Below are 249330 nucleotides of genomic sequence, written 5' to 3'. Positions count from 1 at the left end.
TATGTTGAACGCTCCTTCAGATTCGGAGTTCTTCTTTACTTAAAAAATTCAGCCAAATAATGTATTATTTGTGGCTGCAAAGGTCTTTTGGTGGTCCCCTTTGAGTGGACTTCTCTCTTGCCTTCAAGCTCCTTCATGTGTATGAAAACATGACCTAGAGTTTTGAAAAGATTGGCAATCATCTAGATGGAGATATTATTGAAATTTGAAAGTGGGGTTGAGGTTTGAAAATGAAAACTAGTGAATAAAAAATATATTTAATATTTAAGGTCAAAAGAGATATCAACAAAGAAAGCTTACTTATTTATGCTACATCGTGATTGATTAGCATAAGTCTTATTTATTTAATAAAGGCTAAAACTTTTGTGAAAAAGGGAAGAAAAATCAAAAGTAACTTATATAATAGGAAATATTTTGGTAAAAGGGCAAAGATATATGGGGGGTTCCCATGCATGGAAAAGCTTGCCTCAATCCGTTATAGAAAAGGATCCAGCAATCGAGTTGCCGATGCGCTCAGCAGGATTCCTGAGGTCAATACCTTGTCTATGGCTGAAATCTAGACGGATTTCTATCTCTCTCTCCGAGGGCTATGTCGTTCCGATGGCCATTTTGACAAGATATGGAACGAGGTCGAAGCGGGGCATGACTCGCATATAGGCTTGGGTGGTCCGGAGACCCAAGTGAGTCGTGCTGGAGAGACGAGACAACGACAATATTCCATTAGAGGTGGACTATTGTTCAGAAATGGTAAAGTCTGCGTGTCGGAAATCAATGAGATTCGACAAAGGATTTTGTGCGAATGCTACGATGTTCCTAGCGCTGGGCACCCAGGCATCCAGAGAACTTTGGCTTTGGTCAAGCGATATTTCTATTGGCCAAGAATGCGCTCTTACATAGAGAGCTATGTGAAGAGATGCGCTCAATGTGAGGTCAATAAGGCAGAGCGCCTTAGGAAAGCCGGCCTGCTACATCCATTGGAAATCCCAAATGCCAAGTGGCAGAGTATTTTCATGGACTTCATCGTTGGTTTGCCAAATACTAGTCGGGGCAATTATGCTATTTGGGTTGTGGTCGATAGACTCACAAAAATGGCGAAGTTTATACCAACGAAGTCGACAGTAAAAAGCCATGAGTTGGCGATTTTATTTGTCGATCAGCTTTATAAGCTGTATGGTCCCCCAGAGGACATCGTCAGTGATGGAGATACTAAGTTCACTGTCCGATTTTGGCGAGATGTGTTCGCTCATCTTCAGACGAAGTTGAGTACGTCGTCTTCTGACCATCCTGAGTCCGACGGACAAACTGAGAGGATGAATCAGACCTTAGAGGACATGTTGAGAGCCTATGTCTCTTACAAGTAATCTGATTGGGAAAGGTATCTTCCACAATTAGAGTTTGCCTATAATAGTGGCAAGAATTCTGCTACTGGATTTAGCCCATTCATGCTGATGTATGGATTCGAGCCTAAATCCCCGATTGCTATTGGCTTAGAGAAAGTCAAGGACCGCCAAGCTCGTGATTTCCTGTATGACATGCAGGAAATGTTCGAATTGGCTAAGGATAGTATACGAACGGCTCGTGACCGAGTCACTACTTATGCTAATCAAAAGAGATCTCCAAGGACTCTAGATGTGGAACAATGGGTCTATCTGAAGATACCCAAGGATTCCAAGACTATGCGAACAGGAAAGCATCATAAGCTTTCAGCTAGATATTGTGGTCCGTTCTTGATCACAAAGAAAATTGGCCAAGTTGCCTACAAACTGGCTCTTCCTTCGGATGTTAGTGTACATCCAGTGTTTCATGTCAGCCGCCTTAAAGTGAAATTGAGCGAAGCTGATGTTGTCGTGCCTATCGAGGAAAATGTATGGCAAGATATGCAAACTGAGTATATTCCTCGAGAACCAGAAGCAGTTTTGGATCATCGTACCCGTCATTCTTGCCACAAGGCTTATGACGAGTACTTAATTAAATGGAAGGGTCAATCTGAAAGGTTTGCTACTTGGGAACCTGTTAGAGCTTTGAAGGCTCAGTATCCCCACTTCATTGATGAGGACATCAATGGTTCTTAAGGGGGGAAGTATGTTATGTCTCGCTCACAGGAGAGGAGATCTGGCCCAGATGCCGTTGGGATGGGCGTCCAGTGTCTGGGCGGACGTAGTGTGAACCCAGTCAATGTGGCCGGCCATTATTATAAAAGGGAGGCCAAGGCCTCATTTGCAATTATTGACCCCCACTGGCAGAGTGCCAGTGGTTAGCCCGCAAGGCTAGGAGTGCACGAGGTCACCTCGAGGAGGTGAGGCCGGGTGGTATGGGACGCCCGGTCTTACAGGTGCACGCCTACGTCCTCGGACGCTAGCCCCAGCACGGGGGAGCTGCCGGATGGTGGCTATGGTCGGGAGGTTCATCCGACGCGTATCTGTAGGCGGTCTGTGTAGCCGGGAGATCCTATCTCCTCGTTCGTTTCAACAAACTTAGCAAAATTGCCCTACTTACTTTCTTAAAAATAATAAGTGAAAAATGTCAAAAATAGGGAAAATAGGTCTATGCACTGTAAAAATGCTCCTGATGGGTTTTGATGGAAATCTGATGATCATGCTGTGCAACCAAAGGATATGCATCTAATCTAAGTGTCTGGTCATGCACGGTCGGTGAATAGACTCACAAAAGTGCCAGATCACTTCCTATTTTAGACTGAGCTGAACTGATTGAACCCTTGCCGTACTGTAGCTTGCACATAGGGTTGGATGTGTCACGTGACATTCCCTCCTTTCAAAGTGAGACACTGGTACCGAACTGTTGGCGTCGAGGAAGATCGCCAATAGCATCCGGGATCCTGGAAGGGACTCTTCGCCGGCCTACTCTGATATGTGGGTCGTGCGGTACTTGAACTTCATAAAGGTTTGCAACGCTTGCTTCTTTGGACCGCGCCAAAAGCAACACAAAGTCTTCTGTGGCTTCTTCAATGCTTTAACTTCATCAGAGTCATGCTTCTTTCTTCTTCAAGAATCTCCATGGCTGAAAATTTCTGAAACCATTTCCAACACAAAACCATGAATATACCTATTCCATGTAAAGTGAGTGGAAAACATTTTGTTGTCCTAATAGACTGTGCATGCAATGTAGATGAACCAATAGATGGAGTGCCAAACCGTTCACGATACACACGCAAACAATGAGATTGAATCTTGTCATTCTGATCCAAATCAATCAACTCTGGCACTTTACAACGGAAATGCCCATGCTTGGTGCTCATACTTTCATGTGCTCCTTCTACGAATGTGTCATGCCAAGGAAGAGACATGGAATGTGACTTCCTTACATACATACTTTTCAGCTTTTCATGAACAATCCGCATATGTTCGTGCTCATTCATGAGTGAGACGTGTTCAACGTACAATTTGTGCGTACTAATCATGCCAACACATAATACTTCCTGTGAGGGTTCTTGAGATCTAGGCTCGAGAGCCAAGATCGGTTCTTCCTGAGGGTGTTCTTTGGATCTTGACTCGAGAGCCAAGATCGGTTCGTGATTGATCGAATTTGCAATGAGGTTAGCTTCACTAGAGAAAGTATCCACAACACATCATCCATGTGAACAATCACATCATCTTCATGCAAATCATCATGCTTGTGAGAAATCATATCTGGATCATCATGCAAATCATCATGCTTGTTATCATGCTTTGGAGAAGACGAGACCGAGAGAGTCTCCTTCTCCTGAATCCGTTCAATCTTCGCCTGCACATTAGCAATGAGAGATGGAGAATGAACAACTTGCTGTCCACGAATGACTATGGGAGAGTCACTTTTGGCATTGAAAGTGAATGTATTCTCCGCCCAATCAATGAGAGGGTTATGCTCACGAAACCATCGAATGCCCAAAATTATATCACATCTTGAGAGAGGAGAGACAAAATTTTTTCTACAGAAAGCAGCGTGTTGAACTTTAAACAACACATCAAGGCACTCTTTCGTGATGAGAGAGTCCATACTAGGAGCGAAGCCAGAGACCTCGAGAGGAGATTTCTGACTAACCTCTAGGCGGGCTCTCTCAAGAAGAGAGGGACTGATCACATCACGCATACTGCTTGGGTCAAACAATATGACAAAACGCTGCCCCGTCATATGACCATAACAATTAATGAGAGACTCATCAATGGGAGGGTCAGGAGAAACTCGGGGCACACTCGTGTTGTCATTGATTGCATTGATAGAGGAAGTGGGTTCTGTGGATTCTTTAGATTCATTAGAGTCAAGCTTAGGACATGTTCTTTTTATGTGACCCTTAATGTGACAATGAAAACAACAACCTTCCTTAAATAAGTGCTTTGCTCTTCCGACGTGATGTATTGTCACGTGACACATTTAACCCTATGTGTCCGTGGACAAGCTACAACATGATCAGGGTTCAGTTCAGTCCAGTCAGTCTAGATTAGAAGTGATTTGTGAGTCTATTCGTAGACCGTGCATGCCCAGTCACTTAGTGTAGATGCATATCCTCTGGTTGCACACAACATGATCATCACTATTTCCATCAGAATCTATCAGATTCCATCAGGGGAATTTTCCAGTGATTTAAGCCTATTTTCCCTATTATTGACATTTTTCACTTATTAATTTAAGTGACTTCCCAACAAAAGTAGGTAGGGAAATTAAAATATATAAGAGGTAGTAAGAGCTCCATGCTCAACCGACAACTTCTCAGCAGACACCCCCAGGAGACCTAGCGTTTTGCAGATCCAGCATCACCTAGCGTTTTTCCCCATCAGATCAGCCTCGGCTACCGCAGACTGCAAGAGCCCCAACGTTTTTGCAAGAGACCAGCAAATCAGCCTAGCATTTTGCATTTTGCAGAACAACGGCAGCAGCAGCAGCAGGACCAAAATTCAGCCCTAGCGTTTTTGGTTGCAGATCAGCCCCGGCGTTTTGCACATTTACCGCGATGGAAAGTCAAGGAACATTAGCGTTTTCAGTTTTCAGCAGTTAGTACCCGCAGATAAAGTCCTGAACCTCGCAGACCTCACCTTCCTGCAGCAGTTCCTCGCCACACGGTCAGTTTCCGCAAGGTTTACAGTTTCAGCCCGGAAAACGCAGATTTCAGCATCTGCGTTTTCAGCGCGTCGTCGTCGCATCGTCGTCATCGACATCGTCACCGACATAGAGTCAGAAGAACTCAGCAGATAGAAGACTAGCAGATTTCAGCCCATAGCGTTTTTGGACAGCAGTAGAAAGATTGCAGATTTCAACCCTTAGGTCGACGTCGTCATCACCGTCGTCATCGTCGACATAGCCTAGACTTGCATCAGTCTCATGCATACCATTTGTACCAGATTGTGCAATTAATAGTAGACCACTCTCGCCGACGAGAGTGGGGCCTTCGGAGGAGGGTTTTACAACGTCTTTGGTGTCATATCTCTCTTCTCTCTCTATCTCTCAGTCTCATACACTTGCACGCACAGTGTCCATTCGCTTTGTTTGAGATCATAGCATTCTCTCATTAAGATCGGAAAGCTCTACCTTCCATAAGAACAAAAGGAACCTTGAGCACAGTTCGGACCACTAATCTTGAGCAAAGCGCAAACATTCATTCCGCTGCACCTAACATTGGTATCAGAGCTTTGGCAGTGTTCTGTATCACTCAAGGAAACAACCACAAGAATCACAAGAATTTTTTTTTGCTTGTTGCGGTCGCACGAATCCAAGCTCGCTTGGGCGTGTCGATTCCTAATCGTGTTTTTGAAGAGTGACAGGAATCCCAGGAAAGAAGGGCTTGCCCAGCCTCCCCATGTGCCTCTTTTCACTCATTGAGAGCGGACCGTGCACTTAGCGGCCGGCCAATCGACGTGAGGTGGGAAAAAGCAACCTTGGTGTGTACGCAAGGCCGCCAAGGGGTGGGCCCGCGGAAAAGAGCAGAACTCGGGCGAAGAGAAGATCCTTCTCAAACACAGATTGGAAGCGAAAGAAAACCTCAAGAACTCAAGACCCTCAAGAACCCAAGTTCCTCGTGAACTTAAGAACCCAAGACCACAAGAACCCACGACTTTAGAATGGTTATCACTCGAAGTGAAATGGATACTTCGCTTGGAGGTGATAAGCATGAGAGAGGCGAAGAAGAATTTTCCCCACCAGGAGGTTTTCCGACCCTCCCCCTTCCCCATCTACGACGAAGATTGCACTAACTCCTATGGAGGAGTTGAAGCAGTTGTTTAAGGAAAGACAGTTAGAACGGGAAGAAAGAAAAGCAGAAAGCGAAGTAGAAAGAAAGGCCTACGAAGAACGAAGGGCAGCCATAGATCGTGAATACGAAGAAGAAATGGGAGCCATAGAGCGTCAGTACGACTTGGAAGAAAAAGAAAGTCAAGCCAAATTTGATCGTGAGAACAAAGCAAGACAAACAGAATTTGATCGCGAGAACAAAGCAAGAATGCAAGAGATGTTGCGACTCTTTTCTCAAGTGCAGGCACAGATGCAACAAGATCAGGAAAAGGAGACTCTCTCAGTCTCTTCTTCTCCACAACATGACACACAGGATTTGCATGATTGTGAGAAGCATGATGATTTGAATGATGATGATAAGCATGATGATTTGGATGCCAATGACAAGCATGATGATTTGCATGATCAAGATGTGATTTCTCACGAGCATGATGATTTGCATGATCAAGAGGTGATTTCTCACAAACATGATGAGTTGCATGAAGATGATGTGATTGTTCACAAGGATGATGTGTTAGTGGATGCTTTTTCTAGCGAAGCTAACCTCGTTGTAGATTCGATCAATCACGAAGAACCGATCTTGGCTTTCGAGTCAAGGTCCAAAGAACCCCCTAAAGACGATTCGATCATTCAGGAAGAGCAGATCTTGGCTCTCGAGCCTAGGTTCAAAGAAATCTCATAGGCGTATGATTGATACGCACGCATTGTTCAAGTGTTTCATTCGTGATCGTTTCCTGTATTTTAGTCAGCGTCCCCTTTTCCTAGGCATGACATATTGTATGTTGAGCACGTTTCTCTCATGGATGAGCACGAATGTATGCGGATTTTTCATGAAAAACTGAAAAGTATGTATGTAAGGAAGTCACATTCCATGTCTTTTCCTTGGCATAACACATTCGTAGAACCAGCACATAAAAGCATGAGCACCAAGCATGGGCATTTCCGTTGTGAATTGCCACAATTGATTGCTTTAGATCATAAGAGAAAGATTCGATCTCATTGTTTGCGTGTGTGTGGTGAACGGTTTGGCACTCCGTCTATTGGTTCATCTACATTGCATGCACAGTCTTTGAGGAAGACACAATTTTTTCCACTCACTTTACATGGAATAGGTATGTTCATGATTTTGTGTTGGAAATGGTTTCTTGAATTTTCAGCCATGGAGATTCTTGAAGAAGAAAGAAGCATAACTCTTGACGAAGTTGAAGCATTGAAGGAGCCACAGAAGACTTTGTGTCGCTTTCGGCGCGGCCCAAAGAAGCAAGCGTTGCAGACCTTTATGAAGTTCAAGTACCGCACGACCCACACCTCAGGGTGGGCCGGCGAAGAGTCCCTTCCAGGATTCCAGATGCTATTGGCGATCTCCCTCGATGCCATACAATCCGGTACCAGTACCTGACTTTGAAAAGGAGGGGATGTCACGTGACACATCCAACCCTATGTGTCTGTGGACAAGCTACAGCATGATCAGGGTTCAGTTCAGTCCAGTCAGTCTAGATTAGAAGTGATTTGTGAGTCTATTTGTAGACCGTGCATGCCCAGTCACTTAGTGTAGATGCATATCCTCTGGTTGCACACAGCATGATCATCAGTATTCCCATCAGAATTCGTCAGATTCCATCAGGGGAATTTTCCAGTGATTTAAGCCTATTTTTTCTATTATTGACATTTTTCAGTTATTAATTTAAGTGAATTCCCAACAAAAGTAGGTAGGGCAATTTGGGTAAGAAAATATATAAGCAAACCAAAGTTAGCACTAAATGGCAGAAGAGGCAGCAGGAGCTCCACGCTCAACGGGCAACTTCTCAGCAGACACCCCCAGGAGACCTAGCGTTTTGCAGATCCAGCATCACCTAGCGTTTTTCCCCATCAGATCAGCCTCGGCTACTGCAGACAGCAAGAGCCCCAGCGTTTTTGCAAGAGACCAGAAGATCAACCTAGCGTTTTACATTTTGCAGAACAACGGCAGCAGCAGGACCAAAATTCAGCCCTATCGTTTTTGGTTGCAGATTAGCCTGGGCGTTTTGCACCTTTACCGCGACGGATTGTCAAGGAACATTAGCGTTTTCAGTTTGCAGCAGTTAGTACCCGCAGATCAAGTTCTGAACCTCGCAGATCTCACCTTCCTGCAGTAGTTCCTCGCCACACGGTCAGTTTCCGCAAGGTTTACAGTTTCAGCCCGGAAAACGCAGATTTCAGCATCTGCGTTTTCAGTGCGTCGTCGTCGCATCGGCATCATCGACATCGTCACCGACATAGATTCAAAATTCAGCAGATAGAAGAATAGCAAATTTCAGCCCATAGCATTTTTGGACAGCAGTAGAAAGATTGCAAATTTCAGCCCTTAGGTCGACTTCGTCATCACCGTTGTCATTGGCGACATAGCCTAGACTTGCATCAGTTTTATGCATACCATTTGTACCAGATTGTGTAATCAATAGTAGACCACTCTCGCCGACGAGAGTGGGGCCTTCGGAGGAGGGTTTTACGACGTCTCTGGTGTCGTATCTCTCTTCTCTCTCTATCTCTCAGTCTCATACACTTGCATGCACAGTGTCCATTCACTTTGTTTGAGATCATAGCATTCTCTCATTAAGAACGGAAGGCTCTACCTACCATAAGAACAAAAGGAACCTTGAGCACAGTTCGGAGCACTCATCTTGAGCAAAGCGCAAACATTCATTCCGCTGCACCTAATATGTATCCTCCTAAAATTCCTTGTGAGCTACCTTTTCATCTGGAGTGAGCTTACGTTTATCAATTGTGTTAGCCTTACCCTTAGGTTCATTGGAAGAGTTCTTTTCTGAGAGACTGTTGGAAGATTGGTTAGAAGAGTTACCGTTCTTACCATTCTTAGGGTTCTGAGAAGTCTGGGAGGTACTTGTCGAAGTCTTGTTTTCCTTAGGCTTTCCCTTGTTGTGCTTCATCTCCTATGCGAGAGCAATCGCTACCGCCTTGTTGAGATCGATTGGATCGAAGACTTCTACATTAAACTTGATATATTCGTTTAACCCAAAAAGGAAAGCCTCTTTGCGCTCATTATCTGATTTACGTAATTGAGTGCCGAGCCGCAAAACACGGTTAGAAAAAGACATGACTGGCATACCATTTTGCTTGAGAGCGCGCCAATCTTCCTTCAATCGTGCGAGGTACTGAGGTGGCATAAACCGCGCCTTGAGCTTGTCTTGAAAATCAGCCCAATTGAAGGAAAGGGACGTGAATTCGTCGGCTTCCTCTAGGTGCGCGGCTAACTGTGCCTCTTGCCATGCGTGGTACCAATTGATGGCATCACCGGCAAGGTATATAGATGTCGTCAAAACCTTGCTATTTCCTGTCTTCTTAGTTGTCGCAAAATAAGCATTAAATTGATGCAACCAAGAACTGAATCTGGAAATGCTAAGGGTTGAAATCTGCAAATCTTTATCTGCTGAATTCTAACTCTATGTCGGTGACGATGTCGATGACGACAGTACGATGACGACGCGCTGAAAACGCAGATGCTGAAATCTGCGTTTTCTGGGCTGAAACTGTAAACTTTGCCGGATCTGACCGTGCCGTGAGGATCTGCTGCGGGAAGGTGAGATCTGTGAGGTTTGGGGGTTGTTTTGCTATGTCTAAGGGCTGAAAACTGAAAATGCTGATGACTCTTGGTGTTCCGTCACGGTCAAACTGCAAAACGCTATGCTGATGCAAAAACGCTAGGGCTGAAATTGCCTTTTGCTGCTGCCGGTTGTCCTGCAAGTGCAAATCGCTAGGCTTCTTGGTTGGTCTTGCTGCTGCCGGGGCTGATCTGCTGTGCAACAAACGCCAGGCTGGCTGTGGATGAAAATGCTAGGTCCTTGCAGATGCAAAAACGCTAGCTCTGCTGATGTGGGGGGTCTTGCTGAGAAGTTGGCTGTTGAGCAAGGTGCTCATGCTGCCTCTTCTGCCAGAAAGTGCTAGCGCTAGGTTTTTATTTATACAAACTTAGCAAAATTGCCCTGTCTACTTTTCAACAAAAGTCACTTAAAAATAATAAGTGAAAAATGTCAAAAATAGGGAAAATAGGTCTATGCACTGTAAAACTGCTCCTGATGGGTTCTAATGATCACACTGTGTGCAACCTGAGGATATACATCTAATCTAAGTGTCTGGTCATGCACGATCGGCGAACAGACTCACAAAAGTGCCAGAACACTTCCTATTCTAGACTGAACTAAACTGATTGAACCCTTGTCGTGCTGTAGCTTATCCACGGACACATAGGGTTGGATGTGTCACGTGACACAACAAGAAGGGGACTTTATATTATTTGTATTGCAAAGCATTACCTGGCAAGTTCTTGGCTGTAGCTGAAGTCCATTCACAAATGGAGCTTTGGCACAAAAGACTTGGCCATATGAGCCAAAAAGGCCTTTAGGTTCTCTCCTCTTTAGGGAGATTTGATGTAAACGGCCCTGGTTTCGACTTTTGTAATGATTGTATATATGGAAAACATGTGAAGTCTCCTTGTTACTCCGGTGTCTCTAAGAAGCTTAATGCTCTTGATACACTCTAATATATGCACTATGCTTGTTAATTCATATGGGGTTGCACGGTAATTTCTTACTTTTACTAATGATTTTAGTAGAAATTCATGGGTGTATGTGTTGAAGGAGCAAAAGTGAAGTGTTGAATGCTTTCAGACGGTTTTATGCTTTTGTTACCGCACAGAAAGGGCTTAAGCTGAAAGCAATTAGAACAGATAATGGGGGAGAGTATGTCTCTGATGAATTTAATAATTTTTGTGAGATGCATGGCATTAAGAGGGAGTTGATGGTTCCTTATAACCTTGCATCAAATGGCGTGGGTGAATGATATAATCGCTCTCTTTGTGAGAGAGTCAGATGCATGCTGGCCACAGCTAATCTCTCACAGGAATTTTAGTTATAGGCTCTTAAAATTGCAATTCATGTATGCAATTGCTCTCCAAATCGTGCTTTGAAGAATGGCATCCTTGAAGAGATTCGGTCTAGCAAACCTGCTTCATATGACCATTTGCGTGTCTTTGGTTGTGGTGCCTTTGTGCATGTACCTGTAGAATTGAGGACCAAACTTGATATGAAATACATCAAGGGCATCTTCATTGGATATGGAGATGAGCGAGAGATGGGTTATAGAATTTGGTTACCTCAGAACAGGAAAATAGTGCACAACCGAGATGTAGTGTTTAATGAGGCAAAGTTGTTGAACAATGCTACACATGGTAATCACGACAACCCATTGTGCTATAGTCAGGAGATAATGGACTATCACGTGACACATCCAACCCTATGTGTCCGTGGACAAGCTACAGCATGATCAGGGTTCAGTCAGTCCAATCAGTCTAGATTTAGAAGTGATCTGGCACTTTTGTGAGTCTATTCGTAGACCGTGCATGTCCAGACACTTAGATTAGATTCATATCCTCTGGTTGCACACAACATGACCATCAGATTCCAGTCAGATTCCATTAGTGGACTTTTCCAATGCATTTAGCCTATTTTCCCTATTTTTGACATTTTTCACTTATTATTTTTAACTGACTTTTATTGGAAAGTAGGTAGGGAAAATCGAGTAAGTTTGTATATAAGCAAACCTAGACTAGCACTAAATGGCAGAAGAGGCAACAGGAGCCAAGCTCAGCAGGCAACTTCTCAACAAGAACTTGGTGATCTCCCCTCCAAGCAAAGAACTCAGCACCTTGGCGTTTCCATCGAGGTGGTTATCGCCATACCTCCCAGCACTTCGCGTTTTGCATCAGGTAATCATCGCCAGCAAGCCCAGTGCATAGCGTTTTGCATCAGCATTGTCGCGAGCAGAACCCAGCAAGCTAGCGTTTTTGAAGACCATAGACCTAGCGTTTTGTTCCCAGCAACCTAGCGTTTTCAGCAGATACCACCTCAGCCTGCAACGTTTTTCAGTAATGAAGTACTTGCAGATTTAGCCCTAAAAGAGTAGCAGATTCAGCCCGGAAAGACCATCAGTTTTCAGCCTAAAGAAACCGCAGTTTTCAGCCCTAAACCTGCAGATTTTCAGCGGCAAAGACCCACAGAAACAGCCCCCCAAATCAGTGTTTTTGGATTGTAGCAAATTTCAGCCCATAGCGTTTTTGGACAGCAGTAGAAAGATTGCAGATTTCAACCCTTAGGTCGACGTCGTCATCACCGTCGTCATCGTCGACATAGCCTAGACTTGCATCAGTCTCATGCATACCATTTGTACCAGATTGTGCAATTAATAGTAGACCACTCTCGCCGACGAGAGTGGGGCCTTCGGAGGAGGGTTTTACAACGTCTTTGGTGTCATATCTCTTTTCTCTCTCTATCTCTCAGTCTCATACACTTGCACGCACAGTGTCCTTTCGCTTTGTTTGAGATCATAGCATTCTCTCATTAAGAACGGAAAGCTCTACCTTCCATAAGAACAAAAGGAACCTTGAGCACAGTTCGGAGCACTCATCTTGAGCAAAGCGCAAACATTCATTCCGCTGCACCTAACATTGGTATCAGAGCTTTGGCAGTGTTCTGTATCACTCAAGGAAACAACCACAAGAATCACAAGAATTTTTTTTTGCTTGTTGCGGTCGCACGAATGCAAGTTCGCTTGGGCGTGTCGATTCCTAATCGTGTTTTTGAAGAGTGACAGGAATCCCAGGAAAGAAGGGCTTGTCCAGCCTCCCCATGTGCCTCTTTTCACTCATTGAGAGCGGACCGTGCACTTAGCGGCCGGCCAATCGACGTGAGGTGGGAAGAAGCAACCTTGGTGTGAGCGCAAGGCCGCTAAGGGGTGCGCCCGCAGAAAGGAGTAGAACTCGAGTGAAGTGGGAAGAAGCAACCTTGGTGTGAGCGCAAGGCCGCTAAGGGGTGCGCCCGCAGAAAGGAGTAGAACTCGAGTGAAGAGAAGATCCTTCTCAAACACAGATTGGAAGCGAAAGAGAACCTCGAGAACCTCAAGAACCTTAAGAACTCAAGACCGGCAAGAACCCAAGTTCCTCGTGAACTTCAGAACCCAAGACCCCAAGAACTCACGACTTCAGTGGATGGTCATCACTCGAAGCGGAATGGATACTTTGCTTGGAGTGATGAGCATGAGAGAGGCGAAGAATTTTTCCCACCAGGAGGTTTTTCCGACCCTCCCCCTTCCCCATCTATGTCAAGGATTGCGCTAACTCCTATGGAGGAGTTGGGACCACGAAACAGAAGAAGACAGAAAGGCCTACGAAGAAGAAATGGCAGCCATAGAGCGTCAATACAACTTGGAAGAAAAAGAACGTCAAGCAAGATTTGATCGTGAGACCAAAGCAAGAATGCAAGAGATGTTGCGACTCTTTTCTCAAATGCAGGACAAGATTGAAGGGATTCAGGAGAAGGAGACTCTCTCAGTCTCTTCTTTTCCCAAGCAAGACACACATGATTTGCATGATGATAAGCATGATGATTTGAATGATAATGATGAGCATGATGATTTGGATGCCAATGACAAGCTTGATGATTTGCATGATCAAGATGTGATTTCTCACAAGCATGATGATTTGCATGATGATCAAGATGTGATTTCTTACGAGCATGATGAGTTGCATGAAGATGACGTGATTGTTCACAAGGATGATGTGTTAGTGGATGCTTTTTCTAGCGAAGCTAACCTCGTTGTAGATTCGATCAATCACGAAGAACTGATCTTGGCTTTCGAGTCGAGGGCCAAAGAACCCCCACAAGACGATTCAATCATTCAAGAAGAACCGATCTTGGCTCTCGAGCCTAGGTCTCAAGAACCCTTACAGGAAGTATTATGTGTTCGCATGATTGATACGCACGCATTGTTCGAGTGTTTTCTTCGTGATCGTTTCCTGTATTTTAGTCAGCGTCTTTATGTGATCCCTTTTCCTAGGCATGACATATTGTACGTTGAGCACGTTTCACTCATGGATGAGCACGGATGTATGCGGATTTTTCATGCAAAGCTGAGAAGTATGCATTCAAGGAAGTCACAGTCTCTGTCTCTTCCTTGGCATGACACATTTGTAGAAAGAGCACATGAAAATATGAGCACCAAGCATGGGCATTTCCGTTGTGAATTTCCACAGTTGATTGATTTAGATCAGCAAGACAAGAAGATTCGATCTCATTGTTTGTGTGATGCGGTGAACGGTTTGGCACTCCGTCTATTTGTTCATCCACATTGTATGCACAGTCTTTGAGGAAGACAAGATTTTTTCCACTCACTTTACATGCAATAAGTATGTTCATGGTTTTGTGTCGGAAATGATTTCAGGAATTTTCAGCCATGGAGATTCTTGAAGAAGAAAGAAGCAGGACTTTAGACGAAGTTGAAGCATTGAAGGAGCCATAGAAGACTTTGTGTCGCTTTCGGCGTGGCCCAAAGAAGCAAGCTTTGCAGACCTTTATGAAGTTCAAGTACCGCACGACCCACACATCAGAGTGGGCCGGTGAAGTCCCTTCCAGGATTCCGGATGCTATTGGTGATCTCCCTCGACGCCGTGCAGTTCGGTATCAGTACCTCACTTTGAAAAGGAAGGGATGTCACGTGACACATCCAATGTCACTAGGAGGTGTAGTTTTCCTGTTGCCTTCCATAAATAAGTACTAGATATTTTTATTTATTTTTACTTGTTTTTCCCGGAACCCTTGAAAAGGTGCAAGTGGACATTGCATGGCCAGTGTGAAACGGCTGTGGCCGAATAGGTTTCTCACAGCGGGAGTCTGGGTCGGTCAGTCTTGGACTGGTCGGGCCAGTTAGCACTGAATTCTGATGAGTATGGAAGCCTGTGTGCGCCAAATGAAGTCTGGGCCACTCGGAAAGTCACTTATAACTTTATAAGTCAGTGGGAACTAGAAAATTAACTCAAAAGGGGCATGTCACAAAACGGGAGCATACACGAGCACTTAGAAATCTGAAAAATAAAATACTTTGCAAATGTGAGAGAAGGGAGAAGATCGACACAGTATTGGGGACCAGAAGATGGGCTGGTCCCCCCCTGTCAAGAGTATTCTTTATTCAAGGAGAGTTCATATACAAGCACAAGAATCCAAGGAAACCCCTCCGTTCGGTAATCTTAGACCCGAAGGTCGTTCTTTCCCGTAAAGGACTTAGGCACGAGGCTGTACTTTTCCGTAAGGGACTTAGGCGCGAAGCCGTACTTCCTGAGAGGGACTTAGACGCAAAGGTCGTACTTCCCGCGAGGGAGGATTCCTGCAAAAACAACCACACAAAGCAATACTCGCGATGTGTAAACGACAAGTTATACCTGTTGCTCCTCGCTCAAGAAAGCGACTTCCGCACTCCGTCGGCACACAAACTCTCGCAAAATCCGTCGCGGGCACTTGCTACCAGATTCTCCAGCGCTTGCACTTTTGGGTTGTTGCGATCCTCCTCCAAAACTGAACGCTACCTGCCTCTTTTATAGGCCTTGGCACCCGGCGGGAATAGCGACCCCAAAAAGCAAGAATCGGCGCCTAGAGAGAGGAGAGAGAGAGAACGCTGCTGTCCGTACAGCCTTGCATAGCTTATTAGCGCAGTGTTTTTAACGTAGGCTTTTTTTTGTGGAAGAGAGTTCACACTTTATAAAATAAAGTTTGAACTTGTTAAAACTTTAAAAACTCACTCAGTTAGTGAAAACAATGCTACACGAACACATTCCAGGCGTCCCCGGGTGCAGAACACGGGCACAGATGCAATGCAGACACAGACTCCTCGCGAGAAAACATCCGCCCTCTCTCGAATGTTCCTTCTTTTCGTAAAAAGCTTCATTGAACTCATCTTTATTCTTGTACTTGCGTTCTTACGCGTATTCTTATTACTCAGTTCGGATTTCCTCCTTAGCCTACGGAATGCCCCCTTTGTGATGCACCCATCACCCATCATGTGACGCATCAGGGGCACTCGTAACCCGGCCCTTTCCACCGAACTTACGGAAACTCCTTTGCGATGTTTACCGTCACCCATCAAGTGACACATCAGAGTTGTCCGTTCTTGATGGCACTTCCTGTAGCTACAATCTTTTAACAGTTCTTAGTGTACACAATAAAATATGCTAGAAAAAGAAATTAATCATTAAAAAAATAAGAAAATAGTCCAATTAGCAACATCCCTCTGGCTTCTAAACAGTTGACCTCAACTGTAGTGCTTGAACATATACCTCTAGTATCTCGGGATAAGCTGCTAATTCCTCCTGCGTCACCCACTGAGCATCTAGATTCGAATAGTTCTTAAACTTAAGCAAATACTTCCCTGTTATTTTTCCGGACTTGAGGGGCCACTCCTGATGACTTACTATCTGCTCCAGTTGGAGTATTTCTTCTGTTTCCTCAACCTCAGGAGGTTCCTCAGCACTTGGCTGACTCAGAGGCGGTCCTACATACGGCCGGAGTAATCTAACATGGAAAGCATTATGGATCCTCCAATTAGGCGGTAGCTCTAATCGGAATGTGACATCATTCACTTGGTTAGTGATCTTAAACGGCCCATAATAACGGGTAGAAAGTTTTACCACCTTCCCCTTATGAGACGCTTGTTTCTTAAGTCTTGCCTTCTCAAACTTGAGTAAGACTAACTGTCCGACTATTAAGTCTAGATTCCTCCTGTGCTTGTCTGCAGCTTTCTTATGCTTTTCCTGAGAGCGTAGAATAGCTCTCCTAACTTGCCCGTAGGCTGTGTCCAAATCCCAGACAAATTCATCTGCTGCAAAGATCTTATCCTTAGTTAAAAGGATCGGTGGAAGCAAAGGCTTACCATAGAGAATCTCAAAAGGTGCTTTCCCCGTCGATGAGTGTATGGTATTGTTGTACGCATACTCGACAAGGGGCAAATATTTCTTCCAGTCAGATTGCCGGTCTGACACATAAGCTTTTAGCATATCCAATACTGTGGAATTGGCTATCTCACTTTGCCCGTCCATTTGAGGATGGTAGGCAGATGAAAAATTCAACTTCGTACCAAGATTATCCATCAAGGCACGCCAAAAATTTCCTGTCATGCGAGGATCTCGATCACTCACAATAGACTTAGGCATTCCATGATGCTTAAAGATCTGTGCTAGGAAGACCCTAGCCATATGATCTGCTTTGATCGTTTTCTTGACTGGTATATAGTGTGCTTGCTTGCTAAACCTGTCCACAATGGTCCAGATCGCGTCATTTCCAGTCTGAGTTCTAGGGAGGTCCATGATGAAGTCCATGGCAATACTTTCCCAAGGTTCATTAGGCACAGGCAAAGGTTGTAGCAACCCAGGCGTCTTATGCCGATCATACTTCACTTTTTGGTAAACCAAGCATTCCCTGACATACTTATCAATGTCTGCTTTGAGGCTAGGCCAAAAGAAATATCTTTCCATTGCTAAGGTCGTAGAGAGAATACCCCGATGACCCGCATAAGACGAAGCGTGTGCTTCATCCATGATCTTCTTTCTTAATGGTTCCGCCACACATATGGCATGATGGTGGTAGAGATAACCGTCCCGAATGGAATAGGGAAACTCATTCTCTCCACAATGTAGCTTTCCCCAAACGGTGGAGAAGTCTGGATCATTCGGATACAAATCCGGTAGTGCTTCTAATTCTTGGTGATACACCGAAGTGATAGCGTTCACCCTTGGCCGCCTAGACAATGCATCCGCGACCACATTCTTACTCCCAGCCGTGTGAAGGATCTGGAAGTGAAACATAGACAAAAAGTTTACCCATCTCATCTGCTTCTCAGATAGTTTCCTTTGCGTAAGAAAATACCGCAAACTCTGGTGATCAGTCTTGATCACAAAATCCGCTCCTAGAAGATAGTGCTTCCAGTTGGATATGGCGTGAATCACAGCCGTAAGTTCCTTTTCGTAGATTGATGCATGCAACTCTGCATCCTTAAGCCGTCTGCTTTCGTAGGCCACTTCATGGCCTTCTTGGTTTAACACTGCTCCGATGCAATCGCCTGAAGCATCGCAGTGAACCTCAAATGGTTTCCTTAAGTCAGGCACTATCAAAATAGGTCTATGGCTTAGCAAGTACTTGAGCCGATCAAAAGCTCCTTGTTGTCTCGATCCCCATCTGAAAGGAATCTTCTTCTTTGTCAAATCATGAAGTGGTCCTGCTACATGGGCAAATCCTTGGACAAACCTTCGATAATGCGAGCATAATCCCAGGAAGCTACGTACATCATGTACCGTAGTGGGAATAGGCCAATCTTCTACCACTCGGATCTTGGCAGGATCCATACTCACTTGATTGTGAGAGACTATATGGCCGAGATAGTGTGTCTCTGAGAGAAAGAACTCGCTCTTCTTTGCATTCACATGCAACTCATGCTTTCGCAATTCTTGAAACACTAGGTCCAAGTGCTTCCGATGTTCCTCTTCTGACTTAGAGAAGATGAGTATGTCGTCAAAGAATACTCCCGTAAAAGCTCGATACGGGCTGAAAATGCGGTCCATCATGCAATTGAACGTCGCGGGAGCATTGGTCAAGCCGAAAGGCATTACCAAAAATTCATATAGTCCAAAGGTTGTGCGGAAAGCGGTCTTATGGACATCCTCAGGGGCGATCCGTATCTGATGATACCCACTCTTTAAGTCTATACGACTAAAGACACTTGCACCCTGCAACTTATCAAGTATATCATCAATCCGAGGGATCGGAAAGCGATTCTTGACCGTGATCTTGTTTAAAGACCTATAGTCTATGCACATTCGAAACGTGCCATCTTTCTTTTGCACCAGTAGAACTGGAGAGCAGTAGGGTGAAGCACTTGGCCGTACTAACCCTTTCTCTAGAATCTCGTTGACTTGCTTCAAAATTTCCTCTTGCTGAGCAAGACTCACCCGATAAGGGGGTTGATTGGGAGGCGAGCTACCCGGTATGAGATCTATGCGGTGATCTTCCGGGCGTACCGGAGGTTGTTCATCAGGGAGTGTTTCCGTGAAACAATCTTTGTACTTTTCAATAAATTGAAAACGCTGAATTTTCAGACTAGAGAGCGAATCCCCACTAGTTTTATCCTTCTCACGTGCAAAAATCAAGTAAGCAGAAACACACTTCTTCATTTCTTTCTTAATGGAGATATGACTTACAATTGGGAACTGCCAATCTCCTACATCAGCATGAATCTTTATTTTCTTACCCCCATGATCAAAAGTGAGGGTCTTTTCCACATAATCGTGGACAGGTGTCATGTGGAAGTGCCATGGCATACCCAAGATGATATCACATCCCTCGATGGGTGCCATCAAAAATGATTCGCGGTCCTTGTACTCGCCAATCCGAAGATTGAGCTGTCCTTGCACGGGAGTTGCATTGGTTGTCAACCCCTCGAATGCCGATCCGGATGTAACCGGTGTGCCAAGCTGAGCCGGTGTGAGGCACAAACGTTCCGCAGTATCCAGGGAGATGAAGTTATCCGTGGATCCTGGATCATAAAGAATCAATACTCGCTGGTTGTTCAAAGACCCCCAGCCCTTCAGAAGCTGACGCTTCCCTTTCTCTGTTTTTGTGTTTCCTTGAACATCTGGAATTGAGTTCGAGCTTGGTGGAGCGGGTTCCTTCCTTGCTTTATCTTGCCTCGTAGAGGCTTGTTCTTGCCGTTGCTGCTTTAGAGGGCAGTCCGGCTTCATATGTCCTTTCTCTCCACAGTAGAAGCATCTTCCTTCCTCTCTGAAGGTTTGAAGTTGAGTAGGAGAGAGATACTTAGTTCGCTTGCCATTGCCCTCTGGCTTCTTAGAATGATCATAGTCCCTAGATGGAGGACGTTTTCTTCCTTGGCCCCCTTGGTCATCATAGACCCCTCTTTGTCTCGCATGGTAAGTGCTATGCTCCATTTTTCTGGGCATCCCAGTTGAGTGCAAATCTTCAGCAATGATTGCTGAATCCATCATCTTCTGAAGAGTGTCATGCGGATACACTTTCATACTCTTTCAAAGCTGCGGTTGGAGACCCGCTTCGAACTTTCGTTTCTTTTCCTCGCCGGCAATCTTCATGAAGGGAGTGACCTTCAGAAGAACCGACCAATACTTGTCCACATAGGTCGTGACTCTCTCATGTTCCTTCTAGGCGAGCCAGTCCCATTCCTTCCGTATGTCCTGCTCGAAGTCAGGCGGAAGAAATTGTTCATAAAATTCAGATTTGAATCTCTCCCAAGTTCTGGCCTGAGAACCTTCCAGAATCTTGGCTAACCACCAATTACTTGCCGTTTCCTAGAGGTGCATCCCCACATGGCGCAATTTGGATCTTTTTGTGAAGTGCCCATTGGTAAAGGCGACTTCAAACTGTCTGATGAAGGACAGTGCTTTGGAGATATCTCTCCGTCCGTTGTAGGTTTCGAACTTGATGTCCTTGTCGCCCGATTTGAAGACTCTCATGCGATGTTGAGACTTGCGACCATGCTTCTTGAATCGAGGCTTATCTTTAGGTTGATGTAGGGTAGTAGTAGTAGCGGCTTCCTTCTTCTGACGAGACGATTCAGAAGTAGAAGTATAATCAGGAGAGTAAGATGGAGATGAGATAGAGATGTCCTTGCTCTCGTCTAACAAAGAGAGCGCTTTTTCCTGGCCTTTCCTTGGAGTAGGCCGTTCATTCCGATCCGAAGATCCTTTGTGCACCTCGGCACGTTCTTCTTCTCTTTCTTCCTGTGGTCTCACGCCAACAGTGTGGTCTGGATGCCCAGCTGCATCGGTTCCATTCGTTCTTTTCATTCTGCCCAAGAGCTTTTGGACATCTGGCAATAGTAAGACTTGTTGCAAATCCGCAAGCTGAGCTCGCACTTGTTGAATCTCCTCTTCAACGCTTCTCCCTTGGCTCGACAGGGTTCTTCCCGGAATCGTCCTTCTTTGCAGAGAAAGAGAGGAGTCCGGGCTCTGATACCACTGTCACAAAACGGGAGCATACACGAGCACTTAGAAATCTGAAAAATAAAATACTTTGCAAATGTGAGAGAAGGGAGAAGATCGACACAGTATTGGGGACCAGAAGATGGGCTGGTCCCCCCCCGTCAAGAGTATTCTTTATTCAGGGAGAGTTCATATACAAGCACAAGAATCCGAGGAAACCCCTCCGTTCGGTAATCTTAGACCCGAAGGTCGTTCTTTCCCGTAAAGGACTTAGGCACGAGGCCGTACTTTCCCGTAAGGGACTTAGGCGCGAAGCCGTACTTCCTGAGAGGGACTTAGACGCAAAGGTCGTACTTCCCGTGAGGGAGGATTCCTGCAAAAACAACCACACAAAGCAATACTCGCGATGTGTAAACGACAAGTTATACCTGTTGCTCCTCGCTCAAGAAAGCGACTTCCGCACTCCGTCGGCACACAAACTCTCGCAAAATCCGTCGCCGGCACTTGCTACCAGATTCTCGAGCGCTTGCACTTCTGGGTTGTTGCGATCCTCCTCCAAAACTGAACGCTACCTGCCTCTTTTATAGGCCTTGGCACCCGGCAGGAATAGCGACCCCAAAAAGCAAGAACCGGCGCCCTAGAGAGAGGAGAGAGAGAGAACGCTGCTATCCATACAGCCTTGCGTAGCTTATTAGGGCAGAGTTTTTAACGTAGGCTTTTTCTTTTGTGGAAGAGCAATGCTTTATGTTATTTTAAAAGGGCTGGTCACTTAGAAGTGACCGGCCACTTTATAAAATAAAGTGTGAACTTGTTTAAACTTTAAAAACTCACTCAGTTAGTGAAAACAATGCTACACGAACACATTCCAGGCGTCCCCGGGTGCAGAACACGGGCACAGATGCAATGAAGACACAGACTCCTCGCGGGAAAACATCTGCCCTCCCGCGAATGTTCCTGCTTTTCGTAAAAAGCTTCATTGAACCCATCTTTATTCTTGTACTTGCGTTCTTACGCGTATTCTTATTACTCAGTTCGGATTTCCTCCTTAGCCTACGGAATGCCCCCTTTTTGATGCACCCGTCACCCATCATGTGACGCATCAGGGGCACTCGTAACCCGGCCCTTTCCACCGAACTTACGGAAACTCCTTCGCGATGTTTACCATCACCCATCAAGTGACACATCAGAGTTGTCCGTTCTTGATGGCACTTCCTATAGCTACAATCTTTTAACAGTTCTTAGTGTACACAATAAAATATCCTAGAAAAAGAAATTAATCATTAAAAAAAAAAGAAAATAGTCCGATTAGCAATAGGGCAAACTGGACACATGGCAGCTTTTGGAGAGTTTGCTACTTCCAGCTGAAGAGGGGGCGCCCAATTTGAGAGAGGAGGCTGATTTTTGATCATAAGTGAGCTGTGTGAGTAGTGGGTGCAGGTCTACAGCTTTAATGGAAAGCTTGCCTTCTCCTCTGTCTCATGTAGCGCGATGATTTGCTCTCGTGCATCTCTCTCTCCCCTTTGGCACATATGGTAATGCCCCACTAGTTGGGCTACTCAGATGAACATGTACAGTTCTGGGGGTTTATACACGTTTGCCAAGGCAAGAGCCTTCTGAACAGGAACCGGATTAGCTAATTGCTAATCCCCCACAGGTATGCACAGTTCCATCGTGAAAGATTGCGAGGTCGGAGAGTTTTCTCGCGTGAAAACTCGTCCAATTCACAGGGGAACTGTCCCATTGCGTGCGGGAGCCCTTGGGACACACATAGGCGTGTTCGCTCCGCTAAGAACGATCCGAAACAGCGAATTACAGCCTGCTGTGTTTTCCTGCAGGTTTAGGGTTTCGCACCTAAACTGTAAGGGAACACCGGGGGAGCCTCGTGAGAGCCTTGGGATGCGTGTACAGGCTTTTGGGCACCTGGCAGTGAAAAACAGGGAATTACAGCCCGCTGAATTTCTGTGACAGCTCACCAAAAAGCTTCCAGATAGCGAGGGAATCCGTCCTAGACAGGTGTTTTTGACCTACAGGGGTTTTTGCACCGTTATGCTGCCAAAATCAGGTCGAAAACCTGCGTTTTCAGCCCTCGCCAAGTTTGGACAGCTTTGTGAAAGCTTGTGCGAAGTGATCGGATCGTCTACTTTAATTTGAATAAAGAAATACCAAAAGGGGCGCCAGTCTTTGGGGCCTACAGGGTGTCGGTCTCGTGTGCGCAGTGAAATTCTAGTCGTTGGACGCAACTGTGTTCTCTTCCCTTCTCAGTGCTCTGTGTAAGTTAAGAGGTAATTGAAATAGTACCGCCCTCTACGTTGTACAGGCCGGTTATATGGTTCCATCGACGGGATAGTCACTTTTTCTTCAAAAAGTGCAGCGTGGATTGTTGTGGGTGAAAGCAACACAGAGATTGTCGATATGGCAAAGAAGAGAGACCAAGTACCTGAAGAGGGATCTTCCTCACATGGCACAGAGAAGATTCCTTCAACTCTTCAAGAAGAGGATAGGTTGTTTAGAACTCAACTGCGTTGTTGCATGGACATGTTTCAGTAGTTGGCTAACAACTCAAGGATGCAGGAGTGCTTACAGGCTCCGACACAGGGTTTTCAGCCTCCTACACAGGGCATGACTGAGCCGTTGCAGGAAAAGGAGATTTCCAATGCGTAGAGGACTCAGGATGCTCGAGGGAAAGCCCATGTGGTTGAGCAACTAGCGGTGTCCAATGATCCAAAGCAGCTTGCTTTAGCTGGACAGGAACCGTTTGTGAATGGTCAAGGGAGTAATGAACACGCTATGCGTCAGACCCTTCCATTACCTAATACTTATCCTGGTTATTTTGGAGGTGGTTCAGTGTTTCAAGCTATGGGTGGACCTTCCACAGGTTATATGCTAGGGAATGTGTTCGGGACAATGCAAACAGGCATGGGTAACCCTATGTACGTGAACATGGGTGTGCAACCAGGTTTTCAGGGTGCCTACGGCCAGTTTTGAGTGCCTGGAACACAATTTGGTATGGCTGGTTTTCGCAGCCATACGTACAAAATGCAGATATGACAGGTAAAACAGTTGATGCGAGTGCTGGAATGAACAATCATGGAGCACCACTGTTACAGGCACCTGTTTATGATAATGTGGCTCCTTTGAGTCAGCTGAAGGATTACAAGGAAGGTGGGCAGGAAGTGAAGTTTGAAACTTTCAGAGGAACTGAGGATCAATTGAAGGCTTTGACCTTCATACAGCAGTTCGATGCAACTTATGCTGGAGGAAACTTCACGGAATCTTCAAAGATACGCAAGGCTACCACTTTCTTGAAAGGGAATGCGCTTCAATGGTGGACCGCATTGTTGAACCAGGGTCAAGCCCCAACAACGTGGGTCCAATTCAAACAGCTTTTTGCACTTGCATGATTGACAAACACTTTTGAAGTGGATGTGATGACAGAATGGCACGAGTTGAATGCTAAACAATGTGCGAATTTGGAAGAGTACAATAAACAGTTTTGAGCCGCACTGTTGCCAATCACCTCTTACAGGTTTGTGCCATTGTGAGAACAGATTGAGAAGTACTGTTGCGGATTGCCCAAGAAAATCAGGGACTACTGCACAAAGACTACTGTCATGAATATGTTTGAGTTGATAGAGAATGCAAGAGTGGCCAGCAATCTGTCGAAGGGAGATTCCGATGGATTTAATAGCCACAAGAAAGGGTCCCAAGGCAAACAGTTTTCAGCCAAGGGCAATGTTGCAGCAAAGCCTTCTGAGCCTCCCACAAAGAAGCCCTCCACTGAAGAAGGTGATACGTCCAAGAAGCAGTCTAAGTCTTCTTCGGGACGAGGACAAGGACAAAAAAGGCATTTTTCTGGCAAAACTTTTGAAGAAAGGAAAGCTCTTAGGGAGGCCAAGAAATGCTACATTTGTGAACAAGAAGGACATTTTGCAAATGAATGCCCACAGAAGAAGTCACAGGATAAGGATGACAAGTCAGACCATAAAGGGAAGAAGCCAAAGCCAAGTGCAGGACTTGTTCCAGGTTTGGTTGGAGACCAGCCAAACACAGATGCCACGGAGCTGTGCAGAGCTTGGGGCAAAGTTAGAGACCAGACAGTGCTGGTTTTCTTTGATCCAGGAGCCCGTGCAAATTTCATATCACTAGGATTAGCATCAAAGTTGGGCATTCATGCAGAGGAGATGGGTATGACAGGGGAAGCAGGTTTGGCATGCACAGGTCATTCAGAGCCTGTTACTCCCATTTTGGGAAAGCTTCGTCTGCACATTCAGAGCTATGTGGATGCGGAAGAATTTCATATTATGCCACTTGAGGGCTGTGATGTGTTACTGGGTATCCCATGGTGTTACAGGTTGCATGCTATGGTGGATACTTACAACAAAAGATTACCCTCGTACATAGAGGAAAGACTCATGTCCTTGATGTAAAGCTTAAAGGCGAGTCTGTTCTAGTTGTTTCTGCTTCTGCTATTTCATCTGTAATAAAGAATCATCTTTCTGCGTACTTGATCTTTGCAAAAGAAGTACCTCAAGTTGTATTTAATTTGTCTACCTTAGATAAAGACAGGTCAACTTTTTTTGAGTGGTTTCAGTGATTGTTTTTCGGACTCTTTGCCAGGGGAGTTACCTCCTGAGAGACCTGAGGATCATACTATAGATCTTGTGCCAGGTTCTAGTCCACCGAATAGACCACCATACAGGGTTAGTGCAGCCCAGCAGAAAGAGATTATGAGTCAGGTCAACGAGCTTTTAGAGAAGGGGCTGATTCAGCCCAGTTCATCCCCTTTTTGTTCGCCTGTACTCTTAGTGCAAAAGAAGGATGGTTCATGGCGCATGTGCATTGACTATCGCGCCTTGAATAAGAATACCATCAAGAACAGGTTCCCCATACCGAGGATAGATGACATTCTTGATCGGCTTGAGGGAGCGTGTTTACAAGGATAGACCTAAAGAGTGGCTACCATCAGATACGCATTAGGCCAGAAGATGTCCATAAGACTGCATTCATGACAACATTTGGTCTCTATGAGTTTCTTGTCATGCCATTTGGTCTCACAAATGCTCCTGCCACGTTTAATAGAATGATGGACAGAATTTTTAGACCACATAGAAACTTCGTGGGTACCTTCTTTGATGACATGATTGTCTATTCGAAGTCTGAAGAGGAGCATAGGGATCACTTGACTGCAGTTTTCAATGAGTTACTACTGCAGTTTTCAATGAGTTACGTAAGAACAGACTACTCATTAATGCAAAGAAGAGTGAATTCTTTTTGCAAGAGATTCACTTCCTTGGGCACATTGTTTCAAAGGATGGAGTACGCATGGATCCCGCTAAAGTGGAAGCAATTAGATCATGGCCAGACTTGAAGTCCGTACATGACATTCAAAGCATTCTAGGCTTATGTTCCTACTACAGGAGGTTCATCCGAAACTTTGCTGAGATTGCTTCTCCACTCCATGCACTACAAGGAAAAGGAGTTACTTTCAAGTGGACAGCAAAGGAAATTTTAGCGTTCAAACACTTGAAAGAGAAGCTGACTTCAGATCCGGTAATCATTTTGCCAGATCTTTCGAAACCTTTTGTGGTTCAGTGTGATGCGTGTGGCCATAGTCTTGGTGCAGTTCTAATGCAGAATGGCCGAGTGGTCGCATATGAGAGCAGAATACTTTTGAAGACTGAAAGGAACTTGCAAGTCTATGAGAAAGAATTGCTGGCAGTAATTCATGCTCTCACTAGTTGGAAACACTATCTGCTAGGGGCTGATTTTGTTGTCCAAACGGATCGTCAAACCTTGCGATATTTTCTCACACAGATGAAGTTGTCTGAGAAGCACATGCGATGGGCAAACATCTTGTCAATGTTCCATTTTCAGATTGTGCATGTGCAAGGGAAAAAGAACGTGGTGGCTGATGCGTTGTCACGAAAGCCCCAAATTTCAGCAGTGTCAATTCCGTACCATTGTGAACTAGATGAAATGAAGACACAATATGCTGAAGATTCAGATTTTGCAAGGATCTATGACCACCTTGTTGATGGATGGAAAGTTATGCGTTACTAAACAGTTACGGCTAAATATTTTGATGGAAAGTCACGCTCCACCTTATGCTGGACATCGTGGAATTGATGCGACAGTGAAAGGGGTTGAGGCATTCTTCTATTGGCCAGCTTTGCGTCAAGATGTTGACACATTTGTAAGATCATGCTTAGTATGCCAAAAAGTCAAATTTGATAGACAAAAGCAACCGGGATTGTTGCAGCCATTGCCGATCCCAGATAGGCCATGGGAAAGCATAGCAATGGACTTAATCTTTGATCTTCCAAGGACGCAAACAGGCAATGATGGGATTTGGACTATCATTTGTAGGTTCAGTAAGCAGGCCCATTTCATTCCTGTGAGGAAGAAGATAAAGCCAGAACACATGGTCAAGATATTCATGAGCAATATCTTTAAATATCACGGGATGCCTCAATAAATTGTCAGTGACAGGGATCCACGTATGATGAGTCTTTTCTGGAAGGCATTGTTTGAGAACATGGGCACTACGCTAAAGTTCTCTTCTTCGTTTCATCCGTAAACTGATGGACAGTCAGAAGAGGCAAATTCTACTGTTCTGGACCTGCTCAAATGTTATGTGTCAGAGCACAAGGCAACTTGGGAACACCATCTTCCATTGGTTGAATATGCTTACAATAACACTGTGCATACATCAATAGGTAAGGCACCATTTGAGATAGTGGGAGGGAAGAAAGTCCCGTCCATTTTGCAGACTAAGGACAAGATTTTTGAGGCAGACAAGTATGTGCAAGATATGGATGAAACATACAGGAAGATAAAGATTGCTCTTGAGAAGACTCAGGCTAAGCAAAAGAAAGCTGCTCATCGTCACCGTCGTGAACTTGTATTTTCACTTGGTGATTGGGTGCTTTTGCGCTTTGAAAAGGCCAGGTAAAGGAAAAGGAAAGGCAAGGAACGCTTGTTTCCTAAGCTCAGTATGTGATATTATGGTCCTTTTCAGATTTCAGAAAAGATCAGCGATGTAGCTTACAGGTTAAAGCTACCAGAAGGCTGGAAAATACATAATGCTTTTCATGTCAGCCTTCTAAGACCCTTTGTTGGTAATGTGCCAGAGAATATGCTTGATGAGGAACAACCCGAAGTGGAAGAATTGGATGAAATCCTTGTTCCTGAACAGATATTGGCACATAAAGAAAGAAAGGTTAGAGGAAAGGTTGCAAGACGCTATTTGGTGAAGTTCAAAAACTATCCATCATTGGATGCCAAATGGATGGAAGAGTCTAAATTGGTTGATTCACCTCAGCTATTGCAATTGTATCTTGAAGCCTTTCAGATGGAACCCACAGTGACTTGATGTACCCTTTTCTGGAGCAAGGCAAGAGCATGGTTCATGATGCTCAAGAGAGTAGTTAAGCAATTGTATCTACTCTTTCCATACAGAATTTAGCTAGAGAAGTTTGTGCTTGAGAGTACACTAGAAGACTTCTATGCTTGATATATGTGTCGTAGCCAGGTTGGTGGGATTGTTTAATCGTCCAACGCTACATTTCCGGAAGCATGTATATCTTGGATTCCCATCATAGAATATATCTGATATTAGGAGATACCGCATGTATTATTGGCATGCAAGCGAGGTCGCTTGCAGTATTTCAAGGGTGGGGTGTGTCACTAGGAGGTGTATTTTTTCTGTTGCCTTCCGTAAATAAGTACTAGATATTTTTATTTATTTTTACTTGTTTCTCTCGGAACCCTTGAAAAGGTGCAAGTGGACATTGCATGGCCAGTGTGAAACGGTTGTGGCCGAATAGGTTTCTCAGTCTTGGACTGGTCGGGCCATTTAGCACCGAATTCTGATGAGTATGGAAGCCTGTGCGCCAAATGAAGTCTGGGCCACTCGGAAAGTCACTTATAACTTTATTTATTTTTTTTTCCGAGAAAAAGATCCTTCTATTAGTTAATGAAAACTGCCCGTAGGGCTACAACCACCTCTGCAAGAGAGGGCTACAACAAACATGATGGGGAGACTCTCCCAATGAAAGAACAACATATATACAATGAGGCTAAATCAAGAGATGGGAGGAGGGAAGAGCCACACAGGTGGTCGGTAGTGCCATCTGAGCATACCCTGGACACTGGTGAAGAAAGGCCCAGGGCTCTAGAGTCGAAGGAAAGCCTCGTGGCGCCCCCGCATGCGGTCGGAGCTGCCCTGTAGTCCCTCTAGCTGTCCTCTGAGAGTATGGATCAGCTCTAGCCAAAAGTCATGAACAGTCTCTGCTGGTGGCACAAAGCGAGCCTCAAAAATGCGGAAACAGCCAGATGAACCAAAGTGTCAGGCCACTGATGAGCTCCCAACACTCCTCTCTCTCACTGCACCACTCCTATGGAGTAAGCTCTGTAGCAGGCTGGAGTGTAGGTCGCCCCCCCTCTATCACTATCATCCTGCTGGTGGAAGATAGCTCAAACTGAAGTGCCGGGCCCGTGAGAGTGGACCAAGCCGCTGCCCCCCAAGTGTACTGTCTAGCCGTGGAGAGAGTAGGCATTAGCCAAAGAACTCGTAGCCACACCTGCTGGGCCGAGGGACAGTCCCACAGACAATGACACTGACTCTCCACTAACTGGTCGCAGGCTGCACATGCGGTCGAGAGACCACTATGCACAAGCCAGCTCCCTACTGCTGTAGCTCTGTGTGCAACCAGCCATTGAAACAAAGTGACGCGTCTCGGCTGTCTGGAGTCCCACAGTCTCTGCCAAAAGGCTGCCAAGAACTCGACTGTGAGGCCCTCTTCCTGCCAATGACGTGTTGCAGCTGGGAGGGCCTCTCTCTGTGCTACCAGTATATGACGTCCAAGCCGAACAGTGTACTGAAAGAAGGGGACTCCTGGGTGGTCTGCAGAAGAGAAGGGGTCCCTCCATAGCCACTCACCAGGATCCCACTGTACTCGTGCCAGTGGACAACACTCCCAAGCCCAAGGCCTCCAGTGTCTAGTCTCAAGAGCTGCTGGGTCAGGGTCTATGACGGAAGTCCTCCCACAGATGCCCACAACTTGGATCCTCTGAAAACAGCACTCTGCTACCTTCGGGGCCTCTACTGCAACTCGTTGTAATCGTCCCCCACCCTGAAGCTCGAAAAACAGGGCTGGGACTGTCTCTGAGCAGGCCCTGACTGAAATGAGAACCTCCAGTCATGTGAAGGCTCCCATCCACCGGGGTGCTACTGGCTCGAGAGGCGTGAGCCACTCAGCTGGAACTGAATCTGAGATGTCCTGACACATGCTCTGCACTCCTCTCATGCCCTGTAGCTGGTAACCCTGTACCTCCTCTGACAAACCTGTGAACTCTAGCCAGTCACCTAGAGAGCGCGTTGGACCTGTTGCCATGGGACCCCTGGAAACATGCGGTCGACTACCAACCAAGTGGCCTCTCTGAGTGCTATCCATGGGGTTCCAGACGAGGGGCTGCCGAAGGCGCTCCTCCGTGCACATCGGCTGTCGCTGCTCCAGGTCACGCCGTAAGAGCTCCCAAGAACGAAGCAAACTCACAGCGAAGCGGTCCTCGAGTCTCCTGCTCAAACCAACTCTGCACATCTCTGTAAAGATCCATCTGGTCGAAGGTTGCCAAGGGCCTCCTCACTGAGGCACCTTGGCACGAAGCCTCTGCAACAAGAACTCCTTCCAGGGCTCCTCACCTGGAAGTCCTCTGACTATGAACTTCCCTAGAAGGGCTCTGCTCTGCTGTGCTGGATCAATGATCCCAAGCCCTCCCTGAGAACAAGGAAGCGTGATGACCGACCAAGCCACCTTGGCTCGGGCCATCTGAGTGTCACGTCCAGGAGCAATCTGCTGCTCGGGAGACAAGTCCAAACCAACGTGACAACCCAAGTATCGAACTGCAGTCCCTGGGGGAATCCACCTGAAACCCTCTCCTGGCATCCAATCTGGCATAGGAGCACTACCAACCGAGAAAGCCACTATCTTTCTCCAGTTGATCAGTGCGCCCGATGCACTACAGAAGGTCTCCAGAGCCTGCTCACATCTGTGAAGATTGGCCTCCTGGCCATCTAAGTACAAGGCTGAGTCATCGGCAAACTCAGCGTCCAGTAGCTCCTCTCCCCGAATAGGTAGTGCTAACCCCCGAAGACCAACCTGCTGTGACACCAAAAATCTGCTCATCACCTCCGTATAGAACAGAAAGAGAAAGGGGGCAAGTGGACAGCCCTGTCTGACCGAGCGTGTGAGCATGAAGCGCTCACCTCTCCCCCCTGCCAAAAGCACCTGACTGTGAGCCTGTCTGTACAAAGCTGACACCCCTCTGATCCAAGCATCTGAGAAGCCCATCCTACGAAGAGTGCCCTCTAGAAATTCCCAGTCAACTCGGTCGTAGGCCTTCTCAAAATCGAGAAGAAGAATCACAAGGTCCTCACCACGGAGCTGTGCCAAAGCAGAAGCCTCCCAAAAAGTAAAGATGTTGTCAAGGATACTGCGTTCCTTGACAAAACCTGTCTGAGTCCCATGTATAAGGCTCTCTAAAAGTGGCTAAATCCTCAAACTCAGAGCCTTGGCAAGAATTTTGTAGGCTGAGTTGAGGATGGTGATGGGACGCCACTGTCGAATCTCATCCAAGGAGCCACCCTCCTTGGGAATGAGGTAGATCAGGCCCTCACTCATGCTGTCAGGCATCACTCCTTTGTGCAAAATGTACTGAAAAGCACTACAAAGATCTGGGCCAAGCAGGTCCCAGTACTCCAAGAAGAAGCTAGGAGTCAACCCATCCTCTCCTGGACAGCTACCACGAGGGAGGGCCCTCAGAGCTGTGTGTAGCTCCTCAAGCTGAAGTGGCATCTCTAGCCTCTGGCGTATCTGCTCTGTCACAAGACAAGGCATCTGTGCCCAAACCTGCTCCCTGCATGCATCCTGCCGCTTTGACTGTGGCTCAGTCGACAGTAACTCACTGTAAAAGTCAGTAGCGACTGCACGCATATCCTCGGGCTCAAAAGCAGCTGACCCATCGGGCCTCCTCAACTGACTGACCTTGGCATGCGAGTGCCGAAGCCCCACTGTCTCAAAAAAAGCACCAGTCACTCTGCCACCTGAGTCCACTGAGATGCCTGTCGGTGGAAGGCAAACTCATGACGCCTCTCCTCTGTGCTAGCAAGCTCCTGTCGAGCCTGCTGTAACTGCTCCTCCAACCATGGACTGTCTGGGTGCTGCTCCTGCAGCCTCTGTAGTGAAGCAATGCCCCGTCTGAGATGTTGCTCCGCCTCTCTCGCTGCAGCCCGGCAAGCCAGAGACTCCTGAAGAAAGAAGTGGCTAAGCTGAGCTAGGCCTGAGGCCACTCTGTCTGCTGGTGAATCCTGTCTGTCCATGCCCTCTGTCCAGAGAGCCTCTACTCTCTCTCTGAGTGCTGAGTCCAACAAGACCCTCTCAGGGATGCGGAGCATTGTGCTCCCACTCCTCTGCCTGTCTGCCACTGTGAGGATCACTAGTGCATGGTCCGAGAAGGAGGTCCCTGCCAAGATGCCTACGGAACCCCCCATGTCACTGAAGTGGTCACTAGTGTAGAAGCGATCTATGCGCGATAGATTCACTCCTCCCACTCTGCGGTCCGATCTAGAGAAGGTAAGACTGTCTGGGGGCCTCACAAAACCAGAGTGCTGCCATGTATCCGAGACCCTCAAAGTCATACAAAACCTCTCCCAAGCTGCCAACTCGACTCCATGCACAGTAGCATGGCTGCCACCAATCCTGTCAAAAGGGTCCTCCAACATGTTGAAGTCCCCTCCTATACACCAATGATCGGCCTGCGGCAGAGACTCAACAATCTGAGACCAAAACTCTGCACAAGCACTCGCCACATTGGGCGTATAGATGTTCAGGAAGCCCACCAGGCCACCCTGAACCTGCATAGTAATCCACTGAGCCCTGCCTGGCACAATTATCCCTCTGCCCAGAATGGCCTGCTGCAGTGAGTCCGCAATAGTCATACATACCCCTCCCTGGATGCCTTCAAGTCCAAAAGTAGCTGACCAAAAGGTATCATAACGTCCACGCAAAATCTGACCACAACGTCGAATGCGGCTCTCACACAGATGGTGCTCCTGAAGCATGAGGAGATCAATCTCTCCTCCCACAAGGCAACGCTGAAGCTCCTGACGCAAACGGCCCCGCTGTCGCTGAAACTGAGGCCCACCTAGTCCCTGCACGTTCCATGAGACGATCCTCATGGGGAGCGAGAGAGAACAGATGCTGCTGCAGCAGCAAGACGGGCTATCTTCGAGCCAGGCTTGGATGGGGAGTAATCAGCATCCGAGCGTCCTCTAGATAGGCGTGACTGCAGTGAGTGCCTAGCCCAAGCCCAAGCAGAGCGAGCCGTATGTAACGCAACCTCCTCTGTCCAGGAGTCCTCATGGATGTATACATAGCAAGGCAAACACTGCGTATCAGCAAAGAAGTACACCACAATGTGCCTACATCCTGCCGAGTCTGGAGGTGTCACCGCAAACTTGGCCAATGGCCACAAAGTCTGCAGCATATCTGTAACTCCAAGTTCTCCCATGTGGTGAGAGAACTCTATGACCTGTGTATGTAACCATCCCACCACTGAGTCAAGGGACCACTCTGTATCGGCCCTACCACAGAGGGGGAAGGAGAAACCAACTGCTGAGTCCAGGGCCTCTGTCCCCCTAGCGGCGAGGAACAAAACATGGACCTTGAAAGATGTTGCTTCATGGTCTGCTGCGGAATCGTCGAGAAAACGAGTAAACCCGTAGTTGAAGAAGTCCCAGCGGCGTTTGATGTCAATGCTCGTCAGCCCACAAGGGAGGAAGTCTGAATTTGCAGAGGGGGCCGCAAGAAGGGCTGACCCTCTCGCGCTAGGCGACTCGTGGCAAAGGCGTTGCCAAGAGATCTCCTAGCCGCCGGAGAGGGACCAGTCTCCTGAGCCGACTGAGGAACTGGAGTAGGAGGGGGGGGGGAGAGGGAGCTAGGGAGAGTAGAGGAGAAGAGGGGCGGGATGGGGCGATAGAGGTAGAGGGGCGAGGTGGAGAGGCGACGGGAGCAGAGGGCGGGGAGGATGAGGAAAAGGGGGGGAACTCTGGGGGGGGGGGGGGGGGGGGGGGGGGAAGCGGCTGTCGAGGGAGAAGCAGAGGTGGAGGCTGGCGTAGGGATCTCCTCCTGCTCGAGAGGACCAAAACGGTTCCCCGTGGGAACCCACTGCTGCTGAGTAGGCACCTGAGGGCCACTCTGAGTGCCAGGCTGACGTTGGCGTCGGCGGCCACGAGCCTGCTGCCACCCCTCCTCTGTTGGAGCCCCAGGCTCGGAGGGTGGCTCTGCATCTGTACGCTGTGCCGTTGGCTGTGGCTGCGGGCCAGTCGTGGCAGGCTGGGGCTGAGGCTGTGGTGCAGGTCGTGGCCTCCTCCGTGGACAGGCCTTCGCTAGATGGCCCATCTGTCGACAAATGAAGCACTGGTTCGGGAGGCCCGAGTACTCCACACTCTGTCGAAACCAACCCCCACTAACCCTAGGTAGAAGGATAACCTTCGGGAGAGTGTGGGTATCTCTGACCAAAACTCGAACTGAGGGAATGCCAGCTGCCTTCGCAGCTACTGATGCTGCCGTGCGAGGTGTCTCCAGGACAGTCCCAATGGCGGAACCGATCCTGGAAAGAAGTGGTAAGTACTCTCTCTGTAAACCCGGAAAGCAGATTGAGATGGGGATGTCTGTCTCCTCTACTAGAACATCCGAAGCTGGGTCAAAACCATGTGGCCACTGTCGAAAGTGGGCACGTGAGGCTCGGATGGCCAGTGGACTCATAGCTATGACCTTGGACGCCATCTCGGAGGACTCAAACTCGATCTGATAGTACCCCCGTCCGAGAATCTGGACATCCAAAATCTTTCCCACCTCTGCGAGAAGGCGGGCCTGGAGAAGGTCTCGCAGCTCTCCTCTGCTAGGTCGGGTGCCGAGAATCTTGCAGATGACCGAGGTCGCCTGCAATCGCTCTACCTCAGCGGCAAGGCGAGAGAGCAAGTCGAATGGTGGGCTCAACGGGGTCGGGCGAGGGGGCTTCTAGCGAGTCCCTCTGTGGCGAAGCTGGAGCCTCCATCTGTGTCTACTACTGTGGCGTAAGAAGAGGACGACGACGGGAGGGCGCTGCAAAAGGGCGCGCCAACACTGCTTCAAGGGGTTGAAACAAATGCCGAAGGTGCCGAAATTGCAGGGAATAACCAAGGAAAATGGCGGGTGAATGGGCCGAGTCGGGGGGGGGGTGATAAAACGGGCTGGGGCAGGCGGGCCAGCAGCGAGAGAGCTTGGGCTGTGGGTGTGCAGCGGCAGCAGGGGCTGATGGCGGGCGGATGGGCTGGGACAGAGCAGCGCGAGGGGGGGGGGGCAGCAAGGGCTAAGTGCAAGCGGCAGGGGAATGCAGAGCGGGGGGCAGCGGGGGCTGAGGGCAGCGGGCAACACGAGTGGGGGGGGGGCTGGGCAGTGATGGCGATGGTGCAACAAGGTTGGGTGCACAGCAGCAGCAAGCCGATGCTGAAGAGGGGGCGCCCAATTTGAGAGAGGAGGCTGATTTTTTATCATAAGTGAGCTACAGTGTGTGTGTGAGTAGTGGGTGCAGGTCTACAGCTTTAATGGAAAGCTTGCCTTCTCCTCTGTCTCATGTAGCGCGATGATTTGCTCTCGTGCATCTCTCTCTCCCCTTTGGGACATATGGTAATGCCCCACTAGTTGGGCTACTCAGATGAACATGTACACTTCTGGGGGTTTATGCGCGTTTGCCAAGGCAAGAGCCTTCTGAACAGGAACCGGATTAGCTAATTGCTAATCCCCCACAGGTACGCACAGTTTCATCGCGAAAGATTGCGAGTTCGGAGAGTTTTCTCGCGTGAAAACTCGTCCAATTCACAGGAGAACTGTCCCATTGCGTACGGGAGCCCTTGGGACACGCGTAGGCGTGTTCAAACTATTCTTTACTTCTGCCATCTTGTAGGGCTCCGCTAAAAACGATCCGAAACAGCGAATTACAGCCTGCTGTGTTTTTCCGCAGATTTAGGGTTTCGCACCTAAACTGCAAGGGAGCACCGGGGGAGCCTCGTGAGAGCCTTGGGATGCATGTACAGACTTTTGGGCACCCGGCAGTGAAAAACAGGGAATTACAGCCCGCTGAATTTCTATGACATCTCACCAGAAAGCTTCCAGATAGTGAGGGAGTCCGTCCTAGACAGGTGTTTTTGACCTGCAGGGGTTTTTGCGCCGTTATGCTGCAGAAATCAGGTCGAAAACCTGCGTTTTCAGCCCTCGCCAGGTTTGGACAGCTTTGTGAAAGCTTGTGCGAAGTGATCGGATCGTCTACTTTAATTTGAATAAAGAAATACCGAAAGGGGCGCCAGTCTTTGGGGCCTACAGGGTGTCGGTCTTGTGTGCGCAGTGACATTCTAGTCGCTGGACGCAACTGTGTTCTCTTCCCTTCTCAGTGCTCTGTGTAAAGTTAACAGGTAATTGAAATAGTACCGCCCTCTACGTTGTACAAGCCGGTTATATCCAACCCTGTGTGTCCGTGGACAACCTACAGCATGATCAGGGTTCAGTCAGTCCAGTCAGTCTAGATTTAGAAGTGATCTGGCACTTTTGTGAGTCTATTCGTAGACCGTGCATGTCCATACACTTAGAGTGGATGCATATTCTCTGGCTGCACACAGCATGACCATGAGATTCCAGTCAGATTCCATCAGTGGACTTTTCCAATGCATTTAGGCTATTTTCCCTATTTTTGATATTTTTCACTTAATATTTTTAAGTGACTTTTGTTGGAAAGTAGGTAGGGCAAATTGAGTAAGTTTGTATATAAGCAAACCTAGACTAGCACTAAATGGCAGAAGAGGCAACAAGAGCCAAGCTCAGGAGGCAACTTCTCAACAAGAACTTGGTGGTCTCCCCTCCAACCAAAGGACTCAGCACCTTGGCGTTTCCATCAAGGTGGTTATCGCCATACCTCCTAGCACTTGGCGTTTTGCATTAGGTAATCATCGCTAGCAAGCCCCGTGCATAGCGTTTTTGAAGACCATAGACCTAGCGTTTTGTTCCCAGCAACCTAGTGTTTTCAGCAGCTACTACCTCAGCCTGCAGCGTTTTTCAGCCATGAAGTACTTGCAGATTTAGCCCTAAAAGAGTAGCAGATTCAGCCTGGAAAGACCATCAGTTTTCAGTGAAACCGGCCCGTAGGGCGGTAGGCGTTGGCTTTCACCCGAAAATTCTTTACTTTATACACACACACAGAGCACTTTGCAAAGAGAACCTGCGACGGGAGTTAACACTTGAATACACACACGGCTCGGAAGCTAGAATGCTCCGAGCAGACGCCGACAACCTGTAGGCCCCAAAATTGGCGCCCCTTTCGGTATTTCTTTATTCTTTAGGAGGGTAAATTACAAGGTAAGGTCCTGGGAATCCTTCACGTGTATCCACCTAGATACCATTTGATTTGGCCAAATTTCGGCAGCATAACAGCCCCAAAACTTGCGCGAAACCAATTCCCCTGCTGGAACTCGCTTGCAGTGTCGTATATCCTCTGATTCCTGTCCAAAAACAGTAAATTCAGCACGCTGTATTTACTGGTTTTTGCCCTGTTTTCAGCCCCAAAGAGTCCCCTAACTGTCCTTTGCCAGTGGGGCACGATTCCCAATGATCCTGGCGTCCGTATGGCTGAAAAACAGTAAATATACTGTGCATACACAGCGCTGATTTTGCACCTGTATGGTGAGGTTATGACCCTCACCAGTGCCTGCTTTGGAGCAGCAGCTAGCTACCCCTGCTCCTGCTCAAGGAGGCTTTTGCCTCAGCACAAAAGCATGAACCCACACAACTGTACATCAGTCAAATGAGTAGCCCTCTTGTGGGGCATCACATAACTGCACGTAGGGGAGAGAGAGAGCAGTGTGTAGTGTGCAGGGCATCACTCCTAGCACCACACTGTACATGAGAGGGAAAGGAAGCACTCCATAGCTCTTAACCTGTGACAAAAGCTGAAATGAGGCCTCTCTCAGCATATAATTCAGCGCCACTTCTTCTGCAAGAGGAAAGTGCATGAAACTGTGACACTTGGCGCATTTACAAGCATTTTCCCGTTTCGGGTTTGCCACTTAAAAATATACTGACCGGTTGCCCAGTTGACTTCGCGGCAGAGTTATAAAATGTTCCCCTAGTCATACCGGAGGTAATGACGCGAACACATTTCGCGGCCCAAAATAGCAGTTCCCTAAATTTTAGGAGATGCTTCCGTTGGGCTCCCACTGGTCTTCTGACCATCTATCCTCATTGGAGCCGCATCCAAAAGTGCAATGTGGCCCAACTGTCGGATACTTTTTGTTGGTAGTCCCACCTTGACTTTACGCCTTAATTGAGTTCACTTCCTAGTATCCACCAACTTGCTAAGTGCGACGGGGGGACCTATATGATCTTGCTCTGAGCCTAGACATCCTCTTACCATACGAATTCCAGTGCCAACCACTTCCCGTCTGCGGGTGAATCTACCGTTCACATTGGCCATACAATGTCCGACCGTTTGCTACTTCAAAAAGAGGGTCTCAAAACGAATAAAATAAACCCCATTGGAAAGAAACCAACAACCAAGGTTAGCAGTTGCCACATCTCTGTGACATGGTTAATAACTGCCACGTCCTCGTGACATACCCCCCTCTTGAAATCGCAAACGTCCTCGATTGCATACCATAAATACACGCCATTGATGATCTTGTGCTATTAACACTCTTTTATCATCGCATGTATCCGCAAGAAAGGTCGTAACATACATAGATACAAATGACTTAATGAGGCCTTCATACTTTTGCCATTTCCATCTATGGCACTGAACTCATATGTACATTTGATGTACTAGCTCTATCATTACCCCTCCTTTGCACACGTTGGGTTGGGGCATAAGTAGGCTGTAACCCAAAGGCTTCAAGGTAAAGCTACAATACATTTGGTGACTCTGACAGTTCATGCTCTTCCATCCACTTTGCATCCATAGGTGGATAGTTCTTGAACTTCACCAAATAGCGTCTTGCAACTTGTCCTTTAACTTTTCTGTCCTTATGTGCCAAAACTTGCTCAGGTACCAGGATCTCATCAAGTTCCTCAACTTCTGGCTGATCCTCAACTGGCATATCTTCTAGCACATCACCCACGAAGGGTCTTAGAAGACTCACGTGAAACGCATTATGAATCTTCCACGCATCAGGCAATTTCAGCCTGTAAGCCACATCGCTGATCTTGTCAAGCACTTGAAAAGGCCCATAGTAACGCATGCTGAGCTTAGGAAACAGCCGTTCCTTGCCCTTCATCTTCTTTAACCTTGCCTTTTCGAACCTTAAGAGAACCCAATCACCAGGTGATAGTAACAATTCACGACGGTGACGATCAGCAGCCTTTTTCTGTTTTTCCTGAGTCTTCTCCAAGGCAACTTTAATCTTCTTATACATCTCATCCATGTTCTCAACATATCGATCTGCCTCAAAGATCTTGTCCTTTGTATGCAAAATGGGAGGAACCTTTTTGCCGCCTTCAACAATTTCAAAAGGTGCTTTGCCAGTAGACGAATGCACCGTATTATTGTACGCATACTCAAGCATAGGCAAATACTGTTCCCACTTGCCCTTATTATTTGACACATAGCATTTCAGCAGATCTAAGACAGTAGAATTGGCCTCTTCTGACTGTCCACCAGTTTGTGGATGAAACGAAGACGAGAACTTGAGCGTAGTACCCATGTTCTCAAACAATCCTCTCCATAACAAATTGGTCATGCGAGGATCACGATCACTGATAATCGATTGTGGCATACCATGGTACTTAAAACACATTGTACATGAACAAGCGTGCCATCTGATCAGATTTTATCTTCTTCCTGACAGGGATAAAATGGGCCTACTTGCTGAACTTGCAGATAATGGTCCATATACCATCATTCCGTGTTGGCGTCCTTGGAAGATCAAAGATAAAGTCCATAGCAATGCTTTCCCATGGCTTATCCGGAATCGGCAGTGGTTGTAACAACCCTGGTGCCTTTTGCCTGTCAAACTTGACCTTTTGGCAAACTATGCATGCTCGCACAAAGGCATCCACATCTCTCCTCAAGGTAGGCCAATAGAAGAACGCCTCTACCGCTTTAACTGTTGCATCAATGCCACGATGCCCTGCATACGGTGGGACATGACTCTCTTCCATGACCTTATGTCGCAATGGCCTAGTGACACAAAGTCTGCCATGCATCATCATAAAACCATCTCTGAGGAGGTAGTGCTCGTGATGTTGCCCCTCTTGTAACTGTTCAAAGATCCTTGCAAAATCTTCATCAGCAGTATACTGTTCCTTCATGTCATCTAACTCATGATGATAAGGAATTGACACAGCTGAAATTTGTGGCTTTCTTGATAACGCATCAGCCACAACATTCTTCTTGCCTTCCACATGCATAATCTAGAAGTGGAACATGGAAAGAATGTTTGCCCATCGCATATGCTTTTCGGATAACTTTGACTGTGTCAAGAAGTATCGCAAGGTCTGATGATTTGTTTGGACAACAAAATCAGCACCTAAGAGGTAGTGCTTCCAGCTAGAAAGCGCATGAATCACGGCCAATAGCTCTTTCTCATAGACTTGCATAGTCCTCTCTGGCCCTTGCAAAATTCGGCTTTCATAGGCTACTACCCGTCCATCTTGCATTAGCATTGCTCCGATGCTACTGCCACACGCGTCACACTGGACCACAAATGACTTCCTAAGATCTGGCAAAACAATAACTGGATCTGAAGTCAACTTTTCCTTTAAGAGACTAAAAGCTGAAATCTCTTTTTGGGTCCATCTGAAAGTGACCTCTTTCTTTTGCAATGCGTGAAGAGGCGATGCTATCTCTGCAAAATTTCTGATAAACCTTCTATAGTAGGAACACAATCCCAAGAAGCTTCTGACATCGTGCACAGTCTTCAAGTCTGGCCATGTCTTGATAGCTTCGACCTTTGTGGGATCCATTCTAACACCATCCTTTGAGACTATGTGGCCCAGAAAGTGGATCTCTTCGAGGAAGAATTCACTTTTCTTAGGATTGACAAGTAACCTGTGACTGCGCAGCTCTTCGAACACAATGGTCAAGTGACGCCTATGCTCCTCTTCATTCTTCGAATACACAATCATGTCATCGAAGAATGTTCCAACAAACTGTTGATGCGAGCGGAAAATCCGGTCCATCATTCTGTTGAACGTGGCAGGAGTATTTGTTAGCCCAAACGGCATCACTAGAAACTCATAAAGACCAAATGTCGTTCTAAACGCAGTCTTGTGCACATTCTCTGGGCTTATACGAATCTGATGGTACCCACTCTTAAGGTCTATCCTGCTGAAAATTGCAGCACCCTCTAAACGATCGAGAATATCATCAATGCGAGGAATAGGAAACCTATTCTTGATGGTATTCTTATTCAACGCACGGTAATCAATACACATGCGCCATGAGCCATCCTTCTTCTGCACTAGGAGCACTGGGGAGCAAAAGGGTGAAGAACTAGGCTGAATCAGCCCCTTCTCTAATAACTCCTCAACCTGGCCCATAATCTCTTTCTGCTGCGCCGCACTAACCCTGTAGGGAGGTCTATTTGGTGGGCTACACCCTGGCACCAAATCTATCCGATGGTCCTCAGGTCTCTCTGGCGGCAATTGCGACGGTAATGAATCAGAAAAACAGTCACTAAACTTTTGCAAAAATGCTGACCTTTCTTTATCTAACACAGATAAATTGGACTGATCACTATCTGAGACATCACGTGCAAAAATCAAGTACACAGAAAGATGATTCTTTATTACAGAAGTGATAGCAGAAGCAGATACAATAGGGACTGACTCTCCTTTAAGCTTTACATCCAAGATGTGAGTTTTGCCCCTATGCTGTACAATGATCTTTTTGTTGTAGGCATCCAAGACTCCATGCACTCGGAACATCCACGGGATCCCCAACAAGGCGTCACAACCTTCCAGCGTCATGATGTAAAACTCTTCAGTGTCCACATACGACTGAATATGCAGACGGAGTTTTCCAATGATGGGAGTAACACACTCTGAGTGGCCAGGACATGCCAACCCTGCCTCTGCTGTGTACCCCATCTCTTCAGCTCTGATGCCCAGCTTCATAGCTAACTCTGGTGAGATAAAGTTGGCTTTGGCACTTGGATCAAAGAAGATGAGTTCCGTCTGATCCCTAACTTTACCCCATGCCCTGCATAACTCACTGGCATCTGTGCTGGGCCTGTCACCCACCATGTCTGGCACTAAACCTGCCGTGGGTTTTGGCTTCTTGCCTTTCTGGTCTTCTTTATCCTCTGAGTCAGCTGGCCTTTTCCTTTGTGGACAATTGATAGAAATATGACCAGGCTGCTCACATATAAAGCATTTGTTCTCAGCCATTAGGACCTTCTTTTCCTCGAGCGACTTGCGCACAAAAGGCTTCCTTTTCTGTTTCTTTGCCTGCGCTCCAGAAGTCCCAGCTGAATCCTTGTCTTTGGTGGCCTGTTCTGACCCCTGTGACGCATCAGGAGCCGTTTTCACAAAGGGCTTCTTCGCTGAATTTTTCTTTTGCTGCCCTCCTTTATCACTGCTCGGAAATCCACTGTCCTCTCCTTTCAACAAGGCAAGACCAATGTTCGCAACTTCCATAAGCTGAGTAAGGGTAGCCACTCTATTCTTTGTACAGTAATCGCGAAGCCCTTTAGGCAACCCACAACAGTACTTCTCTATCTGCTCTGTCAATGGCACAAATCTGTAGGAGGTCACTGAGAGTAATGCTTTACAAAACCTCCTATTGTACTCCAGCAAGCTCTTGCACGAAGCTGCCGTAAGTTGGTGCCAATCTGTCAGGACATCGGCTTCAAATTCATTTGATAGCCAAGCAGATGCAAACATTTGCTTGAAGTAAACCCAAGTGGCGGGTGCCTGTCCTTGCATTAACAATGTCGTCCACCATGTAAGCGCATTGTCCTTTAAGAAAGTGGCAGCTTTCCTAACCTTCGAGGCCTCTGTAAAATTCCCTCCCGCATAAGCTGTATCAAACTGCTGGAGGAAAGTGAGTGCCTTAGTCTTATCCTCGAAACCACTGAAGGCACTGAACTTTACCGCTGCACCACCTTCTTTGTAAGCCTTCGGCTTCTCTAGTGCCCCCAAGTTGTCATACGGGATGGTCTGCAACATGGGCACTGTACTAAGCATGATCGGCACGTGTTGGCCATTCACATTTTGCGTCAGAGGTGCGATATCTGGCTGCTGTCCAGAAGAACCAGCTATGCCAAAATGACCCTGTGGCACCCCAAACTGACCCTGGTTGCAGTGGAAACCTTGCTGCATGCCGATAGTACCATACATGGGGTTTGTCATGATGCCTTGCACACCCCCGAACACTGTTCCTGGCATGTACGGCTGACTTCCAGACGCATAACCAGCCATACTCTGGAACACTGATCCACCGCCGAAATACCGAGGATGTACCGTGGGTGGTGGAAAAACTGAGTGCATAGCCTGGTATGCAGCTCCTTGTCCATTCAAGACAGCATGCTGGCTCTGAAAGGTGGCGGGCTGAACTGGCATAACCTGTGGAATAGGTGTTCTAGCCACCTGTTCAAGCACGGGAGGAACCTGCTTTGGAGCCCCCGACTCCGCAACATGCGAGTGTTCCCTTTCCTCCTGCGCCTCATGAAGTACCTGGGCTTGAGCTTCAACAAGCTCCGTACGCGGCGTAGGTTGCCTATTTTGATGTTGCACTGGTGGCGCTTGCAAGAATTCCATAAACCTCGGATTCTGCACCAGCTGCGAAAAGACATTCACCGTGGCAACTAACTGAGTCTTAAACGCATCATCCTCAAGTTGCCCTGTCATAAAGCCCTGTACTACTGGAGGGACATTCACGTTGACAGGAGGTACAGACTGACGTGGCCGTGAGCTCTCGTCAATCTCAAAAACCATAGGAATCTCCTGCCTGTCCTTTGGAGAGGAACCCTCTTTCATAATTCCCTTCCCCTTGTCGGCCATAGTGTAATCCCCGCGTTCTTGCACTGTGTGTCTTTACCCTGAACAATCCAGGCTCAACTCTTTGAGGAAAAAGTGATTGATGTCCCGGCAACGAAACCATGAAACCGGCCCGTAGGACGGTAGGCGTTGGCTTTCACCCGAAAATTCTTTACTTTATACACACACACAGAGCACTTTGCAAAGAGAACCTGCGACGGGAGTTAACACTTGAATACACACACGGCTCGGAAGCTAGAATGCTCCGAGCAGACGCCGACAACCTGTAGGCCCCAAAATTGGCGCCCCTTTCGGTATTTCTTTATTCTTTAGGAGGGTAAATTACAAGGTAAGGTCCTGGGAATCCTTCACGTGTATCCACCTAGATACCATTTGATTTGGCCAAATTTCGGCAGCATAACAGCCCCAAAACTTGCGCGAAACCAATTCCCCTGCTGGAACTCGCTTGCAGTGTCGTATATCCTCTGATTCCTGTCCAAAAACAGTAAATTCAGCACGCTGTATTTACTGGTTTTTGCCCTGTTTTCAGCCCCAAACAGTCCCCTAACTGTCCTTTGCCAGTGGGGCACGATTCCCAATGATCCTGGCGTCCGTATGGCTGAAAAACAGTAAATATACTGTGCATACACAGCGCTGATTTTGCACCTGTATGGTGAGGTTATGACCCTCACCAGTGCCTGCTTTGGAGCAGCAGCTAGCTACCCCTGTTCCTGCTCAAGGAGGCTCTTGCCTCAGCACAAAAGCATGAACCCACACAACTGTACATCAGTCAAATGAGTAGCCCTCTTGTGGGGCATCACATAACTGCACGTAGGGGAGAGAGAGAGCAGTGTGTAGTGTGCAGGGCATCACTCCTAGCACCACACTGTACATGAGAGGGAAAGGAAGCACTCCATAGCTCTTAACCTGTGACAAAAGCTGAAATGAGGCCTCTCTCAGCATATAATTCAGCGCCACTTCTTCTGCAAGAGGAAAGTGCATGAAACTGTGACACTTGGCGCATTTACAAGCATTTTCCCGTTTCGGGTTTGCCACTTAAAAATATACTGACCGGTTGCCCAGTTGACTTCGCGGCAGAGTTATAAAATGTTCCCCTAGTCATACCGGAGGTAATGACGCGAACACATTTCGCGGCCCAAAATAGCAGTTCCCTAAATTTTAGGAGATGCTTCCGTTGGGCTCCCACTGGTCTTCTGACCATCTATCCTCATTGGAGCCGCATCCAAAAGTGCAATGTGGCCCAACTGTCGGATACTTTTTGTTGGTAGTCCCACCTTGACTTTACGCCTTAATTGAGTTCACTTCCTAGTATCCACCAACTTGCTAAGTGCGACGGGGGGACCTATATGATCTTGCTCTGAGCCTAGACATCCTCTTACCATACGAATTCCAGTGCCAACCACTTCCCGTCTGCAGGTGAATCTACCGTTCACATTGGCCATACAATGTCCGACCGTTTGCTACTTCAAAAAGAGGGTCTCAAAACGAATAAAATAAACCCCATTGGAAAGAAACCAACAACCAAGGTTAGCAGTTGCCACATCTCTGTGACATGGTTAATAACTGCCACGTCCTCGTGACATTTCAGCCTAAAGAAACCGTAGTTTTCAGCCCTAAACCTGCAGATTTTCAGCGACAAAGACCCACAGAAACAGCCCCCCAAATCAGCGTTTTTGGATTGTAGCAGATTTCAGTCCATAGCGTTTTTGGACAGCAGTAGAAAGATTGCAGATTTCAGCCCTTAGGTCGACTTCGTCATCGCCGACATAGCCTAGACTTGCATCAGTCACATGCATTCCCATTGTACTAGTTTGTGCAATCAATAGTAGACCACTCTTGCCGAGGAGAGTGGGACCTTCGGAGGAGGGTTTTACAACGTCTTTGGTGTCGTATTCTCTTCTCTCTCTGTCTCTCAGTCTCATACCCTTGCACGCACAGTCTCCATTCACTTTGTTTGTGATCATAGCATTCTCTCATTAAGAACGGAAGGCTCTACCTTTTGCATAAGAGCAAAAGGAACCTTGAGAACAGTTCGGAGCATTCATCCTGAGCAAAGCACAAACATTCATTCAGCTGCACCTAACATGGACAGCAAATAGATGCACAGGATGGGATAGGACAAGAAGAAGACCATGCTGAAAATAGATTACAGTAGCAAGGAAATGTTGAAAATCAGCCACCTAGTGATGGTGGCACGTTTCTGAGGATGTAGACCCATTGCCTCAAAATACGGATCATTGGGTAAGGTCTACACGTGTTAGAAGGCAGCCACATAGGTGTCAGCCATCTTTGGATTGCATTTTGTTGACGGATGAAAATGAGCCTCTTACATTTAAAGAGGCACAATCATGTGAAAACAAGAGAAAATGGGAGCTTGCTATGCAAAACGAGACGAATTCTTTGCATGCAAATGATACATGGGAGCTTGTACCTTTGCCTAAGATAGGAAAGCTATTCCTAATAAATGGGTTTACAAAGTGAAATGTATTGATGGGAAGCCCACGTATAAAGCGCGGTTGGTTGCCAAGGGTTATACTCAGAAGAAAGGCAGTCTTCTCACCAGTGGTGAAGATGACTACCCTCCGTGTATTGTTTGCTCTTGCTGCACTCTTTGATTTAGAGTTGGATCAAATGGATGTAAATACTGCTTTTCTTCATGGTGACTTGGATGAGGAGCTGTACATGGAACAGCTAGAAGGTTTTGTCATTCCAGGAAAAGAGCATTTGGTATGCAAACAAGGCCCAAGACAGTGGTACAAAAAGTTTGACACCTTTATGCTCAACCATGGATTTTGTCGCAATCATTTTGATCACTGCTCGTACACGAAAAAGGCTGATGATGGAAGCCTTATTGTGCTAGTCTTATATGTGGATGAATGTTGATTGCAGGAAAGCATAAGAGTACTGTAAATGCTTTGAAAAGGCAACTGAGTTCAACTTTCTCAATGAAAGATTTGGGAGCAACTGAACACATTTTGGGCATGCGGATTAAAAGAGATAGAGAGAAGCACTAGTTATTTCCTCTCTCAAGACAAGTACATTGGCAAAGTACTTAATATGGCTGATGCTAAGCCTCTTGGTGTGCCTTCACCGCCATATACAAAGCTTAGCAAAGCTGATTGTCCAAAAGATTATGTAGCTGCAAATGCTATGAAGGGTATACCTTATGCATCAGCTTGCGGATCTTTGATGTATGCCATGGTTGCCACACGGCCAGACATTTCTCATGCAGTGGGAGTTGTCAGTAGATTTATGTCTAATCCTGGCAAACCACATTGGGAAGCAGTGAAATGCATCTTTTGGTATTTAAAAGGTACACAAGAGAAATGTATATGCTATGGACACGGTAGACTAGAATTGTGGGGATTCTGTGATTCAGACATGGCAAGAGATCTTGACACTAGGAAATCCACCAGTGGGTATGTTTTAACTTTAGCTAGTGGGGCTATCTCTTGGTGTTGAGATTACAGAAAATTGTGGCACATAGTACTACAGAGGCTGAATACAGAGGCCTCCAAAGAAGCTGTTTGGCTTGGCCGTTTGGTCAAAGATTTTGGCCTTGTTGCACGCGCTCCAATGCTTGGCTGTGACAACCAGAGTGGAGTATGTTTGACTAAGAATGCCGTGTTTCATGCATATACCAAACACATAGATGTTCGGTACCATTTCATACGACTCGAAAGAGAAGCTAACTCCTTAACAAAAAGAGCAAACTGATTGTCCCTCGGAAATTTTTGAGCTAACTTGAGTTGTTTTGCAGTTATGCTGTAATCGCGGACGATTACTCTCTTTCAAGAAGGGGAGATGTCACAAACTGTTGACGTGTCAAAGCCCTGTTGACGTGTCAAAGCCCTGAAGAAGAGAGACAACTTGCAGATGCCGGCCGAGGGGCCTAAACCCTAAGAAGAACAAGTAACAGAAGAAGTCCTACCAACTTATGGGGACCCTGTCTGATGGGGCCCCAAGACACATAAAGGATTAAAATAAAGCAGGACCCACACACACAGAGAAAGACTTGCGCCAATATTGATGACGCGGCAGCTGTACGGTCAAAACCCGAAAATTGCGCTGACATGATGATGTGGCGAGCTTGTACGGATTTCCATAAATTACACTGGCAGCTTTTTGGCATTGCTTTTGGACAAGATGCTTTTGAGTTTGAAGGCTTTTCACTGTAAACTGCTTTTGGAGCCTAGGGCCTTTAAATATGTGCTAAGGGCTCATTCTTTGGCATGCTTCCTGGAGAAGGTGCAGAGTCTGGAGTACCGATTTGTACTGTGTTGATGCAATATAAAGAAATACCGAAAGGGACGCCAAGGTTTGGGGCCAATACTCTCTGGGGTGGAATTTCACCACTCCGTGTCGCGTGTCATCTCTCAATTCAGTTGTTATTGAAGTGCTAAAAGTCTGTTCAGTCTATTCTTTTCTATTGACACGTGGTGCCCGTCTTGTGACAATGTCATGACGCCGGCTTCAAATTCATTTGACAGCCAAGCAGATGCAAACATTTGCTTGAAGTAGACCCATGTGGCGGGTGCCTGTCCTTGCATTAACAATATCGTCCACCATGTAAGGGCATTGTCCTTCAAGAAAGTCCCAGCTTTCCTGACTTTAGAGGCCTCTGTAAAATTCCCTCCTACATAAGCTGGATCAAACTGCTGGAGGAAAGTGAGAGCCTTTGCTTTATCCTCGAAGCCACAGAAAGTGCTGAACTTTACAGCTGCACCACCTTCTTTGTAAGCTTTTGGCTTTTCCAATGCCCCCTAAATTGTCATAAGGAATAGTCTGCAACATGGGCACTATGGTAGGCATCATCGGTACATCTTTTCCATTAACATTTTGTGTTAGAGGTGCCATATCTAGTTGCTGTCCAGAAAAACCAGCCATGCTAAAATGAGCCTGTGGCACCCCAAACTGGCCCTGGTTGCTCTGAAAACCTTGCTGCATGCCGATGCTACCATACATGGGGTTTGGCATCATGCCTTGCATACCCCCAAACACTGTTACTAGCATGTACGGCTGACTTCCAGGCACATAACTAGCCATACTCTGGAACACAGATCCACCCCCGAAATACCTAGGATGCACCGTGGGTGGTGGAAAAACTGGATGCATTGCTTGGTAACCAATTCCCTGTCCATTCAGGACAGCATGCAGGCTCTGAAAGGTGGCGGGCTGAACTGGCATAACCTGTGGAATAGGCGTCTTAACCACTTGTTCAAGGACGGGAGGAACTTGTTTTGGAGCCCCTGACTCCACAGCATGCGAGTGTTCCCTATCCTGCTCAGACGCATGAAGTACTTGGGCTTGAGCCTTAACAAGCTCTGTTCGCGGTGTAGGTTGCCTATTTTGCTGTAGCATTGGTGGCGCTTGCAAGAACTCCACAAACCTTGGGTTCTACACCACTTGCGAAAAGACATTCGCTGCGGAAACTAGCCGAGTCCTGAATGCATCATCCTCAACTTTCCCAGCCATAAAGCCTTGTACTGCAGGGACATTCACATCAACAAGAGGTACCGTTGGGCGTGGCCGTGAGCTCTTGCCAAACTCGAACACAATAGGAACTTCCTGCCTATCCTTCAAAGAGGAACCCTCTTCCATAATGCCCTTCCCTTTGTCGGCCATAGTGTAATCCCGCGTTCCTGTACTCTGTGTCTTTACCCAAAACAACCGAGGTTCACTTCTTGAGGAAAAAGTGATTGATGTCCTGGCAACGGAACCTTGAAACCGGCCCGTGGGTCGGTAGGCTTTGGCTTTCACCCGAAATTGTTTACTTTACTTTAGACACACACACACACACACACAGAGAGAGAGAGAGAGAGAGAGAGAGAGAGAGAGAGAGAGAGAGAGACTACTTTGCAAAAGGAACATGCGACGGGAATTGACACTTAAGCACACACACGGCTCGGAAGCTAGAATGCTCCGAGCAGACGTCGACAACCTGCAGGCCCCAAAATTGACGCCCCTTTTGGCATTTCTTTATACTTTTAAAGAGTAAATTACAAACTAGAGTCCCGGGAATTCTTTACTTGTATCCAGCTAGATACCGCCTGTTTTGGCAAAATTTCGGCAGCATAACAGCCCCAAAACTTGCCCGAAACCAATTCCCTTGTTGAAACTCACTTCCATTGGCATAGACCCTCTGATTCCTGCCCAAAAACAATTCATTCAGCTCGCTGTATTTCCTGGTTTTTTTTTTTCCAAGAAAAAGATCCTTCTATTAGTTAATGAAAACTGCCCGTAGGGCTACAACCACCTTTGCAAGAGAGGGCTACAACAAACATGATGGGGAGACTCTCCCAATGAAAGAACAACATATATACAATGAGGCTAAATCAAGGGATGGGAGGAGGGAAGAGCCACAAAGGTGGTCGGTAGTGCCATCTGAGCACACCCTAGACAATGGTGTAGAAAGGCCCAGGGTGCCAGAGTCGAAGGAAAGCCTCGCGGCGCTCCCGCATGCAGTCGGAGCTGCCCTGTAGTCCCTCAAGCTGTCCTCTGAGAGTATGGATCAACTCTAGCCAAAAGTCACGAACGATCTCTTCTGGTGGCACAGAGCGAGCCTCAAAAATGCGGAAACAGCGGACCCGCCAGATGAACCAAAGTGTCAAGCCACTGATGAGCTCCCAACACTCCTCTCTCTCACTGCACTACTCCTGTGGAGTAAGCTCTGTAGTAGCAGGCTGGAGTGTAGGTCCCCCCCCCTTGTATCACTATCATCCTGCTATGGAAGATAGCTCAAACTGAAGTGCCGGGCCCGTGAGAGTGGACCAAGCCGCTGCCCCCCAAGTGTACTGTCTAGCCGTGGAGAGAGTAGGCATCAGCCGAAGAACTCGTAGCCACACCTGTTGGGCCGAGGGACAGTCCCAAAGACAATGACGCTGACTCTCCACCAACTGGTCACAGGCTGCACATGCGGCCGAGAGACCCCTACTACTGTAGCTCTGTGTGCAACCAGCCGTATTTACTGGTTTTTGCCCTGTTTTCAACCTAAACAGTCCCCAAACTGCCCTCTAGCAATGGGAAAAACAAGCAAATATAAAATAAATAAAAATACGTAGTACATATTTAAAGAAGGCAACACGAAAAATACACCTCCTGGTGACAATGAGCCACTTACTTAGGAGGAAGCTCAGATTGGAGATGCCTTTCCCTTGACATGCGTCCCAGTCCCCTCTTATCGATGTGGGGAGGCACCAATATCAGTCTATCGTTAGGCTTTTTCCTGCCCTTATTGCTGTAGGTGTAGAGTAGAGAGCTTTAGGGTGTGCCAAGTGTGAGGATGCTCTTTGCTCATGGTACATGTTTATCCTCTCCCCCTGATGAGTGTTGTAGCACATGGAATTTTGGGAATTCACTTTCTTAACCAATGGAAGTATCTAGCTCGTAGAAGAGAGGTTTTTTTTTGGTCAATTAAATTGTTTCTCCTTGAGTATGAAGTGCTAGGTGAGTTTGTATGTAGAGTGCAGGTGGTGGAGATTGTTGATGAGTATCAGACGGCATGTATCCCATCGAGCTATACAAATAATGATGAAAGAGTTCAATATATTCAAGATGTTAACACTAACAAGTTGTGTACGAGGACATTAACGGTGAGATACAAGCAGTAAGCCTTAATTAAGGGCACCTAAAAGGGTCTGCTGCAAGTTCTAACACCAATCTTTTCTCTTATTCTAGGTTCCCAAACATATGAAACAGCCTATCTTTGTGTACTATCAGTTGGAAAACTATTATCAGAATCATCGTCGGTAAAGACATTTAGCACCCGAAGCTTCATAAAAATAGGCCAGGTTTTGGGTGCTGCTTTGCGTCCAGATATAGTAGAAATACCCCTTTTTGTGGTTGTGGTCTAAGTAAAGGGAATCGGGGGAGTTCTCATTTTGGACAAATAGGGGTTATTAAGCCACTCTTACTGAAACTTTTGGTGGGTTATGTTTGGCGAAGGTTGTTTTCAGAGAGATTGAAAGGTTGTAGGACATTTCATTTTTCAAGTAGATGAGATACCCATTAATATGTTCTGTTATCTCTTTGCGGACGCTTTTAACATTAGAAGGTGAACTGAGAATGTAAGAGCAGTCCCTCAACCTTGGACATATCACCTTTAAAACTAAATGTTTGCAGATATATAAATGTACAAATATGGTTGTGGATCAAACTAATGAGGCTGCTATTGCAGGTATGTGAAAAGTAGGAGTGACAAACAGCTCCTAAATGGGGATAGCACTTCTTCAACTGATACTGAAACTTGCAAACCGGAGCAATTCTTGGGGGAACTTCCTATAATCCCATGTGGTCTTATAGCATGGAGTCTATTTAATGACACTTACAGTTTCACAAGTGGTGGCCATGCAATCACCATCAACAAGAAGGGGATATCTTGGAAAAGTGATCGTGAGCACAAGTTTGGCAGTTTTTACCCTCAAAATTTTCCCAACAATCTGCCCAATAATCAAAACGGGAGCTTGATTGGAGGTGCAAGTTTGGACCCTAATGTATCAGTAAGTCCTTAAAGATGATGCCACCTTTCAAGAACACGATAGCTCGATTGTCTTCTGTGCACATTCACATATTCACTAGAAGAGAACAATTTTTTGTAAAGAGAAATTCTATATAGAACTTTGAGCATGTGCATGAACAAGCGCATGCGTTATTAATGCATTGGGGGAGAAATTAAAGTCTGACAAGAAGTCCATGTGTTTTGTAGTTGAATGAGAATGAGGATCTGATAGTGTGGATGAGAACTGCTGCCCTGCCAACTTTCAGAAAGCTCTATGGAAGGATTGATCAAAATTTGAATGCTCATACTCAATTGAGTGTTCAAATAAGCAACAATTACAACACATACAGCTTTGATGGAAAGAAAAAGCTTGTGCTCTCCACAACCAGCTGGTTGGGTGGAAAGAATGATTTTCTGGGGGTAGCCTACATTACTGTTGGTAGCTTTTGTATATTCCTTGCTCTGGCTTTCTTCCTTCTCCATTGGAAGCATCCAAGGTATGGTGAAAGGTTCAGCTTCATCGACTCATTCCACGTAAATGCTCTTTCCATGTTCTTAATCATGTTCCGGAACAGGCCTCTTGGTGACACAAGTTATCTCTCATGGAATCGGAAAAACAGCGGTTAATGAGATGCCGAAGTTCGCCATATTCTCAAGAATATAGTAAATCACTTGCTTGCACCATGTTGGTTTTCTGAAGTTTTGCAAAGCTTGATAAGATGGAAGTTACAGATTTATACTCTTATGCAACAGGCCTCTCTCGGGGACACAAAGTTGGAAAACCTGTGGCTAATTGAGATCTATTAGTTTTATTGATTCTCAAGAAGATAGTAGAATATTTGCTTGCACCTTGTGGAAGACTGGAAGTAGTGTCAATGGTGAAAGATTTTCGAAGCTTTATTTGATGGAATTTACAGATTTTATGCGATTACTGAATTTTAGACAAAGAAAGTTGGTCGTGTATTTCACTTTGTATGTGCAACTGAATTTTAACATAGAATACTGCTGTGCCTTGGCTTCATATTGATAATCTTGAGTGAAGCAACACCGGTACGGTGAGCCACGGGTCTAGTAAAGATACCAAACCTGGGACAATATACCAAGGGTGAAATGGAACAAATCCTTCAAGAGGAACCCTTTTTCAACAAGGAAATGGTAAGGTATTCTCAAACCACTGCCTCAGAGAGTGAGAGAGACATGGAAAGAAAGAGATGGAGATATGTGTGGCCGCATAGATGAGACCACATGCGAACACCATCTGTTGTGCATATTTGGGATGCTCATAAATGAGCTCTTATCCTATGGGGAGCTTAGTACTTCCAACATATACCAGTGGGTGAAGCAATACATACAATAAAACCAACCATTGAAAATTAATGATTGAAGCCACTGCCCAAGAAATCAAAGCAAAGTCAATATCTGGTCACGAGAAGCTGACCAGTCTTACTACACACCATCTCTTTTAGTTTCCTTGCATGCCATTTAATCTGTAGTTCTACTTGAAGCCACCTCTTTCTTATTGTATTGCTTGCCACCTCTCTACATTTATCACACACCACTTTTCCTCTAGTTGTGCTGTATGTTGCCCAATTTATATATTGATTGATTGATGGAGAGAGAGAGAGAGAGAGAGAGAGAGAGAGAGAGAGAGAGAGAGAGAGATGAAATGTTATATTAATGTCTTCAAAAGGCCAGAGTGACCTATGAGACCAAAAAGTTACAATCGGTGAATCTGATACAAATTTTGAGTAAGAGAAGGTACAAAGAACTGAAATGAAATAGGGGAGGGGTGGGGTGAGGGCCGATATAGTGGATAAGCTGATACAAAGAGGGATACAGATCACTAGTGATGCAAATGAAATGCAGATCAATAGAGGTAGGTGGCTCAGATGAGATCCCTCATCAGGGATCTCATCAGGCGTTGTCGAATTTCATCAATATCCTCCATGGTCAATACTCTGACTCGACGTCTCGCATGTCAAGCTAGAGTGGTATGGATCCTCTGCTGCAACCTCCATTGATGATGTGAGCCCCCCCATGGTCGTGGGTGCTTGGATCTACCTAGCGTAATGGCTCGATTAATCAGCGTACCTTAGGTGTGGGTGGGATCTGAGACTTGTTGTGATGATTGCTCCTCTGGCTGGTTAAAGAAGTTTGTGACCTGTCTCCGAGATTGGCTCACCCCTCATATCCTCAATAAGCTCTCTCTATGTCTGCGCAGCTCTAGTAGAAAGAATCCAAGACATCTTTGATCCTTATATCTCATGACTCTAGAAAATGGTCCAAAACCCTCTTTGAATAGACAGTGGAAGTGGCCTTGTATCTCATAAAGACAATCTAGTATCATGAGCAAATATGTGCAAAGCATCTAAATGACGTTGCATCCCCTCTGAAGAGTTAGAAATCAAAACAATATCATCAGCATATAACAACAACGAAATCCATGTCCCTGTTAGCTGAGCACCTTTGTCTCCCTCTCACTCTACATAGTTCGAAAACTCATCCACATACATCCCAAATAGAGTTGGAGATAGGGGGCATCCTTGCTTCACCCCAATAGTGGAGTGGACCATGTCAGGCATACCCTTAGTAGTGCGTTGTCAAGAAGTGCGCAGTGCGACCAGGAAAGCGCCGGGCCTCTGACTGTGAGGATTCGTAGCAAAATCAAGCAAGGTGTAGACGATTTGGAGCCAAAAATACATTAAAAAAGAACAAAACTCCAGCCATGGAAACTCCACTTTTAAAATGAACCAAGATCAACTCTTTTTTCTTGTGTGTGTGAAGATTAGGTGTAGCCTCGCTCCCAATTGCACAGATGCAGTGCTCATTCGACCTGTTAAAAACCCTAAATTTACGCTTCGATTCTTCGTCGTGACCATTTCATGGAAGCTTCAGTACTTCATTGAAGAAGCCCAAGTAGTTATTTGAGGAGGGGAAACCCTAATTGGAGGCCTCATAGCCTCAACCATGCAGTGGAAGTAGCACAGGACTGCACTAGCACCCTGTAAAGGAATGGTTGTATCTCCTTGCTCATATGTCCAAATGAGCTCATTCTTGGCTCTAAAACTTCCCACACAAGTTGAGAAACAATGGAAGTGTCGTTGATGTGGCATTTTGAGCTATTTTGAGCTATTTCTGGTCATTTTAAGGCCATTTTTAGCCATTATTAGCCCAAAAATATCACTTTTTGTCCGTAAAAAGCCCAAACGAGCTCGGAAAAATCCCTAAAATTGTGGGAAAATTCCAATGGGCTCAAATTTCATGTTGAACCTCATTTTCTCACTTGATAAGCACTTTGGGCACGTCTTTTATGCCAGCGTACAAAACCTGCTATTTTTGGTCGACATTGCCCGCATTGAACTTTCTAGGCAAAACGAGCGTGCCACTTTGATACACTTGACATTTGTACATTTCTAAAGCAAAATAGGCATATATTTATGTAAAAAAGCATGCCATAGTGCCATGTCTAGGGCCTCGTCCACCCGACAAGGTATGTACACGGCTTCAGCCGTGGCATTTATTTTCGCATATATCACACTATGGACATTATAGCATTCGATCCCACACATCATAAACATTAAGAGAGGTAGATATTTTAATTTCACATTATGAACGTGCCATGGCACGACATCCACTTCCCCTAAACTTGCACATCCTCCGACATGTGTCACATATATCTTTTGCAGGTTCAGTCTTCATTTAAGTCCACATACATGTCGATTTCATCATTGCTTTCAACAAAATCTAACGCATCATCCTCTTGTTCTTCATCCACATCCATACCATTTTCATCAAACCCTTCATTCTGACTTTTCTGTGAATCAAAGGGTTCTGTATCACCTCTTCTTTTGAATAACTTGATTCTTTTCCCTGCAATGGGAATCTTCATTTTTGTCCCATCTAGTTCATGTAAGGTGTAAATCGCATTCCCATGTACATGTTGATCCACATAAGGACCAAACCATCTCTTTGAAAGATTTCTTATTGTTGAACGTTGGTTTTCAAGACTACTGTCATACACCAACACCCAATCACCTTCCTCAATAGCTTTAGGTCTGAGCCTATGCCTCTTATCAAATCTGTCCTTATTCTTTAACCTTGTATCTTTTAATCGTGCTACTGCAATCTCAATATCTTGGGGCCTTCTTTCTGTTGTATGCGCAAAGCAAGAAGGTCTTCTCTACTCATTTCATCTTCCCAAGGCAATACATTTCATGTGGGAATTACATCCTCAATTAGCATTATAGGTTTCTGACCATACATCAACTCAAATGGCATATAACCAGTAACTGAGCTATGAGTTGTACGATCAACCCATAAAGCATAAGGCAATAACCTAAGCCACTCTCCCATTTTACCTTTGCACGCCTTAGCCAAAGCCTTAAGGATAGGAGGATGCCCATGCTCTGATTTTCCATTTCCCTCAAGATTATATGCAGTAGTGAGAGAAAGTTTAATGCCCAACCTAGAGAAAAACTCCCTTGCTTTGTCAGCATCCAACTCACCCCTGTCCGTTGTTATTTTCTCAACACAGCCATAACCGCTAATTACATCATCCAAGAGGAATTTACATATCCCTTCTGTGCTTTTCGTTCTTAGAGCACGACCTTCAACTTGGTTGGTTAAATCTTCCCGTACAAGCACTATGTATCTCATTTGCCATAAGCCCAATGGCATTGTAACCAGATCTACTACCCACTTATAATGCATGGCCAATGGGTAAGTAGGGTGCAACGCATCACGATGACGTGCATTTGAATACATTTGACAAGTTTCACAGGACTTCACAAAGTGAGATACATCTTTATACATACCTTTCCATCAATACCTGTCTTTCATTTTAGTAAAGGTGGCCCATACACCTCTATGTCCAACATAAAGACTCTCGTGAAACTTTTTCATAAGCTCATTTTGAGCGTCCTTATCATTCACGACTCTCATCAGCATTCCATTTCTTTGTTTTGGACGCTTCCATAAGTACCCATCTTTCAAAAAGTATCCATAAGCCTTTCTCTGTATCCTTTTGAACTCTTGATCAGTCCACCCTTCTTCCCTTGTCAGGTGCTCAGATAGCGTCCAATGAGCAACCAGTCACCTTGATATAGGTCCTCTGTAAATGACTCAAGTGCATTTGACAGGCAAACATGATCACCCTTGGCATGAGAGATACTATAGAACTGTGTGCCTACATCATCGCCCTCGACAACCATGTCTTCTTCATTTTCATACCTTGCTCTTGAAAGCATATCTGCAATTGGATTATCTTTCCCTGCAATATGCTTAAATTCTCGATTCAAGGACTTTATGTAGGCAATTCATCTCAACATAGCAATGTCGGGAGTTGAGCAACTTGTGATCGTTCCAAGAAGGGGTAGACAATCAGTCTCCACTATTACATTTGCTCCTATCAAATACTCTGTCACATTTCAAAGTTGTGACTACTCCCCATAACCCTCTTTTTACCTGTGGATAGTTGCGTTGACGAGCACTTAGGACTTTTGCTCCAAACCTCACCACATATCGCTTGCCATCATCATCATCTTGCCCAATCGCCCATCCAATTCCTGTGGGGCTAGTATCCCCTGTCATAATTACATATCATCCACATTCATAGTTTGCTTTCCTCAAAGTTGGAGACAAGCAACAACTTCTTTAATTTCGTCATGGCGTGTGTATGCATTTCTTTTGGTTCTTTCTCAAAAGTTGATACAAAGGCTCTGCCACATGCGCATAATGTGGAATCCAGATAACATAGAACACACATGCACCTTCGAACCTTCGAACCTCAGTTCCATTAATACATGTCTCTTTCATTCTTTGAATTACATCAATCTTTGTAGGACAAGGCCTTCTACCATATGGCCCGCACACATGTCCCTCAATAAGAACTTCATTCACACCAAACACTGAATTTTGGCCAGACAAGGTAAGGTTCACCTGTTCCAACCTTGACAAGATATTATCACAATCACTGATATGGTTTGCCACATACTTGCGGCACCCCCTCGAGTCCAGAGCCACATCTATATCACTTACATCACATCCTTTGATTGGCACATCAACAAGGAAAGGCATTGTAGTTTGAGGTATGAAGTCACGTAGGACTTTGTTCATACCATTTATCATATGTGCAACTGAATTAGTTGCTCCCTAAGGTAAGGTGCACATCCTTACCAGGCCCAAAGGTGTCCTCATGGTAGTCAGGTCCCTGCTTTCCATTGCTAGTTGGAACTAATCATACCCTAAGTACAAATCTCCCATAGAATATATTGCCCTTCCTGCAAATGCCTCTGCAAATTCATCTACAATTGGCCCTGTACCCACATTTTTTATTGTCACCTTATTTACAGGTTGCATATCCTGAATAAAGCGTAAAGAACCATTTTTCTTTGAAACTATGAACCACCTGTTTGAATACGGAGCACAAGTAGGCTCCAAGATACCCATCTTGATCTTTTAATTAAGCAATTCAATGAGTTTTGGCAAATAGGCCTTTGGAACCGGAATAGGCCTCAAGTTCCAAGGTACATGAGGGACAATGAAGATCACCATAGGAGCAACAATGGATGGATCAACACGCCCTATCTTATGAAGCTCAAATACAAAAGCTTTTTCGTGTTTGGCAAGCATGTCTTCAAAGCATATCTTTTCAGCTTTTGTCAAAATGTCATCGCAACCAACCTTCAACTCCTTCAAAGAATCCTGTGTGAACTTGTGTCCAATCTTGCTTGGGTCACGAAGGCTAGGTCGCAAAGCAGCTTGTTCCATCTTATTTGTGCAATCTTTTGGTAGAGGTAATGCCACTGGTTTCACTTTCTTTGCCACGGACTTATACTTAGTCTCCATTCGTACATCAACACCTTGAGCATTTTTGAAATCCTCAATGACCTTGTATATTTCTATTGAGCATACATTCACGACCTCACTTCCCACATGCAAATTGCAATCCCCTAAAGACTCCAAATTTTGCATAGTATCCACAAACGAACACTCATCAAACACACCTGCAACGCATTCATCATCTTCTAGCAAACCATTCATCTTCAAACCTCTTTGTACATTATTTACATGTTGTCGTTCACCCCGCTTTAAGTCCTCACACTGTGTAATTGTTTCATTTGCATATACATCATGCGAGAACTTTTCTCTTCTTGTACCACTGCAATCCCGCTCTACAATGGTACATGGCCAAAACCCCTCATATCCCTGTAGTCCTTGAATTCTTTATTTCTCTTTGGCAAGGGTTGCTCTCTAAGACTTTCACGGTTCCTTTCATGTGTTGGGGTATAGGCGTCTGTGCCTTGCCCGGCCGCCCAGAGTCTGGGCGCCCACTGACTTATATACCTTATACATAGCATAAGTGTATAGGGGGCTGCTCACTCTTTGAGTCTCCCCACCCATATCTGTGTGTCGTGTGTCTCCTTCTCTCTCTCACTCTTCGTCTGTGGTGCTCCCCGATCCCCTTCAATTGGTATCAGAGCTTTGGCTTCGTGACAGATGGAGTGCTACAGAGAAGTGAGCTTTCGGCTATGGTGAGCTCGCTTTCGGTGAAAGCTTGAGATCGGTGAGCAACCACCAGATCTGTGCTCATGGAAGCTTGAGGGGCATTCCCAAGCTTGAGGGAAGAGTGTATTGCAAGTGTGTATGGTTATTTGCAGCCATACTTGCAGGAAAAATGCAGATTTTCATTTTCGTAAGTCATTTTTTGGGCCCCAAAAACAGTGTTTTTTGCAGAACTTTTGCATACGGAATACGATTTATGCAAGGTTAAGGTGTAACCTGGGGTTTTGGCACGCTCCGGACGCAATGGTGATGTCTATTTGAGCTGATTTTGACCTCTGAAATTTTTGCTGCAGCAGCAAGTTTTTGCTACGTTTTTTGACTGAAAACAGCGTTTTTTGGCATAGCTTTCACACCCGGACTCGGATACATGTGATCCAGGAGTCTACCTTGGGGTTTTGGCATGCTCCAGACGCGCTCGTCATATCAGAATTTTAAAACTCTGAACGTTGAATTTTCTGCTGCAGCAGTTGTTTATTGTGTGTCGAGGATTCCACACATGGTTTGCTCTTAGATGTGAGAGTGATATTTGCTGCAAGTTTTTCTCACAGGTGGGAGGATACGATGTATGCCTTATGTGGTTTGATGCTCAAGGAGACTAATGTGATTGCATTTTGAGCTCGGCAATGTATGCCTCGAGCATGTTTTTTGGCAGTCACAGGTAGAGCAGATATTTGTGTACTAGATTTGCAGGTGTTTGCAATTATGTATGCAAAGTGTGGGCTTGGTGATTAGCTCACAGATTGCAGTGTGATACTAGAGCACGCGAGGCTTGTATTGACATTGCGGGAGCTCTTGTGCGTGTGTATGCATCGATACCGCACAGTGTGGGCGTACAGTTATCTTGGCACACTCACAGGAGTGAGTATTGTGATGTATGCTTGTGTGGCTACGAGCTAGGTAGCCGGATTCGAGCACTAATGGCTTGAGATTTTTCAGCGGATTTTACAGGTTTACAAGTTTACAGGCAGGTTTGAGGGCTTATTTGGGCGTTGAATTTTCAGCCATTATTTCCTCTTTGCAGGTGTCCATGTATGGCTCAGTTGTAGGCTGATTTGGGACACATTTGTGACTTGTTTATGCAGCTGTTTAAGAGCTGAATTTTGGGGCTGTTTTGGGGTTGATTTGCAGCCATATTTGCAGACTTTTGTTTGATGCGATTCGAGCCAGTTTAGGGCTGATTTGGTTGACATTTGCTACTCATTGTTGGTTGCTCTTTTGCGAGCATTATGGCTGATTTTTCATTTGACTTCCAGCGTTATGGTATGACACAGTTTGATGGTGCATATTTTGTTGCTTGGAAGGAGCATATGCTTGTTGCATTGTCGGATTTGGGGCAGGATAAACCCTTGTGTGGTTTATCGGTGAAGCCCAAGTCTATGCGTGATGATGATTGGCAGGATCTTGATGAGTTAGCAATGTCTACGATTCGTTTGCATCTGGTTGAGTCTGTTGACTGGCAGGTCTCGAGGGAGACTACAACTCATGCTTTATGGCAGAGTTTACATGCTATGTACGCGACATCCATGTCTACAGGGGAGTCTAGTCCCACTTCTATGTCCATGGGAGAGATTGGTCCCACACACAAGTCTCGACGGTATAAAGACTTGACATGTTGGCATTGTGGACATAGAGGGCACATTAGGCGTCGATGTTTCAGGCGTTTGAGACAACGGAGGCGACAGATGCGTGATGCAGATTTGGGCATGACAGATGCTAGTGAGATCAGTACGGTGGTTACTGAGTATGCTTGTGATGGCGATGTCACATTTACATCTAGCTTGTCTTCAGATGATCTTATGTCTACGGATTGCATATCAGATTGCACATTGTCTTCACATTGGTTACTAGATTCAGATGCTACTTTCCATGTCACGTCGCATCGTGAGTGGTTAAGCACGTTTTCTAGTGGGAGACTTGGTTGTGTGCACATGGCTGATGGTGCTGTGTATGACATTGAGGGTGCAGGAGACGTATGCTTGTCCTTGCCCAGCGATATGAGATTTACCCTGCGTCATGTGCGTTATGTGCCAGATCTGAGACGGGATTTGATCTCAGTTAGACAGTTACACGATAGTGGATGTCGAGTATCGCTGCTTGAGCGATCTTTTGCGTTGCATTTGGGTTCTCTAGTGATTGCGAGAGGTGCTAGAGTTGGCACATGGTACCCATTGCACGTAGTACTGGTGTGAGATGGTCGAGTCTCAATCTTTGTACAGCCATGCAGAGAGCGAGAGACCCGGACAGTCTCTTTTGCTCATGGGTTGCAGGGTGCTTTCCATGGAGTGCAGAGTAGTGAGCTCGTTGTGCACAGAGTTGGGGAACGACTTGAGCAGTCACACAGAGAGGTGACAGAGTCAGACATGCATGCTTTTCTAGTGACTGAGCAAAGCAGAGAGTCAGTTGTGCAAGATACTTCTATGCAAGATAGACAGGTAGAGCAGTCTTGCTCTAGTGAGTCACGACAGGAGGAAGTTGTGCAAGAGTCTATGCATAAGGAGTTAGAGCATGAGAGCTCTAGTGAGTCACAACAGATTGAGTGGTCATGTTTGCAGTGGATGATTGCAGAGGAGGCTGAGATGTCAGCGATTATGCCGTCATTCCTTTCTATGCTCGACAGTGAGCATGGGGATATAGTTGTGCAGGATATGTCTTCCAGCAGACACCTAGAGCAGCTGGTTTGCTCTGAGGTTGCATGATAGGTTGATGCGTCTTTTGCGGAAAGTCAGGAGATGCATGTGGCTGACACGCCTTGTCAGTCAGAGATGCCTATTGCCAGGGATATATATGTTGATGCATGCTCCGTAGAGCTAGCAGGGCCCGCTAGCATTGCATCGGCATTCGGTGGTCTCATGTATGAGATGCTGATCTTGAGACCGGATATCGCAGCTGTAGTGGGAGCATTTGCAGTTGGGGTTGTCAGTCGTTTGTTGACTGATGATGGAATAGTGCACGAGGGAGATATGCAGGTATTGCGTACATACTTGCAGTACGTGTGCGGTACGTCTGGTGGTGTATGGACTTACACGGGAGCAAGACAACCGGATGCACACGATCATAGCCAGCCAGTGGGCATCGGTTGAGAGCGGTTTTATCTCGCCTTTTGTAGTCTTTAGACTAGGTTCTCTTGCTTAAAGGAACAATCGCCTTTAAGTGGGAGGTTGTTGGGGTATAGGCGTCTGTGCCTTGCCGGCCGCCCAGAGTCTGGGCGCCCACTGACTTGTATACCTTATACATAGCATAAGTGTATAGGGGGATGCTCACTCTTTGAGTCTCCCCATCCATATCTGTGTGTCGTGTGTCTCCTTCTCTCTCTCACTCTCCGTCTGTGGTGCTCCCCGATCCCCTTCATCATGGTCCACACAAACAGTAAGGAACTGTACTGCACGCTTTCCATCCCTACTCCTTATCCTAGCATAAGCTGACCCATCGTCCATCACCTTGGTTTCCATGCGAGTAGCGGTGATGTATGGCTGCCCAAGGATAAGAGGGTATGTCGACATCTCCTACACAAAGAAATTCTGGTCATCTTTCACATCCCCTATAGTCACCTTAACTTTTTTGGACAAGCTCCGTACAGCTCCCCTAATGAGTTGTTTGCTGCACAAATCATCCATCCATGATTTATATCAATTGTCCATTTTCCTTTTTGATAAAGACTCTTTGACACGAGGTTAATTTCTGACCCATGATCTATCAGCGCAATGTATGGCTCTTCTAAGTCTCCCACTTTTACCAGGGTCTCAGTAGTTGCTCTTGCTCAGTGACTCTTCAAGTAGTAGCTCTTGTGAGTGGTCTCCACTTCATCTTCATCATCCAAGAAGCGAACGTGTTTTACTCCTCCCCTAGACTTGTAGCATCCAACAACAGTTTCTTCACCTTGATCTCCATAGACCTGTACACCCTATGCATTTAAAGTCTTCTCTCCACCCTGTACATGGATAGATTCAGTAAGAGACTGCCGCTTCCTCTTTATGATATCAATTATTTCTTCGTGGAATTCCCGCTTTGCTATACCAAGGACCTCACCCAAGGTAAATTCCACCTTATTGTCTAGAATCCTCTCTTCCAAAACCTTTTTGAGATCCGTTGCTGCCTCTATATCGGATTGGAGTTTGTAGGCCGGACCCTTTGCTTTGGATTTTGTTGCATCCTTCTTCTTTTCTTTAGAGGCTTCTTGCATAGGCACTTCGGGGACATGCATCTGTTGTGGGGAAGGTGATCTAGGAGGCATTGTGTCATTTCTACCTCCACTCCTTGTGGCCCGCTTTGAAGGCCCTTCATCCCCATTCTCGCGCCTACATTTCTCTTCAACAATGGCCTCATTTGCTTGACATTTGGCAATGTATGCATGCACAGACAAAGAGTCAACGGGGTCATTCCAACCTGTTTCAAGCCTCCAATGCAATCTCCAGCTTCATGTAAAACCTCTGTAGTCATTTTACCTTCATAGCAGACTCTATAGCGCATGGCCATAGCTCTCCAATACCATTAGATTCCTCTTCTCCAACCTTGATTGATCCTTTTTTCTTAATAGGATCCACCTTCAACCCATACGCGGCTGCCTCAACCATTGAGATGGCATGGCTAGTAGCCATGTCCTCAACTAGCTTCTTCATTCCGCCCTTTCCAAAGTTTGTCCCTGGGAGCTTACCTGTTTCACTTAAGTGAATCTTACCATCTTTAAAGAAAACAAGATCCTTTGTCAAAGAGTCTTTAAAACATTCACAATCCCTCCTTCCATGGTTAGTATTATCGCACCATATGCATCTATTTACAAAGCCTTCTTTGTTTTGAGGTAAGATTGTCTTGATGGTTGTCCCTTTTCTTCTAACCTTGTAAGCTTTAACTTGAGCTCTTGCATTCCTTTGACATATCATCTAGGATGGATTTGTCACTCTTTACCACAATAACAGGCTTTATAGGACTCTCGGGAACACTTGGGACTTGAGTAGAGTTGACTATCATCTTGTCTCTTCGTCGTTGTCGCTTAGTTAGTAGCGAAATGGCGTCTTCAACTTCATTCCAATTAGTTTTTAAGCCTTGTTCCACATCCTTATTCTCAAGTAGTAGCTCTAACTTCTCTTGAATCTCTTTACATGCAGCCTGCAAAAAGAGCCCTGTCTTCTCCGAGTTTAGGGTAGCCTTTTTAGTCCTTGAAAGTTGATCATAACGGTGTTCGAATTCCCTTAGCAGTTCGGTAGGCGACAACCCCTCTTTTGGCCGAACTACCGAACTCTAAAAAAGTCCTCTTTGTTACCCTTTCGGAGTCCTCAATGAAATACTCTTCCTTCAAAGCTAATTTGAATGCTTCCCAAGTTGCCCCATGCTCATTTCTAATTCCCCTTACATGCTCTCTGATCTCGGGAACCACAACAAGTTCAAAAATTTGCACCATCTCTGCTTCGGGCACTCGATGAAGCTCCATCTCCTTTACATATCCACAAAGATACTTTGTTGCATCTTTACCATTAAATTGGTTCATTTTCTTCACCACAGATTGAAGCGCTTTGGTTGAGGAGAGCTCCCGCCTTTCTGCAGCTTGCTGCTGCTGCATAAACATTGCAAAAGCTTGAGACATTTGCATTATGACTGGATCAAACCGAACCCCTTGCTTCTCTTGTTGCTCCATAGCTTTAAGCCTTTGTTTTGAGACCTTAAATGAAGCTTTTGAACCCTCACCCTAGCCTACTTCACGTCGGGTTCACCAAAATTGTGTCAAGAAGTGCGCAGTGCGACTAGGAAAGCGCCAGGCCTCTGACTGTGAGGATTCGTAGCAAAATCAAGCAAGGTGTAGACGATTTGGAGCCAAAAATACATTAAAAAAGAACAAAACTCCAGCCATGGAAACTCCACTTTTAAAATGAACCAAGATCAACTCAAAATTCTTGTGTGTGTGAAGATTAGGTGTAGCCTCGCTCCCAATTGCACAGATGCAGTGCTCATTCGACCTGTTAAAAAACCCTAAATTTACGCTTCGATTCTTTGTCGTGACCATTTCATGGAAGCTTCAGTACTTCATTGGAGAATCCCAAGTAGTTCTTTGAGGAGGGGAAACCCTAATTGGAGGCCTCATAGCCTCAACCATGCAGTGGAAGCAGCACCGGACTGCACTAGCACCTTGTAAAGGAATGGCTGTATCTCCTTGCTCATATGACCAAATGAGCTCATTCTTGGCTCTAAAGCTTACCACACAACTTGAGAAACAATGGCACCGTCATTAATGTGGCATTTTGAGCTATTTTTAGGCTATTTTTGACCATTTTAAGGTCATTTTTAGCCATTTTTAGCCCAAAAATACCACTTTTTGTCCGTAAAAAGCCCAAACGAGCTAGGAGAAATCCCTAAAATTGTGGAAAAATCCCATTGGGATCAAATTTGATGTTGAAACTCATTTTTCAACTTGGTAAGCACTTTGGACATGTCTTTCACACCAGCACACGAAATTTACTATTTTTGGTCGACATTGCCAGCATGAAACTTTCTAGGTAAAACGAGCGTGCCACTTTGATACAGTTGACATTTGTACATTTCTTAATAAAAATAGGAATATATTTATGTAAAAAAGCATGCCATAGTGCCACCTCTAGGGCCTCACCCGCCCGACAAGGTATATACACGGCTTCAGCCGTGGCATCTATTTTCGCATATATCACTCTATGTACATTATAGCATTCGGTCCCACACATCATAAACATTAAGAGTGAGGTAGATATTTTAATTTCACATTATGAATGTGCCATGGCACGACAGCGTACTCCCCCCACCACTATCCTATATAATGCCAAAATCCCCCATATCAGCTCAATGGGTACACTAGAGAGAGAGAGAGAGAGAGAGAGAGAGAGAGAGAGAGAGAGAGAGAGAGAGAGAGAGAGAGAGAGAGATGAAATGTTATATGAACGTCTTCAAATGGACAAAAATGAACTGTGAGACCAAAAAGTTACAACACGGTGAATCTGATACAATGTTTGAGTACCAAAAATAAAATAAGGTAAATGGGTACTATAGAATCCTAAAATGCTAGATGTGAACTAAGCATCTAGCTGGAACTATGTAGGTTATGAGTAGGGGGGTGAAAGTAGTGACTCAGGGCTAATACAATAGAATGTGTGTGTGTGTGTGTGGGGATGTAATGGGTAAGAGTTAATATAAAGGCTGGTACAAGATGAGTAGGGTGTACAATCCTCAAAAGAGCTAAATAAAAGGAGATCCATCATCGATCGTTGGCGGATCTCATCAATCTCCTTCATGGTCAGTAGTCTAATCGGGCATCATGCATGTCGGGCCAAAGTGATTCGAATCCTCTATTACAGCCTTCGTTGATGCTTTGTAGTCCTCCGCAGTCGTGGGCGTCTAGATCTCCCTAGCTCAGTTGCTTGATTGATCAACCTGTGTTTGGTGTGAGGAGAATGTGAGCTTTGCTGTGGTAGCTTTTCCTTCGGCTGCCCAATGTTCGCTCTAAAGAAGTTTGTGACCCGTCTCTGAGACTGGCTAGCCTCTCCTCTCATCAGGTTCTCTGTGTGTGCACAACTCTAGAAAAAACTATCCTGGACATCTTTGGTCCTCATACCTCATGACTCTAGAGAGATGTCAAAAGGCCTCTCTGAAAAGTCAATGAAAGCGGCCTCGTATCTCATAGTAAACTGGGCAGTGGCATGTGTAGTGAAACTCTGTTTTAGGCTCCATGTGACATAGGGGAAATGTCCTGCCCTTTGCCGGTACTCCACTGTATCTACGAGTCTCCACCCGAAGCTGGTGTTCACCAAGTTGTCGGGGGAGATAGGGTTCGTAAGGCGAGCTTGGTTAGCACCGTGGGCTGCTAGCTGGGGGAAAAGAGAGAGAAAAGGTATACCACACTGCACAATAGAGTAATTATTTCTTGGAAATGTAAACGGAACACGAAACCAATTGAATTTGATAACACGATCAAGAACCGATGCACGATTGCCAAGGGGTGCCGTTAAGAGCATCGTTAACTCAATTTATTGTAGATTAAGGAGTTTCATCTTTCTTTACAAAAGCTAGGCCAAATTAATTTAGCCTGCACTAAGTTCGAGCGTCCGTCAATGCTCGGTGTTGATGAATGTAAAGTTTTGTATGATCATGAAGAAGCTCTCCCTATGCTTCTCTTGCCCGCAAAAAACTCCTCCTTGCTTGATTCCTTACTCCCAAAGTCTCCTTGCTTGCAAACAACGACTCCCTTCCTCGCAAAGAATGCCTCTTGCTTGCTAAAATCTCCCTCTTGCTCAAGAGAGAGCCCTCCTTCATTGCCAAAAACATTTCCTTGTCAATGCTGAAAAAAGATTGTGTGTTTTATCTCCTTTCTGGCATGTGAGTCCCTCATGCTATTTTTAGACTCCTACCTTGCTGTCATTAGCTTGAGATTGCATGTACGATAGCTTTTTCTATTCCCGAATCACTTTGGAACCCCAGTCCTCATATGAGCACCCCCTTAGAGGGTTGTCACGGGGTCGTGACAACCCCTCATGGGGATCTCCTCTTCAACTAAAAAGGGTAGCTCTTAGAGCCGCATGGGAACACCCCCGCCATGTTAGCACCTTGCAATATTGTCGTCGGACTCCACGCAATCAGCTAACGCTGCCCCTGTGCATGCAGAATGATAGGAGTCCTGTCCAATAGCCATCGACGGCCTTGCGCACAACCACACGTAGAGCCCGTAGCTAGGTGCCATGGCTTGCAGCTCCAAGAGCTCCTTTCCTACTCAACTTGTTGCTTGTAGAGAGGTTCGTCTATGTAATGGAAATGGCCTAAGAACTTTGAGAATAGCAGAATTAAGAGAATTAGAGTGAGCATTTTCATGAGACTACTTTGAGAACATAGAGGGTGAACTTAATTAGTAGTAGCAACATAACATTATATTTAATTAACTGGGCATGAACAATACTTTTGCAAGAGAGAGAGTTAGAGAGCTTGACAAGGACCGGATTTATGTGGAGCCGGTCCCCACCTCCAATAGGATTTTGTATTATAGATTCTTCCTTCAAGAGAGACTTGGTACCATTAAGTTTTTGTGTTCCTTGTAACCGAGGTGATGCAATGAAGATGGAAAGCTTCATGCATCACGAGCATAACATAATCTTGTAAAAAGCATTAACCATCCCCGGCCTCAGTCCCAAGGCCTCAAACACCTTCGAAGGTGGAGACAACTAGCGGGGAATGAGGGTAGGGAAGAGGAAGCAAAAGTAACATACGAGAAAGAGATAGTTCCTCACTTATCATCACTCTTCTTGCATAGCATAGCATAATAATGATGAAGAAGATGGAAAGCTTAAGCATTGGAGCATGGCTCTTGGTTGGATTTGCATTCCTTAGCCAAGAGTGTTGGTGTAGTCTCTCAACTTCTCAACAAGCTTGGAGAAGGAGATGGAGCTCTTGCACTTTGCCAAGCAAGAATGAGCTTGTGAGTGTGTGTGTGTGTGTGTGTGTGTGTGTGTGTGTGTGTGTGAGAGAGAGAGAGAGAGAGAGAGAGAGAGTATACCCCCCAAGAACACCCCTAGCTTCATTTGGTCGACCCCTCCTTGTAGCTCATGAGAGAATTTGATTGGACCCCTACAACCTTAGCCAATCACATGCTTTAGTTAAATCAAGCAACCATGCTAGCCTTGGGACAAGTGTCCCCCTTTCCCCTTTGAGAGATAATTGGTTCTATTGGTGGCTCTCATTTGTAGGGCTTAAGTAGGCTCACATGAAAAGCATTGTGTATGAGACAATGGTTGGGCAACTTGAGTTGATAAGCCATGTCATTGATTGGCTTCAAGATTTGAAAAGGACCATAGTATCTTTTTGCTAGTTTAGCATAATACTTTTGATGGCCCGTAGGATTTTTGCCCGTCGTTTGCCTCAATCAAGCCTTGGGAAACTTAAGTAAGACCCAATCATTTCCTTTGAATGTTAAGGCCCTTCTATGCTTGTCAGCAATAGCTTTTTGCCTTTGTTGAGAGATGGATATAGCCTCTTTAATCTTTTGGAAAGATTCTCATAGGTCACGGCTATACTCATCGGCAACGAAGATCTTCCCATGTACTTTAAGTAGCAAGGGACTTTTAGGTCTTCCCTCTATGATCTCAAAAGGTGCCTTTTTCGTAGTAGTACGGCCAGTATTATTGTACACATACTCTACAAGGATATGTACTTTTTCCAATGTGAGCATTGATCTACTTCTGTAACACAAGTCTTTTGTAGTTGAGAATCGTAAGATTGGCTATCTCACTTTGGCCATCCGTTTGTGGGCGACAGGCCAAGGAGAAATTCAATCTTTTACCTAGATTTTCAAAGAGACCTTTCCAAAAATTACTGGTCATTCTAGGATCTCTATCTGACACGATTGATGTTGGCAATCCACGGTGTTTGAAAATCTGAGATATGAAGAGGGTTGCCATTTGGTGTGCCTTAAATAGTCTTTTTGACAAGAATAAAGTGTGCTTGCTTGCTAAACCTGTCAACTATTATTCATATTCCCGTATACTTGGGTAATCCAAAGATAAAATCCATGGATATACTCTCCCATGTTGAATTAAGGATTGGCAATGGCTGGAATGATGCAGGTTGCTTCCCTCTATCATACTTGGACTTTTAGAATACCACACATTTTGAAACATACTCTTGTATGTCTACTTTCATGGTAGGCCAATAGAAATACGTATCTGCTCTTTGAAGAGTAGGTTGAATGCCTCTATGTCCCACATAGGAAGGAGCATGGGATTCATACATGACTTTCTCCCAAAGGGAGTGGGTAACACATAGCCTATTGCCATGGAGAAGATAACCATCCTGCAAGGTGAATGGTTCTTCTTTCTTCCCAAATGCAAGGGATGACATTATGTCTCTAAATTTGGGGCCAGTATCATACTCATCTATCATAGAAGATAGATCATTGTGAGTTGCTATAAACACCGCATTAACTCTTGGTCGTCATGAAAGTGCATCGGCCACTTGATTATGCTTACCAACAACGTGAGCAATATGGAAATAAAATTGCGAAAGAAAATTTACCCACCTCATTTGTTTGTTGGAAAGCTTGGTTTGCGTCATGAAGTACTTGAGACTTTGATGGTCCGTTTGAAAAATAAATAAAGTGCCCAGTAGATAGTGCTTCCATGTGTCTAAGGCATGCATAACAGCTAAAAGCTCTTTTTTGTATATGCCCAAGACTCGTTCATTGACATTGATCCTTCGACTCTCCTATGCTATGGCATTCCCTTATTGAAGCAAAACTACTCCAAGGAAACCACCACAAGAATCACATTGAACCTCAAATGTATTTGAGAGATCCGGAAGCATTAGGACTGGTTGGAAGGTATGCTTCTCTTTGAGCTTGTGGCAAAAGAATTTTACTCTTTAGCGGTCCATGAGTACTTAACATTCTTCTTTGTTAAGTCATGCAATGGTCCCGCTATTTGAGAGACTTTGTCTATGAAGCGTTGGCTATGAAACGTCTATAGTATGTACACGTACCAATAAAGCTTCTTACCTCATGTAGATTCCTTGGATTAGGCCATGCTTTTATTACCTCTAACTTTCATGGATCCATACGGATACCATCTTGAGAGATAATATGACCTAAGTATTGAATCTCTTGAAGGAAAAATTCACTCTTCTTTTGATTGATAAAAAGCGTGTTCTCCCTCAAAGCTTGAAAAATCACCTAGAGATGTTGCTTGTGCTCTTACAAGGACTTGGAGTAGATGATGATATCATCTAAAAGAACACTCCAATGAATTTGTGGTAGGGTCTAAATATTTTCTCCATCAAACGATTGAACATGGCTAGTGTATTAGTCAATCCAAAAGACATGACAGGATATTCATAAAGACCAAATGTTGTATGGAACATGGTCATTAGGATATATTCATTCACTATCGTTATTTGATGATAGCCACTTTTAAGTCCAATCCTACTAAAGTAGGTCAAACCTTGTAGCTTATCAAACAGATCTTCTACCCGTGGTACAAAAAATCTGTTTTTGATAGTGATATGGTTTAGCGCTTGATAGTCCACACGCATGCAGTATGTACCATGTTTCTTTTGCACTAAAAGGATTGGAGAACAAAAGGGAGAGGAGCTAGGCATCACCATCCCTTTGTCTACCAATTCTTGTACTTGCCTCATGATCTCCTCTTGTTGAGCTTGGGAAACTCAATAAGGAGGCTTATTAGGTGGTGAGCTTCCTTGTAGGAGCTCAATTCGATGGTCATCATCCCCTCGTTTTGGAAGTAAGTCCATAGGGATATCATCGATAAACACATCTTGGAATCCATTTAGAAATTAGACAAGTCTAATTCTTCTTGATTCCTAACACTTGGCTTTGTTAAAACATTAACATCATTTAGAGACTCTTTGACAAAAATCATGTAAATAGAAACTGCACTTTTCATTGACTTATCAAAGCAGGTGAATTTACAAGTGGTATAGTACGATCGGACTCATTAGCATCTATATACATGCTCTTTTCCTTGTAGATGAAGTAGATTCTCCTTTCAGGGAACTTCATGTTGGCAGCCATGCGGTTGAACCATGGTGCCCCTAGGATAACATCTCATGTTGGAGAGGAGAGATGAAAAAGTCTTCTTTGTCGACGTAGATTTGGACATGAAGCCTTAACTTCCCAATCAAGGGAGTAACGAAGGCTTGTTGTCCCTTGAAAGCTTCATCCACAGTTACAATATCTCCCATCTCAAAAGCTTGAATGCCCAACTTAGTGGCCAACTCTGTTGATATGAAGTTGTGAGTAGAGTTAGGGTCAAACAAGATGAAGGCGTCATGCTCCCTTACCTTTCCCCAAGCATAGGAGAGAGGTGATCCTTTGCAATGAGAATCCTCTTTTAGAGCTTTGATCGTGAAAGCTCTAGGAGTCTCATTGCGGGCATTCCTTTTGGGCCAAGAACGATAGCCATGTCCTTGCTCCCTGCACTTGAAGCATTTGTGGTCTTTACAAAAAGATTCTAGCTCTTCATGAGAGAGTTTATTTTTACCTTTGTAAACTCCCTTAAACTCCCTTCTCCTTGGATCGATTGTTTTTGTTGTTTGTTATTTTTGTTGGAATTGCCTTGGGAAGAATTTTGGGCATTGTTTTTTCCCTTTGCATAATTTTTGTCTTTGCTTTCCATGGGCTTGGCATTCCTTTTAGCCTCTTGTTGAAAATTGATGCACAAAGCAACCATAGTGTCGTGGATTACTTACGGTGATAGAAACAGACCATTGAGAGTTGACATACTCGACCATTTCTTTACGTAATCCCGCACAAAATTGTTGTTTTGGCTCGGCGAAGTCTATCTTTTAAAAGACAATAGCCTTGAGATGTAAATCCCAAAACTTGTCACATATTTGTGGATAGACTCGTTGGAGAGCTTCAAACTCCGCCATTCGGTAAGCACTTTGTCCTTTGGATCACTTCCAAGGAATTGCTTCATGATGGAAACTCATAGAGTTTTTCATGTCTTTGGGGCTTTACCATTGCCACGAAGGCTAGCCCACCATTGACGAGAAGATTTATGGAAGTGAATAGCCACATCGTGTAGCTTGGAGGACTCCGTGAAGCCCTCGTCTCCAAAGGCCGTGTTAAATTTCTGGATGAAGGCCAATACTTTGTCGATAGCACCAAAGGTGCCACCATAGGTGATAAAAGAGATACTCTTTCCTCCCTCTTTGAATTTCTTGAGCTTTTGGGACCTTCTCCACGTAGGGTAGGATTTTTGATGTCCTCTTCTCCTCTTGTATTCTCTAGGAGAATATCTGCTGCTTCCGTTGGAAGAGGAGGAAGGTGAAGAAGAAGGAGAAGAGGGTGAGATCTTTCTTGCCTTTTCTTCCTTTGTTTTTTCTAGATTCCCTTTCCAAGTGATGAGGAGAAGAACTATGGGTTGATTGTTTCCTCTTGGGAGGAGTTGGCGCCCGTCTAGACTTCCGTCTTCGTGGAGCCACATCTTCAGAGGAACTTAGGAATTCACTTCTTTTTCGTTCTTTGGATTCCTCCTCTCTTATGGGAGAGAGTCTTGTTTTGGGAGTCTCATCAAGAGGCCTCCTAAGCTCTCTCTCCTCTTGGAGAGCAAGGGAAATCCCATAAGCACAAAGCTGTTAACTTCAACTTCCAAAGCAGGGTTGCCCATAGCTTTCTGCAACCTAGTAACAAGATACTTAACAAACATGGGGGCATCATCATTAGCACTTCATGTGCAAAATCAAAGTTATCAATGTTCATTCTACTCTCTTGGTTATTGTCAGCCATGCTAATTAAACTTATGTATAGATTACTTTGTGCTTGGTACCCTCAAAACCTTAGTCGCTACTCTTGTTTACCTTTGAAAATTAGTTCTCAAGTAGCCACACTTGTGGTTTAAAGTTTTCCATTTGCAAATACTAGTGGAGAGGGTCTAACATTGCTCGGTTGATTATGGTTCCTGTTGAGCTTGCTCGTAGCTCAATATTGGTTAAGCCAAAGGCAAGCACCGAGAGACTCCGTTATTAAGACTACAGTTCCCAACAGTGTGTCTCAATCTAAGTCCTTCTCAACCAAGATAATAGATCCCTGTCCCACTTACCCTTTTTCAATGAACAGGTCCAATCTTTCATGGATAACTTAAGGACTTCTCTTCTTAAGAAAGAAAAGAGAAACCAATAGCTTTGATACAATGTAATAGAAATGGCCTAAGAACTTTCAGAATAGCGGAATTAAGAGAATTAGAGTGAGCATTTTCAGGAGACTACTTTGAGAACATAGAGGGTGAACTTAATTAGCGGAAGCAACATAACTATATATTTAATTAACTTGGCATGAAAAATACTTTTGCAAGAGAGAGAGTTAGAGAACTTGACAACTGTTGAGGACTGGATTTATGTGGAGCCGGTCCCCCCCTCCAATAGGCTTTTGTATTATAGATTCTTCCTTCAAGAGAGACTTGGTACCATAAATTCTTTGTGTTCCTTGTGACCTAGGTGATGCAATGAAGATGGAAAGCTTCATGCATCACGAGTATAACATAATCTTGTAAAAAGAATTAACCATCCCCGGCCTTAGTCCCAAGGCCTCAAACACCTTTGAAGGTGAAGAGATCTAGCGGGGAATGAGGGTAGGGAAGAGGAAGAAGAAGTAACATACGAGAAAGAGATAGTTCCTCACTTATCATCACTTTTCTTGCATAGCATAGCATAATAATGATGAAGAAGATGGAAAGCTTAAGCATTGGATCATGGCTCTTAGTTGGATTTGCATTCCATAGCCAAGAGCGTTCGTGTAGGATCTCAACTTCTCAATAAACTTGGAGAAGGAGATGGAGCTTTTGCACTTTGCCAAGCAAAAATGAGCTTGTGAGTGTGTGTGTGTGAGAGAGAGAGAGAGTATACCCCCCAAGCACACCCCTAGCTTCACTTGGTTGACCCCTCCTTGTAGCTCATGAGAGAATGTGATTGGACCCCTTACAAGCTTAGCCAATTACATGCTTTAGTTAAATCAAGCAACCATGCTAGCCTTGGGACAAGTGTCCCCCTTTCCCCTTTGAAAGAGAGAACTTGATAAATGCATAACCAATTAACTTAATTAGCTAAATTATCATTGGATCCCTTGAGAGGCCAACCAATAGGCTTTAGGAACACCATGAGGGAAACATGGAGAGGAGCTTGACAAGTATCCTTGTTGCTTCTTTAGACCAAGATTTCCTTGTGTGAGGGTGTGTGTGTTCTCTCTCATGCTCCTACAATGAGCCCCCCCACCCCCCTTGAGTAGGGATCTTGTTTGACTTTTGGAAATTACCAAGCCCCTCAAAAACGTCAGTCTTGGAGTACCTTAGCACCTTAGTCATTAAGCACGTCAAGCACCTCAAGCATCTTAAGCACCTCTATCAGCAAGCACAACAAGAACCTCAAGCACCTTAGTCAGCAAGCACAACAAGCACCTCAAGCATCTTCATCCAAAAAGCACGACAAGCAGCTCAAGCTTTGGGCCGGGTTCCCACCTCAAGCACAGCCCTAGCTTGCCTAAGATCAAAGGACTTTTAAGACTAACCTTTGGAGGTCTTTAATGAAGCTAACCCTAAGGTATTTGAGCTCCATTAGATAGCCTTTGTCTTTGGCATACCATCTCTCATTTGGACCCCTTTAACCTTGGCCCCATGTTGAATTAGATCCGTAAGCACATGTTGGCATCAAGAACAGTCTGCACAAGGGAATTTTCTAAAATGACTTCACCCGTAGAAATAAGTTGCTCATTGATATCCTTAACACCAGCAAAAAAAAGTGTCCATATCATCTTTCTCATGCATAATCTTCGATTCCAACTCTTTACGTGGCAATGCAAATTTTACCTCATTGCGGCTTGCATAAAGACCAACCAGAATATCTCAAGCCTGTTTTGCAAATTTTGCTGAACGAATGGGAGGAGTAATGGTGCACTTCACAGACAATGCAATCAATGCATGAACCTGCGCATCCTTTACATCCCAACGAGCTTGTTCTGCCATAGGAAAAACAAATCTAACAGAAACAATCCTTGTAGTAAGACTTGCAACATCCTCAACATGGCCTACATCCTGAGAACTAGGACATATATCAATGCCCTATGCAATATTCCAAACACCCTTTGACACAAGAACATGTTGCATCATGTAAGCCCACATAGGGTAATTGCCCCCATCCAATCTGTCCTCAACAACAACAAACATCTTGAACACATCTGTGTTGTTGTCAACCATAGTAAAACTACCGGAAAAAAGAGGAGAAACAAAGCAAGAACATCACGTACTATATAGCACAAACCGTAGAAGGCTGTAAGAAACCTGTTATGTAGAAAACGGCACTGATAAAAATTTTGCACAAAATGATAAAATAGCATGTGCAATACTGGCTGTAGTGGAAACGAAGGCTGAACGAAGAGGGCAAGGAGGGGTAGCATGTATGGTTAAGAAAGGATTAGAAGATTTTGTATCAATTATGAAAGATGACAAGTACAAACATTCTGTATGGCTGATAATTATAACACCAAAAAGAGCATCCATTTTTGTAGCCGGTTGCTACATTCCTCATTGTGATTCCCCCTTTTATGCTTGCATGGATAGAGATCAACCATTTTTTGATTTAGAAGAGAACATTGCTTATTTCAAAGGAGAAGGTGATGTTATTGTATTTGGGGATATGAATGCTTGCACAAAAACATTGCAACATGATACTCAACAATATGATATGTCATACATTTCAAAGGAGTTGGAGGAATTTCACTTGTATGATCGTACTTCAATGGATGAGAAAGAGACGGATCACTATGAAAAGTTACTTCTACATATGTGTAATAGCACGGGTATACTCATTGTCAATGGTGTATCTTTGTGGAGTGGAACCCATGGATTTACATGTAGAAAACATAATGGAGATAGTGTGATTGACTATATGCTACTCTCCGAAGCCATCATGTATCGCTTAAAGTGTTTTATGTTTGGCCAATGGACCTCGGAATCAGACCATTGGACCTTATCTATTGACCTTGCATGTGGAGAAGCAACTAAGCATGATAATCTCAGCCAGAGGGAAGAGAAGTTATGACTATGTATGGATTTCAAACCGGCACCAATGTACATTGAAATGGTTGAGCAAAAGTTATGGATGACAAAGCTTCAATATGATGCACCATTGAAAACTAAATGGGAAGCTTTCAAGAAAGTTATTTGTTCTTGTGCCGAAGAATGCTTTGCCATGAAAAATCTCCATGGTATCAACAAAGATAGATCACACAAAAGGTGGTTTGATAAAGAATATCAAAATGCTTAAAAGTCCTTGATAAAGCTTGATGCAACTATGGACAAAGACAACTATCAAAGTCATTTGCATACATACAAGGCATTGATTCAAAAGAAGAGAAGAAAATGGGAAGTAAAGCAACAAATTTTTCAAGTCCAAGAAAAGGCACACGCACGTGGAAGATTTTGGAGAAACTTTGTTACCATATACATATGGTAGTGATGTGTGTGAACACACTAGGACCACCGGGGCATTTTTTTCCCTCTTTAGGAGGTTTTTTCCCCCGTGCATGGTACATACGCCCATCATTCTAGGGCTATCTATATTTCTATTGCACACTAAGTAACACATTCTCAGTTGTGTGCCTTGAGATTCCTTCGTCTTCTCCAAGATGTGTGCGTTTCTCTGCAACCCTAATTCCAACAACTGGTATCAGAGTAGGTGCCATCCTCCCGGGCTTACTCACCAGCAGCTCCAGCACATGCCTGCTCATTTTCTCCGATTTCAGTGAGCTTTGGCGAGCGTTCGCAGGTCGACAAATTTTTTGGGAAAAGCTTGTAGAGCTTAGTCTACTCAGATTTCTGATTCGGGCTCATTTCGGCCTATGTTTCCACTATAGGTAGTATTACACAGGCTATTTTGTCATTTTGTGCAAAATTTTTGTCAGCGCCGTTTTTTGCATAACAAGTGTCTTACAGTCTTCTATGGTTTGTACTATACAGCACGTGTTGTTCCCGCTTTATTTCTCCTCTTTTCGGGCAGTTTTCACATCAGGTGCAACATTTACCATGGCTAACAACAACACAGATGTGTTCAAGATGTTTGTTGCTAAGGACAGATTCCTATGTGGGCTTCCATGATGCAACATGTTCTTGTGTCAAAAGGCGTATAGAATATTGTGCAGGGCATTGATGTACGTCCTGGTTTTGAGGATGCAGGCGATGTTGAGGATGTGGTAGGTCTTGCTTTAAGGATTGCTGCTATTAGAGTTGCTTTGCCTATGGCAGAACAATCTCTTTGGGATGTAAAGGATGCGCAGGCTCATGCATTGATTGCGTTGTCCGCGAAGCGTACCATTGTTCCTCACATTCGTTCAGCAAAATCTGCAAAACAGGCGTGGGATATTTTGGCTAGTCTTTATACAAGTCGCAATGAGGCTAAAATGCTTTGTTGCGTAAAGAGTTGGAGTCAAAGATTATACATGAGGAAGATGATATGGACACTTTCACTACAAGAGGTCACTTAAATTCTGGCGCCACATTACCGGCGTCACTGGCAGGTGTCGGTATATGTGTAGGTGTGTATGGAGGGAGCTAACATTTTTTTTAAAATTGATTTTTAAATTTTTGATGCATGTTCCGGTGCCTATTCCGACATCAGCGCGCATGCACTTTTTGACGCCTACTCTGGTGCGCTTTTTGGTGCCTATACCGATTTCTGTACCAACGATACCTATATAAAAAAAAACGCAGGTTTTCTCTACACACTTCTCTTCTTCTTTCGCATTTTCTCAAGCTCTCTCCTTCCTCACCTCTAACAGATCAGGTGCAAAACAAGCATTCGAAAGTGCTAATCTTGCTTGTGGGTTAGCCCATAACATTAAGGTGAGATTGTTTTCATGTTTACTTATAGATTTAGGGTTTAAGGTTTAACTTTGTGTTTGTGTGTGCATTTTTGCAGGTTCCAGGACATTTACAACTTCTTTTATTGCTCAAATATGACAAATGTGAGTGCTCGAACCTCTAAATGCATTATTAATTTATTTAAATTAATTTGTATATTAATAAAAGAAGATTTTTCATGATTTAAACTTTAAATGCTTTAAACTTTCAATGCTTTAAAAGAAATTATGGTTTATGATGTGAAATTTCATTTTGAATTATGAAAAAATATTGGTTTGGTTTATGAAGAAATATTGTTTTGAAGAAATTTCGTTTATGTTTTAGGTTAATTTTAGGTTAGGTTAGGTTAGGTTAAGTTAAGCTACATTAGGTTGGGTTATCTTATATGTTAGGTTAGGTTAAGTTAAGCTACGTTAGGTTAAGCTACATTAGGTTGGGTTAGGTTAAGTTACATTAGGTTAGGTTAGGTTTGGCTAGGTTAGGTTAGGTTAGGTTATCTTATACGTTAGGCTAGGTTAGGTTAGGTTAGGCTAGGTTAGGTTAGGTTAGGTTATCTTATACGTTAGGCTAGGTTAGGTTAGGTTAGGCTAGGTTAGGTTAGGCTAGGTTAGGTTAAGCTATGTTAGGTTAAGCTACGTTAGGTTATGTTACATTAGGTTAGGTTAGTTTAAGCTACGTTCGGCAATACGGCAAGCCATAGAGCTTACCCACAATGCATATTAAAAACAACACAATGGCAATCCGTTCGTTAATACAGAAATCCATAAAGCTTACCCACAATGCATATGCATTGTGGGAAAGCTCTATGGCTTTCCGTATTGCCAACGGCTCGCTATTGTGTTGTTTATATATCAGTGAGCGGTTTTCAAGTCCTGAAATAGCTAAGCGGCCCTGAAAATAACACAATGGCAAGCCGTTTGGCAATACGTCAAGCCATATATCTTCCCCACAATGCATATGTGTTGTGGGCAAGCTCTATGGCTTGACGTATTGCCAAACAGCTCGCCATTGTGTTTTATATATGTCTGCAAAAAGCGCTTTTTAAATCCTAAAATAGCTAAGCGCCCTAAAAACAACACAATGGATAGCCTTTTGGCAATAGAGCAAGCCATAGATCTTTATTACAATGCATATGCATTGTGGGAAAGCTTTATGGCTTGCCGTATTGCCAAATGGATCTCCATTGTGTTATCTATATGTTTGCGAGCGATTTTCAAGCGCTAAAATTGCGTCGTGTCCCCAAAAACAACACAATGACGATCCGTTTGGCAATACGGCAAGCCATAAATCTTGCCCACAAGACATATGCATTGAGGCAAGCTCTATGGCTTGCCGTATTGCCAACAACTTTCCATTGTGTTGTTTTTATGTGCGCAAGCAGTTTTCAAGCCCTAAAATAGCTATGCAGCCCTAAAAACAACACAATGGCAAGCTGTTTGGCAATATGACAAGCCATATATTTTTCCCACAATGCATATGCATTGTGTGCAAGCTCTATGGTCTGCACTATTGCCAAAAGGCTAGACATTGTGTTGTCTATACGTCCGCGAGCAATTTTCAAGCTTTAAAATTGCCTCGCGGCCCTAAAAACAACACAATGGAGATCTGTTTGGCAAAATGAAAAGCCATAGAGCTTGCACACAATATGCATTGTGGGCAAGCTCTATGGCTTGCTGTATTGCCAACGGCTGACCATTGTGCTGCAATGTTTGCAAGCAATTTTCAAGCACTAAAATTGCCTTGTGTCCCTAAAAACAACACAATGGCGGTCTGTTTGCAATACGACAAGCCATAAAGCTTTCCCACAAGGCATATGCATTGTGGGCAAGCTCTATGGCTTGCCATATTGCCAACATCTCGCCATTGTGTTGTCTATATGTCTTATCTATGCGAGCGGTTTTCAAGTCCTAAAATCGCTTCGCAATCCTTATTGGCAAATTGGCAGCCATAGAGCTTGCTGACATCGCATATGCATTGTGGGCAAGCTGTATGGCTTGCCGTTTTGCCAAACTCTTCACCATTGTGTTTTTTGTTAGGTTAGGTTAGGTTAGGTTAGGTTAGGTTTAGGTTATAGGTTAGGTGAGATTACAGGTTAGGTTAGAGCTAGCGACAAATTAATAGTAGAAAAAATGCAAACGGACTTCGAAGATGATTTACACAAAGGGAATGAGGGAGACATGTCAGGTCCCTAGCCTAGATGCCCACAAGGTGCACTCAAATCCTATTGGATGGCCATGGAGGTGGACTAATGAGAATTAGGCCAAAGTACAGCTAGTTTAATTCATTTAAAAACAATTAATAAAAGAACCAATAAGTATTTAGCTCTCTAGAAGACTATCGGACGGTCTCCCAAGGGGTCCAATGAGCATTCAACAGCCCAATGGCTTGTCTGATTCCTATTGGCTAGGAGACAAAGGGGTCTAATGAGAGTTTAGTTGCATTAATTAATAACCTAAAGCTCTCACAAAAGAGTAAACGGGGACACATGTCACAAGGCTATCACTTATGCTTCTTAATTAGCATTGACTAAGCTTTGCAGGGTCTAATGGGGTGCCAACATGAGTAAAATGCAAGAAGAGGGGTCGACCAAGAGAGAGAGAGGGGGCTTATTTTGTCAAGGAATTATCACACACACACTCACACAATCTCTCGTGTGGAGCAAAAAGACTCTATCTCTCCTTCTCAAGCTTTAATGGAAAGCTCATCACCTACTCCAAGCTTGTGAGGAGGGAAGCCTACACCAACAACTCTTGGCTTTGTGATGCAAATCCAACCAAGATCCAAGCTTCAATGCATGCTTATCTCCTCTACCATGCTAATTACTAAGCTATGCTATGCTAATATGAGTAATTATGTGAGGAGATGTACATCTTTCTCATAATACTACTCCTTCTTCCTCTCAATCTACTCTCATACCCCGCTAGCTCTCACCATCTTCGAAGGTGTGTGAGGTCTTGGGTCTGAGACCGTGAGGGAATTGATGTTATGTTTTATAAGTGTTTTCCTTAGTGCTTGAAGCTTTCATCTTCATTGCACTAGCTAGTTATTGAAGGAATACAAAGGATTTTATTGTAAAATGTCTCCCTTGATGGGGGAAAACTATAATACAAAGCCTTTTGAAGGAGGGACTGGCTCCATGTAAATCCGGTCCTCAACTGTTGTCAATAGCTTAATTTCTCTCGCTTTTGAAGTATTGTTCATGCTATCTAACTAGGTGTTATGCTTTTAGTTTCTCTCTCCACCGAAGCACTTTTGCTATGCTCATTAGGAACCTATTCTAATGAAATGCTCACTATGTTCATGTTATTTTCCGCTACACACAAGTTACTAAGCCATTAAATGTTATAGATCCAAAGGAGGGAATATAGGGATCCAAAGGGGGGGGGGGGCATCTGCAAAAGAGCAATGTGAAACAATGGGCTTCAAAGACCCTCAAGTTCAGCCCATAAGACTTCCAAATTGCTAAGGTTCCAAAATTCAAAGGTTAGGTCCAATTGTCAAAACCTAGGAAAGATTGGATGCTTCTGGGAAGACTCAAAAGTCTTCCCACATTCCTATCTTGGAGGGGGGATATCCCTTTTAGTAGGGGATGAGAGAGAAACTCACACACACTCTAGCAGGCTCCCTTTACAGAAAGGGAATAGGGGACACATGTGAGCTCCCTAGGCCAGTTGCCCCCAAGGTGCATTCAAATCCTATTGGATGGCCATAGAGGTGGACCGATGAGAATAGGCTAGAGTACATTTAGTGTAGTTAATTTTTAAACACTTGATAAAAGAACCAATAGAAATTAAGCTCTCTAGAAGACTATTGGACAGTCTCTCAAGGGGTCCAATGAGCATTCAGCAGCCCAATGGCTTGCTTGATTCCTATTGGCCAAAAGACTAAGGTGTCCAATGAGAGTTTAATTGCAGTATTTAATCACCTAAATCTCTCACAAAAGGGGAAAGGGGGGACACATGTCACAAGGATATGATTTATGCTTCTTAATTATTATTGGCTAAGCTTTGCAGGGTCCAACAGGATGTCAGCATGAGTAAAAATCATGAGGGGTCGACCAAGAGAGAGAGGGGGGGGGACTGATTTTTTGCAAGTTATTATCACTTACACACTTACACAATCTCATGTGTGAAGTAAATAAGACTATCTCTCCTTCTCAAGCTTTAATGGAAAGCTCATCATCTACTCCAAGCTTGTGAGAAAGGAGGCATACACCAACAACTCTTGGCCCTGTGATGCAAATCCAACCAAGAGCCAAGCTCCAATGCATGCTCATCTCCTCTACCATGCTAATTACTAAGATATGCTAATCTGTTATGAGTGATTATGTGAGGAGATATACTTCTTTCTCGTAAGAATACTCCTTCTTCCTATCAATCTACTCTCATACCCTGCTAGCTCTCATCATCTTTGAAGGTGTGTGAGGTCTTGGGTCTGAGACCGTGAGGGACTTGATGTTGTGTTTTATAAGTGTGAGCATGGTGCTTGAAGCTTCCATCTTCATTGTACCAGCAAGTTATTCAAGGAACACAAAGTATTGTATTGTAAAATGTCTCCCTTGATGGGGGAAACCTATAATACAAAGCCTTTTGGATGGGGGACCGGCTCCAAAGAGCCCCCTACAAAAGAACGAGAAAGAAGTGATTCTCGTGCCACCTCGATGGAGATGGCTCCACGAAGATAGTGGGCAAAACACTCTCCATCACCTCCTAAACAGAGAAGACCATCGCACACTTCTCCACACCATAATTCAAAGAGGGATGACAGAAAACAAGATAAGAAAAAGCAAGAAAGAGGTCACCCTCTTCTCCATCGTCTTCATCCTCTTCCTCTTATGAAGAAAGTGATGGTCCAAACAAGGAGGAACAAGGCACTTCTCCATCTTCCTCAAATTCTTCATCTTCTGAAGAAAGCAATGGTGTAACTTTTGAACCACCAAAAAGAAGAGGACATAGGAAATCCTATGCCACATGGAAGAGGTCGTCGAAGCTCAAGAAGTTCAAAGAGGGAGGAAAGAATATCTCTTTTCTTCCCTACGATGTCACCTGTGGTGCTACGGAAGAATTCTTGGCCTTCATCCAACAATTCAATGTGGCCTTTGGAGATGACGGCTTCAGGGATTCCTCTAAGCTACGCCATGTAGCTATGCATTTTCAAAATTCCATCAGGCACTGGTGGTCTAAGGGCCTATGGGAAAATGGTGAAGCTCCACAAACATGGAAAGCTTTGAGAGCTTTGATCATGAAGCAGTTTTTGGCTACCGATGCCAAAGACAAAGTACTCACTGAATGGAGAAGATTGAAGCTCTCTCCCTACGAATCTATTCACAAATATGTAGACAAGTTTTGGGACTTACACTCAAATCCACTGTCTTCAGAAAAGATGGATTTTGGAGAGCAAAAACAAAAAATTTATGCGGGTCTAATTGAAGATATGGAGGAGTATGTCAACTCCCAAAGTCCACACACCATATCTGTGGTCATACACCATACCATGGTGGCTTCACAAATCAATTTCCAAGAAGGGGCTAAGAGAAATCTTAAGCCCATGGAGAACAAGGACCGTAACAATGAGCCTAAGGGGAAGGACAATGTTCAAAAGTCTCTTAAAGGCAATGCCAACAACAATAAAGCTAAGAAAAAGGGATTTTTAAAGGCAAAAATAAACTCTCTCCTGAAGAGCTTGAGTGTTATCATAAAGATAACCGTTGTTTCAAGTGTGGTTGGCCACCAACCTAGGCATCCAAGCCTATGAGATGGGAGATGTCCTACCCGTCGATGGTGCTTTCAAGGGGCAAGAAGCTTCAATCACTCCTTAATTGGGAAATTGAGGCTCCATGTCCAAAGCTACGTGGACAAAGAGGACTTCTTTATCTCTCCTCCTAAGCACGCGGATGTAATCCTAGGGGCACCATGGTTTGATCGCATGGCTGCCAATGTTTAATTCCGTGAAAGGAAAATCTACTTTAGGTTCAGGAAAAAAGATATCTACATAGATGCTAAGGAGTTGGGTAACACCATACCCATTGTACATATGCAAGCTTTCAATAAGTCAATAAAGAGCTCTATTTCCGTGTACATGATTTTGGTTAAAGATTCTCAAAATGAACCTAATGCTTTAGCAAAAGAAAATATAATAATCACAAGGAATTAGAGTTATCCAACTTTCTCAAGGGATTTCAAGATGTTTTTACTAACGACATCCCTTGTGAACTACCTCCTAAATGAGGCAATGATGACCATGCAATTGAACTTCTTCCAGGAATTTCACTGCCTAATAAACCTCCTTATAGAGTTTCTCAAGCTCAACAAGAGGAGATTATGCGGCAAGTGCATGAGTTAGTTGAGAAGGGCATGGTTAGGCCTAGCTCATCTCCATTTTGTTCACTCGTGCTATTAGTGCAAAAGAAAGACGACACATATCGTATGTGTGTCGACTATAGAGCACTAAATAGGATCACTATCAAAAGTAGGTTTCTCATTTTAGGAAATACGAAAATATGGACGGTGGTAGACAGGTTCAGTAAACAAGCTCATTTTATACCAGTCAAAAAGACTATCAAAGCCCATCAAATGGAAAGCCTCTTCATATTACAAATCTTCAAGTACCATGGCTTGCCGGTGTCCATAGTGTCGGATAGAGATCCTAGAATGACCAGTAATTTTTGGAAGGCTCTATTTGAGAATTTAGGGAAAAGGCTAAACTTCTCTTCGGCCTATCACCCGCAAACGGATGTGAAATAACTAACCTAACAATTCTTCATCTACTAAAAGCCGACTTAACGGAAGTAGATCAAAGGTCCCAATGCGAGAAGTATTTACCCTTAGTGGAGTATGCCTACAATAATATAGTACATACCTCCACGGGAAAAGCACCTTTTGAGGTAATTGAGGGAAGATCCAAAAGTCATCCCAAATTCAAAGGTTAGGTCCAATGGTCAAAACCTAGGAAAGATGGGATGCTTGTGGGAAGACTCAATAGTCTTCCCACATCCCTATCTTGGAGGGGGTGATCCCTTTTAGTAGGGGATGAGAGAGACACTCGCACACACTCTAGAAGTCTCCCTTTACACAAAGGGAATAGGGAACACATGTCAACGCCCTAGGCCAATTGCCCCCAAGGTGCATTCAAATCCTATTGGATGGCCATAGAGGTGGACCAATGAGAATTAGGCTAGAGTACATTTAGTTTAATTCATTTTAAAACACTTGATAAAAGAACCAATAGAAATTAAGCTCTCTAGAAAACTACTGGACAGTCTCCCAAGGGGTCCAATGAGCATTCAGTAGCCCAATGGCTTGCCTAATTCCTATTGGCCAGAAGACTAAGGGGTCCAATGAGAGATAAATTGCATTATTTAATTACCTAAAGCTCTCAAAAAAGGGTAAAGGGGGGACACATGTCACAAGGCTATCACTTATGCTTCTTAATTATCATTGGCTAAGCTTTGTAGGGTCCAATGGGATGTCAGCATGAGTACAAATCATGAGGGGTCGAACAAGAGAGAGAGAGAGAGAGGGGGACTTATTTTTGGCAAGGCATTATCACTTACACACTCACACAATATCATGTGTGAAGTAAAGAAGACTCTCTTTCTTTCTCAAGCTTTAATGGAAAGCTCATCATGTACTCTAAGCTTGTGAGAAGGGAGGCCTACACCAACAACGCTTGGCTTTATGATGCAAATCCAACCAAGATCCAAGCTCCAATGCATGATCATCTCCTCTACCATGTTAGTTACTAAGCTATACTAAGCTATTATGAGTGATTATGTGAGGAGATATACTTCTTTATTGTAAGAATACTCCTTCCTCTCAACCTTCTCCCATACCCCGCTAGCTCTCACCATCTTTGAAGGTGTGTGAGGTCTTAGGTCTGAGACCGTGAGGGAATTGATGTTGTGTTTTATAAGTGTGACCATGGTGCTTGAAGCTTCCATCTTCATTGCACCAGCAAGTTATTGAAGCAACACAAAGTATTGTATTGTAGAATGTCTCCCTTGATGTGGGAAACCTATAATACAAAGCATTTTGGAGGGGGATCGGCTCCATGTAAATCCAATCCTCAACTCTTGTCAATAGCTTAATTCTCTCTCTTTTGAAGTATGTTCATGCCTATCTTACTAGGTGTTATGCTTTTTGTTGCTCTCTCCATCCAAGCACTCTTGCTATGCTCATTAGGAATCTATTCTAATGAAATGCTCACTATGTTTATGCTATTTTCTGCTACACACAAGTTAGTATGCCATTGAATCTTACAAGCATTGTAAGTATTGACAAGGTTCATATTATTATTAAGATGTATTCCTTGCATCCATCTAGCATCTTCAAAAGGATAATTTTTGAACTTAATATCGGCGGATAATCTTACCATGTTGTAGTACCTTGTCTTCATGCCGAAGAATAGCTTTGGGTTGTAGCACCTCTTCTTGGTCTTCAACTTCGGGAGGGTCTTCAATAATTGACTCACTTGGTGGCTCTCCTTTGTAGGGCTTGATTAGACTCACATGAAAAGCATATGAAGAGAGTTTCCATCTAGTGTGCCTTAATAGTCTTTTTGACAAGAATAAAGTGTGCTTGCTTGCTAAACCTATCGATTACTGTCCATATTTCCGTATTCCCATGGATAGACTTGGGTAGTCCAAAGATGAAATCCATGGATCTACTCTCCCATGGTGAATTTGGGATAGGAAATGAGTGGAGAAATCCAGGTTGCTTCCCTCTATCATACTTAGTCTTTTGGCATACTACACATTTTGAAACATACTCTTGTATGTCCACTTTCATGGTAGGCAAATAGAAGTACATTTCTACTCCTTGGAGAGTAGGTTGAATGCATCTATGCCCCACATAGGGAGGAGCATGGGATTCATACATAACTTTCTCACAAAAGGAATGGGTAATACAGAGCCTATTGCCATGGAGACGATAACCATCCTGCAAGGTGAATGGTTCCTCTGTCTTCCCCAAAGCAAGGGCTAGCATGATGTCTCTAAAGTTAGGGTTAGTAGCATACTCATCTATCATAGAAGATAGATCATTGTGAGTAGCTATAGACACCACATTAACTTTTGGTCGTCGTGAAAGTGCATCGGCCACTTCATTGGGATTACTAGCAATGTGAGCAATATGGAAATAAAATTGCAAAAGAAAATTTTCCCACCTCATTTGTTCGTCGGAAAGCTTTGTTTGCATCATGAAATACTTGAGACTTTGGTGGTCGGTTTGTAGAATAAATGGAGTACCCAATAAGTAGTGTTTCCATGTGTCTAGGGCATGTAGAACATATAAAATCTCTTTCTCATAAATGTCCAAGACTCATTCATCGATATTGAGCCTCCGTCTCTCATATGCTATGGCATGCCCTTGTTGAAGCAAAACTACTCCAAGGAAATCACCACAAGCATCACATTGGACCTCAAATGGCTTTGAGAGATCCAAAATCATGAGGACTGGTTGGGAGGTAAGCTTCTCCTTGAGCCTGTCAAAAGCATTTTTCTCCTTAGCAGTCCATACATACTTGACGTTCTTCTTGGTTAAGTCATGTAGTGGTCCAACTATTTGAAAGAATTTTGCTATGAAGCGTCTATAGTATGCGCACATACAAATAAAGCTTCTTAGCTCATGCAGATTCCTTGGATTAGGCTATGCTTTTATTACCTCTAACTTTGATGGATCCATACAGATACCATCTTGATAGATAATATGACCTAGGTATTGAATCTCTTGGAGGAAAATTTTTCTTTTCTTTTGGTTGAGATAAAGCTTGTTCTCCCTCAATGCTTGAAAAATCAGTTGTAGATGTTGCTTATGTTCCTCCAAAGACTTGGAGTAGATGATGATATCATCAAGGAACACTCTAGTGAATTTACTGTAGGGTCTATTTTTTTCCATGCAATTGAACGTAGCTGGTGCATTAGTCAAGCCAAAAGGCATGACTAGATATTCATAAAGACCAAACGTTGTGCAAAAAGTGGTCTTTAGGATATCTTCATCCACTATCCTTATTTGATGATAGCCACTTTTAAGGTCAATCCTAATGCAGTAGGTAGAGCCTTGTATTTTATCAAACAGATCTTCTACTTGAGGCACACGAAATCTATTTTTGATAGTAATATGGTTTAGTGCTCGATAGTCCACACACATACGGTATGTACCATATTTATTTTGCACTTAAAGGACTCAAGAACAAAAGGGAGAGAAGCTAGGCCTCACCATCCCTTTGTCTACCAATTCCTATACTTGCCTCATGATCTCCTCTTTTTGAGCTTGAGAGACTTGATAAGAAGGATTGTTAGGTGGTGAGCTTCCTGGAAGGAGCTCAATTCGATGGTCATCAACCCCTCGTTTTGGAGGTAAGTCCATAGGGATATCATCAATGAACACATCTTGGAATCCCTTTAGAAAAATTAGACAAGTCTCTCTTCTTGATTCCTACCATTTACATTTGATGAAACATTAGGATCTTTCAGAGACTCTTTGACAAAAATCATGTAAACAAAAACTGAGCACTTTATTGATTTATCGAAAGCAGGAGGATTTACAAGTGGAATAGTGCAACCACGCTCACTAGTATCTATATACATGTTCTTTCCCCTGTAGGTGAAGTAGATTCTCCTTTCAAGAAACTTCATATTGACAGTCATGCGATCAAACCATGGTGCCCCTAGGATAGCATCCTCATGTTGTAGAGGAGAGATGAAAAAGTCTTCTTTGTCAACATAGCTTTGGACATGAAGCCTCAACTTACCAATCAAGGGAGTCATAGTGGCTTGCTCTCCCTTGAAAGTTGTGTCAGCTGCCGTTACAATAACTCCCATCTCAAAAGCTTGAATGCCCAGCTTGATGGCCAAATCCATTGATATGAAGTTGTAAGTAGAGCCAGGGTCAAACAAGATGAAGGCATCATGCTCTCTTACCTTTCCCAAGCATAGGAAGGTGATGATCCTTTGCAATGAGCATCCTCTTTTGGAGCTTCAATGGTGGAAGCCCTAGGAGTCCCATTGCAAGCATTCTTCTTGGGCCAAGAACAATAGCCATGTCCACACTTGAAAAACTTATGGTCCTTGTGAAAAGATTCAAGCTCTTCAGGAGAGAATTTGTTTTTGCCTTCGTAAATTCCGTTCTCCTTGGACCGATTGTTGTTGTTGTTGTTGGAAGTTCCTTGGGAAGAATTTTGAGCATTGGTGTTCCCCTTTGCATCATTTTTATCTTTGTTTTCCATGGGCTTGACATTCCGTCTAGCCCCTTGTTGGAAATTGATGCGTGAAGCAACCATGGTGTGATGGATTACTTTGGTGATAGAACTAGGCGGTTGAGAGTTGACATACTCGGCCATATCCTCAGGTAATCCTACACAAAACTATTAATTTTTCTCGGCAAAGTCTATCTTTTGAAAGACAGTAGCCTTGAGATGTAAATCCCAAAACTTGTCTACATACTGGTGGATAGACTCATGAGAGAGAAGCTTCAAGCTGCACCATTCGGTAAGCACTTTGTCCTTTGCATTGCTTGCAAGGAATTGCTTCATGATGGAAACTCATAGATTTTTCCATGTCTTTGGGGCTTTGCCATTTCCACGAAGGGTAGCTCACCATTGACGGGATCATTTCTGGAAGTGCATAGCTACATGACTTAGCTTGGAGGACTCCATAAAGCCCTTGTCTCCAAAGGCTGCATCAAATTGTTGGATGAAGGCCAACACTTTGTTGATAGCACTAAAGGTTCCATCATAGGTGAGAAAAGAGATACTCTTTCCTCCCTCTTTGAACTTCTGTATTTTTTGTGACCTTTGCCATGCAGGGTATGATTTGCAATGTCCTCCCCTCCTGTATTCTCTAGGAGAATAGCTATAGCTTTCATCGGAAGAGGAGGAAGGTAAAGAAGAAGGAGAAGAGGGTGACCTCTTTCTTGCCCTTTTCTTCCTTTATTTCCTCTATTCCCTTTTGGAACAACGAGGAGAAGGACTGTGTGATGATCTTTTCCTCTTGGGAGAGTTGGCAATCATCTAGACCGCTGTCTTCATGGAGCCACATCTTCAGAGGAACTTAAAGTTTCATCGCTTTCTTGCTCTTTGGATTCCTCCTCTAGTATGGGAGAGAGTCTTCTTTTGGGGGTGTCTTCAACAGGCCTCCTAATCTCTTTCTCCTCTTGGAGAGGACATGAAATTCCATAAGCATGAAGTTGTTGAGTAACTTCAGCTTGCAAAGCAAGCTTGCCCATAGCTTGCTGCAACCTAGTAACGAGATAATTAACAAACATGGGGGCATCATCATTAGCACCTTCATGTGCAAAATCAAGGCTATCAATGTTCATTCTACTCTCTTGGTTATTGCCAGCCATGTTAACAACATTTGTGTACGTACTTAGTGTATGCTTTGACAATTCAAAACCTTAGTTTCCACTCCTCTTAGCCGTTGAAAATTGGATGTTAATTATTTACACCCATGGCTCGAATTGGTTAATTATAGAGAGTAGTGGAGTAGGTCTAACATAGCAGAGTTGCCAAGGGCTAGCTCCTTTCGGACTTCTTATGGATCAATAATGGTAAAGCCTTAGGCAAGTCTAAAAAGACTATGTTATTAAGTCCAAAGCTCCCGAGGTGTGCACCGATAATAGATCCTAGTTCCACTTACCCTAATATAATTAACAAAATCAACCATTTATAGGCTACTTAAGGACCTCTCTTCTTAAGCAAGAAAAGAGAAACCAAATGCTTTGATACCAATGTAATGGAATTGGCCTATTAACTTGAGAGTAGCAAAAATTAAAGAGAGTAATTTTGTGAAATTACTTTGTGAGCATAGAGAATGAACATACTTGATGGTAGCAACATATACATATCATTTAGATAACTTGGCATGAACAATACTTTTGCAAGAGAGAGAATTTAGAGAACATGACAACAATTGAGGACCGGATTTATGTGGAGCCGGTCCCCCCTCCAATAGACATTTGTATTATGGTTTCTCCTATCAAGAGAGACTTGTTACAATATAATCTTTGTTTTCCTTGTGACCTAGGTGATGCAATGAAGATGTAAAGCTTCATGCATCACAAGCATAACATAAACTTTGTGGAAAGCATAAACTATCCAAAGCCTTAGTCCCAAGATCTCAAACACCTTCGAAGGTGGAGAGAGCTAGCAGGGAATGAGAGTAGGGAAGAGGAAGAAGAAACATTTCATAGGAGAAAGAACTAGTTCCTCACTTATTATCACTCTTCTTGCTAGCATACATAATAGCATAGTAATGGAGATGGAGAAGATGACAAGCTTAAGAATTGAAGCATGGCTCTTGGTTGCTTTTGCATTCCATAGCCAAGAGTGTTGGTGTAGGCTCTCAACCTCTACTTGCTTGGAGAAGGAGAGGGAGATCTTGCACTTTGCACTTCACACAATGAGAGTGTCCTTGAGTGTGTGTAGGAGAGTACACCCCTAAGAAGGCCCCCTACATGCTTTGTGTGTGTGTGTGGGAGAGTGTCCTTGAGTGTGTGTGTGGGAGAGTACACCCCTAATAAGGCCCCCTACTTGCTTTGGACTTCCTCCCTTGTAGCTCATGCTTGAAGCTCATTGGACCCCTCCAAGCCTAGCCAATCACAAGCAAGAGGCATACCAAGCCGCAAGGGTAGCCTTGGGACAAGTGTCCCCCTTTCCCCTTTGAGAGAGAGGGATTGATAAATGCTAAAACAAATAATTAAATCCACTAAATTATCATTGGACCCCTTGGAAGTCCAACTAATAGGCTTTAGGCATACCATGAGGGTAACCTAGCTAGGGGCTTGACATGTGGTGCCCTTTGGGAGAGAGAGTGGTCAACAAACCACCCCCCCTTCTTGCATGGCTCGCCTCCTCCTTGTAGGGATTCATTTTGACTTTTGTGCCACCTCAAGCCCCTCAACCTTGGGTGTAGTTGTCACCAAATTTTGGCCCTTAAGCCCCTCTAGCTTGGGCTGGGTTCTCACCTCAAGTACAGCCGTAGCATCTCAAGCATGACAAGCACCTCAAGCATCTCAATCATCAAGCACCTCAAGTATCTCAGTAAACAGGAATGTCGAGCACCTTAAGCTTGGGCCGGGTTCCCACCTCAAGCACAACCCTAGCTTACCTAAGGTCAAAGGACGTTTAACACTAACTATTGGAGGTGTTCAATGAAGCTAACCCCAAGATCTTTATGCTCCATTGGTTAACCTTGCTCTTTGATAGACCATCTCTCATTTGGGCCCCTTTACCATTGGCCCCTTTACCATAGATCTATAAGCACATGTCTATATCCTAACCCTTGTTCTCATTTATTTTCCGACATTAAATGATCAGTTTAATATGAGAAAACCGTTTGGGTTGGTTAGATATTAGATTTTATGATACGTTTGCTCAACTTTGACAACAAGAGTCAATGACTGTCTACAAAATATTCATGTTAGGAATGACCACATCAATGAAAATTGATTGTTGATCTTTAATCCTCCCAAGAAATTATTGCATATCATCCTCCTTGTGGATAACCTTGGACTCTAGCTCCTTATGCAGGTAGGCAATTGCTGCCAAATTTGGACCTGCACACAAAGAAGCTAGTCTATCCCATGGCTATTTTGATGTTCATGGTAAGAGAGTACCTAGATCAATGAAATTCTTAACAAAAATCACAATCAATACATGATCAACTACATCCTTAGCCTCCTAATGTGCTTGCTTTTAGTAGTAGGAAAAACAACTCTAGCAGTATAATTTGCACTATCATCCATCCATTGAACCTATATTTATAGAACATGGTGTTACATCATAACCATGTACAATTTTCCAAATGCCCTTTGCAACAAGGATTATGTATGCCAAAATTTCACACTTGTCCCATCTAGTTTATCCTCGGGGGTGGAAACAAAGACCCAAATGAGCCCAAATAAAAATTCTAATGATATGAAGATCTATGAGCATTTCCAAAGGATGTGTTTCCTTTAAACACTCAAAATAAAACATCTCAATCTAAGAATATGAGCTAGAAGTGTGTTGGTCATGCTACTCAGAATGAAGAGCTTACTTTGATGCCAATTGTTGAAATATTGCATGAAAAGATGGAGAAGATGAAGAAGAAGCTCAAGAGTACACAATACAAGAAGTAGTATTACTAAGTGTGGAAATAAAAAGATAAGGGTTTCCCTAGAGTGATGGGCTTATATACAAGCCTTGAGGAAAAAAACAAGGTAAAAAGTTGCCTTGGTAGTCGTAAGTGTGTTTACACATATCACTACCATAATATGATAGCATGCAATACATAGTATGCCAAGATAACTTCTCATCTATATATGTCAGTGGCATAAGTAGCAAAAAAGAGGGTCATCACCAATACTATCCCATTCGGACTTCATTGACACGGTGTTCATATCAAGAGTAATGGGCATGTATCCTACCAATGCACTCACTAGTGGTTTCACATTGACCATTGTAGATAGTCTCATATTATGTTGCATTTTCTACTTATGTTTTAGACCTTATCATCATATTTTGTTGTGAGGAATAAGAAACATCTTTCATCCTCCATCTCCATTACTTCGGAAGTCCACTATTAAGAACCCTTCATATACAATGTGAATTTGTATGGTACTTTAAAAAAACCTTTGTTAAAATGTGAACATGAATAGATTGATCGCTCTTTTTCCAGGAATTAATGGGGGTTTTCCACGATGGAATTAAAAAAGAACTCTCATTAATATATCTTTATTAAATTTCTTGAATTTTTAAAAATAAAAAACCTCTCTTATTAAACTAGTGATATATTAACGTGATTATATAGAGGACCCTTTGGACTTCATTTGTGCTATGATATTTGTGTGTGTGTGTGTGTGTGTGTGTGTGTGTGGCTATTTTACTTAAATACATAGGCAGAAAAGAACCATAAAGTTCAAAATACAACTCACTTTAGACAAGTGACTAGGGGTAGCACAAAAACAACTCAATCTTAGAATTATTTTTGTACATTACAATAATAATGAGGTCTCATTCTTGTAACACAGTAAAAAGGAACAATTGTACTACCTGCTTCAAAAAGTGGGATTAGTTTGATATATGAAGGATGGATGATAGCAAAGCCAAAGAGATTCCAAGAAAGGATAGAGTCCTCAACTACATCCATCAAACACGACAACAATTGTGTTAGCCTTGAATGCGTATTACAGGTGTCAATGGACAATATCATTTGTTATCCATGTCAACCTTACAACCTTTTTAACCTAGACTATCATCCAAAGTAATCAATTTTTCTAAAAAAAAGGTTTGTTTTTGTTCTTTTTAAGTTAATTTAATGGCAAGTCATCCAGAGGTCATTACTCCTTTGGGATAACAACTTAATTAATTTAGTTTAATAGATATGGTTTTTATATATCCCAATTTTATCAAGACCTTATATAACATATTAACATACATATTATTCTTATCGGAAGGCCACTACCCCTTCTGATCCAAGTGTTTTAATCCCAAGATTAGGCCCCAAAAAAAGGCCTTCCCTACTATAAAACCCTTAAACAAGTAGCCCAAATGATTGAGATTCCTTTGTAACCTTCAAACAAATATACAATATCCATCACATTCCAAACTTCACGAGCTTCAAAGCCCCATCTTAGTTATGTTTTTTTTAAAACCACAGCAATTAGAAAGCGGTAAAACATCTCGATAGTGCAGCATCATCGTACAAAGTTTTCTTAGCATGCCAATAAACAAGGTATCCCACCTATAAACATAAGCCAAACCACTTCCAGCCAAGAGAAATACCAAGATTAAAAAAGGCATAAATTAATCCAGGCATATATAGAAATTCATAAGCGTCTAGTACTTTGCAAGGGTAAGTATGAGAAATAGGCATTAACACGAGACATTTAATTTAGTGCAAAATACCATATGCAGGACTAAATGAACAGTTTGTGAAAAACGTGGCCACCATTTACTTGCTATGCAGGTCTATCAAAACAAACAAGGCCAAAGTGTGTTATCACAAGGCTTGCGAGCCTCACAATCACCATAAAATTATACAGATTTCCCCCCTTTTTTTACTGGGTCGACTCAAATCCAAACAACGTTGATAAGGTCGACTTGCTTGGATAACAAATCACAATTGTTGACCTGTAAACATCAGTTTTTCCTGCAAGAAACTCGTTAGAATGACATCATGTTACATCAAAATTTTAATGCAGTAAAACGAGAGTCATATTATGACCAGCGCCCAAAGGGCCGGTAAAATCCATTACAAAACCACCCCTCTTTTTTGGTGCAGAGTTTTTAGAATAACAAGGGTAGGTTGTTGGGATTGATACTACACTCACCCCGGATTCTCTAGAGGCATCAATAATGACCTTTGATTTTCATGATTTTTTTGGAGGATCATGCAAATCATTTAGGAGAATTAGATATTGATTATTATGACATTACCTCTCTCTTGAAATCATAGTCGTCCTCAACTATGGGGTGGAGAAGATAAAGCATATTCATTAGTCCTTTTTCCTAGCGGGTAGAGGATCCCTATGTTACCCTGCGACATCATTCCAGAATGGATGACTAGTCCATTAGACGCTTGAGAGCCTAAGCTGCCGCAAGCATGTATGCACATTAGTACATGTTCTTACTCTAGGGAAGCATTGACAAGGTTTAGGTTATCCTTTAATTGTATGCCTTGCATCCATCTAGCATCTTCAAAAGGATAATTCTTAAACTTAATAAGATATCATTGGATAGTCTTACCGCCTCTTAGTACCTTGTCTTCATGTTGGAGAATGGACTCGGGCTACAACACCTCTTCTTGGTCCTCAATCTCCGGTGGGTTTTCAATAGTTGGTTCTTGAGGTGGCTCTCCTTTGTAAGGCTTTAGTAGGCTCACATGGAAAGCATTGTGTATGAACCAATGATTGGGAAACTTGAGTTGATAGGCCATCTCATTGATTGGCCTAAGAATCTGGAAGGGACCATAGTACTGGTCATTCTAGGATCTCTATCCGATAGTATGGACATTGGCAAGCCATGGTACTTGAAGATTTGTGAAATGAAGAGGGTTTCCATTTGATGGGCTTTGATAGTCTTTTTGACATGTATAAAATGAGCTTGTTTACTGAACCTATCTACTATCGTCCATATTCCCGTATTCCCATGGATAGACTTAGGCAATCTAAAGATAAACTCCTTGGATATGCTCTCCCATGGTGAATTAGGAATTGGCAAAGCTTGAAGCAATCCAAGTTCCTTCCCTCTATCAAACTTCGTCTTTTGACATACCATACATTTAGAAACAGACTCTTGTATGTTTGCTTTCATGGTAGCCAATAGAAATATGTTTCAATCCCCTTTAGGGTAGACCGAATCCCACTATGCCCTGCATAAGGAGGAGCATGAGATCCAGACATTACTTTCTCACGTAGTGAGCTAGTAACGCATAGTCTATTGCCGTAGAGAAGATAAACATCTTGTAAAGTAAATGGTTCCTCTTTCTTCCCTAGTGCAAGAGCTGAAATCGCATCTCTAAAATTGGGTTCAATAGCATACTCATCTATCATAGAAGATAGATCATTGTGAGTTTCTATGGAAACCGCATTCACTCTCGACCGTCTTGAGAGTGCATCAGCTACTTGTTTATGCTTGCCAGCAATGTGAGCAATATGAAAATGAAATTGCGAAAGGAAATTTGCCCACCTCATTTTTTTGTCAGAGAGCTTGGTCTGCATCATGAAGTACTTAAGACTTTGGTGATTCGCTCACAGAATGAAAGGAGTCCCCAATAAATAGTGGTTCCATGAGTCTAAGGCATGTAGAACTGCAAGGAGTTCCTTTTCATATATGCCTAGAGCTTGCTCAACAGGGTCGAGCCTTCAACTTTCATAGCCTATGGCGTGCCCTTCTAGAAGTGAAACAGTTCCAAGGCAGTCACCACAAGCATCACATTGGACCTCAAATGGCTTTGAGAGATCCGGTAGTGTAAGCACAAGTTGAGAGATAAGTTTCTCTTTAATATTTTCAAAAGCATTGTTCTCCTTGGCAGACCATGTGTACCTAACATTTTTCTTTGTTAGGTCATGTAATGGTCCTGCTATTAGTGAGAACTTTTCTATGAAGCATCTATAGTATGCGCACATACCTATAAAGATTTTTAACTCATGAAGATTCCTTGGTTTAGGCCATCCTTTTATTACCTCTAGCTTTGATGGATCCATTCGTATGCCATCTTGAGAGATAATGTGACCTAAATACTGAATCTCTTGCAAGAAGAATTCACTTTTCTTTCGATTAACATATAGTTTATTCTCTCTTAAAACTTAAAATATTACCTGGAGGTGTTGCTTGTGTTCGCCTAATGAATTAGAGTAGATGATGATATCATCAAAGAACACTCCAATAAAGGTTTGGTGAGGCCTGAATAGCTTCTCCACCAAGCGGTTGAATGTGGCTGGTGCATTGGTCAAGCCAAAAGGCATGACAATGTATTCGTAAAGACCAAACATAGTGCAAAATGCGATCTTTACAATGTCTTGATCAACTATCCTTATTTCATGATAGCCACTTTTTAGGTCAATCCTACTGAAGTAGGTGGACCCTTCTAGCTTATCAAATAGGTCTTCTACCTGTGGAACGGGAAATCTATCTTTGATAGTGATCCTATTTAGTGCTCTATAGTCGACACACATACAATATGTGCCATCTTTCTTTTGCACTAGTAGCACAGGAGAACAAAATGGAGATGAGCTAGGCCTAACCATGCCCTTCTCAACTAACTCATGCACTTGCCGCATAATCTCCTCTTGTTGAGCTTGAGAAACTCTATATGGAGGTTTGTTAGGCGGTGAAATTCCTGGAAGAAGTTCAATTGCATGGTCATCATTACCTCGTTTAGGAGGTAGCTCACAAGGGATGTCGTCAATAAAGACATCTTGAAACCCCTTGAGAAAATTAGATAACTCTAATTCCTTTTGATTGTGTATGTTTTCTTTTGCTAAAACATTAGGTTCATTTTGAGGATCTTTAACAAAAATCACGTGCACGGAAATAGAGCTCTTTATTGACTTGTTGAAAGCTTGTGTATGTACAATGGGTATAGTGTTACCCGTTTCCTATATATATCTTTTTCCCTGAACTTAAAGGAGATTCTCCTTTCAAGGAATTTAACATTGGCAGCCATGCAATCAAACCATGGTGCCCCTAGGATTACATCCTCATGCTTGAGAGGAGAGATAAAGAAGTCTTCTTTGTCCACATAGATTTGGACATGGAGCCTCAATTTCCCGATTAAGGGAGTGACTGAAGCTTCTTGCCCCTTGAAAGCACCATCTACGGGTAGGACATCTCCCATCTCGTAGGCTTGTATGCCTAGCTTGTTGGCCAACTCTATCGATATAAAATTGTGAGTAGAACCAGGGTCAAAGAGAATAAAAGCATCATGTTCTCTTACCTTTTCCCAAGCATGGCATAGAGGAGATCCTTTGTGGTGAATTTCCTCCTCCTGGATTTTGACCAAGGTAGCTCTAGGAGGTTCATGGCGAGTGTTCTTTTGGGGACAAGCGCGGTACGCATGCCCTTGCTCGCCGCACTTGAAACAACAATTATCCTTGTGATAACGCTCAAGCTCTTCAGGAGAGAGTTTATTTTTGCCTTTATAAACGCCCTTCTCTTTAGCTTTGTTGGAGTTTCCCTTAGGAGACTTCTGGACATTGTCCTTCCCCTTAGGCTCATTAGAACCCTTGTTTTCCGTGGGCTTAGAATTTCTTTTAGCCCCTATTTAGAAATTGATTCGAGAGGCCACCATAGTATGGTGTATAACCGTGGATATGGTGTGTGACCTTTGGGAGTTGACATACTCGACCATTTCTTCAGTTAAGCCCGCACAAAATTGTTGCTTTTGCTCTCTAAAATCCAACTTTTTGAAGAGAGTGGCTTTGAGTTATAGGTCCCAAAACTTGTCTACATATTTGTGAATGGATTCGTAAGGAGAGAGCTTTAAGCTTCGCCATTCAGTGAGTACTTTGTCTTTGGCATCGGTGGCCAAAAACTGCTTCATAATGGAAGCTCTTAAAGCTTTCCATGTTCGTGGAGCTTCATCGTTGGCCCGTAGGCTACACCACCATTACCTGGAGGACTTTTGAAAGTGCATAGCTACACGGTGTAGCTTAGAGGACTCCGTGAAGCCCTCATCTCCAAACGCCGCATCAGTTTGTTGGATAAAGGCCAAAACTTTGTCCATAGCACCAAAAGTGCCATCGTAGGTAAGGAAAGAGATGCTCTTCCCTCCCTCTTTGAACTTCTTGAGCTTGGATGAAATCTTCCACGTGGCATAGGATTTCCTATGGCCTCTTCTTTTTGATGGTTCAAAGGTTGCACCATCACTTTCTTCAGAAGATGAAGAATTTGAGGAAGATGGACAAGAGGGTGACCTCTTTCTCGCCTTTTTCTTGCCTTGATCTTCGTTGTCTTCACCATCACTTTCATAAGAGTAAGAGGATGAAGAAGATGGAGAAGAGGGTGTCCTCTTTCTCGCCTTTTTCTTCTCTTGCTTTTTGTCATCCCTCTTTGAAGTATGATGTGGAGATGTATGCGATGGTCTTCTCCATTTTGGAGGTGATGGAGAGCGTTTAGCCCGCCATCTTTGTGGATCCATCTCCGCCGAGGTGGCAGGAGACTCACTTGTTTCTCGTCCCTTCGGTGGAGGCTCTTGAGTTCTCCTTTGAGAAGGAGATGCATCATCAAGGAGCAAATTTCTGAGCCCTTCATAGGGATCCTCTTCTTCTTCCCGAATCGGAGAGAGACCTCTTCTGGAAGTCTCACAAGGAGGCTTCCTACATGCCCTCTTGTCATGGTGGGGAGCTTGGAGAATCCCATGAGCACGAAGCTGCCGTTGCACTTCACTTTGGAGGGATGGATTGCCCATGTCTTGTTGAAGCCTAGAAACAAGATAGTTAACAAGCATCGGGGCATCATTAGTAGCTTGCTCATTAGCAAAATCAAAGTCATCAACATTTATTTCACTCTCTTTAATATTGTCAGCCATTCTAACAACTTTTAGGTGTACTTTAGCACTTCAAGCCCTGGTTGCTACTCCTCTTTACCCCTTTAAAAAAAGCACTTAAGCTACTGTACCCGTGGCTTGAATACCATTAATTGCAAGGAATAGAAGAGAGGGTCGTTCAACACCAAAACAGCACCGGCTCCTGTCAAGCTTCTAATATCTCAATAGTGGTTAATCCGTAGGCAAATCTGTAGGCAACAAGCCACGTAGGACTCCACTATTAAGACCATAGCTCTCGACGGTGATGCCCCATTAATTGCACAAAGGCAGGCGCACTGCAAGGCTGAAAAATCCCTATTCTACTTACTCACATGCAATTAATAGTACCAACCATTTATAGGTAGCTTGAGGACCTCCCTTCTTGAGCAATAAAAGAGAAACCTTGTGCTCTGATACCTATGTAACATTTAATGGTCTAGTAACTTGTGTGTAGTGAAAAATAACATGAACGTAGTGAGCATTTCATTAGAATAGCTTCCTAATGAGAATATCAAGAGTGCTTGGGTGGAGAGAGCAACAAAAAGCATAACACCTAGTTAGAGAGCATGAACAATACTTCAAAAGTTGACAACAGTTGACAACAATTGAGGACCAAATTGTATGGAGCCGGTCCCCCCTCCAAAAGGCTTTGTATTATGGTTTCTCCCATCAAGAGAGACATTTTACAATACAATTCTTTGTATTCCTTCAATACTAGCTAGTGCAATGAAGATGGAAACTTCATGCACTAAGCAAAACACTTATAAAACACAACATCAATTCCCTCACGGTTTCACACCCAAGACCTCACACACATTCAAAGATGGTGAGAGCTAGTGGGGTATGAGAGTAGATTGAGAGGAAGAAGGAGTATTATTACGAGAAAGATGTACTTCTCCTCACATAGGACATGATGTGTTTCAAAGTTCATTTTCTAGGCAAGTACTGCTCAAGATGGCATTCTTCTAAGGTAAAAAGTTAGTAGTAGCAAAATCGAGGTGTATGTAGCAGACTATTCAGCTATTAGGGTGTCCATGGTAGATTCTTCATCAACTTGGTCTTCCTACATATGTCCACTATGAGGTGCAGAGAGGGTGTTAAAGCTATAGCATCTCAAGTGAATAGCCCAATGTAAAACCAATATTTATTTTGGCTTTAGATATTTATTTTACTTATTTGTCAAAATTTGGACAGGGCAATTTGCTAAGGTGAGTATATAAGCACCACCTTGCCCCCATTATAAATAATCAATTCATTGCCAAGATTGGTTGGTTCAACGGTATCTCTCTCTTATGTATTCTCCATATTTCTCTATGCTTCTGCATGTCGACTTTGACACATATAAAATCTGAATCTATGGTCTCTCTATCTGATCTGACATCTGACTCTGATCTCCAATCTGGAATAGCTATCAGAAGTGACCAACTCATTCCATCTTGGCAATCATGGTGGTGAGCTTAAGCTCTTGATAGAAATATATCTCCCAGTTGTTACCATATACATGTGGTAGTGATGTGTGTGAACACACTAGGACCACCGGGGCATTTTTTCCCTCTTTAGGAGGTTTTTTTCCCCCGAGCATTGTATATACGCCCATCACTCTAGGACTATCTATATTTCCATTGCACACTAAGTAACACACTCTCTATTGTGTGCCTTGAGCTTCCTTCATCTTCTCCAAGCTGTGTGCGTTTCTCTGCAACCCTAATTCCAACAATTGGTATCAGAGCAGGTTGCGTCCTCCTGGGCTTAGTCGCCAGCTGTTCCAGTACACGCCTGCTCACTTTCTCCGATTTCAATGATCTTTGGCGAGCGTTCGCAGGTAGTACTGCAGGCTATTTCGGCATTTTGTGCAAAATTTCTGTAAGTTCTGTTTTCTTCATAACAGGTGCCTTACAGTCTTCTAAGGTTTGTGCCATATAGCACATGTTGTTCCCGCTCCATTTCTCCTATTTTTGGGCAGTTTTCACATCAGGTGCAACATTTACCATGGCTGACAACAACAACAACACATATGTGTTCAAGATGTTTGCTGCTGAGGATAGGTTGGATGGGGACAACTACCCTATGTGGTCTTAAATGATGCAACATGTTCTTGTGTCAAAGGGCGTCTGGAACATTGTGCAGGGCATTGGTGTACGTCCTGGTTCTGAGGATGTAGGCGATGTTGAGGATGTTGCAGGTCTTGCTGCAAGGATTTCTGCTGTTAGAGTTGTTTTGCCTACGGCAGAACAAGCTCGTTGGGATGTTAAGGATGCGCAGGCTCATGCATTGATTGCGTTGTCTGTGAAGCGCACCATTGTTCCTCACATTCGTTCAGCAAAATCTGCAAAACAGGCTTGGGATATTCTAGCAGGTCTTTATGCAAGCCGCAATGAGGCTAAAATTGGTTTGCTGCATAAAGAGCGGGAGTCGAAGATTATGCATGACGAAGATGATATGGACACTTTCCTTGCTAGTGTCAAGGATATCAATGAGAAACTCATTTTTGCAGGTGAAGTCATTTCAGACAGTTCCCTTGTGCAGACTATTCTTGATGCCTTACCAGATTCTTACCAGACTTTTGCTAGTACTTGGAGACTTATGACTTGGAGCTGGAGTCGAAGATTATGCATGAGGAAGATGATATGGAAACTTTCCTTGCTAGTGTCAAGGATATCAATGAGAAACTCATTTTTGCAGGTGAAGTCATTTCAGACAGTTCCCTTGTGCAGACTATTCTTGATGCCTTACCAGATTCTTACCAGACTTTTGCTAGTACTTGGAGACTTATGACCCAAGGAAATCCAAAAGTTGTCAAGTTTGATGCATTATGCACATTGCTGTTGCAAGAGTCACTTTCCAGAAAAAACAGGACTAGGCAGCGTGCAGTTGAACAACTTTTATTGCTTCTCAAAGAAAGGGTGGTAACAGCAATGCAGCCACTTCTTATGGTTTTGCTGCGAGTGGCAAAAATACTGTTCTTAATACTTCTGGTGGCAGCACTTCGTTTGGCAATTCTGGTGATAAGGGCAAAAAGAAGATGCGTTGCCATTATTGTAAAGCTAATGATCACTCGATCAAGCAGTGTCCTAAGTTGAAGGCAAAAGAGGCTAAGAAGAAAGAGGGTGGTTCCACTGCAAATGTTGGTTCCACTACAAATGCAACCATTGTTGAGTCTTCTGTGAAAGGAGACTGTGATGCTGATGTTGATGCAGAATGGGCTTTTAGCGCAGAGTGCACTTACAATCCTGCTGTCCATGATGCATGCTTGTCAGTTGCTGCAGATTCACATGTGTGGTATTTTGACAGTGGTGCTACAAAGCACATTACCTCACATCGTGAATAGTTTACCTCTCTCGAGTCTATCCCTCATGGGAATTCAGTCACTTGTGCCAACAATGCCTCTTATCCAGTTCATGGAGTTGGAAAGATTGTGCTTACTGCTGCAAATGACAGTTCTTTCACACTTGTTAATGCACTTTATTATGTACCTGGGATCAAGAAGAATCTCTTGTCTGTATCCGCACTTGCTAGACTTGGACTTGTAGTCAAATTTGTGAATGACAGATGTACAGTTCATGATCTCAGTTTTGGTGATGAAATTGTTGCATCTGGCCTTTTGTGTCGTGGGTTGTATAAGCTCACTTTGTATGACAAGTGTGGACAAAATTTTGCAAATGCTGTTGCAAATTCAACGGCTATTTCAGATGCAAAACTTTGGCATGCACATTTTGGTCATCTGAATTTTTCCAGTTTGCTGCGTTTTTGCAGAAATCTGATATGGTTGCTTCTTTGCCACCTCTTGAAGCACCTGTCAAACATGTTTGTCAAGGCTGTATTTTGGGTAAGATGCAACGTTCTAAGTTTCCAAAGGATGGTTCAGTTCGGGCCACATGCAGGTTGCAGCTTGTGCATAGTGATGTTTGTGGGCCCATGCAAACTCCGTCCTTGGGCAATTACCTGTACTTCGTGACTTTCATTGATGATTACTCCAAGCATGCATGGGTATTTCCGCTTAAAGCGAAGTCGGAAGTTTTTATGTGCTTCAAACAATTTCTGGCTATGGCTGAAAATGTCTTGAAATGTACTATGGGCACCCTCTGTTCGAATGAATTTAATGCATTTTTGGCTAGTCGTGGGATAAAACACCAATGTACAGTGCCTTATACACCTCAGCAAAATGGTGTTGCTGAGAGGAAAAACATGTCACTTACGGAAATGGCACGATGTACGGTCAAAAGTAAAGCTTTGCCGCATTCTTTTTGGCTTGAGGCCATCATGTGCGCCACTTATGTACTTACCAGGTGTCCTACGAAAGTTTTGCAGTCTATTACTCCATATGAAGCATGGAATGATCGAAAGCCTTCTATTGAGCACATGCGTGTTTTTTGCTGTTTGGCATATGCTTTGGTGCCACAAGTGCAGCGCAGAAAATTGGATGATAAGGCTGTCAAATGTATTTTTGTTGGTTATAGTGCTGAAAGCAAAGGTTACAGGTTGTATCATTCGCAAAAAAAACGTATTCTGGTTTCAGGAGATGTAGTGTTTGTGGAAGATTCTGTTCGGCCCTTGCTGTCATGTACTAGAGACAATAATGTAAGCTCACATGACATTTATGACACTTTGTTGCCTCTTTTCAGTGGTCGAAATACGAATGTAAGTTCCAATGAGGCAAATGTACAGCCTATGGGGGTTTCTGAAAATGTTTTAGATCAGCGTATTACTGATGCAGATGTACATGATGTACTTGATGAGAAAAGGGCTGAAAATGTTGTAGATCAGCCTATTACTGAGCAAGCTAGAGGTATTCCAAAATGGCTGGGGCACACTTTGCGTGACAGTAAATTGGACGCACCTTTGTCTAGTCGTACTCGTTCAAGCTCTCGCCATGCATCTTATGCATCGGATTGTTATGCTTTAGCTGTGTCTAGCTTACATGATGTTGAGGAGCCTCTGTCTTTTGGTGAAGCACAGAATTCAGAAAATTGGATGGCTGCCATGCAATCAGAATATGATGCACTTATAGAAAATGACACATGGACTTTATGTGATTTGCCTCCTGGCAAAAAGGCCATTGGTACGAAGTGGATTTACAAGTTAAAACGCAAGCCGGATGGTGAGATTGATCGCCATAAGGCTCGACTTGTTGCAAAGGGTTATGCATAGCAAAAAGGCATTGATTATGAAGAGACTTTTTCTCCCACTTGTCGTATGACTACTGTCCGTTTTCTATGTGCATTGGCAGCTCATTTTTGCTGGGATGTACATCAATCAGACATTGTTACTGCTTTCTTGAATGGTGACATATTTGAGGAAGTTTATGTAACGGAGCCTCGCGGGTTTGTCATAAAAGGACAAGAGGACAAAGTGTGCAAATGTAACAAGGCTTTGTATGGGTTGAAGCAATCTCCTCGTGCTTGGTATGAGAAAGCTGACACTCATTTGGTCAAACAAGGCTTTCGTAACAGTCCAACAGAAAGCACATTGTATGTAAAGCGTGAGGGTGATGTACTTCTCATTGTGGTTCTTTATGTTGATGATTTGCTGATCACTGGACCAAATGAGAGACATATTGCTGAATTTAGGGCTGATTTGAATGCTACTTTCAAGATGAAAGATTTGGGGCTGTTGCATCATTACTTGGGTATACAGTTTAAGCAGTGTGATGGTGGTATTGCCTTGTGTCAGAAAAGTTACATAGAGACATTTGGACTTGAGGATTGCAAACCTATTGCCACTCCCATGGAAACAGGTTTGAAGATGAGTCTACATGATGCTGGCGATCCTGATGATGTCACTCTTTATCAAACCGTTGTTGGGTGCCTCATTTATGTATGCAACACGAGGCCGAATATTCAGTTTGCAGTCTCGCAGGTCAACAGATTTATGCATAGCCCAGGGTCTAAGCATTGGCAGGCTGTCAAGAGGATTTTCCGCTACCTTAGTGGCACTTTACATCTTGGCTTGTTTTATCCCAAGGGGGGATTATTGCCGCCAAACTTACATGCTTTTTCGGACTCAGATTGGGCTGGTTGTTTTGACACGCGAGTGTCCACAAGTGGTTTTTGTTTCATGCTTGGCAATTCATGTATATCATGGTTGAGCAAGAAATTGTTTCATGCTTGGCAGTTCATGTATATCATGATTGAGCAAGAAGCAACCTACTGTGGCCACTTCGAGTTGTGAGGCTGAGTACAGGGCAATCTTCACAGCTACGGTTGAGTGTGTATGGCTCAGACGCCTTATGGCTGATTTGGGTGTTGGACAGGACACTGCCAACACTATCTACACTGACAAGTCAGAGCGCATTGGCAGTTGCGAGGAACCCAGTTTTTCATGCTCGCACAAAGCACATTGAGGTGCATTACCACTATGTCAGGGAGAGGCTCTCAGCAGGAGAGATAAGCTTGGCTTATGTTCCAACACAGAAAAACCTTGCATATCTTTTCACAAAGGCATTATCTCGTGAGAAGCTTGAAGCTTTCTGCAAAGCTTTGGGCTTACTCCCCTTTGTGGACTGATCATGTCCTCAGGGCATGGCACTTCCCTTACTCATGTGCCAGCTCTCGTTCACCGCATCACTCCAGGGGGGATTTGTTACCATATACATGTGGTAGTGATGTGTGTGAACACACTAGGACCGCCGGAGCATTTTTTCCCTCTTTAGGAGGTTTTTTTCCCCCGAGCATTGTATATACGCCCATCACTCTAGGGCTATCTATCTTTCCATTGCACACTAAGTAATACACTCTCTATTGTGTGCCTTGAGCTTCCTTCGTCTTCTCCAAGCTGTGTGCGTTTCTCTGCAACCCTAATTCCAACACCAATTGGAATTTGGAGTCAATTGAACATGTGAAATGCCACCCAAATGTTCAACAAGAGGAAGGAGAACGAACACAATTTTTGTATGAGAAATAGAACGATATCAGCACGGTGACTTACGAAACAGAGGAGAGCTCTGAAGATGGACCTGAATCCCAGAATGAGGAGACATATGTCAACCCTGGAGGGAAAGATACTGAGGGGCTTGGGCACTCTCAACATTCAGCTCAATCTAGAAGATGGCATTAAGAGAGGGCTAAAAGAAGCTCTCATTCACATGGGTCTCAAAAGTCAGAATTGAAGGGCAAAGCAAAGGTTTAGAACAATGCCAATGATGGAAGCAAGAGAAGCAGAAAAGAAACAACACATCAAAAATCAAATTAGAGGAATGGACCAGACACTATAACTGAAACAGATGAGCAATATAACATTTGACAAATGGGATGCTGATACTGACCATTACAGTAAGCACATGCTCATGGAAAGAAAGTGTGATAAATATAAGAAACACAGGTGCACAGAACGAGAGTTGGATTACCACAAGTCTAGACATAAAGAGAGATTGAATGATCTGAAGATTTCTTTTCAGATGTTTAAAGGTGGAAGGAAGTACGATCCGGATGTACACATACAAGCTTTCCAACAAAATAAAATCGATGAAGATGACTGGCGTGAATACTCTCCAAAGACTTTGAAGGATGCAGCTAGGAAATGGTACTACCATTACCCAACATGCAAACTTTGGACCTATAGCAAGCTGAAGAAGGCATTTCTTCTGGAAATATAACGAGAATCATGGGGATTGTCAAAGCGTTTAATGGCCGCTAACTTTTTATTAGTTTTAAGCCCTGCTTATTATCTTGTATAAATGGAAGATATCATCACATGAAGACTGATATTGTTGAGTGAGGCCATTGCCAACCTCCACTTTTTGAGCTTTATCCCATTCCAAATGCCTTTATGCAGAATATTCCAAAGTAGAAAATAATTTTTTTATGCATTGGGTTGGCCCATAGCTTTGAAAACTTCAAGTACCACTGTCGCCTATCTTTTTCGGTTTCCGATTGCTTATTCAACTTGCTATGTAGGGAAACTGTAGTGGTTGCTTGGAGTAAAGGGACTTTTTTTAGAGGAAGTCCTCCTCTCCATTGGATATGGTGAAGAGATATAATAGGTGAACAATTGATTTTCCTGCCATTTCCTTCTAGAAACGCATTTCTTCTCTCTCTAATGAGAGCAACATCACTTGCCAATAATCCAAAGTCGTTACAAAATTCTATTTCATAGTAGAATATCATAGCCTTTTGGTTCCAGACGTGTTGGCAAGAGAAGAAAGCCTATTTTGTAATTTGTGGACTTTCTTAACACCTTTTTCGAAATTGATAGCTTCTCAAATTTTGTCCTATTTAACTCGAAAGAGATGAACTCCTTGTAGAGGTTCAATGCTTACCAAAAGTCCTTTATAAGTTCAAAGCTCTTAGTCTTAATTTGAAAGGATTGACAAATAGGCATAGAGGGGGGCAAGGTCTTCAAGGAGGGTGCTATTGACAAAAAGAACTTAGTGAAATCTTTATGAAGCAGATGTGCCCAATTCTTATTGGTGATGATGTTGTAACAAGTTAATTAAAATTAAAATGATTCGCCTATTATATTAGAGAAAAGAGATTAAACTGTAAAAATGTGATGAGTTGAATTGGAACTCTCTAAAAGACCTCTATACAAAGTACAAAGAGAGATATATATATGAAAAGATTGCATTCTTGAGCATCGGTTGCCTCATAGGAAGTTGAATTGTAACCACACTATGAACAAGAATCTACATTCGTGGATTGCATCTCCAAAATTTTCAAGATAATGGACTTTGGAACACACCCTATCCATAATCCTGCCGATAACAATGGATCGTGTGCACAACATCCATAGTGTTTTGAATGCATCGTGTTGGTTTCTTGCCAGATGCAATGTGCTTTGAACTCCGACACATGAGTTCAAACATGATGACTTGACGTATTAGCAGCATCAATTGCCCCTCCTTGCCGCTCACATGCCTCTCTCTGGTTGAAGCATGTTGCAGCACCCACCATCAAACTAGAAATCTAAAACTTTTGCCAATGTAGTTTGTGCCACATCGGCAGACTCCATTGAGTCCTTGGTAGAATCACTCTCACTACTGTCTTCATTCAACTTGCCTTTGCCTTTGTCCTTTTTTGAGCTTTTGCCTTTGCCTTTGGATTTACAAGCTCAAGACAAATGACCACGCTTTCCACCTTTATAACAATGGCTTCGGGACTTCTTTTTGTTTCCAATGCAACAAGTGCCGTTTTGAAGCTCGAACCTTGCCTTGGAAGACTAATGCTAGGTTTAGATGAGCCTGTGGCAAAGCACAGGAAAGGAGTCTGTCCAACGTGTCTATCTTGCATTGGGCAAAAACATTAAGTGTTGTTTCCGGACCCATAGATTTTTGGGCAAGGTCCCCTCCCCTTAGAAATGAACCATTGCTGCATGTTTTATAGCGTAAAATGCGGGGAATGAAGCTTGAACTAAGACGATTCGCTAGATGGCCTGACACCTTACCACTCGGCTAACATTGGATGGTTCTAACGACTATAAAATATTAGAATTTCCTCCACTTTTTGTGAATGAGGGGAGAGGAGGCACATGAAAACGAATCTTTGCCATCGGGCTCTTATGAACAAGGCCTTTGATAGCTTCCTTCTTAATGAGAAAAGAGCTGAGATCAGCTTTTTCTTTGTGATTTGCAAGTGTAATGCCTGCCCTTGCCTCCATCTTGTACTCCTCTCACACACCTTTGCACCAAGGCAGCTAACTTAGGAACCAACCGCCTAGATGATTATACAATGGGGATATAGTGGTACCCCCCTCAAGAATGCCCGACTAAAATTGTGTCAAATAAAAGTAAAATAAATAGCCAAAAGTCAAAATAAATAATAGGATCACATTTCTTGTGGCATTTTCCAAAATAAATCTGTTGACAATTGTCACGCGCCATTTGAGCTGGATATGCTCCACTAGGCAGTTGCCTGTACTGTATAATACAGAGTTAATTGCCCTCGCGGCATCGCGGTCAAGCATTCCTTGCATCAAGGTCCCATGGCTTCTTCAGATCGCAGACTCCCAAATTATAGAATGAAAGTAGACAACAGGGAATTGGGTACTCAGCAGCTGCTTGATGCATTAACAGACCATCTCGCCCTTTATCACAGAAAAGCTCCTCGTCTTTCTGTAAACGACAAACAGTCCGATGGCCCCTGGAAAGAAAAGGCCTTGTCATGGTTTCGCAGCCTCTCCCTTGAGCAGAGACGTGTTGCCCTCACCATCTTTGATAGAAGCTGGGTCGCCCTTGTTTTACAAATGCAGAGGCGCTTGGCAAAAGAAGGCAGGGGCTACTTTCTTGTGCTCCCAGATGTTCCCGAAAAAGAGCCTCTGTCTGCGTCCAGCAAGCCAGACCAGAAATCAACCCTTGAAGAAGCCAGAAAGGCTAGGAAATCATTCAAAACCAGAACGAAATCGAGTACTCAAGTTTATGAATGTGCACCAGTTATGGTTCTTCCTAGCCTTTGTTTCCGAAAAGCAAGAGGGCTTTTGGCCAGGCTGGATGAGGAGCATGCTGCAGGAGAGCTGCTTTGCAGCAATGTAGAAGTTTCCAGCAGTGTAGAAGCAGGTGATATCAATGCCAATGGACTTGATATAGCTTGTGTCAGTGAGGAATTTCTGAGAGATCCTGATCACTTTTTTGCAACCATGGACACAATCACATATGGAGGCTTCCTCTCATCACTGGCCAACAGCCAGCAGGATTCTTTATGGCAAGAGCTTCTGTGGCTAAAGAGTATGGGGTACTATACAATGGCAGCGTTTGTGGCGAATAAGCTAGAGCTGGCCATGTGGTCTGCGTGGCTAAATGATGAGGGGACACATCGCCCACCTAAAACCCTGTGCAAGGAGCTTCGTAAGAGTGGCTGGAATGCGAAGGCTCATTCTCTCAATACCTCTGCTGTGACTGTTTGCAAAAGGTATAAGGCTTTTAAGGACTGGTGGATGACGTTGGAAGAGAATGCAAGGTTCAGTATGTTGAGACTTGCAGTGGCCAAAGCAGTAAAGATGGAGGTGAGCATGTTATCTTTGACAAAGGTCGATTATAATAGATGTTTACTCCATGCATGTTAAGGCACCTCAAGCTTTCTTTCATTAATTTTAAGGCTGAAAGTGTTGAAGGGCAAGATAAGTTTTTGCAAATTATGTTTGTTTTCCTACTGGCTTGTTTAAAAGGCAATCAAGAATACGTGGTGTACTCTTTATTAAGAACATTTTTTTTGCACATATTGCAAGAGATATGGTCATCATATTAGCAAGGAGAACAAAAGGTTTCACCTAGCGTCACCTTGAGCAGGAAGAGATATCACATGCACGTTGCTTTGTGTGCTTTTTGAACATGCTACTCTGCCATTTTGGGCCCTATTGGATTGGAAACTTCGTTTCCAATGTGCCATGTCTCTCGTTTTCTTGTGCTGTTTCTTCACAAACTTTGGAAGATTGTATATTACATATAACTATAAAAGCCATTTCTAATTCATTTCATTGAAAAAAGCAAGCAAGTTTTGTCTGAGATGGCCTTGTTGGTCTCATTCCGTTGCCTCTTCTATGTGACTACGTACTATGACATTGAGCCAACCAGTAGACTAGTTAAGACTAGGGATTTGTATCAACACCATTGTGGAAGGACTTGCATGTCAAGTGCAATGCAATTGAGAGAGATGGCAGAATCGAGCAATCACACTATCATAGTCCTTTGTGTTTTCCTTGCATTCCTTTAAGAGACACGTGTGTGTGTGTGTGTGTGTGTGAGAGAGAGAGAGAGAGAGAGAGAGAGAGAGAGAGAGAGAGAGAGAGAGAGAGAGAGAGAGAGAGAGAGAGAGAGAGAGAGAGAGAGAGAGAGAGAGAGAGATGTGGTTTGTAGAATGGCTCATAGGCCGCCAAGTGTCCAGTTTGCCTCTTTTGAGTTAATTTCCTAGTACCCACCGATTTATAAGTGTAGCGAGAGGCCTAAATGACTTTAAACTGAGCGTAGACATACTTTTACTGCTCCGATTCCAGTGTCGGTCGGCCCGAGCAACTCGTGGCGACAAGGCCTTCCTGTCTGCGTGTGAAACTCTCAGCCTTCGGCTGTTTCACACTGGCCATGCAATGTCGAGCCATTTGCAACTTCAAAAAGAGGGTCTCAAAAATTAAACAAAAATCATCGGAAAGAAACCAAGAACTAAGGTTAGCAGTTACCACGTCCCATGACACCACCCGAATTAAACAAGATCACAATGCGTTGACTATTCACATGACAATAACACTACATGAGAGACTCAGCTACATGATCATTAGAAACTTGGGACACATTAGTGTTCTCATTGATTACATTAACTGATGATGTGAATTTTGTGGGTTCTTTAGGTGCTTTCTTAGGACAAACTCATTTAATGTGACCTTTAGTGTGACATTCAAAACATCTTCCGTCTCTTACATATTCGGCTCGTTCTTCAAGAGTTAACCTACCTCCTAAGATTCCTTAAGCATATTTTTCATCAGGTGTCAACTTAGGGGTGTCTTGAGTTTTAGCCTTTTCTTTATTATCATTGTGAGAGGTCTCTGTTCTAGGTGTAGAAGAAGATTGAGAAGAAGAATTACCGTTATACTTACCATTGGTCTTACTGTTCTTACCATTCGGTTGGTCTTGAGGGATACTTGACTTTTTCTCCATTGGCTTACTTTTGTTGTGCTTCATTTCTTGCGCTAGAGAGATTCTAATGGCGTCATTGTAGTCCGTAGGATTGTAGACTTGCACATCAAACTTGATGTACTCGTCGAACCCAAAAAAGAAAGCCTCCTTTCATTCGACATCCGATTTGTGCAATTGAATCTGCAAGATACGGTTAGAAAAAGACATAACAGGAGTGCCATTTTCCTTAAGACCACGCCAATCTTCTTTTAACCGATGAAGGTACTGTGGCGGCATGAAGCGAGCCTTGAGCTTGCCTTTGAAGTCGGCCCAACTGAGAGAGAGGGGCATGGCATTCTCAAGGTGCTCGGCGAACTGTGACTCCTGCCAAGCTTAATACCAATTAATGGCATCACCCGCTAGATACATGGCAACAATCAAAACTTTACTGTTGCTTGTTTTCTTGTTAGTTGCAAAGTAAGCATTAAATTGATGCAACCAAGAATGAATCACAGAAGTATCCATCTTACCATCATACTTATTACTGAACGTCAACTTCTCAGTGAGATTGGATTGTTGGATTGTCACCTGTATCTGTGCTACGTGATGATTCATCGGCCTCCTTGAGTGGCTCGCTCTTTGAGGTAATACTTGTAGGATCAACTCTTGTAGGCGTTGGTCCCGGTTTTCTTCGGACGCTATGTGTTGAGCCTTGCGTGTTTGCTGACGCTCGAGCTCCATAGCTGCCCTTCTTTCTTCGGGCGCTATGCGTTAAGATTCGCGTGCTTGCTCACGCTCAAGCTCCATAGCTGCCCTTTTTTCTTCATGGTCACGACCCATGGTAAGGCGTTCCTCTTGTTGTAGCATCATCTCCATCATCGACTTGACCAAAGCCTCCATAGGGTTTGGTGCAATCTGTGGCATAGATGGGGATGGGGGAGGATCGGGGAACAGTTCGCCCGGTGTAGAAGCTTCGGCTACTCCAACTCCACTCTCATCACCTTCACACAAAGTATCCATTCCGCTTCGGTTGATGACCCTGCACTGAGTTCTTGGGTACTTGGCGTTCTTGGGTTCTTGGGGTCTTGAGGTTCTTGAGTACTTGGTTCTTGAGGGTCTTGAGTACTCGAGGTTCTGGAGTACTTGGGATTCTTGACTACTCAGGGTTCTTAGGGTTCTTGAGTACTCGGGGTTCTTGCTTGCAATTTGCATTTAAGAAGTCCTCTCTTACCGAAGCTCACCTCGTTCCTGTGGGTGCACCCCTTGATGGCCTAGCGCTCACACTAAGGTTGCGTTTTCCCACCTCACGTCGATTGGCCTGCTACTAAGTGCAAGGTCCGCTCTCAATGAGTGGAAAAGAGGAACGAGTGGAGAGTGGACAAGCCCTTCTTTTCCAGATTACCTGCCACTCTTCAAAAACACAGATTAGAGATCGACAAGCCCAAGTGGTCTTGGGTTACGTGCGACCACAACAAGCAAAAAAAAGATTCTATGGTTCTTTGTGCTTCTTTCCTTGAGTGATGATACCGAACACTGCCAAAGAGCTCTGATACCAATGTAATGTGCAGCGGAAGTGAATGATGGTGTAAGCTTCGGATGAGTGATCAGTGAGTGCTCAAGGTTCCTTTTACTTGGTGGAAGGGAGAGCCTTCCTTACTTAGAGAGAGAATGTGCAATGACGAAAACAAAAGAGGGGAAAAGTGTGAATGATAGTGCTGAGAGTGCTAAAGAGAGAGAGAGAAAGAGGACACCAGATGGGGTCCCAAACCCCCCTCCAAGGGCCCCCCTCTCTATTGCTAGAGAGGTATTTTCTTTAGATTGCACAAAGTCTGGTACAATGGTTCTAGATGGTGTGGTACTTGACGACGATGATGTCGACAACGACGATGTTGAGGCTAAGGGCTGAACTGCTGAAATGTGAAAACTCTAGGGATGCTGATGAGGTCAGAGTCCTGTGGCGAAGCTAATGGGCTGATCTGTCACCGATGATGTCGATGAAGGCTGGAAACTGGAAAACGTTGGCCGAAAACTGAAAACGCTGATCTTGTCATGGGGAAATGATTGATTGCGGCAAGACGAGGCTGATTTGAGAGGGTACTGCGGCGGTATGCTGATGGAGAGCAAAAGCGTTGCTGTCCAAAACACTGATGGTGGGCTGAGAAAATGCTAGAGGAAGCTGGGTCATGCGGGCACTGCTTGGTACCACTGGGGTTCTTGCTCCTCTGTGCCTTCTGCCTTCTGCCTTCAACTAGCGCCCAATGGGTTTCTTTTATAGGTCCTTTAGCCATTTGCCCTACCTACATTCCAACAAGGGTAAATGAAAAGTCACTTATTAATAAAATGCTTGCTAAGAGGTGGTTCACGCGCAGTTTGGGAAAATGAGTTCCTGTGGTGAAAATGCTCATGCTAGGTACTGGGTAATGATGCTAGTGGTCATGGGTTGTGCAATCAGAGGGTATGCATCTACTCTTAAGTTCTTGGACATGCACGTCTTGCGTATAGGCTCACAAAGGTGCCAGAACACCTCCTAGGCTACCTAAACCCTAGAAGTAGGTACAACTTGTCCACATGCACATAGGGTTAGATGTGCATGTGATAGTAAAAGGCCCCAATGGCTGCAGATCTCAGAAACGCCATTGCTGAAAACACTGCTAAAGGGAGAGTGACCAGCCAAGGAGAAAACCCAAGGATGGGGGGGGGGGGGGGGGGGGGGGGGGCGATGCCTTGCAAAAATGCCAGAGGGTTTGTTGCTGTCCTAAAATGTGCAATGTACACATAAGTGATGTCACGTGCAGCGGAAGAGAATAAGGACTTTGCTCGGATGACTCCGCAAATAAACACAAGGGACATTTTACTTCACTTGAAAGAACTGAATTGAACTGAAAGAAAGAGAGATGACGAGAGAGAGAAAAGAGACGACACAAGGATGTCGGGTCCCAACCCTCAAGGGCCCCCTTGCTCTGTTGCCAGAGCAAGTACTTTCTTTATTCTTGCACAAATGCTACTACAATGACTGGATGCTGAGATGCTGATGCTAAGGGGTACTGATGCTGTGGTACTGGGTACTCAGGTACTGAAGGGATATTGAGGTTCTTTGTTGAAGACGATGATGCCAACGACAGGTACTGCAGGTTCTATGTTGAAGACGGGAGGTCGACGACGAGGTCTATGTCGAAGATGATGAAGTCGACAACGAGGTACTAAGGGTCTTTGTCGATGACGGTGAAGTTGACGACGGTACTCTGTCGAAGACGGTGATGTCGACGTCGGGGTCTATGTCCAAGACAATGATGTCGACGACGACGACGACGATGGTGACTGTGACGATGACGACGATGGTTTCGTCGTGAAGTCTGGGATTGCGATGACGATGACGATGACGAAGGTGTCATCATCAAGATAGGGATCTGCGATGACGATGACGAAGGTGTCGTCGTCAAGATAGGGACTGCGATGACAATGACGATGTCGATGACGACGATGGTGTCGACGATGACAGCGTCAAGGCTGAAAACTGAAGACGCTGGGCTGTCTGCTGAAAACTGAAAACGCCAGGTTGATATGGGCCTTCTTCTTGAGAAAACGCTAGGGCTCCTGCAGAGGTGCTGCCTGACTGCTGGGTGCTTGCCTCCTTATGTCCCTGCTTCTTCTGCTTCTACTGAGTGCCCAATGGGTTTCTTTTATAGATCTTTAGCAATTTGCCATACCTACTTTTCCAACAAACTTACAAAAAGAATTCCAAAAGGCGCTTTAAATAAAATGACTTATAAGAGGTGGTTCACGCGGTAAAATGCCTGCATGATGAAATGACTGTTCTTGTGCAAGAGAGGGTATGCAAGTGTGACCGGCCTGGGCATGCACTGTCACGTGACACATCCAACCCTATGTGTCCGCGGAGAAGCTACAACATAACAGGGTTCCGTCAGTCCAGTCAGTCTAGATTAGCAGTGATCTGGCACTTTTGTGAGTCTATTCGTAGACCGTGCATGCCCAGTCACTTAGTATAGATGCATATCCTCTGGTTGCACACAGCATGATCATAAGTATTCCCATCAGAATCCATTAGAATCAGTTAGGGGATTTTTCCAGTGCATTTAGCCTATTTTACCTATTTTTGACATTTTTCACTTATTAATTTAAGTGACTTTTGTTGGAAAGTAGGTAGGGCAAATTGGGTAAGAAAATATATAAGCAAACCAAGGTTAGCCCTAAACAGCAGATGAGCTAGGAGAGCAGCAGGCCATTGGCGACGGGTCCTCCCCTCTCTCGGCAAGAACCACCAAGCACTCTTTGCCTTAGCGTTTTTCCCATCCCTCAGCCCTAGCGTTTTTTGTTGCATCATCGCCAGCCTTTGCCTTGGCGATTTCAGCATATACCGCACAGCTTCACCCCCTTGCATCCAACGTTTTCAACATCGCCAGCAGGCTGCGAATTCAGCGTTTTCAGCAGCAGATAACCTTGCGTTTTGAACTGCATCAGATCAGGCAGCGTTCTCAGCCCAAAACGCAGCAGCAGTTCAGCATTTTCATGAGAGCACTTCAGCGTTTTTCAGCAGCCCCAAAACAGCCCCGAAAATCCGCACTTCATTCGCAGCAGAATTCAGCAGTGATCGTTTTTGGACAGCAGTTAGGATCATTCAGTTTTCAGCCCTATTGCCGTCATCGCCATCCCGGTTGTCATTGTCGACATAGTCTAGATCTTCATCAGTTCATGCATCATCACTGTACCCGTTTGTGCAATTAATCGTAGACCACTCTCGCCAACGAGAGTGGGACCTTTGGAGGAGGGTTTTACGTCGTCTCTGGTGTCGTATCTCTCTTCTCTCTATCTCTCAGTCTCATACACTTGCACGCACAGTGTCCACTCACTTTGTTCGTGATCATAGCACTCTCCATTAAGAACAGAAGGCTCTCCCTTCCATAAGAACTAAAAGGAACCTTGAGAAAATTATGGAACACTCATCTTGAGAAAGAACAACATTCATTCTGCTGCACCTTACATTGGTATCAGAGCTTTGACAGTGTTCTGTATCACTCAAGGAAAGAACCACAAGAATCACAAGTTTTTTTTGTTTGTTGCGGTCGCACGAACCCAAGTTCGCTTGGGCGTGTCGATTCCTAATCGTGTTTTTGAAGAGTGACAGGAATCCCAAGAAAGAAGGGCTTATCCAGCCTCCCCTTGTGTCTCTTTTCACTCGTTGAGAGCGGACCGTGCACTTAGCGGCCGGCCAATCGACGTGAGGTGGGAAAAAGCAACCTTGGTGTGAGGGCAAGGCCACGAAGGGGTGCGCCCACGAAAAGGAGTAGAACTGGGGTGAAGAGAAGATCCTTCTCAAACACGGTTTGTAAGCGAAAGAAAACCTCAAGAATCTCAGGAACCTCAAGACTCTCAAGAACCCAAGTTCCTCGTGGACTTAAGAACCAAAGATCATAGTGCATGGTCGTTACCAGAAGCGGAATGGATACTTCGCATACAGGTGATGAGCATGAGAGAGGCGACGGAGAATTTTCTCCACCAAGAGATTTTTCGGACCCTCCCCCTTCGCCATCTACGCCACAAAGTGTACCAAACCCTATGGAGGCAATGGTCAAACAGATGATGGACATGATGGCCAAACAAGAAGAGACTCGCATTGCCTTGGAACGTGAACGTGACGAACGAAAAGAAAGAAAAGACTTAAGAAAAGAAGAAGCGGCAGCAAGACGCGCGGTTTGGGAGGCCGAGCGTGAGGCTCAAAGAGAACTACGGATTCAAGAGTTGGTTCGACAAGTACTTGCCTCGAAGTCCGAACCAGCCAAAGATCGTGGGAGTTCCTCAAGTGGCGCAAGCCACGATGCAGATTTCAACAATCCAGTCATAGAAAAGTTGACTTTCAGTAAGTATGATGGTAAGATGGATGCTACGGTTATTCATTCTTGGCTGCATCAATTTAATGCTTATTTTGCGACAACTAAGAAGACAGGGAATAGCAAGGTATTGACGGCAGCTATGTACCTTGCCGATGATGCCATCAATTGGTGCCACGCATGGCAAGAGGCACAGCTAGCCGCGCACCTAGAGGAAGCCGACGAACTCACGCCCCTGTGCTTTAGTTGGGCTGATTTCCAAGACAAGATCAAGGCGCGGTTTATGCCACCTCAGTACCTCGCACGATTGAAGGACGATTGGCACGCTCTCAAGCAAAATGGTATGCCGGTTATGTCTTTCTCTAATCGGTTTTGCAGCTTGGCACTCAATTATGCAAATCGGATTCGGAGCGCAAGGAGGCATTTCTTTATGGATTGGACGAGTATATCAAGTATGATGTCGAGGTACTTGATCCAATCGATCTCAACAAGGCGGTAGCGATTGCTCTCGCACACGAGATGAAGCACAAGGAAAAGCCTAAGGAAAACAAGACTTCTCAAGGAACCCTGCAGAATTCTCAGAACACGCCGAACGGTAAGAACGGTAAGAATGGTAATTCTTCTAGCGCTTCTTCCTCTAATTCCTCGGAAAAGAACTCTAACAATGAATCTAAGGGTAAAGCTAAAGCACCGGCAAAACCTAAGCTAACCCCATATGAAAAAGCTTCACAAGGAATTGTAGGAGAATACATCACGGTTGAAGAACAAGTGATTTATGCTAAAGAAGGTAGATGTTTTCAATGTCACGTCAAGGGTCACATTAAGAAGGCTTGTCCTAAGACAATCCCACATAAAGAACAAAAGGCACCCACAGCAACCACAAGCACTCTCACACACCAACTTGCATCTTCTCATGACTCTGACACACACATTGACGAGTCCCTCATGAAGTGTTATGGTCATGTAAAGGGTCAGCGTTTTATCATATTGTTTGATCCAGGCAGACTTCATGATGTGATTAGTCCCTCTCTTGTTGAGAGAGCCCGCCTAGAGGTTAGTCAGAAATCTCCTCTCGAGGTTTCTGGCTTCGCTTCTGGTATGGACTCTCTCATCACGAAGGAGTGCCTTGATGTGATGTTTACCGTTCAACAAGCTTCTTTCAGTAGGAAATTTCTTGTGTTTCCTCTCTTAGGATGTGATATGATTTTGGACATAAGATGGTTTCGTGAACTCAACTCTCTCATTGATTGGGAGGCTAACACTCTCACTTTACATGCCAAAATTGATTCCCCCCTCATCATTCGTGCTGAGGAGGGCTTGCATTCTTTGCCTATCATCTCTCATGTGCAGGTAAAGCGTGAATTACGACGAGGAGCCCAAGCGGCATTCATCTATGCTGCCCTAGTTTCCCATAGCATTCAGGCTCCAGCTAAGTATTCAGAGTTGTTTACGAAGTTTAAACATCTCTTTTTGCAAGATGATCTTCCACCTCGTCTCCCACCCGAGTTGTCGAAGGACCATCGCATCGAGCTTATGGAGGGGGCACAGCCTATCAGTAAGGCTCCCTATCGATTGAACAAGACACAGGAGGAAAAGTTAGAGCGACAACTCACGGAATTGGTGGCTAGAGGATTCATACGCCCTAGTGTAAGTCCTTTTGCTGCTCCTATTTTGTTTGTTCGCAAGAAGGATGGTTCGTCTCGTTTGTGTGTTGGTTACAGGGCATTAAACAAGATGACCGTCAAGAACAAGTTTCCGATGCTTCGCATTGAGTATATCCTCGATAGGTTCAATGGGGCAAAGGTTTTCAGCAAGGTTGATTTCAAAAGTGGATACCATCAGGTACGGGTATTCAAAGGCGACATTTTCAAGACCGCTTTTCGTACCGAGCGAGGGCAATGGGAGTATATTGTTATGCCTTTTGGATTGACAGGTGCCATGGGTACATTCAATCGTCTCATGGTAGGTCGTTTCGGCGATATGGTCGGTGTATGTGTGTTCATCTTTTTAGACGATATTCTCTTTTTTTCTGCATCGTGGGAACAACATGAAAGAGATGTCGAAAGGGTACTAACTCGTTTGGATGAGTGTCAGTTGTACATTGCAGCTAAGAAATCTGAATTTTTCTTACTGAAGTCACTTATCTGGGTTATATCATTTCTGCAGAAGGCGTCAAGCTAGATCCCGCGAAGGTGGAACAGGTTCGTAATTGGGATTTGCCCAAAACTGCATATGATGTGTATTCTTTTCTTGGTTTATGTCAAGCATATAGTTCGCACATAGAGAATTTTTCACGCATTGCTGTACCTATGACTTATGTTTTGAAAGGGGTAAAGACTCGCCGTCAGCGCGTAGACTTGCCCGAGGCAGTCATTGAGGCTTTCGCAGCCCTCAAGGTTGCGGTGACAGAAGCACCGTGTCTTATCCTTGCCTCTTAGGATGATCCCTTTGAGGTATGGACGGATGCGAGCAATGTCGCCATAGGCGCTTTGCTTCAGCATCATGGTCATCCTGTAGCTTTCCTTAGCCGGAAGCTCAATAGTGTGGAAAAGAATTATTTAGTTTATGATAAAGAACTTCTGTCTGTCATTCACTCTCTTAAGCATTGGAAGCATTTTTTTAATGGTAGAGTTTACAGTGTGCAGAGATCATCAAGCCCTCAAGTGGCTCCAGTCCATGGGTAGTGCACATTGGAGTGATCGCCAAGCACGATGGTCACAATTTTTTGAACAATTTGAAGGTTTGATTGAGTATGTGCCTGGAAAAGCTAACCCTATTGCAGATGCGTTGAGTCGCAAAGGACAGATTTTGGCTCTTGAGTCAAAATCCACATTTTCTATTCAGGGTGAGTCTTTTGACAGCATGAAGAATCAGTATGCGGATTCCGAGTTTGGTAAGCATTGGTTGCAGGCTCTTGCTTCCCAAGGGCCAAGCAACTATCTCATTCGTGATGGATTGTTGTTTTTTCGTCAACGTTTATGTGTGTTGCCCTCTCTCAGGCCAATCATATTGCATGATGCACATGATTCTCTCACAGATGGGCATAGGGGAATAAACACCACTATGAAAAAAATTGAAAGATTTTTCTATTGGCCTAAAATGGGAAAAGATGTGTTTCGTTATGTCACACAGTGCACTATCAAAAAGTAAAAGCTCCTCGGGGTAAGCAGCAAGGCCTCTTGCTTCCGTTGCCTATTCCCGATGGACCTTTTCAGGATATTTCCATGGATTTTGTGACTAACCTACCACCAAGTTTGCATTCAAGGAACACTCAATGTTTGCCAATTGTTGATCGTTTCAGCAAGTTTTGTATATTGATTCCTTGTAAAGCCACAGTTACTGCACAAGATTTAGCACGGTTGTTCATTAAGCATTGGTACCCCCTCTGTGGTTTGCCAAAATCAGTTGTTTCAGATAGGGATGTTAAGTTCACGTCCAATTTTTGGCGGGCACTCTTTGAAAATTTTGGCACTAAGTTGAATTTTTCATCGGCTTTTCATCCACAGTCAGATGGTCAAACAGAAATTTACAATCAATTGACTCTTGATGTTTTAAAGTCATATGTGCATGATCAGCAGGCTCAGTGGGAGCTCTATCTCCCATTGGTTCAGGCTATTTTGAATGACTCTTTTTCTTCTGCTATTGGTCGAACTCCGTATGAGGCAGCTTTTGGCCGTCCGTTCCAGTCACTTTTGACTCGCTCGGTCAGTCAAATGCCTGATGCCAATGTTGAAAGTCAGTCATTGGATGAGATTTCTGAAAGTGTGAAGCTTCGGCAAAGCAAGGCTCATGAATCTTATTCACGGCAGGCTAATAAGCATCGTCAGGATGTTTCGATCAAGGAAGGAGATTGGATGTATTTAAGAATCATGAAGCAACGTCTTCAGCAAGTTGGAAAGAAGTGTCCAAAGTTGTCTTTTCGTATGTATGGTCCATTTCCAGTCATCAAAAAGATAAATGAGGTTTCAATGAAATTGCAGTTGCCTAACTCATGGTCAATGCACAACGTTTTCCATGTTTCTTGGTTGAAAGTGTTTCAGGGAACACCTCCAAAGGACATTTTGAAAGAAGAAGAACCGGAGATCATCGATGAAGCTGAAGTCATGGAGCCGGAGCAAGTATTGTTGCATCGGTTTCGACATGGTTCGAAGAAGCAAGTGAGACAATACTTTTTGAAGTTTAAGGATCGAGGAACCCACGAAGCGGTGTGGGTAGACGAAGAGTTCTTCAAGGATTATCCAGAGTTGTTGGCAGACTACAAGGAAGCCATGCAGCTCGGTTACCTCACTTTAAAAAGGAGGGGATGTCACGTGACACAACCAACCCTATGTGTCCGTGGAGAAGCTACAACATAACAGGGTTCCGTCAGTCCAGTCAGTCTAGATTAGAAGTGATATGACACTTTTGTGAGTCTATTCGTAGACCGTGTATGCCTAGTCACTTAGTATAGATGCATATCCTTTGGTTGCACACAACATGATCATAAGCATTCCCATCAAAATCCATTAGAATCAGTTAGGGGATTTTTCCAGTGCATTTAGCCTATTTTACTTATTTTTGACATTTTTCACTTATTAATTTAAGTGACTTTTGTTGGAAAGTAGGTAGGGAAAATTGGGTAAGAAAATATATAAGCAAACCAAGGTTAACAGATGAGCCAGGAGAACAGCAGGCCATTGGCAACAGGTCCTCCCCTCTCTCAGCAAGAACCACCAAGCACCCTTTGCCTTGGCGTTTTTCCCATCCCTCAGCCCTAGTGTTTTTTGTTGCATCATCGCCAGCCTTTGCCTTGGCGATTTCAGCATATACCGCACAGCTTCACCCCCTTGCATCCAGCGTTTTCAACATTGCCAGCAGACTGCCAATTCAGTGTTTCCAGCAGCAGATAACCTTGCGTTTTCCTCATTGAACCGCATCAGATCAGGGAGCGTTCTCAGCCCAAAACGCAGCAGCAGTTCAGCGTTTTCATCAGAGCACTTCAGCGTTTTTCAGCAGCCCCAAAACAGCCCCGAAAATCCGCACTTCATTCGCAGCAGAATACAGCAGTGAGCGTTTTTGGACAGCAGCTAGGATCATTCAGTTTTCAGCCCTATTGTCGTCATCGCCATCCCCGTTGTCATCATCGACATAGTCTAGATCTTCATCAGTTCATGCATCATCACTGTACCCGTTTGTGCAATCAATCGTAGACCACTCTCGCCAACGAGAGTGGGGCATTTAGAGGAGGGTTTTACAACGTCTCTGGTGTCGTATCTCTCTTCTCTCTATCTCTCAGTCTCATACACTTGCATGCACAGTGTCCACTCACTTTGTTCGTGATTATAGCACTCTCCATTAAGAACGGAAGGCTCTCCCTTCCATAAGAACTAAAAGGAACCTTGAGCAAATTATGGAACACTCATCTTGAGAAAGAACAACATTCATTCCGCTGCACCTTACATGCACGTCCTGCTAGAGGCTCAGTCCTATGCTAAGACTCATGCTAGACTATGGCAGAAGCGTGTCCATGTGGCGCAAGTGAAGTGCGCACATGACATCCCCCCCTGTTAAAAGTGAGGCACAATTGCCGAACTTCTTTCTGTACTTCTGGTGCTGACTGATGAATGCTTCTGATGCCGTGGATGCACAAACCAATGCAGATTCCTTCGAAACCAGGGTCTTATGGTACGGCGGGTGTTCTGGGTGCTGTGGGTACTGTTGGCGATACACCGTGTAAGGGCCACTGTCCAGCCTTGCTACGATTGCCGAATATCAGCCTGGGCTCTATACCAGATTGTGCTGACTCTGCCTGCTGTAGCAAGAGCTGTTCCCCGAACACTGACTGTGGTGAAAACACTACCGGTGCTGATGGACGGAGGTGTGGTTCCGGAGTCCTTTCCAAAGGTTCAATGACGAGGCAAATGGATGCACGCTACATGCGAATGCGAATGCAGAAGAGGTTAGGGATCCTATCTCCAACTCCTTCCATATCCGCATACAAGGCTAGAAGATCTTGGTACTCAAGATCTGGGTTCTCGTGTATCCGATGTCGATCTTCCTTCAAAGACATGGCAATGAAGATGGGATCTTGTAAGTCCATGGTCGGGACTCAAAAGATTCTTCAGGAAAAAAAAACTGAGGGAGGTTCCTCGGGTTCTTTGGTTCAACATGGATTCTTGAGGTTCTTGATTCTTCTGGGGTTCTTGAGTTCTTGAGGTTCTTGGTACTTGGGGTTCTTCTTTAGGTTCTTGATGGTTCTTCCCTTGAGTTCGCGAAGCCGAAGCACGCATAGAGCTCTGATACCAATGTCAGGTGCAGCGGAAGAGAATAAGGATTTTTCTCGGATCTAGTACTCCGCAAACAAACGTAAGGGACATTTTACTGCACTTGAAAGAACCTAACGGAACTGAAAGAAAGAGAGATGACGAGAGAGAGAAAAGAGACGACACAAGGATGTCGGGTCCCAACCCTCAAGGGCCCCCTTGCTCTGTTGCCAGAGCAAGTACTTTCTTTATTCTTGCACAAATGCTACTACAATGACTGGATGTTGAGATGCTGATGCTAAGGGGTACTGATGCTGTGGTACTGGATACTGAGGTACTGAAGGGATATTGAGGTTCTATGTCGAAGACAATGATGCCAAAGATGGGTACTGCGGGCTCTATGTCGAAGACAGGGAGGTTGACGACGAGGTCTATGTCGAAGATGATGAAGTCGAGAACGAGGTACTAAGGGTCTTTGTCGATGACGGTGAAGTCCACGACGGTACTGTGTCGAAGACGGTGATATCGACGACGGGGTCTATGTCGAAGACAATGATGTCGACGACGGGTATTGCTGGTCTATGTCGTCGACGACGATGATGTCGACGACGACGACGACAACGACCATGGTGACTCTGACGATGACCACGATGGTGTCGTCGGGAAGCCCGGGAGTGCGATGACGATGACGAAGGTGTCGTCGTCAAGATAGGGTGTTAGGTGCAGCGGAATGAATGTTGTATTTTCTCAAGATTAGTGATCTTTATTGCTCAAGGTTCCTTTTAGTTCTTAGGGAAAGAGAGAGCTTTCCATCTTATGGAGAGTGCTATGATCACGAACAAAGTGAGTGGGTATTGTGCGTGCAAGTGAATGAGACTGAGAGAAGGAGAGAGAAGAGATACGACACCCGAGAGGTTGTAAAACCCTCCTCCGAAGGCCCCACTCTCGTCGGCGAGAGTGGTCTACTTTGATTGCACAAAGGTGTACAATGCGAATGCAATGGACAGATGCAAGTTGGACTATGCCGATGACGACGACGGTGATGACGACGGCTAAGACTGAAATCTGTGATCTTCTAGGGCTGAATTCGGGGTTGTCTTCGTGGCTGAAAATGACTGTTTTCTTGCTGTTTTAATGGCTGAATCTGATGGTCTATTCGGGGCTGATTTGCTGAGGAAAAACGCTGGTGTAACTGCTCTTAACGCTGCGTTTTTGGATTAATTACCTTGGCTGAAAAAAACGCTGGACAGCAGGTTCTCAATAGCTGAAAACGCTAGTCTGGAAGGGGTCCGAATGCTTGAACAAAAAACGCTGAAGGGATCTGTCTTGCTGGCATTAGTGCATGGGCTGAAAACGCTGATGTTGGTGCTAGGGGAAAAAACGCCAACTGATGGCAGATGTTGGCGATGGCTGATGGTAATGGTGGCGATTTTGCAGTGGAAGGAGGTGCCAAGTACTGAGAACTGCCCACGAGGATGGATGTCCAAAAACGTTGGGGGTGCTGGGGGGTAATGCTGAGAAGTTGCCTGTTGAGCGGGAAGCTCCTACTGCCTCTTCTGCCAGAAAGTGCTAACTTGGGTTTGCTCATATATTAACTTAGCAAAATTGCCCTACCTACTTTTGTTGGAAAGTCACTTAAAAATAATAAGTGAAAATAACCAAAAATAGGAAAATAGGCTAAATGCACTGGTAAATTCCCCTAATTGATGCTAATGGATTCTGATGGGAATTCCGATGATCATGCTGTGTGCAACCGGAGGATATGCATCTATGCTAAGTGATTGGGCATGCACGGTCTACGAATAGACTCACAAAAGTGCCAGATCACTGCTAATCTAATCTTGACTGGACTGACTGAACCCTGCTGTGGTGTAGCTTGTCCACGGACACATAGGGTTGGGATGTGTCACGTGACATCCCCTCCTTTTCAAAGTGAGGTACTGGTACCGAACTGTATGGCGTCGAGGGAGATCGCCCACAGCATCCGAAATCCTGGAAGGGACTCTTCGCCGGCCCACTCTGATGTGTGGGTTGCGCGGTACTTGAACTTCATAAAGGTCTGCAACGCTTGCTTCTTTGGGCGGCACTGAAAGGGACTCAAAGTCTTCTGTAGCTCCTTTGATGCTTCAACTTCGTCTACAGTCCTGCTTCTTTCGTCTTCAAGAATCTCCATGGCTGAAAATTCCTGAAACCATCTCCAACACAAAACCATGAACATACCCATTCCATGTAAAGTGAAGGAAAAAAATATTGTCTTTTCTAAAGACTGTGTATGCAATATAGATGAACAAATAGATGGAGTGACAACCCGTTCATCAAACACATGCAAACAATGAGATCGAATTTTTTCTGTTTGATCGAAATCAATCAACTGTGGCAAATCACAATGGAAATGCCCATGCTTGGTGCTCATACTTTCATGTGCTCGTTCGGAAACTGTGTCATGCCAAGGAAGAGACATGGAATGTGATTTCTTGACATACAAACTTTTTAGCTTTTCATGAACAATCCGCATACATTCGTGTTCATCCATGATAGCAACGTGCTCAACATACAATATGTCATGCCTAGGAAAAGGGATCACATAACGATGCTGACTAAAATACAGGAAACCTTCACGAATGCAACACTCGAACAATGCGTGCATATCAATCATGCGAACACACAATACTTCCTGTGAGGGTTCCTTGGACCAAGGCTCGAGAGCCAAGATCGGATCTTCGTGATTGATCGAATCTACAACGAGGTTAGCTTCGCTAGAAAAAGCATCAACTAACACATCATCATTGTGAACAATTACATCTGGTTCATGCAATTCATCATGCTTGTCTTTATCATCCAAATCATTATGCAAATCATGGTCAATCAAATCATCATCATGCTTCCCATAATCATGCAAATCCTGTGTGTCATGCTGTGGAGAAAAAGAGACTGAGGGAGGCTCCTGATCCCGAATCCTTTGAACCTTGTCCTGCATATTAGCAATGAGAGATGGAGAAGGAGCAGTGTCCACTCCAAGAAAGACAGTAGGAGAATCACTTTTGGCATTGAGAGTTAAAGTGCTAGCCTCCCAATCAACGAGAGGGTTTATTTCACGAAACCATTTCATGCCTAAAATCATATCACATCCTGAGAGAGGAGAAACAACAAATCTTCTAGTGAAGGCAGTCTGTTGAATTGCAAACAACACATCAAGGCACTCCTTCATGATGAGAGCGTCCATACCAGGACGAAAGCCAGAGACCTCGATAGGAGATCTCGGACTAACTTCGAGGTGGGCTCTCTCAACAAGAGAGGGGCTGATCACAACATGCATACTACCTGGGTCAAACAATATGACAAAACGGTGCCCCGACGTGCGACCATAACATTTAATGAGAGAATCATCAATGGGAGGGTCCTGAGAAACTTTGGGCACAATCGTGTTATCATTCATTGCATTGACAGATGTAGTGGGTGTTGTGGGTTCTTTAGATTCATTCGATTCAAGCTTAGGGCATGTTCATTTTATGTGACCCTTAATGTGACAATGAAAACAACGACCTTCCTTAGAATAAGTGCTTTGTTCTTCCGACGTGATGTATCCTCCTACAATTCCTTGTGCTACCTTTTCATCTGGAGTAAGCTTAGGTTTAGCAGTTGTGTTAGCCTTACCCTTAGATTTATTGGAAGAATTCTTTGATAAGAGACTGTTGGAAGATTGGTTAGAAGAGTTATCATTCTTACCATTCTTACCGTTCTTACCGTTCTGCGGGTTCTGAGAAGTCTACGAGGTACTTGTGGAAGTCTTGTTCTCCTTAGGCTTTCCCTTGTTGTGTTTCATCTCCTGTGCGAGAGCAATCGCTACCGCCTTGTTGAGATCGATTGGATCGAATACCTCGACATCGTACTTGATATACTCGTCCAATCCAAAGAGAAAAGCCTGTCTGCGTTCATCATCCGACATGCGTAGTTGGGTACCTAGCTGCAAAACACGATTAGAAAAAGACATAACCGGCATACCATTTTGCTTGAAAGCTCGCCAATCGTCCTTCAATCGTGCAAGGTATTGAGGTGGCATAAACCGCGCCTGGAGCTTGTCTTGGAAATCAGCCCAACTCAAAGATAGGGACGTGAAATCGTCGGCTGCCTCAAGGTGCGCGGCTAGCTGTGCCTCTTGCCATGTGTGGTACCAATTAATGGCATCACCGGCAAGGTACATAGCTGCCGTCAAAATTCTGCTATTTCCTGTCTTCTTAGTTGTCGCAAAATAAGCATTAAATTGATGCAACCAAGAATGAATAACTGTAGCATCCATCTTACCGTCATACTTAGTGAAAGTCAACTTTTCTGTAACTGGATGGTTGGAATCCGCGTCTTGGCTTGCGCCACTTGACGAACTTCCACGATGTTTGGGTGGTTCAGTCTTCGAGGCTAGGATGTGGGAAATAAATTCTTGATGACGAATCTCTCTTTGAGCCTCTCGTTTATCGTGCTCGCGTTCGAAAGCAAGTCGATTTTCTTCTTGTTTTGCGGCAAGAGCAAGGCGCTCACGTTCCTGAGCAAGGCGATTTTCTTCTTGTTTTGCGGCAAGTGTGGCGTTTCTTTCATCGCGCTCGCGGTCCTTGGCTGCTTGTGCACGGTCCTTTGCTGCTTGTTCTTCTGCTTTGCTTGCAAGTTGTGCTAATGCAACTCGATTCGTTTCTTGTTGTTGTGCCATCATGTCCAACATTGACTTGACCATCATCTCCATAGGAGTGAGGACAACTCGTGGCGTAGATGGCGAAGGGGGAGGGTTGGAAAAATCTCTTGGTGGGGAGAATCCTTCGTCGCCTCTCTCATGCTCATCACCTGAATGCGAAGTATCCATGCCGCTTCGGGTGACGACCATGCACTATGATCTTTGGTTCTTAAGTTCAGGAGGAACTTGGTTCTTGAGGGTCTTGAGGTTCTTGAGGTTCTTGAGTTCTTGGGTCTTGAGGATCTTGAGGTTCTTGAGGGTTTCTTTCGCTTGCAAATCGCGTTGGAGAAGGATCTTCTCTTCACCCGAGTTCTACCCTTTTCTGCGGGCGCACCCCTTGGCGGCCTTGCGCTCACACCAAGGTTGCTTTTTCCCACCTCACGTCGATTGGCCGGCCGCTAAGTGCACGGTCCGCTCTCAATGAGTGAAAAGAGACACAAGGGGAGGCTGGACAAGCCCTTCTTTCTTGGGATTCCTGTCACTCTTCAACAAAACACGATTAGGAATCGCCACGCCCAATTAAACTTGGGTTCGTGCGATCGCAACAAGCAAAAAAAAATTCTTGTGGTTCTTGTGGTTCTTTCCTTGAGTAATGCACAACACTTCCAAAGCTCTGATACCAATGTTAGGTGCAACGGAATGAATGTTGTATTTTCTCAAGATTAGTGATCTTTATTGCTCAAGGTTCCTTTTAGTTCTTAGGGAAAGAGAGAGCTTTCCATCTTATGGAGAGTGCTATGATCACGAACAAAGTGAGTGGGTATTGTGCGTGCAAGTGAATGAGATTGAGAGAAGGAGAGAGAAGAGATACGACACCCGAGAGATTGTAAAACCCTCCTCCGAAGGCCCCACTCTCGTCGGCGAGAGTGGTCTACTTTGATTGCACAAAGGTGTACAATGCGAATGCAATGGACAGATGCAAGTTGGACTATGCCGATGACGACGACGGTGATGACGATGGCTAAGACTGAAATCTGTGATCTTCTAGGGCTGAATTCGGGGTTGTCTTCGTGGCTGAAAATGACTGTTTTCTTGCTGTTTTAATGGCTGAATCTGATGGTCTATTCGGGGCTGATTTGCTGAGGAAAAACGCTGGTTAACTGCTCTTAATGCTGTGTTTTTGGATTGATTACCTTGGCTGAAAAAAATGCTGGACAGTAGGTTCTCAATAGCTGAAAACGCTAGTCTGGAAGGGGTCCGAATGCTTGAACAAAAAACGCTGAAGAGATCTGTCTTGTTGGCGTTAGTGCATGGGCTGAAAACGCTGATGTTGGTGCTAGGGGAAAAAACGCCAACTGATGGCAGATGTTGGTGATGGCTGATGGTAATGGTGGCGACTCTGCAGTGGAAGGAGGCGCCAAGTGCTGAGAACTGCCCGCGAGGATGGATGTCCAAAAACGCTGGGGGTGCTGGGGGGTTACTGCTGAGAAGTTGTCTGTTGAGCGGGAAGCTCCTGCTGCCTCTTCTGCCAGAAAGTGCTAACTTAGGTTTGCTTATATATCAACTTAGCAAAATTGCCCTACCTACTTTTGTTGGAAAGTCACTTAAAAATAATAAGTGAAAATAACCAAAAATAGGAAAATAGGCTAAATGCACTGGAAAATTCCCCTAATTGATGCTAATGGATTCTGATGGGAATTCTGATGATCATGCTGTGTGCAACTGGAGGATATGCATCTATGCTAAGTGATTGGGCATGCACGGTCTACGAATAGACTCACAAAAGTGCCAGATCACTGCTAATCTAATTTTGACTGAACTGACTGAACCCTGCTTTGGTGTAGCTTGTCCATAGACACATAGGGTTGGGATGTGTCACGTGACATAGGGATCTGCGATGACGATGACGAAGGTGTCGTCGTCAAGATAGGGACTGCCATGACAATGACGATGTCGATGACGACGATGATTTCGACGATGACGGCGTCAAGGCTGAAAACTGAAAACGCTGGGCTGTCTGCTGAAAACCGAAAACGCCAGGCTGACATGGGCCTTCTTCTTCTTGAGAAGACGCTAGGGCTCCTGCTGAGGTGCTGCCTGACTGCTGGGTGCCTGCCTCTTTATGTCCCTGCTTCTTCTGCTTCTACTGAGTGCCCAATGGGTTTCTTTTGTAGATCTTTAGCAATTTGCCCTACCTACTTTTCCAACAAACTTACAAAAAGAATTCCAAAAGTCACTTTTAATAAAACGACTTATAAGAGGTGGTTCACGCAGTAAAATGCATTCATGATGAAATGACTGTTCTTGTGCAAGAGAGGGTATGCAAGTGTGACCGGCCTCGGCATGCACGTCCTGCTAGAGGCTCTCAAAGTGCCAGGCTCAGTCCTATGCTAAGACTCATGCTAGACTATGGCAGAAGCGTGTCCACGTGGTGCAAGTGAAGTGCGCACGTGACAAGTGAGGTTCGAGCACTATATTGGCCGTAGCTTACTAACTGGTGATGCATTTGGTGGGAAGACTGAAGGCATTAATCCCATAATCTACACGCTGGCATTGCCGGTGAAGTGTAATAGCACGTGTTAGAAAATCATTTATGCAAGGGTTCTAAAATTGGAAATGCCGATATGATGTACTTGTTTGAACATTCAGTTTCTATGAACAAGCTCGCAAAATTGTTGGAACGAAACTTTGTAGACAAACCTTGGCTCCAAAGACATAGTAGTAGCATGTCCGCATAGCACATAGAGCCATGTGCATGTGACATCATTTCTGCTTAATGTGAGGTTCGGGTACCAAACTTTATGTATACCTCAAGATGGTCTCGTAGATGATGTCCACCATGGCTACTCTTGAAAAATAGAGCCCTCTTTGGGTGATGCGGTAATGTCCAAGGGACACGAATGGTTGTGAGGCATTTGCAAGTAATGGATTGCAATCTGGATCAAGGATGCCCTTGTTGGTTACCGGCAAACAAGTATCTTTGCTGGCCCAGCTTGGATGGTGTGAACCAAAATGCAAATAGGGTGGATTCTTGTAGAGTGGATGCGCGGCAAGATTGGTGAGAGCAACGCCAAATGGATGACGAAGATGGGTATGTCCTTTGGATTGCACACGAACCATGGCAAATCCTTTGTATAATGTCTCTTGAAACACCGAAGTAACTCCTTAAAGAGAGAGGTTTCTCTTGGGTTTTCAACTAGATTGCCAAACGATGGAAGCTATGGATGAATCTTCGTCTTTGCAATAGATGTGGCTTCAAATGTAGGTTCACGATGCACTTGAAACGGGCCCGTAGGGCGGTAGACTTCAGCTTTCACTCGATTCTTTACTTGACAAACTTTACTTGAACTTTACAACACAGAGAAACTTCACGAATAAGCTTGTGATTGGAAATTACACTTCAAACAAAACACGGCTTGATTTCGGCAGCATAACCGCAGTAGGAGTCTTCACAGACAAAATTTCCTTGCAAAGGTGACTTTCCGGTGCATTCAAGCACTTTCCCAAACCTGGCGAGAATCTGCAGCACGCTGATTTCTCTGTTTTCTGCCTCGAAAATGCACCAAAACACCTGTAGAGTGATCCCCTAGCTCCCTTGAAGCTCCTAGGGGTATTAGGGATCAATTAGGGTCAAAACCCTAAACCTGCAAAAATACATAGCAGGCTGTAATTTATTGTTTCGGGCTTTGTTTTTCCGTGCTGATGGCATCTGTAGCAATTTCTCGAGCTCCTGCACCTATAGGGCTACTTGCCCTTTAAATCATATGAGATTTCTCGCGCGAAATCTCTCTGAGCTCACTTGTACATGCGGGGGATTAGCAATTAGCTAATCTAGTACTTGTGCAAGAGGCTCTTGCCTCGGCAATCGTGCATGAACCCACACAACTATACATACATATGAACAGCCCTCGAGCCAGAGGGGGAGAGAGGTATGTGAGAGCGGAATCATCGTGCTACATAAGACAAGGGAGAAGGCAAGCTTTCCATTAAAGCTATGATCGCCTGCACCCACTACTCACACACACAATAGTCGAATGAGCCTCTTGTCTCAATTTGGGTGCTCCCTCTTTATGCAAATCTGGCAAAGCCCTCATCACAGACCGCCAAGTGTCCCCTTTGCCTCATTTGAGTTAATTTCCCAGTACCCACCAACTTATAAGTGTCGCTTGGGGCCTAAATGACTTTGAACTGAGCTTAGACACCCTTTTACTACTCGGATTTCAATGCCGACTGGCCCAACGATCTCGTGGCGACTTGTCCTTCACGATTGCGGGTGAAATTCTCGGCCGTTGGCTATTTCACACTGGCCACACAATGTCCGGCTATTTGTGGCTTCAAAAAGAGGGTCCCAAAAATCAAATAAAAATCAAGGGAAAGAAACCAACAACTAAGGTTAGTGGTTGCCACAGCGCCGTGACATACCCCCTCTTGAAATCGCAAACATCCTCGATTGCATACCAGATATACATGCCATAAATGATTTAGTGTGATTAGCACCCTTTTATCATCACATGTATCCGCAAGAAGGTCATGTAACATAGATAGAATGACTTAATGAAACCTTCATACTTTTTCCATTTCTATCTATGATAGAAGTGAATATTATACCTTTAACATTTGTAGAGCAGTGTTCACTTTTGTTGCACAGAATCTGTATGTACATTTGATGTGCTAGCTCCATTGTTACTCCTCTTTCGAACAGGTTGAGTTGGGGCACTTCACCCTCTTCCATCAAGTTTGCATCCATAGGTGGATAGCTCCTGAACTTCACCAAATACCGTTGTGCAACTTTTCCCTTCACTTTACTTTCTTTACGAGCCAAAATCTGCTTAGGTATCAAGATCTTATCAAGTTCCACAACTTCTGGTTGATCCTCATCTGGCATATCTTCTGGCACATCTCCCATGAAGGGTCTTAGAAGACTCAGGTGAAACGCGTTATGAATCTTCCAAGTGTCAGACAATTTCAGCCTATACGCAACATTGTTGATCTTGTCAAGTACTTGAAAAGGCCCATAGTAACGCATGCTGAGCCTGGGAAATAACCTTTCCTTGCCCTTCATCTTCTTTAACCTTGCCTATTCAAATCGTAAGAGTACCCAATTACTAGGTGAAAACAACAATTCACGTCGGTGACGATTAGCAGCCCTTTTCTGCTTTGCTTGAGTCTTCTCCAAGGCAAGCTTGATTTTCTTGTACATTCCATCCATATTCTCAACATATCGATGTGCTTCGATTTTTTTTTCCTCTGTGCAAAATGGGAGGAACCTTTTTGCCACCCTCAACAATGTCAAAGGCACCTTGCCTATTGACGAATGCTCTGTATTGTTGTACGCATACTCAAGCATGGGTAGATACTGTTCCCACTTGCCCTTATTATCTGACGCATAGCATTTCAGCAGATCTAAGACAATAGAATTAGCCTCTTCTTACCGTTCATCAGTTTGTAGATGAAATGAGGAGGAAAACTTGAGCGTGGTGCCCATGTTTTCAAACAAGCCTCTCCAAAACAGGCTGGTGATACGAGGATCACGATCATTGACAATAGACTGTGGCATACCATGGTACTTGAACACATTGTACATAAACAATTGTGCTATTGGATGTTAGGTGCAACAGAATTGATTATGGTGAAGATCTAGTTTTACACTTTCACAAAATCCTTTCTTTCTTTCCTTGTATTATTTTTCTTTTAGCTTCAATGATGGTCCCTTTTACTTTCCCCTGAAGAGAGGGGCTGTGAGAATGCAATAAAGATGTGCAGAGGGAGAGAGAAAAAGAGAGCGATACCCGATGGGATCCCAACCAACCCTCTCAAGAAGCCCCCACACTGTTGCCGTTGTGGTATCTGCTTCATATTACGTAAATGGAATGTACACACAATGCAATGCCTCAATGCAGACTCTATTGACTCGAATGAAGACAATTGCCGTGGTAATTCCTCAGGAAGAGGCACCTCCGGGGCTGATTTGCACTCCTGATGTGAGAGGAATGAAGGGTTGAAAATGCAGATCTTGACGAGGCCGATGATGGACAACAATGGAGCACTCAATTCTGGCGAGGGAATGGCCGAGGGGAGGGCTCAATGGGCTGCGGAAGTACCGGATCGCATCTGCAATAGGAAAATGCTGGCAGACCTACCACCGCACCGGCTATGGGTTGAAAACTGAAGACGCTGGCCTGATCTGCTGCAAATAGCTGGTGCTAGGGCTAGAATCTACAGACGTTGGCTGATCTTCTCCACAAATGTTGGCTGTGCTGCATGCTGAAAACGCTACTTGATTTGGAGTAAAAATGCTTTGATTTGGAGTAAAAATGCTGGAGGCTTCTTCCCTTGTAGCTGGCACTAGTGCATCTGCAACTTCTGCAACAACTTGTGTCAAATGGGAGCTCTCTTGCTCCCTTATATGAATTTATTTGGGTTGAGATAGGGTAGTTGTCCACCAGGTCACCCAACAAATAAATCATAAAAATGATTTATTAAAAAATGATTTATTATCACCCACCAGGTCCCTGGATCCTTGAATTTGAGGAAATGTTGCTTCGCTTCCTTCTTATTGCCAAACTGAAATTAAAGCATCGGAAAACGCTTCTGCTTGATGACTTTGACTGGAACAATGATCTTCGGTGGTTCTTCTTGTGGATCGATCCTTGGAAGTCCAACCTTGTGGCGGCAACTCAACAGGTCCACTTTGGAAACTCGTTGTGCCTCTTGTAGATGCTCCAAAGGAACGGCCATGTGAGGTCTTGGCTTCCGGAATTTGCCCATCCTTAACTTGAGTGCCCTAAAATCCACACAAAACTGAAATGAGTTTGATTTCTGACGAAAAAAGGGCATAGTTACAGGGGACGGGGGGGACGGGCCCTAGGGCCGGGGGACGGCCGTAACCGAGCTGGGAACGGAAGGGGACGCTGTGGGACGAACGGAATTCGGGCCGGACGTGCGAGTCGCAAGGGGGACAGATCGGGGACGGGCCGACGGCCGAAACGGCCGGGGTCGGCCAGGAACGGCTGCAGTCAGGCCGAAAAATGTGACCGTTTTTTACCGTTTTTAACGGATCTGTGCAGCCCCAACTGCCACATTTTGGGAGGCCTTGGCCCTTGGGAGGCTATAAAAGGCTCCCTTGGGCCTCTTAATACTCAGTCTCATTCCAATTTGCAATTTCCCTCAAGCTCAAGCTACTCAATGCTTTCCTCTCTACTCAATGCTCATTGCTCAAGCCTCATAGCCTCATTGAGTCATTACTCAAGCTTGAAGCATGACCATTAACTACTCTACACTCTAGTCTCCACTCTCAAGTCTCTCCCTCTTCTACCCACTTTGAAGTTTGAACTTTGAAGCTCTCCTCTCCCTCTTCTATCCACTTTGAAGCTCTCCTCTACTCTCTCTCCACACAAGCTCTCCTCTAACTCCTCTAACTTCTAAGCTCTACTCTCTCGAGTCTCTCCACCATCATGTCATCTCAAGCCAACTCCACTTCTCAAGCCGGTTCTTCTCGAAGGAGGCCCGCCGTGCAAACGTGGTCGTGGTGGGATGAAGTCGACTTTAGCTCGCGTGGCAAAGGTTGCGGTGCAAGACCATGGACGTGCAAGCTATGCCCATACAAGAGAATGGGTGGTTCAAACAAAGTGCGAGCCCATCTTCTTCATGAACCCGGTCACGAGGTGAAGTTTTGCCCTCATGTAGCTCCCGAGAAGAGGTTGGATCTTCTTGAGAAGCTCACGGTGTATGAGGTTGCGGAAGCGGCCAAGAGGGGCCGTTTTGTTGCCGTTGATCCCTCTGCCACGGCGACACCGCGAGAGCAAAGGGAAGCCAACCTGACGACATCTCTCGAAGCTTCAAGAGCCATGCATCTACACCGTCCTCTTCCGTTCTGCATCGCCAAACCACTCTCAACGAAAATTGGAATCCTAAATTGAAGGAAGAGGTGGATAGGTCGGTTGCCCGATTCTTCTTCCATGACCACATTGCCTTCCATGCTTTGCGGTGAGTTTCCCTTGGCATATGCACATTGCAATCTTCCATTTTGTATTCATAATGGGTTATAACTTCTCGACTCTCGACTCTCCATACTAACACAACATGCTCTATTTTGTGTGGATAGGTCTCCATACTTTCGAACCATGGTTACGAAAATAGGGGAATATGGCTCCTCTTATGTGCCACCTTCATCGAAGAGGCTTCGCACCACCCTCCTTGACAAAGAGAAGCTTGCCGTGGAGCAAGCGGCCCAAGCAACAAAGGATTTGTGGGAGACCAATGGCGTCTCTCTCCTTGTAGATGGATGGAGCGACACCCGCAAGCGGTCCATCCACGGGGTGGTGGCCTACTCTCGGGGGGAGATGTACTTTGTGGAGTCACATGATGCATCCGATAGTGGCAAGGCCGCCGAGATGCTTGCTGCGGAGTGGACAAGCACCATAGAGATCACCGGCCCGGAGAATGTCCTTTGTATGGTTGCAGATGGAGAGGTGTCAAATAGGGCAGCCGGAGCTATCATTGAGGGCATGTATCCCAGCATCCATGTCACATTTTGCATGGCGCATTGCCTCAATAACCTCCTCAAGGACATAGGGAACTTGTCATGGATTTCACCCACCATTGGTGACGCCTCTCGAATTGTCTCCTTTGTGCTCAACTATCAAAAGTGCGCCATGAATTCTCAAAGAGGAGCCACTTGTCTTTGCTCAAATATTCAGAGACAAGATTTTCATTCAATTGGCTTATGCTAGGCTGCTTGTCTGCATGTGGCGGAGCCTTAAGGGGCCTCTTTCTCAGTGATGAGTTCTAGGCCATGCCGGAGTCTACTTCAGCAGTAGGATTGAAATGCCGAGAATGGGCCGACGACGCCGCTTGGTGGGAGGAGGTGAAGACTCTTGACGCCATGGTCAAGCCTATTCTACACCTACTTCGAGTGGTGGATGGCTTGCAGCCATGCATTGGCAAAGTCTACGAAGCCATGGATCGGATGATAGAGGCACTTGAGAAGCTTGTGCTTGATCCTGTTCAGTATGCGGAGATTCATGGCTTGTGTGAGTCGAGGTGGAATGGATACTACTCTCCACTTCATGCGGCAGCTTATGTGCTTGACCCTGAGTTTCAAGGAAGGTGTCAAGAGACCGACAAGGAGGTGAGCAAAGGATGGCGGCTTGCATTGGAGCGCCTTGAGCTTAGCAGTGACATTAAGCGCAAGATTAGAGACGAGCTACTCAACTACAGGCAAAAGAAGGGCTCCTATGGATGTGTAGATGCACAGCTTGATCGCAACAAGATTGGCTCGGTTTTGTGGTGGGAGGACTATGGAGGAGATGGCCCACATTTGCAGCGCTTGGCTGTTCGTGTCCTTAGCCAAGCATGTACCACTAGTTGCTTGGAGCAACTATGGAGTGTGTACAGCCACATTGCCTCTAAGAAGAGGAATCGCCTTGGGGTTCAGAAGGCCAATGATTTGGTGTTTGTGAGCGCTAACTTGCGCATGCTTGCCAAGAGCGTCACACACAAGGCAGATCCTTTCACTGAGTGGGAGATGGCACAAGAGAATCCATCTATGGCCGATACTCTTTTGGAGGAGCTAGAGGAGGATTTCGAGCCTCAATGGGAGCCTCCCGAGCCCTCATACGTCGCTGACAACCTCGACTACGACGACGATGTGGAGATTCAGCAGGCGAGCACTTCTTGAGTTTGATGATCATTGATCACTCGACTCTCGAGTCTACGACTCTACCTACTATATAGCCCTTTGTACTTTTTGTTATCCTTGAGGCCTCAGGCTTGTCCTAAGTCCTTTAGGCTTTTTGACTCTTGAGTCCTTGTGGCATGCACTTCTCATTTTGTATCCATCGTTCATCGATGTTTTATTGGCACATTTCAGCCTATATGACTCGTGTTCTTTGGTCTATTTAGTGTAAATTTATGGTCAAAGTGATGCTCTATGTGTGTGGCATATGTGTAGGTCAAAAAATGCCATAAAAACTCTCTTTTTTTTGGCCGTTCCGAAACCCGTCCCCGTTTCTTGACTTTTGCCGTCCCGTCCCCGTTCCCGACCCCGACCAGCCGTCCCATGTAACTATGACAAAGAGAATAGGTAAACCAAAAGACCATACCTTGGGAGGGCGAAGCCTCCTAAACGAGAGATCATTGGTTTTGGCCTCCTAACCTACGTGTTCCTCTTCATGCAGTTGGTCGGAGACAATGTCCATAAGTCGATGGGGATGGTGTGTAAGGGAATGATGATCGTGGGAAAGCACAGGATTGATTTTGACAACCCATCACTATACTTGTCAGGAATACCCTAGTTTCTAGATGTGGGGTTGAAACTTGACATAGATGACCGCTTGCGTGGACGTGAGAGATGAGAGGGAGAGAGGAAATACTGCTCTCGCCTTGAATGAGGACTGGCTGCGACACATTATCTTTGATGAGAAACGTGAGCTTCTCCCAATCGATAATGGGCTTGAATCTGTGAAACCACTTAATGTCCAAAATGATATCACATCCTGCAAGTTTAGAGACTACAAAACGACGAGTAAATTGGGTTTGTTGAATGATTAACTTGACATCATCACATTCTTGAAAGATCCAAGCGTCCATGCCTTCAGAGAATCCTTGCACCAGGAGGGTGGGGACGGGAGAAGTTTGAAGACGTGCACATTTCACAAGAGATTCACTTATGAAATCATGAGAACTTCCAGAATCAAACAAAAGAGTGACCCTTTGACCATGAACATGTCCATAACATTTTATGAGTTCATCCTCTTCGAAAGTCCCCTCCTGCTTAGCTTTATGCTCTACCACACTCATAGCATTCACTTGAGGGGTGGAGTCAGAAGTTGACGCAGTTAAAGGTTTCCTTGTGAGATTCTTTCTTAGGACACTCCCTTTTCATGTGATCAACTACGTGACAATGAAAACACCTATGGTCCTTTGCATACAATGCTTGTTCTTCCTCACTTAATTGACCACCTAAAACTCGTTGAACAATCTTTTTATTACGTGTGAGTTGAGGCTTATCAGATTTTCCTTTACCCTTATCCTTAGAGTTATCGCTCTTTGATTGAGATTGAGATGGAGAATTAGATTGAGAAGAAGAACTGAGAGAGTTCTTTTTATGGTTACCATTCCCATTAAAATTCTTGTCCTTAGACGAGTCATGAGAGGAAGAGTAAGCATTACCTGAGGCCCTCTTGAGCTTATCCTTCTACTGCTTCATCTCTTGGAGTTGAGCCAAGCGTATAACGTCTTGCAATGTCTTTGGATCACTGGCTTCCACATCAAACTTGATCGAGTGGTCCAACAAAAGAGAAAGGCCTCTAACCTTTCCTCATCCGATTTCCGCAATTGTCCACCTAACTACGACACATGATTAGCATACGACATCACAGGTTTACCTTCTTGAGACAAAGCCCGAAAATCCTCCTTCAATCGCTTCAAGTACTGTAGAGGTAAGAAGCGAGTCTTGAGATCCTCCTCGAACTCCTCCCAACTAAGCTCGAGAGGGGGAACAAGGAAAGACTCGGCATAGGCCCCCTTGTGGGCTCTTCCTTCTTCTCCATCCACCCATCCTTCCAAGTGATAGCATCATCTGTGAGATGCATGGAAGCCAAGAGAACCTTGTTATTATCAGATTTTTTCACAACCACAAAATAGGATGTAAATTGATGCAAACAAGACTAAATGACAATAGCATCCATCTTACCGTCATACTTATTAAACATGATCTTCTCGGGAATTGGTTTATTGGCCGATTTTGTAGCCTTGGTCGCCTCTGTGATGGTCTTGGCAAGCTTGTCATAATCGGGGTCCGAAGGAGGGGTATTGAAACCAGCCCGTAGGGAGGTAGACTTTATCTCTCACCCGATTCTTTACTTGACAAACTTTACTTGAACTTCACGAAAAAGGAACTTCATGAATAAGCGTGTGATTAAAATTCAACACTTCAAACAAACCACGGCATGGCAGCTAGAGTGCTACCAAGCCGACATCGATACCATGTAGGCCCCAAACACTGGCGCCCCTTTCGATATTTCTTTTTCCGTATAAAACTTGGGAGAAAACCTGTAAGTTCCGATGAATTGTAAGGCTTTTATCGGGCTGAAAATGGCCTACTCTAGCTAGATTTCGGCAGCATAATTGCAGTAACTTTCCCAAACCTGGCAAGAATTTGCAGCACGCTGAATTCTTTGTTTCTTGCCCCGAAAATGCACCAGATCACCCGCACAACGATCCTATCGCTTCCCCGAAGCTTGTGGGGGTATTAGGGATCAATTAGGATCAAAACCCTAAACTTGCAAAAATACACAGCAGGCTGTATTTTACTGTTTTGAGCTCTGTTTCGCATGCCAATTGCATCCGCAGCAAGCCCTCGTCCTCCCATCTGTAGGGCTTCTTGCTTTTTGAATCGGACGAGATTTCTTGCATGAAATCTCTCCGAATTCGCCTGCACTTGCGGGGGATTAGCAATTAGGTAATCCAGTACCTGGACAAGAGGCTCTTGCCTCGGCATACGTGCATGAACCCACACAATCGTACATACATATGGAAAGCCCTTCATCTGGGCATTACAATTCTGTATTCAAAGGGGGAGAGAGATGCGCGAGAGCGGAATCATCGCGCTACATAGAGCAAGGGAGAAGGCAAGCTTTCCATTAAAGCTATGATCACCTGCTCCCACTACTCGCACATAGTAGTTCACATATGAACAAAAATCAGCCCTTGTCTCAATTTGGGCACCTCCTCTTCATGCTGGACTAGCAATTGCACTTGGAGCCGCCATGTGTCCACTTTGCCTCTTTCGAGTTAATTCCTAGTATCCACCGACTTATAAAAGTGTAGGGGCCTAAATGACTTTGAACTGAGCCTAGACACCCTTTTACTGCTCGGATTTCAGTGCCGATTGGCCCGACCATCTCGTGGCGATCTGCCCTTCCTGATTGCAGGTGAAACTCTCGGCCGTCGGCCGTTTCACATTGGCCACACAATGTCCAGCCATTTATGACTTCAAAAAGAGGGTGCCAAAAATTAAAGAAAAATCAAGGGAAAGAAACCAACAACTAAGGTTAGTGGTTGCCACAGCCTCGTGACATACCCCCCGCTTGAAATCGCAAACGTCCTTGATTGCATGCCAGATATACATGCCATAGATGATCTAGTGTGATTAGCACCCTTTTATCATCACATGTATCTACAGGAAAGAGCATGAAACATAGATACAAATGCTTAATGAGACCTTCATACTTTTGTCATTTCATCTACGATAGAAGTGAGCATAATACCTTTAGCAAATGTACAACAATGTCCACTTCTATTGCATTGAATCCGTATGTAAATTGGATGTGCTAGCTCCATCATTACCCCTCCTTTGAGCACCTTGAGTTGGGGCATATGTAGGCTAAAGCTGCACATTTGGTGACTCCAAACGTTCACACCTTTCCATCCACTTTGCATCCATAGGTGGATAGTTCTTGAACTTCACCAAATAGCGTCTTGCAACTTGTCCCTTAACTTTTCTTTCCTTATGTGCCAAAATCTGCTCAGAAACCAAGATCTCATTAAGCTCCTCAACTTCTGGTTGATCCTCATCTGGCATATCTTCTGGCACATCACCCACGAAGGGTCTTAATATACTCACATGAAACTGTCACGTGCACATTTAACCCTATGTGTACGTGGACAAGCTACTTCACGACATGAACCACATGGGTTCAGTTCAATTCAGTTAGCTTAGCTTAGGAAGTGTTCTGGCACTTTTGTGAGTCTGTTCGCAGACCGTGCATGTCCAGACACTTAAAAGTAGATGCATATCCTCTGGTTGCACACAGCATGATCATCAGATTTCTGTCAAAACCTATCAGGAGCTTTTTTACAGTGCATAGACCTATTTTCCCAATTTTAGCCAATTTTCACTTATTATTTTTAAGTGACTTTTGTTGGGAAACTGGGTAGGCAATTTGGCCAAGGACATATATAAGAAACCCTAGCGCTAGCACTTTCAGGCAGAAGAGGCAGCAGGGACCAGACATCCAACAGGCACCTTCTTAGCAAGACCTCCCCCAACAGCATACCTAGCGTTTTTCCCAAGCTGAAGCCTAGCGTTTTCATCAACTGCAGAAGCCTTGGCGTTTTGCATTGCAGATCAGCCCGGCGACAGCAGGACCAGCAAAAGCTTAGCGTTTTTGCAACAGACCCCCAATTCAGCTTGGCGTTTTTGTAGCAGCATAGCAGATCAGCATTTTGCAGTTCCATCGCGACAGAACCAAGAATAGCACCAGCGTTTTCAGTTTTCAGCATCAAGATTCCGCCGTAGAACCCCCAAACCTCGCAGATCTCACCTTTCTAGAGCAGATCCTCGCCGCACGGTCAGATCCAACGTAGTTTGCAGATTGTGCCCGGAAAACGCAGATTTCAGCATCTGCATTTTCAGTGCATCGTTGTCGTCACCGACATAGAGTCAGAATTCAACAGATACAAGATTTGCAGATTTCAGCCCTTAGCGTTTTCAGATTTCAGCCCGTCTCGTCGTCCTCCTCATTGTCGGCAAGCCCATAGCATTGTAGAGATTTGTGCAATCAATAGTAGACTGCTTTCGCCATAGAGAGTGGGGCCTTCGGAGGAGGGTTTGACAACATTCTGGTGTCGTATTCTTCTCTCTCTATCTCTTAGTCTCAGCACCTTCATTCACAGTGTTTACCACTTTGTTTGTGATCATTTGCACTCTCTCACTAAAGGAACGGAAGGCTCTCCCTTCCATAAGTAAAAGGAACCTTTGAGCACAGTCCAGAGCACTCATCTTGAGCAAAGTTCAACAATCACTTCCGCTGCACTTTACATTGGTATCAGAGATTTGATAGTGTTCTGTATCACTCAAGGAAAGAACCACAATTTTTTTTTTGCTTGTTGAGGTCGCATGTAAACCAAGTCCTCTTGGGCGTGTCGATTCCTAATCGTGTTTTTGAAGAGTGACAGGAAACCCAAGAAAGAAGGGCTTGTCCAGCCTCCCCTTGTCTCTCTTTTCACTCATTGAGAACGGACCGTGTACTTAGTGGCCGGCCAACCGACGTGAGGTGGGAAAAAGCAACCTTGGTGTGAGCGCAAGGCCGCCAAGGGGTGCACCCACGGGAAAGAGAGGAGCTCAGGTAAAGAGAAGATCCTTTTCTAACATAGATTGCAAGCTACAGAAGAACCTTAAGACCCTCAAGAACCTCAAGACTCAAGACCCTCAAGAACCTCAAGAACCAAGATCCACAATACTCCAAGTTCTTCGTGAACTTCAGAACCCAAGACTTGAAGTGTTTGTGTTAGGTGCAGCGGAATGAATGTTGTATTTTCTCAAGATTAGTGATCTTTATTGCTCAAGGTTCCTTTTAGTTCTTAGGGAAAGAGAGAGCTTTCCGTCTTATGGAGAGTGCTATGATCACGAACAAAGTGAGTGGATATTGTGCGTGCAAGTGAATGAGACTGAGAGAAGGAGAGAGAAGAGATACGACACCCGAGAGGTTGTAAAACCCTCCTCCGAAGGCCCCACTCTCGTCGGCGAGAGTGGTCTGCACAAAGGTCTACAATGTGTATGCAATGGACTGATGCAACTTGGACTATGCCGGTGACGACGACGGTGATGACGATGACGACTTGATGGCTGAAATATGAGATCTTCTAATTGCTGATTTTCGGGACTGTTTCTGCGTTTTTATGGCTGAAAATGGGGGAACATCTACAACCAACTTGGGGGTGATCTACTGCGGTGTCATAGGCTGAAAACTGCGAGTCTCTGCTGCTGGTTTGGGCTGAATATAAAAAACGCTGATGCTGTCTTTTCCTTGCCAAAAACGCTGGGCTATATGCTCCAAAAAAACGCTAATCTGCTGCAGTTCCTAGCGTTAGTAAAAACGCTGATTTGGGGCAGATCGTTGGTGAGAAAAACGCTAAGGAAGGGTGCTTGATGGCGAGGATCTGCTGTGAGTGAAAACGCAAGGGGCTGAGGTGAAGATGCACAAATGCCAAGGATGGGGGAAGGTTGGCGCTAGGGGGTCATGAGGGGGGGGTACTACTGAGAAGTTGCCTATTGAGCGGGAAGCTCCTGCTGCCTCTTCTGTCAGAAAGTGCTAATTTGGGTTTGCTTATATATTAACTTAGCAAAATTGCCCTACCTACTTTTGTTGGAAAGTCACTTAAAAATAATAAGTGAAAATACCAATAAATAGAAAAATAGGCTAAATGCACTGGAAAATTCCCCTAACTGATGCTAATGGATTCTGATGGGAATTCCGATGATCATGCTGTGTGCAACCGGAGGATATGCATCTATGCTAAGTGACTAGGCATGCACGGTGTACAAATAGACTCACAAAAGTGCTAGATCACTGCTAATCTAGACTTGATTGAACTGACTGAACCATGCTGTGGTGTAGCTTGTCCACGGACACATAGGGTTGGGATGTGTCACGTGAGATCCCCTCCTTTTCAAAGTGAGGTACTGGTACCAATAAATAGGAAAATAGGCTAAATGCACTGGAAAATTACCCTAACTGATGCTAATGGATTCTGATGGGAATTTCGATGATCATGCTGTGTGCAACCGGAGGATATGCATCTATGCTAAGTGACTGGGCATGCACGGTCTACGAATAGACTCACAAAAGTGCCAGATCACTGCTAATCTAGACTTGACTGAACTAACTGAACCTTGCTGTGGTGTAGCTTGTCCACGTACACATAGGGTTGGGATGTGTCACGTGATAGTATGGTCATTACCTTAAGCGGAATGGATACTTCGCATGGAGGTGGTGAGCATGGCAGTGGCGAAGAAGAATTTTCCCCTCCAGGAGGTTTTTCTGACCCTTCTCCTTCCCCATCTACGCCAAGGATTGCACCAAATCCTATGGAGGCTTTGATCAAATCAATGATGGACATGATGCTACAGCAAGAAGCGCGACGCCAAGAAAGACAGGACTCCTTGGATCGTGAGCGTGAGCAAGCGCGCTTAGTGGCCGAGGAACGAAAAGAAAGAAAAGCAGAAAGAAAAGAGGCGGCCGCAGAAAGACAGATAGCCATTGAGCGTGAGCGTGAGCAGGCGCGCTTGGCGGCCGAAGCAAGAAAAGAGGCGGCCGAAGAAAGACAGGCAGCCATTGAGCGTGAGCGTGAGCAAGCGCGCTTGGTGGCCGAAGCAAGAAAGGAGGCAGCCGAAGAGAGATGAGCGGCTTTGGAGGCAGAGCGTGAGGTACAGAGAGACCTACGCATGCAAGAGTTGGTCCGACAGGTTCTCACCTCGAAACCCGAGTTGGCCAAAGGTGTTGGTGGTTTATCACATAGCGCAAGCCGAGATTCGGACTCCAACAACCCCGTTACAGAGAAGATCACGTTCAATAAGTATGATGGTAAGATGGATGCTACGATTATTCATTCTTGGTTGCATCAATTTAATGCTTATTTTGCGACAACTAAGAAGACAGGAAATAGCAAGGTTTTGACGGCAGCTATGTACCTTGCCGGTGATGCCATTAATTGGTACCACGGACGGCAAGAGGCACAGTTGACCGCACACCTAGACAAAGCCGAGGAAGGCACGCCCCTTTCCTTCAATTGGGCCGACTTCCAAGACAAGCTCAAGGCGCGGTTTATGCCCCCACAATATCTAGCACGGTTGAAAGATGATTGGTGCAGTCTCAAGCAAAATGGTATGCCGATTATGTTTTTCTCTAGTCATGTTTTGCAGCTCGGCACCCAATTACGCAAATCGGATGATGAGCGCAAGCATGCTTTCATTTTCGGGTTGGACGACTATATCAGGTTTGATGTCGAAGTCCTCGACCCAACCGATCTCAACAAGGCGGTAGCGATTGCTCTCGCACAAGAGACGAAGCACAACAAGGGAAAGTCTAAGGAAAACAAGACTTCCACAAGACTACAAGTACCTCCCAAACTTCTCAGAACCCTCAGAATGGTAAGAATGGTAACCAATCTTCCTCTAGTCTCTCAGAAAAAAACTCTCCAAATGAACCTAAGGGTAAAGCTAACACAATTGTTAAACCTAAGCTCACTCCAGATGAAAAGACAAAACAAGGAATTTTAGGAGGATACATCACGTTGGAAGAGCAAAGCACTTATTCTAAGGAAGGTTGTTGTGATTATTGGGCACTGACGACGTGAGTAGGGATGTCATAGCTGTTGTCCAAGCTATGCATGATAAAGGTGATAATCTTATTCTTCCTGTTTGGACAAGCAACGAAGTTGAGATCACATATTGTCAAGTTTGGTTCTTTGCTCTTCGTAGGTTTGTAGTAGTATTGATTTTTCGATTTCGTATTTAGCTTACTTGAGGACTTTAGAATGTGTTTCGTTAGAAGTTGTGTGAAGTTTGATGTCTTATCCTTTTTTTTTTTTTTGCTTAAAGTTGAGTACTTGTTTTAAGCCAAATACGTTGCGTCAACTTATTTTACACATGCTTTTTTAAAAACATTTTCAAGTTAATAATGTTTTTGTTATATCTAGTTTTGTTTCGTAGCAAACAAAGTGATTTAGTTTGTTTGTTTTTGTTTTTCTTTTCTTTTCTTGTGTCCCTTGCTTTTATAGTTTTATGAGTGCTTTATTCCCTCTTATAATTCGTGAGTTCAGACTATTCTGAACTTATGAAGGTATATGTCCTAAGCTTGACTCGAATGAATCTAAAGAACCCACAGAATCCACTTCCTCTGTCAATGCAATAAATGAGAACACGAGTGTGACCCAAGTTTCTCACGATCCTCCCATTGATGAGTCTCTCATTAAGTGTTATGGTTTTTGTAAAGGGTCAGCATTTTTTCATATTGTTTGACCGGGACAGTATGCATGATGTGATTAGTAACTCTCTTGTTGAAAGAGCCCGCTTGGAGGTTAGCATGACATCTCCTTTTGAGGTGTCGGGCTTCGCTCCTGGTATGGACTCTCATCACACGCAAGAGTGCCTTGATGTTTTGTTCACTGTTCAACAAGTGTCCTTCCGCAGAAAATTTGTAGTCTCTCCTCTCTCTGGATGTGATATGCTTTTAGGCATTCAATGGTTTCGTGAGCATAACCATTTCATTGATTGGGCAGCTAATACGTTCACTTTCATGCTAAAAGTGACTCTTCCATTGTCATTCGTAGGGAGCAAGTTGTTCATTCTTCATCTCTCATTTCTAATGTGCAGGCAAAGATTGAAAGGATTGAGGAGAAGGAGACTCTCAATTTCGTCTTCTCCAAAGCACGACACACATGATTTGCATGATAATGATGAACGTGATGATTTGCATGATCAAGATGTGATTATTCACAAGCATAATGATTTGCAGGATAAAGATGTGATTGTTCACAAGGATGATGGTTTAGTTGATACTTTGTCTAGTGAAGCTAACCTCATTGCAGATTCGATCAATCACGAAGAACTGATCTTGGCTCTCAAGTCGAGGTCCAAAGAACCCCCACAGGAAGTATTATGTGTTCGAATGATTAGTCAGTACGCATTGTTCGAGTGTTTCATTCGTGATGCTTTCCTCATCAATGAGCACGAATGTATGCGGATGATTCATGAAAAGATGAAATGTTTGCATTCAAGGAATTCACATCCATGTTTCTTCCTTGGCATGACACAGTATCCGACAAAGATAAGAAGAATTGAGCATCAAGCATTGGCATTTCCATTATGATTTGCCACAGTTGATTGATTTAGATCAGAAAGATAAGTTTCGATTCCATTGTTTGCGTGTGTTTGATGAACGGATTGACACTCCATCTCTATGTTCATCTACATTGCATACACAGTCTTTAAAGAAGACTAGAATTTTTCCAGTCACTTTATATGGAATGGGTATGTTTATGTTTTTGTGTTGGAAGTGGTTTCAGGAATTTTCATCCTCGGAGATTCTTTAAGAAGGTAGACACATGACTATAGACGAAGTTGAAGCATTGAAGGAGCCACAGATGACTTTGTGTCGCTTTCGGCGCGGCCCAAAGAAGCAAGAGTTGCAGACCTTTATAAAGTTCAAGTATTGCATGGCCCATGTATCAGAGTGGGCCGGCGAAGAGTCCTTTCCACGATTCCAGACGTTGTTGGCGATCTCCCTCGTCGCCATACAGTTTGGTACCACTACCTCACTTTGAAAAGGAGGGGATGTCATGTGCACATCTAACCCTATGTGTACGTGGATAAGCTACTTCACGTTATGGATTCAGTTCAGTTCATCTAGACTAACTTAGGAAGTGTTCTGGCACTTTTGTGAGTCTATTCGCAGATCATGCATGTCCAGACACTTAGAGTAGATGCATATCCTCTGGTTGCGCACAGCATGATCATCAGATTTCAATCAGAACCCATCAGGAGCATTTTTACAGTGCATAGACCTATTTTTCCTATTTTAGCCAATTTTCACTTATTATTTTTAAGTGACTTTTGTTGGAAAACTGGGTAGGGCAATTTGGCCAAGGACATATATAAGAAACCCTAGCGCTAGCACTTTCAGGCAGAAGAGGCAGCAGGGACCAAACATCCAACAGACACCTTCGCAGCAAGACCTCTCCCAACAGCATACCTAGCGTTTTTGCCAAGGAGAAGCCTAGCGTTTTCATCAACAACAAAAGCCTTGGCGTTTTGCATTGTATATTAGCCCCGGCGACAGCAGGACCAGCAGAAGCCTAGCGTTTTTGCAACAGACCCCCAATTCAGCCTGGCGTTTTTGGAGCAGCATAGCAGATCAGCGTTTTGCAGTTCCATCACGACAGAACAAGAATAGCACCAGTGTTTTCAGTTTTCAGCATCAAGATTCCGCCGTAGAACCCCCAAACCTCGCAGATCTCACCTTCTCGCAGTAGATCCTCGCCGTACGGTCAGATCGAGCGTAGTTTGCAGATTCAGCCCGGAAAACGCAGATTTCAGCATCTGCGTTTTCAGCACGTCGTCGTTGCATCGTCGTCATCGCCGTCATCACCGACATAGAGTCAGAATTCAGCAGATACAAGATTTGCAGATTTCAGCCCTTAGCGTTTTCAGATTTCAGCCCATCTCGTCGTCGTCTTCATCGTCATTGACATCGTCGGCAAGTCCATAGCATTGTAGAGATTTGTGCACTCAATAGTTGACGGCTCTCGCCATAGAGAGTTGGCCTTCGAAGGAGGGTTTGACAACATTCTGGTGTCGTATTCTTCTCTCTCTATCTCTCAGTCTCAACACCTTCATTCACAGTGTTTACCACTTTGTTTGTGTTCATTTGCACTCTATCACTAAAGGATCAGAAGGCTCTCCCTTCCATAAGTAAAAGGAACTCTTGAGCACAGTTCGGAGCACTCATCTTGACCAATGTTCAACATTCACTTCCACTGCACTTTACAGAAACGCATTATGAATCTTCCAAATGTTAGGCAATTGCAGCCTATAAGCAACATCGCTGATCTTCTCAAGTACTTGGAAAGGCCCATAGTATCGCCTGCTGAGCTTCAGAAATAAATTTTCTTTGCCCTTCATCTTCTTTAACCTTGCCTTTTCAAACCGTAAAGAGTACCCAATTACCAAGTGAAAACAACAATTCACTACGGTGACGATCAACAATCCTTTTCTACTTTGCTTGAGTTTTCTCCAAGACAAGCTTGATTTTCTTATACATTTCATCCATGTTCTCTATATATCGATCTGCCTTTAAAAAATTGTCCTTTCTGTGCAAAATAGGAGGAACCTTTTTGCCACCTTCAACAATCTCAAAAGGTGCCTTACCTATTGACGAATGCAACGTATTATTGTACGCTTACTCAAGCATAGGTAGATACTGTTCCCACTTGCCCTTATTATCTGACGCATAGCATTTCAGCAGATCTAATACAATAGAATTAGCCTCTTTTGGTTGTCCATCAGTTTGTGGATGAAAACTTGAGCGTAGTGTTCATGTTTTCAAACAAGCCTCTCCAAAACAGTCTCATCACACGAGGATCACGATCACTGACAATAGATTGTGGCATACCATGCTACTTGAACACATTGTACATAACCAACCGTGCCATCTGGTAAGATTTTATCTTCTTCCTGTGACAGGAATAAAATGGGCCTGCTTGCTGAACTTGCAAATAATTGTCCATATACCATCATTCCCTGTCGCCGTTCTTGGAAGATCAAAGATAAAATCCATAGCAATGCTTTCCAATGGCTAATATGGAATAGGCAGTGGCTGTAATAACCCTGGTGCCTTTTGCCTGCGAAACTTGACCTTTTGGCAAATCACGCATGCTCGCACAAAGGCATCCACATCTCTCCTCAAAGTAGGCCAATAAAAGAATGTCTCTACCGCTTTCACTGTCGCATCTATACCACGATGCCCTGCATACAGTGGGACATGGCTTTCTACCATAACCTTATGTCGCAATGGCCTGGTGACACATAATCTGCCATGCATCATCTTAAAACCATCCTTGAGAAGGTAGTGCTCATGGCGTTGCCCATCTTGCAAAATCTTCACCAATAGCATACCGTTCCTTCATGTAATCAAGCTCATGATGATAAGGAATCGACACAACTGAAATTTGTGGCTTTCTTGATAATGCACCATTCTTCTTGCCTTCCACATGCAAAATTTGAAAGTGAAAAATAGAGAGAATGTTTGCCTATCCCATGTGCTTTTCGGATAAGTTTGACCGCGTCAAGAAGTATCGCAAGGTCTGATGATCTGTTTGGACTACCAAATCAACACCTAATAGGTAGTGCTTCCAACTAGAAAGTGCATGAATCACAACCAGTAGCTCTTTCTCATAGATTTGCATCGTCTGTTCTGGCCCTTGAAAGATTCTGCTCTCGTAAGCTACTACCCGATCATCTTGCATTAACACTGCCCCAATACTATTGCCACACACATTACACTGGGCCACAAATCACTTTCTGAGGTCTGGTAAAACAATTACTGGATCGAAGTCAGCTGAAATCTCTTTTTGTGTCCACTTGAACGTGACCTCTTTCTTTTGCAGAGCATTGAGGGGTGAAGCAATCTCGGCAAAGTTCTCGATAAATCTTTTGTAGTAAGAGCATAAGGCTAAGAAGCTACGAACATCATGCACAATCTTCAAATCTTGCCATGTCCTGATTTCTTCAACCTTGGCAAGATCCATTCGGACACCATCCTTTGACACTATGTGGCCAAGAAAGTGAATCTCTTCTAAGAAGAACTCACTTTTCTTAGGATCTGATGGTACCCACTCTCAAGGTCTATCCTGCTGAAAATTGCAGCACCCTCTAGTCGGTCAAGAATATCATCAATCCTTGGAATAGGAACCTATTCTTGATGGTATTCTTATTCAACGCACGGTAATCAATACACGTGCGCGTTTCTATTCTTGATGGTATTCTTATTCAACGCACGGTAATCAATACACGTGCGCCGAGAGCCATCCTTCTTCTGCACTAGAAGCATTGGGGAGCAAAAGGGTAAAGAACTAGGTTGAATCAGCCCTTTCTGTAACAGCTCTTCTACTTGGTCCATATTCTCTTTCTGCTAAGCCGTACTAACCGTGTTGGGAGGCTTATTTGGTGGGCTACAAAGTGACACCAAATCTATCGCATCATCCTCAGGCCTCTCCGGCGGCAATTGTGATGGTAATGAGTCAAAAAAACAGTCATTAAACTCTGGCAAAGATGTCGATCTTTCTTTATCTAACACATATAAATTTGTTCACAATTATCTGAAACATCATGTGCAAAAATCAAGTACGCCGAAAGATGATTCTTAATTACAGCAATGGTAGCAGAAGCAAATACAATAAGAACAGACTCCCCTCTAAGCTTTACATCAAGGATGTGAGTTTTGCCCCTATGTTGAAGAGTGATCTTCTTGTTGAAGACATCCAACACTCCATGTATACGCAACATCCATGGGATTTCCAACAGTGCATCGACCCTTCTAGTGGCATGATGTAAAATTCCTCTGTGTCCACATATGACTGGAGACGCAGCTTTCCAATGATAGGCGTACCACACTTTGAGTGGCCAGGACATGCCAATCTTGCCTCTGCTGTGTTGTCTGATTACACTGACAGAGAGGGTGATAGAGGTGCCCAGCTGGCAGGGACGTAGATTCCATTGTTATATGCTGATGATATTGTGTTGATCTCTGACTCACCAGAGGTTGCAGAGGATAGTGGATTGTTTGTAAACCTTGGTAAAACCAAGGTTATGGTGTTTAACACCACACCACAGTGGATCAGGAGATCAACACCGACTTTCACATATGGTCAAGAGATTGTAGAGTATACAGATGTAGACACTTACCTTGGGGTTGTCTTCATTGGGCTGAAGTTTTCTTTGGGCAGAGCAGCAGAGACTAGACTAACTAGAGCTTTTGTGGCCTTAGGAGGCTTGGAGAGGATGTGTTTGCAGGTTCAGTTCCAGGAACCTTAGACAAAGTTATGACTTTTTGATGCTTTAGTAGCCTCAGCTATGTTGCATGGGGTGCCGATATGGGTACCTTCTGTAGGCTAGGATGGTTGGAGACGTATGGAGAGGCCCTTGGTATCTATGATCTCTTGACTGATCAGAGCCAACCCCACGCTATCATTCGAGCAGAGCTAGCTCCCCCTACTATGGAGATTGAGGCGTTTAGTCTCCTTTGTGCACAGCTTGTGGGATACTACTAGAGACAGATAGGCTAGACTGGCCCTTGAGTCTTCCAGACAGTTAGCTTTTCAGGGGGACACTTCATGCTGGTATGCACAGATGACATCATGGTTTCAGATGCATGGCTTCACCATGGACAGACTGCCCCCTTTCCAGTACTCCCTTCAGACACCCTGGATGTCTCTTGCGCGAATGGAGATTACTAGACTCATTCGTCAGGACTTGATCCAGCTGGATACCAGGAGGACATGGATAGAGCCGCCATAGGAGTTGGGCACGAAGATGGCTTTCTATAGAGAGCATCTTCTCCACCTCACAAGAGATGGGTTTGTGATTCGACCCGGCTACATGGATACACATATGTCTCATGGTTTGCGGTGTGCCATTGGTCAGATACACACATCCTCACATCAGCTGGAGATTGAGTCTGGTAGATTCAGAGGGATACCAGCAGACAACAGGATATGTCGTTTATGCCAGCTAGAGCCAGAGACAGAGCTACATTACATATGTCATTGCACAGTGTACTATGAGATTCTGGGCCATTTCCACTGCTTATTCAGAGAGGGTTTCGGTCCTTTCTCAAGGGTCATGAGTTATGAGGATCAGAGATATCTTGGGCTATATCTACTTGAGTTACACAGATAAAGAGACACTTTACTGGGGAGAGCTGGAGAGAGACAGTCCCAGAGACGAATTACAGATTTCTTTTCACTAGATATGGAACAGCCAGAGGTGCAGCCATCACTGCAGAGCTCCGCCCACACTCATTCGACCACTACCGACACTCTCATCGACAGAGCACTGGAGCTACAGAGATCCAGACGGCCACGATTGAGGAGAGGGGCTACACAGCATTGACGGAGACTACAAAAGAGGATTTGAGCCATCCTCTCTCGACATCCAGAGTGCGGATGAGGATGGATTCTAGTAGTAGTATCATTGTTCTAGTTCTTTTGTACCCAGACATGGTATTAGATTCACCATTTTGTAACAGAGTGGTCTCATAGGTCATTTTGGCCTTTTGAAGACGTTAATATAACATTTCATTTCATTTCATCATCTCTCTCTCTCTCTCTCTCTCTCTCTCTCTCTCTCTCTCTCTCTCTCTCTCTCTTCTTTGGGGACCTTCATTGGACCATCATGGGAGGACAGGTCGCACTGATGGATAGGGGGACATGGAGAAGCCACTAGTCTCTATGATCTCACGGCTCATTAGAGCCAAGGCTTCAGTACCACGTGCCATTATCCGAGCAGAGCTAGCTGCCCCCCCACTAGTGGTTGAGGCGCTCACCAGGTTTGTCTCTTCATACACCGCATGTGGGAACTTCCCAGAAACAGATATACCCGCCTTGCACTTGAGTCCTCTCGACAGTTAGCCATGCAGGGAGATACAACATGCTGGTATGGGGAGATGACATCATGGTTTTAGGCGCATGGGTTCAGCATAGACAGACTGCTCCGCTTCCAGTACTCACTCGATGCACCTCTCTGACTCTCACACAGTACGAGATCACTAGGCTCATCCGCCAGGACCTGACTCAGCTAGACACAGGAGGACATGGATACAGCCAGCACAGGAGCTGGGCACGAAGATGGCTTTTCACAGAGAGCATCTTCTCTAGCTTACGGAGGACGGTTTTGTGACGAGACCCAGATACATGGACACCCACTTGTCTCATGGGATACGATGTGCTATTGGCCAGATACGCACGTCTTCACACCAGCTGCGGATCGAGACTGGGAGATACAGCAGAGTACAAGCAGAGGCAAGGACATGCCTCTTGTGTGACCTGGAGCTTGAGACAGAGTTGCACTACACATGCCACTGCCCCGTCCACTACGAGATATGTGGCTGCTTCCACTGCTTGTTCAGAGAGGGCTTCGGACCACTCTCCAGAGTCATGCGGTACGAGGATCAGAGATGCTTGGGTCTGTTCTTGCTCGAGCTGCACAAACACAGAGAGAGCCTGATGAGGGGAGAGTCCAGCCAGTCTCAGAGACGGATCACAGACTTCTTTAGAGCAGACACGGGACACTCGGAGGAGCTACTACCACAGGAGAGCTCGTCGCCTCACGCCAGAGGCACACTGATTGACCGAGCGACCGAGCTAGGGAGATCCAGACGCCCATGACTGCGGAGGACTACACAACATCGACGGAGGTTGCATCAAAGGATTCGGATCACTTTGGCCCGACATGCACGACGCCCAGTCAGGCAATTGACCATGGATGAGATTGATGAGATCCGCCAACGATCGATACTGGATCTTTTGTGATCTGTGATTTAGCTATCCCACCTAGCTGCTTAGATCACACCTAGCTGTTTCGGATTCCATAGCATTTTATTCTGTCATTATATTTTGTCATTTTTGTTACTCTGACTTTGTATCAGATCCACCAAATTGTAACTTTCTATTCTGGCCTTCTGAAGACGTTAATATAACATTTCATTTCATTTCTCTCTCGTCAAAGCCATTTTTAAGTAATCTTCATCATGTATTTGTTTTTCAGCAACTAAAAATGAATATTAAATCTTGCTTTACTATCCTCTTTCTTTGTGTGTCCTGATTTTATGTTTTGTGCAAGTGTTTTAGCCCCTTCCCTAGTTTGTAAGTTCAAACCTTTCTGACCTAACGAAGATATATATATGGAAGGAAGATATTATATATTTGTTTCTCAGCAATAAAATATTGCTTCATTATCCTCTTTGTTGTGTCCTGATTTCATGTTTTGTGCAAGTGTTTTATCCCTTTCCCTAGCTTGTAAGTTCAAATCTTCTGACCTTATGAAGATATATATATGGAAGGAAGATATCCATCAAGTTGTAAGGCGTAAAAGAGTAACAAGGTTTAAAATCTAACAACATTAAGTTGCGCCGTTATCTTTAGGCACATTATACTTTTTGTTCTCATTACGTCTTTGCTTGGCTACCTCGAGACAATCCTCTCTGTGTTGGCCGCTCATTTGAACAACCACAGCTTTTTGTTGTCACTCAATGTCTGAACTTTGTTGCATGAGACTTGCACATGGAAGTTATGCTGTGTACCTAAAAGGCATGTCTTTGGCAGTGCTATTTAAGAATAGTTCCTTTACATTGATTATGATGTTACAATGTTCTATTTTATATTTGCCTGTCATCTCTGTATAGGCTATATGCGCAAGCAAATCAGGATTGAAAACAGGATTGACAGAAATTTTTGGGACAGAAAAGTCTGTACATAGTGATCTCTACGACGGCATTACACAGGTTCCTGGTATAAAAAGTAGTCTTGGTTCACAAATAGTAGGTTTAGACATGCTACAAAATCTTGTATTGTCACCTTGTGGCATATCAATTAGTCGATGTTTCGAGGCTTCTCAAGCAGAAGATCATTTGCCAAGCACATGGAGCTTCTTAACTACAGCAGACACTCTACCAGGTAACATGATGAGACGAGTGTCCCATGTACTTCATGATGTTATGGTAAAGTTCACAGAGCATGAACTTTTGAAAAGTGAAAGCTGCTCAAGTCAAGCTGCCCAACTAAAAGCAAAGAAGGAAGGCCGAAGAAAAAAGAGTAGGACTTCTGAACAGAATAGCCGAAAGATGAATTCAGATGAAGTTGCAGCTGGTTTGTTACACCCAGAGGTATGTTTTTGTTGCTTTCAGGCTATGTTCTCTTTGAATGGATGTGGGTGCTGTTGCATAATGTTTTCTTATAATCTTTGACATTGTGGCACCACCTTTGAGTGTTGACGCTTTTCTTTGTTTCAGGAAATCCCTAACAGTGCCACTTTTGACTTGAATAAGCTAGAGGGAGAGCATGAGAAGAAAGAAAAATCCAGGGCTGGAAAATGTAAGCCAAGCAAGAAGAAGAGGCATGCCAGAGAAAGACTGAGTGAATCCAATGGAGCTAGACAAAGCGAGGAAGCAAGAGTAAGCCCAGGTTCCACATGCGAAGAGGAAGTGAAAAGCTCTTACAAGGAGAGTGATATTGTCAAGATGAGTGAATTTCTGCTTGCAGATAATAAAAGCAAGGAAGTGCCTGCTTTTCAGGCACTCAAAGCACATGATCATCACTCATCGAATGTTGATTTACTTTCTCAGCACATTGACGCAAGGGAATGCAACCAAAGTAGTTCGAGTAATATTGAGCCTTCTAAGGCTCAAGAAAATGCAGATAATTCGTGCAAAGTAGATGAGGGTTTATATGGTCAAGAGGTGGGTTCGCCAGACAAGGGTATTGAATCACATTCATTGGCAGAAAACTCATCAAAGCAAGCAACATCGATTTGTTGCCCTTCTGGGGAATTTTCTGGTGTCAAAAATGAGGGTACTGTTAAAGCAATTGCAGATACAAGGCCATTGATTGATGTTGCTAGTACTAATCTAGGCAAAAGGTGCTCCGGTATTGAAGGAAGCGATACTCAAAATGTCCACCCTTCGCAAAATAATTTTTACCATACGTCTTGTTTATCCAGGTCTTTCTTTTCATCCCATACATCACGTGAGAGGTATTGGGAAAGTGTAAGGTCTCACTCCATAAACTCAAAGAGCTCGACATTAGGCTTTAGCACAGCACATGAATGGCCTGGGTCTTTCCAGGTTCACTTTTCAAGGGGAAGATCTCATGTTATTTCACCAGCTACGGAAAGGCTGCATTTAGATGTAGGTAGAAATTGGCAGCAACGATTGCAAGCCTCATTTATGGCATTGAGAAGTCCTATTGTGAAAGTGCAACCAGCTACATTACCAAACCAGAAGTGGAGTAACAATATGCAGGCCAATGTCAAGTCCTCAGATTGTGCTCCGATGTTCTCCCCTGGTTATGCTGCAAACAGAACTTATCCTTTTGGATTTAGAGAGGAAGCTGCTGCTCTACAGTCAGCGTTTCCTATGCCTTTTGCAAGCCCTGATTTAAGTATTCTAGCCAGGAGTCAAGATGATGTTAGGCATGATGATAGGACACCAGATGATACAGACTATGATGAATCCAATTATTTTTCTGGAGATTTCGATGATCATGAAGGCTATATAATATCAGAGGAAGAAAATGAGCGACAATTGTTAGACATGGAGACTCAGGGCGAGGGAGATTACAACCAATATTTTGGGGGTGGTGTCATGTTCTGGAACACGGCAGATTATGCTGGCACGGGGTACTCACGACCTCCTTCACTGAGCTCTGAGGACAGCTCTTGGGCTAGACACGAAGCTGATTTGAGTGTTGTACTCGATGACATTATGGGATTTCCTGCAATCCCGAGTTCATATACAAATGTCGCTAATCCTGGAATGGCAAGCACGTCTCCTCCTCCTCCGACATATCATTCAGGATTTGAGCATGGTGTACCACTTTCTGTGGATGATTTTGGAAAGTTCTGTCCCCTCTCCTCTGCGCCATCAAAGAAGCCTGAGGATGAGATTTCCCCGAGTGATCTTAGGAAAGGTGGTACTATAGATGGTGCTACACCAGATTTAGTTTCTATACCATTTCTTAGACCCATAATTGTTGTTCGTGACCCCCAAGACTCCATAAGGCATCACGAGGCCAGAAGTCCTCATGTTCCTCAGAGAAGGAGAGAGTTGCCCTGGCAAAGACGCCCTCCTTCTCCGGTTTTAAGATGTGTTCCACCTTCTCCTCCTCCTCCCCCACCTTCACCCGTTAGTGAGTTTGGAAAACGGAAGGGCTTGACAACAGCCCGTTCAGGCAGCTCCAGTCCAAGACGGTGGGGTCTTGCCAACTCTTTTCAGAAAGAGGAACAGGATGTCCCGTTTGTGTTATCTGAAGTTCTGGAAAGTGCTTGGGGTAAAAGAAGTATGAGAGAAACAGCTTCCATTCATCCCATCTCTGGATCGCTCCTTCGGGAACGGCTTTTTACAATCCCCCCTTTGGCAGTAGAAAAGGAACATGTGAGTCTCTAGCATGGAGTATCTTGAGTGTTTTCTAGCTGAGACAGATTTCTTTTTAACAAGTTTTTCAATGCTTCACAGCCAGATATTGCTTTACCCATGCAAACTACCTTATTGTTCAACTCAGATTCTTCTTTGCAACTGGCAATCACAAGACTTCACAATATCCTCCACAAAGAAATAGAAGGGTTTTGTAAACAGGTATTCAAATGTGGCAATTGTCAAGGAATTTCAAAGCTGTTTTAAAATGAACCTTGATGCTTGCCTCACTCTTTTTTTTTTTTTGGTTCACTCTTCACAAGGTTGCAGCGGAGAACTTGTTAAGAAAGCCATCTATCAGCACAGCCATTGACAAGGTCACTCATGCTATGCAAGTCTTGTGGCCACGATCCAGGCTTAAAGTGTTTGGATCAACTGCAACCGGCCTCGCCCTTCCTCGTAGTGATGTTGACTTGGTTGTTTGCTTGCCACCTGTCAGAAACTTGGTGAGTTGCTTGTCACTGTTCTTAATGTTATCAATGGTGTGTATTAAAGATATCCAGTCATAAGTGTAAGTAGTTTCATTGGATCTGCTTAGAGATTACACAGGTCGCCCTTTATTACTTTGCACCCACATGCTCCAAAGTCGCTACCACTAATCAAGGGGAGGGGGGTGGTGGTGGGGAGTCACCACATACATGCTTGATGGAGGGGATTATGGAGTACTCTACAGTCTTGGAAGTTTTCCTCATAGGAGACTTCACTGCCCAGACATGCAGCCACTAGTGTGAGACCTATGCATTTGAGGACCAAGAAATACTACATGCCACAGAGGAGGAGGACCTCAACCGGTGTCTCTGCAAGCATAGCCCATCCCATTGCCTAGAGAGGCCATTTACTCAGATTGGGCTCCCAACACCGTCCCGTTATATATAACGGAATGGCACTTTGGCCCACGTCTAGAGGCGTGACATGCATGCCACATGGAGTCACAGATTTGCTTGGGGGGGGGGGGTGTTGTACAATGGATTATATTATGGCACCTCGAGAAACTGTACATCTCATTAGCTCTTTCACCATTCCCATCCGAGCCGACCATGCCTACCTCTCTCTTTCTTTCACTGGAGCCACCATCTCCCGCGCACCTGTTACACCTACTCTACACTCACTGCACACAAGAACTAGCCCCCTATATACTCAGTAGAGGTTCATGCGGGACTTTGTCGGCTCGACCCATCTGCATCATTGTCCACGTTCACCTCCCAGATCTCATCCATCTTACACACATCAGCCCTCAAATTCTTTCCACACACTACTCACACCGGACATACCCCCCCACCCGGACTATGCCACAAAAGTGTTGGTTTGATGATGATTGCTGAGGGCTTTACCACACCCTATGAGCACAAAAAGCTCTTGGGAAGATTACAAAACAGGAGGTGAGAAGAAAGAGGAAGACTCTCACACACCGCAAACGGCGAGCTTTCAAGGAGGCAAAGGAGCTTGAGCTTTACCGGCGACTCATGAGCATTGATAGTGCGACGGCATGGAGGAGTCTTTTAGATCCCCGCCCGACCCATTGAGGACCCACATGCATGGCATGATTAGGCACAGAGGTTGTATGAGGTCCTTGAGCAGCCTTTGATCCCAAAGTCACTCGAGCCATGACCTTCCATCTCCAACCACAGATATGGTGACACGAGCCATACATCAACTACAACACAGTAGATCTCCTATCTACACAGGATTATAGAGTGAGCATCTCATTTACACAACCGACACCATAGCCCCGTTGATTGCACACATCTTCAATAGGGCTATGAAGGAGGGTTTTTGAGAGGAGTGGACTAGACACAATATTGTGCCTATCCACAAGCCTGGCGACACCCTGGACCTGGGGAATTATAGGACCATCACGATTGGCCACACCATGGCCAAACTCTATGGAGCACTTGAGGCAGAGCTCAGCTGATATACAGAGAGGAAGGGACTCAGAGCCTCCGGCCAGGCAGGTTTCAGACAAGCCTTCTCTACTATAGATCACATCTTCGTTCTCCATTGCCCGATTGATGGGGCAAAAGCGAGGAAGAAGAGACTATACTGTTGGACTTCTAAAAGCTTTTGATACAATTCCGTGTGAGGCTCTTTTATCGCCTCTAGAGCTTGGATGTACCTTCATAGATGATCTGGGTTATATATGCTTTATATGAGCAGGTGACAGGAAGAGTATGATGCCCCGGAGGTTTATCAGAGACCCTATTACTAGCACCATTAGTGTGAAGCAAGGATGCCCACTCTCCCCGACTGTCTTTGGGATCTACATTGATGAGATCTCAGATTACATATTGCGAGCTGGTGCCGAGGCTGTAGACCGAGGTTGTAGACCTTAAGAGTGTCACGTGACACATCCAACCCTGTGTGTCCATGGACAAGCTACAGCTGACCAGGGTTCAATTCAGTCAAGTTAGTCTAGAATAGGAAGTGATCAGACACTTTTGTGAGTCTGTTCGCAGACCGTGCATGTCCAGAAACTTAGATTAGATGCATATCCTCTGGTTGCACACAACATGACCATCAGATTTCAGTCGGATCCCATCAGTAGCATTTTTACAGTGCATAGACCTATTTTCCCTATTTTTGACCTTTTTTACTTATTATTTTTAAGTGACTTTTGTTGGGAACTAGGTAGGGCAATTTTTCTAAGATAATATATAAGCAAACCAGAGTTAGCACTTTCTGGCAGAAGAGGCAGCAGGAGCACACGCTCAACAGGCAACTTCTCAGCAAAACCCCCAAGAGGCCTAGCGTTTTTGCATCACAGCAGAAGGCTGGCGTTTTTGGACCAGATCAGCCAGCGTTTTTGCATTGGCAACAGCTTGGCAACAGCAGAAGCAGAAGACTCCTAGCGTTGGCAGATTTGCATAGCAACAGCAGATCAGCCCTAGCGTTAGCAGATTTCCACCGCAAGTCAGATTTTCAGCCCTAGTGTTTTTGCATCTGCCAGGCATTTCAGCGTTTTGTAGATCTACCGCGACGGAACCAACACAAGCACCAGCGTTTTCAGTTTTCAACACTTAGACATCGCAGAACAAGTCCTGAACCTCGCATATCTCACCTTCCTGTAGCAGATCCTCGCCACACGGTCAGATCTCGCGAAGTTTGCAGTTTCAGCCCGGAAAACACAGATTTCAGCATCTGCGTTTTCAGCGCGTCGTCGTTGCATCGTCGTCATCGACATCGTCACCGACATAAAGTCAAAATTCAGCAGATAAAGATTTGCAGATTTCAGCCATTAGCGTTTTCAGATTTCAGCCGTCTCGTCGTCGTCCTCATTGTCGGCAAGTCCAAGCATTGTAGAGATTTGTGCAATCAATAGTAGACCGCTCTGGCCATAGAGAGTGGGGCCTTCGGAGGAGGGTTTGACAACTTGTCCGGTGTCGTATTCTCTTCTCTCTCTATCTCTCAGTCTCAGCACCTTCCATTCACAGTGTCCATTCACTTTGTTTGTGTCCATTGCACTCTCTCACTAAAGGAACGGAAGGCTCTCCCTTCTGTAAGTAAAAGGAACCCTTGAGCACAGTTCGGAGCACTCATCTTGAGCAAAGTTCAACATTCATTGCGTTGCACCTTACATGGAGGCACCCCAATACATATCATGCTCTATGCTAATGACACACATAGAGAGGGCTGGCAGTGAACTTTGGAGAAACCAAGATCATGATCTTTCATACTTCCAGGGTAGTCAAGAGTGCGGCAGCCTTTATGGCTGCAGGTGAAGAGGTAGAGGTGGTGGAGTCTTATGTAAACTTGGGAGTCACCTTTGCCAGTCCACCTGGGTGCTTCACCATGGGAAAGGTGGCTACGGACAGTCACCAGAAAATATGCGGCTTTGGCCATGCTAGAGAGGACATGTCATCAGGCACACTTTCAGGAGCCCGCACACTAGAGTGGCTCTACGACACTTTGGTTACCCCAGCTTCGAGATATGTCGCAGCAGTATGGGCATGTGGACTATTAGCTGCTTCATGGACACAAATATGTATGATATCACACTTGTTACGCAGCAAGCCCTCAGTATCACACGACAGAATTTGCCCACTCCACCCATACTAGTTGAGGCTATTCTCTAGACAGATTACCGGGAGTTTGTCTCATCGAAAGGATGAGAGAGATGCCATGAGATAGACTCACACGCAGAACCTTCGAGGCCTCGAGATAAATCTCAGAGTCAGGCGAAAAGGTGTCTTGGTAATCACAGGTGAGAGAGTGGTTTGGAGCGGATGGAGAAGACATGGATAGGTCACCACCCTTCTAGTATGAGCTGGATTCACCTTTCATAGAGCTGACACAGTGAGAGGAACATAGTACATCAGAGAGACATGGATTGCCCCTAGACAGTCTTCCCCTGAAGATGTTGTATCTGTGTAAAAAGAAATGTCCGTATCTTGAAATGTGTTTTCAAAATAAACCCTCCGAGTCTCGGGGATCTATAAAAATTTCCATCTGTCCTTTTCAGTGGCTCATGGGTCATGATGACCATCATTATGTAGTGATCACCTTCCATTTTTATAAACAACTCATTCGTCTAGTTGTCTACACATTTGGCATATTTTCCTCCCTGTGCATTGTTGAAGCTCCCAGACATTGAGAAGCACTTTTCTCAATGTCTGGGAACTTCAAAATAAGCCCACGTGCTTTTGTGGTATCTTTACTCACTCCCCATGCATCCCCAATCTTAAGCTCTGACATGTAATGCACAAGGCGTTTCTTAGCTTCCTCAACAAGGGTGGCCTTTATGACATTCACCTTATTATATGGCACGCCATGCATTGTACTTGATCTCTTTCTTGTTTGTTTGAACTTTGATCACCTCTGCCAAAGTCTTGATTTCTTTCTCTACGTATGATGTCAACCATTTTATTTGGTTTTGTAACTTGGGTGTCACAATTGTGCTTTGCCCTTTACCGTGTGTCACGTGACACATCCAACCCTATGTGTCCGTGGACAAGCTACAACATGACAAGGGTTCAGTCAGCCCAGTCAGTCTAACTTAGGAAGTGTTCTGGCACTTTTGTGAGTCCGTTCGCAGACCGTGCATGCCCAGACACTTAATTTAGATGCATATCCTCCGGTTGCACACAGCGTGATCATCAGCCTTCCCATAAGAATTCATCAGAATCCATTAGGGGAATTTTCAAGTGCATTTAACCTATTTTCCCTATTTTTGACATTTTTCAATTATTTATTAAGTGACTTTTTTTGGAAACTAGGTAGGGCAATTTTGCTAAGTTTGTATGTATAGAAACCTAGCGCTAGCACTTTTTGGCAGAAGAGGAAGCAGGAGCACCTTGCTCAACAGGCAACTTCTCAGCAAGACCCCCCATCAGAGACTTATCAGCCCTAGCTTTTTTGCATGGTGCAAGTCTGCTTGTGTTTTTCAGTTTTCAGCCCTACGACTTCGCAACATAGCCATTGTGGTAGCAGATCCTTACCGCCTTGACTTGCCCGCGACAGATAGACCCTAGCGATAGCAGAACAGCAGGAGAGCCAGCGTTTTTGCATCAGCACAAAGATCAGCCCTAGCGTTTTTGGATCTGCCAGACAACTCAGCGTTTTTGCAGATCTTCGTGATGGAACCTCATTAAGAACCAGCGTTTTCAATTTTCAGCAGTCAGTACCCGCAGTATAACCCCCGAACTTTGCAGATCTCACCTTGTCGCAGCAGATCCTCGCCGCACGGTCAGATTCCGCGAAGTTTGCAGTTTCAGCCCGGCGTTTTCAGTATCTGCGTTTTCAGCACGTCGTCGTCGCATCGTCACCAGCGACATCGTCACCGACAGAGTCAGAATTCAGCAGATAAAGATTTGCAGATTTCAGCCCTTAGCGATTTCAATTCTCAGCCCGTCTCATCGTCGTCGACATCGTCGGCAAGTCAAAGCATTGTAGAGATTTGTGCAATCATAAGTAGACCTCTCTCGCCATAGAGAGTGGGGCCCTTGGAGGAGGGTTTTACGTCGTCTCTGGTGTCGTATTCTCTTCTCTATCTTTCAATCTCATGCGCTCATTGTTCGTGTTCAATCTCTTTGTTCGTGTTCATTGCGCTCTATCATTAAGAACGGAAGGCTCTCCCTTCCATAAGAAAAAGGAACCTTGAGCACAGTTCGGAGCACTCATCTTGAGAAAAGTACAACATTCATTCCGTTGCACCTTACATTGGTATCAGAGCTTTGACAGTGTTCTATATGACTCAAGGAAAGAACCACAAGAACCACTGATTTTTTTTTGCTTGTTAGGGTTGCACGAACCCAAGTTCACTTGGGCGTGTTGATTCCTAATCGTGTTTTTGAAGAGTGACAGGAATCCCAGGAAAGAAGGGCTTGTCCAGTCTCCCCTTGTGCCTCTTTTCACTCATTGAGAGTAGACCGTGTACTTAGCGGCCGGCCAATCGACGTGAGGTGGGAAAAAGCATTCTTGGTGTGAGCGCAAGGTTGCCAAGGGGTGCGCCCGCGGAAAAGAGCAGAACTCGGGTTGAGAGAAGATCCTTCTCTAACACAGATTGCAAGCGAAAGAAGACTCTCAGGATGTGATATGATTTTGGGCATTCGATGGTTTCGTGAGCATAACCCTCTCATTGATTGGGCGGAAAATACGTTCACTTTCAATGCCAAAAGTGACTCTCCCATTGTCATTCGCGGAGAGCAAGTTGTTCATCTCCATCTCTCATTTCTAATGTGCAGGCGAAGACTGAACGGATTCAGGAGAAGGAGACTCTCGGTCTCGTCTTCTCCAAAGCATGATACACAGGATTTGCATGATGACAAGCATGATGATTTGAATGATAATGATGAGCATGATGATTTGGATGACAATGACAAGCATGATGATTTGTATAATCAAGATGTGATTTCTCACAAGCATGATGATTTGCATGAAGAAGATGTGATTGTTCACAAGAAGGATAAGTTAGTGGATACTTTTTCTAGCGAAGCTAACCTCATTGGAGATTCGATCAATCACGAAGAACCGATCTTGGCTCTCGAGCCTAGGTCCAAAGAACCCCCATAGGAAGTACTATGTGTTCGAATGATTAGTCAACATGCATTGTTCGAGTGTTTCATTTGTGATTGGTTCCTGTATTTTAGTCAGTGTCTTCATGTGATCCCTTTTCGTAAGCATGATATATTGTACGTTGAACACGTTTCCTTCATGAATGAGCACGGATGTATGTGAATTATTCATGAAAAGCTGAAAAGTACGCATTCAACGAAGTCACATTCCATGTCTCTTCCTTGGCACGACACAGTTGTAGAGAGAACACAAGAAAGTATGAGCACCACGCATCGGCATTTCCATTGTGTTTTGTCACAATTGATTGATTTAGATCAGAAACACAAGATTCGCTCTCATTTGTTTGCGTGTGTGTGGAAACGGTTTGGCACTCCGTCTATTTGTTCATCGACATTGCATGCACAGTCTTTGAGGAAGACGAGATTTTTTCCACTCACTTTACATGGAATAGGTATGTTCATGTTTTTGTGTTGGAAGTGGTTTCAGGAATTTTGAGCCATGGAGATTCTTGAAGAAGGTGGACCTACGTCCATAGACGAAGTTGAAGCAAGGAAGGACACTCAGAAGACTTTGTGTCGCTTTCGGCGCGGCCCAAAGAAGCAAGCGTTGCAGATCTTTATGAAACTCAAGTATCACACGACCCTCGCATTAGAGTGTCACGTGACACATCCCAACCCTATGTGTCCATGGACAAGCTACACCACAGCAGGGTTCAGTCAGTTCAGTCAAGTCTAGATTAAAAGTGATCTGGCACTTTTGTGAGTCTATTCGTAGACCGTGCATGCTTAGTCACTTAGCATAGATGCATATCCTCCGGTTGCACATAGTATGATCATCGGAATTCCCATCAGAATCCATTAGCATCAGTTAGGGGAATTTTCCAGTGCATTTAGCCTATTTTCCTATTTATTGGTATTTTCACTTATTATTTTTAAGTGACTTTCCAACAAAAGTAGGTAGGGCAATTTTGCTAAGTTAATATATAAGCAAACCCAAGTTAGCACTTTCTGGCAGAAGAGGCAGCAGGAGCTTCGCCGCTCAACAGGCAACTTCTCAACAGTACCCCCCCTCAGCACTTAGGCTCGCCATACCTCTCCCATCCCCTTGGCGTTTCCATAGCATCCTCCATCGCCATTGAACTTTCCCCCCTTCTGGCGTTAGTTCCCCTGCAGATCAGCCCCAAGGCTTGGCGTTTTGGGATCGCAGCCCTCAGCAAAAACGCCAGCAACACCTCAGCATTTCAGCGTTTTTCTAGTAAGGAAACCACTGCCATTCCAGCGTTTTTCTCAGCCTTCAGTAATAGCAGAAAACCAGCTCATGAAGTACAGCAGATCAGCGTTTTTGTCCTTAGCATGAACCCCGACGGAAGCAGTCATTTTCAGCCATGAAAACAGCAAGAAAACAGTCATTTTCAGCCACCAAGATAACCACGAAATTCAGCCAATAGAAGATCTCAGATTTCAGCCATCAAGTCGTCGTCGTCATCGGCATAGTCCCATTGCATCAGTCCATTGCATTCGCATTGTACACCTTTGTGCAATCAAAGTAGACCACTCTCGCCGACGAGAGTGGTGTCGTATCTCTTCTCTCTCCTTCTGTCAGTCTCATTCACTTGCACGCACAATATCCACTCACGATCATAGCATTCTCCATAAGACGGAAAGTTCTCTTCTTCCCTAAGAAGTAAAAGGAACCTTGAGCAATAAAGATCACTAATCTTGAGAAAATACAACATTCATTCCGCTGCACCTTACATTGGTATCAGAGCTTTGGAAGTGTTCCGCATTACTCAAGGAAAGAACCACAAGAACCACAAGAATTTTTTTTGCTTGTTGCAATCGCACGAACCCAAGTTTACTTGGGCGTGGCGATTCCTAATCGTGTTTTGTTGAAGAGTGACAGGAATCCCAAGAAAGAAGGGCTTGTCTAGCCTCTCCTTGTGTCTCTTTTCACTCATTGAGAGCGGACCGTGCACTTAGCGGCCGGCCAATCGACGTGAGGTGGGAAAAAGCAACCTTGGTGTGAGCGCAAGGCCGCCAAGGGGTGCGCCCGCAGAAAAGGGTAGAACTCCGGTGAAGAGAAGATCCTTCTCCAACGCGATTTGCAAGCGAAAGAAAACCTCAAGAACCTCAAGAACCCCAAGAACCCAAGACCCTCAAGACTCAAAAACCTCAAGAATCCAAGATTCTCACGAATCAAGGACCTCAAGAACCTCAAGACCCTCAAGAACCCAAGTTCCTCGCGAACTTCAGAACCCAAGATTATAGTGCATGGTCGTCACCCGAAGCGGAATGGATACTTCGCATACAGGTGATGAGCATGAGAGAGGCGACGGAGACTCGTCTCCACCCGGAGATGATTTCTTCAACCCTCCCCCTTCGCCATCTACGCCACCAAACCCTATGGAGGAAGTGGTCAAGCAGATGATGGCCATGATGGATAGACAAGAAGTAAATCGCCTTGCTCTTGCCGCAAAACAAGAAGAAAATCGACTTGCTTTCGAACGCGAGCGCGATGAACGAGAGGCTCATAGGGAGATTCATCATCAAGAATTTATTTCCCATATCCTAGCCTCGAAAACCGAACCACCCAAAGATCGTGGAAGTTCGTCAAGTGGCGCAAGCCACGACGTGGATTCCAACCATCCAGTCCTCACAGAAAAGTTGACTTTCAGTAAGTATGACGGTAAGATGGATGCTACAGTTATTCATTCTTGGTTGCATCAATTTAATGCTTATTTTGCGACAACTAAGAAGACAAGCAATAGCAAAGTTTTGACGGTAGCTATGTACCTTGCCGGTGATGCCATTGATTGGTACCACGCATGGCAAGAGGCACAACTAGCTGCGCACCTAGAGGCAGCCGACGATTTCACGCCCCTCTCTTTTAGTTGGGTTGATTTCCAAGACAAGCTCAAGGCGCGGTTTATGCCACCTCAGTACCTCGCACAATTGAAGGACGATTGGCGAGCTCTCAAGCAAAATGGTATGCCGGTTATGTCTTTTTCTAATCGTGTTTTGCAGCTAGGTACCCAATTACGCATGTCGAATGATGAGTGCAAAGAGGCTTTTCTCTTTGGATTGGACGAGTATATCAAGTATGATGTCGAGGTATTTGATCCAATCGATCTCAACAAGGCGGTAGCGATTGCTCTTGCACAGGAGATCAAGCACAACAAGGGAAAGCCTAAGGAGAACAAGACTTCCACAAGTACCTCGCAGACTCCTCAGAACGGTAAGAATGATAACTCTTCAAATCAATCTTCCAACAGTCTCTCATCAAAGAATTCTTCCAATGAATCTAAGGGTAAGGCTAACACAATTGCTAAACCTAAGCTTACTCCATATGAAAAGGTAGCACAAGGAATTGTAGGAGGATACATCACTTCGGAAGAACAAAGCACTTGTTTCAAGGAAGGTCGTTGTTTTCATTGTCAGATTAAGGGTCACATAAAACGAACATGTCCTAAGCTTGAATCGAATGATTCTAAAGAACCCACAACACCCACTACATCTGTCAATGCAATGAATGATAACACGGGTGTGCCCAAAGTTTCTCAGGATCCTCCCATTGATGATTCTCTCATTAAATGTTATGGTCGTACGTCTGGGCACCGTTTTGTCATATTGTTTGACCCAGGTAGTATGCATGATGTGATTAGTCCCTCTCTTGTTGAGAGAGCCCGCCTCGAAGTTAGTCCGAGATCTCCTATCGAGGTCTCTGGCTTTTGTCCTGGTATGGACGCTCTCATCACGAAGGAGTGCCTTGATGTGTTGTTTGCAATTCAACAGACTGCCTTCACTAGAAGATTTGTTGTTTCTCCTCTCTCAGGATGTGATATGATTTTAAGCATTAAATGGTTTCGTGAGACTAATGCTCTCATTGATTTTGAGGCTAACACTTTAACTCTCAATGCCAAAAGTGATTCTCCTACTGTCTTTCATGGAGTGGATACTTCTCCTTCTCTATCTCTCATTGCTAATATGTAGGACAAGGTTGAAAGGATTCGAGATAAGGAGACTCTTTCAGTCTCTTTTTCTCCACAGCATGACACACAGAACTTGCATGATTATGAGAAGCATGATGATTTGGATGAAAAAGACACGCATGATGAATTGCATGAAGATGATGTGATTGTTCACAAGGATGATGTGTTAGTTGATGCTTTTTCTAGCGAAGCTAACCTCGTTGTAGAATCGATCAATCACCAAGAATCGATCTTGGCTTTCGAGTTAAGGTCCAAAGAACCCCCACAAGACGTTTCGATCATTCAAGAAGAAGCGATCTTGGCTCTCGAGCCTTGGTCCAAGGAACCCTCACAGGAAGTATTGTGTGTTCGCATGATTGATACGCACGCATTGTTCGACTGTTTCATTCGTGATCGGTTCCTGTATTTTAGTCAGCATCGTTATGTGATCCCTTTTCCTAGGCATGACATATTGTATGTTGAGCACGTTTCTCTCATGGATGAGCACGGATGTATGCGGATTTTTCATGAAAACTTGAAAAGTTTGTTTGTAAGGAAGTCACATTCCATGTTTCTTCCTTGGCATGACACAATTTCCGAAAGAGCACATGATAGTCTGAGCACCAAGCATGGGCATTTCCATTGTGATTTGCCACAGTTGATTGATTTCGATCAAATAGAAAAGAATCGAGCGCATTGTTTGCATGTGTTTGATGAACGGGTTGTCACTCCGTCTCTATGTTCATCTAATGGCATACACAGTCTTTAGAGAAGACAAGATTTTTTTCCTTCACTTTATATGGAATGGGTATGTTCATGGTTTTGTGTTGGAGATGGTTTCAGGAATTTTCAGCCATGGAGATTCTTGAAGACGAAAGAAGCAATACTCTAGACGAAGTTGAAGCATCAAAGGAGCCACAAAAGACTTTGAGTTGCTTTCGGCGCGGCCCAAGAAAGCAAGCGTTGCAGACTTTTATGAAGTTCAAGTATCGCACGACCCACACAACAGAGTGGGCCGACAAAGAGTCCCTTCCAGGATTCCGGATGCTGTTGGCGATCTCCCTCGACGCCATATAGCTCGGTACCCGTACCTCACTTTGAAAAGGAGGGGATGTCACGTGACACATCCCAACCCTATGTGTCCGTGGACAAGCTACACCACAGCAAGGTTCAGTCAGTTCAGTCAAGTCTAGATTAGCAGTGATCTGGCACTTTTGTGAGTCTATTCGTAGACTGGGCATGCCCAGTCACTTAGCATAGATGCATATCCTCCGGTTGCACACAGTATGATCATCGTAATTCCCATCAGAATCCATTAGCATCAGTTAGGGGAATTTTCCAGTGCATTTAGCCTATTTTCCTATTTATTGGTATTTTCACTTATTATTTTTAAGTGACTTTCCAACAAAAGTAGGTAGGGCAATTTTGCTAAGTTAATATATAAGCAAACCCAAGTTAGCACTTTCTGGCAGAAGAGGCAGCAGGAGCTTCACCGCTCAACAGGCAACTTCTCAACAGTACCCCCCCTCAGCACTTAGGCTCGCCATACCTCTCCCATCCCCTTGGCGTTTCCACAGCATCCTCCATCGCCATTGAACTTTCCCCCCTTCTGGCGTTAGTTCCTTTGCAGATCATCCCCAAGGCTTGGCGGTTTGGGATCGCAGCTCTCAGCAAAAACGCCAGCAACATCTCAGCATTTCAGCGTTTTTCTAGCAAGGAAACCACTGCCATTCCAGCATTTTTCTCAGCCTTCAGTAATGGCAGAAAACGCAGCCCATGAAGTACAGCAGATCAGCGTTTTTGTCCTTAGCATGAACCCTGACGGAAGCAGTCATTTTCAGCCATGAAAACAGCAAGAGAACAGTCATTTTCAGCCACCAAGATAACCACGAAATTCAGCCAATAAAAGATCTCAGATTTCAGCCATCAAGTTGTCGTCGTCATCACCGTCGTCGTCATCGGCATAGTTCCATTGCATCAGTCCATTGCATTCGCATTGTACACCTTTGTGCAATCAAAGTAGACCACTCTCGCCGACGAGAGTGGGGCCTTCGGAGAAGGGTTGTTCAACTTCTCGGGTGTCGTATCTCTTCTCTCTCCTTCTCTCAGTCTTATTCACTTGCACGCACAATATCCACTCACTTTGTTTGTGATCATAGCATTCTCCATAAGACGGAAAGCTCTCTTCTTCCCTAAGAAGTAAAAGGAACCTTGAGCAATAATGATCACTAATCTTGAGAAAATACAACATTCATTCCGCTGCACCTAACATAGAGTGGGTCGACGAAGAGTTTTTCAAGGATTATCCAGAGTACAAGGAAGCCATGCAGCTTGGTACCAGTACCTCAGTTTAAAAAGGAGGAGATGTGACGTGACACTTCCAAGCCTATGTGTCCGTGGACAAGCGACAACATGACAAGGGTTCAGTCAGTCCAGTCAATCTAGCTTAGGAAGTGTTCTGGCACTTTTGTGAGTCTGTTCGCAGACCGTGCATGCCCAAACACTTAATTTAGATGCATATCCTCCGGTTGCACACAGCGTGATTATCAACATTCCCATAAGAATTCATCAGAATCCATTAGGGGAATTTTCGAGTGCATTAAACCTATTTTCCCTATTTTTGACGTTTTTCACTTATTTATTAAGTGACTTTTGTTGGAAACTAGGTAGGGCAATTTTGCTAAGTTTGTATATATAGAAACCTAGCGCTAGCACTTTCTGGCAGAAGAGGCAGCAGGAGCACCTTGCTCAATAGGCAACTTCTGAGCAAGACTCCCCATTAGAGACTGATCAACTCTAGCGTTTTTGCATGGTGCAAGTGTGCTTGCGTTTTTCAGTTTTCAGCCCTACGACTTCGCAGCATAGCCATTGTGGTAGCAGATCCTTACCGCCTTGACTTGCCCGCGATAGACAGACCCTAGCGATAGCAGAACAGCAGGAGGGCCAGCGTTTTTGCATCAGCACAAAGATCAGCCCTAGCGTTTTTGGATCTGCCAGACAACTCAGAGTTTGTGCAGATCTTCGCGACGGAACTTCATTAAGCACCAGCGTTTTCAGTTTTCAGCAGTCAGTACAGCAGTAGAACCCCCGAACCTTGCAAATCTCACCTTCCCGCAACAGATCCTCGCCGCACGGTCAGATTCCGCGAAGTTTGCAGTTTCAGCCCGGAAAACGCAGATTTCAGCATCTGCGTTTTTAGCGCGTCATCGTCGCATCGTCGCCATCGACATCGTCACCGACACAGAGTCAGAATTCAGCAGATAAAGATTTGCAGATTTCAGCCCTTAGCGATTTCAGTTCTCAGCCCGTCTCGTCGTCGTCGACATCGTCGGCAAGTCCAAGCATTGTAGAGATTTGTGCAATCACAGGTAGACCGCTCTCGCCATAGAGAGTGGGGCGCTTGGAGGAGGGTTTTACGTCGTCTTTGGTGTTGTATTCTCTTCTCTATCTCTCAGTCTCATGCACCTTCACGCACAGTGTCCATTCACTTTGTTCGTGTTCATTGCACTCTCTCATTAAGAATGGAAGGCTCTCCCTTCCATAAGAAAAAGGAATCTTGAGCACAGTTCGGAGCACTCATCTTGAGAAAAGTACAACAATCATTCCGCTGCACCTTACACCGTGTGTCTCCATTTTCTGTTTGCATGCTCCTTTTGCAAGTCCTTAATACCTTGTCCTTCTCAACCATATGCTTGCTCAGTTTTGATTGCCTTTCTTTATTCATCTCGGCATAAATGGGGTCCTAGCAATCTCCGATCAATTCAGTATGCACTTGGGCTTGCATCTCTTTTTTCAGCTCAGCATACATTTTATCCCTCAACATTCCTTACATATCTCTTGTTTGAGCATAGTGTCTCTTGGTCCATTCCTTTGAGCTCTTGTTGCATACTATGCCCATCTCCCTCCTTATATACTCTTGCATGTCTTCACAAAAACGTTATCCCGTTTGGCTCTCTTTCCAAGGCGTCGAGAGCCTTGGGACATCCTTCCTTTTTTTTTGGTGCAACCCCTCTACTTCGGAGCCTTATCCCAACGTGCGAAGAGATCTGAGAAATCGTACGTTGGCTATTGAAATCTGAGTAGCAGCAGCTTGCACGAAACATTTTAGAAAACAGTGTACTTAACCATATGGTTGGTGTAAGTGCTATGCGAGAGCAACACACTTAACACTGCTGAATGCGTCAGCTCTCAGCCTGCAACTGAGAGAATATGCAATCCTGGCCCATAGAGGATGCAGATCGAAAAACGTAGACGTGGGCTTAGATGAGCTAGGCAGATAGAAGTGCCCAGGCAGTTTATGAGTGCAAAAATACCAAAATTAAAACTAAAGAAAGAAAAGCGCAACCAAAAGGAAACGGGAATGGAAAATGGTTGTAGAAAAGGTTGGGGAATAGGGGCCTAGATAAACGATCGAGTCTTGGGCGAAGCACAGTATGTACTATGGGCAATGCTCTGTCATTTTGTCAACATCTAGCAAGAAAGAGAAAGGAAGGGCTTGGTAAAAATGATAAAAAAAAGGGTTAAATCTTCTCTGCAGTAAATGCCTGCATATTAATGTCACGGGGGTTCATACATTGTGTCACAAGGCTGTGCTTTAAACTATAAATGAATTCTGTATCCAAACCAACTCTGAGGGGTGAGTTTTTTTTTCAGGGGTGCATTGAGATGACAAAGGTTAGCTGTTAAGATGTACATATACAGTGAAGATTGTACTTTTACTGATTTAACAATCTGGAGTATCACAGGAACCTATCAAGGAGGCTGGTATTTTAGAAGGTCGAAATGGAATTAAAGAAACTTGCCTGCAGGTACTACTTTTTATAGTTACTTTGAATTTTGTTGCTGTGTTTTTCTTTTCAGTGTGTAGTGTAGAGCATCTTTAGGGAAACTATTTTCATGCTTGATGTTTATCGACTTTGACAACTACTAGGTTGTGTTGGCAGAGATCCTTTTTCCTCTTTATTTTATGGCACTTTATGATGAAAGATATCATCATCAATTGTACCTTGTTCTGGTCTCATGGGCTCTTTTTCCTTTTAAGAGACAGTAGTATATCTTTCTTTCTTTCTTTCGGCAAAGTGTTGTGGTTATGTGCTAGCGAGTCTGAACTTACTTTTTCTTTAATGTCTGGTATCTTGGTCCTACATCAGGGTAATCGTATGTATTTTGTGGATGCCAATCTTATTGAGAGAAGCTTGCAATTTTTGGCGCCCGATTTTACAGCCCATGATCAGGATCACACTTCGCATGATAGTTAGCACAGCTTCCTGATGTATTTGGAAGACACATTGCTCTCATGTTTTTGGAAGCAGAGCCTTGTGGTGATCTGGTTTGAGCTCATTCACTATTGTGCAGTATATGGCAGCACTCCTCTCAAGCCATGGCAGAGTGCCAGTCGGGCAGCCTTCATTCCTATGGGGTTAGACTTCCAACTTCTTCCCCTGGCCCAACTGTTATTCACTTTGGGCTTACATCTACCTTGCTGATTTTTGATGACACACCTTTTACCAGCCGCTATGGTGTGGGGTCTTTTGCTCATGTACAGTCACTTGCCCCTAGGCTTTTTGGGCCTTGCCAGCTACAGAGACATTCTGTACTCTCAAATAGAGATCAATCTTTGTACGCCCGCCCCACATCCCCCCCCCCCCCCCGCGGCTCCAAAAAAGAAAACCCCACCCCACACACACACAAATCAAAAAGGAAACAAGAAACAGAGGCTTTTGATTTTGGGATACCTCTTATGGCATTTGTCAGTGGTATCCACTGATAATCGACTTTGAGCATGATTCATGTAAAAGAACTGATCTATGGTCTCACCGCAAGGAACTGGTGTTTGCTTTTTGGCTCACAAATATTTCTATCCATTCTCTTGGGCTTGTTGGTGAAGTGTTCAGCTCCTCATAGCCATGCATGGACGGTCTTGCTCTATTTCTCCCAGTATCTCCTAGCATAAAGGCTTTATTGCTTTTTGTGTTGCTTTAGTATGGCCTCTCCATATAACTATGGAACTGGAGTTGTCATTTATAGTAGTTCTCCGCTGTCAAAATTCAAGCTGGATTTTATGGCATGCTGTACCTTGCATAATTTTATTTTTGCTATCTAAGGCTTGTTGAGCTGATACATTTTCCCTTTGGTTTATTTTCCAGCATGCAGCCCGTTACCTTGCAGATCAGGATTGGGTCAAAAGTGACACTTTGAAAACAATTGAAAACACAACAGTGAGTATACAGAATGTTATTGTTTCTTCAGAGCAAAGTTAGAGCTGTATGCACATGCACTGTCTTCTTCCTGCTGATTGTTTTTTAACAACTATATGAAATCTGCAGATTCCAATCATCATGCTAGTGGCTCATGTTAGTCCTCACTCATACAGTGCTTCAGATAGTGGCAACTCTCTGGAAGAAGCACATGCAGATGGCGGAAAGGTAAGGTGCTAAGTTGAGTCATCTTGGCTGTTAGGGTGGAGTTGATCAAGAAGCGTTGCCAAACATTTGACAGGGCTCTTTTGAAGAAGGAAATGGACCATGGGGTGGTAGCGTAGACCGGGAGTTTGTGCGGCTAGATATCAGTTTTGAAGCTCCATCACATACAGGACTTCGAACAGCTGAGCTAGTAATTATCTTGTTAATTTCCCCCCTTTTTCTCCCAGATTGTTGACTGCAGAAGAACATTATTGTTGAAATTTTCATGGCAGGTGCGGGAGCTGACAGCACAGTTTCCGGCCATTACTCCATTAGCTCTTGTCTTGAAGCAGTTTCTAACTGATCGTAGTTTGGACCATCCTTACACTGGTGGATTGAGTTCTTATTGCTTGGTAATGTCCTATTTACTTGTGCTTCCATCATGTGAGGATTAGTGGGTGTTATCTTCTTTAGGAGAAGAGATTTCCGGCAAAAATAGATTCATGACATATGCTGATATTATGGATGAGCATACGCATTGGCACTGTAAGAATCTTTATTGTGAGTGTTTTGACAACAATAATAAAAATGAGCTCACTTCTTTTGTATGAGGGGGAGCAGACTGGGGTATGCTGACTGCAGTTTGCCTGATGGTTTTGATAATCATGTGGATGTTTCTGTGAAGCTAGTAAATTTAGTTAGATGATATACTTGCCTGTCATGTATAGTTACTTTGCAAAAATCCAATGCAGAACAACTAATTGCTGCCCTGCACTGCATTGTGGTACAATTTTGTGTGTTTGCTGTGAGAGATGATCAAGGCAAGCCGAAATCAGGTTGAAACCACTTGCCTCACACGAAATCACGTTGCAACAGAAAGATGCAAAACAGTCAATTTCTCTCCTGTACTTGTGTAATATCCTTTTTCACTTCATACCCATGTGCTATCCTTGCATTCGGAAAGTCCCAGCATCTGCTAGAGAATGAACTTGTAGAGGAGAACAACAATTAGAAAGCATACATGTACTCATCAGTCTTTCCAAATGTAGTAGAATTTAGGATATCATGAAGGAGAATATGCACAGTTCTCTGGTTTGAAGGATATATATGGGTAGTAGGAGCGAGGCTGGAGGCCAATTAAATCAGTTCCAAGAGTTTTCTCTGAAGAACTTTAGCTCGAATGCTATGCTTAGTTTATTGATCAGAGAGCGGCTGATTCATACCTCGTATGGTACAGTAATCTATCTTGATGAATGCAGTGTCATTTAAGGGTGTTCCTTTATGAGTAAAACAGTCTTAATTTGTCACATATGCTTATCAGTTTTTTCCACTGAATGATTTTTGAATATCAGAATTAATTTGTGATGTCATTAATCCACAATTGTTTCCTGCTGACTAAGACTCATAGAGTAAAACGAACATCCATTGCTTACTGTCGTCCTGTTCTTTATGTGCCATACAGGTAATTCTCATTACAAGGTTCTTACAACATCAGCATCATTTAGGTTGTCCTTTTCAACAGGTGAGTCTGCAAGGTCTATTGTTTGTGTTCAGGTATCTTATCAAGTTGTTTTGCAGTGTGGCCATCTTGGGCATGAAAGAAAATCTTGTCAGTTCCTACCCATCAAGTAGGCCTCAAGCAGGGAAGAATTATTGTGCTGCATATGAAAGGTTGCCCTGGTCATATAGTGTTAGAGCAAGCTTTATGATCCAATTGCACAAGAGTGATAGATATTTACCCTGTGCTTGCGTGATCTAGGCAAAATTATAAGCTGACCTTTGTTATTGGTGCAGAATCTTGGACGCTTGTTAATGGACTTTCTGCACTTTTTTGGGTATGTTGTTATTGTATCTCAACATCGTAGGTTGAGGTTTCATAATCTCTGTAAGAATTTTATTTCTCCTGCTAACTGGTTTTCTCATCATTATTGGTTGCATGCTCTATGGATACTAAAAGTAAAAATTTCTTCCACTTATCATGTTTGATACAGTTTTATGACCACTTTTTCTTGAAAGTCAGGGCCTGTTCGGTTGCGCTATGCATGCTAGATAGTATGGCCTTGTATCCCTCTTAAAGTTTGAGATGTTATGAGAGTTGCTTGGATGGCTGTTGCCAAATGCCTTTTTTATTTGACCTGACAATTACTTCTTGCAGAGGATTGTTTGAGTTATCTTAATAGGTACACGGTAGAATATTAGAGGGATCAAGCTCTATGTAGATTGAGTGACGAAAGAAGGCCCATGGGAGGGGGGAGAGAGAAAATGAAATTGAAATCTTATATTAAACGTCTTCAAAAGGCCAAAACGACCTATGAGACCAAACTGGTACAATCCTGATGAATGTGATACAATGTCAGGGCACAAAAAAAAAAGAAATGAAATAAAATAAAGACTAAATGGCTACTGTCATTATTCTAAGCAGCTCAGAGCTGTGTAGCACCATAAAGTGTGTGACGGAGAGAGAGAGAGAGAGAGAGAGAGAGAGAGAGAGAGAGAGAGATAGAGAGAGAGAGAGAGAGAGAGAGAGAGAGAGAGAGAGAGAGAGAGAGAGAGAGAGAGAGAGAGAGAGAGAGAGAGAGAGAAATGAAATGAAATGTTATATTAACGTCTTCAAAAGGCCAAAATGACCTATGAGACCAATCAGTTACAAAATAGTGAATCTAATACCATGTCTGGGTACAAAAGAACTAGAAAAGAACTAGAAGTGGAACAAAATACTACTACTACTACTACAATCTAAAACTACGTGGGTGTAGCAGCTGATACAATAGGTACCCGGTAAACTGGATGTAACAGTGTGTGAAACAAAGATGGAAGAAATGGTGAGGATCCATCCTCATCTGCACTCTAGATGTCGAGAGAGTATGGCTCGAATCTTCTGTTGTAGTCTCCGTCGATGCTGTGTAGCTCCTCTCCTCATTCGCGGTCGTCTGTATCTCTGTAGCTCCAATGCTCGGTCGATGAGAGTGCCAGTAGTGATCGAATGAGTGTGGGACGAGCTCTGCAGTGGTGGCTGCTCCTCTGGCTGTCCCATATCTAGTGAAAAGAAATCTGTAATGTGTCTCTGGGACTGCCTAGATTCACTATTTTGTAACTGATTGGTCTCATAGGTCATTTTGGCCTTTTGAAGACGTTAATATAACATTTCATTTCATTTCATTTCTAGCTCTCCCCAGTAAAGTGTCTCTACACCTGTGTAACTCAAGTAGATATAGTCCAAGACATCTCTGATCCTCATAACTCATGACCCTAGATAGAGGACCAAAACCCTCTCTGAATAGGCAGTGGAAACGCCCCCGTATCTCATAGAACACTGTGCAATGACATATGTAGTGCAACTCTGTCTCCGGCTCTCTCTGGCATAATCGGCATATCCTGCTGTCTGTTGGTATCCCTCTGAATCTACCAGTCTCAATCTCGAGCTGATGTGAGGATGTGCGTATCTGACCAATGGCACAACGCAAACCATGAGACATATGTGTGTCCATGTAGCTGGGTCGAATCACAAACCCATCTCCTGTGAGGTGGAGAAGATGCTCTCTATAGAAAGCCATCTTCGTGCTCAACTCCTGAGGCGGCTCTATCCATGTCCTCCTGGTGTCGAGCTGGATCAGGTCCTGACGAATGAGTCTAGTGATCTCCACCCGTGTAAGAGACAGCGAGGGTGCCTGAAGAGAATACTGGAAAGGGGGCAACCTGTCCATGGTGAAGCCATGCGTCTGAAACCATGAAGTCATCTGTGCATACCAGCATGAAGTGTCCCCCTGTAGAGCTAACTGTCTGGAAGACTCAAGGGCCAGTCTAGCATATCTGTCTCTAGTAGTATCCCATAGGCTGTGCACAAAGGACACTGATCTGGTAAGCGCCTCAATCTCCATGGGGGGGGCAGCTAGCTCTGCTCGAATGATCGCGTGAGGTACGGAGGCCTTGGCTCTAATCAATCGGGAGATCATAGATACCAAGGGCCTCTCCATACGTCTCCAACCATCCTGGCCTACAGAAGGTCCCCATACCTGTACCCCATACATCATAGCTGAGGCTACTAAAGTATCAAAGAGCCATAACTTTGTCCGAGGTTCCTGGAACTGAACCTGCGAACACATCCTCTCCAAGCCTCCCAAGGCCGCATAAGCTCTGGTCAGTCTAGTCTCTGCTGCTCTCCCCAAAGAAAACCTCGGCCCAGTGAAGACTATCCCAAGGTAAGTGTATGCATCTGTATACTCCACAATCTCTTGACCATACGTGAAGGTCGGTGCCGATCTCCTGATCCACTGCGGTGTGGTGTTAAACACCATGACCTTGGTTTTACCAAGGTTTACAGACAATCCACTATCCTCTGCAAAACTGTGTAATGCATCCAACTGTCGCTGCATACCCTCTGGTGAGTCAGAGATCAAGACAATATCATCAGCATATAACAACAATGGGATCCACGTCCCTGCCAGCTGGACACCTCTATCACCCTCTCTGTCAATGTAATCAGACACCTCATCAACATACATACCAAATAGAGTAGGAGACAATGGGCAACCCTGTTTCACCCCGATAGTGGAGTGAACTAAGTCAGATATCCCCTCTGGGGTGCGTACATGTCCCATCACTGATCTGTATAAAGCCATAATCCCCCAAATCAACACTGTGGGCACCCCCATCTCCTGCAGTCTGCGCATCAGTCGAGCTCTCGGTACCATGTCAAATGCTTTGCGGAAATCCACAAAGCTACAATAAATCCGTCTCCCATGTGACCTGCCCTCCTCAATGATAGCTCTGAGTGTCAGAATATGGTCAAGAGTGGAGAAACCCCTCCTGAAACCTGCCTGTCCCTTTGCCCGTACACCCTCACCCTCTGCCCAGTTACTCAACTGCTGCTCAATAATGGATGCATACAATCGTGCCAGTGTGTGTCCAACCATAATAGTGCGGTAATTTCCAGGCTCTGTAGGATCACCTGCCTTGAATATAGGCACAATAGTAGACAACCTCCAAGTCTCAGGTAATCCCTCACACATGGTACGATTGAACAACACTGTAAGAACCTCCATCAGCATATCCCTAGCATGTATAAAGTGCTCCGCTACTAGACCGTCATGATCGTAAGCCCTCCTGGTCCTCATCCTGTCAATGGCTCTCTTTACCATCTCAGTGGTAAAGAAGGTGCTCGTAGGTGGACATGGCTCTGTAGGATCTGGAAGGGGATCCTGCCCAGGAACCGTATATAACGATGTCGCATACTGGCCCCACACATCAGGAGAAGTAATCACTGGGGGAGGGGAGTGCTCATGGAAGAGTCGCCATGCCTCGCCTGAGTCTCTACTCAAGAACAACTGATACAAGTCTCGCTCCATCTAGGCCAGGTAAGCTCGTTTCTTCTTTCGCACAAGGCGCCGGAAAGCAATCCGCGACTGTCTGTAGGTGATGACTCCTAAATGAAGATCCCTCTGAAGCTGGGCTCTCATCTCTCTGCACTCCTCATCATACCAACTATTCTGGGGCATGCTCCCAGAATGTCGCCTCCGATCCGGTTGAGTGTGTGGGTATGCCTCTGATGCTGCATCATGTAGTGTCTCAGTCATTAAAGTAGTGCACTCCTCTACTGAGAGGCCTGGAGCAACTGTGCATAGACGATCCTAGATCGCCTCTGTATAAACCGAGTCAGTCTCTGGTGTAAATGTATAACGGGTGTGTGACCTGCCTCCTGATTTCTGGGCTGTACTAAACTGAAAAGATACGGACAGTGTCAAGAGAGCATGATCCACTGCTACGCCCACTGGTCTGGCTCCCACTGTGAAATCCTGAATACAAGGAATAAAGCTCGGCTGTGTCATAACATAGTCCACTGTACTGGCCCCATGTCTGTGTGGAAAGCATGTGAAGCCTGCTGCTCCAGGAAACCGCTGTAAGCCATTAAGTATGGCTAGCCCATGTGTAGTCGTCATCTCCGTGAGGTATCTCCCATACTCAGTCTGCTCTCTGTCATGTGAGCATCTGTCAAACCCCAGCTCACCCACATCCAACTCTCTAAGCATCTCATCTGAAGTGTCGTAGAAGACTGTCTGACAGTTGCCCGTTCGAGCATTGAAGTCTCCTAGGAGGATGATATCACCATCCCTAGAAAACTCCCATATATCATCATCTAGAATTGAGAAAGGCGACTGCCCTCTGGATACAGCATATACTGACGTACTGGGGGGGAAGTAACATATAGCAATATATAGAAATCGACCTGTGCCAGCTCTCAGCCTCACCCACATGTATCTAGCCTGATCATCTCTCCGTACAATATGTAGTAGTGGCTGTAGCTCCTCCCTAAACAACACCGCTACTCCTCCTGAACCTCTACTCCCATGCTCAGATCTCGTGACTGTTCTGTGGACTGTCTCCCATTTGTATCCCACCACATGTGGCAACAGTTGGCCAGGGGACTGGTGAGTCTCTGAAAAGAAAACAATGTCCTTGTCTCTGAAACTGTCCTCAAAGGCACCAACATCCAACCTCATAGACCCATTACAATTCCAAGTCGCCATCCTCAATGTGGTCCCATAGGTTTCGCACCGTCATGTAGAGCGCCGCTCTACAATCACCACCCGACCATCTCTGTAAAAGGCCATCTTCCCCTTCTCCCTTGCCGCTTGAATCTCGGGCATTACTTCTCTCATATGCGCAAGTTGTGAGAGAGTGAGGTCATCGCCTAAGAAAATACCTGTCTTCTTAAGAGTAGGTCTCTTCCTCAAGAATTCCTTCTTCTCTTCCAATGAAGGGAAGCGTAGTATGAGAGCTCTTTTCTTTGAAGATTCTCCGGGGCCCTCACTCTTCTTGCCCACTCTCCATGTCTTTGTGTGTGAAGGCTTCTCCACCCCCATCATTGATGTGAGGCTTGTGACCTCTTTTTCCACATTGTTTATGTCCTTGAGGCCGGTTACCCTCACATGTAGAGCCCGCATCCTCCTCCTTTGTTCCTCTTCGAGGGTCATGTTGATAAGAGTGGGTGTACAAGGAGCTTCCTTACCTTTCCCTTTCTTGGCAACCTCAATCCATTTTTCGGCCTCCTCTACTTTCTTTTGCGTTTCGGATATGACCGCGGCCCATGACTTCTTCTCCTCATTGATGTTGTCAATTTCTTCCCTCAAAGAGGGCTGAAATTCCCCCTCTTCAAGCCCATTTTTTGACCGTGTTTCCAACTCTTCTTTGTGGAGGTCCAAAATGCTATTCTCCAACGTGGCGATCTTGTTGAGAAGATGATCCTTCTCGTCCTTCCACCTCTTCTCCTTTTCTTCATTTTCTTGGAGGAAAACGGTCTTCGCGTTCCTCCAATCTTCCATCTCTTTTCTCCATGCTTTCATTTCCAATTCAATGATGGAAATTTGTTTGGAGTGAAGCATATATTTGAGTTTGCTTGTTGCCATAGGTGAGGTTGGGGATGACATGAGAGAGAGAGAGAGAGAGAGAGAGAGAGAGAGAGAGAGAGAAGAGAGGATTGATGTTTCTAAAGTGCAGAAAATGCAGCAAACCCTAAAACGCAGATCTGTCCAACAACCCCACCCAAAAAAAAAAAAAAGGGTCGCGAACCCTCAAATACAGGTCGCGAGCCCTAAAAACAGGTCGCGAACCCTAAAATACAGCAGCAAACCCTAAACGAAAGCATGGTAAAGAGAGAGAGAGATGGCGTGAAATGAAATGTTATATGAGAGAGAGAGAGAGAGAGAGAGAGAGAGAGAGAGAGAGAGAGAGAGAGAGAGAGTCACAAAGTGATGACGTGGCTGCCGACAGCAGAAACCCTAATTTCTGCCAGAAACCCTAAAATTCCTGCAAACCCTAATTTCTGCCAGAAACCCTAATTTCCGGAAATCGCGGAGGTGGGAGGAAAAAAAATAAAATCTTTTGGTTTGTTTTTGAGCGACGCAAATCCTTGCTTTTTGGCTTTGGAAGGAAATTGGCAGAGAGATAAAGAGAGAATATGCTTTATTTTTACTCTCATTGAGAGAGAGAGAGAATTTGCTTTTGCTTTCAAGCTTTTGGGGCTCTGCTTTTGGGCATCCCTTGTAACATTTAAATATGTGGTGAGGGCCTCACTTCTTAGAGCATCTGGACGTAGAGTCTGAGAGTGAAACCCTAACCGCTCTTTGTATTCTTAACATTGATTTTAATACATAAAGAAATACCGAAAGGGGCGCCAGTCTTTGGGGCCATTATCTCTAGGCACGGAACTCCGCCGGGCGAGTGTAAATCTATTGTGATCTGTGAATTGTTTTGAAGTGGTTATTTGGTGCTGGTGCGATTGATTCTTGACTTGGAGTGTCCAAGTCTGCTACATTGGTATCAGAGCACGTCCGATTTCTCTTCTACGGGAAATCCGATCCCCAATTTTTTTTCCGCGGCACCTATGGCTTCACGCAAGGATCAATCGATTCCCTCTGCATCTGGAGATGCGGGCACCAATCACAACGAAGATTCTGGCAGAGAGTATGGCCCGCCTCGGCCTACTCAGGCGGAGCAAAGAGAGATGAAGCGTCGTCAATTGATCGGTGATGCAACAAAGATGATGCTCAGTTTTGCGAAGGATCCGAAATTGGCAACACATATGAGCGAGACTTCTTTTCAGGAAGTGCATGCACAGTGGCAGAAAACCACTACACCACCCTTGAAACCCGCTCTCAAGAAACCTTCTGATCACAAACAGTACTCAGAGAAGGAATTACAAGAGGTGGTTGATGCACGGATTGCTCAGCTTTTTGACGTGCAAAAGAAAGCCAAAAAGCACGGCAAAAAGCAGAAGAAAAGCACTGACTTCCCGGGATATTTGGGTAGTCAGTCGACTTTTGACAAGGCAAAGAAACGGAAGAAGTGTGTTCGAATTGAAGGAGTACCCAGTTCTTCTTCTTCTTCTTCTTCTGACAGTTCTTCTAGCTCTTGAGATTCGAGCGAAGAAGACAGAAAAGGTAAAAAGCGAAGCAAGAAACAAAGCTTCGGAAAGGGCAAGAAAAAGGCAAAGAAGGCTAAATCTCGCCCAGAGACTGACAGTTCTACTAAGGACTCGTCTACAGACAACTCAGATTCGGATGACGGAAACTTTTATGCGAACAAGAAGAATTTTTACAAAGCCAACCAGTATGTCTTTCTCGAAGATAAAAGCAAGAAAGTCTGAGAGTTTAAGGAAGGTGGCCACTCAATCAAGTTTGATACTTTTTCAGGATACTCAGATGCTTCGAAGGCTTTGCCTTTTATACAGCAGTTTGACATCGCTTTTGGGGAGGACGCTATTCAGAGCACTCCAAGATTCGGAGAGCTGCCTCTTACTTTAAGGGGAATGCTCGTACTTGGTGGTCCACGCTTCTTTTAAACAAGACTGTGCTAGTTAAATGACTGAAATTTAAGAAGCTTTTTATTTCTTCTTGGTTGACGCAAGAATATGAACGAGATATACGAGCTGCTTGGAACCATCTTCGGATGACCAAGAAAGATGCAATCAATGCTTACTGTGAAAGATTCTGGAGCTCTTTTCTACCCGCCTCTTCATTCAAGAAGATCTCGTTCAGAGAACAAATTGAGCGGTTTACCTTGGGTCTACCTACAAAGATCCGAGATCACTGTTTGGAACAGAAGTGAGCTTCTATTCAGGAGTTGATGAGTCATGCGAAGCGGGGCTTTGCCATTCACTCTGGCAGTCTGACCTACCCCACAGATGAGACCATGACACAACGTGCCGAACAGACTTCTGGGAATGAAAGTAGAAAGAAAAAGAGCAACCTAGAGAAAAAGGATGCACGACCCAAGCTTACTCCTAAGGAGAGAGCTCGCTTCATCAGAGAGGGGAAGTGATTTGGATGCGGGGAACATGGACATATCTCCGCGAAGTGCCCTAAAAAGGCACAGAAAGAATAGAATGATAAAGACGACGACAGGCCTGAGAGTTCGAGAGTAGCTGAGGAACGTGGCAGAAAAGGCAGATAGAAAAGCAAAACTGGTACCACATGGCGTGGGACCTGCACCGAATCTAATGAATGAAAGTACAAACTTTGCCGCTTTTTGGGCAAAGTGAAGGATCAGGAAGCTCTTTTGAAGGAGCCAAGGCCAACTTCTTTTCACTGGGAATTGGCGGCTCGATTTGGAATTACGTCCGACAGACTGATGCCACAAGCGCAGGTAGTTCGACTGGCACACGGATGGGATGTTGCCATTACACTGAGCATTGGCAAACTTCGTTTGCAATGACAGGGGTATTCAGGGCACGCGAGTGACGTTCTACTCAGGATCCCTTGGTACCACAAGAACTATGCTGTGGTTGTCCACCGGGCCGAGAAAGCGACTTTGATAAATGAAGGGCTCAGAGATTGTACTTGATGAACTTCAGTTTCTTTACTCATTATTCTGGGAGAGAACTAAACGATGGATAAAGGTTGAATATGTTTTGACCTGATCAAAAGAACGCGAAGATTTTTCGCCACACTCATGCCGATTTCTTTTGAGAGGGCCTGAAGATCAGACCATTGACCTGATACTTGGAAGCGCGCCACCGAACCGGCCACCTTACTGTATGAGCCGACTACAGAATGAAAAGATTATGAACCCAGTGAAAGACCTCTTGGAAAAGGGTCTTGTCCAGCATAGTATTTCACCGTATTGCTCTCCACTGTTGAATTTGAGGAAAGACGGATCTTGGAGAATGTGCATCGATTATAGAGCTCTCAACAAAATCACCATCAAGAACAGATTTCCGATTCCTAGGATCGATGATATACTCGACAGGTCACAGGGATCCTCGTGCTTTAGCAGGATTGATCTGAAGAGTGGATATCATCAGATCCGAATCGCGCTGTGAGACGTCTACAAGATAGCCTTTCGGACTACTTTTTGGGTTATTTGAGTTCTTGGTGATGCCTTTTGGCTTAACCAATGCTCCTGCGATATTTAATCGGATGATGGACATGATTTTTCGAGAGTACAGGCTATTTGTTGGCACTGTCTTTGATGATATCATTGTTTTCTCCAAGAATGAGGCAGAACACAGAGATCATCTGCTTCAGAGATACATTTTTTTTGGGACACTGTCTCAGCAGCAAGAGTGCAAATGGATCCGGCCAAGATAGACACTATCTGTGATTGGCCCGATTTGAAGAATGTCCATGAAGTTGGAAGCTTCTTTGGACTATGTTCGTACTACACACGGTTCATTCGAAAGCTTGCAGAGGTTGCTTCCCCTTTGCATATTCTTGATACAAAAAGGACTCCCTTTCTCGTGGGGATCCACAGAGGTGACTGCCTTTTAGACATTGAAAGAGAAATTGACTACAGGACCAGATTTGACTTTGCCGGACTTGCATAAGTCATTTGAAGTATTTTGTGATGCTTGTGGTCATAGTCTTGGTGCGGTCTTAATGCAAGAAGGCCATGTCATTGCTTATGAGAGCCGATTGTTCTCTAGGCCGGAAATGACAACACAGATTTATGAGAAAGATAGAGATTTTGCAGATTTATTTTCACACGGATATGGGATGGGGAGACAGTAGCCGGATACTTCCTTCGGGAAGGCTACTTGATGAGAAAAACCATGTTGTGCGTTACACGGCCGTAGTGGGAAAAGGTTACGACTGAATGTCACTGTCCACCGTTGACGGGTCACCGCTGCATTGCTACCACCATGAAAGGGGTAGAGAGATACTTCTTTTGGCCGAGACTCAAAAAGGATGTGGAAGAGTTTGTGTGCAATTGCTTAGTATGCCAGAAGGTCAAGTTTGACAGGCATAAGGCTCAGGGATTGTTACAGCCTATAACCATATCCACTCGCCCCTGGGAAAGTATTGCAATAGATTTCATTTTTGATCTCCCGAGAACACAGAATGATCACGATGATTTTCCAATTACATGGCACGTCTGAGACAATTGTCTCCTATAGAGACCCCAGATTTATGAGTTTGTTTTGGAAGGCAATTTGGGATAACATTGGCACGCGGTTGTAGTTCTCGTCATCGCTCCACTTGTAGACTGACGGGCAATCTGAGATTGCCAATTCAGTGGTTTTAGATTTATTGAAGTATTGTATCTCGGATCAGAAGACTCAATGGGAAAAGAACTTACCTTTGGTGGAATTTGCCTACAATAACACGATACACTCTTCGACGGAGAAGACGCCATTTGAGATTATTGAAAGTGCTGTGAATGTTTCATCCTTCCTGAGCACGAAAGATTAGATATTTGAAGCGGATGAATATTCGCGAGATTTGGATACGGCTTTTGCCAAGGTTCGCGAGACTTTGCACGAGTCTCAAGAACGACATGAAAAGGCAGTGGATCGCCATCGTCGCGTCTTGAAATTGAAGGAGGATGATTGGGTGCTCTTACGTTTTGAGAAGGCACGCCTAAGAAAGAAAAAGGGAAAGGAGAGGCTTTTTCCAAAGGTGAGTATGCGATACTACGGACCTTTCCAGATTACTGAAAAGATAAATGATGTCTCCTACCAATTGAAACTGCCAGATACTTGGAGGATTCAATGCATTCCATGTGAGTCTCTTGAAACCTTTTAAGGGTGATGTGCCTGATGAGCAACCCGAAGTGGAAGAAAACGAGGAGATCCTTGTTCCTGAACAGATTTTGGCACATAAGGATACGAAGACGAAATGTAAAGTCCGAAGGCGGTTCTTGGTTAAGTTCAAGAACTATCCTGCACTTGATGCGAAGTGGATGGAGGAGGAGGACCTAGCAGATACTCCTGGGATTGTGAAACTTTACCTCGATGTTTTGGTTTAGCATAGTCTACTCCAAACGGAACCCAGAAATTCAGCTTGGCCGAAGATCTGTTGCAGTGGAATGCACAAGAGGGGAGTTACTCCGCTCCTTTGTCAACAGATGCCTTGATTTTGATACTAAAGTCACTGATGTCTCTTTGAGCTTCAGGGATACTAAGAGCTGACAGTATTCTGCAGGATGACTTTATGAAATGGAATTCCTGATAATGATACTGATTTGTTCTTGACTTCTTTTGACTGCAGGAACTGATAGACGAAATGACTGCAGCATTTTGGTTTGATTGATCTCGAATAGACATGGTTGCAATAGGGGTTAGTCAATCGGACATCGATGAGGTCTCCATTGGACCTAGATGTGATTGCTAGCTACATTGCCGATAAATCATGGTCTAAGATCTGAATGAATGTTGAATGTCATGTGATGTCCTATGATGTCTAGTGATGTCCTGTGATGTTGTGTGATGTGACTCTCGATTTGGTACATGTGCTAGATGTGTGTCCCTAGTACGTAGGTACTAACAGTCAGTGTCTGCTAAGACGGTTTATGGCTTTTGTCGGTTTTGCAGGCGTAATCGCGGTCGATTACAATGCTTTCAAGAGGGGGGTATGTCACAAAGTGATGACGTGGCTACCAACAACAGAAACCCTAATTTTTGCCAGAAACCCTGAAATTCCTGCAAACCCTAATTTTTGCCAGAAACCCTAATTTCCAGAAATCGGGGAGGTGATTTTTTTTTTTTTTTTTTTTTTTGAGCGACACAAATCCCTGCTTTTTGGCTTTGCAAGGAAATTGGAAGAGAGATAAAAAGAGAATATGCTTTAGTTTTACTCTCATTGAGAGAGAGAGAGAGAATCTGCTTTTGCTTTCAAGCTTTTGGGGCTCTGCTTTTGGGCATCCCTTGTAACATTTAAATATGCGGTGCGGGCCTCACTTCTTAGAGCATCTGGACGCAGAGTCTGAGAGTGAAACCCTAACCGCTCTTTGTACTCTGACATTGATTTTAATACATAAAGAAATACCGAAGGGGCGTCAGTCTTGGGGGCCAATATCTCTAGGCACGGAACTCAGTCGGGCCAGTGTAAATCTATTGTGATCTGTGAATTGTTTTGAAGTGGTTATTTGGTGCTGTCGCGATTGATTCTTGACTTGGAGTGTCCAAGTCTGAGAGAGAGAGAGAGAGAGAGAGAGAGAGAGAGAGAGAGAGAGAGAGAGAGAGAGAGAGAGAGAGAGAGAGAGAAATGAAGTGAAATGAAATGTTATATTAACGTCTTCAAAAGGCCAAAATGACCTATGAGACCAAAGCGTTACAATGTGGTGAATTTGATACAAAGTCAGAGTAACAAAATGAAATGACAAAATGATAAAATAAAAGTACTATGGGATCCTAAACCGGTAGGTGTGAACTAAGCGGCTAGCTAGCTGGGATAGCTAAATCACAAGTTACAAGAAATCCAACATCGGTCGTTGGCGGATCTCATCAATCTCCTCCATGGACAATAGTCTGACCGGGCGTCGTGCATGTCGGGCCAAAGTGATCCGAATCCTCTGATGTAGCCTCCGTCGATGCTGTGTAGTCCTCCGCAGTCGTGGGCGTCCGGATCTCCCCAGCTCAGTCGCTCGATCGATCAATGTGCCTCTGGTGTGAGGCGACAAGATCTGTTGTGGTAGTAGCTCCTCTGGGTGTCCAGATGTTGGCCTTCTCTTTCCACCATCCTTCCGTATCTGCTTTCCGTTCTTTTATCTCCCTTTCCATTTGTGTTATCCGCTTGTTTGTACGCATGAAGGTTGTCTTTGTATGGGGCTTGCAAGCTGGTGAAGCGCTTATGACCTCCATTTGTATTTGAGTTATGCATACAAAGTTGTCCTTTGATTACGCATACGTAGCAGCTAGTGTTTTGGAGACTTGCTCCCTAAAACCCAACAAGGTTACCGTGCTGCCATCCAATTTTGAGCCCTCCAAATTGATAAGCCTACAATCACAAGGGATAATAGAACTGCTGTGTCCAATGACTCTGGATCCTTAAACGTCACAAATGCAACTTTCAGTCCCTCCTCTAAACTTCTTACCTCTGCACATCAATGCTTTCTATCGTCCCGGCATGTCCACGATGAAGAGAGGGCGATGACAGTGCGGATGACACTTTCAGTTCAAAACCCTCCCGTGCCACGCTCTCTCTCTGTCTGTCTCGTATGTGCGCGCGCACACACACACACACACACACACACAGAGAAAGAGAGAGAGAGAGAGAGAGAGAGAGAGAGAGAGAGAGAGAGAGAGAGAGAGAGAGAGAGAGAGAGAGAGAGAGAGAGAGAGAGAGAGAGAGAGAGAGAGAGAGAGAGAGAGAGAGTTTACCAAGGTTGATGGACAAACCACTTTCCTGAGCAAACCTATTCAAAGCATCCAAGTGACGTTGCATCCCCTCCGGAGAGTCGGAGATCAACACAATATCATCAGCATATAACAATAATGGAATTCTTTTTTCTACCAATTGTGCACCTCCATCACCATCTCTCTCAATGTAGTCAGAAACCTCATCCACATACATACCAAATAGAGTAGGAGAGAGCGGGCAGCCCCGCTTCACCCCAATAGTGGAGTGAATCGGTGTGGATAGACCCTCTGAGGTACGTACCTGCCCCACTACTGACCTGTATAATGCCATGACCCCCCAAATGAGCTCTGTGGGTACTCCCATCTGCTGTAATCTGCGTATCAATCTAGCTCTAGGCACTGTGTCAAATGCTTTGCGGAAATCCACAAAGCTACAATAGATCCGTCTCCCACGCGATCTACCCTCCTCAATGATGGCTCTGAGTGTCAAGATATGGTCAAGAGTAGAAAAACCCCTCCTGAACCCTGCGTGCCCGACTGTGCGTATCCCCTCCCTCTCTGCCCATCTACTTAGTTGCTGCTCAAGAATAGATGCGTACAACCGTGCCAATGTGTGTCCAATCATGATAGTGGTATAATTCCCAGGCTCCATAGGGTCTCCCGACTTGAAGATAGGTACAATAGTAGATAGGCTCCAAGTATCAGGCAAGCCCTCACACATGGCACGGTTAAACATCACTGCTAGAAGCTCTGCTAGTAGATCTCTGGCATGCGTGAAATCTGGGGTGAAAGATCGCAAGAAAGCATTGCAGTTGCTACAGCAATTCGACAACATCTATGCTTTGGGGAACTACACAGAAGATTCCAAGATTTCTCGAGCAACAGGATTTCTTAAAGACAATGCTATGCAATGGTGGAGTTCAATCACGACGCAACAACATGCTCCAAGGACCTGGCAAGCTTTCAAGACAGTTTTTGCACGTAGTTACATGACTTCGATGTTTGAAGCCCGGATTTTGGCAGAGTGGGGCAACTTGAAAATGCTTGCCACCGAAACCATGGACGAATAAAACCAAAGGTTTCACGACGTGTACCTTCCGATGTCTTATTTTAGATCTGTTCTCTTGGAGGCCTAGTGCGAGCGATACACCATTGGACTACCATCACCATTGCAGGAATATTGTCTATCCAAGCAAGTCTCTACCATGCAAGAACTTATGGACCATGCCGTGGTCGGCTACAAACTGATGAAGGGAAAGCTAGAGTTTACCACAGAAGAATCTCCGGCCGCTAACCACAACTCTCGGCAACAACGAACAAGTTCTTGAGAGTCTCGTGAAAGTCAACCACAAAGGCCTTGTTTGACACCTGAACAACGAGACACCTTACTACAAGAAGGCCGATGTTTTGGATGCTTTCAAACAGGACATAACTATTTTGGTTGTCCCTAACGCACTGAAAAACCTGCGGAGCCGACTCCCGCGTCGACGGTCGACAGAAACCCAGGACCATCTCTAGCCTTGTTTGACACCTGAACAACGAGACACCTTACTACAAGAAGGCCGATGTTTTGGATGCTTTCAAACAGGACATAACTATTTTGGTTGTCCCTAACGCACTGAAAAACCTGCGGAGCCGACTCCTGCGTCGACGGTCAAAAGAAACCCAGGACCATCTCTAGCCAAAGGAGCTAAACCGGCCATTGGATTAGTACCTGACATCTATGGCATACGCCTTGAAAGTACAAATGAATTGTGTCGAGCATATGGCAAAGCCAACGGTTTGAAAGCCCTAATTTTCTTTGACCCATGAGCTACAGAGAACTTTATCTATCCACAATTCTTGAAGCAGATGGACTTTGATTATGATGCAGAGGGTGGAGAAATTGAAGCTGAGCTAGCCACAGGGCAAACTCAGAAAGTGGTACCACTCATTGGTGCTCTTCTAGTGACTATCCAAGATTATCATGGAAAAGCCAATTTCCACATTATGAAGTTGGGCAATTGTGACGTTCTATTAGGCATGCCTTGGCATGACAAGAATGATGCGACTCTCCAAGTTCAGAACCGAACCATCACCGTGATGCAGAAGGGCAAGCCAGTCGTCCTCAAAGCTCGGTTGTCCGAACAAAACCGTGAATGAACTCTCCAGTTGTTCTATAGTAGATACTTTTGACCTTTGTTTGAGAAAGTATTGTTTGAAGCTTTGTTTGAAATTTGTTTGAAATGGATGGTATCTACTTTGAACCTGTCTTGGTGCCGATTTGAATTGTTTGACTCTCGTTTAATACTGGATTCAATGATTGGAGATTTTACTCCCGGGTGGAGTAGTGAGAAATGATGTTTGAGAATGCTTGATCATACTCATGGCCGGGACCCTTGTGGTTATTTGCGGGGGGAGTATCAAATGATTGAAATTTGTTTTTTTAATCATGGCCCGGACCCTTGTGGTTATTTGCGGGGGGACTATCGAATGATTGAAATCATGGCCTGGATCCTTGTGGTTATTTACGGGGAGAGTATTAAGAAGTCTGAGCAGTGGTTACTCTCAGCACCTCCAAACGATGCAGGCTGCGGTCTGGGGGGCGTTTGGTTGTAAAAGGCCTCTATATCTCATGGCCTGGACCTTTTTAGGTTATTTACGGGAGGAGTGATGAGGGAGTTGTTGAACAGCTCATGGCCCGGACCTGGATGGTTATTTGCGGGGGGAGTGTTCATTGGCGGCTTTATGTTTCTTTGTCTTGTAACATGCATATGTGAGCATTTGTGTTGCATTGTGATGTGCCAACCACTGAATATTCCTAATTGGATGAGATTGCTTGGGTATCTAATTTTAGTGCATCAAGACACCCGTGGAAAATCAGTACGGTCTGGGTGTGATGGCTAATTTTACTATGCCAGAATATCAAGAGTTCCAATCTGGAGAAAGAAGAAGCTAACTCCTTGATCAAAACAGCCGAAAGGAGAAGTTAACTCCTTGATCAAAAGGGCAAAAAGGAGAAGCTAACTCCTTAATAAAAAGAGCGAATTGATTGTCCCTCGGAATGAACCTCGGAAATTTTTGAGCTAACTTGAGTTGTTTTGCAGATATGCTGTAATTGCGGACGATTACTCTCTTTCAAGAAGGGGAGATGCAACAGATTGCTGACGTGTCAAAGCCTAAAGAATGGAAACGCCAGAAACCCTAATTCTAGAAACCCTAACCCTAAAACTTGTAAAGCCTAATTCTGGAAACGCTAACCCTAAAACTGCAGAAACCCTAACCCTAACCCTAACCCTACGGGAAGCAGGCAGATTTCTGTAATTTACACTGGCTGATGACATGGCAGGTGTACGGATTTTCGTGATTTACGCTGCTGATGCCGTGGCAGGTTGTACGGATTTCTGTGATTTACGCTGGCAGCTTTTGGCATTGCTTTTTGGACCATATGCTTTTAAGTTTGAAGGCTTTTCACTATAATTGCTTTTTAGGCCAAGGGCCTTTAAATATGAGGTTAGGGCTCATTCTCTGGCATGCTTCCTGGAGAAGGTGCAGAGTCTGGAGTACCGGCTTGTACCGTGTTGATGCAATATAAAGAAATACCGAAAGTGGCGCCAAGGTTTGGGGCCAATACTCTCTGGGGTGGAATCCCGCCACTCCATGTCGCGTGTCGTCTCTCTCTCTCTCTCTCTCTCTCTCTCTCTCTCTCTCTCTCTCTCTCAGTTCTGTTTTTATGAAGTGCAAAAAGTCCGTTCAGTCTGTTCTTTTCTATTGGCACGTGGTGCCCGTCTTGTGACAGTCAGAATATGGTCAAGAGTGGAAAAGCCTCTTCTAAAATCGGCCTGTCCTGCTGCCCGTATACCCTCACTTTGTGCACATCTGCTCAATCGCTGCTCAAGGATAGATGCATACGACGTGCCAATGTTTGTCCAATCATAATAGTACAGTAGTTTTTAAGCTCCATAGGATCACGTGTCTTGAAGATGGGCACAATAGTAGACAGTCTCCAAGTCTCAGGTAGACCTTGACACATGACACGGTTGAAGAGAACTGCAAGAACCTCTACGAGCATATCTCTAGATGTACAAAGTGCTCTTCTACTAGACCATCATGATCATATGCCCTCCTGATCCTCATCTTGTCGATGGTCGTCTTTACCATCTCAATGATAAAGAAGGTACTCGTAGATGCAGGTTTGATGCTATCAGATCGAGGAGAAGCTCATTGTTGCTCATGCCCCATCCCCCGCTACCCCTGCCCTTCCTCGTGCTGCCCAACCCGTCCCACCTCACCCCCCTTCGCATGGAAACCCCCCACCCCCAACCCCCTTGCAGCCCTCCCTTCGGTTTCTTCCTCCCCACTCTGCAGCCCCTCTTCTTGTAGCCCTACCCTGCGCTTCTGTTTCGGCGTACAATGCTTGTGGGCTAGCCTTAGTGCATATGTGCTTTTCGTTGACAGCTTCGCCTTCTTGTCCAGAGCAATAGACACAAAATGGCGGCCCCTGCTCCATCCCAGAGGGCCATGTCCGACAGCGTGGAGCCGACCCACCCTCCGACTTGCTCTTTCGCCAGAAGAGCAAGCGAGCTTGATGGCCGAGGTGGAACGGATTCAAGCCACCTCGATCATTCGCAAGATTGTTGGCACACGGCCCAACAGAGGTGAAATTTGGGACTTACTCCAAGCGTGACTCCTCATTGAAGTGGGCAAGATCATCGATGTGCAGATTCTCGGGAGAGGCTACTACCAGATAGAGTTTGAGTCTCTAGAGATGGCAGCCAAAGTGATCTCCATGAGCTCTCTAGGCATTCGGGCGGCTCGAGCTTAACTTCAGACAGTGGCACCATGGCCTCGACCCGACTACAAATGTGCTTGAGGAGGAGGCAGATCTTCCCATCCAAGTTTGCTTTCCAGGACTGAGGCGGGAGTATCTTCCCTTATTTTCAAGCATTGGCTCCATGTTTGGGACGGTCTTGGAGACTCCGTGCACTTCAGCTTCAGTTATGGCCAAGGCCACAGGGTTACCCGTTGTGCAGGTCCTTGTTCGGGAGACACACACACTCCCGAAGGTGGTTCTTCTACCTCATGTGAAGGGTGGTTGGGTCAAACAAAGTGTGGAGTGTTTGGGCCTCCTGAACCAGTGCTTCATTTGCAGACAAATGGGCCATCTTGTGAGGGTTTGTCCATGCAGACAAGCTCGGCTACCTCCATAGCCACAGGTCCGTAGGGTGGGCCCTTCATCGAGTTTCGAGGTCCTCGCAACAAGGGCTTCAGAGACCCCCAGAGACCCAGCCTCAACAACAACAAATGACCAGATTGAGGAGGGATAGCACAAGGTTGGGGGCCGCTGTCGACAGGGAAAGGCTTCTCGCCCTGGAGGCTGCCCCATTGTTCCTCGACGGGAGTGCGTTCCTGCGGAAAACCGCTTCGGACCTTTGCAGCAGGAGACCACCTCAGACCCCTCACCTTCTACCTCTTGTGTGCAGGAGGATCCCCCCCCCCCCCGCCGGCTCACCCTTGGCCGATATCCCCCCTCCCACCAATCCTCCCCCCCCCACCGCCAGCTTCACCTTCTCCACCGTCGCCCCCTCTTTCGTCTCCTCCAGCTGCTGGCTCTAAGCGTGCTCCTATAGCCCATCGATCCCAAGGCAACTCTTTTGTTGTTGTGGGTAGGCTGGTTTGGGAGAGGTAGCCTTTCTTGCGACCTCCCCTTTTGGTTGAGAGCTCGGCCTTTGGGGCTATTCCAGGGAGCCTTTCCAGTTTCGGCATCAGCAGACGGTGGGATCTCTTCAGCTATGCTTTCACTCGCTTCCCTCATGTTGACTTAGAGGCGGCTTGCTTTTGGGTTCATGTCCTGTTTCTTGCGGCATGTGGTATTGATGCTCTAGACTCTGTGGTGGAATACGCCTTTCCATTGTGTGGTTGGGACCGCAGGTTTGGACCTTGGACTCGTCAGTCGGTTGGGTTCAGACTCGGGCCCTTGAGTTCTCTCATTGCACTGAGGACCTTGGAACCACAAATTTGGTGCAGACTTTGTGGCCGTTGGCCAAGTTCATAGTGACATTGCCCGATGCCACAGGCTACAAATGCATTACTGTTCATTTCTTTGAAGATGCGCAATTCCCTCCTTGTAAGTGCACGCATATCCTCAGGCTCTGTAGCAATTGACCCATTTGATCTCCTCAACTGACAGGCACTGGTGTGCGCATGGCGAGGACCCACATTCTCAAAGAACTCACCAGTAACTCTGTTACCCACCTGGGTCCAGTGAGATGCCTGCTGATGGAGGGCAAACTCATGACGCCGCTCCTCAATGGTGATCAGCTCCTGTCGAGCCTGCTGCATCTACTCTTCCAACCAAGGACTGTCAGGGTGACGCTTGTGCATATGTTGTAAGGAAGCAATGCCCGGTCTGAGATGTTTCTCCTCCTCGGCTGTAGCCAAGCGAGTTGCAGACTCCTCGAGGAAGAAGCGACTAAGCTCAGTAAGTCCAGTGGCCACTCTACTAGCAGGAGTGTCGTGAGTGCCCAAGCTCTTTGTCCAAAGAAACCCCCCCCCCCGAGTGAGCTCTGTATCCAGTAGAATTCTCTTGGGGATGCGCAGCATCGCACTTCTACTCTTCTGTCTATCTGCAACAATAAGAATCGCTAGCGCATGATCGGAAAAGGTAGTCCCCGCCAAAATGCATACACATCCTCCCATGTCACAAATGCGGTCACTCGCGTAGAAGCGATCTATCCGAGATAGATTCACGCCCCCTACTCTACGGTCAGATCGAGAGAAAGAGACTGTCTAGGGGTCCCACAAAGCTTGCATGCTGTCAAACATTTGAAATCCTCACGGTCATACCTAAGCTCCCAAGCTGCCAACTACCACGTGACATTATCCGCGCAGAGCTGGCTGCCCCGCCACTAGTGGTTGAGGCGCTCACCAAATCGGTCTTCGTTATATACCGCCTGTGGGACTTTCGCAGAGACAGTTCCTGCCTAGCACTTGAGTCCTCTTAACAGTTAGCCTTGCAGGGAGATGCAGCATGCTGGTATGGGGAGATGACATCATGGTTTCAGGCACATGGGTTCAGCATGGACAGATTGTCCCCCTTCCAATACTCATTGCAGTACTCATTGGATGCACCCTCTCTGACCTTTACACAGTCCGAGATCACCAGGCTCATCCGCCAGGACCTGACTCAATTAGACACGAGGAGGACATGGATATAGTCGGCACAGGAGTTGGGCACGAAGATGGCTTTCTATAGAGAGACATCTTCTCTAGCTTACGGAGGCGGCTTTGTGACGAGACCCAGACACATGGACACCCACTTGTGCTATTGGCCAAATACGCACATCTTCGCACCAGCTTCGGGTCAAGACTGGGAGATATAGCGGAGTACGAGCAGAGGTCAGGACTTGCCCCTTGTGTCACATGGAGCCCGAGACAGAGTTGCACTACACATGGCACTGCCTAGTCTACTATGAGATACGAGGCCGCTTCCGTCGCCTGTTCAGAGTGGGCTTTGGACCACTCTCTAGAGTCATGGGGTACAAGGACCTGAGATGCTTGGGATTGTTTTTGCTTGAGTTGCGCAGACACAGAGAGATCCTGATGAGAGGAGGGGCTAGCCAATCTCATAGACGAATCACATACTTCTTTAGAGCAGACAGTGGGCCATCCGGAGGAGCTACTACCACAATCGAGCCCACATTCTCCTTGCACCAGAGGCACGTTGATTGACCGAGCAACTGAGCTAGGGAGGTCTAGATGCCCATGACTGCGGAGGACTACACATCACCGACGGAGGCTGCACCAGAGGAGTCGGATCACTTTGGCCCAACACACACGAGGCCTGGTCAGACTACTGACCATGGAGGAGATTGATGAGATCCGCCAGCGATCGATGTTGGATCTCCTGTGATCTAGCTCTTTCTGAGGATGCACCCACACTGTGTTGTCTTAGCCCCCCACTCACTTCACCCCCTAACCCCTGCTCATATCCTACACATGCCCAGCTAGCTGCTTAGCTCACAACTAGCAGCTTAGGATTCTCTAGTTTTTATTTTTGTTACTCAAGACTTTGTATCAGATCCACCACATTGTAACTTTCCGGTCTCATAGGTAACTTTAGCCTTTTGAGATGTCTATTTTTTGGTCTCTACCTTCCAAGATTACAGTTTGGTAAAAAGCTAAAACAGGGCGCTGCTCGCTACTGCTAAACGCCCCCCCCCCCTCCCCTGCTGCGCCATCGCTGCCCCCCCTCCCCCCCCGCTGTCCTCGCCCCTGCCTGCCCTTGTGCGCGGCAGCCCAGCCCAGCCCGCCAACCCCCCTGCTGCGCGTACCCGCTCGCTGTCCCCCCCCCCCCCCCCCCCCCCCCCCCCCGCCCGCTACCTCTTGAGATCCCGCCCATTGCCCGCCTTATCCGCTCTCCCCCCCGTCTTCTTCTTTCCCGAAGACTCCTGCAATTGGCTCTGGCAGCACTGTTTCTTTGGACAGTGCTCGGCGCGCTCGATTGCAGAGTCTCTTCACCGTCCGCTTCTTTGCCACAGCAGTAGACACAGATGGAGGCTCCAGCTCCGCCACAGAGGGACTCGTCTGAAGCCCCCTCGCCCGACCCCACTGAGCCCACCATTCGACTTACTCTTTCACCGACAGAGCAAGCGAGCCTAGCCGCAGAGGTAGAGCGCTTACAGGCGACTGCTGTCATCTGCAAGATTCTTGGCACGCGACCTAGCAGAGGAGAGTTGCGCGACCTTCTCCAGGCCCGCCTTCTCGTAGAGGTGGGCAAGATCTTGGACGTACAGATACTCGGACGAGGTTACTATCAGATTGAGTTTGAGACCTTCGAGATGGCGTCCAAGGTCATCTCCATGAGTCCATTGACCATTCGAGCAGCACGAGGCCACTTTCGACAGTGGAGACATGGTTTCGACCCTACTTCGGATGTTCTAATAGAGGAGGTAGACATCCCCATCTTTGTCTGCTTTCCGGGTTTGCGGAGGGAGTACTTACCACTTTGTCTAGGATTGGCTTAGCCATTGGGACTGTCCTGGAGACACCTCGCATGGCAGCCTGAGTAGCTGCCAAGGCGGCTGGCATTCCCTCAGTTCGCGTGTTGGTCAGAGACACTCACGCGCTCCCGAAGGTTATTCTTCTGCCTCGGGTGAGTGGGGGTTGGTTCAGACAGAGTGTGGAGTATTCGGGCCTCCATAACCAGTGCTTCATTTGTCGACAGATGGGCCATCTAGCGAAGGTCTGTCCACGGAGGAGGCCTCGACCTACACCACAGCCCCAGCCCCAGCCTGCAAGGGCTGGCCAGCAGACACGGACAGAGACACAACGCACACATGCAGAGCCACTCTCTGAGCCGGGGGCTCCAACGGAGGAGGGATAGCAGCAGGTCCGTGGTCGACGACGACAAGGGCCACAGGGACAGCTTGGCACTCAGACTGGTCCTCAGGCACCTACTCAGCAGTAGTGGGTTCCCACGGGGAACCGGTTTGGTCCTCTTGAGCAGGATGAGGTCCCTGCTCCAGCCCCCACCCAACTTCATCATCGACAGCCCCTCCCCCTCCAGAGTTTCCCCCCTCTTCCTCATCCTCCCCCCGCCTCCTGCTCCGCCACCTCTTCCCCCTGCCCCTCTACCTCTGCCGCTCTCCCCGGCCCTTTTTTTCCACCGCTCCCCCCTGCTCCTTCTCCTCCCTCTCCCGCTTCACTTCCACAGTCGACCCAGGGGGCAGGGTCTTCTCCGGCTGCTAGGAGATCTCTTGGCAGCGTCTTTGCCATGAGTCACTTGGCGAGAGAGGGACAACCTTTCTTGCGCCCCCCTCTATAGGTACAAACGTCTCCCCTTGCAGCTATCCCTCGTGGTCTGACGAGCATTGACATCCGGCGCCCATGGGACTTCTTCGACTACAACTACACTTGTTTTCTCGGCGACCCCTCAGCAGACCATGAGGCAGCCTGCTTTAGGGTCCATGTTCTGTTCCTTGCAGCTAGGGGTACAGAGGCCTTGGACTCAGCAGTTGGCTTCTCCTTTCCCCTTTGTGGCAAGGACCAGACTGAGTGGACTCTCAACTCAATGTTGGGATGGTTGCACACACAGGTCCTAGAGTTCTCTCACCACATGGGAGAACCAAGAGTTACAGACATGCTTCAGACTTTGTGGCCATTGGCCAAGTTTGCGGTGACACCTCCAGATTCAGCAGGATGTAGACACATTGTGGTTTACTTCTTTGCCGATACACAATGCTTGCCATGCTATGTATACATTCATGAGGACTCCTGGACAGAGGAGGTTGCTTTACGTACGGCTCGCTTTGCTTGGGCTTGGGCCATGCACTCGTTGCAGTCATGCCTATCTAGAGGACTCTCGGATGCGGATTCCTCCCCATCCAAGCCAGCCTCGAAGATAGCCCATCTAGCTGCTGTAGCAACATCTGTTCTCTCTCGCTCCCCATGACGATCATCTCATGGAACCTGCAGGGACTAGGTGGGCCCCAGTTTCAGCGTTAGCAGAGCCGACTGCGTCAGGAGATTTAGCGCTGCCTTGTGGGAGGAGAGATTGATCTCCTTATGCTTGAGGAGCACCATCATCTGTGTGAGAGCTGCATTAGACGTTGTGGTCAGCTCTTGCGTGGACGATATGGTACTTTTTGGTCAGCTGCTTTTCGACCTGAAGGCATCCAGGGTGGGGTATGTATGACTATTGCGGACTCTTTGCAGAGCAAGCCATTGTGGGCAGAGGGATTATTGTGCCAGGCAGGGCTCAATGGATTACTATGCACGTTTAGGGTTGCCTGGTGGGCTTCCTGAACATCTATGCGCCCAATGTGGTGAGTGCTCGAGCAGAGTTTTGGTCACAGATAGTTGAGTCTCTGCCGCAGGCAGAACACTCGTGCATAGGAGGGGACTTCAACATGTTGGAGGACCCTTCTGACAGGATTGGTGGTAGCCATGCTACTATGCATGGAGTTGAGCTGGCAGCTTGGGAGAGGTTTTGTATGACTGAGGGTCTCGGATGTTTGGCAGCACTGTGGTTTTGTGAGGCCTCCAGACAGCCTTGCCTTCTCTCGTACGGACCGCAAAGTGTGAGGAGTGAATATATCGCGGATAGATCGCTTCTACACTAGTGACCATTTCAGTGACTTGGAAGGGACAGTGGGCATTCTGGCAGGGACTTCCTTCTCGGGCCATGCACGAGTGATCCTCACAGTGGCAGACAAGCAGAGGAAGGGAGCACGATGCTTCGCATCCCAGAGAGGGTCTTGTTGGACTCAGCACTCAAAGAGCGGGTAGAGGTTCTATGGACAGGCAGGACTCTCCTGCTGACAGAGTGGCCTCAGACCTAGCTCAGATTAGCCGTTTCTTTCTCCAGGAGTCTCTGGCTCGCAGGGCTGCATTGAGAGAGGAGGAGCAGCGTCTCAGACGAGGCATTGCTTCGTTACAGAAGATGCAGGAGCAGCATCCAGACAGTCCTTGGCTGGAGGAGCAGCTACAACAGGCTCGACAGGAGCTTGTTACCACAGAGGAGAGGCGACATGAGTTTGCTTTCCATCGACAGGCATCTTAGTGGACCAAGGTGGGTGACAGAGTGACTGGTGCTTTCTTTGAGGCAGTGGGACCTCGGCATTTGCATGCCAAGGTCAGTCAGTTGAGGAGGCCCGACGGGTCAGTTGCTTCTGAGCCCGAGGATATGCGTGCAGTTGCTAATGACTTTTACCGTGAGTTACTGTCTGCAGAGTCCTAGTCAGAGCGTCAGGATGCATGCAGGGAGCAGGTTTGGGCACAGATGCCTTGTCTTGTGATTGAGGAGATGCGTCAGAGGCTTGAGCTGCCACTTCAGCTTGAGGAGCTGCACACGGCTCTTAGGGCCCTCCCCCGTGGTAGCTGTCCAGGTGAGGATGGGCTGACTCCCAGTTTTTTCTTGGAGTACTGGGACCTGCTTGGCCCAGATCTCTGTAGTGCTTTTCAGTACATTTTGCACACAAGAGTGATGCCTGACAGCATGAGTGAGGGCCTGATCTACCTCATTCCCAAGGAGGGTGGCTCCTTGGATGAGATTCGACAGTGGCGCCCCATCACCATCCTCAACTCAACCTACAAAATTCTTGCCAAGGCTCTGAGTTTGAGGATTCAGCCACTTCTTGAGGGCCTTATACATGGGACTCAGACAGGTTTTGTCAAGGAACGCAGTATCCTTGACAACATCTTTACTTTTTTGGGAGGCTTCTGCCCTAGCATGGCTCCGTGGTGAGGACCTAGTGATTCTTCTTCTCGATTTTGAGAAGGCATACGACAGAGTTGACTGGGACTTTCTAGAGGGCACTCTACGCAGGATGGGCTTCTCAGATGCTTGGATCATAGGGGTGTCAGCTTTGTACAGACAGGCTCACAGTCAGGTACTTTTGGAAGGAGGTAGAGGTGATTGCTTCATGCTCACACGTTCGGTCAGACAGGGTTGTCCTCTTGCCCCCTTCCTGTTTCTGTTCTATGCGGAGGTGATGAGCAGGTTTTTGGTGTAGCAGCAGGTTGGTCTACGGGGCTTAGCACTCCCTACTCGGGGAGATGAGCTATTGGATGCTGAGTTTGCCGACGACTCAGCCTTGTACTTGGATGGCTAGGAGGCCGACCTTCATAGGTGTGAGCAGGATCTAGAGACCTGTTGTGCATTGGGCGCACTGATCAACTGGAGAAAGACAGTGGCTTTCTTGGTTGGTAGTGCTCCTGTGCCCGATTGGATGCCAGGAGAGGGTTTTAGGTGGATCCCCCCAGGGACTGCAGTTCGGTACTTGAGCTGTCAGGTTGGTTTGGACTTGAGTTGTCTCCCGAGCAGCAGATTGCTCCTCTTCTCCTGTCTATCGGGAGAAATTTGCTACATTGGAGCTCAGCACGACTTTCTTTGGTTGGCAGAGCAGCAGTGGCCAACCAGGTGTTGTTGGCGACTATGTGGTACATCACTTCTTGCTGGATCTTCTCGAGTTCTTGTATCAGCCAGGTAGAGAGGCTGATCAGGAACTTCCTTTGGTCGGGACGTGACACTCAGATAGCCCGAGCCAAAGTGGCTTGGCAGGTCATCACTCTTCCTTGTTCACAGGGAGGGCTTGGGATCATTGACCCAGCACAGCAGAGCAGAGCCCTTCTTGGGAAGTTCATTGTCAGAGAACTTCTTCCAGGTGAGGAGCCCTGGAAGGAGTTCTTGCTACAGCGGCGTCGTGCTAGGGTGCTTCAGGCAGGAGGCCCCTGGCAACCTTCGACCAGATGGATCTTCATAGAGATGCGGAGAGTTGGTTTGAGCAGAAGACTGGAGGACCGCTTCGCTGTGAGTTTGCTTCGATCTTGGGAGCTCTTGCGGCGAGGCCTGGAGCAGAGACAACCTACTTGCACGGAGGAGTGCCTACGGCAGCCCCTTGTCTGGAACCCCATGGTTAGCACTCAGAGAGGCCCCTTGGTTGGTAGTCGGCCTCATGTTTCCTGGGGTCCCATGGCAGCGGGTTTAGCGCGCTCTTTAGGTGACTGGTTAGAGTTCACAGGCTTGTCAAAGGAGGTGCAGGGTTTCCATCTACAGGGCATGAGAGGGGTGCAGAGCATGTGCCAGGACATCTCAGAGGCAGTTCCAGCTAAGTGGCTCACGCCTCTCGAGCCAGTAGCACCCAGTTGGATGGGAGCCTTCACATGACTGGAGGTTCTCATCTCAGTCAGGGCCTGCTTAGAGACTGTTCCATCCCTTTTCTTCGAGCTTCAGGGTGGGGGACGCCTACAGCGAGTTGCAGTAGAGGCCCCGCAGGTGGCAGAGTGCTGTTTCTAGAGGATCCGAGTAGTGGGCATCTGTGGGAGGACTTGTATTATAGATCCTGACCCAGTAGCTCTTGAAATTGGACACTGGGGGCTGTGGGCTTGGGAGTGTTGTCCACTGGCACGAGTATAGTGGGATCTTGGTGAGTGGCTTTGGAGGGACCCCTTCTCTTCTGCAGACCACCCAGGTGTCCCGTTCTTTCAGTACACTGTTCGACTGGGACGTCATATACTAGCAGCACAGAGAGAGGCCCGTCCCGCTGCAGCACCTCATTGGCAGGAGGAGGGTCTCACAACTGAGTTCTTGGCAGCCTTCTGGGAGAGGTTGTGGGACTCCAGACAGCCGAGGCGAGTCACCTTGTTTCAGTGGTGTGCGACTAACCACTGAAACAAGGTGACTCGCACTATGCTCGTAACTCTTGTGGGCTCTCTTGATTACTCAAAAGAGGCTGGCTTCTCGTGTGTATCGGAGTTTGTTTCAGTTATGGCTGCAGGAGTAAAAATGGGAGGGTTGGTGAAAAAAACTGCTCAGCAAGTGATCAAGGAGTGTGGAAAGGGATAGGTGGAGGAGCTGGAGCGTTGGTAAATTGTCAAAGACTGCAATCTAAGAGGGCTTGGCATTTGTAGAAGGCAAAGCAATGGCATGGAGGTGAACTGACCATTTATAGAGCGCCATAATCATATTACCTATTAACATAATTTCTATGCAAAGACCACTAGTTGACAGCGCACAAGCTCGTTCAAAGTAGTATTCTTGCACTTTGTTTGAAGGTAGTAATAAAGCATCATGTGTTTGTTGATGCTGAATGTAAGCTCTTTCAAATGATTGCTTAATGCTTGCATCTGCTTAATTGTTTTGTGTGGGATCATTGTGTATCAACATATACATGCACTAATATGATAATCCAGTTTAGAATATATCTAAGCCATGGAAATTGTACTGAATGCAGTTGCGTGTTTGATCCTCGGAGAATGGGTATTTGCATTAGGAGGGGTGGAACATATGTCAGTAGAGATCGAGGCCATAGGTATCCTATGTATTGATTTAGAAGGAAAACTGATGTCCTGCAAGTGTTTTTTCTTTTGAAGAATTGTAATCAGAAATTGTTTTGACAGCATTGATCCTCTGCACATCGAAGACCCTCTTTATCCAACAAATAATGTTGGAAGAAATTGTTTTCGAATTCTTCAGTGTGTCAAGGTTTGTTGCTTGTGGCTTGTTTAGCTGTGCTGTTATCCTCAACTCTGCAGAGCATTCAAGTTTAACATATCTTTCTCCATTTTTGCAGGCTTTTGCAGATGCTTATTCATATATTGAGAAGGCTTTAGTGGACTTTAAAGACAACAACTGGAAGGTGGAATCTTTCGACCTGCTTTCAAACATTCTACCAAGCGTGCAAAGCTTGAAATTACTACCAGATCTCAGCTGACATCCAGCAGCCAGAAGAGTACATGATACATGCTCGTAGAAATAGGTGCTTATTTTTTAATGGGTCTACAACCATTTACAGACACATGTTCTTCTTTTCTGTTGAGTTGAATGTTTGCAAGTGCCCTGAGATTCTTAAAACTAATCATCATCTTTTCACCTATTGGATGCGTCAAAAATTGGAATTACCAGAAGGCTTGCAGGTGCAGACCATGATGATCTGTATTGCCTTGCAGGAAGATGGCTGCTTGCAGAAAGTGAATGTTGGTGGTAAGAAGCGTATGTAGTTTTAGAATGAGTTAGACATGCTCTGGTGATATATTGAGCACCTTACTGCCTTTCAGGACAGATGCCTGGCATCAGTCAGTAAGCCTTGAAGAGGTAAGTGAAAGTACTTTCAGAATTCGATAGTAATGCCTCTGGTGGTTGTAGCGAGCTGTCTTCTTGTTTCCAAGTGCAAGAGAAATCCCTTGGATGAAGATGAAGGGAGACCCTGACTAAAGAGAAGCCTTTGCCATCCCCCTTGTGAAGGGACCAGAACACAAACAGCTACAGTTAAGTAAATAAAATTGTTCGAGGAGGATATCCAGGTACATTTAGACTGCTGTAAGTTTTGCATTGCTTCATACTTTCTGAATCTAGAGTTTAGGCAATTTCACTCTATTTCAAGCAAGATAATCTCTGCCCGCCCTTTTAACCACGTAGGCAACGATGCAACCTCTCTTTGGAGAAACAGTCAAGCATCGGCATGGCTATTCACCTACCTTAACACACTGAGGATCAGATGAAAGACCAAGTCACCAGGTTTTGTACCCTAAATTTGTTTGAGGGGTTTATTGCAGCTGTATGTCTTCTGATATTCTAAAAGTAGATTTTTTTTTTTCTGAGAAAGAGATCCTTCTATCAGTTAATGAAACTGCCCATAGGGCTACAACCACCTCTACTAGAGAGGGCTACAACAATCATAAGGGGAGACTCTCCCAATGAAAAAACAGCATATGTACAATGAGGGCTAAATCAGGAGATGGGAGGAGGGAAAAGCCACACAGGTGGTCGGTAGTGCCATCTGAGCACACTTGGAACATGGTGAAGAAAGGCCCAAGACGCTAGAGTCGAAGGAAAGCCTCTCTTCACTCCTGCATGCGGTAGGAGCTACCCTGAAGTCTCTCGAATCGTCCCCTGAGAGTATGGATCAGCTCCAGCCAAAAATATCGAACAGTCTCCGCTGGTGGCACAAGGCGAGACTCAAAGATGCGGAAGCAGCGGGCCCGCCAGATGAACCAGAGTGTCGGGAGTTCCCAACACACCTCTCTCTCACTTCACCACTCCTGTGGAGTAAGCTCTGTAGCATGCTGGAGTGTAGGTTGACCCCCCTGTATGACTATCATCTTGTTGGTGGAGGATAGCTCAAACTGTAATGTTGGGCCCGTGAGACCAAGCAGCTGCCCACCAAGTGTATTGCTGTGCTGTGGAAAGAGTTGGCATCAGCCGAAGGACCCGAAGCCACACCTGTTCTGCCATAGGGCAGTCCCAAAGACAGTGACGTTGACTCTCCAGAGGATGGCCACCAGCTGCACATGCTGCCGAGAGGCCACTATGTACAAGCCAGCTCCCCACTGCTGTAGCTCTATGTGCAACTAGCCACTGGAACAACGTGACTCGCCACGGCTGTCTGGGTCCCACAACCTCGCCCAAAAAACTAACAAGAACTCAGCTATGAGACCCTCCTCCTGCAAATGAGGTGCTTCAGCAGGATGAGCCTCTCTTCGTGCTACCGATATGTGACGTCCTAGTTGAACAGTGTATTGAAAGAAGGGGACACCTGGATTGTCGGCTGAGGTGAAAGGGTCTCTCCAAAACCACTCTCCAAGATCCCACTGCACTCGTGCCAGTGGACATCTCTCCCATGCCCACAGCCTCCGGTGGCCTGTCTCAAGAGCTGCTGGGTCAGGATCTATGACACAAGTCCTCCCATAGATGCCCACAACTCGGATCGTCTGAAAACAACACTCTGCAACTTGTGGGGGCTCTACTGAGACTTTGTGTAATCGACCCTCGCCTTGTAGCTCGAAAAACATGGAGGGTACAGTCTCTGAGCGAGCCCGAACTGTGATGAGGACCTCCAGTTGCGTGAAGGCCCCCATCCATTTGGGTGCTACTGACTCGAGAGGTGTAAGCCACTCAGCAGGTACTGCCTCTGTGATGTCCTGACACATGCTCTACACCCCTCTCATGCCCTGTAGCTAAATGCTCTGAAGCTCCTCTGACAAACGTGAAAACTGTAGCCAGTCACCTAAAGTGTGTGTTGGACCCTCTGCCAAGAAAGATGAGGCCTACTACCAACCAAGTGGCCTCTCTGAGTACTGACCATGGGGTTCCAAACAAGGGGCTGTCTCAAGCGTTCCTTAGTGCAAGTGGGCTGGTGCTGCTCCAGGCCTCTCCGTAGCTGCTCCTAGGATTGAAGCAGACTCACCGCAAAACGATTCTCCAGTCTTCTTCTCAGGCCAACTCTGCGCATCTCTGTGAAAATCCATCTGATGGAAGGTCTCCAAGGGCCTCTTGCCTGAGGCACTCTAGCTCTAAGCCGCTGCAGCAAAAACTCCTTCTAGGACTCCTCCCTTGGAAGGAGTCCTCTAACAACAAACTTCCCAAGAAGGGCTCTCCTCTGTTGTGCAGGGTCTATGATCCCCAACCCCCCCCCCCCGAGAACAAGGTAAAGTGATGACTTGCCTGGCCACTTTGGCCCGGGCTAGCTGAGTGTCGCACCTTGACCAATGAAAGTTCCTGATCAGCCTCTCTACTTGGTTGATGCAGGAGGTCTAAAAGATCCAACAAACATAGTAGCCAACAACACCTGGTTGGCCACTACAACTCTGCCTGCCAAAGAAAGTTGTGTCGAGCTCCAATGTTACAGCTTCCTCCTTAATGGACAGAAGGAGGGTAGCAATCTGCGCTCAAGAGACAAGTCCAAGCCAACTTGACAGCCCAAGTATCGAACTGCAGTCCTTGGGGGGATCCATCTAAAACCCTCACTTGGCAGCCAATTAGGCGCTGGAGCACTACCAACTGAGAAAGCCACTGTCTTCCTCCAATTGATCAGTGTGCTTGATGCACAACAAAACATCTCAAGAGCCTGCTCGCACCTGTGTAGGTTAGCCTCCTGGCTCTCCAAGTACAAAGTAGAGTCATCTGCAAACTCAACATCCAGTAGCTTATCGTCCCGAATAGGGAGCGCTAAGCCACGTAGACCAACCTGCTGTGAAACCAAAAATCTACTCATCGCCTCAGCATAGAACAGAAAGAGGAAGGGGGCAAGAGGGCAGCCCTGTCTGACCGAATGTGTGATCATGAAATGGTCTCCTCTACCTCTTGCCAAAAGCACTTGACTGTGTGCACGTCTGTAGAGAGCTGACACACCTCTGATCCAAGCACGTGAAGCCCATCCTGCATAGAGTGCCCTCCAAAAAGTCCCAATCAACTCTATCGTAGGCCTTCTCAAAATCGAGAAGAAGAATCACCAGATCCTCACCATAGAGGCGCACGAGGGCAGAAGCCTCCCAAAAAAGTAAAGATGTTGTCAAGGATATTGCGCTTCTTGACAAAAGCTCTCTTAGTCCCATGTATAATGCTCTTTAGAAGTGGCCGAATCCTCAAACTTAGAGCCTTGGCATGAATTTTGTAGGCCTAGTTGAGGATGGTGATGGGTCTCCACTGCCGAATCTCATCCAAGGAGCCACCCTCCTTGGGGATGAGGTAGATCAAGTCCTCGCTCATGCTGTCAGGCATCTCTCCTGTGTGTAATATGTACTGAAAAGCGTTGCATAAGTCGGAGCCAGGCAAGTCCCAGTACTCTAAGAAAAAGCTGGGAGTCAACCATCCTCGCCGGGACAGCTACCATGGGGAAGTGCTTTGAGGGCCGTGTGGAGCTCCTCTAACCAAACAAGGCATCTGCGTCCAAACGTGCTCTCTGCATGCATCCTGATGCTCTGACTGTAGCAACTGCACGCATGTCCTCTCGCTCTGAGAAAATTGACCATCAGGCCTCCTCAACGGGCTGACACTGGTGTGCACACGCCGGGGACCCATTGTCTCAAAGAACGCCCCCGTCACTGTCACCCACCTGGGTCCTGTCTCAAGGACGTGACAACTGCTAACCTTAGTTGTTGGTTTCTTTCGATGATTTTCGTTTAATTTTTGAGACCCTCTTTTTGAAGTTGCAAATGGTTGGACATTGTATGGCCAGTGTGAAACAATAGTTTCACCTGCAGACGGGAAGTTGGTCGGCACTGGAATTCTAGTAGTAAAAGGGTGTCTAGGCTCAGTTCAAAGTCATCCAGGTCCCCTCGGTCCCCTCGTTGCACTTAATAAGTTGGTGGATACTAGGAAACTAACTCAATGGAGGCACAATGCCAAGGTGGAGTCACCAAGAGAAAATCACCCGAGAACTGGGCTACATTGCATTTTTGGACGTGGTCCCAGTGGCGAAAGATTGTCAGATGACCAGTGAGAGTCCAATAAAAGCCTCTCATAAAATTTAGGGAACTGCTATTTTGGGCCATGGAATCTGTTCGCGTCATTAGCTCCAGAATGACGAGAGGAACATTTCATTACTCTGCCGCCAAGTCAATTGAGCAACCGGTTGAGATTATTTTAGACCAGAAGGTCCAAAGCGGGGAATTAATGCATGAGTGCCACTTGGCACATTTTTTGGCATTTTCCAACTTAAGAGAGATAGAACCGTTAAAATAAAACGTGGGCTGCATTTTTCAGCCGTATGGTGGATTGTTGCAGGTACCAAAGCTATTGTGTGCAAGCCTTCCCTCTCATGTACAATGTAGTGCATGAAGTGATGTCCTGCACACGCTGCAATGCTCTCTCTCTCTCCCCTATATCCAGTAACGTGATGCCCCACAAGAGGGCTCTTCATTTGACCTATGTACAGTTCTATGGTCTTATGCTTCTGTTCCGAGGCAAGAGCCTCTTTGAGTAGGAACAAGAGTAGCTGACTACTACTACAAAAACAGGCACCGGTGAGGGTGATAACCTCACCTTACAGGTGCATTTTCAGCGCTGGTTATGTGCTGTTTTTGGACTATTTTGTAGCCGTATGGACGACAGAAGCATTTGGAACGATGTCCCACTGTTAGAGGACAGTTTCGGGACTGTTCAGGGCTGAAAACAGGGTAAAAAACAGTAAATGCAGCGAGCTGTAATTGCTGTTTTTGGGCTGAAAACAGATGGATTACGTCTTTCGAAACGAGTTCCAGCAGGGGGATTTGTTCAGGGCGAGTTTTGGGGCCATTATGTTGCCGAAATTTTACCAGAACAGGTGTGATCTTGTTGGATACAGGTGAAGACCCCTAGGACTCTAGTTTTGTAACTTTACCCTCTAAAGGAATAAAGAAATATTGAAAGGAGCGCCGGTTTTTTGTGCCTACAGGTTGTCGGCGTCTGCTCGAAGCATTCTAGCTGCCGAGCCGTGTCTGCTTTGAACTGTTAATTCCCGTTACAGGTCACTTCTGCAAGGTTTCTCTGTGTGTTAAAGCTTAAGTAAAGTTTCGGGTGAAAGCCTACGTCTACTGCCCTACGGGCCGGTTTCATGGTTCCTTTGCCGGGATAGAATCACTTTTTCCTCAAGAAGTGTGCGTTGGTTGTTTTGGTGAAGATACAGAGTACAGGAACGCGGGATTACACTATCGCCGACAAAGGGAAGGGTATTATGGAAGAGGTTCCTCTGTGAAGGACAGGCAGGAAATTCCTACAATGTTCGAGGTTGGCGAGAGTTCACGGCCACATCTGTTTGTATGGAAAGCTGCCACTTTCTTGAAAGACAATGCGCTTACATGGTGGACGGGTCATGCAAGGACAATTACCTGCCACATGGGTAGACTTCAAGCAAATGTTGCATCTGCGTGGCTGTCAAATGAAGGTGAGGGTGTAATGAGTGTGTTTTTGTGGCCATAGAGACGGTATACGTCTCAAGCTCGTCACCACCAACTGTAAAAGATCTATTGATGCCTTTGACAACGATCTCACTTTCAAGAGCAATAAATTTGTTTTCTGCATTGAGCGTCCACTTCTGAACGTACGTGAGTCCCGTGCTTTGAGCAATAATGAGCAAAAAACAACTCTATCGATCCATTGATTTTGGGCCTCCAATAATACTTTCCGCGTGCAAGAGGCGCAACAACCATCCATTAGAGACTAATATCTCTTGTCAAAATATGCAACTTGAGGGTTTTCAAGGTGCGATCCCTCCAAAAGATGCAGAAGCCAGTGCTTACAACAGAGGTACTAGTAGTTCAGTTATTGGGGCTTCGGGATTACTGTACAAAGAACAGAGTGGCTCATTCAGCTTATGGAAGTTTGCTTGTATACTTCAAGCAAATGTTTGCATGTGCGTGGCTGTCAAATGAATTTGAAGCCGACGTCATGACGGATTGGCACCAACTCACTGTGGCTACTTGCAAGAGCCTACAGGAGTACAATTGGAGGTTTTGTAAATCATTGCTTTTCAGTAACCTCCTACAGGTTCGTGCCATTGACAGAGCAGATAGAGAAGTATTGTTGTGGGTTGCCTAAAGGGTGTTCGGGATTACTGTACAAAGAACAGAGTGGCTACCCTCACTCAGCTTATGGAAGTTGCCAACACTGGTCTTGCCTTGTTGAAGGGAGAGGACAATGGATTTCCGGGCAACGTAAAGGGTAGCAAGAAAAGAAAATTCAGCAAAGAAGCCCTTTGCAAAAGTGGCTCTTGAAGCATCACAGGGGTCAGAAAAGGACAACAAGGATAAGGACTTAGCCGGGACTTCTGGAGCATAGGCAAAGAACCCTAAAAGGAAGAGTGCGCAAGTCGCTCGAGGAAAAGAAGGTCTTGATGGCTGAAAATAAATGCTTTATATGCGAGCAGCCTGGTCACTTTGCTGCAGATTGTCCTCAAAGGACAAGGCGAGCTGATTCGGATGATAAAGAAGATAAGAAAGGAAAGAAGCCTAACCCCACGGCAAGTTTGGTGCCAAATATGGTGGGTGACAGGCCAAGCACAGATGCCAGCAAGTTATGCAGAGCATGGGGTAAAGTTAGAGATCAAAAGACACTCATCTTCTTTGATCCAAGTGCCAAAGCAAACTTTATCTCACCAGAGTTAGCTATCAAGCTAGGCATCAGCGTGGCAGAGATGGAGTACACGGAAGAGGCAGGGTTGGCATGTCGTGGCCACTTGTCAGTCAAATTAATCTGTGTTAGATAAAGAAAGGTCAGCATTTTTGCGAGAGTTAATGACTGTTTTTCTGATTCATTACTGTCGCAATTGCCGTTGGAGAGGCCTGAGGACCATGCGATAGATTTGATGCTAGGGTGTAGCCCACTAAAGAGACCTCCCTACAGGGTTAGTGCAGCGCACCCGAAAGATATTATGTGCCAGGTAGAGGAGCTTTTAGAGAAGGGGCTTATTCAGCCTAGTTCTTCACCTTTCTGCTCCCCGGTGCTTTTAGTGTAGAAGAAGGATGGCTCTTGGCGCATGTGTATTGATTACTGTGCGTTGAATAAGAATACCATCAAGAACAGGTTTCCTATCCCAAGGATTGACGATATTCTTGACCGTTTAGAGGGTGCTGCAATTTTCAACAGGATAGGCCTTAAGAGTGGGTACCATCAGATTCGTATAAGGCCAAAGGATGTGCACAAGACTGCGTTTAGAACGACATTTGGTCTTTATGACTTCTTAGTGATGCCCTTTGGTCTTACAAATGCTCCTGCCACGTTCAATAGAATGATGGACCGGATTTTTCGCTTGCATCAGAAGTTTGTTGGCACACTCTTTGACGACATGATAGTCTACTTGAAGAATGAAGAGGAGCATAGTCGTCACTTGACCATTGTGTTTAAAGAGTTGCCGAGTCACAAGGGGAAGAGCCTTCTCCACCCACTTCTTAACCATAAATTCCCTTGGTTGCTGAGGAAGCTTGGCAACCAGAGACTTGGTTTTAGTCATGAGTTCTGCAAAAGTCTCCTCTCGCTGGAGCACCATGTTGGCCAACTCGTCCAAAACCTTTTCCTGGTAGTCGCCTGGCGTGAATGCTGCACAGAACTGCTATCGTAAAGTGGTCCAAGTCGCAAAGTGGTTCTCTCCAAATTGACTGAACCACTTCTTTGCGAAACCATCCAAGGTAGATGGGAAGAGTACTAAGTAGGCATCTTCTTGGTTGAGGCCACGACCTCTGCAGAGAGAAACAAACCTTCGGGCATGGTCGTCAGCATCCTCTGAGAAGAGACCCTTGAAAGTCGGAAACTTAATATCACCTTAGCTAGAACGCTGTTTGTACAAGAGCTTATTGCACTAGAGCTGATAAGAAACTGATTTGGGTGGCTGGGGAGGTGTAGAACTTGTTGAGGGAATGGAGGTAGTTGTAGGGGAAGGTAGGGGTACTGGAGCTGGTAGACTTCTATGGGGCACGAAGGGTTGACGTTTCCTGTGGTAGTACTTCAGAGGACTGAGTAGTGGGCTTTGTCGCTCTTTTGACTACCTTGTATGTGTCATGCAGTAACCAAAAGCCACACAAGCCTTGGGCACGAAGACCTTGTACTTGTTGCTGAAAACTGGTCCAATCGCCACTAGACCAAGGCGAGTGACTAGACCACTTGGCTTGGACCAGGGATGAGGAAGGACTAGACTAGGGACGAGGACTAGTTGGACCAGGGACGAGGAAGAACTAGACCAGGATCAAACGCTACCTCCTCTCACCATAAACCATCACAGTTATCGTACTTCAGCACTCTCACCCCACTAGTACTTAACCTGCAGCGTGTCTTTTTCCTCGTTGAGTCTAGCATTAGATGAGGTGTGTTTCCTACGAGCCTGCTAACATTTCACCTCACCATTGTCTTCATCAATCCTTGCCTCACTTTTCTCCTTGTCCACTGTTTCAACATCGTTCTTTATGACTACATCTGTCTTGTGCCCCGCGAGTTTTTCAGTTGATTCCGCTCTGGTTAATAGATGTATTGTGTTCTCTAATGCAACAATCTCCCTTTGAATATGGATTTGTACCTTTAATTAGTGGCATTGAGGTCTCTATTGTTTAATTGAGTACTTCTCTTTTTTTTATAAAGCCTTCTCATCTGATTTACCACTTCCCTTCCAGATGTCCCTTTTTTTTAAGGAATATGCCTAGCCGTTGTCGTACTGTTCTTTTCCATTGTGGTCTTCACTTTATGGGCGATTTAAGTTTCTGTTTGTTCCCTTGTGCACTTAGCAGTGTTTATTCCCCACGTTCAAATTGATATTCATTGTTGTCCTCCTCCTCCTCTCCTTTACTCAACTCAACTCAACAGGGGCGTTCCAGTGTGCTTAGGCTAATTACTTCCTCACCATGCGTTGCTTTACTAGTGAATGTCTTGCCTGAAAGCCCTTTCCCTTGCTCCCTACCTCTATCTAACTTCCTAGGCCCTAATCTTTTCCCTGGCCCCTCTTCACACTCTCTCTCGACCCTAACCTAACCCCCTTGCCCCTACCCTATCTACTCACCCCTCTCCAAACTCTCTCGCCCCTAATCTACCCTAACCCCCTCGTCCCTCTTCAAAGTCTCTCGCCCCTAACCTACCCTAACCACCTCGCCCCTACCCAAACCTAACCCCCTCGCCCTCTTCAAACTCTCTCGCCCCTACCCAACCCATCGACCCTACCCTATCCCACTCGCCCCTCTCCAAACCCCCTCACCCCTACACTACCCTCTCCCTCGCCCTTACCCTAACCTAACCCCTTGCCCCTACCCTATGCCACTCGAACCCTACCCTCTCTAATCGCCCCTACCCTAACCCCTCACCATCGTCCTCCCCGCAACAATTCGCATCATCACTCATGAAATAAGGCGGCCTTCAACATCTAAGAGTCACTCAACTTTCTCCTTGGATTTTTTTTAACAGCCGCCTCGACCATCTCTGAGTGAGGTTCTTTCCCATGCTCAGCTACAGAGTCTAGGTCTCTCAGCACTAGCTGCTAGCGATCTACCAACCATAGTTCCTATTGAGATGATCCATGAGCTTTTAAAAACATTTCTTAAGGTAAGGGGTTACAAACTAACTCCTACACGGCTTATTCATGCCATGGGTATGACTAGCTTTTCATCTGTGAAACTTGCTACACGCACCTTTTCTCAGTTGTCCAAGGATGCAACAATCCAGGCATGTCAAGAGCTGCTCAGTACGGATCATCCCAAGTACGAAAGAAACAAACTGCTCCTAGCAATCTTTAGGTACTATTTTCTAGCCAGAGATGCGAAAGCAGATAAGGGGAAGTGTGACCTACCCACTACATCCTCCCACTTGGACGGCCTCTATTGTTTGATCCACACCTTACCCTGTGGATTCCACTAGATTCTCTTCACATCCTTACAATCTCGGGCCAAATGCTTTCGGGCCCAGGTGCAGTCTGTGCAATTGAGCTTCAAATGTTTTGCAGCACCTCTTTTGGCGTGGTAATAAATATCCATGTAACCCCTGCCCAAGTGGACGAGGATACCCAACTAGTGCTGCGAATTGGGAAAAGAAAATCTGTAACTACTGAGATTGATTAGAAAGTAAAGAAGAAAAAGAAGATCAAAGCAGATCAAAGTGTTATGGTCTTTTAGTAGTTTCAGTTGTTTCTCTCACCGAGACGGTGAGTGGTCTTGTGGCGGGCAACCTGTAGCAAGGCTACAATGTCACTGGCACGGGACAGGCAGTTAGTCATAGCTGGCCCGGGTTTCACATTGGACGGACTCTCTTGCCGGGTGACACGCGGCAGGGGTACGGGTGGTGCTCCAGTAGACATTGTGGCCAGCACACTACCACCACAGTTCAGAGATAGGCTTAGCTGGAGTCGATATTTTGCAGCCGTTGGTGGCTCTTCATGTTTGTATATATCCGTAGTGGGTTTGGATTAGTAGCTACTTTTATGTGGTCAGTAGTGTGGAGTCTATTATCTTGAGTTTACGCACAGCACGTCTTCATGTCTTCCTTGCACAGCTGAGCCTCCACGCCCCCATTGTACCATGACATTTGGGCTGGAGCCGAGTGTGCTGCACGCCAGAGTCTGTATTGGTTTCTTTGAGTTAGTTGATGTTCATACTGTTCAGGTTTCACTACTGAGTCTTGCTATTGTTGTTCTGTTCTTCATTGCCTTCTGTGTTTCCATTTTGTGGAGTGAGATCTCACGCACACTGCACTGAGGAGCACCCACTATAGAGAGCAGGACACATTATCTCCACTACACATTGCCACAAGATGAGGACTATTTTAGCTCATGGGTTTGGGGTGCTTGTTCTCAGGGCTGTTGAACGGCGAGCTTGGACGTAAGAGGTTCAGAATCTGAGAGGTTGGAGAGACACTAGGGAGGAAGCTAATTTCTTGTCGAAGTGTCATTTTGGGAAAAGGAGGGACATCATACATCCATAAGGAATGACTATTGACCTACAATGCACTGATGCAGTGTCCAGGGTAAAGCGGGTCTTTGTGGCATCCCTGCATTTGCAATTTTTGCAGACAAGGAAACAGATGGTGGTATACAGTTGCTTTGAGGTCATGTCTGTGCATGCTTGAAGGTGATTTGGAACAGGGAGATGGAACCAGCTTGCATTTCTCAATGGTCAGAATAGACACTGCAAAGGCAAAGAAGAAAGTTTGAAAACGAAAATCTCTTTCGGTCAGAGACAGCACAGAATCCTAATCAGAATAATTCAAACTGGTTTGAACAGTGATCGGAACAGCGCTTTACCGTCCTTGTCCCATGGATCTACAGATTACACTTTTCAATCCATTCATCTCTTCAAGGGATTCTGATAAAGTGATCAGCAATGTGTTACAAAGAGTATTTCCACAGTCCATTCATCTCTTCAGGAGCTTGATTTCCATAAATCAGTAGCAGTATTGTTAATTTTGGTGGTTCATCAGATGTGCAGGAGGTTGTGGGAACAGATCTGAGACCAGTATATGCTGGGTATGAGAGCTCTAAGGGAGTCACTGAAAATCATGTGGATCTAGATGTAAGTACTTTGAGAGTATGTTAAGGTTTCAGCCTGAGCAGTCCTCTCTTTAAGGCAAGGAACCCCCTCATGGCCCTACTAATGGTTGGCAGCAGGCTCCACGATGCCGTACTTTTAATTGGGAGCGGTTGACCACCCTTGGGCACAGGCCCGGCCTACTTCACCTGCTACATCCGAGGTTTCTGCTACCCAGATATCTCTCCCTCCTCCAGCGAGAGCCGCCACCCTTGACATTCACCATCTCTCACACCTAAAGAGAAAACACTGATCAATCTCATCCAGAAAATCTACATGAACCAAAAAGCAATATTGGCAACATTTATGGCCAGATAATCCTGAGAAAAGCCTTGAGACCGCTAAAGTAGCGTGGAGGGTCTCTATTGGTACTCACTGACAATCATGGGGGATTATGAGCTTGGCAATAAACATCGCTTCATTGTCAAAATAGTGATGAGAAATATAGCCATAAATGATGACAAATCAATGAGTTTCTTTGTTATCAAGCCACTTTTCGGTCATTGCCGCAATCAAAGCGGTAATGGTGTTTGCATGTTCTGCTGGCACCATCAATTGAATTCATTGGTTAGTCATCATACAAACATCATTAGGTGCAATGTGTTTAGTATTTTTGCTCTTGAGCCCCTCTCTCCATAGTCTAATCCCTAGGCTACCTTGACCCTCATCCCCTTTGTACTCAATGTCACTCCCAAAGTCAACAATGCAGTCATCATTGTAGCAAGCACATAGATGGTCCTTGATAGTGCACCCCATACGGAACATTCAGTAGAGCCTCCATATACTCGGACGTTTGCTCTTGATAAGAACTCCAAGAGCTGAAGGTGCTTCAAAAATTTTGTAACTAAAAACAAAGAGAGGGATTCCTTGTATTATTTTTTTCATTACTTTAATAAACCTTGTTTCAAAAACTCACATTTCCTTGGGACCTAGATTGGCTTTCACGTGTAGTAATAAAATAATGCATCTTTACGCAACTATAATGCATATAAGGAATCTTGCATCCACTTATTTACAAGGCACTAACAAAGTTAAATTAGTCATCGTTTGCTGAACCTTGAGAAGAAAATACTTCTTTTAAAGACTTTAGATTGTTCATGAATCACTTCCCTTGGTGGCATGGCAATTGGGTACTAAGGATTTTGCAATTCCATGAGCTTCTATTGAGATGACTCAAATCAACCCGAAACCCTAAACCTTACATGTGTAATTATTAGGCACGAGCAAGAACCACTTACCTAAATAAGTTATTCTTATCGGTCTCAATTGCAATGCAAGGAGTTATGGAAGAAACTCATTGATTTGTTTGTAAGGCACGTCGGTGTTGATGTCCTAGGTTTTTTGAAATCCCACCCACAATTCTTAAAATTTTAAGGTGAGAAATCCTACAAAGTTTAGAGTAGGTAAGTGTAAAACCTTCAAATAATCAATTGACCTCCAAAATTTTTGTGGGTTTTGCAAGCCAATTTAGGAAATAAAAAACATTGGTTCATTGTCAAAATAGTGATGAGAAATATAGCCATAAATGATGACAGATCAATGAGTTTCTTTGATATGAAGCCACAAACAAAGTGAGGGATTCCTTATATTATTTTTTTTCAGTACTTTAATAAACCTTGTTTCAAAAACTCACAGTTCCTTGGGACCTATACTGGCTTTCACATGTGGTGTAATAAAATAATTCATCTTTATGCAACCATAATGTGTCTAAGGGATCTTGCACCCACTTATTTACAAGGCACTAGAAAAGTTAAATTAGTCATCGTTTACTGAAATACATCTTTTAAAGACCTCAAATCGTTCATGAATCACTTCTTTTGGTGGCATGACAATTGGGCACTAAGTACTAAGGATTTTGCAATTCCATGAGCTTCTGCTGAGATGACTCAAATCAACCCGAAACCCTAAACCTTACATGTGTAATTAGGCTCGAGGAAGAACCACTTACATAAATAAGTTACTCTTATCGGTTTCAATTGCAATGCAAGGAGTTATGGAAGAAACTCATTGATTTGTCTGTAAGGCACGTCAGTGCTGGTGTCCTAGGTTTTGTGGAATCCCACCACAAATCTTAAAATTTTGAGGTGAGAAAACCTAGAAATTTTAGAGTAAAATGTAGAAAGGTCAGTGTAAAAACCTTCAAATAATCAATCGACCTCTAAAATTTTTGTAGGTTTTGCAAGCCTATTTAGGAAATAAAAGAAAAACATCGCTTCATTGTCAAAATAGTGATGAGAAACATAGCCATAAGTGATGACAGATCATTGAGTTTCTTCGTTATCAAGCCATTTTTTCGGTCATTGCCACAATCAAAGCGGTAATGGTGTTTGCATGTTTTGCTGGCACCATCAATTGAATTCATTGGTTGGTCATGATACAAACATCAGTAGGTGCAATGTGTTTAGTATTTTTGCTCTTGAGTCCCTCTCTCCATAGTCTAATCCCTACGCTACCTTAACCCTCATCCCCTTTGTACTCAATGTCACTCCCAAAGTCAACAATGCAGTCATCATTGCATAAACACATAGATGGTCCTTGATAGTGCACCCCATATGGAACATTCAGTAGAGCCTCCATTTACTCGAACGTTTGCTCTTGATAAGAACTCGAAGAGCTCAAGGTGCTTTAAAAAGTTTGTAACCACAGAAAAAGGGAGGGATTCCTTATATTATTTTTTTCATTACTTTAATCAACCTTGTTTCAAAATCTCACATTTCCTTGGGACCCAGATTGGCTTTCACGTGTAGGAATAAAATAATGCATCTTTACGCAACTATAACGCATCTAAGGGATCTTTCATCCACTTATTTACAAGGCACTAGAAAAGTTAAATTAGTGATCGTTTGCTGAACCTTGAGAAGAACATACTTGTTTTAAAGACTTTAGATTGTTCATGAATCACTTCCCTTGGTGGCATGACAATTGGGTACTAAGGATTTTGCAATTCTATGAGCTTCTATTGAGATGACTCAAATCAACTTGAAACCCTAAACCTTACATGTGTAATTAGGCATGAGCAAGAACCACTTACATAAATAAGTTATTCTTATCGGTTTCAATTGCAATGCAAGGAGTTATGGAAGAAACTCATTGATTTGTCTGTAAGGCACGTCGGTGCTGGTGTCCTAGGTTTTGTGGAATCCCACCCACAATTCTTAAAATTTTGAGGTGAGAAAACCTACAAAGTTTATAGTAGGTCAGTATAAAAACCTTAAGGCTGGGTTCATACTGGGACCGAAGAAGAAACAAACCTTTCAAAATCTTCTGCCGCCTAGTGTGAATATTGTGGAGGAGGAAAAGTGAAAAAGTGAAGGGGGTTGAGAGATGCCATCAACTCTTCCGAGGGGGGGGGGGGGGTGTGTCGGAAGAAAAATGGAGGGCACGGCGGAAGAGGGCCTCAAACTCCAACCAGTTAAATTTCGCCATGGAGGAGCGACGACCCTTTCCATTTTTCTTCTGCCGCCTAGTCTGAATCCACCCTTACAATAGTCAATTGACCTCTAAAATTTTTGTAGGTTTTGCAAGCCTATTTAGCAAATAAAAGAAAAAATCGCTTCATTATCAAAATAGTAATGAGAAATATAGCCATAAATGATGATAGATCAATGAGTTTCTTTGTTATCAAGCCACTTTTCCGGTCATTGCCGCAATCAAAGCGGTAATGGTGTTGCATGTTCTGCTGGCACCATCACTTGAATTCATTGGTTGGTCATGATACAAACATCATTAGGTGCAATGTGTTTAGTATTTTTGCTCTTGAGCCCCTCTCTCCATAGTCTAATCCCTATGCTACCTTGACCCTCATTCCCTTTGTACTCAATGTCACTCCCAAATTCAACAATGCAGTCATCATTGCAGCAAGCACAAAGATGGTCCTTGATAGTGCACCCCATATGGAACATTCAGTAGAGCCTCCATTTACTTGAACGTTTACTCTTGATAAGAACTCCAAGCGCTCAAGGTGCTCCAAAAATTTTGTAAACACAAAAAAGGGAGCGATTCCCTTAGATTCATTTTTTCATTACTTCAATAAACCTTGTTTCAAAAACTCACATTTCCTTGGGACCTAGACTCGCTTTCACATGTGTAGTAATAAAATAATGCATCTTTATGCAACCATAGTGCGTCTAATGGATCTTGCACCCACTTATTTACAAGGCACTAGAAAAGTTAAATTAGTCTTTGTTTGATGAACCTTGAGAAGAAAATACTTCTTTTAAAGACCTCAGATCGTTCATGAATCACTCCATTTGGTGACATGAAAATTGGGTACTAAGTAATAAGGATTTTGCAATTCCATGAGCTTCTATTGGGATGACTCAAATCAACCCGAAACCCTAAACCTTACATGTGTAATTAGGCACGAGCAAGAACCACTTACATAAATAAGTTATTCTTATCGGTTTCAATTGCAATGCAAGGAGTTATGGAAGAAACTCATTGATTTGTCTCTAAGGCACGTAGGTACTGGTGTCGTAAGTTTTCTAGAATCCCATCCACAATTCTTAAAATTTGAAGGTGAGAAAACCTACAAAGTTTAGAGTAGGCCAATGTAAAAACCTTCAAATAATCAATTGATCTCTAAAATTTTTGTGGGTTTTGCAAGCCTATTTAGGAAAAAAAGAAAAACATCACTTCATTGTGAAAATAGTGATGAGAAATATAGCCATAAATGATGACAGATCAATGAGTTTCTTTGTTCTGGTCATTGCCGCAATCAAAGCGGTAATGGTTTTTGCATGTTCTGTTGGCACCATCAATTGAATTCATTGGTTGGTCATGATATAAACATCATTAGGTGCAATTTGTTTAGTATTTTTGCTCTTGAGCCCCTCTCTCCATAGTCTAATCCCTACGCTACCTTGACCCTCATCCCCTTTGTACTCAATGTCATTCCCAAAGTCAACAATGTAGTCATCATTGGAGCCAGCACATAGATGGTCCTTCATAGTGCACCCCATATGGAACATTCAGTAGAGCCTCCATATACTCCAACGTCTGCTCTTGATAAGAACTCCAAGAGCTGAAGGTGCTTAAAAAGTTTGTAAACACAAAAAAGGGAGGGATCCCTTATATTATTTTTTTCACTACTTCAATAAACCTTGTTTCAAAAACTCACATTTCCTTGCGACCTATACTAGCTTTGACATGTGGTGTAATAAAATAATGCATCTTTACGCAACCATAATGCATCTACGGGATCTTGCACCCACTTAGTTACAAGGCACTAGAAAAGGTAAGTTAGTCATGGTTTACTGAACCTTGAGAAGAGAATACTGCTTTTAAAGACCTTAGATCGTTCATGAATCACTCCTTTTGGTGGCATGACAATTGGGTAGTAAGTACTAAGGATTTTGCAATTCCATGAGCTTCTACTGAGATGACTCAAATCAACCCGAAACCCTAAAACTTACATGTGTAATTAGGCTTGAGGAAGAACCACTTACGTAAATAAGTTATTCTTATCGGTTTCAATTGCAATGCAAGGAGTTATGGAAGAAACTCATTGATTTGTTTGTAAGGCACGTCGGTGTTGGTGTCCTAGGTTTTGTGGAATCCCACCCACAATTCTTAAAATTTTGAGGTGAGAAAACCTAGAAATTTTCGAGTAGGTCAGTGTAAAAACCTTCAAATAATCAATTGACCTCTAAAATTTTTGTGGTTTTTGCAAGCCTATTTAGGAAATAAAAGAAAAACGTCACTTCATTGTCAAAATAGTGATGAGAAATATAGCCATAAATGATGAGAGATCAATGAGTTTCTTTGTTATCAAGCCACTTTTCTGGTCATTGCCGCAATCAAAGCGGTAATGGTGTTTGCATGTTCTGTTGGCAGCATCAATTGAATTCATTGGTTGGTCATGATACAAACATCATTAGGTGCAATGTGTTTAGTATTTTTGCTCTTGAGCCCCTCTCTCCATAGTCTAATCCCTACGCTACCTTGACCCTCATCCCCTTTGTACTCAATGTCACTCCCAATGTGAACAATGCAGTCATCATTGCAGCAAGCACATAGATGGTCTTTGATAGTCCACCCCATATGGAACATTCAGTAGAGCCTCGATTACTCAAACATTTGCTCTTGATAAGAACTCCAGGCGCTCAAGGTGCTTCAAAAAGTTTGTAAACACAAAAAAAGGGAGGGATTCCTTTATATTATTATTTTACATTACTTTAATAAACCTTGGTTCCAAAACTCACATTTCCTTGGGACCTATGTTACCATATACATGTGGTAGTGATGTGTGTGAACACACTAGGACCACCGGGGCATTTTTTCCATCTTTAGGAAGTTTTTTCCCCCGAGCATTGTGTATATGCCCATCACTGTAGGGCTATCTATCTTTCCATTGCACACTAAGTAACACACTCTCTATTGTGTGCCTTGAGCTTCCTTCATCGTCTCCAAGCCGTGTGTGTTTCTCGGCAACCCTAATTCCAACAATTGGTATCAGAGCAGGTTGCGTCCTCCTGGGCTTAGTCGCCAGCTGCTCCAGTACACGCCTACTCACTTTCTGCGATTTCAGTGAGCTTTGGCGAGCGTTTGCAGGACGACGAATACTTCGAGAAGGCTTGAAGAGATTGGTCTGCTTAGATTTTAGATTTGGGCTGATTTTGTCCTCCGTTTCCACTACAGGCAAAACAACTCTAATAGCAGCAAGACAGAAATTCTACACAAAATGACGAAATAGACTGTGCAGGGCATTGATGTACGCCCTTGTTCTGAGGATGTAGGCGATGTTGAGGATGTTGCAGGTCTTGCTGCTATTAGAGTTGTTTTGCCTACGACAAAACAAGCTCGTTGGGATGTTAAGGATGCACAAGCTCATGCATTGATTGCGTTGTGTGTGAAGCGCACCATTGTTCCTCACATCCGTTCAGCAAAATCTACAAAACAGGCTTGGGATATTCTAGCAGGTCTTTATGCAAGCCACAATGAGGCTAAAATTGCATTGCTGCGTAAAGATATGGAGTCGAAGATTATGCATGAGGAAGATGATATGGACACTTTTCTTGCTAGTGTCAAGGATATCAATGAGCAATTTATTTCTGCAGGTGAAGTCATTTCAGACAGTTCCCTTGTGCAGACTGTTCTTGATGCCTTACCAGATTCCTATCAGACTTTTGCTAGTACTTGGAGACTTATGACCCAAGGAAATCCAGAAGTTGTCAAGTTTGATGCATTATGCACATTGCTGTTGCAAGAGTCACTTTCTAGAAAAAATAGGACTAGACAACGTGCAGTTGAACAGGCTTTTATTGCTTCTCAAAGAAAGGGTGGTACCAGCAATGCAGCCACTTCTTATGGTTCTGCTGCTGCGAGTGGAAAAAATTTTGTTCCTAATGCTTTTGCTGGGGCAGTACTTTGTCTAGCAATTCTGGTGATAAGGGCAAAAAGAAGATGCATTGCCATTATTGTAAAGCCAATGATCACTTGATCAAGTCGTGGCCTAAGTTGAAGGCCAAAGAGGCTAAGAAGAAAGAGGGTGGTTCCACTACAAACGCTGGTTCCACTACAAATGCAGCCATTGTTGAGTCTTCTGTGAAAGGAGAATGTGATGCTGATCTTGATGCAGAATGGGCTTTTAGTGCAGAGTGCACTTACAATCCTGCTGTCCATGATGCATGCTTGTCAGTTGGTGCAGATTCACATGTGTGGTACTTCGACAGTGGTGCTACAAAGCACATTGCCTCACACAGTGAATTGTTTATCTCTCCCGAGTCTGTCCCTCATGGGAATTCAGTCACTTGTGCCAACAATGCCTCTTATCGAGTTCAGGGAGTTGGAAAGATTGTGCTTACTACTGCTAATGGCAGTTCTTTCACACTTGTTGATGCACTTTATGTACCTGGGATCAAGAACAATCTCTTGTCTGTATCCGCACTTGCTAGACTTGAACTTGTAGTGAAATTTGTGGATGACAGATCTACAGTTCATGATCTCAGTTTTGGTGATGAAATTGGTGCATCTGGCCTTTTGTGCCATGTGCTGTATAAGCTCACTTTGTACGACAAGTATGGACAAAATTTTACAAATGCTGTTGCAGATTGAAGGGCTATTTCGGATGCAAAACTTTGGCATGCACGTTTTGGTTATCTGAATTTTGTCAGTTTGCTGCGTTTGCAGAAATTTGATATGGTTGCTTCTTTGCCGCCTCTTGAAGCACCTATCAAACATGTTTGTGAAGGATGTATTTTGGGTAAGATGCAACGTTCTAAGTTTCCAAAGGATGGTTCAGTTCGGGCCACATGCAGGCTGCAGCTTGTGCATAGTGATGTTTGCGGGCCCATGCAAACTCCGTCCTTGGGCAATTACCTGTACTTCGTGACCTTCATTGATGATTACTCCAGGCATGCATGGGTATTTTCGCTTAAAGCGAAGTCCGAAGTTTTTATGTGCTTCAAACAATTTCTGGCTATGGCTGAAAATGTCTCGAAATGTACTATGGACACCCTCCGTTCCGATCGAGGGGGGAGTATATGTCTCATGAATTTAATGCATTTCTGGCTAATCCTGGGAATAAAACACCAATGTACAATGCCTTATACACCTCAGCAAAATGGTGTTGCTGAGAGGAAAAACAAGTCACTAATGGAAATGGCACGATGTATGGTCAAAAGTCAAGCTTTGCCGCATTCTTTTTGGCTTGAGGCCATCATGTGTGCCACTTATGTACTTAACAAGTGTCCTACAAAAGCTTTGCAGTCCATTACTCCATATGAAGCATGGCATGATAGAAATCCTTCTATTAAGCACATGCGTGTTTTTGGTTGTTTGACATATGCTTTGGTGCCGCAAGTGCAGCGTAGAAAATTGAATGATAAGGCTGTCAAATGTATTTTTGTTGGTTATAGTGCTGAAAACAAAGGTTATAGGTTGTATCATCCGTAAACAAAACGTATTCTGGTTTCTCGGGATATAGTGTTTGTGGAAGATTCTGTTCAGCCCTTGCTGTCATGTACTAGAGACAGTAATGTAAGCTCACATGACATTTATAACACTTTGTTTCCTCTTTTTAGTGGTGGAAATACGAATGTAAGTTCCAATGAGGCAAATGTACAGCCTATGGAGGTTTCTAAAAATGTTTTAGATCAGCCTAGTATTACTGATGCAGATGTACATGATGTACTTGATGAGGAAAGGGCTGAAAATGAGCAGGCTATAGGTATACCAAAATGGCTGGTGCACACTTTGCATGATAGTAAATTGGATGCACCTTTGTCTAGTAGTACTCATTCAGGCTCTCGCCATGCATCTTATGCATCAGATTGTTATGCTTTGGCTGTGTCTAGCTTACATGATGTTGAGGAGCCTCTGTCTTTTGATGAAGCACAAAATTGAGAAAATTGGATGGCTACCTTGCAATCAGAATATGATGCACTTTTAGAAAATGACACATGGACTTTATGTGATTTTCCTCCTGCAAAAAGAGGGATTGGTACGAAGTGGGTTTACAAGTTGAAACGCAAGCCGGATGGTGAGATCGATCGCCATAAGGCTTGACTTGTTGCAAGAGGTTATGCACAGCAAAAAGGCATAGACTATGAAGAGACTTTTTCTCCCACTTGTCGTATGACTACTGTACATTTTCTATGTGCATTGGCAGCTCATTTTGGTTGGGATGTACATCAATCAGACATTGTTACTGCTTTCTTGAATGGTGACATATTTGAGGAAGTTTATGTAACGCAGCCTCGCGGTTTTGTCATGAAAGGACAAGAGGACAAAGTGTGAAGATGTAAGAAGGCTTTGTATGGGTTGAAGCAATCTCCTCGTGCTTGGTATGAGAAAGCTGACACTCATTTGGTTAAATGAGGCTTTCGTAATAGTCCAACAGAAAGCACATTGTATGTAAAGCATGAGGGTGATGTACTTCTCATTGTGGTTCTTTATGTTGATGATTTTTTCTAAACACTGAACCAAATGAGAGACATATTGCTGAATTTAAGGCTGATTTGAATGCTACTTTCAAGATGAAAGATTTGGGGCTGTTGCATCATTACTTGGGTATACAGTTTAAGCAGTGTGATGGTGGTATTGCCTTGTGTCAAAAAAGTTACATAGAGTCATTGCTATGTAAGTTTGGGCTTGAGGGTTGCAAACCTATTGCCACTCCCATGGAAACAGGTTTGAAGTTGAGTCTACATGATGCTGGAGATCCTGCTGATGTCACTCTTTCCAAACTGCTGTTGGCTGCCTCATTTATGTATGAAACACGAGGCCGGATACTCAATTTGCAGTCTCACAGGTCAGCAGATTTATGCATAGCCCAGGGTCTAAGCATTGGCAGGCTGTCAAGAGGATTTTCCGCTACCTTAGTGGCACTTTACATTTTGGCTTGTTTCATCCCAAGGGGGGATCATTGCCGCCAGACTTACATGCTTTTTCGGACTTAGATTAGGCTGGTTGTTTTGACACGCGAGTGTCCACAAGTGGTTTTTGTTTCATGCTTGGCAGTTCATGTATATCATGGTTGAGCAAGAAGCAACCTACTGTGGACACTTCGAGTTGTGAGGCTGAGTACAGGGCAGTCTTCACAGCTACGGTTGAGTGTGTATGGCTCAGACGCCTTATGGATGATTTGGGTGCTGGACAGGACACTGCCAACACTATCTACACTGACAGTCAGAGCGCATTGGTAGTTGCGAGGAACCCAGTTTTTCATGCTCGCACAAAGAACATTGAGATACATTACCATTATGTCAGGGAGAGGCTCTCAGCAGGAGAGATCAGCTTGGCTTATGTGCCAACACAGGACAACCTTGCATATCTTTTCACAAAGGCATTGTCTCGTGAGAAGCTTGAAGCTTTCCGCAAAGCTTTGGGCTTACTCCCCTTTGTGGACTGATCATGTCCTTAGGGCATGGCACTTCCCTTTACTCATGTGCCAGCTCTCGTTCATCGCATCACTCCAGGGGGGATTTGTTACCATATACATGTGGTAGTGATGTGTGTGAACACCCTAGGACCGCCGGGGCATTTCTTCCCTCTTTAGGAGGTTTTTTCCCCCGAGCATTATATATACGTCCATCACTCTAGGGCTATCTATCTTTCCATTGCACACTAAGTAACACACTCTCTATTGTGTGCCTTGAGCTTCCTTCGTCTTCTCCAAGCTATGTGTGTTTCTCTGAAACCCTAATTCCAACAACCTAGACTCGCTTTCACACGTGTAGTAATAAAATAATGCATGTTTACGCAACCATAATGCGTCTAAGGGATCTTGCACCCACTTATTTACAAGGCACTAGAAAAGTTAAATTAGTCGTCGTTTGTGTTGAACCTTGAGAAGAGCATACTTCTTTTAAAGACCTTAGATTGTTCATAAATCACTCCCCTTGGTGGCATGAAAACTGGGTACTAAGTAATAAGGAATTTGCAATTCCATGGCTTCTATTGAGATGACACAAATCAACCCAAAACCCTAAACCCTAAACCTTACATGTGTAATTAGGCACGAGCAAGAACCACTTACATAAATAAGTTATTCTTATCGGTTTCAATTGCAATGCAAGGAGTTATGGAAGAAACTCATTGATTTGTCTGTAAGGCACGTCGGTGCTGGTGTCCTAGGTTTTGTGAAATCCCACCCACAATTCTTAAAATTTTGAGGTGAGAAAACCTACAAAGTTTAGAGTAGGTCAGTGTAAAAATCTTCAAACAATCAATTGACCTCTAAAATTTTTGTAGGTTTTGAAAGCCTATTTAGGAAATAAAAGAAAAAAATCGCTTCATTGTCAAAATAGTGATGAGAAATATAGCCATAAATGATGATAGATCAATGAGTTTCTTTGTTATCAAGTCACTTTTTTGGTCATTTCCGCAATCAAAGCGGTAATGGTGTTTGCTTGTTCTGCTCGCACCATCAATTGAATTCATTGGTTGGTCATGATACAAACATCATTAGGTGCAATGTGTTTAGTATTTTTGCTCTTGAGCCCCTCTCTCCATAGTCTAATCCCTAGGCTACCTTGACCCTCATCCCCTTTGTACTCAATGTCACTCCCAAAGTCAACAATGCAGTCATCATTGCAACAAGCACATAGATGGTCCTTGATAGTGCACCCCATATGGAACATTCAGTAGAGCCTCCATTTACTCGAACGTTTACTCTTGATAAGAACTCCAAGAGCTCAAGGTGCTCCAAAAAGTTTGTAAACACAAAAAAAGGGAGGGATTCCCTTAGATTCATTTTTTCATTACTTCAATAAACCTTGTTTCAAAAACTCACATTTCCTTGGGACCTAGACTCGCTTTCACATGTGTAGTAATAAAATAATGCATCTTTATGCAACCATAGTGCGTCTAATGGATTTTGCACCCACTTATTTACAAGGCACTAGAAAAGTTAAATTAGTCTTCGTTTGATGAACCTTGAGAAGAAAATACTTCTTTTAAAGACCTCAGATCGTTCATGAATCACTCCATTTGGTGGCATGAAAATTGGGTACTAAGTAATAAGGATTTTGCAATTCCATGAGCTTCTATTGGGATGACTCAAATCATCCCGAAACCCTAAACCTTACATGTGTAATTAGGCACGAGCAAGAACCACTTACATAAATAAGTTATTCTTATCGGTTTCAATTGCAATGCAAGGAGTTATGGAAGAAACTCATTGATTTGTCTCTAAGGCACGTAGGTAGTAGTGTCGTAAGTTTTCTAGAATCCCACCCACAATTCTTAAAATTTGAAGGTGAGAAAACCTACAAAGTTTAGAGTAGGCCAATGTAAAAACCTTCAAATAATCAATTGACCTCTAAAATTTTTGTGGGTTTTGCAAGCCTATTTAGGACAAAAAGAAAAAAATCACTTCATTGTGAAAATAGTGATGAGAAATATAGCCATAAATGATGACAGATCAATGAGTTTCTTTGTTCTGGTCATTGCCGCAATCAAAGCGGTAATGGTGTTTGCATGTTTTGTTGGGACCATCAATTGAATTCATTGGTTGGTCATGATATAAAAATACTTAGGTGCAATTTGTTTAGTATTTTTGCTATTGAGCCCGTCTCTCCATAGTCTAATCCCTACGCTACCTTGACCCTCATCCCCTTTGTACTCAATGTCACTCCCAAACTCAACAATGTAGTCATCATTGGAGCCAGCACATAGATGGTCCTTCATAGTGCACCCCATATGGAACATTCAGTAGAGCCTCCATATAATCCAACGTCTGCTCTTGATAAGAACTCCAAGAGTTGAAGGTGCTTCAAAAAAATTGTAAACACAAAAAGGGGAGGGATCCCTTATATTATTTTTTTCACTACTTCAATAAACCCGAAACCCTAAACCTTACATGTGTAATTAGGCTTGAGGAAGAACCACTTACGTAAATAAGTTATTCTTATCGGTTTCAATTGGAATGCAAGGAGTTATGGAAGAAACTCATTGATTTGTCTGTAAGGCACGTCGGTGTTGGTGTCCTGGGTTTTGTGAAATCCCACCCACAATTCTTAAAATTTTGAGGTGAGAAAACCTAGAAAGTTTAGACCTTCAAATAATCAATTGACCTCTAAAATTTTTGTGGGTTTTGCAAGCCTATTTAGGAAATAAAAGAAAAACGTCACTTCATTGTCAAAATAGTGATGAGAAATATAGCCATAAATGATGACAGATCAATGAGTTTCTTTGTTATCAAGCCACTTTTCTGGTCATTGCCGCAATCAAAGTGGTAATGGTGGTTGCATGTTCTGTTGGCAGCATCAATTGAATTCATTGGTTGGTCATGATACAAACATCATTAGGTGCAATGTGTTTAGTATTTTTGCTCTTGAGCCCCTCTCTCCATAGTCTAATCCCTAAGCTACCTTGACCCTCATCACCTTTGTACTCAATGTCACTCCCAATGTGAACAATGCAGTCATCATTGCAGCAAGCACATAGATGGTCTTTGATAGTCCACCCCATATGGAACATTCAGTAGAGCCTCGATTACTCAAACATTTGCTCTTGATAAGAACTCCAAGCGCTCAAGGTGCTTCAAAAAGTTTGTAAACACAAAAAAAGGGAGGGATTCCCTTATATTATTATTTTACATTACTTTAATAAACCTTGTTTCCAAAACTCACATTTCCTTGGGACCTATGTTACCATATACATGTGGTAGTGATGTGTGTGAACACACTAGGACAACCGGGGCATTTTTTCCATCTTTAGGAGTTCTTTCCCCCCGAGCATTGTATATATGCCCATCACTCTAGGGCTATCTATATTTCCATTGCACACTAAGTAACACACTCTCTATTGTGTGCCTTGAGCTTCCTTCATCTTCTCCAAGCTGTGTGTGTTTTTCTGCAACCCTAATTCCAACAATTGGTATCAGAGCAGGTTGCATTACTCAAACATTTGCTCTTGATAAGAACTCCAGGCGCTCAAGGTGCTTCAAAAAGTTTGTAAACACAAAAAAAGGGAGGGATTCCCTTATATTATTATTTTACATTACTTTAATAAACCTTGTTTCCAAAACTCACATTTCCTTGGGACCTATGTTACCATATACATGTGGTAGTGATGTGTGTGAACACACTAGGACCACCGGGGCATTTTTTCCATCTTTAGGAGGTTTTTCCCCCCGAGCATTGTATATATGCCCATCACTCTAGGGCTATCTATATTTCTATTGCACACTAAGTAACACACTCTCTATTGTGTGCCTTGAGCTTCCTTCATCTTCTCCAAGCTGTGTGTGTTTCTCTGCAACCCTAATTCCAACAGTTGGTATCAGAGCAGGCTCGAAGAGCTTGGTTGCTTAGATTTTAGATTTGGGCTCATTTTGTCCTCCGTTTCCACTACAGGCTACTAGTACTGCACAATCTATTTCGTCATTTTGCGTAGAATTTATGTCAGTGCCGATTTCTGTATAACAGGTGCCTTATAGTCTTCTACGGATTGTGCTATATAGCACAGGTTGTTCCTGCTCCGTTTCTCCTATTTTCGAGAATTTTTCACATCAGGTGCAACATTTACCATGGCTGACAACAACAACACACATGTGTTCAAGATGTTTGCTGCTGCTGAGGACAGGTTGGATGGGGACAACTACCCTATGTGGGCTTATATGATGCAACATGTTCTTGTGTCAAAGGGTGTCTGGAATAATGTGCAGGGCATTGATGTACGGCCTTGTTCTGAGGATGTAGGCGATGTTGAGGATGTTGCAGGTCTTGCTGCTATTAGAGTTGTTTTGCCTACGGCAAAACAAGCTCGTTGGGATGTTAAGGATGCGCATGCTCATGCATTGATTGCGTTGTGTGTGAAGCGCACCATTGTTCCTCACATCCGTTCAGCAAAATCTGCAAAACAAGCTTGGGATATTCTAGCAGGTCTTTATGCAAGCCACAATGAGGCTAAAATTGCATTGCTGCGTAAAGATATGGAGTCGAAGATTATGCATGAGGAAGATGATATGGACACTTTTCTTGCTAGTGTCAAGGATATCAATGAGCAACTTATTTCTGCAGGTGAAGTCATTTCAGACAGTTCCCTTGTGCAGACTGTTCTTGATGCCTTACCAGATTCCTATCAGACTTTTGCTAGTACTTGGAGACTTATGACCCAAGGAAATCTAGAAGTTGTCAAGTTTGATTCATTATGCACATTGTTGTTGCAAGAGTCACTTTCTAGAAAAAAAAGGACTAGACAACATGCAGTTGAACAGGCTTTTATTGCTTCTCAAAGAAAGGGTGGTACCAGCAATGCAGCCACTTCTTATGGTTCTGCTGCTACGAGTGGCAAAAATTATGTTCCTAATGCTTCTGCTGGGGTAGCACTTCGTCTAGCAATTCTGGTGATAAGGGCAAAAGAAGATGCGTTGCCATTATTGTAAAGCCAATGATCACTTGATCAAGTCGTGGCCTAAGTTGAAGGCCAAAGAGGCTAAGAAGAAAGAGGGTGGTTCAACTGCAAATGCTGGTTCCACTACAAATGCAGCCATTGTTGAGTCTTCTGTGAAAGGAGAATGTGATGTTGATCTTGATGCAGAATGGGATTTTAGTGTAGAGTGCACTTACAATCCTGTTGTCCATGATGCATGCTTGTCATTTGCTGCAAATTCACATGTGTGGTATTTCGACAGTGGTGCTACAAAGCACATTACCTCACATCGTGAGTTGTTTATCTCTCTCGAGTCTGTCCCTCATGGGAATTCAGTCACTTGTGCCAACAATGCCTCTTATCTAGTTCAGGGAGTCGGAAAGATTGTGCTTACTGCTTCTAATGGCAGTTCTTTCACACTTGTTGATGCATTTTATGTACTTGGGATCAAGAAGAATATCTTGTCTGTATCCGCACTTGCTAGACTTGGACTTGTAGTCAAATTTGTGGATGACAGATGTATAGTTCATGATCTCAGTTTTGGTGATGAAATTGTTGCATCTGGCCTGTTGTGCCATGGGCTGTATAAGCTCACTTTGTACGACAAGTGTGGACAAAATTTTGCAAATGCTGTTGTAGATTCAAGGGCTATTTCGGATGCAAAACTTTGGCATGCACATCTGAATTTTGTGAGTTTGCTGCGTTTGCAGAAATTTGATATGGTTGCTTCTTTGCCGCCTCTTGAAGCACCTGTCAAACATGTTTGTGAAGGATGTATTTTGGGTAAGATGCAACGTTCTAAGTTTCCAAAGGATGGTTCAGTTCGGGCCACATGCAGGCTGCAGCTTGTGCATAGTGATGTTTGCGGGCCCATGCAAACTCCGTCCTTGGGCAATTACCTGTACTTCGTGACCTTCATTGATGATTACTCCAGGCATGCATGGGTATTTTCGCTTAAAGCGAAGTCCGAAGTTTTTATGTGCTTCAAACAATTTCTGGCTATGGCTGAAAATGTCTCGAAATGTACTATGGACACCCTCCGTTCCGATCGAGGGGGGGAGTATATGTCTCATGAATTTAATGGATTTTTGGTTAGTCGTGGAATAAAACACCAATGTACAGTGCCTTATACACCTCAGCAAAATGGTGTTGCTGAGAGGAAAAACAGGTCACTGACGGAAATGGCATGATGTATGGTCAAAAGTCAAGCTTTGCCGCATTCTTTTTGGCTTGAGGCCATCATGTGTGCCACTTATGTACTTAACAGGTGTCCTACGAAAGCTTTGCAGTCTATTACTCCATATGAAGCATGGCATGATAGAAAGCCTTCTATTGAGCACATGCGTGTTTTTGATTGTTTGACATATGCTTTGGTGCCACAAGTGCAGCGCAGAAAATTGAATGATAATGCTGTCAAATGTATTTTTGTTGGTTATAGTGCTGAAAACAAAGGTTACAGGTTGTATCATCCGCAAAAAAAACGTATTCTGGTTTCTCGGGATATAGTGTTTGTGGAAGATTCTGTTCAGCCCTTGCTGTCATGTACTAGAGACATTAGTGTAAGCTCACATGACATTTATGACACTTTGTTGCCTCTTTTCAATGGTGGAAATACGAATGTAAGTTCCAATGAGGTAAATGTATAGCCTATGGGGGTTTCTGAAAATGTTTTAGATCAGCCTATTATTACTGATGCAAATGTACATGATGTACTTGATGAGGAAAGGGCTAAAAATGAGCAGGCTAGAGGTATGCCAAAATGGCTGGTGCACACTTTGCGTGATAGTAAATTGGATGCACCTTTGTCTAGTGATAGTCATTCAGGCTCTCGCCATGCATCTTATGCATCAGATTGTTATGCTTTGGCTGTGTCTAGCTTACATGATGTTGAGGAGCCTCTGTCTTTTGATGAAGCACAGAATTCAAAAAATTGGATGGCTGCCATGCAATCAGAATATGATGCACTTATAGAAAATGACACATGGACTTTATGTGATTTTCCTCCTGGAAAAAAAGCCATTGGTACGAAGTGGGTTTACAAGTTGAAATGCAAGCCGGATGGTGAGATCGATTGCCATAAGGCTTGACTTGTTGCATGTCATGCCAAGGGTAGGATTAGACGGGCACGGCCCGGGCAATGTGCCGGACACACATGCAGTAAAGGGGTCTATATATGAAAGAGGGCCAGGGGCCTATATATAGGATGGTTGGGAGGTTATTTGCATGTCTGTCTACCCGTTGTCCTTTCACTGGTATCAGAGCTCCAAGGAGATGGAGCAAGGAGCAGAAAGAAGAAGGCATGGTGTTCTCTCTCTTTCTCGAGCCTCTCTCCATGGGCAATCACTCTCTCTCGCGAGGCATGGATTCTTTTTCTCTCTCGTCGAAGTTTTTATGGCGAGCTCACGAAGCCAAGTCGGATCAGGGAAGGAAGGTGAGTTATGTTGTTTTGCATGCTTTGCATGACGGCTGCATGTTTCTCTCATGGCGGATTGCTTGAGGCCGAGAAGATGCGAGCAGCGGGATCCATCCCTTATATGCAAGGGAGAGCGTCAGACAACCTTGCTGGATTCGGGATTTGTGTATCATGCTGTGCTCACGCCGGGCTCAGGACCAATTTATGTCATTACACTCAGGGCCGTAGCGGCCTGGTGCAAAAGATCATCCCTTTGGAGCTTGCGCGCAGCCGACTGCAGCAGATCCGCCATGGCTTCATTATCAAAAGATTTTTAGAAGCGTTTTCAGATTGAGAATAATCTTGGGCGCCCTAGGGGCCACCCTAGTGGCCCTTCCCCCCACGAGACTACTTACGGGCTACGGCCGTAGCAACCATGGATTTCTACAGCATGGAACTCCGGACTTGCAGCAGTCGAAGCCACGGCGATCGACATAAAATTTTTGATTTGCAGCTGAACTGGCCAAATGAAATCATTTGCGAGGAGCACCGCTCTCTTGTTTTCAAGTTAATCGTCGATTTCCCATGGTGGGATCAATGCAACATGCATGTCGACATCGCATAAAGAGCAAGGCTCTGGCTTGTGTGCATGGAAGGCACGGCCCTCCACCTCTGTATAGTAGCAACCACACTCGTTTTCAAGTCGGGAGAAGGCGGTCTGCCAGCAACGCCTATGAAAACCGACTCGTTGAGCCATTAAGAATTTTGCGGCTTGATAACAGGCATGCAAGCTAGCATGCACACTTTACAACACTACACAATCATAACCTCGATGACGAGATCATAGCACACATAATGTTCCTCGTGATTTGCGAATCATGGACACATTGACTGACGTGTCTCATCGCATGATCAACCAGGTATGTAGTAGCTTTTGATTTGGTTTGATCATGTTTTCAAACATGCTATGTGCACGGCTTGTGACAGTTCCGTACGCATTCAACTTTTGTTGACTGTTTTGTTTCCCACGAACCACTGTTTGGTTGAGGGATCAACATCAAGCACGGCTTGAGTACACAATACTTCGACAACACACGTTCATCGGAGGTTGATTGTTGATACCAAGGCAACTCAGGCAGGGCCTGTGACCTATCCGATTACGGTATTCGGCAAGGCCGACCCGTAATTATCATTTCAAGTAATTGTTTACCATCAGCTACATTCCAGGAGCGAGGCTCCCTATAGCGACATTCCAATAAACCGACTTCTATCTTACATCCGGTGTTAATTTTTTATCTCTCCTCGTTGGGCACTCTCGAGGCGGAGGAAAGCAAGATTTATGGGAGCACGCTCCATGAATTGGATGCATACTCATTTCCAAGCCATTGCAGCTTGCTAAGAAGCAGAAAATATAGAAACATTGACATCCACAGCTAGGAGCTGAATGCAATGTTGACCACCATATGCAATATCAACAAGCAAAGGTTGCTTTGAACAAGCAGTATTGGACAATCGCTGACATGTGATAGCTCAATTGTAGATGCTGACGGGAGCAAAGCGAACCCCGAACCCTGATGGCCTCTAAAACACCAGGGACCGAATGGCGCGCCTCGAGCGTGTCATAGTAAAGCAAACAGGGGCACCACCTAGCTTCAGCGGCTAGGACGCAAACAACACACCACCATAACAAATTTTTCATCCAAGAGAGATGGATGCTTGGGAGTAATGATGAAGAGGAAAGGGAATGAGATAGAGAGAGAGAGAGAGAGAGAGAGAGAGAGAGAGAGAGAGAGAGAGAGAGAGAGAGAGAGTGAGGGAGGGGGTATAGCAGCTTAGTACTTAGGCACCACAAAAGGATGGTGAATCCGCACACCCTTCACACATACACAAGCTCACTCCAAACACAAGACTAGGTGGCGATTCCGCACACCTCACATGGGCAAAACATTGCAAGAAAACATACTCACAAAACCTCAAGCTTTATTTAGACAATAAGGAGATGAAATGGGGAGCATAGGGCAGGGGAATGAGAAGGGAGAGAGTGGTAGAGCACATGGCGGATAGGTGGGAGTTGATGGCGAAGACTCGCACGAGGGTTATGGCCATCATCCTTCATTTAGTTACCCTTCATCTTCCATAGCCAAGGGTGTAGAGGTCATGCTCAAGAAAAGCATGGTGATTGCGGTGATGGTGATGGTGTGGGTGTGTGTGTGTGTGTGTGTGCACTAGGCACACACAGTGCATAGCGTGTTCTTTGGTGATGTTGTGTGTGTATTTAGTGTGATGGTGACCCCTCTTTATATAGGGGAGGAGGGGGGAGGAATTCTAGAATTTAGAAATGAAGAAATCATTATCTACATAGGCCATGTGACTGTGGGCCCTACTTGTCTGGCTGTGTGTATATGTGCCAGAACAGCAGTCTCATGAGAGAGAGACTAAGAGAGAGAGATGGGTTGATGAAAAAAAGTGAGAGGTGACATAGAGAATAAAGTAATTACAAGAGGGGAGAGAGGGGATTGTGTTCAGAGGTGAATCTGTGTGCAGATGTGTGTGAACACAAGAAAAATCAGGTAACCACTGGGTGGGGATGGGTCTGTGGGCACCTTTTTCAGTGAAACTGAGTGTGTGTGAGTGTGGGGAAATTTATTTAGCTACAAGACAACAGATATGGCGCCCTTTAGAGAGAGAGGGGGGTATTTGGGTCATGGGATATGATAGGAGAGAGAAAGAGGGGGTGGGGTATACTTTTTTGGAAGATAGGGTAAGTTGCATGTGAGTTAGGGTGCATTATTGGTGAGTTATAATGCATTATTGGTGAGAGGTGGGGTATCTTGAGGGGAGAGAGAAAGGAGAAAGGACAAGGGGAAGAGAGAGGGGGTTGACCTTTTGAGTGGAGGAGAGGAAAAGGGACACACGGCGGGGCAACAATGAAGAAAAAGGAGGCAAAGTGGGGATGGGCTACCCCGCAGGCATGAGGTGGCCTATTTTACCTTTCTTATATATTTACATAATCATACTTTATTTTTTTCTTACTTTTTCCAATGCCTTTTATCACTCCCTCCCTAAGAGGGGATTTTCATGGGGTGGGGACGAGAGAAGAGGGGTATGGGAGCTTGGCTTGTGAAAAGCCCCCATCATTAGCCCTCCACTTTTGGCTAGAGGCATTCATGTCTCTAGCTCATCTGTTTGATCATTATCGTCGGAGGTGGCGGCTGATGGTGTGTCCTCATCTGGAATGTCAATTGGTGGAGCCTGGTCAAATCGAAGAAAATAAGGTTTAAGTCGCCAACCATTTACCCTGGTTTTATGAAGTTTTCCATCAGCCTCCATAAGCTGGTAGCTTCCATTGGCATACTTTTTCCTGACGATGAAAGGACCTTCCCATCGGAGTAGGAGTTTCTTATCCTTGCGCGTGTCGAAGTGATTGTCGTAGCGGAGCACCAACATTCCTTTCTTCAATTCTTTTTTCCGGAGATGCTCGTTAAAACTAAGCCGTCTATGCTCTGCTTGTGCTGCATAATAATTTATTGCTTCTTCTCTGTCCAGCTGCAGTCTTTTCAAGTTGATGATGTGATCTCTCAAATGCATGTTGGGCTGTTGAAGCTGGCTTGCCATTACTCTGAGACTTTGTAGTTGCACTTCAATGGGCAAGATTGCTTCCTTACCAAATACTAGATGATACGGTGTGAATCCCAAGGATGTACGAAATGAAGTTCTGTAGGCCCATAAAGCTGGTAGTAGATACTTATCCCAGTCTCCAGGATGATTGTTTACCTGCTTGGTAATAATTTTAGAAACCATTCCATTTACCTTTTCAACTAGGCCATTACATTGAGGGTAATATGGTGAAGAGTGCCTCCTTGTAATGCCCAGTTTCTGCATTAATTCTCCTACCAAGTCTGCTCTGAAACCTGGCCCTCTATCAGAGATGATCTCTAAAGGTGTGCCAAACCTACAGCATATGTGCTCGTAGATAAATTTAGCTACCTCTACCGCTGTGATTCTAGTGGTGGCAGTAGCCTCTGCCCATCTAGTCATGTAGTCAACCCCCATGATAATGTGGAATTTTCTTGAGTTTACCCTAGGTAATGGCCCAATGGCATCGATACCCCATTTTTCAAATGGGCCATATGAGAGAATAGGTGTCTGTGGTTCAAGCATAAGTGACCTAGTGCCGGCCTTTTGACACAACTTACACGTTTTGCACCAGTGGTGTACATCACGGTTGAGGCTAGGCCATATGAAGCCTGCCTGCAAGATTTTCCTACTTGTTATGTCTAGGGCAAAGTGACCACCACAAACCCCGTCGTGACAACTAGCAATTACTCCCGTGATTTCCTGAGAGAGAGGGACCTTCTTGAGTATTTGGTCCTTACCCTTACAGTACAAACCGTCATTGATGAGTTGATACCTTGTGGCCTTCCGCGTCAGCCATTGCTTCTGTCCCTTTGTTAAATCTGATGGGCATTCCCCTGTTTCCAAAAAATGCATGATGTCAGGCAAGGCATCACTTCCTTGAAATAGAGGGAGCTTTAGTTTTATTGCTCCAACCACCACTTCCTGTAGTCTTTCACTTGCTAGGGTATCTGCTTCTTGGTTTTGAGCCCTTGGGATATGGTGTATTTGAACTTCTTCAAACTTACCCGACAAGGTTTTTACACCACTTAAGTGAGTCCTTAAACTAGGATTCTTGCATGTCCATGCTCCATTTACTTGCCTTACCAGAAGTAGAGCATCCCCAAATACATTAAGGCGTTGTACACCTTGTGAGAAGCACCATTGTAGACCCTTGGTTAGTGCTGCATACTCAGCTTCATTGTTAGAATGTGAATCTAACAATTGGCCCAACGAAAATACCTTTGTCCCTTTGTCATCAAAGACCACTATGCCTGCAACTGCTTTGTCGGACGCTCGCTTATAGGCTCCATCAAAGTAAAGAGATTATGCTCCTTCTACCATCGGTGGTACTGGAGGTAATCGGACTTCTCCTTCCTTAGATTGCTTCTCCTTCCCTTCAAAGACTTGGTAGGTCATGAGTCCCCCCAAACTTGCCCTTGTCGTGCTTTCTACCTGTACCGTGTAGTCAAACTCTTGCAGACGAACTAGCCATTTAGTAATTCTAGCAGACACATCCATGTGTTGTACAACATAGGGAAATATTTCATCCGTGGTTAGAATCACAAATTGCTTAGGCAGCAAATATGACCTAAACTTTGTAGTTGCAAATCTTAGAGCTAGGACTAAGTGTTTCACATGGGTGAAACCTTTCTCTCCTGCTGTCATCATTCGACTAGAGAAGTAGATTGACCTCATGAAAGATGTCGTCGTATCCTTTTGGAGTAGCACAGCCCCCAATGAGTCATCACCAACACTTGAGGTGACATAGAATTTTTCATCCCACTTAGGTGGTGAGATAGTTCGCAGAGTGGCTAAGACCTCCTTTACCTTGTTGTAGTGATGTTCGCTTTCCTCGTCCCAAGTGAAAGTTGATCTTTGAGTGAGTTGTTGCAGTGGTAGAACAAGTTGTGATAGTAGATGTATGAATCTACTTAAGTACCTCACTTTCTGTAGAAAAGAGACCAGTTGACGTGCGGTCGTTGGTGAAGGTAGGGCTATGAGTGCGGACACCTTACTTGGGTCGGCGTTGATACCTCTTGCTGAAATTTCATGGCCTAGTAGAATGACTTTACTCTCCCCAATGTGACATTTATCCACATTTAATTGCCCACCTAGGCTCTGCAACCTGGCCAAACCTTTAGTTACCTTTTCTAAATGTGAAATACGGGAGCTATATATACAAAAATCATCAAGGAACACTCTTATGGATGTTCCAAAGAACGATTGAAAAACATATGTGACATATCTTTGGAATGTGGCAGGTGCATTTGTGAGACCAAATGGCATAACCGTGTATGCAAAACAACCCCATGGCGTGATAAAAGTGGTTTTTAGCTGATCTTCCAAGGCTATGCGTATTTGAAAGTATCCTGAATAACCATCACAGACGGTATAGCATTCAAAACCCGCTACTTCATTCAGAATTTCATCCAAGAAAGGGAGAGGAAAGTGGTCTCTCTTTGTAGCTGCATTTAGTGGTTTGTAGTCAACACAGACCCTCCACTTACCATTCTTTTTAGGCGTCACCACTACGGGTGACACCCATTCTGAGTTTTCTACAGGATAGATGAATCCCGCCTCCAGCAGTTTCCTTACCTCGGCCAAGAGTGCCTTTTCTTGTATGACCCCCAGTCGTCGTAGCTTTTGCACAACTGGTTTTACTCCTTCCTTCAGCTTAATATGATGTTCCACCACTATAATGCCTGTGATTCTTTCATAGTTGTCAATGAACAGGTTAGGAAATCCCATCAACATTTGCAAAAAAATATCTTTCTCCTCAAGTGTTAATTCCGTAGACAACATACCCTTCAACCTACTTCCTCCTAGGCCAAGTGATTTTCTCTCCTCTTCATTGGGTTTCCCTTTTGGTGATGGATCACCAGTTGTGCTTACCCTTTGTGGATCCTTCATAATGATACCCATCACATCAATGGAACTGTCACTTTCGTCGGTGGATGTGGTCTCCTCCTCAGAACTCGAAGATTCACTAGTGGTTTCATCTGCCGATGTTTCCAGATTCATTTGCTTCTGCTTGCCAATCCTCATGTCGTAGTAGATTGTCTCCCCTTTCTTACCGGTCATGCGTAGAAGGCCAGTACCCCAATCTTGTTTTGCCTTCATGGCCATAAACCATGGCCTTCCCAAAATTAGTGGATAGCCCTCCCCCTTAGTAGGCATTACAAAAACATCTACCTCTACCTCAGTGTTGAAAGCTTTTATTTTCATGGCACTTACCACACCCACACACTTTACTTTTGCGTTGTTTGCCATCTTTGCCTTGCATGGAGAAGGCCTGCCAACCTCGAGCCCTAATCGAAGCATCATAGCTTCGCTCATTACACAGATTTGTGCACCTCCATCAATGTAGGTGTTTCCAACCCTCTTTCCTTTTATGTTTACGTCGACAATTGGAAGGATGTCATCCATGTTGCATCCCGAAATTGCTCCGGCTACCTTTGTTTTGGAGCGTCTTGTACTTACCATTTTGGACCATTGTCGCCTTACTTTAGGTACAAGATGTAGCAACTGTGGCCATGTAATCTTCGGTCCTTGCTCTGCCACATCCAATGTTAGATCATAGGGCTTAGAACTTTCCCCTAGCTGGAAGTCGGTGATGCCCAATTTCTGTCGTGGCTTGGATGGCCTCTTGCTAGTTTCTCCTCTCATGCTTCTCTCATCATCTGATTGTGTAGCTTTCTCCCTCCTAGCTCTTTTCACACTCATGGCTTCAAGTGGTTCTAAAAAGGTTACCTTCTCCTTACCCTTGTCCCTCTCCTTTGCTCAGGGTGGATCCACTACTACGGCTTTTCCTTTCTCTTCTAGCCTTATGATGGAAGAGGTGGGATGGATGCTTGTAGTGGTGTCTGGGGTGGACGTAGAACTTGTGTTGGTGGGGGTGGTGCTCGGGGTGGGGGTGTTCTTTCTCTAGGGGGTGACAATTGGTTCCTCCTACCTCCTCTATTATAGTTTTGTCGTGGTTTGGGACAGTAGTACATACCGTGACCGTCCTCTCCGCAGTTGTAGCAATGATACTCCCTGTTTTTTCGTCGTGCTCTTCCAGGGTCTTGATCTCTTTCTTGACTCCTCCCTTGCTGTATTAAGTGGACAGATAAATTCAGCAGTTGGTCAGTAATATGGGCCAACATATCTTGTTGGTCATCTCTTACCCCAAGAGCCGGTGGTGGTGGTATGGTGGTTGTCATAGTTGCTGGTCGACGCGATGTTTCTGCTTCTGTTGACTCGGTTTCTTTGGCTTTCATTCGTAGCTTCTTGTCCTTAAGGCGAGCAATCTCAACGGCTAACTCGTACGTAGCCGGGAATCTACCTTTTACCTTCTCCTTGACAAGCGGCCATAAGCCATGCGTGAACCGATCTTTTTTTAGGAAATCGGGTGCGGCTTCCCCCCTTGCCAGTGACTCAACCCACCGTTCCCACAAATCCACAAATTTGGACTCATAGGTGGCATATTCTAAAAGACCCTCCTGTTTCAAGTCTCTCAACTTGTCCCACAACTTTTCTGAAGTGGTACCTCCTCCAAAGTGCCTCTTAAAAGCGGTTTTTAAGGGTTCCCAGTCATCCTTGGTTGCTTGTGGAAGTGCATTGTACCATGATCTAGCTTCTAGCTTCATGAGATGCTTAAAGATTCTAACCCGGGATTCATCCGTATCTTTGTTGCTCACTACACATGCTACTTCAAAGTCATCTAGGAAGTCTGTTACCAAATCCTCCCCCTTCTTTCCTTTAAATGTTGGAAATGCTACACTTTCCATGATTACTGAGAGAGAGCTAGAAAGACACACTGCTTATCTTGAAAAAGTTTTTTTCTTCTTTACAAGGAGGCGTGTATACCCTCTTATACTAGGACATAGATTAAAACTCTCAAACGGTACATTGCCTTGTACCAAAGGTAAGACAAATGGTTGATCTGATTCCAGAACCTCCAAAAACCGCTCCCCACCCGGCATAGTGTCAATGACGTGTTGGTAGGGAGCCTTCAAATCCAGTATTACCTTGATTGAGCGTACACGTGTTGGTAGGTGTGATCTGTCTTGAGGTAGGTTGTACTGATTCATGTGAAGCTTAGAGGTGCTTAGTCACTGTCCAAGCTTGTGGGAGAGGGTGGTGTTCTTTCCTGAAACAAACTCAGTAGATCCCTAGTTTATCTAGTGAGAGTGTGAGCCAATGATTCCGTTATCTGTGCTGCAGCATCAAGTGCGACTTGAAAACTGACTGTGATAATTACCTCGGTGACTTGAGTTACCCGATTCTCAAAGTAGAATAGTGTTGATTCTCTATTGTGTAGAGCTCCTTCCATTTTGTTGTTGTGGGTTGGTTTGTAGGTTGCGGACATGGTTTCGACCTTCTCCTTCTTCTTCTTGGCACTTGGCCTATGTATATCCACTGGGTTTGGCGTGTTGGTTGACTCTCCCACTGCAAATCGATTACCGTTACGCCTGGCACTCGAGCTTCGATGGAGATGCGGAGTTTGTCTAGTTGTGCTTGGAGCTCTTCTTCTTCTGTCGTCCAATTAGAAAATCCTGCTAGCCATTCATCCATTCACAATAGTTTAGGGGTTTCAGTCTTGTAAACTGAAGGGTTTCATGAAAAGATCCTCAGTGGGGGCAACAAATGACCGGAGCAAAGCGAACCCCGAACCCCGACGGCCTCTAAAACACCGGGGACCGAATGGCGCGCCTCGAGCCTGTCATGGTAAAGCAAACAGGGGGCACCACCTAGCTTCCGCGGCTAGGACGCAAACAACACACCACCATAACAAATTTTTCATCCAAGAGAGATGGATGCTTGGGAGTAATGATGAAGAGGAAAGGGAATGAGATCAAGTGAGAGAGAGAGAGAGAGAGAGAGAGAGAGAGAGAGAGAGAGAGAGAGAGTGAGGGAGGGGGTATAGCGGCTTAGTACTTAGGCACCACAAAAGGATGGCGAATCCTCACACCCTTCACACATACACAAGCTCACTCCAAACACAAGACTAGGTGGCAATTCTGCACACCTCACATGGGCAAAACATTGCAAGAAAAAATACTCACAAAACCTCAAGCTTTATTTAGAGAATAAGGCGATGAAATGGGGAGCATAGGGCAGGGGAATGAGAAGGGAGAGAGTGGTAGAGCACATGGCGGATAGGTGGGAGTTGATGGCGAAGACTTGCACGAGGGTTATGGCCATCATCCTTCATTTAGTTACCCTTCATCTTCCATAGCCAAGGGTGTAGAGGTCATGCTCAAGACAAGCATGGTGATTGCGGTGATGGTGATGGTGTGGGTGTGTGTGTGTGCACTAGGCACACACAGTGCATAGTGTGTTCTTTGGTGATGTTGTGTGTGTATTTAGTGTGATGGTGACCCCTCTTTATATAGGGGAGGAGGGGGGAGGAATTCTAGAATTTAGAAATGAAGAAATCATTATCTACATAGGCCATGTGACTGTGGGCCCCACTTGTCTGGCTGTG

At 44.8% G+C, this 249330-nt stretch overlaps 2 protein-coding genes across 18 annotated transcripts; both read left to right on the top strand.

Moving 5' to 3' along the window:
• The first annotated feature begins 47178 nt into the window (after positions 1 to 47178).
• LOC147460376 (putative ALA-interacting subunit 4) lies at positions 47179 to 53996 on the top strand. Its single transcript, XM_086511696.1, has 8 exons — positions 47179 to 47540; positions 51584 to 51713; positions 51799 to 51869; positions 52298 to 52619; positions 52826 to 53115; positions 53194 to 53210; positions 53276 to 53281; positions 53372 to 53996. The coding sequence occupies exons 1-8, from the start codon at positions 47179 to 47181 to the stop codon at positions 53413 to 53415; spliced, it is 1242 nt and encodes a 413-aa protein (XP_086367822.1). The 3' UTR covers positions 53416 to 53996.
• A 57353-nt stretch (positions 53997 to 111349) lies between these two features.
• Positions 111350 to 220891, top strand: MEE44 (Nucleotidyltransferase family protein). Of its 17 annotated transcripts, none has more exons than XR_015187970.1 (21): positions 111350 to 112480; positions 158572 to 159051; positions 159178 to 161316; positions 161398 to 161517; positions 161619 to 161801; positions 176984 to 177004; positions 177076 to 177138; positions 178477 to 178548; positions 178657 to 178755; positions 178829 to 178942; positions 179025 to 179144; positions 180194 to 180253; positions 180526 to 180566; positions 208519 to 208596; positions 208685 to 208769; positions 208858 to 209043; positions 209234 to 209267; positions 209347 to 209378; positions 209453 to 209603; positions 209703 to 209801; positions 220304 to 220891. XR_015187970.1 is itself a non-coding variant. In XM_086511463.1 (17 exons), the coding sequence occupies exons 1-16, from the start codon at positions 111464 to 111466 to the stop codon at positions 208996 to 208998; spliced, it is 4833 nt and encodes a 1610-aa protein (XP_086367589.1). In that variant the 5' UTR covers positions 111350 to 111463; the 3' UTR covers positions 208999 to 209043; positions 220304 to 220891. The 17 variants fall into 17 exon arrangements, 1 of the variants encoding a protein (XP_086367589.1); XR_015187969.1 differs by having other exon boundaries at positions 209342 to 209378; XR_015187972.1 differs by having other exon boundaries at positions 209190 to 209267.
• Positions 220892 to 249330: the final 28439 nt, after the last annotated feature.

This window comes from Adiantum capillus-veneris, chromosome 4, assembly GCF_014529385.1.
Source record: "Adiantum capillus-veneris isolate H3 chromosome 4, ASM1452938v2, whole genome shotgun sequence".
NCBI classification, from domain to species: Eukaryota; Viridiplantae; Streptophyta; class Polypodiopsida; order Polypodiales; family Pteridaceae; genus Adiantum; species Adiantum capillus-veneris.
Note: the sequence above shows the minus strand (reverse complement) of the source record. Positions and strands in the feature narration are given on the sequence as shown.

Excerpts from the sequence above, each read along its gene's own strand:
- LOC147460376 (XM_086511696.1), top strand. The coding sequence starts at position 47,179 with ATGGCTGATGCTAAGCCTCTTGGTGTGCCTTCACCGCCATATACAAAG. Across the intron at positions 51,714-51,798 it reads TGTGTACGAGGACATTAACG|GTTCCCAAACATATGAAACA; the intron begins GTGAGATACAAG and ends CTCTTATTCTAG. Across the intron at positions 51,870-52,297 it reads TATTATCAGAATCATCGTCG|GTATGTGAAAAGTAGGAGTG; the intron begins GTAAAGACATTT and ends CTGCTATTGCAG.
- MEE44 (XM_086511463.1), top strand. The coding sequence starts at position 111,464 with ATGGCTTCTTCAGATCGCAGACTCCCAAATTATAGAATGAAAGTAGAC. Across the intron at positions 112,481-158,571 it reads CCAAAGCAGTAAAGATGGAG|GCTATATGCGCAAGCAAATC; the intron begins GTGAGCATGTTA and ends ATCTCTGTATAG. Across the intron at positions 161,802-176,983 it reads TGCCACCTGTCAGAAACTTG|GGGTGCATTGAGATGACAAA; the intron begins GTGAGTTGCTTG and ends TTTTTTTTTCAG.